At 37.5% G+C, this 288,358-nt stretch overlaps 1 protein-coding gene across 1 annotated transcript; it reads left to right on the top strand.

The window, feature by feature from the left end:
• Window positions 1-60,608: 60,608 nt before the first annotated feature.
• On the top strand, window positions 60,609-243,501 carry znf385d (zinc finger protein 385D). Its single transcript, XM_030158599.1, has 8 exons — window positions 60,609-60,915; window positions 79,759-79,901; window positions 157,794-157,901; window positions 172,365-172,533; window positions 211,346-211,693; window positions 220,080-220,261; window positions 236,230-236,331; window positions 242,619-243,501. The coding sequence occupies exons 1-8, from the start codon at window positions 60,894-60,896 to the stop codon at window positions 242,862-242,864; spliced, it is 1,320 nt and encodes a 439-aa protein (XP_030014459.1). The 5' UTR covers window positions 60,609-60,893; the 3' UTR covers window positions 242,865-243,501.
• The last annotated feature ends 44,857 nt before the right edge of the window (window positions 243,502-288,358 follow it).

Genomic DNA, 288,358 nt, shown 5'->3' with positions numbered 1-288,358 from the left:
GTTTGGGTAATGGTTTAAATAGGCTTTTTCACAATGTTCATGATGTGTTAGCGTGAGTTGATAGGATGTTGGCTATGAGTGTAAGTGTAAGTGTCTGTTATTTTATTCATTAACCAAGGTTCACCAGTTCACCTTTGATTTTATCGTATCTGTGATCCCTCTCTCAAGGATAAGCATTAAACTTAGACATTCACTGAAAACATCCTGACAGCCTATACAGACATCATTCTGTGTAGGTAAACTGACATTGAACGGTCATAGGAACATAGATGTAGCATGAAATAGTTCTTGCAGCTTTTCAGTTGGTCTTCATAGATGAACAAAGTGCATAGATATTTCTTGAGGTACACTATACTGGCTATAAAAGCCAAATCCTTGTCCTTCACAGAGTCATGTGATGACTGTATACCACTGCTTTCAAAGATTTCTCATATTTAAAATGCTCATCTTCTTCAGTCTATTCTCCAATAAAAAAAATAAATTGAGTAGCTAATGTAAATCCGCCACAGAACATTCACTTTCACTGGGTCCTTTGGAGTGAAATCAGGCAAAGCTTCATTTTTACTTTCATTTGCCACTTCTGCACACTACAAATCATATGAGACCAGCTGAATTAATGGGATCAAACAGTGCATTTGTTTTGCCAACTGGTTTCAGGAGTCTGCATCTCACTGGGGTTAAAGAGCTTGAATGTCTAGTTTTAGAGGAACGCTAAAGTGGAGTCACGCTGCTTTCATGAGGTCAACAGGAAATTGCATTCATCATCTTCACATGTCATGAGGTCTGTTCCGGAGACGCAGAGATGAACCAAGATTTTCAGACTGTTTGCTCGTATGTTTAACCAGGGTGCGATTTGTTGGGGTGGGGTGGGGTGGGGTGGGGTCAACCCCCGCTCTGGTTTTTACATCCCTACTTCTGCTCAATGAATTTCATCCTCGGGGTGGGGGTGGGGGGGCAACAACCAACCATAACAGGCAGGTTGTGACAGTTTTCTTACACCTATATCCCACATCACTGGCACTAACATTCACCTGAACCAAACTGTCGACAGTCTCAAAATTTGCGAATGTCCCCATGCACTGGGGCACTGTAAAGGGGGGTAAATGGGACAAATTCATGGGGCCTGTTGTTTGTGTGTCCAGTGGATACAGGTTAGAAGTTGGGAAAATTTCGTGTAAGAGCTGTTGTATAATAGATGAATAGAACCCGGGAGTTTGAAATTGAAAGTATGTAAAGTCTCACACCAGCGTTAGTTACGTTAGTTATGGACAACCCCCCACCCACCCCCAGCTCCGAAATAAATAAATAAATAAATAAAACACCCCCCCTCTGTTTTTTTGACAAATCGCACCCTGTGTTTAACCACTGCATTTTGTCTGCTGTACAGAGCTCTGTAAACCCTTCTCATAAAACTGTTATGACATTGACATAAAATCTCAACCTAGACAGGATAAAACAAACATAACCTCCATTGTGACCTCTGCTGAATGTGATAATTGCATAATTTGAAAGTGCAGTTTTCTGGCATTTATGATGTGTTTATTGGTTAACAGCTCATTTAAGTCATGCAGTAAAAACAGCAGAGAAAGAGACAAGTTTATTTTGAAATGACCAAAATCAGTGGGTAAAAAGCTAAAAGATAACGGCTCTACAGTATATTCAGGTGTTTGCCATCATAGTGTGTCCATGGGGCTTTTCTATTGCTGGAAGTATTGGCAAATGTTTAATAAGCCACATCTTTTTTCTTTTTCTCCTTGAATTATTCTCTTTTGATTTATGTGTGTTGTTTTTCACATCCAACCTGGCACATCGTCACTGCCTATGACTGGATGCCAAGAAAAAGTTCCAGCGTGTAAAACAACAAATTGTCTTTTCTTTTCCTGTACAGATTAAACAAATGAGATGCAATCAATCAAAAGATTTTAGATAATTTTCCACTTTTCCCAGAGTGAGACAAAGGCTCTCATTCTGACTGCAAACCCAAGTCTGTTTGCGTCATATCCAGTTTGTATCCAAACTGATTTTTTTGGGAAAAAACCCCCCAAAAACCTGAAACCCACATAAAATCAGATTTTTGAAAATTAAGTCCAAACCACATTTGGAGGTGGCTGGCAATGTGATTCCAATCAGATTTTGCAGACTGGTTTATTTGCCCCAAACCACTTGTGGTGATCTTTGTGCCCAGTTAAGGTGCCTACAGTATGTCCTTGATGCACAAACTTTGAAAAAGATCAAAATGGAAAGACTGTAAAAAGAAAAGGGAAAAGGAAATGGATTTAGTAAATAAATGATGACTAAGTATCTTTTTTCATGTGTATGGTATACATCGGGGTGTCAAACTCATTTTAGTTCAGGGGCCACATTCACCTCAATATGATCTCAAGTGGGCTGGAACACTAAAATAATAACAGTGAAAAAAGTAAAATTACATTAGGATAATGTTTACATCCACAATGTTTCCTTAAAAATCTGAAAAACAATAACAACTTGAAATATCTTAGGAAAAACAAGGGCAATTTTAGCAATATTCTGCCTCATTTTATCATTTACACATGTACATTACAACGTACATTACAATTACAAATGCATAAAATATTTAGTAACAGGCAGAATATTGGTAAAATTGCATTTACTTCTCTTAAGACATTTAAAGTTGTTCATATTTGTTCAGGTTATTCACATTTTTTGTTTGTTAATATAAACATTTTCATGTAATATTACTTTTTTACACTAAAACAAAGATCAAATCTGCAGTTGTCATTACTTATAGGTTATTATGATAATATTTTACTGGTCTGACCCAATTGAAATTTAATTGGTCTGTATGTGGAACCTAAATTAAAATGTTTTTTACACCACTGATTGATAATTTCTTCAGTGTCATTCTTGTATTTCACAGATTCATCCTACAGGCTGGACTGGACCCTTTGGCGGGCCAGATTTGGCCCCCGGGCCACATGTTTGACACCTGTGGTGTACGTGGTCATGAATGAAGAGCTACAGAAACTGTAAATATAATGTAAATGTTAATGTACAGTCATCAAAAGTTTTGGCAGGGATGAAGATTTTGATTTCACAAACTTTGCTGATTTAGGTAATTTAGAAGTTTTTTCCACTTGTTTCTTAGGTTCATTGAAGACATAGAATCAGGCTTTAGATTTGTTCTCTGTATCACTGGTAGACATCTGATGCAATATGAATATAAAGCCTGATTCTTTAAGCTCCTCAATCAACAGCTCTGTTAAAAAGTACTGTATGAAATAATGAATAAAACTGGCAAACTTTGAAAATCCACAGCTAAGAGCTGATGTACCATCTGTCTATATACTGTATGTCTATGTCAGCACGGACATGAGAAGCCGGAAAAAGGAACCTGTTCTAGGAAATGAAATATGACAATTACAGTTTATTGGGCCCCGTTTCAGTCATATACAGAATTGTCTGAGGTTGTGTCTACTTTGCTGTTATAGTTTCAGATCTTTGAAAGCTTTTCAACCTTATCAATGTTAAAGCAGAACTCAGTAACTCAGATATTCTTTGCAGCTATTTTAGGCTACTTGTGCCAGAAAATGAAGGAGAGCAGGCGTAAAATAATGACGAAAACTCTTCAGCAGATATTTTTTTTTTTGCATTTGGTGGACCAAACCACAACTACATTAACACTAGAAAGTGCTGGACTAACATTAGCAGGTGGCCTGAAATACGAGTCCTGTGGGATGCGGCTGTTGCTTTGTCTGCTGGGTCTCTAAGTATAAAACTGTTTGCCAACATGTTAGCCACAAAAACTTGATACTTTATCGCTAGAGGGTTCTTTCTGTCCTTCAAAAATCACTCAGTATGACTGAAATAGCAGCCAAATGTTTCATTGCCAGCTAAAAACTTTACTGGTTCTTTTAGCGAAAGGAAAACCCCCACATACTTGTCTGCTCTCACTGCCACGTAATCTGTTCATGCTGGGGGAAAAACTTTTGTTGTTCATTTTTAGAGTTTATGCACATTTGCTATGCTCCACATTCACCAAAACACACTGAATCGTCTTATTTGAGCATTTAATACTCCATGACAATTGGGGGACACCGGTGGTTATGTTACTAAAATCATTTATGAAGCCAGAAACAGCAGTGAGCAATTAACAACCATAAAACAATACCAACAAACAGCTGTGATGGGGGGGGGGTATCTGAGGGAAATAATGCGAGGATTTGCAAACTGCATTTGGTCACGAGCTTGGTAAGCCATTTATTGAAAAAATGGGATATTGGCTCACCACTGAAGAATGAAAAGAATGATGGGAGAATTATATGCAAAGCAGCATGAGCGAGCATCTGATGACAAAGGGGTCTGCTATTGTAGGTTTCCCTGCAGGAACCTGCCAAAAATGTTTAGTCTGCATCAACTTATCATCACATTAAACAGTTTGGATTATTTAAAGTAGTAATGTTCTACAGTCAGTGAATGACCAGCAGTTGATTACAGGACCAATATCAAAGTTGCATCGACTAAATCAACTTTACTTGGCACAACCTGTTTTGCTTTCCATCAGAGAACCATTTTACACAAAGGAGACATTATCAAGTGTCATTTTTTCGTACCATCTTTGCCAAAGATTGGTTGTTCAACACAAATATGTGCAACATTTTGTTTGGACATTTTTAACCAGCAGAGACACTACAGCAGATACACTATGGGCTGGATCTACAAGAGGTTTGTGTGTATAAAAACATGTGCAAACTCATGGCACAGGAAAAAAAAAAAAAAAAAGCTTAAACTGATTTAGTAACAGTGCGCACTAAGAGTTGTGTCTTTCAAAGGTGCAAAATAGTGAGTCTGCACCCAGTTAGTACGTTTGCCGCAATGAATATGCAATATGGGGCGTTTACACGCAATTGTGTGTGTGCTGGGAGGAGAAAATGTAAATATATTAATTTAGCACACGCAAAGTGATTTATTAAACCCGAAAGCAATTATGCTCATAGAAACTGTGTCTATATTTAACACGTCTCAAAGGGAGGTGCAAACAGTTTGGATGTGTAATTGCACACACATAGCTGCGGTTACTGTCACAAGAAGGAGACATCGAAATGATTAAACAAGATTCAGAGAACACATTTTTCACCATCGTGTGAAAATTTTTGAATGACGGAAGGAAAAATAATTGAGACATATGCACCCCCCCCAAGCAAAGGCTACTTTTCCACTTGATCTGTTGATTGATGATTGTGATTAAAAATATGCACTGACATTAGGCTGCAGTGTGACAAAATTACATGCGTCTGACAGTCATTCAATTCGACAACCCCTCCACCTACCTGCCTCTAAAATGAATCCGGTGCTGCTGCTCAGCGATACCATTTTAGAACTTCTAGATGAACTCGAGGATGATTTAGGGCTAGTCACAAAGAGAGGTCATACAATACCTTCTATGACAAAACTCCTTGTAATGTTATGTCTGGATCATTCCAGTGCACTGTTAACCATTAGTGATGGCGTATCCCAGAGCAATTTTTCCAGCGTATTGTCTCCATGACGACCACCAGTAGCGCACACAAAATCCTCACATGGTCTCTAAGACTTTGTTGTCATTTATGCAAGCTATCTTAGCAAATCACCCGCTAACCCCGGTTCAACCCTACACGCAAAATTCTAGATTGTGCACACAAATTAGTACACGCAAATTGGGGTCTTAGTAGATCCAGCCCTATATTTTTCTCTCACTTGCGCTAACATGGCAGCAAATCAGCCCCATGTTAAATCAACAAATTACAAAGGTGACAATGAACCTGCTACTTCCATGCTCACACGACTGGCAGACTGATCTCATGAAATCATGTTGTATGTCATGCCAGGTTTTACGGCATTTGGTGTGCTATACGTATGCATTTCATCTTTTCGCATGTTATTCAGCGCCGTTTAATTGCATGTCGATGTATGCCAAGATCTCCAGTTTACATACACTATATTGCCAAAAGTATTGGCTCACCCATCCAAATAATCAGAATCAGGTGTTCCAATCACTTCCATGGCCACAGGTGTATAAAATCCAGCACCTAGGCATGCAGACTGCTTTTACAAACATTTGTGACAGAATGGGTCGCTCTCAGGAGCTCAGTGAATTCCAGCGTGGAACTGTGATAGGATGCCACCTGTGCAACAAATCCAGTCGTGAAATTTCCTCGCCCCTAAATATTCCACAGTCAACTGTCAGCTGTACTGTAAGAGAGTAGAAGTGTTTGGGAACGACAGCAACTCAGCCACGAAGTGGTAGGCCACGTAAACTGACGGAGCAGGGTCAGCGGATGCTGAGGCGCACAGTGCGAAGAGGTCGCCAACTTTCTACAGAGTCAGTGGCTACAGACCTCCAAACTTCATGTGGCCTTCAGATTAGCTCCAGAAGAGTGTGCAGAGAGTTTCATAGAATGGGTTTCCATGGCCGAGCAGCTGCATCCAAACCATACATCACCAAGTGCAATGCAAAGCGCCGGATGCAGTGGTGTAAAGCACGCCGCCACTGGACTCCAGAGCAGTGGAGGCGCATTCTCTGGAGTGACGAATCGCGCTCCTCCATCTGGCAATCTGATGGACGGGTCTGGGTTTGGCGGATGCCAGGAGAACGATACTTGTCGGACTGCATTGTGCCAAGTGTAAAGTTTGGTGGAGGGGGGATTATGGTGTGGGGTTGTTTTTCAGGAGCTGGGCTTGGCCCCTTAGTTCCAGTGAAAGGAACTGTGAATGCTTCAGCATACCAAGACATTTTGGACAATTCCATGCTCCCAACTTCGTGGGAACAGTTTGGAGCTGGCCCCTTCCTCTTCCAACATGACTGTGCACCAGTGCACAAAGCAAGGTCCATAAAGACATGGATGACAGAGTCTGGTCTGAACTTGACTGGCCTGCACAGAGTCCTGACCTCAACCTGATAGAACACCTTTGGGATGATCTAGAGCGGAGACTGAGAGCCAGGCCTTCTCGTCCAACATCAGTGTGTGACCTCACAATTGCGCTTCTGGAAGAATGGTCAAAAATTCCCATGAACACACTCCTAAACCTTGTGGACAGCCTTCCCAGAAGAGTTGAAGCTGTTATAGCTGCAAAGGGTGGACCGACGTCATATTGAACCCCATAGACTAGGAATGGGATGTCACTTAAATTCATATGCGAGTCAAGGCAGGTGTGCAAATACTTTTGGCAATATAGTGTATCTGTAACCGCTAACCCTAACCCTAACCCTAACCCTAACCCTAACGGCTAATCGCATGGTATTTTACACAGCATGAACATACATGCGGACAGATAAGACACCAATTAAAAGTGACTTGTTATGTGTATGCAGTTCATGATATCCCATTGCCACTGGGTTTTTACAGTAGCTCAGAATGGACTTCCTGTTCTATGGTATCCTGTGGAGTGCAGCTAATATATGGGCTTTAGTAAGGGACCAAGAACAGACAAAATAAACACTGGCTCCATTTAAGGTCTTTTATATTTTTAGCCTACCCTGTATGAGGGTCAGCCATTGGGCAAAGTGATGCACTGTTCAACTTCAGAGCTGAAAATGTGATTAAATATTAGACCCTGAACTTTAACCCTAAAACATATAACCTAAAATGTATGCACTGTTTCTCCATAATGGGGTTGTTAATGATTGTAGTCTATTCCAGGTAATGCAGTCGTGTGTAAGTAGAACATATGACCCAAACACAAAAATCCTGTCCAACTTGTAAGTCACATGAACAGAACCCGGGAATTGGGGTTTCACTTACATTGCATTTCCTCAATTACAGTTGCATTTTAGTTGTTTAGCAATGCACTTTTAAGGCACTGGGTTGTCAGAAATAATAGCAGTTGGATTGTTGCCTGCTGAGGTGCAGAGTGGTGTGTTGTAATTCGCCTGGTTATGTCACGACTTCACATGCCATGACTTCATTTTGCTGATGTCATCAAAGCGAGACAGCTGCTGCAATGACCCAACATGCTCTCAAATGTTGGCTTCACCTCCAAAATGCTGATCATATCTGCCCCCAAATCCCACAGCCTCATAAATTAAAATCCCATATTCACACGGTCAACACAGCTCTTAATTTCACAGCACTTAGCACTTACTTTTTTTTTTTTTTTTTTTTTTTTTACTTTTGTCCCTTGGTAATAGTCACTCTCAGCTCAGCTCTTAAAAAAATCCCTCCTATAATTCATTTTGTTTTAATTTGAATCACACCCTTCAGCCATTCTCAAAGGGAGCCATCTGTTCCCAAAATTCAAGCACAGTTTTTTTTTTCTTTTGTCTTCTCATTTATTTTTTCTTTCTGTGTAAACTGAGATAGTGAACAAAAGAAGCACATCTCTAGTTCTAGTTTCATCCACTGACACACACTATGTCAATGCACACATAAAAGCTTGGGGTTAAAACTCTCTCATCAGCTGTGGCTGAGGTTATACAGCCAGATGTTTCAAGTCTGCACCATTATAGGGAGAGCACATCGCTCTTGAGTTATGTCCAATAAATTTCAGTCACAAAATCCCCCATTAAAACTGAGGGTTTTTTTTTTTTTTTTTCTGTTACACCATCTTTGCTGTCAAAGAATTAGCCAACCTGGGCCAAATTGTTTCCATCTCCAGGAACACAATGTATTGGGTCTCACAGGGCTCTTCTGTATCTGAGGAAAATGTAATTCTAGAAACCTTGTAATGGATTGTGCTGTCGACTTTTTTGTATTGTCTTTTCAATATCCACCTCAGCGGGCAATACATGTCTACAGCCTGTGCCAGTGCTGAAGCAATGCAGTGAAATGAGCCTGTTGTTGCCTCCATTTGTCCTCCCAAAAATCTGGGCCAAGGCAGCGCTCTCTGCTCCAGAGCACTGAAACTGTGCAGAGGGAAAAAGAAAACATTAAAGCTGCTTTCAGTAAATCAAACCTTTATCTCTGCCGAACTGACTATGATAAACCACATCTTTTATTAAGAGAGGAATGTAATGTAGAATTCAACCACTGCATCACAACCATTAGTTAACAAATGTTTATTTCAACTTTTCGAGTTTATTTGAAACCTTTTTGGATGAGTGCTTCATATTGCTTCAAAAAATATAATTAACCCTTAAGACCCACAATTATTTTTGTCACAACTTCCAAATCTTTTTTTTTTTTTTGTCTTTCTCAAGCGATTTATCATCATTGATTATAATATCCTCAGCATTTTGTATTTTTCAGTGAAAATCTGATATTTTCTTAGATTTAATTCACTGATCATGTAGATGTTTATAAAAGCTCAGACTACATGCAAAGGTTAATGGATCAAATCAGAAAAAAATGAGGACCAAGTGACTTTTTCAACAAAACATATCATTAACTAAACATAAAAACAAACATCTTCATCCACTGTCATTGATCAAATTCCATGGGTTTTACCAGTGAATTAATGTTGTAGAAGATGACAGTGTTTCCATGTTCACTATGTAGCCTCCAAACGTCTAAATGGGTCATATCTGATGACCATAAAAAGATGACAAACTGTATTTTACATCAATTATTTACATGTATTGATAGGATTAATGGATCAACAGGTATTAAACATTTTAGATCAGTACATAGCTTTAGTCGGTGGTGAATGTTTGGGTCTTTGAGGGTTAACCTGGAAGATAATTTTAATGTTGGGGTATATGGCCTGAGTGAATGGAAGAGGATACTGCATCGAGAGTCATTTTAACTTATCTGCACTGATACCATATATGACCTGAGGGCCTCCACACCCCCAAAGAAAACCCCCCAAAATCAATAACAGGCATCATTATTTTAGTATATCTCAGTGCACATGACTATGGGGAGTGTGTATGACTGGTTCACTCTATTCCAACAGAGAGGGTTTGACAAATGAAGCACAAGTTGATTCTTGCTCACCTCAGTAATATGAAGGTAGATTTGTGTCTTCATTATTCAATCCAAAAAAACTATACAAGATAGATAGATAGATAGATAGATAGATAGATAGATAGATAGATAGATAGATAGATAGATAGATAGATAGATAGATAGATAGATAGATAGATAGATAGATTTGGTGCACAATAGCCATTATAACTAAACAAATGACAACTTTGGAGTAACAACAAGCACCTATGGGAGAAACGGTTCTTGATTTGTGAAACTAAAACTGAGACTTTTTATTACAAAACAAGATATTTTGTCTCAAACTCATCATGCAATCATACATGTACATTTGCACCTATAGTAACTAATATGGGAGTCCACAAGGCAGTGTTTTGGGTCCTCTACTGTTTTTGCTTATAAATAATCTTTCAAAAATATGTAAATACTCAAATTGTCTAGTGTATGATGATTACATATTTATTGTTGAAAACTCAAAACTACATGACACGGTGGTGCAGTGGTTAGCACTCGTGCCTCACAGCAAGAAGGTCCTGGGTTCGATTCCAATACCAGTTGACGGGGGGTGGGACCTTTCTGTGTGGAGTTTGCATGTTCTCCCCGTGTCTGTGTGGGTTCTCTCCGGGTACTCCGGCTTCCTCCCACCATCCAAAGACATGCACTGACAGGTTAATTGGTTAATCTAAATTGCCCATAGGTGTAAATGTGAGAGTGGTTGTTTGTCTCTATATGTCAGCCCTGCGATGAACTAGCGAAATGTCCAGGGTGTACCCCACCTTCGCCCCTATGTAGCTGGGATAGGCTCCAAGAGACCCCCGTGACCCTAGTGAAGATAAAGCGGGTTCAGAAAATGAATGAATGAATGAACTCAAAACTATCCTTAGGTCTTAATTATGTACATGACGTATCAGTACCAAAAAAACTGAATGTTTAGGAATTTAAAAATACCAGATTTGACATTCAAAAGAGGCTGCACATTGCATACATGTTGCTCTGCCTCTAGTTTCAATCAAATTTGTTCAATCTGTTCAATGTTTATTTCTTCTTCTGTATTTTTCTGAGTCTGCATGGCCCTCTGGGAAAAAAAAAACAAAAAACTGAGCAGCACCAACAAAGGTTACAATGACTGGCAAGTCACTGTTTCCTGTATGGACTAGGAAAATGTGGTTAGGGGAAAATAAATTAATAATGCTTCCCGCTTTCTCAACAAGCATCGTCTTCATAAGAGCCCCATCACAGCTGCTCAGTGATGGGCGAAAGCAGACGACGACGACGGCGGCAGTGGCACTGGGTAACAGAAGTGGGTAAATAAGCGAGAATGCTGTGCTCAGCTGACGGAAGAACAGACGCTTGAAACAAACTCAGAGATGTTCCCTGAGATTACGTTACACCTATCAGGAAAATGTGATACACCTCCCAGAACAGAGCATCGTCTACAGAGCAGCATTTTACCGAAAATAGTACTGATGTGAAACAGAGCAGATCATTTTTTCCTTCCTCTCAGCCAATGCCTGACAGCGCTTTTCAGATTGTCTTTTAAGGATATAAAGAATTTAAAATCTGTTAAGAGCTTAAAGTTTACTTTTACATCTGCTTGCTGTGATGTCAAAATAAACCATGCCTGAAACTTGTTGACTGCACCAGCAAGTTTTGATTTAGATTATCACAGATGTGCCTCTTTGGTGGCTGACTTCCATAAGGCTTTGCAATCTGTATGCAAACGCATTTCAAGTCTTTTTTCCCCCCAACTCCTCCTCAGTTGATAAATGAAAAAGCCTCTGAGATGTCAGCTCCTATTTGTCAGGTGAGGGGTTACCAGGCCTCCTGTATGTAACAGCGGAGCACATTATGATTCATATGAGAGTTGAACTCATAGATCAGGTTTCTAATGACACATTCACCTGAGGAAATCAACACGATAGCAGTGGCAGTGTTTAAACTTATTACCTTGTGTTTGTGTGATAAGAGCTGAGGCGCAGTCGGGTCCACGAGCACTGTCACATTGTTCTGGTTATATGTTCGCAGATATCGAATGGAGCGTCTCGCTGCGTGTTGCCGTGTTGCTGCAGATAAGGCTTCAGGGAAATGCTGTGTTCATCACTTTACAGGAGGGTGAAATAAGGCGGTGTCTCACTGTCGCCCTGCTGGCAAGAGCAGATTTCATCAAAGCGAAAGGGAACCATCTGGAAAAAAAGAGAGGCTTCAGCCAATAAATGGTGCTGCACCACTATCACCTCTTCTTTTTGTCTCAAGTTCACATCCCTGGGATGTCACCTTGGTGTCTTGTTTCTGGCTGTATATTTGTTTATTGTGTACCTCACCTTATTCCAATGTGAGAGTAAAAGCAGCAGGCCTCTTCTTTCCAGTCCAGTGTTTTATACTAATGATATTCCACAGACTGAATCCTCTCTGATAAGACAGACGCTGCTGCTTCCCTAAGGAACAGAACAAAAACACATCATTTGTCTTTTACATACGCTCTACTCTGTATTGTCCTTGTTCCCAGGCTGTATAGACTCTACATCACACAATCTGTTTTAAAGTATATGTAAAGCAAGAGTATTAATGTGCTCTGAGTTCATCACACTGCAGGAAAATGTGTTGTTAATAACCCAGCTAAGCCTGACTGATTAAAGAAATTATATAAGAGGAAAATATGAAATTAGATTTAAAAGTCATGACAAAATAAGTAGCTCATTGCTCCAGATGGAGGCAGCAGCAAATTGTATTTTATGCTGCTTTTATGCACAATACGTAAGATGGTCCTTTCCACTTGTAAGTTCAAAATCACGAGTGAGTTGTGTTCAAGTGCTTTTGTTGTCACAGTGTAATTAAAAATGGAAAAATGGCACAATGTCAATATATGGGGACCTACTACTTAGGTAAAATAGTTGTGAATATGTTAATTCATCTGCTGCAGCTTTTTTTTTCTTAGATTGTTTTTATTTGCAAATTGTGAATGCTATAAACATACAAAACAATCAGCTAACAGTAGCAGAACCCCAGCCAGCATGTCCATGTGGGCCCCAGAAGGGTTACAACTGGGCAGCATATAAACCCATGTGGGTTTGTCTGCAGTTTCCATGGTGGCCTCACATGTGTTTGCCCATATTAGAATCAGAATCAGAATCTCTTTAATGTCATTGTGCCAAGTACAACGAAAGTGAGGCAAAGCTCTCAGGTTCAGTGCAAGAATTTACAGACAGACAACAAATATCAGTAAAACAACAACAAATATCAGTAAAAGGCACAGTTATTTACATAAAAAAAAAAAAAAAAAAAAAAAAAAAAAAAAAAAAAATATATATATATATATATATATATATATATATATATATATATATTGCAAACAAAGATATTTGTAAAACATAGAATTTTTAATTTTTTTTCTAACTTGTCTTGTCCAGCATCATAACAGCAGAATGGTGGTCTGGCTGCCTTTTGGTGCTGAACAAATTTGCTTTGCCAAGGGAAACTTCATAAAGTATATGTAGCTCCCCTTGATATTCTACTGTCTTTATTATGAGTTTTGTTGAACCACATTTTGATGCCGGACCTGACATGGGGGGGTGGAGGGGGGAGAGCAAGAAAGAAGAAGGTGGTGAAGACCCTCACAAGAAAACAATACATATCAACAATACAAACAGTAACAACCATGGCAATAATTATAATGGTAACAATAACTACAACCAGAACTGAGTAAACTGGGCAGAAGAGAATGAAAAAAAACCCATAACAAAGAAACATAGAATTTAAGTAGTGCAAATAACATGAGAAGTAGTGCAAATGACATGAAAGATAAATATCGTAGGATAAATAGAGTGAAGAATAAATAATATCATATATTTAGATCTCTGATTCTGATTCTGATATGGGCAAACACATGTGGGGCCACCATGGAAACTGCAGACAAACCCAAATGGGACCCTTAAATGCAGCCCAACTGTAACGCTTCTGGAGTCCACATGGACATGCTGGCTGGGACGTTAATAAAAGCATTGTTTATCATTTGTGATGAATCCCTCTTTGCTATGACAAAGTTGAAGTATTGATCTCAGCAGTTCGTATATATACATTTTTTCCCAGTTCTCCAGAGGAAAATACAATGTGAGGAGGTGTTCATGTGCAATTTTCAAGTTTGTAACTAGCATTTACCATAATTCCCGTAACACATGAAGGCAGCATTTGTCACTTTTAAAAAAAAAGGCTTACCTAACGTACATGGGAAATTAGGAAGATCGAACTGCAGAAATGAAGTTTAATATTCATAAACATGTTTTTATAAGTGCATAATGACACAAATATTGTTGTGTTTTCGATACCTGTGACAGAATCCTCCTGCAGGGAAAGCCACACTGCGCCACCATGTTGCTTCATCTTGTGGATGTATTATGTCCTGTCAGTGTCGAGTATTTGTTCTGCCAAGTTGGAGTCCTCAAGTTATTTTTCACCCCATGAGAAAATGGACGTTTTCTGTAAGAGCTGATGCAGAGAATCTGAGCAGAATCAAAGTGAGACTTTTTTCTGTTTATAACCTAAACACAGACTCACACAGAGCACCTGTCAACTAAATGATTTACTGATTATCTGATGTTAGATTTGTCTATAACGTTTAACAAAAGACAAACACATACACTCAGCTTATCTCATTTAGTTGATTTATCACTTGCCATTCGGAAGTTTAGTATGTTGACATGAGTGAAAGGTGCAGCCAAGTTACAAAAGCATTTTTTTCCTACTATTTATCTGATTTATAAAACCATATTATTGCCGATCATGACCAGGCTGTGACTTTATGTTGCAAATAGGTTCTAAATTTGACATCAGTACAGTTTTAAGAGCAGGGTCGTGATAATTATGGCTCCAGTGCATCATTAAGGCACCATTTATAAATCCTCATCACAAAACTGATGAAAAACAGTTTGATAGGCCAGTTTGAGATTCCATAATGCAGGTCTCAGGATGCCAGATTGGCTTGTTTTAATGCCCAGATGGACAGTGATGAATACCATAGTGTGGGTCAAAATTGGTAAGGGGATGATGAACTAAGTTTGAGCTCAGTTTGGGGTCACTTTGGCAATTTTCACATGTATACAGTAAATTGGATGGACATCAGCCACATTCTGTTCTACCCGACAGATGGTCAGGTTTGTGCAGACAGATTATACACACCTGTTTTCTACTGTATCTGTAAGTGAACTTGTTCAGATATACACCAGTATGTTGTATATACAGAAAAAATTATTAGACCATCAAAAGTCATAAAAAACAATGTTTATGCAATCAAGTACTTACTCCTGTGTGTATCATGTGACTAAAACAGACAGAAAAGAAAACATGGAATGCCTAAAACCACTGTTTTTGGCAGTACAACATTTTTGTCATGTTCGTTTTGTTATATGTGTCCAAACAAATGTACCTTTAGTTGTACCAGGCATTAAATGAACAAGAAATTGAAGAAAACCATAGTGTTCTAACAATGTTTCCCGCTACTGTATATTATTGTGTTGTTGTTGTTTTTTTTTGTTTTTTTTATCAATTTCTGTAAAGCCCTGTGAGGCGACTTTGTTGTGATATTGGGCTCTATAAATAAAACTGAACTGAACATTGAATTGAACAGCATGTACAATTTACAGCTCTGAGTCTGTTCTTCATTTAAGATCTTACCCACCTGAAAGTAAAATAACTATAACAAATATGATTTTTTTTATCAATCATTCTGTGTTTGCTGTAGATAATTTCACACTGTTATTTATTAAATAAATTACCCCATAAAAACCCAAACATCCACTGCTGCCCAAAAGCATCTACTCATCTAAACTGTTTATTATCTTTAGAACCACTAATCCAGCAATACATAATTGTTATAAAATGCAGTTTGTCATCTTTTCATGGTCATCAGATATGACCCATTTGGACGTTCAGAGGCTCCGTAGTGAACGTGGAAATACTGTCATCTTCTACAACATTGATTCACCAGTAAAACCCATGGAACTGGATCAATGACACTTGTTTTTTTGTGTTCAGTTAATGATATTTTTTGTCGGCAAAGTCACTTTTTCCTGTTTTATCTGTTTTGATATAATAACCTTTGACTTTACTCTGAGCTTCAATGAACACTACATGATCGTTGAATTAAATATAGGAAAACTTCACGCCTACTCGTTCATCCTTTCTCATTACTCCTCACTCCATTCACCTGCCGCTCATCTGATTCACACACCTGTCCTCACACTATTTAAGTTCTCTCTCCCCTGCACTCTTTGTCAGTTTGTTTTTTATGACTTCTCCTCCAGTGCCTCCCTTCGTCAGCTAGCTCCCGGTCGGCCAGATACTTACCGGTAACCCCTACGGTTGTAGGACTTCTGTATATTGTATCATGCGTGTCTCAACTCGCTTCGTTGCCTTGTCAGCAGCGTCTTGCTGTATTTATATTTTTGGACTCTGCGTGTCTTGCCATGCTCCTAGTTTTGTTTTTCTTGAGCTCAATAAAGACCCTTTGCCTGTAACCATCAAGTCTGGTTGTGGGTCCTTATTCCTTGTGACAGGAAAATACCTGATTTTCAGTGAAAAATGCAAAATGCTGAGGATAAATTATAATAAAAGGTGATAAATCACTTTGGAAAGGAAAAAAAAAATCATTTGGACAGTGTGACAAAGGTATTTGTGGGTCTTTAAGGGTTAAATCCACACTGTCAAAGTATGTGTGCATGGGTTTACTGAATGTGCTCAGTGCGTTCATGATCTTGTTAAGAAGAGCATAGATGTGAACCGATTATATGGTCATTAAACTGTTCTCAGATTATTTCCGTCATCTCCTGTTTGACTTGGTGCTTTTGTAGTGTGTACAAGTCTCATACTCAGAACATGGCTGTGTAACCACGCCAGTGTCTGCAGATGTTTGTTGCTTTTAAATGGGATTTGGCTGCCTTGCTTTTAGGCTACCTTAAGGAATTGCATCTATTAAAATACTTGACTAAATCGTGTTCAGGTGTTATAGGAAAGTTTGTCTGTGTTTTGGGCTGGAAACCATAAGTTGTTTTTTTGTACTGCTGTCAGTACTAAATAACCAGGTGTTAACTATTCTAACTATTTTCTAGCATGAGAAGTGAGTTTAGAAACAAATCTATGACTTTACTGTATATGGGCTTTTTATCTCATCAGCCGATGAGCTATTGTGAAGGGGCTGTGGCCGTTATCATCTTCGTTGTAGTCTTCATTAACAATTTCTCCAAATATCTTCTTTGACAAAGCTACTGGTTGGATTTATTTCAAATTATATATGTAGCTTCCTTGGGATAATGTCTACAAAGTTTGTTCACAGTTTTTGAAAAATTATGATTTTTGAACTATTAAAAATTTTCTATTACTTATAATATCTCATATTTTGATGGCTTATAACATGGAAATGGTTACAGATATCAGTATAGTTACTATTGATCACTGATAGGAAGTCGGATATGGATGTTGATTTAATTTGATGAGTATCCTCCGGTGAAAGTAGCACCCACTTCTATTGGGAGATTGTTCTCCTGCATCAAGACCACACGACTCTGATAACCTCGCCAATTCAACTTGCACTGGTTCAATCTAAAATAACAATAGTGATAAAGTAAATGCTGAATACTTTAAAGGAGTGATATTTTGCTTTTTTAAATGGAATTATGCATTTTAAAACATTTCCCTGTGGTCTACGTAAACTGTAAATGCTATGTTTGGGTCTGAATTCTTCATAATTAAAGTCCACAGGTCCATCTTCAACCCTATTTTTGACTAATGATAGGAGAAAGGTTGTTTTGAATGCTGGCCCTTTAATTGCACAAGTCACTTCACGCCCCACCCCCTTCAAGTTGTTGGCTGTGCTGCTCTGTCCTGTTCAACCAACAGCTGAACATTTTAGGTAATTGGCTCAAAGTTTGGACATATTTTCAGTATGGACTACAACCACTGCTGCTGACAAACAATTGTTGTATTCGGAGAAATGTTTGTCAGAAGTCTTGATCTTATATCTGCAAATGGTGTGACGTAACTAGTTATAGACAAAACAAATTAAGCAAGAATTGAAATGGGTTGTACGAGGGCTGTTCAATAAGTTCATGGCCTCACCTAGAAATACTGGTTGTTATAATACAGGATGTTACATTCTTTCGTGATGGGATAGTGATGCTTGAACATCGATGGACCAAGTGCATTGCTGTAAATGGAGATTATGTTGAAAAATAAAATATAAATTATCAGTCTGTGTTGTTCTGTTCTGGGTGAGGCCATGAACTTATTGAACAGCCCTCGTAGAAATCCATTTGGTTTTTGCCTGAATGAATATAAAGATCGTTTTGCAGCACCTGGAGGGTTCAAATTCAAACTGTTTAAACAATTAGGTCCAAATACACAAATAAATGAACCAAAGACGAATAAAAGTGGGTTTAGCAAAATATGACCCCTTTAAAGAAAGGTATTCAAATTTATAAAAATTTAAGTATATGCTGAATAAGACGACACCCTGCAACATATGTATCTCTTTCTGTATTATTCTTGAATCCAGTTGACATATGACAAACTTAACTGGTGCTGTGTTTACTGCTAAGCTTTTTTTGTTGACCAGAACATTTTTATGTGCAATATTTGTTTAAATGTTTAAAGCTGCCCTTTAAAAAAACTATTAGTAATGTTGTAATGAAAATATATCACTCAGAGCATTCAAGGTTTAATGAGTTGGTTTAACGGTTGTAATGACTAAGGTGTAGGTTTAAATACCCTTGACGTTGTAATTTTACCTGCACTGCAAGACGTAAAAGTTTATTCGTCTGCTTTGGCTCAGCCAGCGCTTGCCATAAACTTTTGGGTTTAAATCAGTATTGAACCCCTGAAAAAATTTAATTAACTCACTGCTAATTTGTTTTTGCCCTCATTATGTTGTAGTGTATAATTTGCCCGCTGAGTCCAGCGTGGTTTCTGAATTGTGCTGACTTGGTCTTGGCAGGTTTTGCTGTTTGACGGAGCCAGTGGTGAACAACGCGCCTTTATTGAAACAGAACCTGGTGAGAGCCGTCAAATGGTACTTGTAATATCACAGAAAGTATGACACCACAAAGAAAAGTGTTATAATGTGCTAACTGGAGTGAAAAATGAAATATATTTTTTAAAGTATTCATTTATTTATTTATTTTCAATTTTCCTGAAATTGTATCACAAATCAAGCTCTCAACAGCCTCTAATATCTTTATATAAAATACTAAAAGGCTGATTATAAAATAACCCTGTCATACTATATACAGTACATATATATTACATTTGAACCAGTGAGCCTATTTTCAGGTTAGGACAGGGGTGTCAAACTCATCTTAGTTCAGGGGCCACATTCAGGGCTGGAATAGTAAAACAGTTGCATAATAACCTATAAATAATGAGAACTCCAAATGTATCTCTTTGTTTTAGTGCAAAAAAAGTAAAATTAAATTATGTGTCATTAAGTTTACATTTGCAAAAATATGAATAACCTGAAAAATCTGAAAAGTATTATATCTACAATACTATAGTTTATATTTATTCATGTGCATTAGACATCACAGTGGATCTACAAATGCACAAAACATTTAGTAACAGGCAGAATACTGTAAACATTTTGGAGAATGGAGTTTGGAACAAACATTCATTCGTCACACTTGGCTGTTAATATCCATTGTAATTTTTGCACTTGCACTGTAAACTCATCCTACCAGATTGGAACATTTGGTGGGCTGGTTTTGGGCGATGGGCCGTGTGTTTGACTCCAACGTGTCAGGAAGGTTCAAGACAATCCACAACAGGTCATGCACAGGTAGAATTCCAGTTTACAACTCAATAGATGTAGCAGAGTCTATGTATAAATGAAAAGTACTGCAAGACTCATAGATCTTATTCTTACGTGGTTTTAAGAGTTCTTTGTAATTATGTTTAGTTCTTAAATCTATGACTATCAGATATTGTTTTTATAGGAATGGAAGGAGTTTGTTGGAGTAGATGGAGCCACAGCTTTGGTTGTTGAACCGTTGTTTTGAAGTCATGACTTTGCAGATGTTGACTGTTTGGAGCCAGAAATGAAGGTGAAGAGACCTGGGTAAGCTAACTAACTAAACTAATTAACATCTGCCTAACAAAAATAATTTTATTGTCTTGGTAGTGTAACTTTTTATCTCCTACCATATGGGGTTAATATCATTCCATTTATTTAATTTAGTGCATAGAGGAGGTAAAATTTTCACCTAGCAGGAAAACAAGCAACCACAAAAAATGTTGAGCAAGTGTTTCTAGAGATAAACCTAAAGGAAGTCAGATGGAACCAGTTTTTCTTTCTTTCTTTCTTTCTTTCTTTCTTTCTTTCTTTCTTTCTTTCTTTCTTTCTTTCTTTCTTTCTTTTGTTTTGGACATTAGTAGTATTACACTATAAAAAAAGTCCATTAACTCTCTTTAGTCCATCTAATGGAATTACCTTCTTGACTTTTATTTTCATTGTGTCATGATAAAAATAAACAATAGCTGAAATACACAAGAAACAGGAGAGAGAATGGAAGCCAGTAGTGATGTTGTGGTGTTTTTTCAGTCCCTCTTTCAGTGTTGACACAGATGGAATGTTTGTGGATGATGTATAATACTGCACATGCATTCCTCTGATTTGATGTATTTTTTTCTTTTACCACGTACCAAAAGACTTAAGTGGGGTTTTATTGTTTGTATTTTTGTTTTCTTGGAAGTGACCATTTTTCATGTGATCAGGATTAGCTCCCCCATGGCAACCCCCCCCCCCATGTTTAACTTCACAACACTATGAACTGTGGGTTACCTCTCAGGCAAAGTCTGCTGAAATGCAGACTTATGGAAAGCAGACACAAAGGGTTCAAAATGTGTGTGAGAGAGCCCTCATCTCCTTGACACTTTGACAGCAGGACATCTTTGAGCCCTCAGGGACTTACCGGGAACACAGCTTAAAACCCATGAGTGTGGACACTGGAACTGGGCCATTGGTGTGAAGCGCAGGGAAAATGACCTTTTCAACTGGGCTTGTTATAATATCATTGGCACATCATCTTAGCAGTCAATATTAGTCTTCTTTTCTAGTTTTTGTGGTTTTGATTGGGTGACATTCTTCTCAATTTCTTTGGATCAAGGGCTGATTGTTTTTTCTTTTCTTTACTTTTTCCCCACAGTGTCTGCCGGTCCATTCTAGTAGCTGGAAAATTTTAGACTATGGCAACCATTACAGCAGAAGAACAAGAAAAACAAAACCTCCTGAAGGTTTTAATAGATTATTCTACCAGCACCGCTCTGTGTGAATTGTCCACAGGTCTTTATGGATAGAATCAACAAAGAATGAGTTTCCTGGCACACATGAGACTGAGGCCAAATGAGAAATTATAAAGAAGGACATGTTGGAGCTATTACACTGCTGCTATTTATGTAAATGGATGTAAACTGATTAAATGACCATTTCAGGGTAACGTCATTCACACCTCAACTGAAACATGTAGATTGAAAGTCACTATATCATTCCAATGCAGCAAAAGATCTAATTTCTGCCATTATGTAAAATGAAATTCATTTTGAACATCTGATGGAAAATAAGGACTTACAGAGAAGTGGAAATGTATAAGAGGAAAACTAAATATACAGCATTCTACATTCTGCAGAAAAGAAACTCAGTCACTTCATTTATATATTCCAAAAGTTATTTATTCACACCCTTAACTTCCCCTCCTTAATTTAAGGATTTCTATTTATCTGACACAGTTGTTATTGATTTAAACCTTTATTCTAACTATATTATATTTTCTTAGTTTCCTCTCACATTCCAAATAAAAAATATTGTCATTTAGTACAGTGGTTCTCAAACTTTTTACAGTGGCGTACCCCTGGGAACATACTTTTTTAGCCAAGTACCCCCAACTCTCACTTCAGCATTTTTGATTGAAAAAAATTGACAAAATGTCTTCCTGTGCCAAAGGTGTCTGTTTATATTTTCAAAACATATATTTAACTGTTATACATAAAAAAGAACTAACTTTTTAAAGTAAATTTTGTGTGCAAAATATAAACTGAAAAGTACCATCTTTCATTGATAAAAATAAATAAATTGGTCATTTATTAATAAATGAACCTTTTTGTTAACAAAAATTATTACTTATCTACTCAAATAAACTCATTTTGAATAATATAAAATAAAAATGTTCTTAAAATGCTACCAAAGCTTAAACAAGATGATTAACAATAACACTATTATTTATTGTGTTTTATATTTCAGCATAAATTCTCAATATTTATTATGTATTCAGTACCTGATGATTTATTTAATGTATTTTTCCCAAAAATTACAAGTATCCCCTGGGCTTCTTCCTAGTACCCCTGGGGGTACATGTACCCCACTTCGGGAACCCCTGATTTAGAGCATTTATATGCAGAACATGACAAAAGGTCAAAATAACAAAACTGATTCAGTGTTTTAAGACTTCAAATAATTAAAAGAAAACAAATTCCTTCCTCTTGATTGAGATTGGAGCCATTTTTGGACTGATGTAGGCTGAGTTTTAGCCACGTACTAAACATGGAGACTAAAAATAGTTCCCTTTCTTTTTGAAGGTCTTGGTCTTGTCTTATTGTCAAAAGCATATTTTGTCCTCGGAAAAATAGGATATCAGTGTCATGGTGCACTCATGCTTCGCCACAGACCCCTCCCTCAGACTGATTAATGATTATCACCTGCACCGCACCTGGAGCAGAGCTCAATCAGGGCCCCATATAAGGGGCTCCGCTGCTCCAGGGCGGTGCTGGATCATTACTGCTGTTGTCGCCTCAGATATCCATTGACTCACCTGGACTGTGACTTCAAAGCCAAAACCTGGACTCTCACCATCAGCACTGCAGACTCTGTTACTTTCCAACCTCTGCTTTTTTTTTTTTTTAGCTATTCATATTCTTGTTTAATTTATTAAATAAACCCGTTGACTCCCTTCAGTTCCATGCATTTGAGTTCACTCATTCGCCCTGTTCTGACAACTATACCAGTGAAGACCACAGCTATATGACATCACTAATCACTTTGTACTGCATTTTATATATTTTTTTATGTTAATGTGGGGAAAGAACATTTTTAGGTGTAAAACTTTTTGCCAGTTCTTGACTGGTCTGCTTCTCTTTGAAACCATATAAACCTGGAAAATGTCAGGAGCTTGGTTGCTGTAATGCCTTTACTGTATATCTGGTCTGGTCTCAGTCTTGACTTTGACTCAACCTGTCTTGGTCTTAGGCTACAGACTGCAGGCAAATGTGGCCCAAATCTAATTTGTTTTTTTGTTTTTTTGCCCATATGTGACCTGTATCCGATCTGTTAAAGACAGTTTGAATAGCACAAATCCAAATTTTTTAAAAATCTGACCCCGGCCACTTTCATATGTGGTCTTAAATCCGATATGTATCTGACATTTTGCAATGTGACTTCAGTCTGAACGGGTTGGTCACATTTATCTGATTTTTACATCACTGAAATGTGACAAACTTTAAAATTCTACATCCAAGGTGGAGGAGTGAGAAACTTTTATCTTTAACCACACATACGCCAAGACGAGATGCCTCCATATTTACTTCAGTAAACACAGTGCATGCCTGTGTGGTCACGTATTACATCAGGACCTTTTTTCAGGGTTGCATTCAGTTTGTACTCAAAACTGAAATTGCAGAAATCGCATTTAATGTGTTATATGAACAAGCATGCAAAAAAATTGGATTTCACCCAAAAATCCAAATTGTGCCTTAAGACCTGCTGTCTGAACGTAACATTACTCTCGACTCAACCCCTCAAACTCTTAGTCTCATCTGTCTTGATTTATTCTTTTCTTGTTCATGACATGGACTCGATCTGGGTGGTCTTGACTACAACACTACATAACGCTAATCCTAAAGTGGGTGAGCTGGTGGAGGCTTTAAGCATACATATGTCCAAGGCAATCATAAAAGAGCAAAATCTATATTTTAATTTCAATCAGTGTTCCTTTTTCCATTTAGCTGTCATGTGCTCTGGGAAGATGGTTTGTTGACTCTGTCTGGTGAGGTTTAACCAACCAATCTGATTGTTTCTGCTCCCAAATGCAGCTGTGTTTGTATAACTAAAACACCAATCTGTGTCTGTGATATTGTGCGTGACGACTGAATGAAAAACAAATAAATCAAAAAAACAAAAATTGTCATGCCACCAATGTTGAATATCTCGCTTGCAGTGAAATGTGACAATGGAAAGAAAACTGAAGGACACAGATGTTTGGCCACTGATGGATGTGAGGGCTGAGGGACATGCCAGATATGAACAATTCCACTGTTTTCTCAAACTGAGTGTTTTTAACCTCTGGTAGATTATTAATTCAACTGAAACCAGAAAAGCTAAATGTTTTCTGGTTAATTTCTCCGAGGGAGCCCAGATGGAAAGTGATGAACCCCCTATGCTTGAAGACGCTGAGCTCCAGCTGTGTGGAGATCAGGTACTGCAATGATGGAAAAATAAAGAGCGCTGATCCCTGACAAAGTGCACTGCTCTGAGCAACCTTGACAGTGGCTACTGGTGGATGGGGGGTGGGGGGCAGATAGTTCTGTTGGAGGTTTCCATTTATCTTGTGCTGCAGTGGCAGCGCTGGGATTTATTGGGCTTTGGGTGTCATCCTGTGACAAGGTGCACATTCCTTCCATGCATTATGGGCCCAGATCATAGTAGTCGGCTCCTTGTAAATAATCTCGAGGTTATGTCTTTTATTGAGTTATACATTGTGTTAAATTTATGATTGAAGCCTTATGGAAGAAAATATAAAAGAATACACAAGTAGAATTCTCAGTGAAACATGAACAGAGGTGAGGAATTACATTCAGCCTTTTTTGTGGATGTAGAAAAAAGAAAGTCAAAGCAGGTTTTAAGCAGGAGCAATTAGACAAATATGATTTTTTTTTTTTTTTTAATTCAACAAAAATTAGTTATTCATTGTTTCAGTTTCTTAGTTTGTTTTTGTAAACAGCTTCAACAAATAACTGAAGAGAAAACAAATTTTTCATTATTTGATTTTGCTCACTTTAAAATTCCTTTGTTCATTAAAAGAATGTTTGGAGCCCCCTTTTTCCGAACAACATTCATCAGGCTCTTGTTTGAAGAAATCCTCCTCTTTTTAATAGTTCTTTATACTTGTGAAGGTTCCGGAGTAAAATAAATGTCAGCTATGATAAGAACTGGTCCAATTCTATAAATGCTAAACCTCAGAGCATCCTTTGGTGCTTCCTTCAGCAGAGTTTACACTGGACCATACTTTACCCAAAGCTGATGCTATCCCACAATTCAGTATGTCAGCAAAATTGGGAATTCTAGCCCTCAACAAATCAAACTGTACAGTCTCCCTTCTATCTTTTCCACATACTGCAGGGAGCTTGTGCTTTATCCAAATAAAAATTCCAGACTTTTTCCAAACTGCTATTTTTTCCCCCAGACCTTGATTTTCTGTACTTTTACACTCATGTTCCTCCCTTTTTGGTTGAGATTGTACCCGTTGTGTGTAGTATTAAAATTCATTTTAATAAACGTATGAATGAATGAATGAATGAATGAATGAATGCATAATTTGCAGAAAATTATGTTTTACTGACAGAAATGTTTTCAAAACATATGAAAATCACAAAAGTGCATGGATATCACACAAACATGTTTCACTAGAATCATTTCAGTACCAACCAGTTCGTGAAATCATCAAGTTTTATTTACATGCTTTCCTCATGTAGTTCTTATCTTACAAGACTATGTGCCTTTGAACATGGTCTAAAATTTGACTATGAGAGAAACTTTTTTCCCTTTATTAACACTTTCACACAAAATTCCAGACTTTTCAAGATCTGGAAAACAGTGTTTCAAAATTCCATACTTTTTAAAGGAGTGATATTCTGCCTTTTTAAATGGAATTATGTATTTTAAAAACTTTCCGTGTGGTCTACATGAACTGTAAATGCTATGCTTGGGTCTGAATTCTTCATTAATTCAACTCCACAGGTCCATCTTCAGCCCTTTCTCTGAGGAATGACACCAGAAAGGTTGCTTTGAGCGCTGACGATTTAAATGCACATGAGCCACTTCAGGCCCCGCCCCCTCCAGGTTGTTGATTGAGCTGCTCTGTCCCGTTCAACCAACAACTGAACATTTTAGGTAACTGGCTCGAAGTTTATATACATACATATTTTCAATATGGCCTACAACCGCTGCTGCTGATAAACAATTATGTCGTACTCGGAGAAATGTTCATCAGAAGTCTTGACCTTATATGTGCAAATGTCGTGACGTAACTATTTATAGACGTAACAAATTAAGCAAGAATTGAAATGGGTTGTAGAAATCCACTTGATTTTTGCCAAAATGAATATAAAGATAGCGTTGCAGCACCTGAAGGGTTCAAATTTAAACTTTATGAACTAGGGTCCAAATACATAAAGACTAATAAAAGTGGGGTTAGCAAAATATGACCCCTTTAAGACTTTCAAGACTAGTCCCCTGATACTGATACCTGGTCAGGGTGTTTTGTTTAGATGCATGCCTGTGTATACCTACAGTGTCATTTTTCCAATGCTGACAGATGTGAGATGCGTACCGTTAACACTTTCAGTGCCATGGGCCGATTAAATCGGCTTTACGAAAACAACCTGTAAAGTGCCACGGGCCGATCAGATCAGCTTTGGAGAACACGCCATATTTGTGTACAAACAAACCATCCACCCCCATTTCTTTCTCACATTTCGATGACGTTCTTTCTGTGTCCCCCTTTTGAGACCAAGCAGACGGGAATTTGAGGTCACGCGACCGAATAATATTTTTATATCTTTTTAATGTTTCTTATTCTCCGGTGTTTCATCAGAGGGAGCCCTCCATGCCGGGGGGCGGCTGTGGACTCCGGGGGCTGTGGCGCCTTCTCTCACTGGGGTCTGCTCCTTTCTGGTGGGTGGGGGTCCCAGTTGGCCCTCTCCCACTAGTTGGGATGTGGGGCTGTGTTGCTGGTGCCTGGTCGCCGGGGTCGGCGGCTGCCTCCTGGTGCGGACGGCTCCCTGAGACAGCCCCTCCTAAATTGATGTTTTACTTTTACTTGTACATTTTTGTTCTGGTCTACCCGTGCTCAGTCAGTCTTCTTAAGTATGTGTGAGCTTGTGGGTTTGCATGTATATGTGGGTTTGCATGTATATGTGTGTGTGTGCGGGTGAGTGGGTGGGTGTGGGTGGGGGGCGGTACTGATTTTTAAACTGATATGTAAAGCACTTTGTGCTACAGTTTTTAATGTATGAAAAGTGCTATGTGAATAAAGATTATTATTATTATTATTATTATTATTATTATAAATTATGCAAGTTACGATCAATAATGAATCGGCTGCGTCCGGTGCGTTTTGGATCTAATCAGCAATCGGTCGGATGTTACCGAGCGGTTTCCTGCAGGATTCTTCAAATATTATGAAAACGACGCGAAATACTGAAAAATGGCCAAATTCTGTGGCACTTTTAAGGCTTATTAGCCCCTTAACTGTCTGGCACTTAAAGAGTTAAGTGAGGTTTGGTTTGGGTTAAGGAAAAAGGGTTGGGGGAAGATAAAGAGAGAGCACACACAAGACATCATGAAACAGGACATGAACCATGGGCCACCACAACCTTCTTGTACATAAGGGAAGATTTTCGTTACCTAGCAACATCTTCTGGCTAAAGTCTAATAACTTCTGCTACCCTGCACAGTAAACACTAATGCTATAGAGTTAGCGTGGGTGTTCACAATACACACCTAGGGTCAGACGAAGCAGTAATGACTTAGAATTGATAATGGACTCATACAATCAACGAGACTGATAAGACATGCATTTTCTGTTATAACTTGCTCATATTCATGTTCTGAACTTTAAATGCTGGGTGAATTTTGGTGTGCATATTGGAAAATGAGAACAGACCGGGGGAAAAATGACCTAGTATTTCTAGAATGAAATTTAATTTGATCTATCCATCTATTGGCTGCCAGTGGTGTTTGATTTTAAGATGAGAACCTTTGCATACTTCGATGTCAAGTTGAGGATTAACAAAGCAATATACACTACGAGTCAAAAGTCTGGACACGCCTGTTTTTTTCTTTATTTTCATGACTATTTACTTAGATTCTCACTGAAGGCATCAAAACTATGAATAAACACATATGGAATTATGTAGTTAAAAAAAAAGTGTGACATAACTCAAAACATGCTTTGCACATTCTTGGCATTCTCTCGATGAGCTTCATGAGGTAGTCACCTAAAATGTTTTCCAACAGTCTTGAAGGAGTTCTCAGTGATGCTGAGCACTTGTTGGCCATCTGCGGTCCATCTCATGTCATTTAAATGAGGTGTGTCCAAACTTTTGACTGGCAGTGTATGTGCTGTAAAGAATTTGAAAGAAGGCAAAAACCAAAAGAAAAAAGAAACTTTGAAACATCCTCATGATTTCCTGCACATTTGTAAATCTGCAAAATGAGCTGAAACTTAAAAAAAAAAAACAAACCTCAAATGAAGTGATTTTAAATGCCCCGGAGGAAGGCACACTCACATTATATTTTTGCCTTATCTGTTTTTTAAATTCACATTACCATTGTATGATTCTATACTTCATGTTATTTAATGGGCCCTGTGATGAACTGGCGACTCGTCCAGGGTGTACCCCGGTCTTCGCCCATAAGTAGCTGAGATAGGCTCCAGCACCACCACGACCTTAGTGAGGATAAAGGGGATTCAGAAGATGAATGAATAAATGAATGTTATTATTGTGGATTTCCTCATGTCTTCTTCTTAACTGGCCCATTGGAATTCCTGGTTAAATAAAGGTTAAAAAAAATTGGATTTACCTACATAATCTAAAGGAACTTTAGGAACATTGTTTTCGCTAGTTATTAAGGGCGTACTTGATTTTCATGTAAAACTGAGAGAATATGGAGTAATTGAAAAATGAGTCATAAATAGTCAAGAGTATTTGTGGGAAAGACAAGCAAAACTCCAAATTCTTCCGTTCATTTCCTTTGTTTGTAAATCCTTAAGCATGTATTTCACTGATGTTATTATACATATTAGTTGGACTCCACTTATTCTTATTCTTAGCTTTTGCAATAAAATGTTTCTAGTGCTGAATTTCAAATAGATTTAATGAATAACAGATAACTAAAGAAATAGTCAAAAACTACCTTACTTTCAAAAAGTACTTGGAGTATTTCCTGGAAATTAGCTGAGAATGCAAAACTCTTTATCCTGCCACCAGTCAAAGACAGTTTATGATCTTATGTTCCTTTATGCTTTTTTAAAGAGCCACTTTGAGCTTGAAACATAATTAAAGTAATATAGAGAAAGGAATGCTGCAAATGTTGCACCTTGGAATCTGAATTCTGAAAAATAGCTCACTTGACATTAAGTGATAATGATATGATTGCACTGACAAAGAGAGCTGTTACAGTCGTCCATCTAAAAAACAAAGCCCTCATTAAGCTCAGATCACACGGATACATTATCCAAACACGCTCTAATACCAACCTGCTGCATTAATTTTCTGCTGCTCCTTTCCTCTCAGCTCTGTATGCCAACGATGGTGGAAAATACAGCAAACATTTTCTCAGATGGTTTACAAAGGCAGCCTTTGTTGACCAGCCAAGAAACTTTTGGATGGGATCACAAATGCATTTTAAGCACGGCGAGTGAATGTATGACTTGTATAGGCAGTGAAGTGCTTACTCAGGATTTTACATTCCTGATGTCAAGGAAATTCTCTGGTTCTTCAGTAACTGATGAAGACAGATTTGATAGGAAAATTGATCTTTTAAAGCTCTGGATTTGCGCTGCTCGTGAGGAAAATATCCACCGAGTTTCGTTCCGCTATGAGATCTCCACAGTTTGAAAAATGGGACAGTTGTGCAGAGAAAATACATCTGCATCTAACATTAATTTATAGGCCACCTCAGACCTTTACTTCACTATTAGTAACAGGATAGATGATGTTCTCATTGTGTTTCTGACTCTAGTCATAATAAAGCGATGTGGTTTTCAGTGACACAGAAACACTGATACTAATGGAGGTGGAAAAGAATAAAAGGAGTCAAAAGTTAATGAAATAGGTCAGCTGTTCCCAGAGTTATAAATGCTGTGGCCCAATTTGAAATCTGAACATCTTGTGGTTCACCCAGACATTTAATCACAACTCTGATCAACACACAAGACTGAGGATGAAGTACTCTATATATTATTTCATGAACTTTATATACGTCTGGATGCAGAAGACATAATGTACATATTAAAGTGTGCACGCAATCTAAAAGACTTGTTTTTATGCATAGTTTGTTTTTTTTTTTACCTCATTTAATCCATTGGCATATATCTTCCATCAGTATGCATTTTATGTATTCTAAACTCCTCCTGATATTATCTTAAAGAGTCAGATTTATTTTCAGTTTTATGTTACATATTTACGGTATTTTGGTGGATGTAAATTCTGTAAACTCCTTTTTTTTTTTTTTTTTTTTACAATAAATTAATATGAACACACTGTCACTTTCTTCCAGTTGATGACTGCATCTCCACTTTAACCTGCCAAAGATGAGATATTCTCTTAATTATGATTCCCTAACAATGACAACACATTATGGATCAATAAGAGGTCAGATAAACGAAGTACACATTTTCCAGTTTGTCTTTGTTTCTTTCTAAAAATTCAATTCAATTCAAAGTACTTGTTATGAATCTTCTGCCATGTCCAACCCTACCAACAGGTTTCATAAAGATCAATGCAGTGGTTTGTAGGTTTTATATATATATATATATATATATATATATATATAGTTGTTGTTGTTGTTTTACATTTGATTGTACTTTTCCAAACCACTGGGGAGGCTTTGGTCCACACTTAAATTATAATAAAATACAGTGAAGTAAAGTCCCACAAGCAATTTTTCCTTAGGCTGCCTTTAGCTTTGATAACATGCTGTTTATGCCACATATTATCAATGCACTGTTACAATAAATGTCACAACATTTTTTACATCCATAGTCGCATTCACTTTTGCACAGGATCTTGTATTGATGACGGGAGAGTCCGACTGCTATATCAAGTCTTCTCCAACAAACCCAAAAGATCCTCAGAGGGTTGAGGTCTGGACTCTGAACCATTCTTTGACCATATGAGCCTGATGAATCCTGGGATTATCCAATCTTTATGCTCTCTATCAAACTGAAGGTTGTTTAAGAAAGAAGAAGCTACTCAGCAAAAGGCAGAAATCAAGAACAGTACTGTTTTTATTTTTCTTAGTTTTTAGTAAATATAAGCAAATTCTGGTGAAGTATAAAGGCTCATTTATATTTGCTGTACATACATAAATGGGCATGTCCATTTCTAACGTTGTCATGCATCACTGCCTCCATACTTCCCTACGTCCATTGCATTGGAATGAGTGTTTTTCAATCAATCCACCAGAGGGCGCTGCTCTTAATTAACATACAGGCCAAATACCACAAAAAAGAGTAAAGTTTTTTGAGAAGAAGAGGATGACGGGGGATGGTATTACTAATGTGGATACAAATGTTGGTATTGAGGAGGGTAGTTGTAGAGACTACTGACTAGACTACTGAACTGAAACAGTCGAACATCTTTCTTGATGGGGTGGAACTGGATTTGGTCAGTGAGTTCAAGTACCTTGGATTAACCTTAGACCCAACATTAACATTTAAACAACACATAAAGCGACTGAAGAAGATAGTAAATTTTAATGTACAAAATTTTAAACAAGTCAGACCCTTCTTGACCCTACATGCTGCTAAGATGTTTTTACACTCCATGATTTTCTCTCATATTGAATACTGCATAACTTCCTGGTCACTTGCTGCTGGCACATCACTCAAACCTTTAGAATCACTTTTTAAAAAATCCATAAAAATATTTGATAAAAAAACCACTTAATTTTCACCATTGCATTGTTTTAGATAAATATAAATTTCTTAATTTTAATAATTTTGTGAATTTTAAAAATGCTTGCTTGATATTTAAAGTCTTGCATGGACTTGCCCCTCCTCCCTTGACAGATTTTATCAAATCCCGCTCTGTCAGTGGGATGGTCACCAGGGCCACAGCTCGAGGAGACTGTGAGGTGCCACGCAGGCACACTACTTTTGGACAAACTGCACTTTCAGTCACTGGGACTAAATATTGGAACACTTTACCGCTCAACATAAGACACTCACAATCATATGCCTCCTTCAAATCACAACTTAAACATTGGATGAAGGAAAACCAAGCCTGTGCCCATCAGTAGATCATCCTCACTGTGTTGTCCTGTGTGTTTTTAGGATGTTTTGCATTTCTTTGTACTGTTTTTTTTATAATGTCTTTTACAATATTTTGCCTTTTTGTCAATTGTCTTTCTTGTCACCTGCCTAGGGACTACAGATGGAAATTAGCACTGCTGCTACAATCTGGCATATTTACAGCTGCAATTGTTGTAGACGTTGCACTGTCCCTATTAAATTTAAAAAAAAAAAAAAAAAAAAAAGTTTTCACTAACTCATACAGTTGCTCTTTGAAAAATTCCGCTATTTATGGAAATTGTTCTCTTCAAATTTCAACATTGCCTCCATGGTTCCTGGTGGTTCTGTTCCGTATTCTCCGTCTGGGTACGCATCCACAAGCTCCTGGAAATTGGACAGAATTATGTACGGAATGTAGGCAGAGGATGGACAGAACGCTCTGTCCATATGTATCTATGTCTTCAACTCAGAGCATAAATGAGCCCTAACTTGGTCATCAACAGATGTCTGTGGGAGTTTCCATAGACAAACAAAAGTCCTCACTTTGTTTCTTCTGTTTGGTAATTAGGAAATATTAATTTAACTGATGTTTATGTTACATATTGTTTGCACTGGATACTTACTTATTTGGAATTCCTTCATTTTATTTCAGACTGAGACAATATTTGATACATATCAAACTTTGTACCAGCTAATTTTAAAGAAGTGATGAGTAATTTCACCAGGAACTTACTTAGAAAAATGTAAAACCTCTTCCAGCAATCTTTAACAGGGAGCTTGCAGTCACCAATCTTACATTACATTATATAGTAAAATGTAATTCACATTTTTCCCTGAAAGAAAGCAGGAGGATAATGATTGAGTTGAACTTCTAGTCGAACAGACATTTTCCAAGAAAAGATAAAAAGGGATAAACTGTCTTTTGGCGAAGCACCTTCTGACAGTAAAAAAGCAATGATCCAAGCAACCAAACAAACAGTTTCATTTAGGTGATGCTTGGATGCTCTGTTTTGATCTGAATGGAAACACAATCCAGCAGTAAGTGCAGAAAACATAAGTTTTGGTTTGTCTCAGCTGTCATTTCCTCTAGCCTCCAGAATGACCTCAGTACACAATGAGCAGCCACACCACAGCATACATCTGGAGATTTCAGGGGGAAACTTCCAACTTGGTTTTGTGAGACGGTGATGCAAATCAGATCCACATTGACCCGACATCCTGAAGACTTGTTTGAGCCTCGAAGGCTGCAATCGATACAACCGCTCTAGATCGGCTTTAGTGCCATGGGTCTGTGTGTTAACTCAGAGAGGTTTCTGATTTATTCCCACTGAAACAGCCCATTCCTGGCAGGTTTAATTAAGGTCTGAGGTGGGCCAACAACAACATGGGGAAGAATCCCAGTCAGAGATCAAGCTGGACAAAGTGCAGCCTCCTTGACAATACTTTCAAGGTTTAGTCATCAAGCTGGACTGTGACAGTGTCACAACAACAACAAAGTTAGTCATGGGCCCTCGTAAAGTTCCAGTTTAACAACATTCCAGAGGTAATAACCCCTCAGATAACAAGAGTCAGATGACTGGCCATGCTGCCGCTATTATTCCATCATGTAGCTGCTTCAGAGGTCTTCATTAGTCTTTAACCTTTTAAAAACACAGTTTCCATCGAATCCTAAGCTATAAGTAAACTTTCTACTTCTGCTTATAGTTAGGGGTGGCCAAAATGTATGTATTAGACTTAACTTGGAAGGGGACATTCTCTAAGTTTCTGTGTATAGCATGTGGCTAAAACACAACCATAACCACTTAGAGCATGGCTCAAATGTAACCGTATTCCTTAGATGTTTATTAATGACTTGGTAGACGTGAAAAGTTTAAGTCTGCATATTGTCATAGTTAATGTAATAGTACACAAAAATGTCCCTGTTTGTCACATTTTGTGGCGTCTCCAGGGGTTACAGATAACAGAGCAGAACTTCAAAAACCACAGTTTACTCTTGATGTTCTTCTAAAAGCACATGCTTGGTTATTTGGCATCCACTCTGCGCATGCTGCTCCTTTCTTGATTTAGATCCACAAATGAATTTTAAAGGAGCTAGAGACTTCACAAAAGTGGAGGTTGTCAGGAACATCAGTATCCAATTAGACAGTGTAAAAACTGGGAACTGTGGATGTGGAGTTTGGCAGCAGCTGAGGTTCAACCTTTGGTTTTGTGTCACAGGGGAGTGGAGAGTGAATAATTGTAGCTGTAGTTTGGGGAGTGACGAGTCCTGGCAGTCAACGTGTAGATGAACAAAATTCATTTTCAACGCTTGTTGCCTTGGATCGTATCATTCCAGCATCCACCAGAAAGGCAGTGTTTTTACAGATATTGCAGCAAAATTGTTTAGACGTTCCTTTCCCAATACAGAGTGACTTCATAGCCAAAGGCCTGTTTCTTCATAACAATGTAGCATGTCCACTTTATATCTAACAACACAGTCAAAGCGCAAAGTGGTCGAAGATTAGATAAAAACACCAGAGTTGACATTTAGATCTCTGCTCTGTTAAGCTCTGAAAGCTGCTTAATCTTTAAACTCCAGTACCTCCTTTGTCTAAGCACTTCGGTTAATCTCGTCTTTTCCGTCAGATCTCACCGAACGATGTAAACATTTATCTGAGGCAAACTTGTCTTTTAGTCAAGTGATGAGCTTTTGACACCAATTTGTGTTCGTTAGACTGCAGCAATTCTCCCACCCCCTGAGATCAATACGCCGGCTCGTCTCTGCCTGCCTGTTCGCCTTTACAAGCTGTAAAGACAGATAAAGTGGAAAGAAAGAGGGAGAGAGAGATTGAAAAGCGAAAGAGAAATGGAGGTGTAAGGAATCACAACAGCCAACCTGCAGAGTAAATCTGGAATTGGTTTTATTGCTGGAGCATGACTTCCTTGGTGTTTTTTGCTTGGTCGGTGTGATGTCTTCAGATCAAGGTTACCAGGCTTTCATAAAATAAACATTGCTGACAAACCATTGTGACCACAGATCTCTGAAGCTCAGTGTTGAATTTGATGACTTTAAAATAAAAACACTGAAGTGGTCCACGTAGTCATTTTCCCTCGGCTTATTTTAAAGCATATTTTAAAATAGTGTATTGGTATTGAAGGACTTGAGTTCGGTGTTGGTACTGAGACCAAATTTTGAAGGTATCAGTTTCTTCTTGGAATCAGCTGTATTCTTACTACTTAGTGCTTTTAGTCCTTTCCTGGTCTTGGTTAAAGAGAATTCTGGATATTCTCTCAAGACCACAAGATGCTTGTTATATCAGTGTTATGATCACAAACATAGCTAGCATGATCATATCATGTGCAGAACTAGGTTGCCATAATTCCCTTGTCTTGACTTGGTCTCAGTTTAGGTGACTTTGACTCCAATATATCACACTAATCTCAGATCAGACAAAACATTTGCTAAAGGGCAAGAACTTTTGAGGGATGTTGCATGGGAATGTTGAAACTGTGTGAATTCAAGTCTCAACTCAATTTAAACTTGACTACTAGCTAAAATGCTAGTAGGTGGTTGTAGGCTGATATGGTGTTTGTGTTTTTCCAGCCCTGTGTAACTCTGCCTCCAATGCCACCTACTTCATAGCCTGGTTCAATAAGTGTAAACCGTCTGACGAAAACTTGATCTGCTTTTTTAGTTTTTGCAGCAGTTCAAAAGTTTGCTTCAGGTTTCCTTGACAGTTATGTGGAAACACTGCTACTCTCAGTTCAGTCCAGTTTTATTCTTTGTCCCAAACGAGCAATTTGTTTGCAGCAGGACCACACACAGGCAACACAACAACAGACACAACACAATACAGACAGACAGGCAGCTCTGCACAAGAAGCATAATAAATAATTCAGTTGTAATAAGAAATATTGGCAGGTGCATTAAAAACTGAGACATTTCAAATCCAGGTACAGTGTCAATAAGTATAAGATCAACATAAAAAGAGCTAGTGGGATGGGGGTGGGGTCACTAAATGGGCAAGGCTATCTTCTGACGTGTGCGTTCAGAAGATCTTTCTTTAAAATATTAGATTCTTGTAAAATGATTGGACAAAACTTCCTTTTAAAGTCATACTAATCTAATTTTGCTAGAGATTAGCACTTTGTGAAGGCAGGATGACCTAAATATTGTATGAAAAGAAATGTCTGTGAAAGACCGAACATTTGAAAGACTCATGTACACTATATTCAGTATAAGTTCCCACACAACATTTCCCACACTTTCATAAAGGCTTTCAGCAGAAATGAAGAAAGCTGTTCAGATTTTAAATTAAATCAGATCCCTGCATGCACAGTCTGTGTTGTTTCTTTATTAATATTTAACTCAAACCATGATATTTATAGTCTAAACCTAAAAATTCACACATTGCATGGCACAATGTGTTGGGAAGCAAACTTCAGTCCTGACACTTCTCCCCAACCGCCTCCTGCCTATAGGTTGGTTGCATTACATCACTATGCAAACTGCAGGTTGGAGAACAGGAGGGGTTTTCCAAATAGAAAGCAAAAGTTGTTCATAAGGTGGAAAAATGCCAAAAACTGAACTCTTGAAAAATGCCTTGGGAACAGTTGCTTCAGTTGTTTAACACGTTTTCATATTTGTCCAATAACCAGAGGGTCCTTGTCATGTCCTGTTGTGTCCTTGGGCAAGTCGCTTCACCCACCTGACCTCCACTGTCACTCACACTGGTGCATGAATGTGTGTGAATGTTTGGTGGTCAAAGAGGCCATTGGTGTGGATTGGTCACAGATGTAGTTTACCACCACCAGTGTGTGAATGAAAAATGGATCAAAAATTTTAAGGGCTTTGGGTGCCTTGAAAAGCACCATAGAAATCTAATCCATTATTATTATTACCTCTGCCAAGAAATGGCGGAGGTTATGTTTTCATCTGGGTTTGTTTGTTCGTCTGTTTAGCAAGATAACTCCAAAAGTTTTGGATGGATATTGGATGAAAATTTCAGGAAATGTTGATACTGGCACAAGGAACAAATGATTAAATTTTGGTGGTGATTGAGGGGGGGTGACTGATCTGTCTTGGTGGAGGTCTGTGCTCTCCAAATGCTTTTCTAGTTACTATTGTGTCTGTGCATACTTCATATCCATGGTTTATGCAAATGGTATCATCGTTCCTACCACTGGAACTTGCACTGATCAGTGTTTGTATCAACAGTTCCATTTGGGTGTTTTTTTAAGTGTCAAATTCACATTCACTGGGCTGAGAAATGCTCTGTCATGTGCTGGGACAGTTAATAGAGTGGAATTAGTCTTTTTGCATTTTTTTTTTTTACACTTTTGATGCTAATTCTTCTCAAATGAATTCATCAAAATTAGTATGTTATGTTTTTCTACAACAGATGAGATATAAAATATTTGTCTGTAATGATATATCACTGTAATATAAGATGTTGTAGTACTTTTATTAATATCTATCATTTTTTTCCAAAGCATAAAACGTGCCATGTGTCATGACAACAGAGACATTAACTAAAATAAAACCAAATATAATAAGCTGGAGAGTTTCATTTTTTATGTGCTTGGGATCGAGGCGTGATTATGAGTCACTCACGGAGAGAAATATTAGACGTGCACGAGTGGAAAGTTGACGCCAGATGAGAAAGCTCAGACCCACGTCGATGTGACCGCAGAGCGACTATTACACTGATGACCGATGACTGTGATGGAGACTTTATGAACTTCGCTGCTACATAAAACTGCACCATGTCAAATATGGCTTGTGTGTAACCCACTTACATGTACGCTGAAGGCATCCCTCCCACTAAGCCCTCTGGGATTGACTCCGGTTTCCCACTACTTCCTCACCATATGTTTTACATCATTTGGTGAATAGCGAACAGGCGGGAGATAACCGCTCCTACCTGCAGGCTACAATGCTTCCCAAACAGACGAGTTGGAAGAGCTTTTATTCAGAAACTCGATATACACCATTTGAAACAAGTGGCAGCATTTTGCAATGAACCTGGCATGCGAGTTAAACACATAACTGTTTCCAGCTCTGAAGATGAGTCACTGGAACCTCAGTGTTGAATAGTTTTATTTCTGAGGATATAATCAATATTCTTTGAGATACTGACTCAAGGTATGAGACTTCTTGACAGTGTTGACTTCTAGCCTGCAGCCACTAAGAAATAAAATGACACATGAAACCGCTGCAGTAACACTTCCAGTTGCTGTTAGATTGAAAATGGAATCGAAAATGGGCTTTCAGGTAATCAGCCTGAAAATGCTGCGGCTGCATACTCTGAAATGCTCGACCGCTCACCAAACTGTTGATCCATCTCCCAACTCTTTTTTTTTTTTTTTTTTTTTTTTGCCTTGGAGTTTCTCAGCAGAGGATCAAAGCCTTCCCACAGTGCTTTTCAACATCCAACCCCCCGTTTCTTACCCAATGAGGTAATTGGAAACAGATACAGAAGTTAGAGCACCGTGGATGGGCCCAGTGATTGTTTGCAGGGGAGGTTTTCAAGGCTGAAGATGAAACCAAGAAACAGCGACTGGAGAGCATTTTAAACCATGCTGACTGCTGTGTAGTACGTCTAGAATATAAGGGTTAGAGCAACTTTTCTCACTGATCACAATCGGCAGGGGAGTATTCACTTTATATTAGGCTTTTTGCATCTCCAGCCTTCTACATATTTTACTTGTGAATCCATTCCATTTTTCTGACAGCTGTGGTTAAAGAGGTGGGAGAAGGGTTTTCCCTAGTCTGCATTCCTGTTTCTTTTTTTTTTTTTTTTTTCTTTTTCTTAATGTTACAGCACATTGAAACAAAGGGCCCTTCTTGACAATATGTCATCATTCATTATGCCAATTTGTAAACAAAAGATTGCGTCATAGCCGTGGAATCCATCTTAAATTGAAACCATAGAAGTTGTCCTTTATAAACTTTACCCACTCAGTGGCTGTATTGTACCACCATTGAAGACAATCATTTCACAGTTCTTGTCACTGTAATTCTTGTTTTACAATATTCTCGACTAACTTTTTTATAGTAAATCTTTTTATATTCATATCATATATTCGTGTAAATTTTGAGATTCAACTCAACCTGAAATGTTCTTATGTTATATCTCTGCAAATTTGTAACTGATGGATCTGCTGCAGGCGTTTTGTCCCCCTTTCCTCAGTAGAGGAAGGAGGTGAATGGTGGATTAAAAAAAAAAAAATCCAGAGTTTTTTCCACCAGAGATTGGAGCTCCGATCCCAACTCCTGTTGGATTTTAGCTGTAGGCAATGAAAGTGTTTCTCTTAGCATTAGGAAGAGAGCATACAGTACAGGCCAAAAGTTTGGCCACACCTTCTCATTCTTCGCATTTTCTTTATTTTCATGACTATTTACATTGTAGATTCTCACTGAAGGCATCAAAACTATGAATGAACACATGTGGAATTATGTACTTAACAAAAAAGTGTGAAATAACTGAAAACATCTCTTATATTCTAGTTTCTTCAAAGTAGCCACCCTTAGCTCTGATGACTGCCTTGCACACCCTTGGCATTCTCTTGATGAGCATCAAGAGGTAGTCACCTGAAATGGTTTTCACTTCATAGCTGTGCCTTGTCAGGGTTACTTAGTGGAATTTCTTGCCTTATTGATGGGGTTGGGACCATCAGTTGTGTTGTGCAGAAGTCAGGTTGATGCACAACTGACAGCCCTATTGGACAACTGTTAGAATACATATTATGGCGAGAACCAATCAGCTAAGTAAAGACAAACGAGTGGCCATCATTACTTTAAGAAATGAAGGTCAGTCAGTCTAGAAAATTTCAAAAACTTTGAATGTGTCCCCAAGTGCAGTCGCAAAAACCATCAAGCGCTCCAACGAAACTGGCTCACATGAGGACTGCCCCAGGAAAGGAAGACCAAGAGTCACCTCTGATGCTGAAGATAAATTCATCTGAGTCACCAGCCTCAGAAATCGCAAATTAACAGCAGCTCAGATTAGAGACCAGATGAATACCACACAGAGCTCTAGCAGCAGACACATCTCTACAACAACTGTTAAGAGGAGACTGCGTGAATCAGGCCTTCATGGTCAAATAGCTGCTAGGAAACCACTGCTCAGGAGAGGCAACAAACAGAAGAGATTTATTTGGGCCAAGAAACCCAAGGAATGGACATTAGACCAGTGGAAATCTGTGCTTTGGTCTGATGAGTCCAAATTTGAGATCTTTGGATCCAACCGCCGTGTCTTTGTGCGACGCAGAAAAGGTGAACGGATGGATGCTACATGCCTGGTTCCCACCGTGAAGCATGGAGGGGGAGGTGTGATGGTGTGGGGGTGCTTTGCTGGTGACGCTGTTGGGGATTTATTCAAGATTGAAGGCAACCTGAAGCAGCATGGCTACCACAGCATCCTGAAGTGACATGCCATTCCATCCGGTTTGCATTTTGTTGGACCATCATTTATGTTTCAACAGGACAATGACCCCAAACACACCTCCAGGCTGTGTGAGGGATATTTGACCAAGAAGGAGAGTGATGGAGTGCTGCGCCAGATGACCTGGCCTCCACAGTCACCGGACCTGAACCCAATCGAGATGGTTTGGGGTGAGCTGGACCGCAGAGTGAAGGCAAAAGGGCCAACGAGTGCTAAGCATCTCTGGGAACTTCTTCAAGACTGTTAGGAAACCATTTCAGGTGACTACCTCTTGAAGCTCATCAAGAGAATGCCAAGAGTGTGCAAAACAGTCATCAGAGCTAAGGGTGGCTACTTTGAAGAAACTAGAATATAAGAGATGTTTTCAGTTATTTCACACTTTTTTGTTAAGTACATAATTCCACATGTGTTCATTCATAGTTTTGATGCCTTCAGTGAGAATCTACAATGTAAATAGTCATGAAAATAAAGAAAATGCAAAGAATGAGAAGGTGTGTCCAAACTTTTGGCCTGTACTGTATATTATGAGTCTTTTTAACATATATTGGTAGGATTTTTCCAACGTAATCACAAACTTGTTAGTTTCGGTATGTTTGAATGTTCAAGTGTGAAACTTTAAACTGATATGTTTTTATCGATGTTGATGTATGATGAAGTTTTCTGTAGTTGCGCAGAATACATTGTTAAAGTTCTTTACTGTCTTCTAAGACCAGAGTTCACATCCTCTTAACTGAAAAGACCAGAACAGATAAAACCACCACTGACTCCAATGAAGGGCTTTTCATTCTATCACAAACCCTGAGCCATGGAGGGACATTCAGTTGGTTGTAATCTGCAACTTCACTATTAGAAGCACTTAATATATACCAAGCTACGTGCACCTATTCATTACTGCAGTGGACAGTTATTCAGCCTTAATTAAAACTACATTATTTGCAGTAATGACTCCAACTCTTAATTGTATCTTTGCATTTTCTAATATTTGTTAGGTTCACTTTACTGTGAATGCTGCTGCGACACTTGAATCTTCCCCACTGTGGGATAAATAAAGTCTCATCTTGTGCTGATGTATTATTTAATTAATCCAAAATGTGGTTACAAAGAAATTCTGTAATAAGCTACAGTTTAGAGCAATGTTTTTCAACCCTGGGGTCGGGGCCCCACGTGGGGTTGCCTGGATTTCAAATGGGGTCACCTGAAATTTCTAGTAATTGATAAAAAAAAAAAAAAAAGAGAGAAAAACTTACAAATAAAAAATACATGGTGAGTGGAGAGAGACAATCCCAACATAAAAGACATGACAAACTGAAGCTGAAACTGAAGCATTGTGGTACTGTTTATCTTTCAAATGTTCATTGTGGTCAGTTTAAGATGCTGCAGCTCTTTCATATTTCATAGTTTGAGTTAGGGTTTGTTCAGTAGTAATTTGCAGCTTTGTAAATACAAGCTGGACTGATTGTACATACAGTATCCTGACCAAGGAAAATAAAATTCTCTCTCTTACATCTGGCTTTTCTGCCTCCGTCCATAATAATATAGAGGGTATGCACATACGTCACTTCCCCCTGGGCCACGCCCCTCTAAGTCAGACTGAGTGGCAAAAACCAACCTGCTCAACATAACGGAGTATAGCAGTAAATACAGCGAGACCGGGAAAATGTGAAATATGAAATTAAATAAAGGACAGTTGGACTGGACATGGATCTGTACGAGCTACCAAAGAACAAGTGGTCCATGAGCATTGACATGTGGCCAGAAATCGCGTACCCGGACATCAAGGGTGTAGGGGATCATCGATATTTTTACCTGAAACAAATATACATGGTTTCATCTTTACTGACAACCAGGGTCCAAAACTAGGCAGAGAACCAGCTGATCCAAAGTGCATTTACAGTAGACCGTGTACTGACCCCAGTGAAAATATGCAGGATCTACTGGTACTGAGGAGATTTACATCTAGTTCATATCAAGTACTTCATACAACACAGATACTACTGCTGTGGACCAGCAGGGCACCACTGGATTCTGGGAAATTGTGATATGTTTCCACCTGTTTTTAAATTACGACAATATTCTTGTAATATTATGGCTGTATTGTCGGAATATGACGACTTTAATCTCAAAAATGAATGACATTTTGTTAAATTATGAGGGTTTTTTTTATAACCACTACTTTATTTTCATAAAATTATGATTCTTTTTGTATTCAACTCTATTCTCATAGAATTACGGGTTTTATATCGAAATGTTATGACTTTAATCTCGTAGTGACAAGCATTTTTATTTTCTCATGTCACAGCTTTATTCTCCAGTTCCCCCGCATTTGAAAAACTAGGTTAGCCTCAGTTTAAGTTAGTTTATAAATCATGTAGGAGCACAAGGTTCATAATCACAAAATGAAGACAAAAACCATGAAAGATCTGATCATGAAACCAAGAGCTTTACTAAGAAGTAACGTTAGCCAAAACAATATGTCATTTAAGGAATGATTTTACCCAAAAATACAGCATAAATTAATGTTACCTGACACAAAATGGGATCCACAAATCCAGGTTTGATTTCCTGGATTTGTGGATTCATCTACGTCTCTTTTCTTTGTCTTTCAGTGCCTGTAAAACGATCGCTCCGACTGCTTTTCAAACCTGTTCATACAATCAATCGCACAACAGTTCTTCCCTATTTTTTTATTAAATATTGTTTTTCAGTTTAGATGGTATTGAAGCCAATGCTGCCACTCATCTCCCTCTTTCTGCCACTCAGTGGGCAGAACAGCGGTGACTTCCGCTAGAGGTGACGTCTCGTGCATAACCTCTATACATTATATAGTCTAAATGCCGTCTAAAATTAACATTTATTTGCAACATGGTGTAGTAAACTATTACAGAGTCAAAAACAAATTAATTTTAGCAAAAAAAAAAAAAAAACTTACCTTTTTGAATGAATGAAAATGGGGTCACGAGCCAAAAAAGGTTGGGAACAACTGGTTTAGAGAATAGTTTGGACACAATTAAATCCTCATGGTTTTTGTCTCAGTGACTGAAGCTTCCTTGAATTATAATCACCGATTCATGATTTTCATTTTACACTGAATTTATGTGTGTTTAAATCAGTGATATGTTCTCTTTGCGTGGATGTGTTTATGCTTAAAAGTTCATACCATTACATGTTAAACTGTTGATGCATGGAATCTACTACAATGAATAGCTGGGTAATATGACAAAGATATTAAAGAAATCCAATTTTTTGTTTTATGCCAAAAATAACACTAGTTGATTAACAATTCATGCATGAAAGAGTAAGAAGACAATAACATAAATAAATTTAAAATGTCTTGAAATGTTAAGAGGAAAATCACAAACATTGAGGTGCATTACAGAAATCTACAATGGTGGGAAAAATGTGTTGACCCAGTAAGCAGTTTTTCTACAGTCCATCTATAACAGATTAACCATGTAAGTGATAGCAATATACATTAACTGACGCCTTTCATTATTACTGTTTTTCATTCCAAAACAGTCTTTTTAGTGGCTGTTGTCAACCTTTCTGTTTGACATGTTCTTCTTTTAGTAAATTGAAGCCAATATGCATGAGAAGTCCTTGAAAAGGGCGTAAAAACAGTAAAAACACTAAATTAAACATCTGCAGTGCCATGACAACATCGTACAAAACTCCATCTGCTGAGAAGGACTGTGTGATGCAAACAAAAGCTTAACAACAGAATTCAGTCCAGTTGTTTTTGTCAAGTCTATCCCTAACTTTAATTTAATTCTGTTCGTTCTCCTCTGGACCAGAAAACCATTTCTTCCTTTTTTTGTTTTGTTCTGTGTAAAACAACATGAAATATACAAATGCAGATCCTTGCACGCGTGTTTGGAATATGACCCTTAAAACACTAATGAGAAAGTTTATTTTCCTTTAAACAGCATGACTTGATTTCAGTTTCACGGCAATGCTTTTACAGCTTGTTTAAAGAGAATTCAGATTTTTAGACAGATTAAATGACATATTGATATTTGTGCGTAATAAGCAGCAGCTGCATGTGTTACAGTTCTGCGGAAGAATAATTTGCTTACTGAATTTGTGTATCACATGTTTCCGTTAAAGGTCTGATTGTGCTTTTTTGGTGGAGACATATGGGATGCGTTCAGAACTGTCAGCCGCCCACAAGCAATTGATTACACCAAGGCTGAGAATTCCTGGTTTGATTTCATTTTGTCTGTCTTTTCTTTGTCTTACTCCTATCCTCATGCTCTCTCCTCTCTCTGCAGCTGTTGGTGGACAGCTTTGAAAAGTCAAGCCTCAGCCTGTTGATCAGATAGCCCTATAAGTAATGAAAAGCGTCATGGAAGTGACAGCAAGATTAATGAAGTATCCCGGGCTGCACTCGCACGCCGCACGCCGGGGCTTTTCCTGCAGGGCTGCCGCCGCTGCTTAACCGCTATTTATGGTGACAAATAATGCCCCATGCCGCCACCGACACCTGCGAGTCAAGGTTAAAAAACACATTCGCCACAGAGGACGACGACAGCGTGGAGGAAAGGATGGAAGGATGGAGGGGAGGACAAAGGAGAAGGGGCAGAGAAAGGGAGGGAAAAAGAACTGCCATTTCAAGATACTGAATAACCTTATTTACTGGAAGTGAAACTCTAAAGCGGGGGGTCGGAGAGGAGCAGACTGGGTGGTGGGTGAGGGGGGATAATGGGAATTCAGGATTAATTGAAAACATCTGTGCAATGCAAAATGGCTGCAGCAGAGCAGCCTGAAGGGGATGATAGCAGAGAGGAATCACACACGGCTCGTGAGGACATTTATTATATTTGATTCTGGATTTCTTTATTTATTTTTTCACCCTGGAGGAGATGGCTGATGATGTCACCAACCGCCTGACTGTGTGTTTGGGTGTGTGTGTGTGTGTAGCAGACATCTCTTTGATCAAAAAAGCATCTCATCAGTAGTCGATAGCAGTGGCCGGAGCTCAGGAACGGTCAATTCTGTCTGACCTTCAGCGGCGGTGTTACAGTGGACCAATCAGAATCTGTGTGTTTGTGTGTGTCTGTGGGAAAGACGGAGACAAAATTGAGGCAAAACCAGGTAGAGGTTAAGCAGGTGTGTGGGAATACAAACACAAACACTCACACACCAACACAAGGACGATGGCGCTCAGAAACACTAGATCGTTAAAGGCTCTGTCATCATCAAAAAACAAACACAGCATCTCTAGGAAGAAACTCAAGTAGAAATTCAGTCTGTTTGTTCCATTTTACTTAAACACATAAGGTCTATGCATACTTGTGTTTCTACCTTTAGTTTACATTAGATTGTTACTACCTGATCTGCACTGAAAACCCAATATTTCTAAGGAGTTTAGAGTAGATTCAACACATAAAAACAGACAGTTCCCAAATTAATTTTTCTCTCTATTTAACCTTTCTTAAGTGATTTATCACCATTTATTCTAATACTATCCTCTGCATTTTCCAGTGTTAGTCATGTATTTTCCTATAGTTAATTTACTCATCATCTAGATATTCATAAAAGACCAGAGTAAAGTTCAGGGTTATTATACTGCAAAACAAAACAAAAAAACAAACAAAAAAAAAAGAGAGAGAAAAATTGACTTTTTCAGCAAAAAATATTAATAACTGAATGCAAAAACAAGTATCTCCATCCACTGTCATTTATCAAACTCCATGGGTTTTACTGGTAAATCAGTGTTGTAGAAGATGACGGTGTTTTCACGTTCACTACGAAGCCTGTGAACGTCCAAATGGGTGATATCTGATGACCATAAAAAGATGACAAACTGCATTTTACACCAATTATTTACATGTATTGATAGGAGTAGTGGATCAACAGGTATTAAACATTTTAGACCAGTAGATGATGTTGGTTGGCAGTGACTGTTTGGGTCTGAAGAATCTATATGTGTTACCTGCAATTACAAAATTTAAGGATAATTTCTTTAATCACTGTGATATTATTCAACAGCATCGAGTGAGCAGACTACCTGCAGTGTTTAGCCAGATAGAAATAAAAAGAGAAGCTGTTAGAAAAACTGTAAAAAAAAAAATAAAATAAATAAATAAATAAATAAAATTGGAGACTTTGAGAAAATGTGTGGTTGGTGCATCAGCTTATTCCATTAGTTAGCATACTTATCTATCTATCTATCTATCTATCTATCTATCTATCTATCTATCTATCTATCTATCTATCTATCTATCTATCTATCTATCTATCTATCTATCTATCTATCTATCTATCTATCTATCTATCTATCTATCTATCATTTTCTGCTTAAATACTAAACTGCAACTTGACCAGTTATCAGATGCATACAACCACAACAGTAAGATTAGTCAGCATTGTCTCTGAAAATTCATCAGGGCGTAGGGTTGATGTGGTGTTAACATGTTCTTGCAGTTTGTCTTATAACTTACAATATATTAACATCAACTGATCTCAGCAAGTTGTGAGGGTCCAGCTGCTTCTCTTTCATCTTATCCTACATCACATGGCATAAATGTTGCCACGACGATGGTGTTGTGTAATCAGTGTTAAAGGCTGTCAAATAAAATACTTCATGTGAGATGTTTTTTTTTTGTTGTTGTAGTTTTGGTTGAATAGTGTATATATATTAAGTTAACATGTAAATATGGGCCCATTTTAAAGCAATTTATAATATTAAGCTAATGATTCATAAGGATTTATTAATGTGAAGGATTTTTTTTCCACATAAACTGATGATGCCTCTCTATAATCCATTAAGCAATAATTAGGAGCTCACCTGAGTTCCTGAAGATGCTCTGTCTGTTTCCTCATCAGTCTACTTTAGCTCCTCTTCCTTCTGCTGTTGTGTACCCTGCAGATAAAATAATTAATGGTGTTTCACAAGATTTATAGGCTGAAATTCATCTTGCAGTTTCATACAATGTTTTGTGTTTTCTCCCGCTGACAAACGTACTGGTAGTCTGCAGTTATAGTTAATACTAACATAGTTAAATGTGCTCAGTTAATGGTATTTTCTGCAGTGTGAAGCCTGGTGGCATCAGGTAATAATGTGAATTCTGTCAGTATATTACCTGCTACTGATTCTCTGGGTGCTCAAAAAGGTGTCTCTTCACTTATTTGGTGGTGAGATGACAAAGTACAGAACATACTGACACTAAGTGTCAGACTTCAGTGCAGAGGGAAATATTCATTATTGTAACTCCAGTTACATGAGCAGATATGGACAACTTCAAACTTCTGAAAGATGAAACAAATGAGTTCCTCAAATTTCAGTGAAGACCATTCTGTCCATCCAAAATACTGATAAGGTCATGTCCCAAATGTTCATTTGCAAACCTACATCCTCGTCCTACCTGTGCACATAATTATAGAGCTGAAACCATTCATTGACTCAATTGATTTAAAAAAAAATGTATTCCAATTTTCCTGAATCAAAGCTTCGTTTCACAACAAGGTGGTGCAGTGGATAGCACTCGTGTCTCACAGCAACCCTCCTGGGTTCAAATCCAAGACCAGTTGACAAGGGTGGGACCTTTCTGTGTGGAGTTTGCATGCTCTCCCCATGTTTGCGTGGATTCAACCCCACGTACTCCGACTTCCTCCCACCGTCCAAAGACATGCACTAATAGGTTAACTCGTTAATCTAAATCAGTGTTTCCCAACCAGTGTGCTGTGGCACATAAGAGTGCCGTGAGAAGTCATCAGGTGTGCTGTGGAAAATTATCCGCTTTCCCCTGATTTGTACTGTAAGCAAGCAGTGTGATATAGGTACATACGACTACATGCACCAATGATCCACTTTACAACAACAGCCTCCTGTTTCCCGTAGGAAAATAAAAATAAAAGTGAAAGTGAACTGGCCCCGATGTGGTGCGCTCTGTTGATAAAGCCCCCCTCACTAGTGATGCATGGATGAGTGAGTTACCCGCAGACCAGAGGTATCGAGTTGGGGCAGGAGGGGGGGATATGCCTCCCATACTGTTATACAACAGACCTCAATCCAGAGGTCCGTCTAAGGGGTCACTGATACACCCCTCTCAGCTTTGTTGTTCCAAACGCACAAACCATGCATCCCCGATGCTGCCCCCCGAAAAAAAAGACTCAGAGCTGTTGAGATTCGTGTGTCTTTCTTCAATTCCTGAATTGAAGAATATCAGCTTTGTGTTCAACTAAACAGGCCCAGGTTTCACACTAAGTAAGTAAACTGAGACTAGATTTGCATTATATTTCAATAAATATACTTTTTGTGACATTTTTGGGTGACAGTGTCACAGGGTGTCAGCCCTGCGATGAACTGCAGACACATCCAGGGTGTACCCCACCTTTGCCCATAGGTGGTTGGAATAGGCTCCAGCACCCCCTGCGATCCTCTTGAGGACAAATCAGTTCAGAAAATGAATGAATGACTGAAGCTTCGTTCCTTTAATTTTGCTGCCTCTAAACATTGGTTCCACTGTTATGTTTCACACGGACACTTAGTATGACGCACATGAGACCAGGATCAACACAAAGTTATTTGTTCGTTCCATCTTCTTTTTTTATTTTGATATGCAAAGACATGCATAGAGTACAGACATAACATAACACAAACATAGTACACAGACATAACACAAAAGTAGTACATAACCTAGTGACCTGAAGTCCTATGTATGTACACAGGTAAGACTGGGTGGAGACAGGATTGAGAGAATGTAGAGGAGAACAGAAAAAGGAAAGGTAGACAGGATAGGACAGGCTGATTATGATGGTAGAAAATAATTATACAATGGTGCATTTGAGACAGACAAGGAGAGAACAAACAAACTGAATAGGTATGTTGGTATGGAGATGTTTATGTAGATGTTTGTATATTTGTTTGTATATTTATTTATGTTCACAATTATGTTGAGTGTTACGGACTGTGTGGGGGTGTGTGTATGAGGTACCAATTCTCAGATGTTTATGTTAATATTTATGTCACAGGGGGGTGGGGGGGCAGGCAAAGAAATAAACGAAGAGTGTATAATATTTGTAGAGTAATAATAGGACAGGGCTCAGGACTGAATAAAAAGGATGAGGGATGGCCAGAGAAGAGGAACGGCGGTATAAGATTCTACCGAGATGGACAGACTTATCCACTTCTAAATCCCCCTGATGTGCACCATTCAGTAGTATCTGAGCCAAATTGCCCATGTTTTCCCCTAGGACGATGAAGCCATGACCCGCCCTACTCTGCCTCTAATTGGCTAGTAGTTGGTACCTTCACTGATTAGATTGGTTAACTTTAGGCATGAGGACTGATGAGCCAATCAGAAGCAGAGTAGGGTGGGTCATGCTGTGGAAAAAATTGCGAATTTAGCGTCAGAGCCAAGGCTCTGCTTTGTGCTGGCCACCTCTGGAACCTGATTGGACACCTCAGGTGCCAGTGCCACCCCAGTTGATTGACAGGTCATTGCACGTCTCATTGAAAGATAATTGGAAATGCTAACAAGAAAGGCAGAATAAATGTCTTTCAAATGAGTGACACATAGAGGACCAACTTTCATGGAATACATATTTCTGAGGTAAGTTTTAAGGTGGTTTTCAAAATGAGTCACTGTTTTAAACTACTGGCCTTATGACTGCAGATTTAGAGAAGAGATTTTGTCGCCAGTAATTCAACTATGCAAGTAGGCTAATGTTATGAAAGTCTAACGTTATCCTATTTTTGCCTCATGTTGAATACATTTATATTCATACAGCTGCTTGTGTGACCAGTAAAACCTATAAATTACTCCTGATCAAGTCATGAGAATTTTATAATAGTGAGCAAATACTACTGATGGATTTTGGGGTAAATTAAATAGAGTAGTCTGACATGTCACTGTGTCTAAAAATGGTCTTTTTTTCTGGGCTACTTTAAAAAGAAAAAAAAAAGGCAAAAACTGAGAGTATACCCATCCACTATACATCACTGCTTTTTGTGGTTCCTGTCTCAGCTGGTTCTGGAATAAAAGGCAAGTTGTTAGTCATTTTCAGACATGTCTGTTTCACATTTTACTATTTTTTCACCCATTCAAATAATAATGTATTCGAATTGAAGAAGATAATCAATAGAATAATCAGTTACAGAAATAAGAGATAGCTGCAGCTCTACTTAATAATCAATAACAGTGAATATCTGCTCTCAGCCAGTGTGTTGTGGGATGGGTTCCAGTTGTGGATGATCTTGCAAAAAGATAAGCTAGTGTCCATAACGGTAATACAATACATAATGCATTCATAGATGGATGGACATTCTAACTGTTGAATAATATAAGAGGCTCTTCTGCATCTAACTTCAGCTGCACATCTATTTATTTATCACATAGTGTTTATACTGTTTAGCTGTTTTTTGGGGGAGTGACTGGTTCTTGTGTGTTGTGGATATCTGCATGTGCTTTTCTGTGTGTTAGTTTAATGAGCATGGCTTAATGTGCACATCTGTATCTGAGTGAGTGTGTAGTCTAATGTCTGTAATGTAGCCTGTGTGTGTGTGTGTGTGTGTGTGTGTGTGTGTGCCTGTGTGTGTACTTGTGGTTGCAGACGCTGATGGAGGCTGCAGTAGCACCACCACCAACACCACCACCACCACCACCACCGGCAGCAGCAGCAGAAGCCTCAAATCAGCTCCTGTTGAGTTTGATTACAAGCAGCCAGAAAAAAAAAAAAAAAAAAAAAAAAAAAAAAAAAAAAAAAAAAATCACAAAAAGGGAGTCAGAGGGAGAGAAAATGACTAAGTGTGAACAAACCAAGACAGAAGGAAGCAAAGAAACACAACAAAAGGAGTCAGGGAATGAATGTGTGAGGATCAGAAAGAAAACAAAAATGTCATCCACAGAAGCTACAAATGAGGAGGAAATGATGAGGACGGAGAGTAAGAACCCCTCATTATATGATCGTGGTAGCAATTTTGCATGTTGCTCTCATGTTTAAAAGCTTTATGCCACTTCTTTTTTGGTGAAAGAATCACGACTGCACGCTAACTGGGTCAGATTTTTAACCGTCTCTTTATTAATGGTTCAATTTGAAAATGTTGAAAAGCTTCTCCTTTTCATGAAATTGTGTTTTCATTTAATTTTTTTCCTTTCATGGTGAAACATAAATAAGAGGAAAAAAAAAAAAAAGAAAACCGCAGTAATCATCAGACCATCAGAGGTGCTCTCAAAATGTTCAGCTTGCATTCATGTCAAGCTCCTGTTGTATGAATAAAGCACTTCATCTATAACATGTACGTGTGAGACCATGAGTCATTAATCAAGACGTGGTGACGAAATTTCAAAAGGGGTTGTAAAATACATCACTTATGCACACATATAATGATCGGCATTAAAACCTTGACATAGCTTTTACTGTAACATTGAAAAAGCCAGGATGTGGTTTGGAGATTGGGCTTCTTTAAGTCACAGTTAAGTCTGAAACATCATATGATTCACCAGAACCTGCCTTTTCTTTATTGTGCACAGTTAAGTTAACATCATATGTACCATAACCTACAAAAAAACAGACCAGTGAACAGTAAAATAGAAGTTTCTTTACCTTTACCCATAAAGACCCAAACATCCATCTATGACCAAATCCATCGGCTGATCCAAACTGTTTAATCCACTAATTGTATCAATACATGTAAATTATTTGTGTAAAATACAGTTGTCATCTTTTCATGGTCATCAGATATGACCCACTTGGACGTTCAGAGGCTCTGTAGTGAACGAGGAAACACCGTCATCCTCAACAACATTGATTCACCAGTAAAACCCATGGAGTCTGATAAATGACTGTGGATGGAGACACTTGGTTTATGTTCAGTTGATGATATATTTAACTGAAAAAGTTATTTTTTCTTCAGTTTTCTCTGTTTCTGATATGATAACCCTAAACTTTAACGAAGTGGCTGGTACGAAATATATGTGTGTCATGTTTATCTATTACCACAGAGCCAGTTAGGGCCCTTGTTATATCATATGTAGACTGGTAACTTGTCACATCCTGAAACATCAAATCCCAAAAAGTACCAAGGGAATCAGATAGCAAATAGGAGCAAAAGACAGTGGAGATTTAGCTCAATAGATAGTGCTTTGGACTGCAATGTGGAGGACTTGGGTTTGATTCATGGTCAAAATGCAGTTTTTTTTCTGCAGATTTTCCAACGGGGGCAACTGCGCCAGTAGGTAAATCTGATGTTGATATAAATCAGGTTAACAGGTTCAGTATTGTAGAAGATGACGATGTTTCCACGTTCTCTACGGAGCCCCTGAATGTCCAAATGGGTCATATCTGATGACCATGAAAAGATGACAAACTGCATTTTACCTGAATTATTTAAATGTATTGATAAGTTTATTGGTTCATTGAGGATTTTGGTTGCCAGTAGTTGTTTTGGTCTTTTTAAGGGTTGATATTAACTTAATATACTTGCACTTGTTCATGTCAGAGCTGTTGTCCTCACCCTTTGAATGTTTTGGATCCATGTGAAGTTTCACAAATAAACCTTTTCCTGAGCAGGTCCAGATGTAGCCGTACAGACCACATGACTGTACACGACACACCCACTTCAGTACAACTTACCTGTACTTTGACCTCAGTATGAAAGTATTTCGAGGGTGTGTCACATAAACGTTCTCAATGTGCTTTGAATATCACTTTTACACAGTGAATTATAGCTCACTTCATGATCATGACTCACTCAAGCCTAATGATACACTCACTGTTAACTACACATCAGCATATAAAGAGAATAAAGGATTTAAAGTGACTCATATGAGATACTTAACGATAGTCAGGGTATTTCTGGAGACATGTCATTATAATTCTCATTATTAGGCTCGACAGCTAATAAAATGTAATAGGAAGAAATGGCTGTCAGATGGTAAAGTAGAAAAAAAGTGTAAAATTAGTCATATGTCAACTATAATGAAATGTCCCACAAGTCAGCACATTCTGTCTCTTGATCAGTAGGCCTTGGTGTACATTACCGATACCCAAAATGCTTTTAACGTCAACTATTGACATGAAGGGGCTGCCGATATTGGATATTGGTGATACAGGCCAATAGATGTGATTAAAGACTAAAACCTGTGGGTTGTTGGGGTGGTTTTAAATGGAATATCAAATAGCATTGACGCTGATGTTTAGTTTTGCAATTTCTGTCTTTATTTTTCTTATTTTATCCATTTTATTCAATAATTGAATCACCGAATTCGAATAGCCATGATATACCTATGAACCAAGATGGCATCTGGTGTCTGTTACATTTACACTGTTTACTACTACTACTACTACTACTACTACTACTACTACTACTACTAATAATAATAATAACAATAATAATAATAATAATAATAATAATAATAATAATAATAATAATAATAATAATGATGGATTAGATTTCTATAGTGCTTTACATTATTGATCCATTACACTGCAAAAATCAAATTTTACCAAGTTTTTTTTGCTTGAATTAAGCAAAAAAAAAAAAAAAAAAATCTGCCAATGGAAGAAATGAAGATTATCTTGGTAAGATTTCTTGAAATAAGATTTTCAAGATCTACAGTCAAAAACTAAATTCTTATATCTCACTTGCAAGTTACTCTTTAGGTGATTATGTTTCATTTTAAGTGTTACGAGATATTTTGACTAGAAATGAGAAAAATACACTTGGTAAGATTTTGATTTTTGCAGCGTATTCATTCGCTCTAACATTCACACTCTGGTGGTAAACTACATTTGTAGCCACAGCTGCCCTGGGGCAGGCTGACGTAGCTCGCCGATTCGTGCCAAACCACCACCAAACATTCATACAGTGTTAGTAACACTGGAGGCAAGGTGGGTGAAGTGTCTTGCCCAAGGGCACATGACTAGGTCATAGCAGGATTCGAATCGCCAACCCTTCAGTTACTGGACGACCCACTCTGCCTCCTGAGCCACGACTGCCCATGTTTATACATTTTACACTGGTACATTTGCACATTCTTATACTTCGGTATATTTTTTAATTTTTACCTTTTCATACAGTATATCTCTAATTTGCACATATTTTATATTTTTTAATATATGTCTGTATTTGATTGTGTTGTTATTTAGATGTAGACCACCTGGTGTGCTGACAATAAAGCCTATTCTATTCTATTCTATTCTATTCTATTCTATTCTATTCTATTCTATTCTATTCTATTCTATATACAACCCATAAGGGAACAAAGTTGGGTTGAAGGTGAACTGACTTTTTTATCCCCATAGGGAATTTCAGTCTCTGTATTTTACCCTAATACGCACACCGAGTACTTAGCATTAGCGATTAGCATTAGTGTGTGTGGATAATGTGTTCCATGTGAATCCAGGACAGTTTCTGTTCTTCTTGGCTTTAATCCTACAGTGTGTAAACTCTGGAGTGATGAACACCATTCTGACAAAACATATGCTTGTAAATCTCCTATCGGTGTTACACTGGGTTGAAATCTGGGTTGAGAACATTGGCATAAATGATCCTTTCTTTCAATATATTTAAAGGAATGTGACAAACTGTAAGGAAACATGTTGCTGCTTTACATAATCCTTGACCTGAGGGACTATATGAAGTATTATTTACCAGGATCACCAGTGATGCCTTTGTGTTACTTTTACTTATTCTCTTTTATAATTCCCTTATGTTGTTTCTTGTGTATTTTATCTTTGCTACATGTGATCCTATTTCTTTTTATTTTTAAATTAAGCTACGCAAACCAGATCTCATATGTCAACAACCCCCCCCCCCCCCCCGACACACACACACACACACACACACACAGACACACACACACAGAGCTAAATAAAGAAGAATAGGGGAAATACAACCAGCTTTTTCATTTTTTTCCACCTGTCTTCAAAGTCTTCATATTCTATGTATAATCCTAGTCTATAAAATAAAAATGCACACTGTGGTCTAGTAAACAAGTATAGCAACAAATACATCTATGCCTCTAAAATGATACAAAAATAAGTCAAATCATTTGCAATAAAGGCTTTTTTGATTAAACTTGAGGGATAAAATAAGGAGATAATTTTATTGTTGAGTGGTCTGACTGTAGAAACATTAAAATAAATAATGGAAACGAACTAAATGATAAACTCAATCATTAAAACCCAACACAAAGAGCCGGCGGTGCACATATAAAGATGGATTACACTGTGAAAACCATATTATGCTGGACGTTGGAACATTGGGCTCCCATTTATTGAAGGAACCTGGTTACTACACATGTGGTAATTACATATCCACCCAACTGTTACATTAGTTCAGAATAATGGTTGACTTATTTATTACATACTAGTGGTACACCACTGTGCTTTCAAATACCATCATATATGCATAGAAATATCAAGGTGTTCTCTGCAACCTACATGTTTGACTAAAGTGGAAGCTAATATTTAGTCTTATGCAAGGTACTTAGTGTCAGTTTCAGCCTTGGCCAGATGTCAAATGAAATTATTTTCAAAATGAGGATGAATGGTTAAGAGTGTCTGCTTTCGTCTCGATACTGCGTCAGTGTCAGTGAAACTCTGTGTGTCTGCAGTCCTGGTTATGCATATAGTACATATAGTACATGTAGTACGTATAGTACATAAAGTACATATACGTTCACAGCACATCAAACACTCGACTCAATGTAACGTAGCACCGCCTCTTTGGAGGAGAAGTTTCCCTTATCCTCCCTGCTAAATATGGAAATAGGGGCTTAATGAAATCATATTTAATGCAACCTCGTCTCACAGGAATTATGTTCATAAGCAATTATATGTAACCACAAATACATTTAATGACACTGTGTTTTGTTTCAATGTAATAATTAGTGGTTCAAATTTCAGGGATGTAATTGCAGAAATGGGAGATAGTATTCATTATTATGTGTTTCATTAGTGTATAATCACATGAAAATAATAATTGCTGTACTTCCAGCAATTGAGTTGTTTGTATCTATAGAGGGTGTGGGTTAGTTCTACAGCATCTCATCTCATCTCATCTCATCTCATCTCATTTGTTTTATGTTTCGTCCCATCTTGTTTCATCTCATCTCTTTTATGTTTTATCTCATTTCATGTTTGTTTCCACTGTTTTATGGTGGATGACATCCAGGGCTAAGGTTCATTGCAGTCATCTGCTGTGAGTACAGACTTATATCTGTAACTAACCAAATAGTAGGTGTAAATGACCTATTTATCAGTGTATTACAGTGTTTTACACTAACCTGTGGGTTTGCAGTATTGTTGCTGGGCTATTGAGTTAATTTCAGACTATTAATAGTGATACCTAAGGTCTGTCTGCACTAGAGTTTTTGATTTTAGTTCATATGAACTCGCAGAGTCTGCATAATATTTTGTTTGTTGCTGCAGGGGTCCAGTCAGTCTGATTTTTCTAGATGCTTTAGAGTTGCATCCTAGTGTAATTATGTTTTCTGATTCATTATAAAACTCCAGTGAGACAAATTAAACCGTAGTCGATGTAATTAATATAACAATGCCACCGCACGTACAGGAAAATGTCACCAGTGTTTACTTCATCTAGATATTGTCAATATTGTGATGGTCCAAAGTCACGCAAAAGTGCAGTCTCTAATCAGATGTGACAATAAAAAGCCATCACACACAGCTGAGGATTCGAGAAACCAGAGGAAATCAAAGACAACTAGTAGTTTGGTTGTAACTGAGTCATGTTGTCTAAGTGCAGACTGGGATTCTACCTCAGAAGACCATCATGTGATCTTTCGGCCAGATCATCCTGACCAAGGTTTGACCAATAAAAGTGTTTTGGTTCAGAAAAGACACTGGTTTGGGCTAAACATGATTTAGAAATGACCTAAAAGATATTTTCTTTCACAAATAAAATGAGATTATACCATATCCATGTGTTCATGGCTTGCAGAAATGTAAAATGTCAACATTTCATGTTTTAGTGACAGGGTTTCTTTACCAAACAGCATAACTTTGACAGGAAAAAAAAAACAATAATAATAATAAAATGTAACTGACATTGTTTCTTGCCCTAACCATGTTATATTTATACCTAAACCTAACCAAACCTCAACCATGACACTGTTACAGCCTCCATCCAACCATCAGGAGCCATTTTGTTAAGATATGACACAGTATTTTTAATCTATATATTTCTCTTGGTTCAATTTTTTTCATAGCTCTTCATTTGGGTTATTTTATTGTTGCAACCAACCGATTAAGTGATTTGAATAAATGAATTGTTTATTTTTGGTTTGTACATGAATCATTGCACTTAGTATGATAATTATTATAAACATAAAAACCAAAAAAGGAATACGCTAGAAGCAAAAGCTTATTTTTTTCCTATCCTTTTCATCTGATACACTGCTTAAATTAAATTAAATGTGTACAGCATTAAGCATTCTCAATATAACAAAAAATCAACAACAAAAACATATCTACCATTTCAACTTAATATTCCTGAATGATTTTATACTTAAGGCATTTTTTAAACTTTGTCAAAGAAGTGAACTACTCAAATTCATCATCAAGTCCATTCCATAATTTCACAGTATGAGCATGTGTTAAAAGACCAGAGTGCTTCATTTTATGAAGACCTTTTAGGTTTTTAGAGGAAAGTGAAGAAGTGTGGTTGTAAATCAGTAGCAACATGCAGTGTCACCACTAGATGCCACTGAAGTTTAAACACTATGGGCCGGATCTACTTAAGGTTTGCGTGTATACAAATGTGTGCAAACTTATTGGCAGGGTGGTTTGTATGTGTAATTGCACACACATGGCTGCAGTTATTGCTGCAAGAAGGAGACATCGAAATGATGAAACAAGATGCAGAGGACACATTTTTCACCCTAGTGTGAACATTTTTGGAATGAATGAGGAAACACTCATGACGCCTTGTCATTTTGGAGCTGTTGGAAGAAGTCAGAGCAGATTTGGATTCAGCCACGAGAAGGAGTCACGCAATACCTCCAATCACTAAATTTCTGGCAAGTTTACATTTGTTTGCATCTGGGTCTGTCCAGTGTACAGTAGCTATTACAGCTGGGATCTCCCAATCCCATTTTTTCAGATGTGCTGTCTCCTAAATGTCATGTCGTGCCGGATGGCCAGGTTTATTAGGTTTCCACACACTCGGGACTCCCTGAATGAGACCAAGCAAGGCATCTTTGCAGCAGCTCATTTAGTTGTTTATTTGCTTCATCTACCAACACCTCTAATTCTATAGGGCCGAACTTAGCTTTGCACTTTCGTCTCTCCAAACTTGCCATGCTGCAAACCAACAAAAAACATGCAAAACCCTCTTTTAAATAGGCGTGTCTCCAACACGTTTGTGCCTGTTGTCATTTACAAAATCAGTCTTAGTAAGTCACCCGCAAACCGCGATTCAACCCCACACGCAAAATTCTTGATTGCGCACGCAAATTAATACTTGCAAATTGGGATCTCCATAGATCCGGCCCTGAATCCTTAAAAGTTGTTAGTTATCATGTCGTAGCAGTAGAAATGTTGCTTCTGAACATAAACTGATCACAGGCAAAATATTTGTTCTGCCAATTTGGTTTATAATATCCAGTGATTTTGACACTGTTATTAAATTTTGTATAGTTAGTATAGTAACTGAGACACTGAAAACACTCATTTTGGTTTTGGGAAAGATACCAGGACAGAAAATGTCTACAAAGATGTGATAAAAAATGAGTCAGAGTGTTATGACTCACAAACCACAATCTTTCCCAAACCCTAACCAAAGTCCTTTTATTGCATAAAACCTAAACACCTACAGGAGTTGGAAAATCCAATATCTGATGTCAAAGTCCTGGATTTTGTAAATCCACCTTCATCCTGTCTATTGATGAAAGGCAAAAGAAGTCGGAGATCCTTCAATAAGAAATTAGATTTCCGTGTGACAAACTTAAAGGACAGATTGGACTTTTTAGGAAAACCTACTGCAGGTGGCATTTTGTTTATTACGAAATCAGATTTGTTCTTCAGTGGCATATGAATGTAAGTTGTGTAGACAGTGTTGTGTGATGTCTCATCATAGTGTAGATGTAACGATAAGAGCAATAAGGGGCTGAACAGAGGCTGTCGATCTCACCGCTTTCCAGATGTTGGCTGTGATGCACACTTTAGCTGTTTTGCTGCCAGTAATATAATGAGACATTTTGCTCTTTTTTCCTATTGTTTCACAGTGTTTTTTTTTTTTTTTTTTTTTCATTACAGTGCAACAAAAGATCTTTACATAAATACAGGGATGTTGGCTCAGTGTTGACAAAAAACACAAGACAGAAGGTGTGAGAGTCAACAATGAGACAGTCCAGTACAAGGATGTGTGTGACAATCAAAGAAAACAAAAACAGCAGAATGTATGTCCTTAAGAACTGAAGGAGCTGTAAATGAGGAAACTGGGAGGAAGTGTGTGTGTGTGTGTGTGTGTGTGTGTGTGTGTGGTGGGGGGGGGTGAAAGAGTCAAAAGATGAGAAAGTGAGAAACAGTGCAAAGATGTTTACAGAGGTGGGGAAAGACAGTGAGAGAGTCGAGGGAGAGTGAGGGAACAGTCGTAGTAAAGAAGAAGAAGGAGAAAAAAGAAAAGGAGCGAAATGGAAGCAGGGAGTGGGGAATAAGATCAAATAAAGGAGAGACAGCGGGGGGAAGCGGGGAGGGAAACAACGAGGCTTGCTTGACAGATAAAACAAAGATGAGATACCTACAGAGAGAAGAGAAGAGAGAGTGAGTAAGAAGAAGAATAAGCAGAAGAAGAGGCTGTTGCTGGAAAATGTAGATAGACACCTCGGAGGGGAAAAATAAAATAAAAGAAGCGGAGGGGCCAGAGAGGAGGATGAGGGAGGAGGGGGAGGAGGGAAGAGGAGGAGGGAGGGGAAGAGCTAAAGAGGAGGGGAGGGCATGTAGAGAGAGAGAGAGAGAGAGTGAGAGAGAAGGAGGGAGGGAGGGAGGGAGGCAGAGATCTGGAGGTCCACGGCGATAGACAGCGAGCGGCGTGCAGCAGCATGAACGCCGGACGCTGACGCCTGCCTTCGCTTTGCTTTACTGGGATTGAACACACACATGCACAGACACACAACACCACAACAACAGCAGCAGCAACAACAGCAGCAGCACTGAGGAGAGAGTGTGGGGGGGTGGCTGTGGTGGGGGGGTTGAAGAGTGTGGATGTAGAGACATGCCCAGGCTGCTGTCCATGGACACACACACACTGGCAGGGCACCAGAGAGGAAACCCAGCAGCAGACCCCCACGCCTGAGGACGCTATGGACAGCAGCATGTTCTTCGGTGAGTGCATTTCCCGTCTAGTGTTTCCATGCAAATAAGCCTCCAAACCTCGGCTTCCCCCCCCCCTCAGGATCCCTTCATCTAACCTACGACTTTTGTCAAAACGTGACCAGGGGAGAAGCTGGTTTCCATTAACGTGAAGTTACACACCTCAGAGATCTGGTTTCAGCGCTTTATCACAGTCCTGAATGTGTGTGCTGTTACTTGTTCTTGTAACTACAAGAAGAAGAAAAAAAAAAAGATAAGACAGGACGCTTGAGAGAAAAGTTGCTTAAAAATGCTGAATGAACCTGCTCACCTGCTTGTCTCTTGTTCACCTTTTATTAGGACTGAATCTCAGGTGGCAGGGAGGACAGGCTTTGGTTTCAGTGACTGGATGACTTGTCTGTTGAATCCCAATAAGCTTTCCTTGACAACCACTTGATATTGTAGTGTAAAATATTTGGAAATTGCAAAGAACCCCCCACCCCCTCCTCCTCCTCCTCCTGTGCCTCGTTCCATTAGTTCATATGGAAGGATACTAGAGGAGGCTTAGGGAAGACTTAATGTGCGAGTGGCTTCTTGTCAAGTGCTCTTCTCATGGCTGGCTTACAGTCGCACTGGAAGGAATAATTACACAAGGATCCTGAGCTCTGAGGGGTTGATTTGTTAAATGAAAGACTTGCCTTTTTTTTTTTTTTTTTTATCCAGAGGATTAAAGCGATCTGAAGTTACAGACCGTGGCTTGTAAGAGCGAGAAGGATTTTCTCTTGTTATGCCGTACACAGAGGAGGAGGAGGAGGAGGAGGAGGAGGAGGAGGAGGAAGGGTGGGAGAGGGGAGAAAGGAAGGCGACTTGGAGCTTATAAATGAATAAGCTGTCAGGTGCAGAGACAGCTCAGGGTGCTTTCTTGTTTCTTTTCCTTTTCGTTCTGATGACAGGCAGGTGTGAAGATCTTAGAGAGCAAAAAAAAAAAAAAAAAGACCTAAAGGTGACACTGGGTCTGATAGAATGCAATCAGCCACATTTCACCCACAATCAAGTGGAGTTCAAAAAAAAAAAAAAAAAGAAAAAAAAAGTACTTTCTGGCCCTCACACAGTTCAGACACATTCATGTGGCAGAATAGTAACAGAAAAATAGAACTTATCTCTGCTGCTCAGTGTACAATAAAGAGAAGAAAAGGTCATGGTTTGTGTTATTTGTCTTGAAGACGAGCATCCTTTTAGCGTTTATGAACACGATCCTGAGTGCACACACTGAAGAGAAAGTAGATGGAATCTCTTAAAAGATTAATAACGCTGTTTGTTTAACGGCGTTGCGGCGCTGCTATTTAACTGGAACATGTTTCCCGTCTGAGTGATTTATATTATGGGATGTAGGGAGACTTTTGACCTCCAGACAACGTGACACAGAGAAAATGGAATAAATAGATTAACCTGGGAAGATCTGTAAAAAACAAATATGTGAATTCAGTCTAATCTGAAAGAAAACATCCAACACATTTAAATAAAAATGTTCCCTATTTAAAGATTTTTTTTTTTTTTTTTTTTTTTGTTAGTTTGGGTTTAGGTTCATAACAGCAAGAGTATGAAGTCAAAATGCATGTATTAGATTTGATTTAAAGGAAACATGGCTAAAATACAACCTCAACTACATCAGTTCACATAAAACCAAATGTTAGAATTGTCATTTTGTCTTTAATCCGGTCAATATATGTAAATAAAGCAGCAGTCTAGTAGTAGGTTAGGCTACATTTTCTGTTTATAGATGTGTAAAAATAAAACTGGTGAAATTCTGAACATGTAACAGGAATCATTGCCAGTGCATCATAGTGTACTATTTGGAGGTAATTTTTTTTTTTTTTTTTTACCCTAACCCAGTCTGAGGGATATAAAGCCGAAATGTTTGTCTTAGTCTTTATTTGTCATCTTGTGGCTTCTGTGTTTAACATATGGGTGAAACACAGCCCAAACAAATCCAATCCTGAACCAAACCCCCCCTCCCCAGTGTGTCACTGATGACCTGGAGGAGGTTTAAGTATTAAAGGAAATGTTCTTTTTGCTGTTAAAACCTGTCAACATTCATCAAAACCAGACCGTAAAATACCCATAACCCAGCAGGCTAATAGGTCTTGAATGTGTGCTGCAATCATACAAACTATTAGTGTTGTCGAACCGAAGGCCCCGAGGAAATCTATCCGGTGCGTCTGGCTTTGTGGTCACCGTTTAGCAGCACGTAAACGTCTTTTTGGTTAACCCCAGATTACAGAGCGCACGGGATGTGATTGTTGGACCTGATTCAGACACATCTGTGTTTATTAGTGAGTTCATGACAGGAGGGAGGGTTACGGTAGACTCATCTATGTTCTGGACGGACGCAACGTGTGGATGTGTGTATGGCCGCAGCTTATTTTTGTGATCCATTAATCTATTTGCTTTGATTCCATTTGATTAAACAATTATTTGAATAGGTAAAAGAAAAATAGTAAAAATGTGAAACAGACAAGTGAAAATGACAAACAACTTGTTCTTTATTCCAGAACCAGCTGAAACAACAACCACAAAAAGTATAAAAGTAAAAGGATATATAAGAAACATCTATATAGAAATAACAATTAGAGTAAAACTATCTATAGATATTAACAACAAACAAGTCAAATGACATCTATAAACAGTATGTGCGCTGCAGATGGAACTAACATACAACTGAAAAAAATAAAGACAAATATTTGTAATGTTTGTGTGAAAGACTGAAGGAGTAAGTCATGATTCCAATGTAGAAAAGTGAACATATTGACATTTTCTGCCGTCTTGTCCTCATCTCTTCTGAGCTACACTCCATATTGTTTGTGTTGAACCTGGCGTCATGTGCATCACAATAAGTGTCCGTGTGAAACACAACAGTGGAACCACTGTTAAACAGCAGCAAAATTAAGGAAACAAAGCTTTGATTCAGGAAAAATAGAATCAAATAACCTTTTTGATCGGTTTGAGTCGATTAACCGATTAATCATTTCAGCTCTGGATGTGTGCGTTATGTAGCTCAGAGGCAAACTCATACCCTTGTGTGACTGTGGGACTTACATATGAATACAGAGATTATACTGAAAAGGTTAATTGGAAAACCAGTAAAAGTGTGGCTCCATAGAAAAAAAAAAAGAATGTTTAAAATCTACCCTTTGTGCTCACTTTGTTCTGTTTAATAGGGGTGAAATGATTTTATCCTCGATGCTTGAAGGGAAGTACTGATCTTGGTGCAAGTTAAGGGCCACGGAATACAATCAGTGAACTCCATTAAGGAAAAAAAAGGGTGTTAATCACATCTGGAATGTCATCAGCATACGAATGACTTTCAGTGCGTTCAGATTTATCTAATAATTGGATTTATATTTGCTGAGGGAAATGGAGGCCCGGCTGAGAGCGATCCTCTTATTTTGAGGCGGCTCGGACTCTCAGCCTCTCTGGACAGATGTTATCAGAGGAGTAGGACACTAAGAGGAGGCGGAGGTGGAGGAAAGCGGCCTCTGATGATTAATTATTAATGCCAGTCGGCATCCTCCAGACATCATTTTTACCCCTCCACCGCCCACCGCTACCGCCACTACCCCTCACTCTGTCGACATACTGCCGCAGGAGTAAAAACGCTGGAGCCCAGATAAGTGAATCTTTCAGGAAGGGCATTGCAGAGGACAGCTGAGGCACGTCGTGATATCGTCCACATCCACCACCACATCCTGTCCAATGGGCTGCCTGAACATCTCATCCTGTACGTGCTGGATCATTAAACACAAAGAGGATGGATAAACAAAAGCCAGTACAGTAGGACTCATCTTTTGGGCTCATTTTCAGATGCCAAACCCCCTCTGACTTTAGCTTATTAATCACTGAGGCCAGAAAATGTACCCGAAGGCAAAGTTCAACGGCAGTGTTTGTGGTAATCTGATTAATTTGACCATAAAATGATGATATAGGCATTAAAATTCCCTGGGGTCCAGCATTGCCAGATGTATAATAATTATTGTATTTGTACAATAATTTCACCCTCTGTATGATGTACAATCAATAATTCCAAAAATCCCATAATGTACAATAATTTGACCCCTTCAGTACATGGCTATTAGCAAACACAAACAGGTTACATCCTACACTGTGCCTGATGTTGCGCATTGTCTCACGCGTCTCTTTACAGGCAAACAATGCACGACATAGCACGAGTGACGCACGATGTAGCACGGCAACACGAAACGTAAACAAAAGTTTATTAAGGTTTCAGTAGCTCAGATGAAATGTTATTTGAAGGGACACATGATTGTGGTTTTAATTTTTGATTCTAAAAGGTTAAGGTTTTAGCAACTCAAGCAAAGTGTTGTTTGAAGAGACACCTGATTTTCATTTTTGATTTAGAAAGTGTGTTTTGAACACAATAAAATTGTAAAACAGCTTTCTTCAGCAAATTTTTCAATTATTGAGCATTTTAGTAGTTTAAGTGAATTGATTGATGTTTATTCCTACTGTATAAACAGACTAAGTCTCAAAATATTTATGATACAGGATATATAATGATTAGGAAGATGGTTAAATATGACTGATATTCAGTGCAGCAGCTCATCCTCCTCCACACAGATGGGGGCACTCTTCTGCCAGTAACAGATTTTTTCAAACAGTGCTGTTAGTTTATTTAAAGGTAAAACTACATTATAAGACATACGATTCACGGTCTGTGGTAATGTTTTACTGAAGCAGATGGTCCTGAACTACGTTGAATAGGTACAATCATTTTCCTCAAAATACGACAATTTTAAGCTTCTGGTACGATAATTTGTTATTCCATCTGCCAACACTGCTGAGGTCGAAACTGTAGCCACATGGAACAGTCCTACGATAGTTTTAATACATTTTATGAAAGGGACTGATCTAAGGACTTAATTTAAAAGCTGTGTTGCTCATCCGTATAATCTATCCAGTCTGTCTTGTAAACAGTAATTTTTACTGAGCCTTTGTTCCTGTGATGTTGACGGTTTGACTCCTTCCATCCAGGTGTGTAAAACCTTGCTCTATACCTGGAAATTATTAACACACCTTCATTACCTGTGAGATTAGAATAGTAAAATTAACTCCAGCTGCTAACAGAGGCTAGAAGGTTTTGCTCTTTGCTTTACCATCGTCTGCTTGTTCTGACAGGAAAGTAAAGGCCTGAAGCCAGACTATGATTAAAAAGCAATAACTTTACCCGGCTTAATTTGTCTTTTTCTTGGTTAAATCCAACACATTCAAACAGTCAGAACTACAGTAAATATCACTAAACAAGAAACTACATTGCTCAGTCAATTTTTAACCATATATCATCAGTATTTGATGGGAAGGTTGTACATTTCTGTGTGTATATTTTTCTACTGATTCATCAAGATATGTGTTAAAGTGAGATGCAAGTCATGGAAAGTATTAGTGCTAATGACATTAACAATCAGTGTTGTGGGACTAAACGAATTACAGCCGAAACAAAACAATCACAGCAGCGTTGAGCTTTGATTTCTCTGAACACATCCATTAAATCAAATTGGAACATGACTTTTTCTTCTTTCTTTTGGACTGAGGTCAGACTGGACACTGCAGTACCTCGCTGTAACGTTAAACTATAAAACACAGGGCCATAGAGGGTGAGTTTTGTTAGCATGCTAACTCTCTGTCTAGCTAACTCAGAGATTAGCATACTAACTGCTGCAACACAATGTCCTAATATCTTAATTGGCCAAAAGTGATCTTTTCTAACACTGTGATAATAATTGTGGGTTAGGGTTATAACCCTGTTTTAAAGATAAAGAAATATTACAATTTATACCTTTAAGCTTCCCTTTGTGACTCAAAAGGTTACAAGTTTGAAGATTAGTTTATTTTAACAAATAAACACCCAGTGCTAATTTTGTGGCTTCCAAAATAATTTTTCTCTCTATTTAATCATTCTTTAGTGATTTATCGCCATTTATTAACATATTATTTGCAGCATGTTGCATTTTTCTGTGAAAATCTTGTGTTTTGTTATATTTAATATGGTCTGTGCACCAGCTCCGTGACGTACTTCTGATCTCGACAGTGATCGGCAAGTCAGCTTCCAGTTAACTTCCTGCTCCCGTCACAAGAGCGGGGAAATGGACTCGAGCACTTCAACTGTCAGAAAAAGGAGTAAATCTAATATGAGGGATACGTTTGAGTTCCAGAGAATGGTGGATGGCTCGAATGAACATTGCTGTGTGCTCTCAAGTCACGATGATAGCGATACCTGCTGTCTCAGCATCTCAATTTCTTCCTGCATGTTCTCATACTATTCTCAGTCAGCGCACACCATGCGACTGGCTCCATAGTTGTGGTCCACAAGCATTGGGACCATAGCTTCAGCAATTTCCTCCTCAGTGTCCAATGGGCCAGGTTCCAGACTTGATGAGTGAGTCCAGCGCTCCCAATTACCGGCCCTTGTCTTACTGCTAGCATAGTTGTTCCATTCAGACAACGTTGGTACGGCATTGTAGCTAAAACCCGCCTACCCTTAGTAGTACTATAGATTTGATCCTTGCCGAAATGTCTGCTACATACCTTTGTGTGCAGAGTAACAACAAACCCCATCCTTCATATTCTGTGTATCCACTGCGCTTGAAGGACGATGTCTTTAGGAATGTGATGGAAGCTTTTTTCGAGGATTTCCTAAAACGAATGACACCACATGACAGTAGTCGTTCTGGTACAGTACAAAAACCACTCTCTTGTCCTTCGGTTTATACTTCTGTCATTTGGTTTACAAACGTGTACCCAACTCCCTCCCCTCAGCTCTTGGCCCTAAACCGAATGATACTTTATTTGGGGTGAAATTACATAGAAATAAAGCAGAATGACAAAAATATAAACAGAAGGGAGCGGTTATTGTACTGTACCAGAATGACTGCTGTCATTTGATTTAGGGAGTCCCTGATTTTGCTATTATAGTGACTCGATCCAGTGCAGTGGTACACAGCAATGTTCATTTGAGCCATCCACCATTTTCTGGAAGTTAAAAGTATCCCTGATATTAGATTTACTTAGATTGACTTTTTCTGCCAGTTGAAGCACTTGAGTTTTTCTGCCCATCCATTTCCCCCGCTGTTGTGACTGGAGCAGGAAGTTAACCGGAAACTGTCAAGATCAGAAGTACTTCAAGGAGCTGGTGCACAGAGCCTATTTACTGATCATGTAGATGTTCATAAAAGCTCAAAATAAAGTTAAGGGCTGTTATATCACCAAAGAGATAAAACTGACAAAAAAGTTACTTTTCCTACAAAATATATCAGTAACTGAACATAAAAAGCAAGTGTCTCCATCCACTGTCATTGATCCAACTTCATGGGTTTTACTGGTGAATCAATGTTGTAGAAGATCACGGTGCTTCCATGTTCACTACAGAGCCTCTGAACGTCCAAATGGATCATATCTTATGACCACGAAAAGATGACAAGCTGTATTTTACACCAATTATTTACATGTATTGGTTGGTTTAGAGGGTCAACAGGTATTAAGCATTTTAGATCACTACATGATTTTGGTCGTCAGCGACTGTTTGGGTCTTTGAGGGTTAAACTGTTGGTAAATTCTTTTAATGTTTAACATTGGTTTAGCTGTTTAAGTTTTGGTCTGATAGTATTTCTAAAGTTGCTCATCACCGTTACCTCCTTGCTTACAGCCCACATTGTGGAATAAAAGTGCAGAGTGTGCTGAACAGGGGATGGTTGTGTTTGCGTTTGGACCTCTGCACCAACATTCACCATTAAAATATTTTTTTTTATATTTAATTTGAATTCTGGCAGAAAAACAACTCTCATCACTCAGCTTTCCTTGCAGCCAAAAATACTAATCTGTGGTGAGAGTCTACATAGACAAACATCTCACAACCTCAAGCACTTACAGATTTATTCATCACATACTCGCTGTCAGTGGTAGCATCAAAACCTCACAGTACGAAGCCTTTATTCATAATGCAAACAAACAGATGCTCCATGTTCTGTGAGATGGGAAATACATATGAGAAGCAGGCTTTTCTTTACAGCTGCCTTTACTTCTGTCAGACCAGTTTAATATTTCATCTCAGTTTGTCGAATTAAAACAGAAGAATAAAAGACAAATAGATTTGTTTTTCAGACGTTTCCATCCTGCATGTCCGTCAATCCCAGCGGATCACACACTCTCCTCGAACTCTTTTTAATGATTGTGACCTGCTGACCTTCTCAGTGATTCTCCTGAGTGATTTTCAATGCGGAGTCGATGACGGTGTCAACTGAAGATACCCAGACCACCTGGGCCCTGCTCTGCTCGGCTGGAGTCAGAGAGTAAAAACTGTGGACACAAGTCAAATATTAGCATTTTTAAACCAAACCCCGGGCCAGTATTGGCACAAATCCTTCGTCTGTGGCTTTTTTTCTGCTACAGGCTGTTTCTTTCTGTCTTCTACTACTGCAGTGCACTGCAGAGCTCAGGGGTTAGGGTTCAGGTTAGGACCTAAAGACTTATTTTTCTTGCTCTGACTTTACTTTACTCGGATTTTGCTCTTGTGCTGTTGGTGAGAGATGATGTAAAGAGGGGGATGATAACCTCTGCTAGGGCTGGAATGTGCTTTTGTGTTTGGACATGTTTGCTCCCTATTGTTGCAAGTTCTTCAACAGAAGCAAAACAGGACATAAAACCGGTCTTTTTGTACCTAAATGGAAGAACTGATCTAAGCTAGATGCTATGTCCAGTGCATTTATTTTAGTGTTGTAATTTAATAGACCAGCTGGAGTCTTCTGTAATCTAACTAAATTACGTTTACATGCAGTGCTACTCGCTGAAACACAGTGTGTGCATTGCTTGAGGTCTTGAAAATGTGTTGGGAACATTTGAAAGTCAATTGTGAGCAGTTTACATCAGTATTTACAAGTTGTTTTGTTTCACTGCATGACATGTTACCACCATCAACTTGCAGGAATATGTACTGTTACCTGCATACATGAATCAGTTACAGATAAGGATGGGAAATGTTAAGATTTTATCTATTCTACTCTTATCGATGCTGCTTTTCAATATGGTATTATAACAGATCCAAGGAGAACAGAATTATTTGATTTGCACAAAGTGTAACAATAGATGTTTTTCTGATTAACTCGTCAATAAAAAAATTAACAAAGACTTATTTGATTTACTGCTAGAGGAAGCCTATTATACATAATAAGAATCACAGAGCAGGACAACTAGTGTTATGTGCTAGTGCTAGTGTCTGGTTTTACATTTCTCTGCCAGTATTTGACAGGTTTTGAAATATATCGCTCGTTCTTCCACCCATCGAAAGACTTGTTGCTCCATGTCCACTTTCCCATGTAGTTCCTGGTGAACACCGTTGGCTGTCTGTGTTTGAGCTGCAGTAACAGAGGCCTGACATAACCCTGGTCTCATCTGGATCAAAAATTGCAAAAATGCATCACATATGAATGTCTTATTGAGAATTGGACTCAGTGAATTAAGTCTGGATGACCGCTGTTCTGCTCCTGTAATAAATAGGAAATCTGTGTTGTATTTTTCTGTCCAGTACTGTTACAACTGATAATGTCGGAGCTGTTTGATACTTCAGTGTTGATCTGAATCTATTAATTGACTTGAACTAAAAATATATATTTGATTGCAGTTTTCCTGAATCAAAGCTTTGTTTCCATAATTTCGCTGTTGCTAAACATTGGTTCCACTGTTGTGTCACATGGATGCTTATTGTGACGCACATGACGCCAGGATCGACACAAACAACATGGAGTGTAGCTCAGAACCAGGGATGGGAATCAAGAACCGGTTCTTTTTTGAGAACCGGTTCCCAGCAGCTCGATTCCTTGGAATCGTTTGCCTTCCTGCTTAACAATTCTGCTTATCGATTACGCCTTTGTTGTGCATGCGCGATGACATCACACGTACGCTGCATTGTTTTGGTCAGAACGTAGCCAACATGGCGTTGAGGCAGAAACGGTCTAAAAAGATGACACCAGGTCCACTTACTTAAAGGGTGGAATCCCTCCAATATCCTCAAACATTTGTCCACAGCATGTGAATCATTTAATGTCACGTATTTGATACTCAGTGGCACTTGTGAATGTAGCGACAGAGTGAACGCCCGGCCGGTTCCGGTGCGGGCAACAAACATCGTAACTCCTCAAATACAAGTTTCTGAACATAAGAAGGGAAAGGAAATGAGGTGCACAACAACGGGAGACAAGCCGAGCCGAGTCGAACCGGTTCCACGTAGTAGAAATGCGGCAATGGAGGAATTAGTAAAGCGTCTTTAGTTTCACTTTCACTGCACCCCCCACCCCCACCCCCCCGAACCGGCCCAGCGTCATCTGTTATTATTTGTACATACTGTATATGTTATATTTTCTGTGCAGAGGTGGAAATATAAAAGACAGTTAATGCAAACACACCCATTTGTACTCTTTTATTCCCTCATCCAATGAGAATCGATAAGAGAATCGATAAGGAATCGGATTGATAAGCAATATCAATAATGGAATCGGAATTGTTAAATTCTTAACGATTCCTATCCCTACTCAGAACAGACGAGGACAAAAAGGCCCAAAATGTCGATATGCTCACTTTTCTTCATTGGAACCATTACTTACTCCTTGAAACTTGTAAGCTTTCACACAAACATTATATTTTATAAAGGGAAGTGGACTCTCGGCGGTGTTTCTTGGGCATCACACAAAATCCAGAAAGAGCTGACAGCTGCAGTTTGGCATACTTATGTGATTTTGGTGAAGGAGGATACTAGTGAAAACGACAAGTTAATAGGACCAGTATTTTGGGAGTTATTAGTAATTTTGGAATACATTAGCCTTACAATCATGTTACCATGCCCAGAATCATAGTCATCATTGAAGTGGGTTACCTAGCAACAAATAAACAATAGGGCCACATTGCCGTGGTGTCAAATTTCATGTGCAGAAACAGACTTGCCAGCAAAGAGGTTATTCAACTGAAAATGCCAGTGGAATTCACCAAGAAAGTAATGGAAGTAAAGGAATGAACTGGATCAGAGGATCTAAAACCTGTGGTTCCCCACAGGTCATCGCACTAGTTAAAAATATGTGTCTTTATTTTTTTCAGTTCTATGTTAGTTGCATCTTATGTTGTTATTAAGTTGGATCCAAATGTGTTGATGACTGCAGTGCACATATTGTGTGTAGATGTCATTGACTTGTCTGTTGTTAATTATCTATCTATCGATTATCTATCTATCGACCGACCAACTGATCTATCTATCTATCTATCTATCTATCTATCTATCTATCTATCTATCTATCTATCTATCTATCTATCTATCTATCTATCTATCTATCTATCTATCTATCTCGTTTTACTTTTATACTTTTTGTGGTTGTTGTTTCAGCTGGTTCTGGAATAAAGGACAGGTTGTTTGTCATTTTCAGACATGTCTGTTTCCCTTTTTTACAGTTTTTTTTCAGCCTACTCAAATCATCATTTAATCGAATAGAAGAAAAGAATTGACATATTAGTTGAGCACAAAAATAATTGATAGCGGCATGTTCGGGTTTGGTACGCATCTCTACTGACAGAAATCAATAGATATAGTACATTTAAATGAAAAACGTGAGTTGGATCGAGGAGCGAATACAATATTACAATTTAAAACAAGATTAAAAACAGGAATCTTTTAATTTTCAGTGCTGAGGACCTTTAAAGGCCACAGATGTCAGGGGACATTTTGACAGCTGTCAATCTGTCAAAACAGACTTGATACTAACAGACTGATGGACTAAAATGGAAACAAAACAGAGCTGACAGCAAAGAGATGGTGATGGATGGACAAGATGGACTAGAAGGGAACTCTGGAAGCATGACCTGTAATTATATCCACAAAATTGAGTTTCAGGGATACAATGGTTTTACTCCAACCACTGCTGCCGGATCCGCCACCGCCAGATATCCATCGTGTGAACGCAATAACTAGGACAGATTTGGTTGGATTTCTTCTCCCTTGATAACCAGCATAGGGGACCCCTAGTGGAAGAACCCTGTCGATTTCAGCTTCTCTATGAGTATTATAAGGCATCTAAATGGGGGCACTTTGTTGAAAATCAGTTTTTTAGACATAAGTTAAACAATAACAGACCAATTGAGATAAAATTTGGTTCATATTGACCGTCTTAAAAATGTCCATTTTCTGTCTACCATCCAGAGTTCATATGGTGTCATTTTCATTCACTAGGTGGAGTTTTGTGGGAAAAATTGTTTCTCTGACCATTGTTCTGCCATTATGATGTAGTTCAAACTGAGTTCATATTGATTGTCTATCAATTATCATGGATACATTTATATATAGCGGAGGATAGGGGGATTTCGGGGATATACCCTTGCTGTCGGCCCTTTACAGCGTAAGCCTCGTTCAGTCAAATGTCATTCCAGTATCCACCCATGTGAGTCAAAATCACAGGCTCGTCATTATTATTTCACTAATATTTTTGGTAGTAATCCTGATAGTTGTGCCTGGTCGGGCCACATTCTGCAGATGTTATGAGCATTTGGTGTTTGTTTTCAATACTTCAGGTACATTTACAGCGTCCATTACTGACATTTATTCTGTCTCCACATGCAATAGGAATTATGGTAAATAGTTACAAACTTGAAAACTGGACATGAACACCCCCTCATGTTGTATTTTCCACTGCAGAACTGGGAAAGTAGGAATTTAATACACAAACTACCGAGATCAAATTACCTTTGAACTTTTCAACATGGTCAAGAGCAACGAGGGATTCATTACTAATGATAAACAATGCTTTCATTAATGTTCTGCTGCTGTGAGCTGATGACTCTGCACATTTACACCATACACAATTTGCAAACAAAAAATTGCTGTATCAGATGAATTACCACATCCAAAACTTTTACCCAAGTAGTAGGTGACCATAAATTGTGTCAGCCATTTTTCATTTTGCCACAACAACAGAAGCACAACATAAACGTAATTTTGAATTCACTCATGGAAAGGATCATCTTCCCAACATCACCTGAAGGCAGCATTAGGTTAATACATGGAAGTCCGTAAATGATAGAGATCAAGGTTTTGGGTCAGATCTTGTTGTAAAGTAGCAAAAAGTTTGTTAAGAGGTTGAGTTGTTATGGTTGAACACCAATGTTTATATCCCATTTCATCCTCAGTTTATTTTTGTTTTTTCTTTCTGCATTGTCTGGTCATTTATGCATCAAAATCTGAACCCTATGCCACATGTTGATAAAATACCCTGGTGTGTCGATATGTGACACCTTGACCAAGCAATATTAGGTTTATTAAGATGAGACTGAGAATGTATTGGACACATCGAAGTAATTCCTTCTTAAAATGAAGGATTAATGGTTCAACTTTTCCTCCCAGAAATGACATTCCTATTTAACTAAACTGTATTTCCACTTATGTTTCCCTGTAAACATTATACTGGCAGCATGAGAATTCAGTGTTGTTAGTGCAAAGGGAAAACTGAATATAAACCCAGACTCTTCACAGACAGGAAGCCTCAAACAGGAACCACTCATACTAACAAAAGCGTTCTTAAATGTAGAGTGATTTAAGGTGAACTTATCAAATTCACCTTTTATGATAACTTTTAATTTACTCTAAGTTCTTCACTGTAATTGTAAAATGCATTAATTTGAAGCAAGTTTTGCTTTGAAAACCTCAACACTTGAAAGTTTATTTCCAGTATTTAAGTATTTAAGAATTTAATCAATCAGACATAACCATTCATATAAACCTCTCCTACTAAAAACTCAATCACACAAATCTTTGTGTATGATCATTGTATTTCAGCTGGCTTCTGATAACAGGAGAGAAAACTAGATTTATTTGTATGTCTGACACATCCTCATAAGTGACAACATTGGTTAAGTAATATACAGTTCTGTGTAAAAGTCCTGGTCCAACATTGGGTTTATTCCTTTATTAAAGTTCTAATGTCCACACATGTGTATTTGTCAGACTGTATTTAGATCCAATCTGCATATACAGTATGTGAAGTAATGAACAGCAGGAAAAACTTAAGTTTCAGGTTAAAACAGCTTCTATAAACCAAAGTGGTCGTATTTAGTTTGTACTTAACATGTCTTTAACCCTGTTCAGACAATATGAGATTTATGACACTAATTTTCAGTTTTATACCAGGTTTTATTCAACACGTCAGATGTTTCTAACTGTGCTGCTTCTTGTCATGGGTCAGAGGTCACACTAAATACTGACTTTAACCTTTACAACACATTTAGTCCAGTTTTTTATATGTGTCTTTTAAGGCTATGGACATGTATTTTCTTATTATATCTGAAGAAAAAAGAACAGTAAATACATATAATAAAACTAAAGGTTGAATAAGACTTTCGTACGGCACTGCATATGCACTAAATTTAGTGACATTAAATGCCACTAAAAAGGCTAAAATACAAAACAGAATATGACGAATAAAAACGAATAAGGTTTTCACCTGTGGTTTGAAAGAAGACATGAAAGCTGATCTGAGAGTGTCCTGTGTCAGATTTTCTATATTTAAAAGAGTGACCTGACCTTTTCTTTGCTTCTTTTTTTATACACTGCTTTTTAAATTATGACTCAGTCTTTTCAGAATTGCTCTTTTTTTTCCTTGCAAATGCACATCTTAGAACTCAAAGAATTCATGAGGATGATTCAGTCTTTTTCGAAGTAATTTTTTCCTATTAAAAGTAAACCCATTTTCGCCTCAGAGGATACCTAAGTTTCTCCTCTTGGTAATTGCTGACTTTTATCTCTATAAAATAGATGAGGTTGTTTCACAATATAACTAAATGCAATCTCTGATTGAATTGAATCTGGTAGATATGTGAGGGTTTTTTTTTTCTTTTTTAATCCTTGGACATTTATTATTTACATGTACATTTACATTTACATTTACAGAGATAATTTCCATGCGTACAAAAAAATGTAACCAACTCATGTCACACAAATGCAACGTTAAAGGTTCAACTACTAAAGTGATAAAGTACCGACTCTGTTCTAGATAAAGATGTTTTGTTGTTGTTAGACTAATCAGTTAATTTATGGATTATTTTATTCAATTCAATTCGATTGTATGAATAGGCAAAAAAAAAAAAAGGAAATATGTGAACCAGATATGACTGGCCTGAAAATGACAAACAACTTGTCCTTTATTCTAGAATCAGCTGAAACAACAACCACAAAAGTATAAAAGTAAAAGGATATAAAAAAAAAAAAAAAAAAAAAAAATATATATATATATATATATATATATATATATATATATATATATATATATATATATATATATATATATATATATCAATAACAGCTGTATAAAAGTATGTATAAAAATCTCTATAGATATAAACAAAGTCAAATGTTATCTACAAATAATATGTGCACTGCAGTCTTCAACACATTTGGATCCAACTAATTGACAACTTATGACGGAACTAACATAGAACTGAAAAAAATAAAAACAAATATTTATAATGTTTGTGTGAAAGATTACAAGTTTAAAGGAGTAAGTGATGGTTCCAATGTAGAAAAATGAACATATAGACAGTTTCAGCCTTTTTGTCCTTGTCTCGTCTGAGCTACGCTCCATGTTATGTGTGTTGTTCCTGGCATCATGTGCGTCACAATAAGCGTCCGTGTGAAACTCAACAGTGGAACCAATGTTTAGTGGCAGCGAAATTAAGGGAACTAAGATTCAATTCAGGAAAAATGTAAAAGAATAATGTTTTGATTGGTTCAAGTTCATTAATTGATCAGTTGTTTCAGCGAACTCATAGACTTGTATGATTTTTGGACTGTCATATATCTATATCTATCTATATATCTATATATATATAGATATATAGATATATCTCCGTCTATCTATCTATCTCTCTCTCTCTCTCTCTCTCTCTCTCTGTACATATATATATATATATATATAAAATACAGAGCTTATCCTGAAAAGGTTCATTGGAAACCCAGTAAGTGTGGCTTCATAGAAGCCTCAATTCAAGAAAATTGTAATTTAATGTTTGTTTAGATTGATTCGAGTCAATTAGTCCATAACTCGTTTCAGCTCTACTTTCTACCTGTCATAGAACAGCTGAGTGTTTCAACTCTTTTTGAAATATATCGTGCAGACAGGAGATTCCTAACATCATGCTGTGTGGGATGTTGGAAAGTCCAAACCTAGCCATCGTGACAGCTCAGATTTGATCTCCTGTCCATCATGAAACCAAATCCAACCCCATCAAACCAATTCCCATTTCAGTTTGTCACTCCTCACGCGGCTGCAGACTCACCCCACATACCAGCCTCGCCGGGGGGTTCTGTGGACAGGCTGTTTTGACGGAGCACGTCGTGAACGGGAGGCGCTGGACGGTGAACGGGGCCTGGCGTGAGGCGAGGACATGCCTGCGGGCTGACGTCAGACCCCGGCATGTCGAGGAGATGGGATGCTTGGATGATCCCCATAAGAAGGACATGCTTTGTTAAAGTGGTGGGACGAGGACGTGCCTCCACATGAGAGACGGCATGTGTTGTTTTTCCAACAGATGGCAGCGCTCCGGCGACTGGAGGGAGAAGACAGAAGACGGACAGAGGGGAGGAGGGGGACGCCGTCTGTGGTTTTCCCCTTTTCTCATCTCCCCTTTATGACTTTTGGCTTTTTATTTACCCCTTACCCACGCCAGGGGACCCAAAACGTGGCAAACCTTGTTTTTATTTGTCTCAAATTGGTGGTTTGATACAATATCTGCCAATACTTTAGAGTCCTGGAGTTTGACTGTTGTTAAAAAAAATCATCCCTCTGGTTCTCATTACAGCTTTGCGAAATGGATTCTTTAATTCCTAATGTTTTGGAAGACTGCCTTTTCTTTTTTTTTTTTCATCCCGCCGTGTTGAAATCAGCCCTGCGCTGTTTCCAATCCGTGGTTTAGAAAGCACTTTGCTGGCGTGGCACACTCACATGACAATAAAAGTGAAGTATTTACTTTTGTTTTTCCTAGTGATTTGTGGAGCAGGCCTGGTCTCCGAAGGCCCACAGCGCCTGGTGCACTTATCCCACAGTGGAGGTTTGTGGGAACCATTTCAGAATGGGAACATCTGTTTGAGAGAGATAAATATCATCACTGCATCACATAGTGGTCATCTGCCTTTACAACTTATTTTCAGCTTAAGTCTGATACTGATTACAGAAGAAAATGGATTCAGAAGATTCCCCACGAATGTGAATCCAAACTGTTTGACACAGTAATGGAGACCATCCTCCTACAATGAGCTCAAATCCATCCTTTCACCCAACAAACACAAGCACTACCAGGTGGTTAAAGACTTAATTCAACGTAAATATTCCCTATTTAAAGTCATCCTATACACAGTAGCAAATTGTTAAAAAAAACATGGAGGATCTGTGCAGAAAAACATATGCCAATTACAGGCTACTTATTTGGCTAAGAAAAGTTATTTTTGTTCCTGATATCAGATGAAATCCATCTGTACTGTAGTTTTTTTTTTCTTCCTTTGTAAGAAATTGAAAATGTGATGTGAGATGATATTTTGAGAATAACAGATAACACTTGTACGTCTATGAGAAAAATAAAAACCATGGACAGATAATAAAATCATCTATTTGGAGAAATTCTCTGACATTTTTTCATAGAAATTAACAAGAATATTCTAACATTTTCTCACAAATTTATATGTGACTGACTAATCTTGGAAAATATGTGTACTAACCCTTTTTTTCACTTTAATCTCAGAGAATATCTGACTTTTTCCATCTTTCATTCCTTCTTTTTCTGAAAAAGTTATTACTACCCTGTTTCTTACAAATATGCAAAAATCAAAGAACATGCAAGGTTTTTTTTATTGTACATTTGTAAATTAGTTTTGGGAAATTTTATTTTAATTCTACAGTATTTGTGTGTTTTTCCTGCACATTTATGATTTTCTAATTCCAGAGTCTTGGAATTTTAAATACAAATGTCATTTTCCTATAAATGTACCTCTATCTATTTGTGGTTGTAAATGATTAATTTATGAAACTTAGTTTTTTTCTTGCAAAGTGGTGATTTTAGGGTTGTTGTTCTCATTCATTTGAGATTTTTATGTAAATTTACATTTTCTGCCTCCAATGTTTTCACTCTTGCCCATATATGACATAATCCCCCCCGGGTTTTTTTTTTTTTACGTAAACATGTTTTTTATGCAAACTTACTACACAGAGAAATTTTTACATAAAGTGATAATATCTATTTATTTATTTATTTTTACAATTTCTTTATTTGTTGTACCTTTACAACTCCAATCTGAGACTGTCTGACTTTATTATCAGAAAGACTTTTGATCTTTTTTTTTTTTTTTTACATTTGTGTGTATTTTATCATACATGTAGCACTTGAAATTGTTCTTGTAAATTAGCAATTTTTTTTTTTTAATGAATACATTTTTCTTATTATTTTTTTTTTTTCTTACACATTTATGGCTGTTTTATCTCAGGGGTTATGTTTTGTTGAAAGTATTTTTTTATTTTACTCACCAATTTACCACTTTAATCTCAGAGAATATCCACATTTTCTCATAATAATAATAACCCGTTCCATTGCTTGTACAAAAATCTTTTACCCAAACTGTCACTAATTTTGCTGTCACGTTGGTGACCTCAATGCAGAGTTGAATTAAACATCTATATGTTACAGTGTGAACCGAGACAATGTTAAACCGACCGACTCATAACTGTCTGTAAAGCTGTGTCCTCAGTGTGTGTATGTGCAGTTCAACATGCTGTGTTTGTCCACCTCCTGCAGGTAACACATGTCAGAATGGCCTCATGCCTGCCCTGGTGCGTCCCACCCTGCCCGCCGTTCAGCCCTCGCTGGCCATGAAGCAGTTCCTCCCTTTTCCTTTGGAAACGGCCTCGGCCATCAGCCTCTTCCCAGGATTCAACACGGTGAGTCTAAATCCTTAATTCACGTGTCATGAGATCTGTTTCCTGGCTTTTCAGATGATGACAGTTTCACGCTGAAGGATACTTGGAGTATATGATGTTTTTCTAAATGTCTGGAACCTCTACGTATCATTCATACATCATAAATCTTGCAGAATGCCGTATGTGCATCAGTTATCTTTGCGGTCGAACATTCTTCATCCTCATACTCTGCAGTCTGAGTGCCACTTCTTTATAGAAAACCCTCTCCTTTCACTGTGACCCATAAAAAGCTTTATTTTGACACTACACTTTAAATTTAACATTGAAAATAGATAAGATGAAGAGCAAATTTAAAACACAAATTTGTATTTGAAAGGCACATGGCAAAAAAAACAACTACCTGGAATGCTGAAAGTTAATGTTAGACATGTGTGCAGTGTTAATAGTTTGGAAACAACCAATTCTTTAAGACTGGAATGTATACAATAGATGTGTTTGTGTCTCTGGTGTGACTTTATCTCCTTGTGGAGATTCACATCTGTTTCTTTTTAAGGTCAGACACATCATTTATCACAGATAATGTTCAAAACTGTTTGGGATCCTACTTGTCTTGCAGTAAGTTTTGGCATTATCCACTCCATTATTCATTGGCTCAGAAGAAGGTGAAGTGCTGCATCTTGGTTAAGCAGAGTAATGAGTGCGCTCCGTGTGGGATTAATGGATGTTAAGAATATCACTGGATTCTCTTGATGTGGATGTTTCTACCTCAAATTAGCCCAGGTTTATGTTGTCAGCTCTGTGTTCAGCTGTGGTTGGAAGGTAAAATTACTTTCATGATGTTTGTGTGGCTGCTTTAGGTCTTTAAGGAAGCTCATTATTACTTAAGGTCAAACATGAATGAACATATGCACACAAACTACTCAGGCAACCCAGAGAATTCACTCAATTATTTGGATCTGCTTTGTCTCTTGGAGATATGGATCGCTGTTGCAAGGAAGAAAAAAAAAAACACCAACTTGTCAGTTTGCATTTTCAGTTAATATGGAAATGAATACATGCTGATGATAAACACAAATCTTTATAAAGTAGAAAAATAGCTGAAAAATAGCTGATAAATGAATGACTCTTGAGGGTAAGAAGGACTCCGAGGCTGAGATAATAAAGGATTTTTAACTTCTAACAATCAGACTGTGATGGACTCCTTTAACTGCCAAGTGATCATCATCATCATCATCATCATCATCATCATCATTATTTATGAATTATTTCAGATTTAAGATGGAGCACAATGAACTGCATTAGGCACCATTACTGTTATAGGCAATACAAAATACATTTACACACTTGATGTATAACTTCATCCTGTAAAACCTCACTGGTGCTGTGGTTGCACAGATGGATTCCTGCCATGGACAGTGGGTTTGATGAGCAGTGTGGTGTCTTGCAGTTGCAGTTTTGTAAAATTAAGTCTCAAAACTACTTGCTGGAGTTGCAAACACTTTGTAATAAGACTTATAAATAAGACTAAACAAGACTTCGCTAGTTTGTTGTGTTCAGATACTGTGTGTGTTCTGTGTATTGTGCACAAATGAACATTATAATGACTTAACCATGTTTATTATTATATTAGTATTAACCCTTCGGAGTCCCTGGATGTTCCCTTATGTCCAAATCACAAACCGACTTAAGACGACGTCGCAGCAGACGTACCAAAAAAGCACTGGGCTCTGAATTTTTTCTTGGAAGATGAAATAACCCTGCACATTGGAGTTGCTGCACAAATTCTGTTCCAAATCTCTACTCTTGTGCTTGAGATTGTCGGTATTCAGAGCAGAGCTGTTCTGTTTGAAGTATGTGCTTGTCTCTGGGTTTTCAGATTGAATATTTGTAATTGCTGCAGGTCATTGCCATGGAGTGGGTGATGTGTACTGGACAGTGTTAGCATTTTACCTTTTAGTCTGTTTATTCTTTATTTTTGTGCCCAAACTGCAACTAAATTCTCACAAGGATGGAATGGATTGGACAGAATAGTTATTTTATTTAGAAGTCAGTGACCTTTGCAACTCAGACACATTCATACAAATGACTAAACATATTATGATGTTAAAATGATTTCAGATACCTGTTACATTCATTGTTCTATGTTTGATGCTAGTTTTTTTGCACTTTGGAGTTGCACTTTACAATTGCTTTTGTATTGCTCTGTTTTCCTGAAAGATGCTTGAACTTCTATCTCATGTTTTTTATACAATGACAATAAAGTATTGAATCTAAATATATGTAAGGATGGGTATTGTTAAGGTTTTACTGACACTGCTTTGACAGCATTCTTACTGGTTCATTTTTTTAAGTGGACCATGAGGTTAAAAACTTGGGATGCACCAATTCCGATACCAGTATCGGGCATCGGCTCTGATAATCAGTGTGTACTTGTACTCATACTTTTAAAAGTAATCCAAAACAACTGCACCGATACTACTTACGGCCGTGTGACATTCACAGTTCAGTGCAGCAGGTACGCAGCAATGGAATAATGTGTGGGAAGTGTGAAGAGTGTGGACGTTTTTCAAATAAATGACAGTGATAAAAGTAACGCTGACTGCATGTAATGTTAAAGACACAGAAAGATATGGACAGAGCGCTCTGTCTGTCCTCTGCGTACATTCCATCCATTTTCCAGGTGCTCGCGGATGCGTACCCAGATGGAGAATACCACTGGGAACCATGGAGATAGTGGATCTTTTCAAAGAGTGACTGTGTGAGTTAGTGAAAAACTACTGACAAATTTATGACATCTACCCAGGGCTGGGCCAGTTTGCGTCCTATTTATAATACTATGGGGGTATGGAGTGGTTGCGGACCGCCGCCAGTGGAAGTGAGAACAAAAGTCATTGCTCATTTATCTTTATCCTGCCTCCTGAAGCTAAGCTTTTGAACCTTACCAGCAAAAACACTGCAACATTAGTATCCGCATTAGTGTTACCTCTGTCGTCTACATGTTTGTTATTACAGACTTTCTTCTTCTCAGAAAAACTTTACTTTTCTTCATGGTATTTGTCCAGTAAGGTTAATTAAGAGCGGCGCCCCCTGGTGGATTAATTGAGAAACGCTCATTCCATCACATTAAATGTCAGTAGCAGCACCTTGTTCCAGTCAGACTAATGACAACGACAATAAAGCACATTTACAAAAGGTACTAAGAACTGGAATGGGATTATTAAGTACTCGTATCGGTACTCGGTATGGGCAAGTACTCAAATGAAAGTACTTGTACTCGGTCTGGAAAAAAGTGGTATCGGTGCATCCCTATTAAAAACCAAAACAAACTGAAGAAAATGAAGATAAAAACTAAACAAACAAATAAATAACAAACCTAAGTAACTCCTCCAGAGTGTCTCTTTTGGGTTACTTTAGGTGGTCCCCAAGCCCAGATAAAAGAGGAGGGTTGGAATTGGGACAATAAAAAAAAACAAGAATTGACTGAGTATAGTCCATTTGTACTTCTAAACATATTTAGGGTGTTTTTAAACTCACTTTTTATCTCTCCATCAATGCTATTCCTCTCCTTGTTTGTTACAATTTCACCTTTACAATTATGCAAATTAGGTGATGACGTCATTTAGCAACTTCTTGAGACTTTTAGGACAGACAGTAGATACTTTCCTCAATGAGGAGTTGGAAACACAGCCCTGATATATACCAAATGCCTTTTAAGTACATCTTGAAATATTTATATACACACAGTGTATGGGTTAATAAACTATAGATGACATCTACTCATATCTGAATGATGAACATAACCCTGGCTGATCTTAGTCTTTCCCAAAATAACATTTGTAAAAAGTTTACAGGCACAAAACAAATAGATCTATTCATTTCAAGTATGTTGTATTCTACGGAGACAACTCTGTATTTTGTGTGAAATAAGCTTTAAAACATCTTGTATCAAACACCATCATATCATCTTCCATAGTCCAGTATTAATAAGTGATGGAGGCAGTTTTCTGAAATGCCATGGTAGCATTTGGCCTCACAGCTCTTATTGGATTTGTGAGCATTGAGGCGCTACATTTTAACAGGAGCACTCACCCAACATGCACTTTACAGAACCAGGAACCACGTGTACGCTCGTATGGATCTATTGATTCTGTTTTTGAAAGCAGAAGGTAATTATGAGGAAATATGTGGCCTCATGTGGCTCAAAGCAGCAAGGTCTGCAAAAAAGATGATGAGTTGTAGAAAAAAAACCCAAAAAGACTGACAGATAAGTCTAAAAGGCATCATACGCTCAGTTTGGAAAGTGTGGTTAAAATATGGATCCCAGCTGGGTAAGTGAGAGAAAACCATGAACGCATTGGGAGTAAAAATGATGTCTGCTAGATAGGCATCTGCTTTTGTACCAAAACCAAAGCTCACCTATGGACAAAGATGATGCAGCAGAACTTTCACTTTGCCAAAGAAATAAAAATGGTTTCTTCTTTTTTCCAAAGTGGGTGTGGTCAGAATTAGAGCTGAAACAATTAATCAACTCAAATCGATTATAATTGATTATCAATTACAATTTTCCTGAATCAAAGCTTTGTCTCCTTAATTTTGCTGCTGCTACACATTGGTTCCACTGTTGTGTTTCACATGGACGCTTATTGTGACACACATGACGGCAGGATCAACACAAACAACATGGAACGTAGCTCAGAAGAGATGAGGACAAAAAGACAGAAAATGTCTATATGTTCACCTGTCTACATTGGAACCATCACTTACTTCTTTAAACTTTTAAGCTTTCATAAACATTACAAATATTTGTTTTTATTTTTTCAGTTGTTTGTTAGTTCCATCTTAAGTTGTTAATAAGTTGGATCCAAATGTGTTGAAGACTGCAGTGCACATATTGTTTGTTAGACTTGTTTGTTGTTTATATCTATAGATATTTTTATATATTTTTTATAGTGTTGTTGTTATTTATATATATATATATATATATATATATATAAAGATGTACTTTCATACTTTTTGTGCTCGTTGTGTCAGCTGGTTTTGGAATAAAGGACACATTTTTTTCACCTTTTCAGGTATCTGGTTTAATTGAATCGAATCAAAGAAAATAACCAATAAATTCATCAATTACAAAAATAATCGTTAGCTGCAGCTCTAGTCAGAATGTTTGAGAATGCCTTGTGGACGAATGAAGGTCGATTAAGTAGGTTTAACTAAACTAGCAATTCTCAATTCACTAATACAGTGTGTTACTTGTATCTAATGTTATTATAACATAATTATCATTCTTCCCTTTGTGGTGGTAACCCAGAGACTGACTTCAAACAAAGAACAGTTTGTCCTAATCCATGCGTCTGAGGGATTTCATTTTAATACTAGAATGTTCAGAAGTTATGTGGCCTGTGAAATATGTATTCTGTATTTACTTGGGTGACTTTGAGATGAAAGAATTGTTTAAAATCTGTAAATCATATTCACTTAGGCAGGATCTACCGCTATCATCTCCAATGACCCGACTTGTCCTTAACAGTCTTCTCCCCTCACCCAAACCGATTTAGCCAATTTTCGCTGCATGCATTAGTCACCTGTAAGTAAACCTGCTGCAGGTGCTAGTTTTTAGTAACTTGCCAGAAACCTGTCACCGAGGTAGGTGGGAAAGCTCCTTAATTTAGTCGACATATGAGGTATGTGGCTGATGCAGTGTTGGGTTTGTTAGAGATTTAGGGGACAGGACATGTGGTGATGATTGGAGAAAAAAAAAGAAACCCTGACAGATGAAAGACTAAACTGCCTCACTGACTTCTCTTGAAATAAAGGATAGCTCAATTTGAAGTCTGTTGTATTGTGAATCTGATATATGGATCGCAGCTGGAGAAAGAAAAACATACTCATATGTAGAAAAAAGCAGGAACAGGAGGAACTGCTAATGTTGGCTCTTCATCTGTCTGCCTCCGCAGCATTAGTCTTCAGACATGTCTTCACCCCTCACACTAAGACGTTTAGGGACTCTTACCTTCACAAATTAGCCACATACACCAGGCAGCGAATTTAGTCACTATATGACCTTTTCAGATAAGTTAGTATTGATGGGTTAAGTTTGTTAGAAAAGTGACAGGGCATGTGGCGATGATGAAAAACAAAGAAAAAGACTGACAGATAAAACTGTGAAAGTCCTCCCACACACTCATTCCTTGCTTAAAAAGTTTTAAATATGATTGTTTTAAACAAAGGCCTCAGTTATTCTTAAAACTGATTTGTAATCCTTAACCTTTAAAGACTTAGAACTATTTTTGTGGTGACTTCCAAATTAAATTCTCTACACATTTAAACTTTCCTGAGTGATTTATCACTATTTATTATAATATTATCCTCTGCATTTTGCATTTTTTAATCAAAATCAGGTATTTTCCTGTATTTAATTCACTGATCATGTAGAAGCTTCAAGAAAATTCAAAGGGCATTACTTTATCAGCATTTCTACTCTTTTTTTCGCCCATTCAAATAATTGTTTTATCAAAAAGAATCAAATAAAATATTTCCTAGATTAACTGAACTTAACAAAAAATAATCAATTGCTGCAGCTCTAAATATTTGATGGTATTAGTTTCAGATGCTTAGTTATTTGTTTCCTAGCTAGGTGCATGTAGGCCTATTGACATGCAAAGCTAATTCTGTGTTAGCTTTGTGACATTTTGGGTACAAACATATGGTGGTAATGTAAAAAAATAAATAAATAAATAAACAAGAAGGCTGACAGATAAAAGTCCTCACATTATACACTTTGTGCTCAATTAGAAATCGACAGGAAACTGCGGTTGAAATATGGATCACAGCTGGTTAAGACTGAGAGAAAAACATGAACATTTGAAGAAAAAAATGTCAAAGAAAGACCCAGATAAACCGTGAGAAGATTTCTTGTTCGTAGAGGAGAGGAGTTTCATGAGAAAGTTGAGGATTACTCCAATCCCTTTTCTCAGCCTGTCTAATCAGTATTTAACATACCTGTCTGCAGATCATGAGTAATGCACTGGGAAGCCTCCAAATGGTGGAAAGCTGATACTAGATTAACACAAAGTAATCACTTCTTGCTCTGTGACGCTCAGGAACACAAACAGACCCCTTGCTCTTTCAACCTTGCTGCTTTTCTTTCACTTATTCTCCCAAACTTTTTTTTTTTTTTTTTCCTCTGCGCTGCTCGTTTCCTAATCACCTCTAGGATGTGGTGCAATTGTAAAAGTAGTCGTCGATAGCGATGGCTTTATGAAAGGGTTCATGCATAAGTGAGTGTTACGCACTCTGCCGACACAAACCCCCTTCACAGTGCTTTCAACACCAGTGTGAGCTGGGTTTCAAAGGTGCAACAAAAGAGCGTCTCTGCCAGCAGGTACTGCAGGTCTGATCACACACAGGGAGGTTCGCCTGATGGGGAAGAAAATTTTATATATCATACAGACAGCGGCAGAAGAAATGCTCAAACTACTCATTAAAGCCAGCCAAAGTAAAAGTCTGCAATGATTAGTTAAAAGTTCCCAAGTATCTGGAGCCAAAACGGTCACAGACAAATTCAGGTGCTGTATTTTCAGATGTTGGGCTTGTATTTGTTTTATTCTGTCAAATCAGTGAAAGGAAAAAAGGGAGAAAGAAGTGAAGATAACAAATAAGCTGGACAGAGTAAAATAAAGATGGCATGAACCAAATATTTTAAGAAGGCACGTTTATTTATATAGTGCATTTTATAGTCAGTGGCCATTCAATGTGCTCTAAGGGAACAAAACGATAAAAAATGGATGTACTGAAAATGTAATTAATATAAAGTACATGGAATAATAAAAGAACAGAATTATATAATGAATGAATGTCAAGGATTATTGAATAAAGAGTTAAAGAGTTATTCAGTGATTTATAGACTAGGTTATCATGAATTCATTGTGTATTAATATACATGTGCTCCATTGTTTAAACCAGGGATATCAAATATATGGCCCACAGCGCCCCCCCCCCCCCCCCCCCCCCCCCCCCCCAAGGGTTCAGTGTGGCCCCATGGGATGAATTTGCCAAGTTGTACTGATCATAAAGTGAAATGCTATATTTTCCAGTTCCAGATGGCTGTTAATAAATGTTTTGTGCATTTGTGCATCCACTGTGATGTCTAAGTTATACTATACATGTATAAATGATAAACATGTAAATGATAAATATTCTTACAATTGTACTTATTTTTCTTGAGAAATTTCAGGTTGGTCATGAAAATTCTGGTTATTCAAGTTATTTGTGTGAGGATGGTTATTAAATGTAGACATTCTCATACTTGCATTAAAACGAAGAGAAAAATTTTGAGCTGTCATAATTTTTTAGTCATTATACTATTATTTTACTGGTCCAGCCCACATGGTACTAAAATGAGTTTGACAAACTTTAGCTGCAGCATTTCAAATTACTCATTTAATGGTGTTTTTGGGTCATGCTACTGGGAATGGATATATTTCTCATGGTCTTTTTGAGACACAGAATGTGATTTCATTAATGTTTTAAAGCGATTGAAGGCTACGTTAGTTATTGGTGGATATAACAGGAACAGGATTGGGAGGTGAGACATGACATTCTGCCCTTTTAGAGGTTTTTACTAATGTTTATCCTCTCTCAAGATGGCAGTGAACACAGACCCAGCTGCTCGACAGTCCCAACTGCTGTACACTATTTTTGTGTCATATTTTTTTTATTTCTGTCACAGGTGCATGGCATCCTCCTAATTTTGCTGTGCCTTATGACACAATGACCATTCTATTCTATTCTATTCTATTCTATTCTATTCTATTCTATTCTATTCTGTTCTATATACTGAACAATTATGTGTTGTGTATTATATTAGAGCTGCAGCTATCGATTACGTTTGGAATTGATTAACCTATTGTTTAGTTTCTTTGATTCGATTACACAATTATTTGTAAAATGTGAAAAACACATGTCTGCAAATGACAGCTGAAACGACAACCACATGAAGTATAAACATAAACGTATATATATATATATATATATATATATATATATATATATATATATATATATATATATATATATTTATATATATATATATATTTTTTTTTTTTTTTTTTTATCAACTGGAGTCAGTAAGTTGTTTCAGTTCCAGCTTCATTTGTGTATAATTCCCCCCCCAAAAATCTTAATTGTTGCCATATTTCTACACCCTCTCAGAGCAGAATTAGACACTCTTTATGAGCCTCATATGATTGTCTGGTGATGTATAAATACGTCCATGTTAAATAAGAAAAAAAGTGACAGTAGCCATGTGAGGATATTAAATAGGGTCAAAGATGGATGTGTTTGAATAAGAAACTGAAACAAAGATGAGGCTTAATGTTTTTGCACTTACATATTGGTATTTTCACCACAGATTTTGCGATGACAATGACCAAATACCTCCTGTCTCCTGTTCTACACTGATCCTTAAGCTTGTACATCAAAGGGAAACAAAAAGAATAGCAAGAAAGACAACTGAAGTAAGGAGGAAAATGGAAGTAGAGAGATAAGGAAGTTCAGAGGAGTGAAAATTAATGAAATAGAAAACAGAAAAAGTATTAATATTGATCACATTTAATGGATTATCTCAAGTTAAATATGAAATGAAGAGATAATGGGTCTTATTTCACATCCAAAACTAGGTTCAAAGCTTCTTAAATTAGATTCCTCTGTTCTGACAGAATGCGTGACTCTGTTAATCAGATATTTTACACCTCTGTTTTGGTACATCACTGCTTCACTCAAGCAGTCACAACTTGCAGATCTCTAATTAGAATTGTGTGCAGAAAAGGAAACAGCTGTTCCATTGAGCGCAGCAGATTTTTTGATTTACAGATCAAGCTGGAGCTGAAGTTTCCATCTGCACTTCCACAGCAGGCATACACTCCTCTGTGGGGATGAGGTCAGAGCTACTTACGTGCCCCCGAGGCCCAATAAACATCTATGTTCACTTATTCATAAAAAAAAAAAAAAAGAAAAAAAAAAAAAAAAAAAAGAAAGAAACAACTACAGAATGATCCTGTAGATGATGAGGATGATGACAGTTCTTCCATTAACACACTGCGGCAGTAAGAACACACTTCATCCTGGAAGGAGGCTTCACTGTTCATGATAGGATGTTTTGGGTTTTTTTTTATCATGTAGAGAGAAGGAAAATAAAGGCTTGAAGTGAGTATGTGTCCACACCTGCATGAAATGGGACTCATACCAAAACTGCTTGTAACGCTTTTGTCCAATCTTGTTTTTGGACTGAGAGACTGACACCATCAGGAAGTTCTTTGCCAGAGGGAAGAAAGCCTGTTTTTAGCCTCCTTCACTTTCTCGCCTTCTTTCTCTTTCTTGTGTGTCTTGATACAATAAACTGTAACAGAAATATGTGGCTTCAGGGCAAAGAAAGTATATATGAACACATGCTTTAAAGGTCCTTCCAAACAAGATGTAGTTAAGAGAACCAGAGGATTAGTAGCATGTCATCTTGTACTGCCTGCTTCATTTTTTCCACCCGTTGTATGATTTATGAGCTACTTATATTTCTCTGCCCTTTAAGGACAAGCTCTGAGTTTTTTGGAAGTGTCTCGCAGTATGATACTTCCATGCTATTCTGAGCTATTGTTAGCTCTTATCGTCGCTGCTCTCCATGCTGGCTGGGAGTGTTGGGACACAAACTCTGCAGCCCTCATTCTGTCTAGAAAGTGTTTTGAAAGTTCAGAAAAAGTGATTATGTAATTTCAGCAGCCAAATCACGTTTACAGATTAAAAATTCCTTCCGTGTTGCCTCCTTCGCCTAATTGCATGTACTTTTGTTGCCAGAACAAAAATACTTGATTAACCCTCATCCCACAGACTGGGCTACAATGACTTTATATTATTATTTTCTGTTTTAATTAGTTCTTTTCAGAAATACCAATGAACTAGTTCCACCTATTACAGCTCCATCTATGCAGTTTTAATAGGTGGAGCTGTTCAATAAGCATAACATGAGCTAAATCATGCTCTATAAAAGTGATTCTAAACTGATGGGTTTTCAGTGGGTTGTGGGCTTTTGGGTAAAAAATAATGTTAAGAAAAAACACAGTCCTGTGCTTTTTTTTTATGGAGCTGAGCACCGCCCATTCACACTCCCCAACAGTTGGTGGTGGTAATGCGCTGTCATGCTAATTAACACCAGACATTTCACAGCATTAAAGAATACCCTAAAGTTTGTATTCTTATCATGGTGAAACTGAAGGGGTGTAATTCACGCTTATTTCATTTGGTCCATTTAAAATGGACCAGAGTTCATTTCCCTGCAAAGTCCAGACTTTTTTTAGGTGTGAATACAAATGGGCAAACTCTGATTTGAATCAAACAAGCGGACTGAGACCACCTCTTCTCAGACGGACTCTGGGCTGGTGTTCTGTCGAGTTGAGCTGCTCCGTCGAAGTAAGCTACCAATAGCTTATATCGACAGCGACGTCTATCGATTGACGCTACCTCGTCAAAACATGCTACCTTACATTTCGACACGCCTATTTGAAAATGAAATAATGCTTTTACTGTAGAAAAACACTATTATTTACTTATTCGTATGAAAATGGGTAAAGGATGCTCATTTTGACAGGCTTTTATAACTTCCATTAAATAAAGCTCCCATTATAGAAACACCATTATTTACTTATTCATTTGAATATGGGTAGAGGAAGCTTATTTTGACAGACTTATAACTTCTATTAAACAAAGCTCCCACTACAGGTAACATATTTATACAGGCTTAGGAATCATAACGTAATTAACACAAGTGTGGGTAGTTAAGGGAACTGTTAACATAGATTTAGTCACTTAAATGGTGGGCTACCATTGTTGTTGTTCATTGACCTAACTTAAACAATAATCTAAATGCCATTAACACCGAGGTAACCCACGTACTTAATGCTAATATCATACAATGAGAACTTCCTTACGGTATTATCATCTCACATTAATATTCTACATCTATCTTTCGTGCACATGCACATAATTGCTTCCATGCTTACTGCTCAAAAGACACTATAAAAGAAATATACTTACAAACTAGAAGCACTCAGAGAGCGCAGACCTCCGCCAAGGCAGATCAGTGCCCCAAATTTGGATGAAAATTTCAGGAAATGTTGATACTGGCACAAGGAACAAATGATTCAATTTTGGTGGTGATCGGGGGTGGGGGGACCACGGGGGCCCACTGATCTGCCTTGGCGGAGGTCTGCGCTCTACGAGTGCTTTTCTAGAAAAGACAGCGCCAACCAAGGAACCATGAGCCTTTTGGTGCTTGATGAGCCACTGTAGCTGCTGGAAGTATCCGAGCCACACGGGTAGTCAGAGCTAACAGCAGCAGCCAGGAGCCGTGGACAGACGCGGAGCAATGAGGAGATTGAATGTCTCATTAACATTTGGTCAGATGTCCATATTATGAAACTGGCTCCAAATGAGCTGCTCTTGATAGCTAACATTATTTTTGTAAGTTTGTGTTTGTAAAAATAGAATACATATTACGAAAACGATAACTGCATGTAGGACCTCCATGTTTGTTTTCATCAACACTCACTGTCTCTGATTCACCTGACTGTTCTGTCCAGTGCCAGCACGGTTCATCACATGCGTGAGTCTGTTTACAAATTTTGGTCCATTAATGAGACGAAAACAATAAAGTCTGCATGTGATCTGAATCAAATAACTGGACCCAAGTACTTTCCAGGTATGAATACAGCCTTTATTTTGACAGAGCAACATTCCCCTTTGCATTTGTGGGACCAGACAAGTATTCATGTCCAAATAACTGGGTTTTAATTTCAGTTACTTGATATTGTGGTTGGTTTTATTACATAACACTAATAATTATTACTTGAGAAAACTGAAATGATATGAAATGAAATGATGAAAGCAGTAGTTAGTACAAAAGCAGCAACTTGTACTAGAGACAAGTATCTATTCTCATTTAAACTGATTCTACTGTTTTCAAGTGACAGTAATTTTTTAATTAATAATTATTTAATAAGAAATGAGTTAACATTTTGCTATGATTATTTTACCATTTGTTCCTTAGGGTTCTTGAGAAGATGTATTAAAGCAACTGTACAAACTATTGTAGTCAGGTAGATTAATAATGCTTATCTGTGTTTTTGGCAGTTCATTTGTCTCATTTTTTTTGGACATTAAAAGCCTTTATTCATTTTAATTTGTACAAATGTATGGTATTGTGTCTACAAGGTATTTTCAACATTTAAACTCCTTATTTCATGTATAAGTTGAAGTCTACTCTTTTCATAGAATCATAACAGAAGAAGCCAAACCACATGTTTTAGATTTCACTTAAAAGGGAAGATCTAGTTTCCATTTTTAACATTTGACTTAAACACAACCTCAACTACTGCACGTCTCTAATAGGGGCCGTGTCGTTTTTTAATTTTAGCAAAGGAGGCTTTTATTAGAATCGTGATTTCAATTTCCTCTGTTTAATAAATATAAATTGTTCTATTTAGTATGAAACCTTGTTTTCATCATTCACTCTCCTTTGTGATGTTAATAGTACTGCATTCTGCTTCAGTAAATGTCATCTTCCTGTGACTCCTATAAGCCTTTATAGTTGTAAGACACGCACCTGCAGTGTCTGAAATTGGGCAATAACACTTCACATGAGGGATCTAGAAAAGCAAAGTGTTGAAAATAGCTGTTGTTGAATGTATTAAATGAAACCTGTAGAGGTGAAAATTGTGCTTTCTGTATTTTATTATTTTTTTTTTTTCTATTTGGGAGCTGGTTCTAACTGGTTTATGTCGACTTTGACACCAGCTATTAGCAACCAAATATGTAACCTCAGTTTAGACATGGCTCACATGTAACTCTATCCCTAAAATGGGTCCCTGGTGACCTGCTAGATGGTGAAAAATATAAAAGTAAAATTAAATTTAAATTTAATTTTAAGCATAAAAAACTCTTACTTGATTATATTTATAATGAGGGATCAGTACTTTCTGTGAAGAACTTTTTTCCATCACGCACAGTTTTGGCCAATTATATCAGATTGCCAGAATCTCTGATAAACCACCTTTGATTGACCATTAGATAAATACATCATATCTTCATTTGTATCTTGACTAAATTAATCAAAATATTTCTGGGGTTTGTCGGCTCGGTCCAACATTCTCCGTTTGTTTTTATTTCATCAAAGAGGAATGCAGCTGATTTCACTACACTGGCCAGTATTTGTATTTAGAGCAAAGACAGAGAGGAAAATAATGAACAAAATGTCACATTTGATTGTATCCTTGCATTTCTGTTGTGTCAGAGAAATCAATTTAATGCTTTATGTTGGACTTAAAAGCTATTACTTATCACCCAAACTGGAGAAACAGGGGTTTAAGAAATCAACAGTGAAAAGTTAATTAAAATCTGCAGTGCCAAGATGTGTTGTTATCGATCTGTTTGAGAATAACTGCTAACATGTCGACACAAGGATGTATTGAAGATAGCACAGTTATTTAGGAGTGAGGGGGAAGGAGGAGAAAGAGAGCAGTGATAAACTTTTGGCGATTGCTCGGCAACTTTCAATTGAATCAATCGCAGTGGAGTTATTGAAATTGCCACCTTGAAAGAAATGGAGCAAATCACAGCAGAAGAAAAAAGAGAGAGCTTGACGAGAACGGCTGAGTTTTGGAGTGTAATGAAAGAGAAAAGTGAAAAGGGGGAAAGTAGTTTTCAGTTTAACCGAGTCTGGGGCCCAGAGGAGGAGGAGGAGGATCGTATGTGTGTGTTTGGGTTGTCTTCCTTTGGCCCTGAAAATAAGATCTATCTTGCCTGGAGCCTACATTTGTCTTGGAGAAACAATACAAACTCCATTTCCCCCTGCAGAGTAATCAGGAATGTGATTTATCGATTCTGTGCGCAGATCTGCACGCTGGGAAATTGCTTTGTAGTCGTGCAGCAGCAGTGACACAAGGCCTCAGTCTGCACTTTAACAGACCCACAGTCCATTTCAATGTGTACCCACAGCCCGTTAAGTCAATGTTAGCATCAGTGGCCATAATGGAAATGTGTTCTTTGGGGAAGCACATAAAATATACCTGGTGACTAGTGAAGTGGGAGGTGTTATTTAGGTCCAACTTTCTGTGAAATAAGTCATTGATTCTCTACAGAGATGAGGTTTGGTGTCTGACACTGGAAACACTTCCAAGAAATAGTATGCGCACCCCTGCACAACATGTTAAAACCAGGAGAGAAATGACCGTAATTCCTATTTTTCAATGGTGGCTCATAACCAGGTTGTAAGTAGAGCTTCAAAATACAAAAAGAAGAAACTGGAGCAAGAGACAAAAAGAAGAGAGTAAGTGAAAAAAAATTGAACTCAAACAGGCTGTTCATCAGCTGATCAGAAGACCACAGTCTTAAAAAGGTATAATCTGTGCAAAATTCTGTCTTTCATGTCATTTTCTTTCAGGCATTCACACTGTCATGACCTCCTGATGGTGAAGGCAAAAAGGCTTTCTGTCTTTGAACGTGGCAGGAGCAAAATCTTTCACAAATGTGCCATCGCTGCCGAGTTCAGATGAAACAAGAATTTCTTAACCCATTTGTGTCAGTTCCCAAATCAATTTTTCTCTATATTTAACTTTGATTGATTGTAATATTATCCTCCTTATTTTGTGTTTTTTCAGTATAAACCATGTATTTTCCTATATTTAATTTACTGATGATGTAGATGTTCATTAAAGCTCAGGTTAAAATTGAGGGTTATTATATCAGAAGTAGAGAAAATGGAAGAAAAGTAATTTTTTCAGCGAGAAATATCATTAACTGAACATAAAAACAAGTGTTTCCATCCACTGTCATTGATCAAACTCCATGGGTTATAGTGGTGAATCAATGTTGTAGAAGATGACAGTGTTTCTATGTTCACTATGGAGCCCCTGAACGTCCAAATGGGTCATATCTGATGACTGCATTTTACAATAATTATTTACAAGGATTGATAGAATTAATGGATCAGACGTTATTAAACAGTTTAGGTCAGTAGATGGTTTTGGTTGCCGGTGGAGGTTTGGGTCTTTATGGGTTAGACATCCTGAGGGTTATGGGACAAAGAAGTCAAGTGGTAGACCCAAAAAAAATTTGGCTCCTGAGCTGAGCTGGATGATTCAATGGTCCACAGGCCGATCCTCAACCCAGATTAAAGACCTTACTGATGCTGAATGCAGCCCAATAAACATAAGACAACATCTGTGAGAGAAGGGCTTTAAGAACAGAAAACATCTCGAGATCACGTCTCCTCAAACAACACAGACTGACCTGTTTGGACTTTACAAAGGAAACCCAAACCAGGGGCATTGAAAGGTGGAAGGAAGTTTTTTCTCTGATGAGAAGAAATTTAACTCAGACGGTCCTAATGGTTCCTGGCATTACTAACATCTAAATCCATCGAGAACCTTTGGGGAAGGATGGAAAGGGTACTTTATAAACAGATCATGGATGCCCTTGGTAAATCCATCTTCACATCAACCATGAATGAACAAGACTGAAGGGGCTCCTCAGTACTGAGTCATTTTTGACATTTTTAGGTCTGTTTTGGGGTGTGTACTCTATGGTCTTAAACTTTTGATCAGCTGATGAACAGCTTGTTTGAGTTAAAATTCTGTTTTCAATCAAATATCTACTCTCTTTTTTCTTTCTTTCTTTTTTTTTTTTTTTACTTTTGCTCCAGTTTCCTCTTTTTACATTTTGAAGCTCTAATTACAACCTGGTAATGATCCTCCTTTGCAAAATTGGAATTCTTGTCTCTTTTTTTTTGTAATTTTAAGGTTTTGCTTAGGTCTAAGAATTAAGAATCAGTTCACGGTGTAAACAAAAATGTATTTTGTGCTACTTTGGAGCTGCAGAGCAGGCTGTAAACAAAGCATTTTTAATGTTGTTAAATGCAAATGTGTTAATCTTCCATGACATCCAGCAGGTGTGGAGCCACATTAGCTTTATTTGGATGTTGTGTTTTGACTGGTCTAACTGCAGCTAAATGTGCTGGGAAACTAAAAAAAAAAAAAAAGAAAAAAGAAAAATCCTACAACAAAGTGCGTCAGAAGGGCTTTTTTAATTTCTTCGAAATGGTTTTATAGCGTCTGTGTGAGGTTTCACTGTAAACATCTAAATCAGTTCCAGACTAAAGCCTGTTGGACCTTACATGATTCCAACAGGATGTACACTAGTTTAGTTTGAATATATATGTCAGAAGTAACTTCATATTTGCTATTAAAATGAATCAAAATCATCATTCAAAGTTTTTAGGGCTCTTGGTCATGGGTGTGACAAAATGACTTGATGACATCTCTACATAGTTTAAAAAACCGAGCTCTGACCTGAGGTTTGGCCAAAACTTACTAAATTTGATACAAATGTATATTAGGTCCAGACGAATAAAACAGCCTCCTGGATCTAAACCCTAACCCAGCAGGACACCCAGTCTTTTGGTTTCCATACACTCCTTCACACTCTCTCAGAATCGCAGATCAGTCTCTGTTAGTCATCCCAAAGACACAGAGGAAGCTGAGGGCTGGCATGGCTTTTTCAGGCACTGTAACTGTTGAATGCACTACCTTAAAGTCTGTTGTTTAACCCTCTTTTAAAACATATTTTTTTCTCTTTAGCTTTTAACTCCATGTGAGAGGCTGACTTTTATTGTTCTAATGTATAAGTACTTTTGTGGTTTTTATTAATTCTTTTATGTGTTTTATTTGTTTTTATGTCTGTGCACAGCATTTTGGCCAACTGTGTTGTTTTTAAAGGGCTTTATAGTTGAGTTGCCGCCTTCTTTCTGTTTCCAGCTGTTGATGAATTTATTTTGGATTAGTCAGCGTTCTTTCACTATGACATAGTAGACACAGGAACAGCTATTTAACTCCTCTGATCTCCTGATGTAACATGCTCCTTCGTGTATGAACGTGCAGGAGCCCAGTCATAGCCCCTTGCAGTTTTCGTTTTGTTGGTGGTTTTCAGGTGACTCTGAGGGAAATCATGACAACTTAACATTCAGGTAGTTGGTTCATTTTGGTACAAGCAGATGGTTTGTCTGAGAGCAGTGTTTCTGAAAACAGCTTCCTGGTGTGGATGACAGAACCAAGCTAAGTTAAGTTACTCTACAAATTGGTATGTGGGCCAGACCAAGCAGTGACACAGGGACACATTTCATGTTCAATAAGCTCTGTGTTTAAAGTAAAAAACTTACCTCCATATTTAATTCATGTATGAATAGGTCTCAGTAAGTACTTTCACATGACACATGATAAAATTTGGGGGTAAAAATACTTAAACTACTGCTGCGTGACACGGGGACTCAAAATGAACTTTTTTTTTTTTTTTTTCTACTTCACACAAATGTGCAAAACATGCTGTTCTTATAAGAAATTGATACTAAATGAAAAATAAGGCTTTAGCTATGATGTTAAACTACAATTGTGATCAATAATGGATAAAAATGTTTAAATGATAAGTTCTTATGAACACAAATATGTTGTGACACCGGGACAGCAGTTTGTCACTTTGCTCAGTATCATATTAAAAGATTATGCTGGAACTAACACACTTCAAATATGCTAATGAACTTTTATTTAACATACATATTACAGCTTAAGTGATATATACAGCTAATAGCAGAGCATATTTGACAAATAATTTGATTGTACATAACCTTTCTATTTTCTTGTACTGTTGAATAAATAGTTCCTACAGAGTCACAGACTAAAAATATCACTTACACAAGCAAAGAAATATATTATTATTATTATTAAAGTTAATAACACATTTATATGTATGTCAGAAGTATAACTTTACATAATTGGTTATATCTTTTTTTTCTACAAGTGTTATTAACATTTTTAAACAGTTCCATAAAATAGAATTATTAAGCTTAAAAAAATTATCCTATTTGAGAAATGATAGGTGAAACTTACATTTTTGACACTGATATTAACTTTCATTTGATCTGACCCATGTTGCACTGTAATGTTCGTTTACAGTGTTGGCACAGGGATAAATTTAACACAAACAATTATAGACACATTTTCTGTGTCCAGTTAACTTCTTCGAGACCTTTCAACCAGTTTTACCTGCAACATATAACAGCAGATTGTGTAAAAACATTATGTAATAATTCAACAGCACTTAATTTCTGTTATAGCTACCATATTATAATGGTTTGTCACCTTTAAATAGGTCTATCTCTACATATTGCCATAGTAATCATAGAATACAACTCTTTTATCATCTGTAGTAACTGCGTTTTGAAGAATCTGAAGCTTTTGGGGTATCCCTTCCCCCCTTAAATAGACCACCACAGAAATCTAATCTGAGAGAGCAAAGTTTAATATGAATATTATTTAGTGACTGACATCAGAAGCACTTCCAGAAACTGATACAAAAATGAAAAATGAAAGATTCAGTATAATAGATAAAAGTCTCAAGTCTAAATAAAGATAGATTTTGTGCTGCTGTGAAGCCACAAACAAAGCACTGATGTACTATGATCTTTTGAAGTTGTTACAGCGGGTGTGTTATTCTTTTATTCATCTTTTATATCCTGCAGATGTGGAGTCACTTAAGCTTTATTTTGAAGTTTGTTTTTTAGTCTATAGTTATTGGATTTCTGCCAGGAAGAGGGAAAATATGAATCTCTTTCCTGCTAAATGCTTGGTGTTCAGCAGGTAGTTGCAGATTTGGTCCATTTTGGCGATTGGCTGGAAGCAGACGGTTTATCTGAAACCATGTCGCTGGAAATAACTGCCTGCTGTGGCACACACGAAGGCTGATAACAGCACTGAGCCAAACAGTTAGGTCAGTGGCCTTATTCAGACCTGTGTTCACATACATTTTTCATGATCTGATCGCAAGCAGACAGTCCTATGTGGTCATATTTGATTGGATGTGCACCACCACCACCATCAGCACCAACACTATTCACCTCCATATGTGAATAAACAAGCTCAAATATTCCAGAACGTAGCCCAAACTTTCTTTTTGTGTGGGGATCATGGAAGCAGAACAACTGTCCACAAGCGCCAGATTGACTTTGAGCAGAGTTCGACTCATCCCAAACAAAGGAACCATCACAGGAGGGAATGATGATTGAGAGGGTGTCAGGTACAAAATAGCTAATTGAATTCATTGTGCCATTCAATCGCTTCCGACAGCCTTTTAAGTGGAATGTTTTCATACACTCAGTGTATGAGTTAATCATTACACCTTAAATGTCAATATCACAGCTTTGACCTGCGCTTTTTCATCGACTCTCTTTGCATGACATTCAACATACACCTTTGTATATTGACATCTACTAACAAACATATGTTGACTATATTTCATATTTCATCCTTCAGCTTTTCTTTTTGGTATGTCATTAATTTGATGTTGTTTTTTTTTTTTTTTTTTCTTGTACACTTAGCGCCATTAAAAATGCATGGGTCAGAATAATATGTATATTTGGAGCTATATTAAATTACTTGGTTTGGGGTTACCTTCATATTAAAGAGAGAAGCATTGGTTATTAGAGAATGATTTGTGGATGAATTGTGATCGACTTAACAAGTTTATTCAGTCACTAAATACAGGTACTCAGAAATTGAACTTGTCATCATTCAATATTGAGTGTGTCCACCCCCGACTTCCAAACAAGCAGTGCAGCAATGATGCATGGAACTGACAAGTTTCAAGATCCTGTCCTGAGGGATCCAATCCAATCTGGCACTCAGACAGCTGATTGTACTGCGATGACAGCGCAGACGGCGAGCGACTTCACCACAGCTCAGACCTGCTTGTAACATGCCAATGGCACGTTCTCTCTGTTGAATCAAAAGTCATGGCATTTTGAGTTAGCAAAAACATTTCAGTGTTTTCTTTGCTGCCTGTATATCAGCTATTGACCACACCTAAAGGAATCTGTAGAAGAGATGTGACTCAGTGGCCGACAATAAGGGATTAGTCCACATGCCGACGTCGCCCACATCAGGAATGAAAAAATACAGCTGTTAACTGTGTTACTCATCTCATGAGCAACATATACAAAATAGGCACCTGAGCAAATCATTTTCTGGAAATTACACCATATGTTTGGACCATGCGTTTTTAATGGTGTTAAGTATATAAATGTTTGGCTGCAGCCTTGTCTGAACCCTTAGTATCATCTTCCTGTCTTTGCCATTATGTAAGACATTTTTAATTTGCATCAATCTTTCCTGGTTAAATAAATAAATATATGATTGAAGCTTCAAGTGATTAAAACATGTCTACGAATTTAAACCAGGCTATGAGAACTGCAAATATTTTTTCTCCGCTGTGAAGCATCATTTCAGTGCACCCAGGCATCAGAACACATATAAAACACTCATGTCTCTGTGGACTGCTGAATGTTCACTTTAGTACAATGCTGGTGGTGCACTTACACATCTAACACATACATCAGCTGAAGAGGTGCTCCATTAGCATGGACCAGGATGCATAGTTAGAATGCACCCGAAACCAAATATTCCAACAAAATCCAAATATTGTGTAAGTGGTTGAAACTGGACATGTCTTCAGCATCTGCTTTTGATTGGATCATTAACAGAACATGAACATGGACTAGATGGTCTGAGCTCAGTTGTGTTGCTGTTTTGTTTGCTTGCATACTCTTATAATCAGAAAATCGTCAGCATCATAGTATAACTGCCTACGTCACACAGTATATGGACAAAACGTAATGGACACATTGAATTTCTTTTGTCCATTTGGCTTAAAGCACACACGCTGACATGGTTGAGTCACATTTCGTTAGACTCATAGCATAATTGCCTAAGTCATACACTATATGGACAAAAGTAATGGGACATATTGTATTCAGGTGTTTCTTTTCTAACAGGGGTCTGGAATACAAAACAATAATGACAAATGTCATAATATTTGTATATATTGGGATGAATATGATTGCATTACTTAGTTTTGTTTAAATTGTTTTCTTTGATTCCAAAATGAGTTGGTTTTTACTTAATGTCTCTCAACTTTGATTTTTTTTTTTTTTTTTATTGTATCCATGACTATGACTTTAAATGTTCTACCTCTAAATTTCTAGAATATTTTTTTTGCTCTGACTGTAAATAATAATTTTCTACCAAACTGACCATCTACTTTCTACGGAAGAGGATTAGGGCCACTGGAAAAAAATAAAAATAAAAAAAATAATAATAATAATAATTTTATGGTCCAATATATTTTTTAAAATTATTTTTTTGAGAAAAAAGTGAGAATTCTTAGATTAAAGTCAGAATTTTGAGATTAAAGGCAGAATTCTGAGAAAAAAGTCTGACTTCCAGTGGCCCTAATCCCCTTTTTAAACTAAATGGAGAAAAATATTAAGACACATCATGGCTACAGCTGTAAGATGTCCTGTTCATGATGATTTGAGAAAGTTCAATATTTATTATATTTATCACAAAATAAAACTATATTATGACATTTGTCATTATTGTTTTGTATCCCAGACCCCTGTTAGAAAAGAAACACCTCAATTCAATATGTCCCAATACTTTTGTCCATATAGTGTATGACTTAGGCAGTTTTGCTATGAGGCTAACAAAATGTGACTCACAAGCATCTCAGCGTGTGTGCTTCAAGCCAAATGGACAAAAGAAATTAGGACTAATCACCATTATATACCAGGAGATTAAAGACACATTTCACTAAGTGCTCAACTAGATCAGACCAACAGTAGTAACACAAAACTTAATTATTAAATCATCCAGTTACTCACTTCAGGCATTTCAACTGATTTTAACCCTGTTCTCTCTTAACACCATGTGTGGATTTGTCAAAGGTAATAAATTTTACCATTTTGTGCCACATTCTGTTATAATTTCCCTGTATTTTGTAGCTTCTAGTGGCTCAGTTTTGAATAATATGAATCTTTTTGGAAAGTCCAGCCTAAAGAGTACTGCAGTAGTCTACTCTCCTAAAGATTAAAGTATACGTAAGTTTTATATGAAAAATGTTTTATTACTAGCAACAGAAGCACTGATCTGAAAAATGAAAAGAAAACAAAAAAGAATTGGTTCAACGGGTAGAAGTCTGAAGTCTAAATAAAGATGGATGTTTGTGCCACTTTGGAGCAGCAGACTGAGCTGGAAACAAAGCATTTGATGTATGATCACCGTTTAAGTTGTTATAGCAAATGTGTTATTTTCACACCAAGCAGATGTGGAGTCCCATAAGCTGTGACTGGAGTTTGTTTTAAACCAAAGCCTATTTTTTTCTGCATCTCCAGCTAAATGCTCAATGTTAAGCAGGTAATTGGTGCAAAAATAAAAGATTCAGTGACATTTTCCAGGTCTCATTTTTGGCACAGTTTGGTTGTATTTGTGAGGTAAATATGATAAAAGAATGATGTCATTGCTTCTTTTATATCTGTTTAGATTGAGATCAATCCCTGATAACACTAGACTAATTTAATATTGGGGATGTTTTATTTTCTACCCCCTGATGCACCACATCACGAATGACTTCTTTTTAAAATCCAAAACAAGCAAGGAATAAATTGCTACTGAAAAACATTAAAAAAATGTTTTATGAAAGAGACTGGGGTTACAATTTAAGGGGAAATTTAAATCTAAAGGTCAGAAGCGTGCGTACAACATTGAAAAGCTTTTGTATCACTGTTAGGGGAATTAAACTGTGGAACAGATTGAGTGCAGAACTAAAATATATTGCCAGTATGATTGTGTTTAAGAAGAAGCATAAAGAAATGATTTTCCAAAAGTGTACTGATAAATGAACTCCACAAGGTGTTTGTTTGTTATTTGGATATCAATTTTGCAGGTTATGGTGAATGTGTTGTAATATGGATGACTGACTAAATGTACATGTTTCAAAATTGCTGATAAATTTGGGACTTTGTTGTTGTTATTAAGTATGGAAAGGTTTGAGGGGTAGGATTAGATAAGTTTGTTCTTCTTCCTACTCCGTTTCGCTCATGTAAATTTTGACGCTTATTATGTTGCAGTGTTAAGTTACTGTTTTGTTTTGTTCTCATACTCTTGATTATCATTTATTTGCATTTCTGTTGTTAAATTGTCATTTACATGGTCAAAAGAAAGATATCAATCAATCAATCTATCAATCCATCAATCCATCAATCAATATTATTACATTTTCATCACAATAAAGTGCAGCTCCAGTATTGTGTATAGTAGTATTTGTAGTAATATTACAATTATGAGGAATGTTTTACATATGATGTGTTGCTGCTTTTATTACAAATATTGGAAAAAAATTCTGGTGTTTTTTTTTTTTTTTTTTTTTAATATATATATACATATATATATATATATATATATTTTGAAGTGAAAATGAAGAGTCTGGTCTACACCAGTTCTAACTGTAAAGCATCATGGGATAACTTTTGTTATTACTTGATATATAAATAAAATTTCATTGACTGATTGAAAATGTATTGCCTTTGTTCTGTCATCATGACTGAACATACTCTGAATACAGTCTTCTCTACATTTTACTCTCTACATTTGGGCTTTTTGTCCACATGTTAACTGTGTTTTGGGTCACTAAAACTACAACTACAACCAAAACACAGATTTTGTTGAAATGCCTTCCATCCAGTGTGAAGAATTTTTTTTAAAAGATCCAGTTTGTTCGGGTCTGTATTTACAGAGAAAAGAAAGAGATTAGAAAATGATGATGTGACACTGTAACTTATGCATCCATGTTCTTCTTTTATGTAAATATCATGCACTTGAAACCTCAAATCCAGGTCGTGTAGGTGGGTAGGTCAGTGTTTTACTTGCAGTACTTGGACTCATGTACTGGAGCTGTTGCTCAGAGACAGAAGCCTCTTCATCTGCTGTGTCCAGTATTATCATCTGAAGTCTGTGTCAGTGGAAACAAGGTTTTATCTGAGTGTTTGTACCAGTTTGTGGTCATTTTTGGATTCTAGTGCATACAGAGATATTTTGTAAGACAAAGGTCAGGTAGTGTGTGCATGTCATAAGCCCTGAAAAATCCTGCAAACAATTATTTTCCTGCCGTGCTGCTTACCACGCTGTGGGATTTATGTTTTCATTTATTGATATACATAATGTCTATTGTTTTTCAAAGGACACAACGCGTGCCGTGTGCCATGATAAAATGAACAGACCAAAAGGTGAGTCAGAGCTGTTCTGCAGACTCTCATTGGATTTACACGTGTCCCATAAACATCTAATGGACTCAATAAATCGTATTCCCGGGGGGGAGCACGAGCCCACAAACGGCTGTGGAAATGATCAAAGCAGGACCACCACAGTGCCAGGCGCCCCCCAACCCCCACCCCCACCCCCCAGCGACTCACACCTGCTGGATCTGAGCGCAGTGCATATCTGTCTAATGCGAGGCGCGTTGGGCCCTTATCATTTAGCTCGTGCTCGGGGGCTTTTTAACCCCCTGAACTGAGTGGAAGCTTTATGTTGGCCTGAGCTCGTCTTGATGTGTTCTCCCACGATAATATTTCACTCTCTGGATCGCTGCCAGCCTCGGCGCTCACTCCCGTGGAATGCAGAGATAATAGTGTCGAGCTCAAGATGATTTTTTTTATGGAGCTGCTTAGTGCCAGCTTCCCGGTGATGCAGGGCTGAAGCTGTTCCTCTGCTGTCTCTTCCTTTCTCTTGGTTCTTCATACCACAATCAAGTGACTGTCAAAGCTGGTTTTGGTGTTTAGCCACAGTCTGATAACTAATGAACATACTTATTGCACACTTATTATGTATATTTCTTTAATTATCATGTTGATAATATATTGTCTAGTACATTTTGTACAAATTGCTGTTCTGATTTTCTGTCTTAATAGAGTGTTTTAACATGAATATTGGGTATATATGTATATTTAGAGCTTTACATTTATATATTTGTATTTTTCTGTTGTACTGATAATTTATTTCCTGCTACTTTTTTTATTACACGTGAATGGAGCGACTGTAACACCCAACAGTTTCCCCCTGGGATTAATAAAGTATTCTGATTCTGAGTCTGATAACTAATGAACACAGGGCTTTGACTATAAGTATGCTGATTTATGTGTGGGATTTGATGCACACCAGAAGTTGGGATGAAAGAAAGAAATGAAGGACAGGAGCAATCTGTTTTTGCTTATTTGATGGAGATGCCATGTGCAAGGGGTTCTTTGAGGCGATAACAAAAATATGTCCGTTTTTACTGCCCATCTGGTCACCTTAAAACCAAGATTACTTTTCAATTTGGCCATAGAAGATGTTATGTACAGTGGGCATGAATAAGTGTGTGTTTTAGTTTGTTGATGAGAAAAGTTGAAATGGTCACGGTTGATTGTGTGTTTTTGAACAGCAGGATGCTTAATTATGCTAATGAAAGAACAGAACAGCATACGGAGGTTTACAGATGTCCATGACATATGCAACATCTGAACCAGCCTCAGCCCTGTTATTAAGGTGTCAGAAAATGTAAAAGTTGTTTGTATTTTTGGATAGTCATGTGAATACCTAGAATTAACACATCATGGATGTATGCCTCCACAAAACAAGTCAATAACAGTGACAGTTTACATTAGGGGTGGCAAACATATGGCCTGTGGGCCAAAAGCGGCCCATCAAAGGATCCAATCCAGCCTGTGGGATGAATGTGTGAAATGCAGAAATTACACTGAAGATATTAACAATCAAGGATAACATTATTTTAGTTCAGGGGCCACATACAGACCAGTATGATCTCAAGTGGGTCAAACTAGTAAAACACTATCATAATAACCTATAAATAATGACAACTAACAACCACTTACAACCAAGGGCCAGAGCTACTAAGATCCCAACTTGTGTGTACTAATTTGCGTGCGCAATCTAGATTTGCGTGTGGGGTTGAACCGTAGTTTGCAGGTAATTTACGAAGATTGCCCGTGCAAATGACAAGATGTGCAAACGTGTGGAGACCTCCCTATTTAAATGAGGATTTTGCAGGAGTAACTGGTTGTCGTCATGGAGACAGTACACTGGAAAAACTGTTCTGGGATATGCCAGCACTAATGGCAACAGTAAGGGGCGCACTGACCAGTAGGACATGCTGGCAAAGTCCAGAACGGTCATCCCACCGACAGCTGTCTGATGTGGTGAATGAGAAAAAAATCTGATCAGCAATATTAACGGCCGTCCCAACGACGACAACGGCCGTCTGATGTGGTGAATCTGGGGGGAAAAGAATTTCGAGTTTTCATTATGATGACGGCTACATTCAAAGTTAATGCAGTCCAACCTGGTGTGTTTAGGGCTGTCAAAATGAATGTGTGAAATACCACAAACAACAAACAAATATGGATTAGGATAAGGATCAGCACTATGTTTTAATGAGTGTTTACTCATTCATTCTAAAAATGTTCACTCAAGGATGAAAAATGTGTTCTCTGCATCTTGTTTCATCCTTTTGATGTCTACTTCTTGCGACAATAACCACTTCCATGTGTGCGCAATTACACATACAAACCAATTTTGCCCCTCCCATGTTGCATATTCATTGCGGCAAATGTGCTAACCGGATGCAGACACATTATTTTATACCCTCTGGGCAGGATCTACTAAAGGTTTGTGTGTATGAAAATGTGTGCAAACTCATTGCTCACACAAAATAATGTACTGAAACTGATTTACTAACAGTGTACACTAAGGGTTGCGTCTTTCAAAGGTGCAAAATTGCGCATCTGCATCCAGTTAGTACGTTTGCCACAATGAATATGAAATATGGGACGTTTACACACAATTGTGTGTGTGCTGGGAGGAGAAAATGTAAATATATTCCTTTAGCACACGCAAAGTGATTTATCAAGCCAGAAAGCAATTTTGCTCATAGAAACGGCGTCTATATTTAACACATCTCAAAGGGAGGTGCAGACGGTTTGGACGCATAATTGGACATACATGGCTATGGTTGAAACGACGAAACGAGATGCAGAGAATGCGTTTTTCACCCTCGTGTGAACATTTTTGGAATGACGGAAGAAAAAATAATTGAGGCGTAGTGCTGGTGTATCCCAGAGCAGTTTAGCGCACGCAAAATCCTCATTTAAATAGGGCGGTCTGCAAGACGTTGCACCTGTTGACATTTGTGCAGGCAATCTGAGTAAATCACCCACAAAACGCAGTTCAACCTCACACGCAAAATTCTAGATTGCGCACACAAATTAGTATAGGCATACTGGGACCTTAGTAGATCTGGCCCTTAGTGCACACTGTTTGTAAACCAGTTTGTACGTGTTTTTTTGCATGTACAGTAAGTTTGCATACGTTTTTATACATGCACACCTTTAGTAGATCTAGCTCAGTGTAAAAAAAAGCCCAATTGCATGAAAATGTCTATATTTGTGAACTGTCCTTTCACATAAAAGGGAATAACATGAACAACCATGTACAACCTGAAATATCTTCAGAAAAATATGTGCAATTTTGACAAAATTCTGCCTGTTACTATTTGTTTTGTGTATTGTAGATCCACTGTGATGTGTATTCAATTTGTTCATGTCTGACTCATTTCCAGTCACATTCTGTCTGGTCTTCTACACAGTTTATACAGAAGTATGGTGTTAAACAAGGAGGAGAAAAGGGTTTTTGCAGACCATTATGATAACCTTCAACCTTTTGGACATAAAACATCATCATTTTTCATTTTGTCCTGTTACACATTTGTGTGGCATTTTGTAATTTTTAATTTATTTATTATTATTTTGTTATTTGTGAAGTTACAGTATCATTGACCTTTGACCTCTGACTACCCAGTTCTAACATGTTCATCTTTCAGCCCACATGAACTTCTGTTAAGCTTCTCCTCACACATTATTCAGGAAAACAAGCAAACAACCAAAAACCCACAATAAATAAATAGCAACTTGATATTGTGAAATTATGGAAATATTTAAATGTATTTCAGTTACTTACTTATTTAATAATTAGAGTTGGAAATTAAAAATGGAACTTGGTATGTATGGAATGTTTTCAACTATAAAAAATAGTAAGATAAGATAAGATTTTATTTATCTCACCGTGGGGAAATTTCACAGTTAACAGCAGCAAAAATACAACAAGCAAGTGCAGAGAAAAAGACAGGTAGAAAAAAAATCACAAATGAGTCAAAAATGAAAATATAAAGAGAAAAAGAAGAAAATGTGTATATTTAATATTTATATAAACAAAGAAATAGAATTAAAATGTAAAATTAAATCTTATTTACATATATACATCATAATGGCTGCACATGTACATGGTGTGATATAGCGGGTGGTGGTGGTGGTGGTGGGGGGTCCTGGGAACTGTTGTAAAGTCTGATGGCTGTGGGGAGGAATAACCGTAGAATCGCTCCTTCTTGCACAGAGGATGGAAAAGTCTGGTGCTGAAGGAGCTACTCAGTGAAACAGACAGTGTTTGTTTATGGTATGTTTTGGTCATAATTTCCCTCTTTAAATTCACACAGCGTATGTCAGTGTTGTAGACTGTATGTATCTGTCACACTGATCTACTGTGTCTGACTGGTGTTTGTTGCTTGATGGGTTTGATAACCTACATGATGAGGGTTTGATGACCAAATAGGGCTTTCACTTAAGCTAATATTAGGTTGGAATGAAGCCAAGACAGACATCATAAAATCGTTAATTTTTTGAGCCGCATAGAGGTTTCCTTTGCAAAGATGTTGAACAGATAAGGCCAGAACAGTTCATACTGTTTGAATGGAAATTTAATATTAAAATGGTGTATTTTCAATGGGCTTTTGGTCAGGGAGAAGGGATGTCTGAACTGGTTATTCAATTATCAGTTTTAAATTAAAAATCTCTGTTACAACACGCTATGCAAAAATTCCTCCAAATGTACTACATTTCCACCTCATTATGCATCACTTAATAATCTGCTCCATTTTCTAATAAAATGTTGCCTGAATGCAATATGTCATAAATTTTCCCCATTTTGTAATAAATTACATTTTGCTGCAGTTATTGTTGTAGCTGTAGCAGCTGCAGTTTCAATAACCTGCAGCTGATGGTATTTTTAGGGAACTCTGTCAGTAGTTGTTCCAGCTACAGGTGAATGAGATAATTATGAAACAAATGTGATTTAAAAAAAATGATCTGCTGACATGAAGTCCCTGAATTTGGCTGCATTTGTGACATAAAATATTATGTTTTCCTCAAATCGTGCAGGCTTTTATTAGAAGAAAGTTAATATCTGAGTCAGGTTTTAAGTCTCATTTCCTCTGTTCAAAAACTGTAAATGGTCATATTTAGTAGAAACTTCTGATCAGTGAATCAGAACCATAAAGTGTTGGAAACAGTTTGATTTTATTGTTGAATATATTGACTTAAACCTGTAGAAGTCAGCTTGAGTTATACTTAACGTATAAAGTTTATTCATACTATTTTTCACCTGGTTTCTGTTGTATTTATGAGTGTCCACCTCTACCTTAGTTATTATTAGAGACCTGGTTTGTCACTGTTTTTATTAGTTTAGTTTAGTTTAGGTTAGATTAGATTACTTATTATTAAAAGAAAATCTGCTTCTACATATCAGCAAATCAACCACATCGTGGATGAAAAGGAGCAGAAAGAAGAAAAATTGGATATTTTCTGTCTCTTTAACAAAACACTTGTGTGTCTACAGTCGTAATTCCAAACAGAATTGTGAAATCAGCCTCTTTATACAATATCTGCTATCACTTACTGCTACAATTCATTAGTTGCAAAGATAAAATAAATGAAAAAATTGGACAATTTATTCTTTAATTTCTCATTTTCTGTAACTTTAACCTAACATCCAACTACTATATTATTTATTTATTTATTATTTTATTCATTGAATTTCTGCTTCAGTAGTAATATTTGTTTATAAATTCTTGATATCAGGGGTTTTGTGTGTGTGGTTTTTTTTGCAGGCATGTTGCAGTCCTTTACTCATCCATTGTCTTCCTATGTAATTTTAATTCCTGTTATATTTTACTACTAGATAGTTGTCATCATTTAATACTAATTTGAAGAAGCACAGTGTGATTAAAAGGTTGATGTTTTTTGACATCCAGTTCCTGTGTTTGGGCTGTAGTTGTATGGCTAATATAGAAAAAAAAAAATAATCTTTTGACATCAAGTTACTGAGTTGGCTGTATTATGACATAAAAGTAGACGTTTTAACATACAATCTCTGCGTTTGGCTGGATTTGTGAGATAAAATATGATAAAAGGCTGACTTTTGACCACCACAACATGTAATTAATAAAAAAAAAAGGGTGGGCAAATTTAATAGAATTTGTGTTCAGGTTATAGTTTATGACAAAAGTATTATTAGTTAGTTTGTGACATTTTGTTGGGATAATTTTTACAAGCCATATAATCAGTGAAAAGGGTGAACTTTAAGTTGTTTGCTCAACCACAAGCACAAACAGAACCATATGCTCAGAAAAGTTGGTTGAGATAAAACTGATCAGAGTAGCGAGGATGACATACAGTCAAAGGGTAGATTTTATTGTCGTACGTGTCTCTGAATCCTCACGTTTGTGCTTTGGTGAAATAGTAAAACATCACTCAAGGCCAAAGAAGTGTCACATTTAAAAGTCAGGTCAGGTCTGGAAGTGTTCTTCCTCCTCCCCCCTTTTTTTATCGATTCCACCGACTTTTGTGAATACATAAAAGTCACGGCTTGGCTGAACTTGAAAGGACAGCCACGTTTAGGAGATCACCAAAATAACAAACGACATCTTGATTTGATTTTATCAGCTCATAATAGGGCAGGATTATCGTCTTCTTTCACGTCAACAGGCTCAGAGGCTGCGGTTACGTAGCTGGAAACGTTGTGGTTTGCGTCTTCTCCGCTGAGGTTTAACTGAACCGGAGATTGTTTCTGCCTCCAAGAAATATTTATACCAATGAAATTGTAACAGTGTACACATTGCACACATATGAAATTTGGTAAAGTGGTGTTGCGTTTAAAGACAGCTGTTTCTGTAATTCCCAGAGCTGCATGGACGTCCATCCGTCAGTAATCCCCTCCGCTGTGACGGTTAAAGCCATGTTTCAGAGTCAAAGCAGAACCAGCTGGAGCTGTTTGCACCTGTAACACCATTGTTCCTGTAATGAAAAGTGGACGAGTCTCGGGGGGAGAATCCAGCGGTGTCGTTTCGCGCTGAGACAAGGTTGACCTGCAGATTTATGAGAGTGACAGAGTTCCAGGACTAAATGGTGGTTTTGATGAGGAGGCCTGGGGTGAGCCACGCCCTGCTCGTCTGCAGTCATACCTCCACAGTCGGACTTTCCTCATCGGCTATGTTTTTGTCTCTGTAAGCCAACATAAAAGCGTCCCCATGCGCCTCGGGAACTTAAACAACTGTAAATCATTTGTTCCCCATGAGAAGTTGGACTCAGACTGAAAGAAAATGAACTGTAAGTCATTGGGAAAATCTTTTCAGAGAAAATACTAATACTATCATCATCATTTTTGTACTTTAAGGAGAAATAAAACTGTGTCAAGAGTTCTCCACTTTTTTCTTCCTTAGGGCCCTTTTAAATTTGGTTTAAAGCCTGAGGCCACATTCACACGCACAGAAAATTAAAGATTCCATCATTTACTGGCAAAAACAGACACAGTCTTTTCTCTACAGTTTGACCTTGTGATCTTGACTTAGTATATCTGGAAACTCAATAACTCTGAATATGTTCACTTTTTTATTTAAATTTTGTCTTTCAGGTTGGTTTTGTCATATGTAGTTTTAATTAGAGATGAATGGATTAGTTGACTCAAATCGATTAAAACAGTTATTTTATTGCATTTTTCCTGAATCGAAGCTTCACCTCCTTAATTTTGCTGCTGCTAAACATTGGTTCCACTGTTGTGTTTCACACAGACGCTTATTGTGATGCACATGACGCAAGGATCAACACAAAGTTGTTTGTTAGTTCCATCTTAAGTTGTTACTAAGTTGGATTCAAATGTGTTGAAGACTGCAGTGCACATATTGTTTATGGATTGCTTATTGTTGTTTATATCTATAGATCTTTTATTATAGACTTTTACTTTAACCCCTTTAGCCCTATCAGCCCGCCTGCAGGCTGAAAAAATTATATTAATATTCATCTACTATAAAAATATAATAAATCAGGACAATGGATGTTTTTTTCAACTTTTGCTCAAAGTTTAGACCCTAATGTTCATAAAAGTGCATCAAAAGTGTATTTTAGTGCAAATTTCAATGTTCAAACATGATTTTTAATCTTTGTGGGGTGAAATATACGCTATTAAAAATCTCCGACACGAACAATTAATTTATGCATATCATCGTCAATCCAGCTGAAAAAAAACAGGCGAGGATAAAAAATTCTAATTTCTCTTTTAGTTTGTTACAGTTTACTCAGGCATAGTAATAGATACAATATTTCAGACAATGGGAATAGATTCTGTGAGGTCTCTAAATATCCATAGACACCAAGAACATCCATATGAACCTTATTATTATAAGTAATTCTTCATTTACTTTGGATATGTCTTTTTAGGTGTTTTTCCCCTGAAAACATGGTCAGGGTTAAACAGGTTAATGCTTTTTGTAGTTGTTGTTTCAGTTGGTTCTGAAATTAAAAACAGGTTGTCATTTTCAGACATGTCTTTTTCACATTTTTCCTATTTTTTTCCACCTATTCATATAATTTAATTGAATCAAATTGAGGAAAATAGCTGATAAACGAGGCTTACGCTGTCGGGGGCCGACAGCAAGGGTATAACCCCGAAATCCCCCAGTCCTCTGCTATATATAAATCTATCCATGATAATTGTTAGACAATCGATATGGACTCAGTTTGAGCTAAACTGACCTGATAGTGGCAGTATAATGGTCAGAGAACCATTCTTTCCACAAAATTCCACCTAGTGAATGAAAATGACACCATACGAACTCTGGGTGGTAGTGAGAAAATGGACATTTGTAAGACGATCAATAAGAACCAAATTTTATCTCACTCGACCTGTTATTGTTTGATTTATGTCCAAAAAACTGATTTTTAACAGGCGCCCCCATTTGGATGATTAATAATACTCATAGAGAAGCTGAAATCGATAGGGTTCTTCCACTTTAGGGGTCCCCTATGTTGGTTATCAAGGGAGACGAAATTCAACCAAATTTGTCCTAGTTATCGCATTCACACGAAGGATATCCGGCGGCGGGGTAAAACAATTAAATCCGAGAAACTGGATTTCGGGGATATAATTAATCGATTATAAAAATAATTGATAGCTGCAGCTCTAGTTCATAACTCAGTCAAAACACATATGAGTGTAATTTACTCCATTCGCACATAATCAAAGATCCTTAATACAACTACACTGGAAACCATGTGAACAGCAAGTCACTCCCCAGTAAATCTTGTACTCATTGTGATAAACACTGCAAGACAAAAAAAAAAAAGACAAAAAAAAAAGGATCACATGCAATATTTTGCTAGAGCACCGATTCCAGGAAACATTCACAGTGACATCATCTATGCTACAAAAAAATGTCAGAACATTTATGTCTGTCCATACTTACAATAATGTTTGTCCAATATCTTGTATTGATGTTGGAGGTCGGACTGTTGTCTAAAGTCTTCTCCATCTCATCTCAAACATTCTCATTGGGGTTCAGGTCTGGACTCTGTGGTCAATCCATGTGTGTAAATGAAGTCTCCTGACCCTGAACCACTGTTTCAGTTTGAGTCTGATGAATCCAATCATTGTCCAGTCTTTAGTTTCAGTTTGGGTTAGAGATCGTGTTACAGCAGAAACATATTAATCACTGCAGTAATTATCGAGATCTAGTGCTACAAGAATGAAAGGTCAAAGGTCAAGATCACAGTGTCCAATACAGTGATTTATTTCCTTATTTAATCCTACAACCCCTGAGGTGTCTGTGGTGAGTGTTCTGAATGTATGATTTATTTTAAATATTCATAAAAATTCAACTGCTCGCTCAATAGGAAAAATTTCAAAATGCACTGAGAGAATAGACCTTGTGCTTTTCACAGCCATCTGAGCATGCCCAGTGCACCCCCCACCGCCTGTGTAAAGGGGGGCAAAACACAGAGCAGTGACTGAGACCGACTCACTATAAAAATAAATGGTTTGGGCTTTCGGTTTTCCTGTTTTACTGTTGTTTGCAGTGTTGTTGTGGGTTTCCTTTCCTTTTTTTTTTCTCTGTACTTTTACCGAGTTTTGACCGTGTAATTGCTTTTTGGAGTTCAACCGGGTGCCAAATGGCTTTAACAGATTTAGAAAAAAAAGAGCCCAAAAACAATAAGTACTGGGCCAAAATTCAAATCCTTGCTGTTGTTCAGTGTGTTCCAGTTCAAGGTTCATGGTCAACATCCTAAATCTCTTATTGATGTACATTCTGAGTGTCTTATTTAGTAAAAATCTGTAAAAGTTCAATTCTTCTCTTTGTCTTTTTCTGTTTTCCACCATGTTTTGACCCTAAAACACACAGTAAAACAAAACCATTGAAGAAAAGGAAAACAAGCACATACTCATAGCAGCTTTTATGACACTGAAACAGACGACAATTCACAGCAGCACGTTTACCTGAAATAATGTCTCACAGGTTAAAAGGTTAAAGGACCTTCGTCTTCCATTGATTAATTCCATTTTGCATAAATCCTGCTGCTTTCATGAACCTAAGGATGAGATGCTGTTGAAGGGAAAGTGTTCTGTAGCTTGAAATGTGGAAATATTGTTACTGACAACCTCAGAGATGATGAACCCATGTGACCCCTCTGACCCTCTGATGGGCTCCTAGACCCTAGGTTGGGAACCATGGCCCTGAGTAAACTTCCACAAAAGTACCTCCTGAACACAAAGCCTGAGCTTTCAACGGCACAAGGCATTATTGTGGCAGATAATGTGTGTAAATATGTATAACGGTATAAATGAGAATCAGGGAGCGCTGATAAAGAGCATGCTTGCTCAGCAAACTTTGGCTGCATTAATTGAACAGAGAAGAACGCTCAGATCATTGGAAGCAGGATTAGAAAATCACTGCAGGGCCTTGGAGAAAAGTTCCAGTGAATGCAGCGTGTATGTTCTATTGTTAACATTTGGTGTTTGCAGGTGGATCATGCATTTTTCCATCCGAGAGGCATTGATTTTGGAAATCCAATAGATGGCCACGCTCCTCGGGCTCCTCTCTCATTACTACACTTTCAGACTTGTTTGATATTCATGCTGGATTATTATGAGAAGATAAATCGTTTAATCTTATTTTTTATTGAACCCTGTCATGAGTGAGACACTCCCCTCCATCCTGTGGGTGTAGTTGACGCACTTTGATAGAATGATGGATTAGAAATTACCCTGTGGAGGAATTTAGCAAAAACACGATCGAACATCATCCACTTGAGCTTCCCAGAATGCACCAGTGCATGGTGATTTATATGCAAAAAGACTATCGATGTCCTGACATTGCACTTTCCCAAAGCTAATTAAGGTACGTTAAACTACTCGCAGAGTTATTATTTTTTTTTACGCATATACTTTATAAGAATCCAATTCTTCATTGTCTGTTTTTAAAGTCTCTGAAGAAATTTGGCTGGAAATAGTAAAAATGCATAAAAGTTGAGTGATTCCTAAAGTATCCAGAAAGAAAGTAGTTTAAAAAAACCTTCCAATTTCAGTGTTTAGTTCTATTAATATTGTTGAACAATATGCTAATGTGTCATGTAGATACATGGGTGAATTTTTACAAATGGCTGAGGATGTCCTAATCTTATATGCAGTGGCTGGTCGTGCATTTGGTACCTGAACCTTCAGTGGGGACTTACTCGACTTAAAACACCTCTTAATACCACGACTATGACGTCACAATTATAGAAACCATCAATACTATACAAAAAATGCAAAATAACAAGGTATTACAGAGAGAGAGAGAGAGACATTTGGCATATTGAGGGTGAAAACCATTATTACTAAAGCAAGCAACCCAGTTCAGACGACTCCAAACTTCTACACTAAAACCACAGCTGTGCCATGTACATCATCTGGAGCAATTCAGAATTAATATTTATCTAATAACATGACAAAAACATAACAAATCTAAATAAAAAACATTATAGCCTACTCACCAGAAATGCTCATTACTTATATACAAAATCCAACCTCCTTTCTTTGTGCAGGAAACCTTCAATGACTCTGTCATTGGTAATCTGTGTGTTTCAGTTCCATCATTACGTCCTTTTCTATGTCCATGGAGGCCAAGGCTGTGAGGCTCCTCTATTCAGTCATATTCCTGACATAAGTGTCTATTCTCTTGAGGGCAGAGGACGTCAGCTCAACCAGTTACCTAGCATCTGGGTTGGCCAACCTCTCCTCACAATGTCCAGCTTTTCTGAAAAAGTCCACCTTGAAAATGTTTTTTAAGTGTGTGTGAAAGTAAATCGTTTTCCTCTCCTCCATCAGCCTTTGTGGGTGTAAACAATTCAACCTCAAATTTATTAATAGCTTAATTGAATTCAATTATGATGAGCTTTATTGACATGAAGCAGAAAGAATATTGCTAAAGCTATATCAAATGAGTTTTGCTTTTACCATCCAATCAGAGGAAAGATAAATGCTGACGACATTAGGGGCCAACAAAGAAACAGTCTTGTTGCTGAACAGTTTAAGTTACAGGGGCCTTCACCACTTATTTTGAAGGTCCTGGGCATATTAGATTAACCATGGCAACACATAGAAACTGAAATCTGATTGGACAAAATATCTTCCATTCACAAACATACTGGAAACAGTGCAGCCAAGAGAAATGCTAAGAAAGGAAGAGGAGCATCTATTAGGAATAAATGAATACAATTTAATGGAACAAATACTAGAATTTAGGTTGTAAATGTTCGTCAGTGTTTCTGATGATGTTTATGCCAGCGAAGGCGTTGCTGGCCCTGAGGGCCCACTGTAAACATTTTATCCCACAAAGACCCAAACATCCACCACTGACCAAAAGCATCTACTGATATAAACTGTTTAATACCTGTTGATCCACTAATTCTGCCAATAACTAACTGGGTTAATCATCTGCACTGGTTTCTTGTTTTCACAGCCTTTGTCCCAGTGATACTTAAAATGAAACCAAGGTTCATAGACTCTGAAGTGTTAATCACATCCATTACACATTACCTGCAAAACACATCGTATGTTAAATCTGCCGGCAGCTGTGCAAGACTCTAACCTATTTGCAAAGAATGATGGCACAGTTTGAGCTTTGACGATACACTTAGAGCGGAGAAAATGTTTGATTTCACATGTTCAGTCATAGATTATATTGTACTATATCGTGTATATGTGGATAGTATAATGCAGGTGTCAACACAGGCTGATTTTACAGATTTATTCTGACATAGTTTGCTTTAGTATTTTTGGTCAGGGTTTGTTGAAACTTGAAAACCAAAAATAGTGTTGTACTGAATCTTCCATTTTAAGTTTTACAACTACCTAATATTTTATTCTGAGGATGTGACTAGCTTTAGTTTTTTTTTTTTGTTTGTTTGTTTTTTTTACCTTACGGCATAGAGTCAGATATGATAGGTCTTGATTTATAGACCAAAAAAAAAAAATGGGTAAAAGACAGCACAATGTGAAATATGGTTTACAAAACTGCCAATAAAAGCCATTTTATGGACCTTTTATATCAGTAGAAAACAAATATAATGCTGACTTTAACTGCAGTTCTGATTCATTTGAATTTGTTTTCCATTGTACATGGATTTCCTAGTTTTATTTCAGTTTGTGTTATTTTTTTCACTCCTAGTTTGAGTTCTAGCCATAGTTCGTGTTCATTATAATAACCCCGCTGTGCAGGCCAAATGTCTTTTTCAGTGTCTTCACTGAACTGATGCCTTCACAGGAGCTTTGTACAGAGCTTCAATACAACGGGTTAAAGCCTATGGTAATTATTCACACAGAGCTAAAATGTCAGCTGCACTTAAGTCACAGAAACCAAATATTACACTGGCAACAAAGAGACAAAAATATCATCCAATTGATGGGTGCGATTGAATTTTATCACGTTCTATTCCCACTCCTGCTGTAAACTGTCTTAGAATAGATTACATCCAAATCTCATTGTAAAGCTGCAAATGTGTGTTTCCCTGTTTTATCTTTCATTGCATTGTAAAAATTCCTTAATACACATACTGATAAACAGCTCATAACAGCTGCTCTTCTTCTGCTGATTCCTAACAACCCGGACATGCATTGGATCCTGGTATTTACAATGCAGCCGTGTGATTTCAAAAAGCAGATGTTAAAGCTTGAATGCAGCACACGGTTCTTTAAACTGTCAAAGAGGACTTAAGAGACATTAAAATATGACAGATAATTGTTTAACCCATAAAGACCCAAACATCCAAAACCATCTACTGATGTAAACAGTTTAATACTTGTTGATCCACTAATTCTATCAGTACATGTAAATAATTGGTGTAAAATACAGTTTGTCATCTTTTCATGGTCATCAGATATGACCCATTTGGACGTTCAGAGGCTCTGCAGTTACTGTGGAAACACCATCATCTTCTACAATTTTGATTCACCAGTAAAACCCATGGAGTTGGATCAATGACAGTGGACGGAGATACTTGGCTTATGTCCATTTAGTTCTCTCATTGTAATATAATAACCTTTGAATTTACTCAGAGCTTTTTTAAACATCTACACGATTAGAAAATTAAATATAGGAAAATATATGATTTTCAGTGATGAACTGCAAAATACAGAAGATAATTATATGATAAATGGTGATAAATCACGGTATGATGTTTGTCACCAATTTTTCAGCAAATCTGTAAAATTTGAGTGACAGCCAAAGTATCACAAATCCGTTTGTCTTTCCATGATTACACACCTGAATCACTTCCCTCACGGTGAACAATTTTGAAGTGTACTCCATCACAAACATTCCACACAGCCGCAGTATGGTCGTAGCGGCAACAAACACGGAAACAGCTTCATTGTTTCTTACTACTGCAGCTGCATGGAATTCCAAAAAGTGACAATTTCATTTAGGTTTTGGTTTGGTATGTAAACAAATGGAGTGTTTATGGTGGAGTATACTTCAAAGTTGTTCACCGTGGGAAATGATTCAGGTGTGTAATCACAGGAAGACTAGCGGATTCATGACACTTAGGCTATCACTTGGGTTTTACAGATCTGATGAAAAATTGGTGACAAACATCATACACACTTTTAAGAAAGATTCAATATAGAGAAAAATTCATTTGGGAACCGCCACATAAATATCACTGGGTCTTTATGGGTTAAAATGGTTGATGTTTGGGTGATAAGAGCAGACGGTTGAAGTTGGATGGTGCTGAATGGATGCTTTAAGGTTCCAGGAGGACCTGGTGCAGACGAGGGGGGGGTGTTACATTTTTATCTTGAGTTGGATGGGGAACAGAGTGTGAAGCGGCCAAATGCCTGGAGGGAGCTCACCCAGTTCAATATTTCATCGTGATGGGGCCCCGGTGGTGTAAGAGGGGTCAGCAGTGAGGAGCAATGGGAAAATGTGGATAGAACATTCATACCTGGGGAAAAGCCCTGCAGTCAGAGAGGGAGGAGGGAGAAGAAGACAATGGGGGTGTAGAGAGAGAAAGAAAGGTCAGGGTTACAGAAGATGTGGGAGAGGAGGAGGGAAAAGTGAAGATGAAGGTGGAGAGGAAGAAGCCCCAGAGCATGAACGTGGACAAACAACATGACATGACATGTTAAAGCAAACAGAGCAAAAAGCACAAGATCCACAGACGTTAGTGTAGATTCACAGCTGAGTGTTCACCAGAGAAGACTGGAGCAAACAGACAGCTTTTACAAACTACTGGACTGTACGCATAAAAATACAGTGTTACATATTTAGAGTATAAAGCCCCCCCCCCCCCTTTTTTTTTTTTTTTCTTTTAACAATTATCTAGCAAAAAAGTGTTGTATTATTGTTCATTTGTCTATAGCAGAAAAAGTAGATAGAATTTTGGGTCTCATTCAAATTGCAACAAGAGTCATAATGATCAATAATAAAAGTAATAAAACAGATTTTCCATCTCAGGAGATGGACATGTTTTTATTGATTTATTGTAACAAAATTATTTTCCTTGTCCTGACTCAGTACACATCCAATATGCCTCTGTTACAATACAGATGCTATCTTGCCAGATTCTATAATGGAAACAGTTTGATGCAAATTTGCGACAGTCGATGTTAAGGGGCTAAAAATATTTTTTCAAAGCTGCTTTTGTTTGTTCCTCTTGAAAAATATCTGAAAAGGAGAAGACAAATGCATATTGTGAAAATGCATTATCTATTAACAAAAATATGTCAGATCATCCATAAAAACTACTTCTATCATAAAATACCCCCCAAATACATTTTTGATTCTGAAAGCAATTCTCTATATCAGGGGTGTCAAACATACAGCCCATGGGCCAAAACCGGCCCACCAAGAGGTTCAGTCCAGCCTGTGGGATGAATTTGAGAAATGTAAATATGACACTGCAGATATTAACAAACAATGTTAAAATCATTTAGCTCAGGCTCCACATACCGACCAATAAATAGGTCATCATAATAACCTAGAAAAAATAACAACTCAAATATTTCACAAATATTTCATATTGTTTTAGTATATAAAAAAGTAAAATTAAATGAAAATGTTGACATTCACAACCTATCCTTTCCCCCAAAAAATGTGAATTAGCTGAACTAATATAAAAAGTGCAAGTGAAATTTTACCAATGTTCTGCCTGTTATTAAATGTTCTGTGTATTTGTAGATCCACTGGGATCTGTAAGTTGTAATGCACATGTGTAAATGATAAACGGTGACATAATACGGTTAAAAGTGCACTTAATTTCATGTTGCTAATGGTTGTTCATGTTATTCAAATTTTTTTTAAGTATAGTTTGTAGATGTAAACATTTTCTTAATGTAAGTTTATTGTTTTTATAATAAAACATGGAGAAAAAATTGGAGTTGACATTATTTATAGGCTATTATGTTATTATTTTGCTGGTCCAGCCCATTTAACATCATCCTGGGATATAATGACATATATCCCATACATTACATGTGATCCCTGAGCTAAAATGAGTTCAACACCCCTACTCTATATTACTTCCTTCACAGTTTCTCCTTCTGCATATTGTTAATAAACTAAATGGCCACAGTCCTTTAACTACATCTCAATGCATTGCAGCATTATTCTGAGTAACAACATGAGGTTTTTCATAGAAATCAGTGTTGATTTGAGTCAGTCTAGATCCATAATTACAGGTTTTGTAAGTAGCTCCTTCATAAAGTCAAGTGTTTTAACCTTTCCAATTAACATTAACTCCATGTTGTTAACAGTCACAGCAGCCACTGATGATGATGAACTCATTCAACACAGTGGTCATGATGCTAATCTTTACAGTGTAGACCAAAGTTATTATAGTTTTGGATTTTTCATTATAATTTAGTTTTATTTAGTTTTGACTTTTTTTTATCTAATTCAGTTAGTTTTAATTAGTTTTTTAGAGCAGGTTTGCTATTTTTTAATCAGTTTGTGTTATTTTCTAAATGCTTAGTTTTAGTTTAGTTTTAGTTTTTTTAGTTTTCTTTTATCTTCTTCACTGGCATATTCCCATAAATCCAATACAGGACTCTGCTGCTTTCTCCCAACTGTAGTCTCCATGTTTCCAGGTAGAGTGGGGACGAGAAGACGACTAAATGACAAGTGACAGACCGTTAAATATCATATGGTGCCAGCAGCTAAAACTGCTTGAGGGAAATAAATCGATTTCATATCAATCCGACATTGACAAAGACGAAACAAAGGGAATTTTATTCATAATTTTTATACGTTTTAGTTAGTTTTGTAAGCACACAATACAGTTTCAGTTAGTTATCGTTTTTTTTCTTTTAATTATAGTTTTTATTTATTTCAGTTAACAAAAATGTCTTTACAATTCAGGTTTTCATCATTTCATTAGTTTTCGTTAACGATAATAACCTTGGTGTAGACACAGTCAGGTACCATGGCTTTAAGCCCTTCTGAGCTTTAATGTCCAATGCCGGTTTTTATTAAAAGTACAAAACCCAGAATGAGGGATTTTTAATGTACTTTGTATGCCTGTTCAGCTTTGGAAAGAATAATTGGACGCCTGTGACAAAGTCATGAAAAATCAACATTTGTATCATTTTAAATGTGCTCAGATCTGAGGCAAACATCTGGCAAGAGAAACGTTTGTTCTACAAACCAATAAAGAAATAAGATGAACAAGAGCTAAAACCCAATGTTCTCTATAATTGTCTCTGTAAACAATTAATATTCCAAGAAATGGTTTGGCTTCGGTCTCACAAGCAACAGACTGTTGTGAAGTGTAATGGCTGTAAAAAAGCAGACAGTGGAAATGTGGAACATGGATCAAAAATCTGTTTTTTGAAGTTTTTTTTGTAATAGTCAATCCAAAGTATAGGTTCAAGTATTGGAACAGACAGAAAACAAAGTAACACCACCTTGATTTAACTAAGAAAATAGGTAAGAGGTTAAAGAATGTAAAGACAGGTTAAACCATTCCTAAGATGTAGACGCATCCAAAAACTGTCCTTCTGAGTTTTAATGTCTAGTTCCTGATGTTATTAAAAGTAAAAACTAATGGAATGGGTTGGGTTACACATGCTTTTTAAGGTTTTACAGATTTGGAAAATTACTGCGACAAAATCGTGAAATATCAACATTTGTCGTTGTAAACATGACCATGAGTTTTTCTTTTGTTCAATTTGGAGGAAAACATCTGATGTTGAAAAATAATGAATATTCCATCAACAGAATATCAAGGACATGTCTGCAAAAATCACAGGTGGTCTAATAATTATTTCCACAGCTCCATATGTTAATATTTAAGGCTCTTTCTCCCTCCTCATCCCCCTCAAAATATTTTATTTTCAGAAATCTGTTGCAGCCTTTTCCCGACTATTATAACAGTAGAGCTGCAGCTGTCCAATATTTTTTATAATCATTTAATCTATCAATTATTTTCTTCAATTTGATTAAATTAAACAATTATTTGAATAGGTAAAAATGTGAAACAAACATGTCTAAAAATGACAAACAACCTGTCCTATATTACAAAACCTGAAGAAACAACCACCACAAAAAGTATAAAAGTAAAAGGATATATAAAAATATTAATAGATATAAACAACAACAAACAAGTCAAATGACATCTATAAAACAATATGTGCACTGCAGTCTACAATACAACTTTGTGTTGATCCTGGCATCATGTGCATCACAATAACTGTCCGAGGGAACCACAACAGTGGAACCAATGTTTAGTGGCTGCAAAATTTAATAAACAAAGCTTCAATTCAGGAAAATTTGAATCAATTTTTTTTTTTAAATCAGTTTCAGTCAATTAATCATTTCAGCTCTATTATTATGTGTTCAGGTAGGATGTAGGTTTGTATATGGACATTTGGGTCATGATCCAACGGTGGAACCAATGTTTAGCGGTAGCGAAATTAAGGAAACGAAGCTGCAATTCAGGAAAATTGTAATTTAATAATTTCTTCAATCAATCCAAGTTGATTAATCCGTTAATCATCTCAGCTGTAATTTACTGCAGGTAAAACACCGACTTATACATGTACATGATCTGGATTTCAGGTTTCAGGTGCATGATATTTACACAAAACAGCAACATGGATGCATAAGTTAAGTTATGCATAAGTTGAGTCAATTAACTGTTTCAGATTTATGTGCTGCATTTTTGTCCTTTGTAGTGGACAAGAGTTTCACAGCTTTACATGAAAAAAAATAAATAAATAAAACAAATTAAAGAAACAAAAAACACTGTCCACTGCAAAGGATATTCCATAAAAAAATCATAATCATAAAATGTGTCTGGAAAAAACTGTTGCATTATGTCATTTCCATTCAAGGCAATTATTCAATGTACACAAGCCAAAAACTTTTACTTTCTTGGGTTTTAGGAGGATTTGACACTTTAGTGAAATAGGTGCTTTTTTGTTTTTTTGTTTTTTTTTTACAGTATTTTAGTAAAACTATTTGGTCTCATAGATCCTCTGCCCATTAACCATTTAACAACAGTAAAGGAAAAGGAACATTTTACTTAGCAAAGTGGATATTTCCACCACCGCAGCTTAATGTCTGTTTGTCTTAGTTTGCTGCAAATTCGTCCAACTCTTGCAAATTTCCCTAAGGGATCATCCTCCCAGAAGCCTTTTCTATCAGCCTGGACGAAGAACAGACATCCAGTCACAGCAGAGGGAGGATAGGACCGTGCCCACTGGTGTCTGGGTTCTTCATTCTACATAAACATCACTCACTATTTTCATGTCAGAAATATTATTTATGTGGCCAACATTTTAGATTGGTTTCCAATGAGATACTAACTCAGTCACTTTGATGTTGTAAACAACTGTTGCTGCACTAGAAACAAAATTTAGTTTAGAGTCCTGTTCTGAATATAGTGTTTTTAAGTTCAGTGTGATGCATTTAATGTCCAGTTATGGCCAAAAACATGATTTATGACATCACCGGGACCTTTTACTTTCACTCTTTTCAGTTCATTATCAAGTGCAAGCAAATGTTTGTACTGAGTTGTACCACATCACATCAGATTATCATGAAATTTCATATTTTTCTCTCCATAATTAATTTTTCACTCATTTGTGGTTTTTCTACCTCTCTTTTTCTCTGCACTCGCATGTTGTATGTTACTGCTGTTAACAGTGAAATTTCATCACGGTGGGATAAATAAAGTTTTATCTTATCTTATCTTATCTTATCTTATCTTATCTTATCTTATCTTATTTTATCTTATCTTATCTTATCTTATCTTATCTTATCTTAATCCAAAGATATTGTATTATGAATGTAATGGGGACTTTAACCCTTTCATGCACGAATTATGAGAACCTTAATCAAGATTTTTTCCCTGAGTGTTTTCGTTTCTCTTTAAACATGAAAAAACAATGTGATTGAAAAATTTCTTATAAAAATAAATAAATAATAAATAAATAGATAAAATACATAAAAAGTAAAAAAAAAAATATTAGAAAATAAAAAAGTAGAAAAAAATAAAATATAATAATAATAATAAGAAGAAGAAGATGAAGAAGAATCAGCTGGACACCATGCGTTTAATTTTTGAAGCAAAGAAACATGTATTTACTGATAAAAATGTGTGAAAACTATGGGGAGGGGCTTGTGATTCTGGGGGTTTATGCTCAGGGGAGATCTACATAATGTTACCAATTCATGTCAGAAAAGATATGTAGTGTCTTAAAACTTTAAAAAAGATATGTGTAAAAAGATAAATAAATAAATAAATAAATAAATAATCCATGAATATACAAGAGAACAGCTGTAGAATAGCCGTCCACTGCAGTGACCACTATGCATGAAAGGGTTAAAATGATCAACCAAAGGGGTTCCTAAAAGAAAGAAACATTCTGAATTGTCAGTACAGGTAAGCTCTAAAGTCAAAACTATGTTATCTAAGTGCACTTTGCTGTTCAGCAGGGTCTGGATGAAATGATGGGATGTTAATTTCGGCTGGTATGAAAGCATTAACATTCACTTCGACATCAACAGCATCAACACAAAGTAATGTTAGGTAGTAACACACTAGTCGCCAACTTACAGAAAAACAAAACCAAAAAGATCAAGTGCTAATTGGTAGTAGAAAAAAATAACCAATATACTTTATTTTGCTGTCAAAACACTGTGAAAGTGCTTTTTTTTTCCCCCACATGGATAATTCTTCTAACTTACCTCTCATTGGCCAATTTCTCTCTAATTTGTTCATTTTTTTAGAAGTTCATTCCTTTCATGAGCACAAAAGCCCTCCACAGTCCTTCGTTCTTCAACACACATGATAAGTATTATGATTTGAGCAACTGTGAAAGACGTCTAGATGTTGCCATGGTTACAGTTTGGCAGGTGTAGTCCCAAAAATAACTTGGTTAAGGTTAGGAAGCGTCACATCCATATCAAATCCAGTTGAATCCCCACCTCATGATGACCAGCACCATGTAAGGTCGGAAAAAGGCTTAACCTGAACCCAGGTGCAGAGCTTGTTCACTGATTACACAACTGAGCCCACCCTCCTGTTGAAAACATCTGGTCATTTTGGTTACCTGGTTATTATGAGCCATAATTACATCCTGTTATTCAGCGTACACCATCCTGGGGAGTTGTCTCAGGCATGACCATCCAGAAGGAGACCTTGGGGGCGACCCAGGACACGCTGGAGGGATTATATCTCGGGGCTGACCTGGGAACGCCTCAGGATTCCCCCAGAAGAGCTAGTGGAAGTGACTGGGGATAGAGCTGTCTGGGCTCCTCTGCTGAGGCTGCTGCCCCTGTGACCCCGACCCAGATAAGTGGAAGAAGACGGTACGGTATTTAGAAACAGACGACAGGGCCATATGACAAAGCCAGTCTGAGGACGCTGTTAGGGATTAGAGCTGAAATGATTACTCGATTAATCAACTGAAATTGATTTAAAAAATTATTTTACTACAATTTTCCTGAATCGAAGCTTCATTTTCTTCATTTCACTGCTGCTGAACATTGGTTCCACTGTTGTGTTTCACACGGACACTTACTGTGACACCAGGATCAACACAAACAACATGAAGTGTAGATCAGAAGAGACGGGGACAAAAAGGCAGAAAATGTCTATGTGTTCACTTTTTCTACACTGGAACCATCACTTACTCCTTTAAACATTGAAGTTTTCACACAAACATTAAGAATATCAACACACAGTTATTTGTTAGTTCCATCTTAAATTGTTAATAAGTTGGATCCAAATGTGTTGTAGACTGCATTGCACATATTGTTTGTAGATGTCATTGGACTTGTTTGTTGTTAATATATAGATATTTTTATATATACTTCTATAACATTGTTATTGTTGTTATTTCTACATAGTAGGCCTGTAATGGTACACAAAATTTTCGGTTCGGTATGTTTTCAGTTTTCAAAGCCACAGTTTGGTTTTTTTCGGTTCGGTACGGGAAGAAAGAAAACCCCTCAAAATTCTATTAATGCATTTATGAATTTTTTAACATTTTTCCCCCAGTTTTTGGAGACAATAGAATATAGAAAAACAGGAATAATATAATTCTGCTGCTACAAATCAAATAGAAAATAAAATAAATTATTAATATTACTAAATGTATTTTAAACATTAGTATTGCTCTTTTCCCTGAAAGGTAGTCTCGAACAAACAAGAAAAATCTAATCACAGTTCTGTCAGTTCACATTCTGCATAAAAATAACAAATACATAATAAATGGTACAAATAAATAAATAATAAATAAATAAATAAATACATAATAAAAATTCCATATGAAGTGCAACATTAACAAGAGGGTAAACTGGTATTCTGTTTAAACAAACTGAAGAGAAACTTTGACAACACAATGAACCAAATTATTTATTTTAGGACAGAGAACAAACTGTTTGGGCCACTGTGTGTATTTGTGTGTGCCTGTGTGCACGGGGGATTTTTTTTTTTTTTTTTTGTCGGAGCCGGGGGGTAGGGGGGGCACGCAGTTATATACCTGGGGGTGTGGTCCATAACTAACGTAATGAATGCTGTCGTGAAACTTTACATACTTTCAACGTTCTATTTATTCCTCTATTATACAGCGTGCATGATAGACAGACAGACAGAGCTAGTGTAAGTGTTTTAGCACTACCGTGGTTCACAGGGGCCAAACAACATCCGTCTTATTAACGTCTCTTTCCTCGTTGTTGTCTTTCACCTGAACCTGAACTGATCCAAACTGGACTGTACTGAAGGTGGAGGGTCTTCAGTCTCTTCCTTCCAGGTTCACATCATATTTGTTGTTTTTTTAAGCTTATATCAACTGCTATTTCATATTTCGGGTCAATGTGTGCTCCTTTATTAGATCCGTGTGAAACTTGCGTGGATTTAAGGTTCCGCATCGAACGACGTCTTTCGTTCCTTTTTCTTTTTCTCAACATGCTGTGCCGTTTCGGTACAGCTGTGTACCGAACAGGTGCGTACCGAAACGGTTCAGTTCGGTACGTGTACCGTTACAGGCCTACTACATAGATATTTGTCATATATCCTTATACTTTAAGACTTTTTGTGGCTGTTGTTTTTGTAATGAAGGACATGTTGTTTGTCACTTTCCGACATGCCTGTTTCACATTTTTACTATTTTCTTCACCTACAGAAAATGTCACTTAATTGAATCAAATTGAAGAAAATAATCAATAGATTAATCGATTACAAAATAAAGGCAATGGCTGCAGCTGTTGTCTCTGCGATGACCACAAACCCCTCCTACTGAAGTGTTTGCTCTCTACACCTGGTCCACGTCAGTGTTATGGGATGGGATCTCTGCTAATAGACGCCCAAAGGCAAATGTGGGAACATGGGAGTGAGAACAGGGTCCAAACACTGTGATTTTCAGACTTTTTTTTTTTCTTTTTTTACATTTTTAATATTTTTTCACTTATCCAAATAATCATTTAATTGAATCGAAAGAAATAGTCAGTGAATTACAAAAATAATTGATAGCTGCAGCTCTATAAGGGATAAAGCGGTGCCTGTGGACAGGGGTCCACTGTCCATGTGAGTAAAGGTTACTTTTCAATCATGTCTATGTGTTTGTTATTGTAACCATATCTGTGATCATCTAAAAGTTTTATGTTACTAATCACATGCTTTTCATAACTCTTTTGTGCCTAAACCTCTTTCTTTAAATCATGAATAAAATGTACTGCCAAAGTCTTATGCCGACAAACAACAGTTGGACTCTTCTTCTGTTAATCCCAAACATCCTGTAGCTCTTGGTATTTTCACTTGTAAAGATTTAACAACATGTGTTTAAAAAGCAGATGTTAAAGCTTATCTGTGCTACTTCATGCCATTCCTCCTGCAGCAACGCTAATCAATCAACCACTGATATGAGTCATAAATGCAGGTATGGGCATATTTAGTGGTTCAGGTTGGAGGACATGTTGAACTCTGTTCATGATGATGGAAGTGACAGCAACTGGAAGTGTGAGTGAAGTTAACATTTACTACACAAGAGCAAGGATTAAAAGGCTCTTGGTTCTAGAAAAAAGAGAAAAAAAAACATGGTTTATTTATCTTAATCCATCAAGACCCAGTGCTACTTTTGTGCTACTCTTTATTTAATATTTCTTAAGTGATTTATCACCATTTATTATAACATTACCCCTTCTATTTTGCATTTTTCAGCAAAAATCATGTATTTCCTCATATTAAATCCAAAGATCATAAAGATGTTCAGAAAATGTCAGGTTAAGATTAAGGGCTTTTATGCAAAAACAGAGAAAATTGAAGAAAGTAACATTTTCAACAAAATATATCAATAACTGAATATAAAAACAAGCATCTCCATCCAATGTCATTGATCCAACTCCATGGGTTTTATTGGTGAATCAATATTGTAGAAGATGACAGTGTTTCCACGTTTACTACAGAGCCTCTGAATATCCAAATGGGTCATATCTGATGACCAGGAAAATATGACAAACTCTATTTTACACCAATTATTTACATGTATTGATAGAATTGGTGGATCAACAGGTATTAAACATTTTAGATCAGGATATGATTTTGGTCACTAGTGCCTGTTTGGGTCTTTAAGGGGTAAATATTAATGACATATTGCTGCTATGAATCAGCTTGGTTAGAATGAGCAAAATGGTTTGGGGAAGGCTACAATAAGAAAATACAGAGACAATACAGCATGAAACATGAACAATGGTCTCCACGAGAGCTCAAATGGTTCATCGATTGATCAAATTAAATCGAAGCTTTATTTCCTTAATTTCGCTGCTGCTAAACATTGGTTCCACTGTTGTGTTTCACACAGATGCTAACTGTGATGCACATGACGCCAGGATCAACACACAGTTATTTGTTAGTTCCATGTTCAGTTGTTAATAAGTTGGATCCAAATGTGTTGAAGACTGCAGTGCACAGGTTGTTTGTAGATGTCATTGGACTTGTTTGTTGTTGGTTATAGATATTTTATATATAATTTCATACTGTTGTTATTGTTACTTCTATATAGATATTTTTATATATGCTTTTACTTTTATGCTGTTTGTGGTTGTTGTATTAGCTGGTTCTGGAATAAAGGACAAGTTGTCATCTTCAGACATGTCTGTTTCCCATTTTTACTAGTTTCTTCACCTACTTAAATCCCTTAATCACTTAATTTAATTGAAAAATATAAGTGATAGATTAATCAATTACAAAAAAATGGCTACAGCTAGGGATGGGAATCGAGAACTGGTTCTTTTTGAGAACCGGTTCACAGTAGTTCGATTCCTTGGAATCGTTTGCCTGCCTGCTTAACGATTCTGCTTATCGATTCCACCTTCGTTGTGCATGCACGATGACATCACACTTACGCTGCATTGTTTTGGTCAGAACGTAGCCAACATGGTGTTGAGGCGTAAACGGTCTAAAAAGATGACACCAGGTCCACTTGTAACACTTGCAAAGCTTCCATGTCTTCAAAAGGGTGGAATCCCTCTAGTATGCTCAAACATTTGTCCACAGCATGTGATTCATTTACAGGAATGTCACGTATTTGATACGCTACTTAGCGACACTTGTGAATGTAGCGGCAGAGTGAATGCCAGGCCCAGTTCCGGTTCCGGTGTGGGCAACAAACGTCGTACCCAAATACAAGTTTCCGAAGGTAGGGGAAAGGAAATGAGGTGCACAACAACGGGAAACAAGCCGAGTCGAACCGGTTCCACGTAGTAGAAATGCAGCAATAGAGCAATTAGTAAAGTGTCTTTAGTTTCACTTTCACTGCATCCTGCTGCCACCGCTGTCACCACCCCCCCCCCACCCCCCCAAACTGGGCCCGGCGTCATCTATTATTATCATTTGTACATCATGTATATGTTATATTTTCTGTGCAGAGATGGAAATATAAAAGACAGTTAATGCAAACATACCTGTTTGTACTCTTTTATTCCCTCAACCAATGAGAATCGATAAGGGAATTGATAAGGAATTGGATCGATAAGCAAAATCGATAACGGAATAGTTAAATTCTTAACGATTCCCATCCCTAGCTACAGCACAATCACCACAAACCCCTCCTACTAAAATGTTTGCTCTCTGGTCCACCTGGTCCACGTCAGTGTTATGGGATGGGATCTGTGGTAACAGACACCCAAAGGTAAAATGTGACAACATGGGAGTGAGAATGGGCTCCAAACACTGTGAAATGTATATACTTAGGCTCCTCTTGTTTGGTACAATTTACAAAAGAGCTCCTTTGTCTTAAATGGCTTCACCTTAAATGAAAACCAGATAAAAACCACAAGTGGAAACAGGCTTTTCCCCCGAAGCACGGAGGGACACGAGTTTTAACTTGATCTTAGAGGAGATCAAATAGATCATCACTAACTGACTTCAAACAATTAAAGTTAAAAAAGCAGATTTTATAAAACTCATTCAAAGAGGCTTTGTGAATTTTCCTATTCAGTGAAGCGTTCAGCAATGATCTCAACAATCTCCTCTTAGCTTTTTTTTTCTCTACCCGTCTTTTCCTTCCTCATGGCTGTGTGTCTGTCTGCTAGACTCATTACACCCATTACAGCTCATATAATTGCACGCTTAAGAGTATAATTTCCAAATAAATATAGTAGTCTGTACAGAGTGTGAATGGAAGCTTTTGGTTGTCACTGTTTTTAAGCTGATAAACTGACTGGTTTGATAGTTTGCTGGTCACCCTCCACTGTTCTAGTTCCCTTTTCTGTTGTCTAATGGTTTGTCATGAACACCTGGCTCCTGCTCATTATAACCCATCGAATCCTCCCCTTGGATTTGACTTGCTAATTTCTAAAAGTAAAAAAAAAAAAGAAAATCAGTCTCAGTCTTCAGACTCGACGGTGGCTGATGATGAACTAACTGACTGGGTCAGGCGGTGGAGGTAATTGGGAGACACATAGGGGGGAGGATTACATCTGACAGGTCATTCATCCCACTTTGGTTTAATAGTAAGCGAGGCTGGTGGCAGTGAATGCAGCATTTAGACCTCACCAATGGAGCCTTGGCTGACCACAGACTGTCTGTCTGTCCTCTATGTGCTTTAAACAACCTATGAATGTTCTAATTATGTTAGAAAACACTACAGTGAAGTTCATTTTTACTGTTCCTGTTTGGAAATTCAGCATCTGTATTTAACATATCCTAGTGCATATGACGCCCACTTCAGGGACCAAATCCAGATCTAAATCAGTACCACATTAATATTTCTGTCTGAACAGATGAACCTTCATGAGTGTGTCAGAGCTTTATTCTCAAATACAAAGCCATAATCTAAACATAATTAAACTAGAAGGATCGATGGATGTTTAATCTTTTTTTCCCTAGTCCTACAATGTCTCATATCATGACTTCGTTAAGACAACATGGGTTCAAGCCGCCTATGGTCAAGTTTACATCCAAATGCATCACACATTTAACCTCATTCAGAGTAAAACAAATACAAGACATGAGACATGAGAAGTAGATCAGATTAATTTGCTTATTTTGGTCTGTTCTGCTGAATATTGTGTTCATTGAGTTGATTTAGAGCTCATGTTTTTCATTTTAAATATAAGGAGTTCCATATTCATGCTTATTGAGCTGTCTTTATTTTCAGCAGCAGGAGGTGGAGATGCCAAAGTAGATCTGAGGAGACTAAATGGACTTGTGCTTTTAATCAATGATACTGTGTGTGTTTCCTCTAGTAAGTTCTTATGCATTCTTAAATATAATAATAATAATAATAATAATAATAATAATAATAATAATAATAATAATAATAATGTTTGGTCACAGGAAGAGTTCATTAATCCACATTTGGTGGAACAACCCTGGTGGTCAATAATGGCTCCTGGGATAAGAAGTCCAGCAGGTCACTTTAGTTTGATGGCTTGTGTAGGGATGGGTACCGAACCCCGGAGACAATATTGGTTTTCCTAACAGTTCTGAGAAAAAAACAAAAACATACAAGTTGTTCAGCTAATTTTTCTCACCAACTCAATTTCTGACTCAGATATTCACCTGTGATGCATTTTTGTGAACATTATAAAATATGTACCACTGTCCAAATAGCTACTTATGGTCCTCACTGTATCCAACTGTGAAGAAGAAAAAGCAAGGGAAGAGATGCAGCAGCAGTGAACTCTGCCTCACAAACTATGCTTCATCCCATGCAATTAGAGCGTGTTTCTGTCTGCATATCATCAATAAAATGGCTTCAAACCCTTTGATTATATGCTCTGTCTTTCCATATTCTCGATAACCTTTAAAATGTATGAGTGTAACTTGTTCAGTCCAGCAGATTAATCATAAAACTGCATTAAAAAGGCACTTGGTGAGGCAGCCAGTACTCCTGCCTCATGGCAGAGGGCGCTACTGAGCACACAGATTCTTCCTGCTACTGTACGAGCTACAAGTCAAGTGCAGTGATTCATTTATTTTTCCTTCTCACCTTACACTCAAAATGGAAGATTACATATCCAACATAATTTGATTGAAAATATAATTTTGACCTTAAATGTATGTGTATAGAATGCTGATACAGAATAGAATAGAATAGAATAGAATAGAATAGAATAGAATCTTCGTTTTGTCGGCAGTTGTTTGTCACACGTAAAAATGCACCACACACCGAAATTTGCCTTCTGCCTTTAACCGATCACTAGATTGGTTAAATGTTATGACACATGAAACACAACCTGTTAACTGTTGCCAATCAAATGGTGAACAAAATACTCTTTTGGGTTCATATATTTGTAGATCTGACTCTGTTGTCCTCTCAGATCAGAAAACATGACATATTTTAGTTGACGTCAGGTGCCCCGGTAGCACAGTGGATGACAGACATACCATGAAATATCTGTGGTTACAGTCTGGCCGGTGTTCTTTGTTGCATTTGGATGAGCAGAATACCATTAAAATGTCAGCAATCACAACTTATGTTCATAATGCTCTTGGCAACGTGTCTCTTTTGGTCGTATAATCAGGCATTAAGAAAACCAAAGCACAAGTAATCTGTGTTATCGAGGGATTGGGATCTTTTAGAACACCCTAACTGCCTCTTGTATGTTTGTTCATAACAGTGTCCTTTACAGACACTTGAATGTCTGCACTGTGTTTGACAGCGTTAATAATTTATGTAATATGGATAATTGTAGGACTTGAATCATCAGTTGAAATTAGCCTTTTTTTTGTTTGGCAATTGATAATTATGCATGAAGGGCTGTTTAACACCTTCACCGATTAAAGAAAACCTCCACAGAATTACAAGATGCTAAATATGAAATATTCACCACTCTGCAGTTTGCCTCATATCATAAAAGCCTGCGAATCTGCCTGTAGAGTACTTACTTTGAGTGGTAAAATGTGACTTCTTGCTTCTTTAAAGCCCTCGTAATCCTGAAATATAAAACTTCAGAGAGCTGAATGAAACCCAAATGTCATGTTATTGATTATTTGATGCTTTCTGATGTATTTTAAATCCAGGCTCTTTGCGGTTGACACCAACTCCTGCTGTCTCACCCCAAACCTTCTTCACAGAGGGATTGTTGCATTAAGCCTAGCACAACCAAAACAGATAAGGCTCGGTGTGTGTTCTCGTTCCTTTATCAGCCGACTGCTGTATAAGTCAGCCGGTCTCTCGCCGTCTCAGCTCATCACTGTCTCGTCCTGTCACATTTTCCGGCAGCGCTGAGTGGGGGAAGCTGAACTTTGAGAGGGACAGGCCTTCTGCGGGCTGTCAGATAGAATCCAGCAAATGACCTGCTTATTCTCCCACGCTGGTTGACAGACCGCCGACGTCCCCCCCTGACAGAGACACAGTGGGAATCAAAGACAGACACATGAATGAAAGAGGACACCCAGAGACACGGCCAAGACACCAGACTAAATAGATTTCTTTCTAGTGATATACAAAACACATTTCACTCAACCCAGTTGCCAGGATAACATGCTGCTGTTATAATACCTGCCAACTCAGTCACTCTCAGAACTTGTCACATGCTCTCAGTTGGTCAGGGCATCGCATTCTGATGCACAGGTGCACGGTAGTCTGAGAGACGTCTACATTAGTGCTGCAGCTATCGATTGATTTTCTTCAAACCAATTCGATGAAACAATTATTTGAATAGGTGAAAAGAATAGTAAAACTATGAAAAAGACATTTCTGAAGGATATAGAAAATATATCTATAGAAATGTGTGTGTGTGCATGCCTGTGTGCGCATCTTTTTAGTGTTTGTAACTGAGAAGCACCATATGTCCCAACAGTTCTAGCAAAACATGAATTAAAGTGATGCAAGATTTAGTTTTTTCTTGAGCTAGTAAATGACATCACTAGTGACCACTACACATGTACTGAGACAAACATTATTCTAACATGTTAGCATTAGCATTAACTATCTACATTACACAACTGACAACGTTAATATCCTTTACGTCAGTGGTCCCCAGCCTTTTTTGTACTACAGACCAGTTTCATGCATTAAAATTTTCCGCAGACTGGGTAGAGGTGCGGGGGTTCCAATAACAAAAACCTTTGTCAGTTCAGAGCATGTGATCTGAAACACTTTCACTGTATATCAGGCAATTACAATGATTCTACAGTAGAATATCAACTCACCCTAATGCAGAACCAGTGGAACCCTGGACTTGTTTCCCTGCAACTAGACGGTCCCATCTGGGGGTGATGGGAGACACACACTCCAATTGTGTTCCATATATCCAGTCTACTACTTGGTAATTCATCATCACAGAAAACCCAGCCACACAAAGATATGAAGTTGGAAACAGAAGAAAGACTTTCAGGGCTTTTGTGGCAATATCCGCATATTCTGCTTTGATTTTAATCCAGAATGCACAGAGGTTTGAAGTTGTCTCAAACATGGATTGATGTGCCGGAGCAGTTTTGAGGCGCTTGTGCTGCGATGAACCTGTAACTTAGGCAGGAATCCTGATACTTCCTTCTAAATGCAGCTTTCTGTTTGCAGGCAGTCTGTGACCCTTCTGCAGCCTCATCATTTTCTCGTTTCTTCCCAAAAACGCTCTCCAGTGAATTTTGTTTTTGGCTCATTTCTTTAGCTTGTGTTACTACTGATTCATGAAATGGCACACCAGAGTCAAGAGCAGTTGAGGCGAGGGCAGAAACGGTCGCTTTTCAAAATAAAATCTCCGCAAGACTAATGTAAAAAATTGCTTTAATATTAACCACAGTTTTATTTTCTTTGCGGCCCGGCACCAAATGATCCACAGACCGGTACCGGTCCGGGGACCAGGGGTTGGGGACCCCTGCTTTACATTATTCCTTTGTGTGGAACCGATGCTACAGATGCTGCATCATTGAAGTCCTGCGGTTGTGATAAACAGATTCCGTAGAACAGTGGATGCACTGGACTGTGTTTTGTTTTGTTTGATTTCATTTTAAAGTGTTACCGTATTTTAGACATTTACTGCCTTCTTGTCCTTGTCTCTTCTGAGCTGCACTCCATGTTATTTGTGTTGATCCTGGCATCATGTGCGTCACAGTAAGTGTCTGTGTGAAACACAACAGTAGAACCAATGTTTAACAGCAGCGAAATTAAGGAAAAAAAAGTTTTGATTCAGAAAAATTGTGATCAAATATTTATTTTAATCGATTCAAGATTATTAATAGATTCATTGTTTCAGCTCTTGTTTAGACACCACCATGATACCAGTTTGGTTAGAGTTAGGAATAAGGGTTGATCTAGGAACTAAAATAGACAAAGAGAGAAAATGCGACACATCCAGGGTGTTCCTCCACTACACCTGTTGGTAGATGGGATAGGCTCCAGCATCCTTTTGACCCTCTCAAGGATTAAATTCAGAAAATGCATAAATAGAGAGAAAATGCAAAAATGAACACAGCATGAAACAGGACACACACACACACAAACATTTACCTTCTGTGTTTACGTCAACAAACTCTGCTACTCTACCACAGCCACCCTGTGTTAACATTTGCTTCTACATGGTACCAGTGTTACCAGTCTTGGAGGTTTCAGGGCTTACATTAAGCTCTATCCAGACACTTGGAAGGTGTTGAAATCAGATAAGTCACAACAGAGTGGGAGTAAGAATGGTCTCCATCTGTAAACCATGACACTGTATCTCAAAAATAATTTGTCACAAATTTTTCCTTAACTTAAAGCTGTAGTGCTTGATATTTCTTAGCACCACTGGGCAAAAAGTGTTAGTCTGAGAGGAAACTGGACCGCTGCATCTACCCCTTTCCTCTAACTTTGGGCTGTAGATAATCTACCCTTTGATGCACAGATTTGGTCACATCTCAGGCAGTTACAGTTCTACTATGTCTCCAAAAAGAAGCTTAACAGCATAAAAACATGAAAAATAGGTATTTTTCTAATGATATTTTTAGTGTTTTAGTTTGGACTGAGAGGAGAGACAAGCTGACGGAAGGTGTGTTTTTATTCCTAACCCCACCTCTTTTCCTAACCCTGACCAAATAGTTTGCATACCTATACCAAAGACTTAATTGTATATTTTGAGCATGTAAGTCATTTTAGGAGCGTTCGCCTATATGAAATATCAAATAGTTGTTTTGCTACTTGGGGATTAGGTTAACCCCTTATTTCGGAATCAGTCCCAAAATACCGGTTCAGGCATATTCGATATGTACCTAGTCAGGACACTGAAAATAATTTTGTGGTATCCGTAAAACCATCTCCATCTCCTGAGACATAAAATCTGTTTTATTACTTTTCCATTACAGTTGACCATTATACCTGTTGTTGCAAATTTGCATCATACCTGAATTAGTATCCATAGTATGTGCTATAGTCAAATTAACATTCTCCACTTAATTTAATGTCTGCTTAAAAGCAAAAAGACACATCATTTATTTTTTAAAATATATTTGTATATAAATACAGGCGTTAAGGAGTTAACAACGCAGTTATTTTGTTGAAATAAAACATAACTACAGTTTTATGTTTATAAAATCTGAATTGTTGAAAACTGGTGGAAATTTGACAATATATTCCTTCTATATTGAGACAGGAACATCTCCATACAATTTTGATTTAAATGTATGTTTTTTAATCTTTGTTTTTCAGTTTAAAACATGAGCTAGAAAAGTAATCTAGTAAATAATGAGTATGTAATAATTTGATAAGTTCCATGATTTGGTAATTAGGGATGCAACGGTGCACTTGTTTGTACCAAACCCTTTCGGTTCAGGGCCTTCGATACAATACAGGGTGAGTCAGAAAAAACGCTCTTTCCATTTAAAGAAATTGTACTGCTAAAACGGAAACACTGATTTTCCTTTTGACCATACAGTCATATTGATGTGGTTATTGAGCATGTCTGGTGATGTAGTCATAGATTTATTGCATTGCATAAGAGAGAGAAGGTCCATTGTTTATTGGGCACTGAAATACCTGCCAACACAATGTATGCCACAGTGAACAAACTTGAAATTGACAACAATTACAGGAGTCGGGGCTTTGCTTTCACACTCAGGACATAGGCCTACATGACAGTGCCCAGGGAGTTTTCATCATGGCAAGACCACAGTTTACGGATGTGCAGAGAGCTTTCATGGTGACAAAATTCTCCCCGATCCCCGGACTTGACCCCCCTTGATTTTTTCTTGTGGGGGTATCTTAAAAACTGTGTGTATCAGACTGTTCCACAAACTCTTCAGGAACTCCGAAATCGCATCACGGCTGAAATCCAAGCCCTACGACGAACACGAATGGCGAGAAGAGCTGTGTTAGAGATGCGACAACGAGCACAGATTTGCATCAATCTGAATGGTAGCCAGGTTGAAGGTCGTGCCGGACGACTTCGTTGAGAAAAAACATTTTGATGGTGAGTAAACATGCTGTAATGGTTGACAATGTCAATTTCATTCACGGTGGCATAAACTGTGTTGGCAGATATTTCGGTGCACAATAAACAATGGACATTCCCTCTGTTATGCTATGCCATAAATCAATGATTCAATCGCCAGACATGCTCAATGACCACATCAATATGACTGTATGATCAAAAGAAAAATAAGCATTTCCATTTCAGTGGTACAATTTCTTTAAATGAAAAGAGTGTTTTTTCTGACTCACCCTGTACAGTGTACCAAATGAATACGTGTCCTATATGAAGAACGTAAACACTCGGGAAACAGGGTGGCCACAAGCACAATCCATGTGCAGGGTCTCCCCTATATACATTCAGCAGCGGCTCTGCTACTGACTTTGTTAAGGCTGACGGTACGTGAACTGAACCCAGATGCAAGACCCTCAGACAGGAATATAGTAAAAGGGGATTTATTAAATACAATCAGAGTAATTGGTTCACACAGGAAGATAATGAATAAATCTTCAGTGGGACTGGGGAATCGTCTCTGCTTCAGACTTCGAGTGAACCACTTTGCAGCCCAGGTCGGGAGCACACGAGGGGAACCCGACTAGGAGAAAGCAAAGGATAGTCAGGGGACAGACCAGGTCATACACGGGCAGACAATCAGACAGGCAAACGTACATTGGGATAGGCAGGCTCACGTACCGATAGTCCAGGCAGGGGTCAGAACCAGGATAAGGCACCGAGGCGGAGGAACAGACAGGGGTCAGGCGTATTCTCAGGTGTGATGGACAAACCAGGTCGAAGACAGACGAGCAGGCAGACGAGGAACAGGCAGAGTCGGAGGTCGATGGGCAAAACAGGTCACAACAGGCAGGCAGGATCAAAAAACGCTGGTAAGTTATCACACCAAGGGTTGAAAACGAACTGGCAACGGACAGGGGAAAACACAGGGTTTAAATACACAAGAGGGCGGGAAGACAATTGGACACAGGTGGAGACAATCAGGGAGGAGTCAGGTAATCAGGGAAAAGGTGAACACAAAGAGGAAGTAAAGACACCAGACAAGACACATGAGGGAAACTTAACAAAATAAAACAGGAACCGACACACAAGACAGACGAAACAAGTAAAAGTCCGGGGACTGATATGACAGACTTCTCAGCACCGCTGCAAGAAAACAAAAAAAACAACTTTATTCTGAGGCTGGGGTGCCGATAAACCGGGGGTAAACAGAGAGGATAACAGAGGCACAGAAGCTAGGTCGGACGTTTGAAGCGTGTTAAGTTTCAGTTTTGGTTTTTGGTAGTTATGGAGCACCCCCCCTTCACTGATCTCCCTCACTGTACCAAAAACATATCAAAAATGTATCGAATCAAAGACCCCTGAACTGAAAAGGTACCAAACTGTACCATTACAGCCCCTATTGGTAATGTAAGTAAACTGATGACCATTTCTTAGACATAGTTTTTCTTCTACTCTCATTGCTTTCCCTCAAACCAAAGGTGCCATGAGTGATTAAAACAATACAGTGTGGATCCATAACATGTATCCAGACATGTTGTTATAAAAGCTATTTTGGTTCAAAAACATTGAGATCATGTGTATCTGTGGTTTGCTGACATGTCCAATGGCAACATTTTTCTATGCTGACTGGGCTGATTCCACTTCAGTTGCAAAATCTGATTTCTTTTAAACAACGGCGATTGAAACCATAGAACGAGGATATAAAAAGGAAGTCAGAGATTAAGAAAACGTGTGTTGATGATTGAAGTAATGAGAAGAGCATGGGTAAGCCGAGCAACAGATAAAAGCTATTTGTTATGGAACAGTTTGACTCCTTAAACACATCGTGCTAATTTGCATCTGCAAGTCTGCGAGTCGTCTGTGTTTACCTGAATGTGTTCTTTTTTTCAGTCAAGTCGAGGATGTTGACGCGAGTACAAGACCTGTTCAAGAACGCAGTAAACATTTCTTTGTCTTTAATTGCAGGCAGTGATCGCCATCTGCTCTCTGAGCGTGTGCGGCGGCTTTACCTCCGCCTCAGGCACCAGAATGTTTCAAAGCAGACAGCTCATCAGGATGATTGACAGGTGCTGAGGCTGGAACCCTACCAGCTGAAGGGAAATTGCATAGAACAGCTTTAGGAAGTGATTTGAAAGATGGACCTGAATTTGCAACAGCATGCATCAGTGTACTGTACGTATGCTACTGGTACATGTCATCTGTTGGGTTTGTGTGGATGTGTGAACTCTGTGTGTGTGTGTGTGTGTGTGTGTGTGTGTGTGTGTGTGTGTGTGTGTGTGTGGTGGCGGTAGGACACGTTTTATCTGGCAGTGTCTGCGTCCCTGGCAGGCGTGGCCTATGTGGACTGTGTGTCTCAGTGGGTGGCTGATGGGAGTGGAGCTCAGAGAATAACATGTCCCTGGCGCTGCCGTTGCCTGAACACATCAACACAGCAAGGGAATCAAATGGTACATGACCAAAAAAAAAAACATATGTGGAAAGATGCAGAGAAGGAGGAGGAATTTAGGTAAGTCAGCAATCAAGCTGAGAGGACAGTGGAATAAATTCATTCCCATTTTCAAACACAGTAACCAAAATGACTTTTCCTACCTGTATTTCTACTAGATCTGCTGCTATCGATTGTTTTCATAATCGATTAACCTATTGATTATTATTCTCTACGATTTAATTCAATTAAATGATTATTTGAATATGCAAATAGTAAATATGTGAAACAGACATGTCTGACAATGACAAACAAATTGACCTTTATTCCAGAACCAGCTCAAACAACAACCACAAAACGTATAACTGTATATAAAAATATCTATATAGAAATAATAATAAAAACAACAATGTAGCATATCTAAAAATATCAAACAATAAGTGCACTGCAGTGTTCAACAAATTTGGATCCAATTTATGACAACTTAAGATGGAACTAACATACAACTTTGTGTTGATCCTGGCGTCATGTGTGTCACAATAAGCATCTGTGTGAAACACAATAGTGGATGTTTAGCGGCAGCAAAATTAAGGAAAAAACTTTGATTCAGGAAAATTTGATCAAATAATTTTTTTACTCAATTCAAGTCGATTAATTGTTTCAACTCTAAACTGCAGGTTCTGGCTCTACTGTGTTGCCATCATTGTTCCGCTCCACTTGATAGAAACATAAAGTTGCATCATTTTTTTCCCTGTCAGATGGGCTCATATTCTCTGATTAATCACATTTCCATGACTGGTAATAAAAGTTCTCCAGGTCATTTTGCAGGATAATGATTCCCTCAAACTAGATTCATTCCAGAACGTTAGCACCATGAGCGAAGGAGAAATAACATGTTTTCTAGCCCAGTGCGTGTTTCTAGTAAGAGGTCATCCATTCTGTCGTAGCCCAGATGTTTTTAACTGGTTTTAGCTTTCCAGAGCCCAGGCCCATGCTTTCCCAGCAGGCTTCACAGCGTCTGTTTCCCCTTCCAGCTCGTCCTGCCAACTCCATGTGTCATCCTCTTTACTCTTCCCAAAAACTTGGGTGAGATTTACAGTACAAAGGTAGACTGTTGCATAACACTTGCTTTTCTGGCCAGTTCAGCAGCAAAGTGTGTCAGCAAAGGCGCAGAGAAAAGGCTCTGTGTGTAATGCAGATATTCTGGATGTATGCAAGGAGAAAGGTCGACTTCGGTGCCAGGCTGGTCAGTGTGTTATGGATTTGCTCATAAATACTTCACAAGTGAACCAGGCCGAACCAACATCTGTCCTGAGTTTTGCTTATTTCAGTCGTCACCTGGATCAGGCTGTGGAAGTGAAACCAGTGAGAGGTCCATCTGATCTAGTCAACTTTATAAAGCACTTTAAAAACAACACAGTTGGCCAAAGCGCTGTACACAGATATTTAAACAAATAAATAAAACACATAAAAGAACTGATATAAACAATAAGAGCCAACCTCTCACACTGAGTTAAAAACCAAAGAGAAAAAATATGTTTTAAGAGAGGATTTAAAAACGGAAATTGAGTCGACTTTCCTGATGTGCAAAGGTAGTTCATTCCACAGTTTGGGGGCAGCAACTGATGAAGCCCTGTCACCTTCAGCTTCCTCTGTGTCCAGTGGCATGCTGGGACTGTTTTTCAGCCCGGGAGTTTCATATCCAACTGGCCCACAGACCAGAGATAATACTGAAGGGTTAACAGTTTTTCAAGTTCTAAATATGCACGCACTGTGCATTTAATGTGTGCACACCTCTTTCACGCACTGGGACTATCATCAGTAAAACACTTATCTCAATTTAATCCACTGTTTTTCTGTGCTGTCCCTCACAAGTAGCTAATATAGCTCAAAGTAAATGTTAGTTAAAACAGAAAAAGTTTCATAAACTCACCACATGCACGTCTTTATGAAGACCATCTTTAAACTTTTGGGAAATTTAGGCCTGTTGTTGATGGAAATTACACTCTGTATAAGTATTGTACCTATAAATAATTTATTGAAAATTTAAATACTTGATAAATAAATGAACATATTTTGCTTTTGTTGAAAAAAATATTTTTTACAGACTATGAAGGCAGAACACAAGAACACTATTAACACATTTTCAAATAAATAAAACACCTGAATTGAACTCAACATGGAACAACTCAAATAAAACTACAGCATCAATGTGTCCCTAAGGAGGGCACTAGTATCTGCAACTTCATCTATGGCCATGTCGTTGTCAGTTGACATTAGTATGGCTTTCTCAGCAGACATATGCATGGATGCCTCCAAGTGTTCCTGATGAAGTGTGTTCTGCATTATTCAGAGCATCCCAGCCTTATATTAGCTTATATTAGCCTATACCCTCAGCCCTGGTCCTTTACCATTTTCCTCTTCTGTTTGTCTTCTTGAACAAATTTCTGTGAGCTTCGCACACTTGGCAGCATCCTCTTCTAAAGCCTTTCACTTTCTTATTCTGGCTTTTTCAGTCCCACCTAACCTTTTTCTGTCCATCTTTTCATGGGCCCTGGTGCCACTCCTTTGTGATATAGCCAGCCTCAGCCAGGAGGACCATGCCGCAATACTGGACTCAACCAACTTTAACTAGGGAAAGAAAAGTGTGATGCGAAATGAGAGTTCTCAGTCATTATTTGGTGGGTTTTCATGAATAAAAACATTTATAGAACTTAATTACTGTCTTATCTTTATGAAACAGCAGCCCAAGCTACGTGATGCAGCTCAGTTTAATAAATAGCCCAACCATTAGGGACCGTCTTTATATATATATTTATAATTTCTCTCACCCTGGAGGCCCAAAAGTTCAGTGGCCCACCGGGAAACCTCCCAACTCTCCTGATTCCCCATCATGCCACTGTCTGTGCCTTAGGGATGATGACCAGTGACTGAACTGATGATCTGAGAGAGTGTGAAGGAGTGTACAGCCAAAGCAGGTCAGACAGTTACTATTCTGTCTTCACTAGTGTTTATGAACTAGCTGTACAGACAGTTAACAGTTCTTCAAAGAAAACACCCAAGAAGCTTCTTGCTGTTTTGGACATTTACTTGATGACTGTAAAACTGCATACACAAAAACAAAATGCATGTCACAATCAGGTATACCCACATTTTTCATGAGCAACAACATGTATAGAACATCAAAACACTATCCATCAGTGCTTTGCATATGCACTTCATACAGAACATTCACCTACAGTGAGCTACACTTCAAAAATAATAATTAAAAAAAAAAAAACAAACAGCAGTTAATACTAGTGAAAATCCCGTAGGTATGCTAATGCTATTAGCGTCTTCCGTTAATGCACGAAAATAAACGTTTTAAACAACACAAAGAGTCTCAACCAACTAAGTACAGTGCTTTAACATTACAACATATCACAGTACTCACAGACAGATGTGTTTACAGGGCCAAAAAACAGGTAGCTGGTCTGTAACTGCAACCCAACAGACAAGACTTCTTCAACAGTCTAGCAACTACAGTGGCTCAGAACAGACAAAAGGCACGAACCCAAACTGCAGTATCTGTGCCCACCAGGGGGCAGCACAGATACTTCAGGGCAAGACCATTGAGGCATTTACAAACAGATAAAATAATTTTTAAATCAATTCAGAACAAACTGGGAGCCAGTGAAGTGATACTAAAATTGGGGTGATTTGGTCTCGTTTTCTGGCTTCAGTTAAAAGTCGAGCGGCAGCGTTTTGAGCCAGCTGCAGCTGAACCAGTGACGTCTGGCTGAGCCAAAGATAAAGCATTGTAGTAGTTTGAATGAGTTGTGATAAAAGCATGGATTAAAATGTCAAACTGATGCCGAGGGAGAAATGATTTCACTTTGGCCAGCTGTCTCATCTGATCTGTGCAAACTCACTTTGTATAGACATTTGTGATGCAAAATATTACATTAGTTTGCTGTAAGGCTGAAACACAATGCCATTCCTGGAGACCTTTCATGTTAAGTGCTTCAGTTGTATCATAAGTATCTGGAAACATCCACCAAGGACCGCTTAGCGCTACAGAGTATTGTCTCAGAAATCATCACAATGGTTGACAAGAGACTCGCATCTTTTATGGACAGTTCAATCTTTGACCTTGTTTTTCTGTTAAGAAGCATTTTATTCTAGCAGGATTTTCATAACTCCAATTATTTTGATTTAATTTGATTACTCAGTCATCTGAATTCTGTTATCTGGATAACTTTACCTTCATGGTCGTTATTTGGTTCAGACTTTTCATTTTGATCTGAGCTACCATTAGCCTAGATAATAGCAGGATTTATTTTATATTTCAAAATGTATTTAATTGTAATCCACTATTTATGTCTAATACCAGTTGATCCACTGATGTTATCAATGCATGTAAATAACTGGTGTAAAATGCAATGTGTCATCTTTTCATGGTCATCAGATATGACCCATTTGGACGTTCAGAGGCTTCGTAGTGAACATGGAAACTCTGTCAACTTCTACAACACTGATTCACTAGTAAAACCAATGGAGTTGGATCAATGACAGTGGATGGAAACACTTGTTTTTATATCAAGGTATTAATATCTTTGCTGAAAAAGTCACTTTGTTTTCACTTTTCTCTGTTTGGCACAATAACCTTTGAATTTACCCTGAGTTTTCATGAAACATGTAATTTGTGAATTAAATATCGGAAAATACATGATTTACACTGAAAAATGCAAAATTCAGAGTGATAAATCACTTAAGAAAGGTTAAATATGGAGGAAATTCATTAAGGAAGTGCCGCTAAAGTAGCACTGGGTCTTTATGGGTTAATTGCTAGAAGGTGATTTACATGAATTTTAAGCTGATCCAACAAATCTGTCAGGTCTGCCTAAATTGTTTGTCTCAGGTTTTTTTGTTTGACAGGACCAAAATTGAGGTGAAATCTCTCTTTGACCATGATGAAATGTGGTGGTCTTGCCCTGGATCAAACTGATCCACGGTTTGGTTCATTTCTGGTGTGAAAACACATTTTTGGATGGGGCTCTTGGACCAATGACAGGAAGTTGCTGGCAGGCGATCATCAGCCATTAACCCAGAGGAGAAAAAAAAGAAAAATGAGTCGTGGTAGCGCAAGTGGAGAGCAGGAAACCCAGTCTTTAAAGGTCCACTGTGTTCATTTTTACAGGATTTAGGAGGGTGTAATTGCTTAAATGAAATATATTATTCAAAATTGAAACCTGACTTGAAACGTGTTAGGTGACACATATTAGGTTCAATGCAACCTGTGCCTTCTCCACTACACAGATAATGATTACAGGATGTGTTTTTTTATTGTGTTTGCAAAGAGAAACCAGAACAAACATATATGTTCTAAAACAAACATGTAATTTGGTAGGAACTATATCATGTGAAAAGTAATTTTTTTTCATGAAAGTAACAAATATTTGATGATCCTGCGTTCACAAATGTGACAGTTTGATGATTTTATTAGTCCTATATTTCATCAAATTAGATATTCGTAGGTTTGGACCAGTTCCTGTTGTGCATTAATAACTTCGCTGGTGTGTTGATATACATCATAATGAATAGTACTTTTGTTGATATAGGTTGGCCAAAAAAAATCCCACGCTCTACACTAATATTTTGCTGGACTTCCTTTAGCTGTGATGACAGCTCATCATGGCAGCACTTCAGTGGGCTTATGTAATATCACAAGATGTATTTCCATAATTCTTTGGACACATTATGTTGCTGAACCTAGTCCTGATCAGCTGAACAAAGCACAGATCATAATACTAACCCCACAGGCTTGTACTGTAGGAACTAGGCATGATGGGTGATCACTTCATCCACCTCTGGAACAGGGTCAGTCTGGACTCATCAGAGCACATGACCTATATCCACTGAAACACAGTCCAATATTTATGCTCTCTATCAAACTGATGGTTGTTTAAGAAATGAGAAGCTACTGCATCAGTTAAAGGGTTAAAGAACCTGTCGCAGCTCAAACGTGTTAAGCATTGTCGTTATTATCCAATGGAAGGATTTTAGGCTTCTTTAAGGACTTTTTCTTGGCCAGGTTGTGTGTATGGAGATCCTCACATAAACCTCCTTTCAGCTTTTTGCAACCCTGTGTGAAGTGATTTAGACAAAACAAGATGTTTTGTTGTGTCATGTGGTTTTCAAGGGTCTCAAGGAATTGTATAAGCAGAGACATCCTGTGAATCACCAAAACCAACAACTATCTGCCATTCTCTGCCTGAGTCTAATCATGTACTACATCTCCATAGGAGTAAACCAGTCACTCTGAGTCTCTCTAATGATGACTAAACACAATGTGACTGGTTCCACTGCTGTGTTTCACACGGACACTTATTGTGGCGCACATGACACCAGGATCAACACAAAGTTCTATTTTAGTTCCTTCTTAAGTTGTTAGTAAGTTGGATCCAAATGTGTTGTAGACTGCAGTGTACATATTGTTTGTAGATGTCATTTGACTTGTTTGTTGTTGTTTATATCTATAGATATTTTTTTTATATATCCTTTTAATTTGAATTTTTTGGTGGTTGTTTTTTCAGCTGGTTCTGGAATAAAGGACAAGTTGTTTGTCATTTTCAGATGTGTCTTTTTTTTTCACTAATTTAAACAATCGATTAATCAAATCGTTTCTAAGAAAATAATGCGTAGATTAATCAAAACAAACAAACAAAAACAATTGATAGCTGCAGCTTTAGTCTGCAGTTTGACTTTAAATCTCTCTTTTTCCCATCTTCACCTGTCAGTCTTTGTCCAAATGTCATCCAGACACTATGCTTCAAACTCTGTTTCTCAATCTTCTCCATCAATCTTTCTGTCCATCTCTGTTCTTCTGAGTCACAGCCATTCTTTACTGTCTAAACTTGTATCTGTTCTTCTTTTAGTACAATTGCTTCTGTCTTTTTTCTATAATTCAGGTTTGTTTACATCCCTCCTCTGCCTCAGCTGGCCTCCCTCAGTTCTCTGCTCCAGTCACTTCCACTTTATTCTTAGCATGTTCTAACCGTCTGTCCTCCGAGCCTTTCCTTCAGTGTTCATTTCCTTGGAGGCAGGTCATCCCGTGTCCAAGCTCTTGGCGGCACACTAAGCAGCCCGGAGGGACTTCAAGAGCTGTCCCTCCAAAAGGTTTTAATGTCCACAATGCTCTTCCTCAGTCCTCCTTTTCAGTGCCTTCTCCCTTCATCTGGATGTTGTTTTTAAACCTGTTTACCTCCTGCAGAATCACCCAACCCTGTTGTCTGCTTATCCAACTGCTCTTCATTCACAGCCAGTCTCATTGTATATACTCAGTCTAATTTTCACCAGTGGTGGCTGGTGAAAATATTTTTTTGGTGGGGTGCAGTATGCAAGTCAGTTTTCAGCACCAGTAGGATACACCAAAGCACAAGCACCAATATTTTAAACTAGTAATTTAAATGACAGGCAGTTATTTTCGATACGTAAATTTCACATGTCTATCCTTCAAATATACACATTTTTACATGACAAGTATCTTTTCCACTGATATTCCACTGATATGGCCAATGCATTTAGACCAGGGATGAAGGTAGTACAAGTAGATCACATGTATAAAAACAAAGAAAATCAACATAAGGTCTAAAACATATAAAAATTACCATTCATGCCAAGATACAAACCCCAGTCTCCTGTACTGAAGCCAGTAGTGTTACCCACTGAGCTATCCATCCACTTGTACAAGACTCAATAGTTTTACCTACGGAGCTATTCACTGATTCCATTTCTGAGGAAGGTCTTGATTCTTTTCGGGATGTGACGTTTACTCCTGTGGGTGGCAAGGTGGGTAGTAACATGTTACATTTACTCTGTTACATTTACATGAGTAACTTTTTACATAAATTGTACTTTTAAGAGTACTTTTAATACAACATACTTTTTACTGTCACTCAAGTACATTTAAGAAGAAGAAACGCTACTTCTACCTTGTTACAATGGCGTACATTCCGCTCGTTACTTTAATTTTTGGTCATTTGTTAAAGCACAAACCTTTTGTTTTGTTAGAAAGACTTCTGCCAAAAACTCACATGACCGTGTTTGATGTAGCACGTTTGACTCCATACCACCAATTAGATGTAGCCAGGCAGTCACATGACAGCTTGGTGCCAGTTTCACTCAGGAGCAGAGTGAGCACACCAGAGCACAAACACAGGAGTGGACGTCAGCAATGGATGAAACAACAGCTTGTGATTCAGATTTAGACAAGACAGAAGACGTGGAACATCCCTGAGAGCTGGATCTTGGCATAGGCCATATAGGCAGTTGCCTTGGACGCCAACCGCTGGAGGGGGTGCCATCGGTAGGCAAAAAAATAAAATAAAATAATAGCAATAACAATTATGGGAAATAAAGAAATACTCGTCCCGATAATGTAATAATTTCTCATTAACTGTCTTAAAAACAAAGAAATTTAAAAAAAAAAACAACCCCCCTCTGTAATTTCTCAGATGAACTCTCCCAGACCAGGTGCTCACTGGGCGTGTGTGACAGAGACAGAGCAGAGCTGAATGACAGGTGTTGAACTAAGCATCCAGGTAAAGGTTTCAGAGTTTATACCCATGAAAAGGCCTTCCAAGCCCTTAGCTGGACAGTTTAGAAGCAGAGAAAAGAGGAGGCAGAAAAGGAATCCAATTGCAGAGGTATGTAAAATTTTATCATGTTAAAAAACATTTGCTGTTACTAGGAAAAGCTAGCTGAATTGAAATGAAGCAAAGTTGGCTCACAATGGAACTGCAGATGATTAAGATATGAGATATCTGCTAAGGTGTGTGTTTACTGCTGATGAACTGGGTTATATGTTTGTATCTGGTTTATATAGGTTTGTATCTGGTTTACTGCTGGTTGGCTGATTTATATATGTTTCTATCTGATTTACTGTTGGTTGGTTGGCTGGTTTATTTATATTTCTATCTGATTCATATATGGTTGTATCTGGTTTACTGCTGGAGGGGGCTAAAACCGGCCCTGACACCCCTGGTCCCACATTCAAACTATGTTTGCTTTATGGTCTATGAAAAAGAACAGCTGCGTCATGCGCTGTCATCTGTGTCCACCCAAATAAGTTGGCATTTCAGCCTATAAGAACTCAACTTTGAATTTGAGAAACCACGTCATGTTAAGTTGAAATAAGCTTAGTTTTGGCTGTGGACAGCCTAGTGCTGTTTGTAATACAGTTTGTTTAAAGGCGGCCACACACTGTGCGATTATTTCGATCGTTGCATGCAGCTCCATCTCAAACTTTGCGAATCAATCGTAAAGTAAGGCTCACGATTCTCACACTGTACGGACCGATGCTCATATGCAACCTGACTGCTCACACTGTAGGACCATACACCAGAGGATGCACCACACGTTCGACTGTTGCATCCAGAAATACAACATTAAAATCCCAAGGAATCTGTAAAAGTGCATAGACGATTGTGTATTGGCGTGAGTCATGAAATGGTAGTGCTAAACAAAAACCAACGAGCTGCTTTGGCAATGTGTGCCATTATCTGCGGGGAATCAAAAAAGAAGAAAAGACGACGACATGTTTGGTGCAGGAATTGGTTGTCCAGACGTGGACAGTATGGGCTGTCAATCCTACAGCGGGAACTCGAGGTAAGCTGCAACCGCTAAATTGCACTCGGCCAATAGCCAGCTACTGTAAGCTTAGAATTAGCTTACAGTAGCTGACTATTGTTGTGTTCGCGCATGCACAGTGTGAGAATTTGAGGCACATGGGCTCGTGGCACTGCTTTGACAGTGCGATACCCTCACGAGGAGCGAGCAGGATTTCAAACAGCTCCGTTTTCCTTGTGAACACACGATTGCTGGTTGTGAGGTGGTCATGAGGTGTTAATCGCTTCTCCTTACCCCATGTACACTGCACGAAGCACGACACACGATTAGAGGCACATCTGGCTCGATCCCAGAAAGAGTCACACGAGTGAGAAATCATCTCTAAAATCGCACAGTGTATGGCCGCTTTAATTAGAGTTAAAGATATTTGACAGAAGGGGAAGATATGTTCAAAGACATCTAGGCTAACTCATAAAAGTAAATAGAAAACCATGCACAGTATCTGCCTTCATAAGAACAGACACGATATTAATGTGATTTAACCAACAATGATTTTTACGAGGTATATTTGTAAGTAGCTATAATGTTCCCACTATATTTTATTTTAACATTTCATTTATTAATGGCATTAATAACATTGGATGACATCCACTAGTGTTTGAATGGGAAGGGATGGATGGAGGATAGATGATGTGGAGGTGGAACCCAGTGGGAGGGTGGGGGTCAGGGGGTGTCCTTGTACCTCCTGGTTTCAGAAATGAGAGGGAGTAGAGGAAATAAATAGAAGGGATGGATGGTGGGGATTTGATTAAGACGAGCAGAAGAGGAAGGTGGATAGAGCGGAGGTGTCAAAAGTATTCACATTCATTACTCAGGTACAAGTATAGATACTAGGGTTTAAAAGACTTCTGTAGAAGTTGAAGTATCAACTTAAGCTTTTCACTCAAGTAAAAGTACTGGTTTCAAAACTACTTAAAGAATAAAAGTAAATGTAAGGGGAAAAATGCCAGTAGGAGAAAAGCTTAGGCAGTGCTACAGGGGCCGATAGTGCACTACCCCACCTCCCAAAAAACATTTTTCTAAATGCCATAATGACTATAATGTTATATTAAAATGGTAACGTTGAAACATTTGGAATGTACTGGGCTACCTGTTTCATATATGCCTATTGGAAATGAACACATTTTATTACAATGCAAATGTATTTAAGAAGCTTATATGTGCACTACTGAGCATTAACATGACTTTCATGGAGCGGATGATATGATGACTCGTTGAATATAAGTACTGTGAATGATGCAAAAAGTCAGGTCCAGTGGATCGCATACAAACCAATAGGGTGTTGGAATGGTGTATGTTTATACTTCTCATCCAACCAAAATCAAATTCACTCTGGATGGTGCCAACAAGCTGAAATGAAATAGGAGTAACGAGGCTATTTTTAAAATGTAAGGAGTAGAAGTAAAAAGTTGACTGAAAAATAATTACTCCAGTAATGTATAGATAACCAATATTTCTACTTAAGTAAAGTAACGAAGACACCTGTGGGTTAGACACACGTCACACAAGACATTTGATTCAAGAAACTTTCATATACATTGAAAAAAATCCTTAGACTCACCATTTTTTTGCCCTTAATTTCCTCTAAAGGGAAGGAAAACCACACCAAAAGGACCTTAATACACTGTTTCCACTCTTCTTTTAATGAAATGAAGTTTTTCTTAACAGTTTATCTGAAATTAACCTGAAACAACCCATTACTACTTTTGTCACAACAACAAATGATTTTTTTTGTCTTTCCCAAGTGATTTATGACCGTTTATCACAATAATGTTATCCTCTGCATTTTTCTGCGTAAATCATGTATTTTCCTATATTTAATTCACAGATCATATAGATGTTCATAAAAGCAGAGAAAAGCACAGAACATTCAAAGGTTATTACCATTATCATGTCAGAGACAAATGAGGAATAAGACTTTTTCAATACAACATATCAGTAACTGTATAATAAAAAAAAAAAAAAAAACATCTCACATCACCATTTATTGTAACATAATAAACAACTCTGCATTTGGCATGTTTTAGTGTAAATCACATATTTTCCGATATTTAATTCACAAAACATGTAGATGTTCATGAAAAGTCAGGTAAGTAAATTCAAAAGTTATAGATTAAAACAGAGAAAACTGGAGGGAAAATGTGACTTTTTCAACAAAATAACTGAACATAAAACCATTTTCTCCATCCACTGTCATTTATTAAAATGCATGGGTTTTACTGGTGAATCAATGTTGTAGAAGATGGTGTTTCCACATTCACTGCAGAGCCTCTGAACGTCCAAATGGGTCATATCTGATTACCATGAAAAGATGACAAACTGTATTTTAGACTAATTATTTAGATGAAATGAATCATTATCCTCATAACTGCAAGTGAAAATAAAATATGTAATGATATTACACATGTGCAATTATACAAACAGGTAGAGCAGAGATCTACCTCTGTGGTAGAAAATGGACGAACACAAACAAAGACTGAAACTCACCTACTTTTAAAGATTATGGACGAGGATATTCTATGAGAAAATATCACACAGCACTGACCTTTTCAAGATGATCGCTGAACAAATAAACACAGTTGAAATGCAGAAAGCAGAAAGTGGAAAACTTTGAAATGTAAATGCTATGTAAACAACTCAGGAGGAATATTGTCGTTTTTGGAATAAGGACAAAAAAATCAAGAATATTCGTGTGCACGTAATGAACATAATGTGAAGTGCCAAACCTGAATGCAACAAGCTTCCTGTAATAAAATGTACTGAGTTGCATGAGACTACAGCGGAGTTATTGTAGTTTTGAAATGTAAAATGGTTTGGTTACATCACCTCTCACATCTTTTCATATGGGTGTGTGTGTGTGGTCTGCCCATGTTATGTTTGTTCTTCACTTTAAATAGATGTGTTTTCCCAATAAATGAAAGTGTCTCATGTAAAAGCAGTGTGTATGAAGATGATGAACTGCAAACAAAGTGCAAAGCAGAAAATGTGTTTGTATGTGTGATGTTGTTTTGTTTAAGGCGGCGTTACAGAATGGAGGCTGTTGTGGTCGAAGTATTTTCACTTTCAGTTTGTAAGCAATTAGTGAAGCAGGGAAGCTTGACGGTACTGTGCCATACATTGCTGTTAAAGTCAGATTATGTGTTTCAAAGCTGCAAAAAATATGGGTTTTGTGGTCATTATGGTTTGGATTTTAGTGGAGAATAAGCCTGACTTGTAGAGAATACCACAGTCCATTTGTATGACAATGTTACTTATGATTACTATGTTCACCCACCCACTGTGTCACTATTTACTATTCGGAGGCAAAATCTGATTTAAAAAGGAAACTTGATTTCATTGTAATAAAAAGCGGCCTTGGTTCACCTCCATTGTGCCTTAGCTTCTGCTGCACAATTGTCACGGAGGATTAATCCACCCACTCTGTGTCTGCACCTTTCCACCTTTCTCAGCCAAGTGCTGCCTTTTGAAGCGTTTTCTCAAAGAGGCAGATGTGTTTGTACGTTCCCTAAAGCTCTGTCAGTGCACAGAGGAAGGCTTGTAGTGAAGCGACAGGCAGCGGCAGCGAACACCGCAGTAACACAACCACTCGGAGGAAATCAGACAAACACTTTTATTTATATTTTGGATGAAGTATTCCAACATTCAGCACTATTTTCAGGGTGTACAAAGGAATATTAGGGCAAGAGACAATCACATGTTTCAAGAATAAAACTGTAGTATTACTAGAAAAACATTATGCAACTAGAAGCACTTGGAGAGTGCAGACCTCCGCCAAGGCAGATCAGTGGCCCCCCCAATCACCACCAAAACGGAATCATTTGTTCCTTGTGCCAGTATCAACATTTTCTGAAATTTTCATCCAAATCCGCCCATAACTTTTTGAGCTATCTTGCACACAGACAGACAGACAAACAAACAAACAGACAGACAGACGCTGACAAAAACATAACCTCCTTGGTGGAGGTAATAAAAAAGCAAAAGAAGGCTTGACATTGACAAAGTTGTCTAAATTCCCAGCTGATCCGAACGCAGCAGCTGCTGTTTGTAATAGATGTCACATACATTGTACATTCAAGTCTGCCGCCCCACTCGCCCTCTGATCAAACAGAGTAGACATGTTGACTTCCATGGGGTGGACACTGTCCCCGATGGCATTAGTTTCCTCCCAGGCAGAACAACATGTGCCCAGCCAATTGAGGGCTAGACCAGTAGCCTTACCTGGGTCTGATTTAGAACCTCTTTTAATGATGTTCCGGATGATGTCACAAACTAATAAATTAATGATGTAACAAAGCAATCAATTAATGATGTCACTGATGATGTCACAAAGTAGTTAATAGGCAATAAATAAGTACTACTCTTGAATGTTCCACATGAACAGAATGATTCCAATGTAATACATGTATGTCACGTTGAAATATTCAGTAGTACACACACTGGGCACATTCAGTAGTATTACGTGCAATCGGTAAATTCAATACTACTACTACTACAACTACTTCAGTACTATTTTGACATTCTCTATAAATATGATGATTTTTATTCTTGCAATAATGGCTGTTTTTGCAAAACATGTCATCTGTACTCTCATGTGACTTGTGTTATTAATATAAATATTGATTATGAATATTAGGACTCCTTTTATTCAACATTATGATTTTATTCTTGTGACACTGACTTGTAAGACTGACTGAGTCTTTGCCCCAAGTGGAGGAGTTTAAGTATCTTGGGGTCTTGTTCACGAGTGAGGGAAGGATGGAGCGTGAGATTGACAGACGGATCGGTGCAGCGTCTGCAGTGATGCGGTCGCTGTATCGGTCTGTCGTGGTGAAGAAGGAGCTGAGCCGAGAGGCGAAGCTTCGATTTACCAGTCAATCTACATTCTCACCTATGGTCATGAGCTTTGGGTCATGACCGAAAGGACAAGATCCCAGATACAAGTGGTCGAAATAGGTTTCCTCCGTAGGGTGGCTGGGCACACCCTTAGGAATAGGGTGAGGAGCTCAGTCACCAGGGAGGAGCTCAGAGTAGAGCCGCTGCTCCTCCACATCAAGAGGGGCCAGCTGAGGTGGCTCGGGCATCTGTTTCGGTTGCCTCCTGGATGCCTCCCTGGGGAGGTGTTCCGGGCATGTCCCGCCAGGAGGAGGCCTCGGGGAAGACCTAGGACACGTTGGAGAGACTATGTCTCTCGGCTGGCCTGGGAATGCCTTGGGATCCCCCCAGAAGAGCTGGAGGAGGTATCTGGGGAGAGGGAAGTCTGGGCATCCCTGCTTAGACTGTTACCCCCGTGACCCGGCCCCGGATAAGCGGCAGATAATGGATGGATGGATGGATGGAACACTGACTTTTTAGCAAAATATTACAACTTCATTCCATAATATTGACATTTTTTAATCTAAAAATTTCACTAAAAATGTTTTCTCAAAAGTGATCATTTTTCTTACGTGTATGATGTTTTTTGTAATATATTAACTTTTTTCTTGTGATATTTTGACATTCTTCTGGAATTATCAGATTATCATATCAGAATTTTTTTCATTGTAGATGAGAACAGTCCACGTATTTGTGGGGCAATGCATATGCCCGTGATAAGGAAGTTGGGCATTAATGCTTGATGTGTTTGTGTCTGAGCTGTAAAACTCACCTGTTGGAGTCTGAGGTGTGTTTCTGACCGAGGACGCTGCTGCTGAGTTTCCTCTTTTCAGCCCAGAGAGTGATGGCGGAGAAGTGACGCTGATTCACAGGTCATCTTCAGCAGTGTTTTGATGAGTCTTTGTGTGTCTCTGTCCGTCCCCCAGATGGACCCAGTGCAGAAGGCTGTCCTCCATCACACCCTGGGCCTCCCGCCCACCGCCAAGAGGAAGCATGTGTCCTGCAGCATCTGCCAACTGAGGTTCAACTCACAGGTGAACAAGTTTAATACTGAGGAGGAAAATTCACCTTTCATGAGAAAAGAACTGATTACCTACAGTAACATTACATATACACACACACAGTTTATTCCACATATTTTATCAAAAATAACTTTAATACTGATTAAACAACATTTTTTGACCACTGTTTCCTACACATGGTCTATGTGCAATTTTATGTATTCAGACTATGATATTGTAATCTTATATAATATTGCATCTCTATATAGCAGAGGTGTCAAACATATGGTCTGCGGCCCGTCAAAGGGTCCAATCCGGCACGTGGGATGAATTTGTGAATGCAAAAATTACAGTGAAGATATTAATAATCATTTTAGTTCAGTTTCCACATTCAACCCAGTAAAACCAGTAAAATACTATCATAAAAACCTATAAATAATGACAAGTTCAAATGTTTCTCATTGTTTTAGTTAAAAAAAAAAGGAAAATTACATGAATATGTTTACATTTCCAACTATCCTTTAACCTGAAAAGCCAGAAATATCTTAAGTGGAATTTTAACAATATTCTACTTGTTAATAGATGTTTTGTGTATTTGTTGACCCACTATGATCTGTAAGTTTAACACACATGTGTAACAGCTAAAATTTACTTAGGGGGTCAAATGAGTGGCCATTTTTGTCAAAAAAAAAAGTTGTAAGAAATGCATAGAACTGTGTTGAAATAATGCTAATACATTTGTGCACAGACTACTGATATTATATGACAGTGGAAGCTATATTTTCAGAAATATTGGATTTTGAATAGCACGTGTATGTGAAAACTTTTGCTGGTGGACGGACGTGACATTACCCATGATGATCTGGTCAATACCAATACTTTATTAGTAATAAACTTATATACTTACTCTTTCTAATTATCCTCTTATTCATAAATGTTAATATTGTGGATCTAAAACAATAACAGCTGAACAAAAACACAAAATGTGGCAGTGGACCGATGTGACATGGTTGTTACGGAGCCCATCATACTGATGCTCAGCAGCCATGTCACCGTTTCCACAAATGATCCCTGTGCAAAAACTAGGATCAGAATTATTTATTGTATAGTTTATCATCATATTAAAGAGTAAATAACAATATAGAATTGTTATTTCTTTATAAAAATGCTTATTATTAGAAAACTGTTGTTTTTCAGGTAAATTCAGTTCATATATAACTTGGCCATTTGTGACATGAAAATATAACATTAATTGTGATGAAATTGGACATTTTTGACCTGAAAACATAGTTCATATGACCATCAACATGTTGCAACAGAACTGAAATCCTGTAAATTTGCAGAACTTGCATTTACCAACACAAAGTTCCTTTGGGGATTCACTTAGATTGATTTCTCGACATAAATAAGACCTCTAAGCAAATTTTAGCCGGTAAAGGAGAAGCTGGGGCATAATATTGTTAATATTGTGCTTTTTTTCTTAACAAATTTCAAGTTGTTCATGTTATTCACATTTTTTAAATCATTGTTTGCAAATGTAAAAATTATTATGATGTAATTATTTTTTTTTACACTAAAACACAGAAAATTTTGGAGTTATTTGGAGATTATTTATAAGTTATTATTTTACTGGTCCGACCTAGTTGAGATCAAATTGGGCTGAATGTGGCCTCTGAACTAAAGTGAGTTTGACACCTCTGCTGTGTAGATACACACTACTGTGTGTACCCCCCTTAGGGTCAAAAAATGTCAGACACCGTGTTTCACAAAATACAAAATTATATATATATATATATATATATATATATATATATATATATATATATATATAAAAACACTACTGCAACACACTTCAAAAAACACAGTATATCATAATAAAATGACATTTTCAACATGAATTCGGATTGAGACCATTAGCATTACATTATCAAAGCTGTTTGTAAACCTGCTGTTTATCCCAGCGGATGAGTTTGAGAGTTTCATTCTGACTGAAAAAGAACTAAGTGAATCAAAATGTATCCCTAAAAAGCAGCTGGAGAACATTCAGCCTATTTATTTTTTAGATTTGTCTGGGGCAGGAAACAGTGTAAACAGGTCCTATCTGCCCAATTTCAAAACAGCAATGCACTTTGTTGTTAGTCCAAGTTACAGCTTAATTACTGTAATTCTGCCAGTAGCAGCTGTTCACTTTCTTCTGTGACTCTTTGGAGGATGCTCCTATCAATGTTTCTTGCAAGCGAACCAACATTTTAAAACTAATCACAAGTGCGTAAAATGCAGCTTCCAGGTAGACAGTGGGTGCACAAGAACAAGGCTCTGACAGCTGACACAGGGTCATTAAACACATCATTTGCATCTTATGGGACTCAGGATGACTTCACAGTCTTCCAGTCTAGAGAAAAGCCCTCCATTTCACTCTCTTTCATCAGGGGCTGATCTCATGTTAAAATTAAACACATTTTATCTGTAATTATATCACTGATAGATGTAATCAGATGTAAAACTAACTCATTGAGCAACTGGTGCTTTGGAAAAACTTACAATTGAGAAACTCTGCACAATGCCCCAGTTACTGTTGAAAATATATTATTCTGGGGCAGAAGTTTTAAAAACAAAACACACGCACACAATTGAAAATAGAGCACACACATTTTTTCCACCCGTTTTATGAGGTAGAGTTGCACTTATTGTAGTCAGAGAAGGTTGGAAAATTGAGTTATGATCAAATAACTGGGTGTTTCATTGAAATTGTTGGCTGATGTGTCCTTGAGCAAGGCACTCACACCTGCATTTACAGGCACCCAGGGAACAAATATGTTTTGACAAATAAAGATGATTTTTCTTAAGTATTGTGAAGTATTGTAAGTGTGACTGTACCTCATGGAATTTGTTTGACTAATCAGTTATCGTCTCTAGTCAGAGGTGTTCACCTGTTCTTCCCTCAGATTCAGCTAAATCTCATTCATTTTACATGTTTACATGTTGAAACTGTTTTATTGCTCTGCTGTGAAGAATCAGCCTAACACTTGGTTCTAATGTGCGGTCCAAAATCAGGAATTTGGGCGTCATTTTCAACCAAGCTATGCACCTTGACGAACATGTAAAAAAACAGATTCAATCTTGCTATTTTCATTTGAGGAACATTGCTAAACTCCGTTCCATAGTCTCACACTCTGAGCTGGAAATGATTATCTATGCTTTCATTTCATCACTCTTAGACTACTGCAATTCCCTCTTTACCTGCCTCAGTAAATCATCCGTGGACCAACTCCGGTTAGTGCAGAACGCTGCAGCCAGGCTGATTACAAACTCCAGTAAATTCTGTCATATCTCCCTGGTCTTAGCATCTTTGCACTGGCTGCCTGTCAGTTTCAGGGTGCAGTTCAAGGGGCTGGTCATCACCTACAGGGTGCTCCATGGTCAGGCACCACTGTACCTTACTGAACTCTTACATCAGTATGCTCCCACTCGGCCATTGAGGTCAGCTGATCAGGGTCTGCCACTCGTCCCCCGTACCAGGCTCAAAACCAAAGGAGACAGAGCCTTTTCAGTAGTGGCTCCCAGATGGGGGAATGCCCTTCCACCTGAGCCTAGAGCAGCGGCCTCAGCGGACACTTTTAAGAGGCATCTTAAGATGCACCTTTATTCTATTGCTTGTATTGGTATTCCTTGATTTTATTGGGTATTTTAGAATTTTATATTTTATATTTTTGCACTTCTTAGTATTCTTTTTGTGTGTTGCTGTCTTGTATCCTTGTAACTCTTTAATCCGTATTGTGTCTGTGCTGAGCGTTCTGTATGTATGATTTATTTTAAATATTCATAAAAATTCAACCATTTGCTCAATAAGAAAAATTTCAAAATGTGCTGATAGAATAGACCTTTCACTTTCCATAGACATCTGAGCATGCTCAGTGCAACCGACTCGCTATAAAAATAGACGGTTTGGACTTTTTTTTTTTTTTTACACTGTTTTCCAAGTGTTGTCATGATTTTCCTGTATATATTTATTTTTCACTGTGTTTTTACTGAGTTTTGACCGTGTAACTGCTTTTTGGTGTTCAACCAGCTGCCAAAAAGCAGTTGAACTGATTTAGAAAAGAAAGAGCCCCAAAAGAAAAACTAGTGGGCCAAAATTCATATCCTTGTTGTTCAGTGTGTTCCAGTTCACAGTTCATGTTCAACACCCTAAATATCTTAATGATGTACATTCTGAGTGTCTTATTTAGTAAAAACCTGTCAAACTTCAATTCCTCTCTTTGTTTTTTTCTGCTACTCCACCCTGTTTGGACCCTAAAACCCACAGTAAAACAAAATGATTGCCCGATCTGGAAGGTAGAAGGATTCCTGAAGATAAGGAACACAAGCACATACTCACAGCAGCTTTTATGACACTTCTATAGATGAAAATTCACAGCAGCACATTTACCTGAAATAATGCCTCAGGTTAAAGGGTTAGTCTGTAAAGCACTTTGTGAGGTACCTCTGTGATACGTGCTATATAAATAAATTTTACTTTACTTTTTTTTTTTTACTTTAGAGGTAGTGATTAAAACTACTGCCTCAATCAATTCATTTATTTGTGAGTTTGAATCTGAAATAGTACAGTTATTGTGGGTGAAGTCTGGTTAATTTAAGACATTTAAAGGTTTTAATTCCACATCGGAAAGGATCACATGAAGGCATCTAAAACAGGCTTACACATAAATGGAGACAGGTCTGAATGTATTTATCTCAACCTGTTTCTGACTTTGTTTCAGAGTCATTTGATGGGTGGACACTCAGAACAGGGCTAAAATTCCACATAAATGATTTGAAAGAATATTGATACTAAGGCTGACTGGGTCTGTTGTAAACCCTAGACTGACTTGGTCTGTTATGAGGTTGTTTTGACTACAACTCTCAGTATATATTCTAATGAAATGCACTGCTTTAGCTTTTTTTTTTTTTTTTTTTAGCTTTTTTCTAATTTGATTGAAGGTGAGTTTCAATTTCCCTTTGGCTAATTTCCATATCATTTTGAAAGTAATCAAAAAAATCTCCAAATGATTACCGCTGCGGGATGTTGTTAAATCAGTAGCATCCCTAAATAGCAGTGTCATCTCTCTTTCATTAAATAAGTAATCAGTCCATTTCTACCACTGAGTGTAATGTTGATTACTCAGGATGAGGTTATTATGTTTTACACAGGGAGGTCTATCTGCGTGTATACATCCTGTCCATCAGCGCTTCATACAAATACTTCACTAGAAATAGAGTCTGTGTTTACCTGTCAATCAACAGGTAGCGTTGTGTAGAGATGGGAGGCCTCAGATTCCCAGAGGCTGTTTTTTTCCTTTTAATTTCATCCACAGCTACAGCAGAAATGTGTCTTAATTTGCTCCAGTGACAGTTTATCATAATATGAGATGGACGGCGGTGTTGTGACGCAGATGTGACGTTCACCGCTAAATATTAATACACACATACATTAATAGAGTTTATGAACCAGTTGAAGGCCTGACATTAAAGAAAAGAGGCTTTTTGTTTTTGTAGATTTTAAGATGTTTGTGCTTTGTAAGACGCCATGTTTTTTATGAGTCAAGGCTATAAACCGGATCCACATCTGTAGTTTGTTGACTGGGAGTGAGTCACAGGAAAATACACAGCAGGACAGGCTCGGTTCACCTGATTACCTTCCTTTAACCTCCTGTGTGTATATGTACTGTAGAGGTGCAGCTAACAATTATTTTGTAATCAATTCATCTATTGATTACTTTCTTTGACACAATTCCATTAAATGATTATTCGAAAAGATGAAAAAAAAGTAAAAATGTCTGAAAATGACAAACAACTTGTCCTTTATTCCAGAACCAGCTAAAACAACAACCACAAAAAGTGTAATAGTAAAAGGATATAGAAAAAATATCTATATAGAAATAACAATAACAACAGTATAAATGAATATATAAAAATATCTATAGATTTAAAGCAGAAGATAATGAATGAATGACAGTTAGACAGCTTCTTGGAGCGATTGAAATAGAATAGAGAATCAAACCTCTGTACATAAGCCAATGGCTGAATCATGCATATTTATCTAAGTTTCAAAAGTTTTTATGTGACTGTTGCCTTTTTCAACTGAAATAATTTCCAACTCTACAATAAGGAAAATATTTGTTGTCTGTCCTAAAAGTCGCAAAATGATGTTATCACCTAATTTGCATAATTGTAAATGTTCATGTAATTGTAATGAATGATGTAGAAGAGAGGAATAACATTGTGTTAGACACAGAAAGCGAGTATAAAAACACCCTAAATATGTTTAGAATTACAAATGAACTATACTCTGTCAAGTCTTGCTTCTTTTTAATGTTCCAGTTCCAACCCTCCTCCTTTATCCTGGCTTGGAGACCAACTGAAGTGACCCAAAAGAGATCATCTGGAGGAGTTATTTAGGTTATATATTCATTTATTTTTTGTTTAGTTTTTTGCATAATTTTCTTCAGTTTGGTTTGGTTTTTATCCTTACGGTCCATTTACGAGACCATAACAAGCCTTGGCAAAACATGAACATTTTTAACCATAACATTTGTAATTTTCAGTGTACATTAACAAACTAAATGGACCAAAAAGAGACAATAGCAAAAACTGCCAATGTCAATGGGACTGATTTATATTCAGTGCAGTGATTTATTTTAGACAAATATGTGCTTTCACGTCAGAGTCTCCAAAAGTCTCCAGTAACACCAGAAAAGGTTGACAGATTTGTCACTAGTCACTTTTTTTTTGATACAGAGTCTTTAGAGGGGTCTGAAAAATCACTAAATATATCAACAAAATATCTAAGTTGGAAAAACTGACTTTTACAGCTAGAGACAGACCATGGGTTTTTCTGACTGTGACAGAAAAAACAATTTGGTATCATTTAGGGGAAAAAGGTGTGTGTTTTAGTGTTTGAGTCACTTATCAAAAGTTAATAAAAGTTTCCAAAGAAATTTTAATAGCAGCTGAATTTGTTGGTAGGTCCTTTTCAACAAAAAAGTTGCTAGGGTAGTTGCTAAATCTATCAACTAAAGTGCTAAGTTGGCATCAATGCATGGAAGTGGGTTGAATACTGAGACAAAGACAGGCTTAGTCTGCCTCTGAGATGGTATCAGGAGGTTCTGCTACTTGATAGCTTAGGGAACTGGAAGAACAGTTTTTATACCCCCTCAGATTTGTTGGTGGTCAGTGGTTGATGTCTACCACTCTGACCACTGACTCCATACCTCCACAGCCTGGAGCTGAGGGTGTGAGGGCATCACAACGGCATTCAACAAAACTGTCCAATACTTACTTTTGGTTCTGTGTTCCTAAAAACCAGGGAGTTCATTTCAGTTTTGTTTACACGTTTCATTTCTAAGTAACTACTTTCATGAATAGATGAATAAATCAGCTTGAGTATCTGATTTTTATGTCCAAAAATTAGTAGAGGCCCCCTGATCCCCCCTTTCAAAGTGTGTAAAATACTTTATAGTACACAGATTAACATGACCTGTGTGTTATCAATGGATTCATTGTGATTTAAAAATTTATATGATATTATTGGCTTCACTAGTTCAACTTTGTGCCCACCACAGCTTCCAAAGAGAGCAATGTCACACAATCCAGTGTTATTTTCAGAGGGTTAATAACAAGGAAATACACCAACATTTAAGAAGTGGAATGATTCCAATTTTAAGATCATGGTGATTCATGTGTATAGTTGTTGGCTCAATTATTTGTAAAACATGTTCTAAAGATGCGTGACAGACTTGGATTAAGGGCTCAGATTTTGTGCTACACCAGTGGGAGGGTCATCTGGAGGGTAAGCAAAAGTAAAATGAAAAGAAAACCGGCAGACATAATGCCAACTAAATGGAACACATCTCTTAAGACTTAAGACAAATTACTGTTTCATGCTTAAAAAATATTCTTAGATCAGAACAGCCTCAACAGTAAAAACCTGTGCATCAATCATGAGATTCCTTTTTAACTAAACTGCAGGAAATATAAATACAGCAAACAGTATCCAGGTGGTGGCTGCAGGCTGATGCCAGGATTAAATATATTTATGAAAAACAGATTGTTAATAATGCCGACATCAGTCACACCACATGAGTCATGTAGAAAAACAGGGAAACGCTTGGGTTTTTCTGTCCTACATTACCTGTTTTCATTCCCCTCACAGATAATGAGGCTTCTGCATTAAGTGTTTCACATGACTGCTGGGTCTTTATTGAGTTCATGTTGTTGTGGATGAGCAGGTTCTGGTAAACAAAACCACATCAACATGTCATTATAAGGCAAAAAAGAGCTTCAATGTATGCAGCTTATTGTTACTATTTAAAACAGTGTCCTCACCATCCCATTTGTGTCCCTTTGATGCAACTGGCTTCACAAATAAATATATATTTCCTGTATCTGGGTCATAAAGATTTATGACTATGGCTAAAAATGGCGCGTAAACCCAGTACAACAAATAAAAGTGGGAGACGGCTCCAAGTCATAAATTAAAAAAAAAAAAACTAAGCAAACTCCCCCAGATGAATAGATTTGTGAAGGTTTACTGTCTGTTACATTGTTTGCTTGGCTTTGCTGATGATTTCCCTCTGATTCTTAACGGACATGTACAGCTGAAGCTTGATGAGTAATGTTCACAGGATTTAATGAATCTGAGCAACACCAGTCGTAAACATCTAGGCACGTCTTGTAAACTTTTCACCGTCGGCCTGTTTTGAGTAACTCCGACCAGAAACAAGTGGATGTTTATGGAAGAAATGGGTCATACTCTTATTTAAATCACATTGGCTTAGTTGAATTAAAACTCTGGAAAACTGTGTTCCTTTCACATCCTTGTCTGATACGTAAATGTTCCTCTCCTTCCCTTGATTTTCAAAAACTGACAGGCAGTTTGATGATAGACAGACGTTTAAATGATCGGTCAGGGATTTGGAGAGAAAATCTCAGACTCATGTTGTGTTTTTATTCTCCTCTTACTTTTCATGATTGGATGGATGTGTGTATACTGTATATATATATATTGGCAAGCTTCAGCTCATAATGGTTATTGTCAGTGTTCTTAAGCCTGTAAAGCCTGAACCATTAAATCACTAGTAGCTTTTCCATGGACCCCAATATTGCGCAAATAAAACTTGCACATAAAAAATTACCTAATGGAAAAATTACAATTTCGCCAAAAGTCTCATTTTTCAATTAAAAGTTTTTACGCTGGCAAGAGGTGGTTTTTCGGGCGTAGCGCAAATGGTATATCACGCAAAACTGCAATGGAAAGACCTTTTTTCACAACTAGAGTCAGGTGAATTAAAAAAACAGATGTTGGCATACGTTACAACAGGTGAAGAAGAAGAAATATGTTGCGGTATGTGTGGACACACTATGAAACCCAATCATTTTTTAATTTAGTATGAGATAGAGGGGTAATATATAATAATAATGAAGCTATCTGTAAATCAACACCATAGCTACGTTCGTCGCCATGTTTATGAGATGACTTCTCGTGTCATCTCGCAATAAATAAATAAATCATCACATTTCTGATTTAATGGAAAAATCTGTTTTTTCGACATTTAGTAAATATCGGTAAAATTTTGCGCAGATGTACAATGGAAAAGTGACTACTGACAGAAAATTCCAGTTTTTTGAAACCGGAGCCTTTATTGGTCCTTCTGAACAACACAATTTTTTTTTTTTTTTTTTTTTTTTTTAATATCAATATCCATGTACGAGTTTCAGTTTCGTATCATATTTGATACATCAGGTCTCAATGCTCAAATTTTATTTTTGAACAAATACAAACATAATATAATACAAACATGTCTAACAAATTGGTAATTCCTTTTCAAAATAGGCAAAGTTCTACCTCCTGACAATCTTGTAGTGTCACTGGAAAGGCCTCTGGTGAACAAATTCCTTCCCCCTGGTGGATTACCCATCTATTGTATGTATCTAAGTGTATACATCAGGTTTTTCAAGAAATAAATATCACACTGATTATGTAGAGGGCTTCAAAACTCATGTATCAAATATGATACGTTTGGCATCATAGGGTTAAATACTTTCTGGAATACTGCTGCTTTCATAAACTCAATATTCTTGATTTATGAAAATTCCAAGGATGACACAGGCTGGATTAGACGGAGTACTTTGATGCATTAAAGTGTTTAAAAAAAGATCGAGTACATACTAAGAGCAACACAAGGATAAATAATTAAGCTGTTTTGACACTTAGCCAGTGCATTCCAAGGAATAAGTCCAGAAGAAAGCACACATTTTTAAGGTTCATCTAACAAAAACATGTGGTTTATCTGACATACACTTATCACTTTATAAACCATGTTTCCTTTGTACGAGTAAAATTATTAGAGTGGTGCCTTGAGACAGCAGTGCACTTGATATTTCATACAATAAATATTTATTGTCACTGTTACAGGAACAATGAAAATCAGTTTAGGGGCTCTGTTCTGTTTCCTAAAGTGCACAAAGACAGACTGCATATAAAACTATCACACAAAAATTATACTGAAAATATAGACTGAAAAAATACTGACAATGTACAAAACTACGAAGAAATACTGAAAATATACAAAAGGCCAATTCTGTACCACATATAGAAGAAATATATGCAAAATATGAAAGATATACAAGGTAAAATAAAAAAAAAACAAACAACAGAAAAAACGTGTTATGGAAATGTTCCTTGGCCTGATGACTTTTGGGACGTGTGTGCAACTTATGCTGGTTTATGTGCAGATTTAATTTCCAGCAAACCAGAGAACATGCATAAAAACGTACATAGAACATGTGCATACAAACACGTCTGCACCTCAGTACAAATGTGCACATGTCTAAAGGTGTAAACAACTGTGTAGTTTTGATGGTGTTCCACAAACTACAAAACATGGCATTGCAGCAGTTGGCTGTGAACAGAGTGCTTGTATTGCTCAAGGGCACGGTGAAATCTAAACCACGACCTTTTGGTTTTCCGGACCAGTCCTCAGTCCACAACAACCCCCCTAAATCTGCTTTGTTTGATGTCTTTTCCTCCCTCACAGCAGCACCTGGAAAACAAATGATTTCCTCCCTACCTTTAATCACACATCTGTCAAACTCAGAGTCCAGGCAATTCCTCCACTTCATTGCTGTAATGAAAGATGAAATATTGCTGTGGTTGTATTAAACGCCCATCTATATCAAATGAGTCGCATAAGGAAAAAAAATAGGAAATGTCTTTGGTAACTCAACAGTAATGAACAGATACTTCAAATGAATCGTTTCCTACCTGAAAATAACAACAAATATACTCATTTTAAAAACACATTACATTGAGAGAGACAATTTTATGAACCTCGTCGACAAAATTCTTGAAATTCCAATGAGTTATTTTTCTCCATATAATCGCAGCTCTTTAACTCTATTAAGTTAAGTAACACCAATTTAGCCACCATAAGTGCCTTGCTAACATAGTGACGTTGATTTATTCCAAGCAGAATGGTGTTTCATTAGTGATTAACTACACAGTGTGAGGTCACAGGTTCATGACACCACTTTCACAACTTTTTCTTGCTGTGTGAAAGCTGGAGATTGGAGTGTCAAATGGCACTGGCTTGTAGTTCTTCTAATAATTAATTTGGGGAAATTAGTTAACTTACATAGCATATAGATAGCCAAACAAGTTATAAATATTTTTTCTTGGATTTAGTCTGAATTAATAAATGAGTTATTTATAGAATTATATAAAATTTAATGGTAAACTTTTATTTATTTATTGTAATGCAAAAATAAAAGTCTTTACATGTCTGTCCATTGGAATTAAGGGAAACAAGGGGAATCAACATCATAGACTCCATCAACTGAATAATATGCCCAATGTTAGATTTTGAGAAATTAGCTGATTTTATTTTTACTCGTATAATATCTTGTTATGTAAGTCAACAACTACAGCTTAGAATAGAAGCCAACAATGAGGATGGCCAAGACGTTATGGTGATGCCTGTTTTTTGCCTTAAACATTAAAAGACAAAATGACAGTGAGAGTTATTTGTATGCATATATAAACACATAGATTATTATTTAGTATTATTATATAAGCCATGAGCTTGTATTGTAATGATAATGTTGTTTGCCTACCATCACTGACGTCCCTTTTTCATTCTTTCAACCGTCCATCCATTTGGATTAGCACAAACCCTCACCCACATGTATATTGAGGCTGAAAATGTGTTGATATTCAAGTCTTTCATATTGTGTTTCTCCTGCCTTGTACATACATATTCTGAATATGCTTTACATAACTGAAGATTGCCCCAAAAACCTGAATAATATCAGCATATCCCACATTTTAATCATAAAATACTCCAGAGAAAATCCCCATTAAAAATAACTGGAATATGCTGTTTACGTGACCTATATCAATTTCAGATTATTGTCATATTTGGAATAACAGCGTTAAGTGAGTGTGAGTGTTTGAGTTGTCTTCAGTGTTAGATTTTCACGTCACTCCTTTAACGGCAAAAACTCATTTCTCCTGTAAAATGAAAAGAAAATAAGCACAATCATCTACCTTTATGGCTTTGCAGAAAATACTAACTGCAGAGGTCTCTTTGTCCCAGCAGTCTTTAGTGAATATCCCCACTGTGGCCCATAAATAAAGATGCTTACAAATGTCTTCTGGGGATGTGTGGTTGCCGCACTTATTTATTCCAAGAGGCAATTGCATCCCTCCTGATGCCTTCCTTCCTGCCACAGGCAAAGTATGCAGGGAAGTGTGCCGAGGTAAACAAGGACAGCTCAAAGTCTTTGCATATGTCCCACTTCTGTGGGTCTGGATGAATTGGTTGTGAAGGTGAATCTTTGTGGGTTTATGTGTTCAGACTTTCAATAGGATGACGGGTACAGATCCCAATCCTGATCAATGGGCTCCTGTTGGTTTAGTTTAGTGGCTTCATGGTGCTTTGTTACCACTATATGATGGTCTGGATAAAATTAAACTCTCAACAGATATTTGTGGGGGAAGATTTATGTTGCAGATCATTTTTTCTCGTCCACTATTGCTATTCATAACTTCCATATTGGACGGTGCTGCAACCCACAGTTTATTTCATGCTACGTAGGAGTGCAAGGATCTTCCTGTAGAAATCTGTAAAGTTAGAGCATGTTTTGTATAGGAATCTTGAGTTTTCTTCCTGTCGCTGACCTGAAAAATTATATTGTTAAGTGTTTAATCTTTCCATAAATTTAATCAAATGTTTTGGAGCCACAGAACTATAATATACCTAACCACAGAGCTTACAATTTTCAACCAATCCCAGTCACCAGAGGAAAATGTTTTCAACTATTTGTATCCGAAATTATGTTAATATTTGTATTCAGTGATTTTTATGGTTAGGAATGACAGTGCAAGGTTCGATTTAGGGATGATGTAAGGATTTGTTTAATACAGAAAGAGTCCACAAATATGTGTTTAAAAGTCACTTGTGATTTATGTTGTGACCATGTCCAAACCCTAACCAAAGTGTCTGAATAACCATGAGCAGAGTGTGATTTGTCAAAAAAACAGAAGGGGGGATGTATTTTTTTTTTGTTTTTAATCATAAAAAAGCAAGCAATCAACAGGCCTACACACAGACCACATTAAGTGCACAGGAATAAAGCCAAGTTAATCACCCCCCCCCCCCCCCCCCCCCCCCCCAGGATGAAATTCATTCAGCAGTAGTAGGGATGTAAAAACCAGAGCCCACCCCCAACAAATTGCACCCTGGCCATAAGTCTAAAAATGTAAGGGAGCTGGGATGGAAAGTGTGGGATTTTGCAAACCTACCATCCACTACACCCACCTCTTGCCCACTGAAGGGAAGGGGGGGGGGGGGGCATATATGCAATCCATCAATGAAAACTGTGTTGAAACTGCCTCCAACAAACCATGACAGCATTTTCCCTACTGACTGGGTTGCTCAACCCTAATCGTACTGTAGGCCCTAATTTTTAACAGAATAATTGGTTGTATTTTGCAAAGCTATTGTGATTTTAATTGCTTGTTCTGTGTTTTTATATGCACTGACTTTTAATGTAATGGCACTCTAAGGTTGGTCTGGCAACAGGCAAGAGGGCATTAAAAAATTGCTACAAATTACTTCAGCTCCAGGGAAAAATAAATACAAAATTATTCTTGGAAATTATTCAGTCAGTTCATCATAAAACTAGTCTTTAAAATATAAGTGAGTTATTTATTGAACATGTTTTTAATGTTGTGTTAATCATTGTGAAAAAGGGGAAGGATGTCTGTTTATAAAATATTGAAACAAAACTGAATACAGGAGATATCAGCTGTGCACTGCTAATTCTGTTAATTGTTCGTCACTGACTCTTGAGTGTAGTCCCTAGTATTCATTTTTCATTTGGTTCATTTGGTCCTGGCCCTGTGCAGTGCTTCTTTCTGTTGCTTTAAATCGAGCCTGTTATTTGTTCCCGTTGCAGAGCCAGGCCTTGGCCCACTACAAGGGGACCAAACATGCCAAGAAGTTAAAAGCCCTGGATGCTCCAAAGAGTAAGCTCAAAGGCTCAGCGGTCGCCAAGGAAACCACCAACCAGGAGATCGCCAAGGGCATCAACACACTGCAGGTCCCCAACAGCACGGACAGGAAAGGTTTGTGTTTTTTCTTATGCCTGCCAGGCACATGTTCGTCATTGTACTTTTCTTTATGTTGCTTTTGTTGTGCTTGTGTTGAAAAGAAAGAACCAATGTACCAACATAAACCTACCTTTTTGGCCTTTTATCTTTACTCCTCACAGCGTCCAATCACTTTAGGATTTGGACAGGCTCATAGTTGATTATATCACCCCTGGATAGCCAGTGGCTCGCTGGAAGCTTGTGAATTAAATTTTTATACTTGAGAGGTTCTTGCAGGACAGAGGACAGTCGAGCGAGGCCTGGTGACCACGTAGGACACTGAGGTCATGCTCTTATTATTACAGAGAGTTTATGTGAGGCGAGGTTTTATAGCCTCATTTACTTCGTTTTTAGTGTCAAAATCCCCAAACTAGACTATTTTAGGCCAAATGACTGTAAATAACAGGATTTTGTTCACGACCAGACTTATTCCTGGCAGTATGGCAGCGGCTTTGAAACAGAGTTTAGGCAGTCATGTAGAGGAGAGAATTAGCTGTAACATAGAAACTTTCTGGCGAGTCACAAATGTCTTGAGGTGGGCGAGGCAAAAACTGCTCTCCTCTGCATTGCAAGAGGCTTTACTTGTATCATACACATGAAGAATGTATCTAGGTTAGTAAAAAGGGGCTTATTCCTGACCTTGGTGAATGCAAACATACTTTTTGCCGTGGCACGTTTGTACAGAAGTGGAGCTCCTTTCAGTTCTTAAAGGAAATATACTCTATACTAAGTCAAAGGGTCAGTGAAGACCCAAACCCAATTATTAATACCTATAATACCACATCACTTCCCATAACTAAATGAAATTATAACTAAGGACAGTAAGTTTGCAGTGTTTCTCATCTTTTTTTCATCTAATTCAAGTTCCTCTCTTTCACAATATGTAATTTGCATGTTCTTTAAGGTTTAAGTTTAAGGGTAACTGGCTTTATTAACTTATTAAGGAAACTCCTGTCTGCATTTTATCCTTCCTAACACACACACACACACACACACACACACACACACACACACACACACACACACACACACACAGTACCTAGTATTAGAGTTAGCAGTTAGTATTAGCACATAGCACACATTAGCAGGGACTTCAGTCTCTAGCTTTGTGGTGGAAGTGCTAACCACCATGCCACCACACCACCCATAACTAGCATCAGTTATTGGAACTGTTTCAGTTCAAATAAGGCCATGTTTCACCAACTAATTCATACCATGTGAGTTCAAGTTTATCTCTATTAACAGATTTTTAAAAATAAATAAATAAAAGAACTGCCTGTGTCCACTGCTGTGACAATTAACAGCTGTGTTTTTGTCCACATAAACCCTTAATTTACTGACTTGGTTACAAGTGAATTCAAATTTCTCTGTTCTACTAATAAACTAAATAACACTCACCAGCTGTGTTTTGGTCAAAATGAACCAAATTAGACCTTCTGAATTCATGTTTGTCTCCTCTAAAGAACAAGGGCTAACATTAATTCATTGTAAAGCTCCCCAATTCAAACTTGTCCAAACAAAAGAACATGTTCATTTGCCCATTCAAATACAATGATTGTTTTGGACAAAATAAACCCTCTGAAGTTTCACCCTATGAGTCCAAAGCTGCCTCAACAGAATTCAACAAAAACAGAATAAAATCTGCAAATAGTGTATTTATTTGTCCACTGCTCCAGGTATCTCCATTTTTTTTTTTTTTGTTTGTTTTGTTTTGACTTGATGGATGTATGAATTCACCCTCGGGTATTGGAAAGTTCATCTGTATTAGCTAAAATTGTCTTGTTCACACACTTCAACCATTTACAACAATGCTGTATCGTTGTTCGAGCATATTGCAGCCAGTTAGCAGAGCAGTGTATTCTATTGTGACCTAAATGGATCAGAATGTAATAAATGGTGATATGTTTGAATTAAGAAATCTGGTGTTGTAATGTAGGCTTTTACGCCACAGTGCTGCTGACGCCTACATTTGCAGGGAAAGGTTTCTTTAATGAGTGGAGTTTGTTGAAAAGTAGTACTATATTAAACCAACTTTCATGTCTCATTCTTGCAATATTGAATTTGTCTTACGTTCATTGTCACGTTTTTAATTACTTTTTTTTTAACTGGTACACACGCATTTTTGCATGCAGACTGTGGGTAATTTAATATTTATCATGCTGTAGCCAGGTGGTGGCTTAAATCCGGTTATCTTAGCCAGGTGTCTGGGGGAAGCATTCTCATTCTGAGAGGAACTGCAGTTTGAGCGTATGTTGAAAAAGTAAATAAAAACTAAGTGCGCTAACTTCCAGCACCTGACAGGAACCAGATGCAGATTAACTTAATTTATTTTATCTGCCATGTTTCACTGTGGTTCTGTGGAGGATAACTTTTTTGGCAAATGAAAGCATGGTTAAGGACTGTTGCCCTCTCTGTCTCCTCTACTATAATATTCTTTAAGCTGCCTGTTATTATGTCATGAAACTGGCCCAATAAAAGTCTTCCCCTTCAACTGTAACAATACAGGTTTTTTAAAGGAATTGGAAGCATATTGAGCTGTCTCGCTCTGGGATTAATTTTGCCTCTACCCGTGACTTCTTCCAATGTTCCACAAGTATTTAAATTAGGAGCACATTTCTGGAGCTTAAAGAGCACTGTGACCTATTTTGTCGACTCTGACCTTATCATAGTTGAAGGCTGCTTGAGGTGAAAAGCGCTATATTAGTATGTAGTTGACTTATCAGGTTGGGGCTTTGGGTGTTAAGTGTGGAAGCCATATTACTAAGTAGTTGTTGTTTGAGTAGTTATTTCATAGTATGGTGTCTAATTAGGGTCTTTATGTTATTTTAGGAGACTTGCGCCAAGCAGCAGTCTGTTTCCCATCTCATGGAGTTGCTAAGCTGCTACACAAATGTCTAACCATTAAGTGGAGCAATTTGCACTCAAGTTTCCTCTCAGCTAATCCACACTGCAGATTGTCCACATTTACCAGAACACAGCAATCAGATGAGTTGATGTAAAGCCCTCACAACTTGTTTTTTTTTTTTTTTTTTCCAAAGGATGTGCAAATGTATAGGTGTTAGGCAGGGTGCAATTTGTGGAAAAAATAGGAATAAATTGTTAGTCCCAGGGGTCTGTATACACCATGGAGCCTCTTAGGTTATTTCCAGCAACGGTAAAAAATGTGACATGTGAAGAAATATTTCTTTGACAGTAGTAGGGAGTTGTGTTTTTCCTGCCAGCAGAGATAAGTCAGTGGAAATTCTGTTAAAAAAAAAAAAGAGCAATACGTAATGTGAAGTTCATGTATGAAATGCTTTTTTATTTCCAATTTGTGAATGTGACATACAGAAAAATATTTCTTGGTTGCCTACGTCCATGATACAACATGATTTTCATGTAATGGACAATGGTCAGATCCACAGGGTGATATTTGTGGTGACTTAACATTAGCCACTTTTACACAGAGATCCATGATGGTGAGCCCACCTTTTTGCCACCATTGACAGATTTGCAGAGCCAAAGGCTAACAGAGGTGAGACAGGCTAGACATTTACACAGCGGACCTGTGTTCTGGATACAGTGTATAGTGTGATGTGTAACTTGCGCATCAGAAATACCCCAAGCAGCGGAGTTGGCTCTCAAAACAACAATGGAGGATGAACAGAGCCACAAATGTTAGCATGGATAGAGTCCTCCGCCCGAAGTGATCTCGACGTCTCCCCAGTTCAACATCTTTCTGGTCGCATTGATATGTTTGTTTACTGTACACAGCCCGGCTCATTTTTAAATCCCCCTGGCATGGGGGTTGCACACACAATATGTTATCAAAATGTCACACCTTGGTTGTGGAACGAGAGGTGTTCCTTTTACATAGCGTTCCAGAATAATGATTCCACCTTCATCACGGCTCTGTTACTACCTCCAGAGGCGTTACAGAGCTGTGACAGAGGTGGGACCAAATGAACCCACCATTTGGTTTACACAGACGTCATTCCAGAATAAAGGTGAAATATTTCCGGAACAGAAGTACTATGTAAAAGGCATTATAGTACATTAAGATAGATGGCACTTTTATGTTTATGTTTATGCATTTGGCAGATGCTTTTTTCCAAAGCAACTTACAGGGGAAAACCAATTAAATCACTCAATCAATCAAATTTTATTTATATAGTGCCAGATCGCAACAAAAAAGTTATCTCATGACACTTTATATATAGAGTTGGTCAAAACCAGATTCTAAGCCAATTTACAGAAACCCAACAGAAACTTTTAACCAACACCATGTAAACGAATGACACTCACGGACTACAGTCACAGGAGCTGCCTGTTGCCATTGATGTCATTTAACGTATTGATTGGTTTAATGGTTCAGAAGTTATTAAACAGTTTAGTTTAGTAGATGATTTTGGTTGCCGGTGGCTGTTTGAGTCTTTGAGGGTTAATGTGTCATATTTGACATGATTAATTATAAGGTCCAATTCAGGTTACAGTTCAGGTAAATTTTTGTATAACATGGCCAGATGGTTGTGCACATTAAAACACTGATTCATATACCTCGCTACTTTTTACTGTATTTGCTTTTATGCCAGTAATGAAAGCAGAGTCACTGTGGCGCCTCCCTTGGCTGAGCTGGTTATACCCCTTAGCTGACCCCCCCCCCCCATCAGAGTGCAAACCCTCCAAGCATAGTGTCAGAAGGCCATGCATTAACTTATAAGCCTGTGTTCTTTGTCATATTGTCTGAAACACTCTGGGGCTTCCAACAAAACAACAGCTCCCACAGTCTCATTATCTCTAGGATTATTTTGTCAGCATCCTGTAAAACACAACAATATGCTGCTCTGTAACCTTTTCATTTTATTATCATTTGGCAGGCTTTAGGTTTTGCACTGAAAAGCACTGTTGGTGGTTGGTTACACTCTGAAAAGCTGTACATAGATCAACACCAGTGGAACCAGGATCATTATGTAGCCTGGTCATCTGTACGATCACACAAATACTAATGTAATAACACACTGACAGTCCAATTCTAATTCATTCTATTTGTGCACTACAGTTGTTCACACCATTCTGTTTTATGAACAACAAAATGAATTGATATGGAGAGATGTGGGTTGAGAAAAAATGTTTTGTAAAATACTCTGTACTATATTACTCTCTGCAAATGAGACTAACTGCTGTTGACTTTATTTCTGAGAAAAAATAGCTATCCTGCCAATTTTCCCCCCTAATCTTCTACCATCATATCACCGCTTCAGTCACTTCATCTAAACTAAGTCAAAACAAGTGATGTAAGATACTCGCATGGCATGTGAGCGTTTCAGATAACTAAAATTTTACATTTCCACCCGCCTCCTGTTGCTGTGTAAAAAAATAGATTGAAACAAAATGATAAATGGCGCGGAAGGAGACAAACAGAAAGAATGTAAATCGTAAGACAAATGGAATTTAAAAGGAGACAGATTTCATCAAGCCAAGAGTGTGTTTATGTGAGACGATATAGGACACGTTATCTAAGAGGTGAACTCTCATATATCCTCATACCTTTAAAAAAAATCAACACGCAACATAGTCTGAAAGTTAGATATCAGGCCTTAGGTATGTGATGGATTTAATGTGTATGACTTAATCATCTCCAATGTGAAACCTCATATTTTCTCAAATAGTGGTGTTGGCTGTTATTTATTGTACATGGAGACGGTACCAGGCCTTTGTTTGAATTAGGCCTTTACCTCCTGTGTTTAATATGTAGAAATGGCTGTATTTAATGTCAGACCTCTGTTAAATCTTCTACTGTTTGGGGTGTTAAAAGTACTGCACTGCTTTTTTTGACTAACACAACACTTGCTTTACTGTTTCAAAATAAAATCCATCTAGTGTTTCAGTGGATATAAACCATTCATTGCCCAACAGAGCTTTAATTGTGTAAATATTCCCTCCCTTTAGTGCTTGTAAGTTTCTACAAATGACATGTTTTGGTGGAAAAGTAAGACACACACCTGCAGTGAACGAAACTGGAGCATAATGGTCAAAATGACTGATCTAGAACCACTAAGTATGCAGAATAATTGGATTATACTGTTGAGTGTATTCAACAAAAGCTGCAAATGTGTGGATTAATTGTGCTTAACTGACAACACATTACATTACAAGCACCAAGATATATCCATTTTATTTTCTAGCTGGCCTATATTTTAGGAGCGTTTTTTGTTTATGTCGACTTCACTGCTATTATTGTAGAACTTAATTGTTATTTATACCTGGTTTATATTTCAGAAAAATATGTTAAATACAGTGAGCATTAAAGCACACTACAATATGTGATAAGGTGATTTTCCATCCAGTGTTTTTCATGAACATCTTCCATTGGTCTCAATCACAAGCTCAGGAAGTATGTTCCTGTATAAAATCCTATTTTCTACATTTAACTGGCAATGTTTGAAGCTTGAGATAATGTCACAGTATGTTGATTTACATAAGATTTCATTAAGGTGGAGACTAATAAAGGACTAGAGCTTAATGGAACTTAAACAATTGTTTGATGATACACAATATAAGCATAATTTTCAGCTATAGAGGGAATGCAGATACGTCACTTCCCCCCTGGGCCACGCCCCTCTAAGTCAGACTGAGTGGCAAAAACAAACCGGCTCTACATGGCGGAGCATAGCAGTAACTACAGCGAGACCAGGAAAAATGTGGAATATAACATGAAATTAAAGACAATTGGACTCGACATGGATCCATACAACCTACCAAACAACAAGTGGTCTTTGAACACTGACATGTGGCCGGAAATCACGTATCCTGACATTTTTATGAACCTGATTTCAACGCTGGGAAAATCCACAATGCAAAGCTTGAAAGCATACAAAAGCCAAAGAGTTGTTGACATCCCCGTCATCGTTAATTAGAGGATTACAGCTGGTGAGTGCTTTCAACTCAACATACTATTGTTTTTGAAGTTTGATGTCAGTGAAGACATATTTTCTTGGCGGTGATTGCCAAGGTAAAGGCCCAGCAGTAGTGCTCACAGTTCACTACTGATTTACTGGAGTTGAACCCTTAGTATTGACCGAAGTGAGTGTATGATCTACTGGTACTTTTGATATTTAAGTAGAGTTAACATCAAATACTTGATCCAACACAGCTACACCAGCTTTGTGCTAGAGTATCCCCTTATTTGGAAAACTAGGTTAGCCTCAGTTTAAGCTAGTTTACAAATTATGTAGAGCACAAGGTTCAGAATCACACAATTAAAGACAAAAATGTTTCAGTTATGAATAAATGACAAATGCTAACATTGAGAGCTTTATTAAGAAGTAACATTAGCCAAAATGATATATAATTTAAGGTATGATTTACGCAAGAATACAGCATAAATTAACGTTACCTGACACGAAATGGCAACCACAAATCCAGGTTTCGTTGCCTGGATTCCAGTTATTTCTACGAATTGCAGCAATCCATCTGCTTCTTCTGTCTTTGGCTTTAGGTCGCCGGTAAAACGATAGCTCCAAGTGCTTTTTAAATCTATTTGTGCCATCAATGGCACAACAGCTCTTCCCCATTTTTTAGATTTTTCTAAAGTTTTCGCAGTATTCAAGCCAAAGCCGCTACTCGTCTCCCTCTTTCTGCCACTCAGTGGACGGAACCGCGGTGACTTCTGCTAGCGGCGACATCACGTGCATACCTTCTATATTGTCATCACATTTGGTGTGCATTCAGTGCAAGAAGGGATGACAAAAATGGACATCTAAGGGAAGTGTTTGCATGGAAAAAAAAAGAAACACTTCACTGCATTTCCTATGGGTGGAAAAGTCAACTACATCAACCAATCAGATGTGTTGCATCTTGTGGCACCTGATTGTTGTTATAAATAGTTGCATATAGTTTTGTGAGTGGTAAAAATGGTTCATTGAACATGTTTGTGTATCACATTGTGACACCAAATTGTTTTGTAAATGGTTGTATCAGAATCAGAATTAGAAGACTTTATTATTCCCATGGGGAAATTATTGGGCGTTTGAGTCGTTCCATTCAAGTATAAAAAAAAGTAGAAGGAAAGAAATTATCAATACAACGGAAAAAGAAAAAATATATAAATATATATATATAAAGCTCTAAATATACAAACATAGATAGATAGATAGATAGATAGATAGATAGATAGATAGATAGATAGATAGATAGATAGATAGATTGATAGATTGATTGATTGATTGATTGTATATAATTGTCCTAAAATACACCTGAAGCATTGACTGCATTTTCATGTAATTAGTTTTATATAACATTGCTAAAAGTGTTAAATATGTAGTTGTGTTTTTGACATTTTCAGTTTATATGTTCATTCTAAGTTATTAAAATGATTCATTCAACATGTTTCTGGTAAAAAAAACAGTAAAAAATTTAGCTTTTTCCCGATTCAGATTTCATGTTTTTGTGTGTGTGTGTGTGTGTGTGTGTGTGTGTGTGATTTTAGGATCAGTGCGTTAATACAGCATGTCAAATGGAAAAAAAAACAAAACAAACTGTAAAGTCACACAGGTGAGACTGTGCTTAAAAAAATTATACTAAACAAGACAAGGTAAACAGCTTTTGATGAGAAATATAAAGGTCACCATATACTCAAACAAGTTTAAAGTTTGACACATCTATAACTAATATACAGTTACTGCTGATCTCCATTAACCAATACCTAATATTCATGTATTAGTAGTAGATGGAAGTAACCGTAGATCCACATATTATTTTTGACAGTAATCTGAAAATCTTATTAAAATGTGTGATTCATTTGGATGAAAAGCTGTGTGCCTGCTGAAAATGTGGGACATAAGACCAAATAAAATAAAAGTCTGCTGGAGTCCGTCGTAAAGTAGGACACCTGGTCACCCTAAATACTGCTGTAATGTTCACAGCCATAAATCACATTCTGTACTTTTTAGCTTCGCACTCATTACAGTTATGGATTTCACAGCAGTTTCCAATTAAGAGCAGAATATGCATGAGCTCGGTAAATGTCACAGGACATATAGGATAAGCAGCCGACGTCCTCACTGTGGACTGACCTCATGTTGGAGTATTTCACTTAAATGTATTAATTATCTTTACTTTAGGTATTTTATATGGTCTGTTGGTGAAGCAGCATTAATCACTCTGAGGGGGATAAATGTTGACTTCATAAAAATAACTGGCAGGGCCAGGGATATGTTGAACTGAGAGGGAATTAAATCACAGCCAGGTGGGACTCCATTAGATTAACAACTTCACACCTTTAACAGAAATATATTCACTGTGGTTTTGGAGCTCGAGAGATTAAGCGATGCTATAAATATAAGCTCTGTAATGTGAAAATGTACATACATGGAAGGTATTCCTTTTCAGTGCATAAATGTATGACCAACTATTACCTGTGTATATAAGGAATAAATCAAATTCATAACCCGTTTTCTTTCTTTTTTTTTATTTTTTAATTTTATTTTTTTCTATTTTTTTTTACAATATCTTGATTTGACTTTGGTATATATGTATTAAATATTCAGTATTTACTTGTACAGTATTGTTTTGATATAGAATACATAGTCCCCCCCACCCACCAACATCATTCCACCCTCTTATTCTCAGTGTTAAAGAAAATAAATGGATAAATAAATTATTTACAAGATAAATTAAAAAAATATATTATGAACAGTCAAATACAAATATATATTGTATTAAATGTTATTATATTTTATTGCATAGGACATAAACACTTTCAAATGCATTCACATTCAAACACCACAGAACAAAAAAAATAATACAATAATACAATGAGGCCTACAGTATTATAATCTACATTTTCTGTAAGATTTGTCCAATATCTGTCCTTTTTAATAAACTGTACAAAGGGTTTCCAGGTGCCTTCATTCACTTCTACTGTGTTTTTGATTAGTATATGTTGTTTTCTCCAGGACCATACATTTGGCCATAGCTTTAACCCTTTCATGCATGACTTGTGAGAACCTTAGTCAAGATTTTTTTCTTCAGTGTTTTTATTCCTCCTTAGGCATGAAAAAAACAATGCGATCCAGTTTTTTTTTTAATTCTACGGAGTTACAAAAATATCCATGCATTTAATTTTTGAAGTAAAGAAACGTGTTTAAAACCCAATATCAGAAAGTGATATGAATACAATAAAATAAAAACATTTTTAATGCTGCTAATCTGCTGTCTTCTCACATTTTAACATATTCTAATGCTAGTAATTACTCACTTCATGGAGATAATATACACAAAAAAAAAACCTTCTTGTCTGACAAATAACAATTGATTTACACTTACACATGTTACTGCAGATCAGGTTTATCAAGAACAGCAAAGTTACAGTAATGGTATGAATGTCAGTGTATGGGAAGGTGCGTAAATGTTCACTGTGTCAGCTGATATGGAACTAAAACATCAAAACCCATGAATATACAAGAGAACAGCTGGAGAATAACTGTCCACTGTCGTGACCTATGCATGAAAGGGTTAAACCAAGAACCTACTGTTTATGGATCTGACTTTTTCCAACATAGAGTCTTTTTTCTACATATCATCCTTTTGGCCTTTAATATTGCAAAGTCTATGAATTTGAGTTGTTGGAATTTCTATTTCAAGTTCTTGGGATTCAGGTGTAATATAATTAGCTTGGGTGTCAAATGGGATGTTCAAGGATAGAATTATTGTAGTGTTATTGACTACTTCTTAACAAAATGATTAGGTTGCATTCCCAGACACAATGCACAAATGTCTCCTGAGCCTCTCTACATTTAAAGCACCTGCCACATATATTTTCATTACATTTATTCATGGGAGTTATAAATGTCTGCATCACCCAGTTATATTGAAGTAGCTTTAAGCTAACATTTGCCAATTGTCTATGAGACTCAACACAAATTTGTTTCCATATTTCTCAATACGCCTACATATTTAATGCACTGTGTCTAATACCACGCCCTCTGGTGCTGCTCAGACCATGTGATAATATGTTTATAAAATGCTGGATTCACTTCCACAACCTTATTAGGAGATCCTGTGGGTATGCTTTATTTCATTTCTTTCGTTTTATTTGAAACATCTGCTGCTATGATTCTGTTGCTGACATGTGCACTTTCAATGTGGTACGAGAATATGTTAAAAATAAATAGATAAATTAAAAAAGGAGCTACTGGTTTCATATTAGTTTTGAATAATAAATGCTTGCCTGTCTGCCAAATTCATTTTTCACCTCTGATTTTCCAACAACATTATTTGTAGTTGCAAAGACGTTTTGACAGCTGACTCAAGTTTCCTTGGACGAGGTTACACAGAAAACAGAAACACACTTTGTCTTCTGTGGACAGATAATTTCCATTTGCACATATGATCTGTTTGTAATAAGATGATAAGACACAGACGGTAGCACTTTCATGGTAATTAAAGTAATTTTACGGCTGCCTATAACACACAAAGAAAGGCAAAATGGTTGTTTGAGGAGAGCTCGTCACATGATCAAAGGTGATCACTGTTAATTATGGGTACATTTTGTTTTCATATTAGCTTATTTATGATTTGGATGTCATTTTTTTCCTTTTTGGCTCTGATAGATTTTACCCACATGTAACTATGTATTTAGCTGGGGCAAAAGAAGATGATAATCTCTTTTTCTGATTTCACATACAAAGCTCTGATTTGAATGATTTGAGAAAATTCATAGAATAATAACAATGTTCCCAGAAAATTAGTCCTCAAAGGCCACACTGTTTCTGGTACCAACATACTATATTTCTTCAGTATACGGGATCATTTCTCAGCTGCACTAGGTACCAGGCCTTGATTTGAAGGGGTTTTGTTTGAGAGATAGGCCTTTGTTTCCATTTCCCTCTTTTAGATAAATAAAAATAGTCATAAACCCCAGTTTCACATTAAAAGCTAGTTTCAGGGGAGAGACTATTGATTTCTTACCATAATTAAGTCTTGTAAACCCGTTTAAAGCAAAAAAACAAAATATTTTGTACATTAGCACATTATATAACAGGTACCAGAAGATTATCCAGTCTAATTTTTTTTTTTTTTTACCTTGCCTGTACTTTGGAACCTGGGCTTTATTTATTAATGTCACTTCGAAGTCATTGAGACCTAGCTGGTAATTTGCCTTGCCTTCCAATTTCCTTTTGTCATTTTGACCTCCGTGATAATGAGTTTTCTGTAGAATGGTGAAAACATGACCAGTTCCACATTGGAAAGGAAGCTTTAACTGAGCTTTAAAGGTTCAATATATAATATGGATGCCTGACTGCTTATGTAAAGTTTGTGTTGGAATTTGTTTTGTACTGGGATGTGGGAGCTTAGCCAACTTCAAATTTAATCTTTTTTTTAAAATGATTATTAATATTAACAGTTATTGATACTGTTGCTGCTAAATAACCATACTATGGTGTCATTAGCTTAGAAATAAACTTCACAATTGTTAACAAACCATGAATTTCTAGCACAAAACAGACTCCAACACAATTTTAACATGAGCAAAAGGCAATGTTACCCACTGAACCTTAGAAACTACTTCAGTTAAAAAAAAAAAGAAGAATTAAAATTTAAAGGTTGACTTGTTTATATTTACACCAGCTTATATGACGTTTGATTTGGAGTTCTGTGCAGGAGCTGGTGTTTTGTTAATATGACCTAACTCCATTTCATAGCTAACACTAACTAGTGGTGGACACTGTTGCCGTTGTAGACAAGGAGAAGAGAGATACCAACCTGAGATTTTCCTGCAAATTGCGCTTTGAATTTTCACCAAGAAATCGATGACTATGCTGTTATCATGGATGCAGGGACGAGCAACAACCAGTAGCTTGGAAATAAAGTTAGTTAACAACAACAAAGGACTGGCTCCCAACACAAAATCGAGTCCAAAACTAACATTATCGTACATATAAAACTCATATGAGAATGTTAGCATGGATGCTAAAGGTAAAACAATGGGCGCTTTTAGATTCTGATTTCACTACAGGTTACAGAGTACATGCTGCTAAATGTAATTTTTTGACTCATTCCATTGTAAGCAACATATTTTAAATAGTAATTGTCTCAACATTGCCTTACATACATATTGCATGTAATAGTGTGAATGAATGTATGATTCACACAATATTGTGTCGAATATATGTGAATACTGTCTAATGTAAGTTTGTTTATTTGTTTAAAATTGAATCCCATTAGTTGCTACCAAGTTAACAACTAGTCTTCCTGGGATCCATCAGTTTAAGTCTCTGGAAACACAAAGCAATGATTATCAGTGGTATTCCCTTCACTTTTTATCTTCCAAAGAATCAAGTTTGAGTGAAAATCAGTAACCAAAAATAAAAATAAAATGTTGTGAATTTACAGTTCCACCTAAGAGCATTTTATTGCTTTACCAGCTACTGCTCTTCAGCTAAATCTGGCACCAGAAAACACACTTTACACCTTCCTTGATATCACACAGCATGAAAAAAGCTTGGAAAAACATAAAAACACAATTTATGTTTCTTTTGTGGTTTATCTGTCACAGTTAGTTATACAGTCACCTTATCTTAACCATCACAATGGGTTTCCTTCTAGATTTTGTCCTTTTACAACTATACTGAATGCCATATTTCTTCCTAATCTGACCATTGACTCCCAATTATTTTAGTGGTGTCATCTAGTATGTTCACTGTTAATACTTGTATTTGTAGGAGTAGTAGAATTAACTGTCATGGACATTTGTTCTGGTTGTTGGTGGTCGTGCCAGCGCCAGCTGATCTACTTTTGACAGTTCTAGTTCAGTTATCTGCGCATCAATTGCATTCATGTGTCTCCCCCTACTCCCCACCCCATCCCCAGTCTCTCTCTCTTTCTCTCTCTCTCTCCTCCTTTACCCTCTCTCTTTAACCCCAGCTGGTCAAGGCAGTTGTCCATCATTCAGGGGTCAGGGTCTGCTCCAGGTTTCTGCCTGTTAAAGGAAGTTTTTCTTCACCACTGTCACCAGTCACAAGTGTTTGCTCCTGGAGGATTCTGTTGGGTTTCTGTAAATTGGCTTGAGAGTCTCGTTTCAACCGGTTCTACATGTAAAGTGTCATGAGATGAATTTTATTACGATTTGGTGCTACATAAATAAAATTTGATTTGATTTGATCTAGTAACATAGTAATAACAATAACTATAAAATATTAGTGACCAACAGGCAGTTGCATATTGCACAAGTACTAGTAGTAATTATTAAATTTGTAGTAGTAGTAGCAATAATAATAATAATAATAATAATATATCATTTATAATAACAGAAATAATAACAATAAGAAAGTAATCATTGTAATAGTAGTCGTAGCAACAACATATAAGTAATAATAATAATAATAATAATAATAATAATAATCAGTAGAGAATAGAATAGAGCAATTGAAACATCATTGTAAATTTACTGTGTAATGTTAATAAGTTAGCATGGTGCCTAAATGGTTAAATCAGGGGTTTATGGGAAATTGTTGGTACCAGTTAGATGTAAGTGTCAGTGAAGCATTAATGCATAATTTATCAATTTTAAGAAAAAAACTGTAATCTGATTATTACTTCCTATTTCAATTTGGCCTGTAGCTGAGTATGGCTTTAATATAATATAATATCATTCTATGGTTTGTTCCTGATGTTGGAGAATCTGTTGAAGCTGCATAAATTTGTAAGATAGTGGAAAGTATAAAATATACGATATAAATATGGATGTGGTGATGATATAACCTCCATGTAAACAGCTGTTGGAGACATTTTCTTTTGATGTGAAGAGAAACAGGAATTTCATGCACAGACTTTGAGCCTTTGTTTGAAGGTTTTTACGCAGCCTGGTGAACAGTAATAGCACTTCTTTGAAACACACATTTATAACATTAAGGTCTAGCATTAAACAGTGTTAGTCAGTGACCTCCTCCTTCATGTACCTGAGATACTCATCTGTAATGGACCGCCCTGGACGGCAGCCAGACATTACAAATACACTTGGAAAAACTGTAAACACATTAGATACAAGGACAGACCTCAGAGACCTTTAACAGCATGCTATCATAACCAAACAGACAACGGGTTACTAATCATCTCAGTGTCTTTACAAAAAAGAATTTAAAAAAAAAAAAGGAAAAACCCACTGGCAGCAGATTCCTACTCCATCTCACTGTTGTATCAGCACAACGGGGGCGGCGCTTTGTCACAAGTGGCACTGACTAATGAATATTAATGCACTCAGATGTCAGATAAATTAATTGTCGAGGCGGTAAATGCTGCATTATCTGCACGGCTGAAGTATTTGACGGCAGATCGGTGGCATCAAACTCGAATTCAAGAAGAGTAATGGCCATAATGAGAGGAGGCAGGAGCAGCAGGGAGGAAAGACTGCATTTGTTTTGTCTTTGCAGAGTGGGATCTCAATGGGTTTGTTTTGTTCTGTGAAAAACACTGGTAATAATTTAGTCTTAACCAAAGCATACACAAACTGAAAATGATAGGACTTTTTATTTCTTCAGTAGCGTCATTATTATTATGCCTTTTAGGAGCTGCTTTGTTACATAAAAGGCCTCCAGTTACACTGCTTTCACTGATCAGATATGATTGCTTTTACTTTATCGTGTGAAGACATATAGCTGTTAATTCTAAACCCTTAGGTCCTCCTCTGACATTTTGTACATTTTTCTCTTTTTTTTGCATCTGGTGATCATTTTGACTGTGTTGCACCTTTTGGCATGAAATTTGGCAGGAACATTTATTTTTAGTTATATTTTTGAAATCCGGTGTGTTTTACTCTATATCACCAGATTTCTTCCAAATAATACGTTGACATTACAGAAAGTACAGTTATAAACCGTAGTGGCAGTGAGATTAAAAAATATGGTTATAATGTATGTCAATTCTGCATTTTTGTCCATGAGGGTAACTAGAGGGAGTATCTGACACCACAGAAAAAATACTGATGCAGTCAAATCAATTTTGTTGCTGATCTTTGACATATCCAAGTCTCTAAACACAACCTGGTTTCATCTCCCTACTATTTATGATATCTAATATATATATATATATATATATATATATATATATATATATATATATATATATATATATAATTTATTTTATTTTTTTTGTAATGAATCACTCAGAATTCAAAGAATTAAACATTTAACAGGTTAGAGTTCTGAAAATTGTTGAATGTTTGGTAGTTTTGAGCAGGGCAGAAGTTGTGTGATGATTTTATAACAGTTTTTTGTGAGTTTACATTTTTACCACAAAGGTAACCAGAGGGTAGTAAATTTGAGGAGGGTATAAGGGTTAAGGTTTATTTTGCACACACACACACACACACATGTATGCACGCAGGCACGCACACACACACGCACACACACACACACACACACACACAAAGAGTATGTTTCTTACTGCTAACATGCATTTCTTGTAACATATATTGGTTGTTCTTGCAGATCTCATCCTACGTATACAGCCATTTAAATTCTAAATAAAATCAAAATATCTATCAGATTACTCAGGAAAGGGATATAATAATTAGTGTGGAAATGGTACAATAAATAAAACCATTTCCACAGTCGCACATAAGTTTATTAGCACGCAAGTTAGCTAATAACCAGTAAGCACAAAGTAAAGCCGAGGCTGATGGAAATGCCATTAGTTTAGCATTAGAGATCATTAAAGCAGCACAATGCATGTGTGGGGAACATAAATGTCTTAATGTAATTTCACAGCGGATCATTATTCTAGGTAATGAGTTGACTGAGACTGACCACCTTCACTCCCTGGAGCCATGGCACCGTTCTGATTAAAATAAAAGGATACAGTAAATACACATTCTGTTAAACATGTCATGTGTTCTAAGGCAACTGACAATACATGATTTTACATTATTAACCACACACAAAAAAAAGATGATGGTATGTTGTTTGACCTTGGACATTATACATAATAGAAATCTATATATAGCACACGGAAAATGGTCTGAAAATGGGTTTTAGTAGAGAAACTGGGACTTAGAGATCAGGATGCTGAAAGACAGTAGGTCTATGCTATAACAGCTGAGTAAATACAATAAATGAAGTTATCAAGAACATTTTAATACTTCTACTTTTAGAATGTTGTATGTAGAGCTGCAGCTATCAATTATTTTTGTAATTGATTTATCCATTGATTATTTTCTTCAACTGGATTAAATGACTATTTTAATAGGTGAAAAAAATGTGAAACAGAAATGTCTGAAAATGACAACTTGTTCCTTTATTCTAGAACCAGCTGAAACAACAACCACAAAAAGTATAAAAGTAAAATGATATATAAAAATAATAGCTATATAGAAATAACAACAATTATAATATATATTAATATCAACAGTATAAAGTATACATGGAAATATTTGTAGATATAAATAACAACAAACATGTCAAATGACATCTACAAACAATATGTGTACTGCAGACTTGAACACATTTATATCCAACTTATTAACAACTGAAGATGAAACTAACATACAACTGAAAAAACTACAAATGTTACATACTATACGTTTAAAACAGATAGATTATTATTGTCATTAATATATAATAGAGAGATTATTGCTCCTCTAGGGGGAAATGAACTTAGCATATATGTTTTTGAAGGTGATGGAAACCCTAGTGACAAGGAGAGAACATATAATTTAATATGTTACATTTAACATAATTAATAATAAGGTCCAACTCAGGCTACATTTCAGATTTCCCTTAATATAATATGGCCAGATGGTTGTGCACATCAAAACACTGATTCATATAACTCGCTACTTTTTATTACCTCCGCCAAGGAGGTTATGTTTTTGCTGGCGTTGGTTTGTTTGTTTGTCTGTCTGTCTGTCCATGTGCAAGATAACTCAAAAAGTTATGGATGGACTTGGATGAAAATTTCAGGAAATGTTGATACTGGCACAAGGAACAAATGATTAAATTTTTGGTGGTGATCGGGGGGGCAGGCACTGATCTGCCTTGGCGGAGGTCTGTGCTCTCCAAGGGCTTTTCTAGATGTATTTGCTTTTATGCCATTAATGAAAGCAGAGTCACTATGGAGCTCCTTGGGTGAGCTGGTTATACATTGAGCTGAACCCAAACCCCTACCCAAGCCTCCACCCCAACAAGCAAATCTCAGTGCAGACCCTCTAACCATAGCCTCAGAAGCCTGGGTTCTTTCAGTTTGAGCTGATTAATCAATTCAGCTCAAGTTGAACACCAGCGTCCTCTGCAAAACAACAACTTCATCTGCATAGTTGACAACCAGTGGTGGCTGCTAGTTTCTAAAACAGGGGAAGCTCATCTTTTGGCTCCATCATAAAACTTGTCGTATTATAGCAAAGCAATTAAAAATAAAAGGAATGCTTAACTGAGGCTGTTATGCTCCATCTATAACATAAAACCACAGCAACACACAATTGCAGGTGTATGACTTGACCCTTTTTCTCTTCAGCTGATGTAGGCACGGCACTTCGGCAACAACCTCTCTTCCACTGATATCCACATGGGACTGAGCTCCAACGGGCTCTGATGCCGGTACATTTCAACATCGCTGTCAGTCAAAACGGGTTCAGCCTTTTGGACCAATACCTGCTCTTTCGAACAGTTCATCCAATCCAAGGTCCAAAGTCCAGGGTCCTGACCTACCTACTGACCCATTCACCCTCACGCCGGTAATCCACTAGCAAGTGTTGTAACCTCCACACCGCAGTACCCAACTGCACCACTGTCTTCCTCCAGAACGCTTGTTGTAGAAGTTTCCATTTGTAGATGGACGTGACTGAAGCGGCAGAAGGCGGCTGATGTTCTCTTATTGGATACTCACCTCACGTTGGACATATTCATTTGCATAAAGTTTTTTGACACGACAGGGCCATCAATTTGGTTGCACCGCATGCCCAGTATGCTTTGCGGAAGTGTCAGATGCGTCCCATAGAAATGAATAGGGGTACTGCAGTGTGGAGTTGGTGACGCTTGCTAGTGGATCACTACCGTCAGAGACACAACAGATCAGTGCTGCCTCATACACCTTAATAATTACAAAATAAAATGGTTCCAGCATTTCAGTGAATGCAAAGTGTAGACATTTTCTTCCTGTTGTGTTTGTAAGTTCCTCAATGACAATTTTGCTGAAAAGCTAAGAAACCTGCAATGGTTTGCTGTAGAAAAGTTGAAAGTAGATACATTTATTCAATTAAATCTTAACTGCTTACTCAACATGATTACACAACAGCAAAATGTACACCAAGGCATGAAAACTGTGAAAGCTATCTTGGAAAACCTTTGATAAAGTCTTACACCACAAGCAAATCAAAAGAAATAACTCTTTTAAGAATTCATGTGTCACTTCAAAAACTCTTAGAACTGCTGAAGTAATAGCAGTGGTACATGTTTCATGGTAAATGTTTCTGGGCAGATGTAGAAAAACAGCCAACGTACTAATTCTACATGGTAAACACTGAAAACATCAGAGCAGAATGGCACATGGGAGAGAAGTGAGATAAGGGGAAATGGAGAGCTTAAATTACAAGTGCATTATTTTCAACAGTAAATACCAACCTGATTGGTTTCTACATCTGTTGTAAATATACAAACCCAGCAGGAGTGGCTGTGGAACAGGAGGCAGAGTGGGTGACCATGTCCACAGTGGAACAGCCACTGGTGTGTGAATGTGTGTGAAAATGGGTGGATGTGACATTGTGAAGCACTTAGAATGGGTTTAGGGTAGAAGTGCTGTATAAATGAATCCCATTAACCAAACATACCAAATATGTATGATTGCTAGTGAAGTTTTTGGAATTTCATTAATATGAATATAAATATTATTGCATACATTGTTTTTTAGCAAATATATACATTTTCCCCTTAACAGTGAAGTAAGCTAATGCTAGCGAGCTAACTCCATTTTCATAATCTTAGCTAGCTACAGCATGACAGTTCAGTTAGATGGAGAGGAAATTACAAAAAAGTCTAAATTAAAAACCTCAAAGAATTGGGCTTTTAAGAAAACATTCATAGCCTGAGCTCTTTAATTATCATTATTTAATTAATAAAGAAAATCATTAGGATAATATTTTAGACAGTCCATGGAAGACAAAAATGTGTATTGATTTACATTATAGAATTTTAATCTTCTTTTCATCATTTGGAATCATAGACTGGAAAAAACTCGAGAACAGAAAAACAATGATGTTAGTCTTTGGTTTCATTGGCTAGATTTTCATTCTGATTTTACAAAATCTGGCCAAACTAGAAAGGTCTGAATAATGTTATAGTCACAGAATGCCAGTTCAGTTAGACTGAGAGGAAATTACCAAAAAGTTGAAATTAAAACCCTCAAAGATGTGGGCAAGAAATTACCATATTTGGACAAAAGGGTCAGAAGTACAGAGGCCCTAGGGGGTCAGATGTCGGCTAATGCTAAGCACTAGTTTACAGACTGTAAATCAGTCAACATCAAGCATTCATTTTTGAATGCTTAATCTGTGCGAGGGTCGTGGGGGTGTCAGAGCCCATGAACCTAGTAACCATAACTACAGTGGAGTTGGCTGTCAGGAAAAAAAAAAAAAAAAGTTTTATATAATTAATCAAATCTCTGAAGGTCCAACTTGGCAAGTGAGGAAGCCGTCATACAGACCTATCAAATACAGCAGACATCCAACCCTTCTATCTGACCTGAGATCTGATTACGGGAAGAAAAATTTAAAGATGGACCACATCACATATTAGAGGTTCCAAATAAAGCAGATGAGACTGGAATGAGTCCTGGAAAACAATCATTAATTTAGTATTTTTGAGAGAAGTTCACTTTAAGTCTAAGGCAGCCAAGGCTTTTTCCAAAACCAGTGGCCGTCAGCAGTATTACAACTACTTCCATATTGACTTCATTTTAGAACTGAGATCGTTGCAGCTTGAGTGACACCAAAGGTCACATTAAATAAATGTTCTCATTAAATATCAAACATTTAAATAAAAATACTAGTTGCAGGAAGTAGTACTTTGACACAAGTGGAACTAATCATGGTTTCTGGTACAGATCAAGTTGTGGCAGATGCAGCAAGACTCTCTTTGCAAGATGATGCTTTTTCCTCCATAGCTAGATATTTTCTTAATCTAGAAAATGAAATAAAACGTATTATTTTTGATTTTGTAATGCATGAAATTTGTGTTTTCCAATTATCTCATTGTTATTTTTTATCTTGGCTGTTGTTTTGTTTTGGCGTCACATTTTACAATAGACTGATTGTCTTGGAGTTGTTTTTCAGAAAAGATAACACACGGGCAACATCTTACACCACATAATAGCAGAATTTATTTGGGAATGAAAGTCTTCATTTGGATTTCATAAGTCCATATGCTCAGAGCAGAGAACATAAGTGCATCTTGGAGGAATAATGGGTTTGTGTGAAAGCATGTAATCACAGTGTGGATTTCATCAAATGTAGTGTTATCTGTGTTCTTTAGTTCATCTATGAACTGAGTGTGCGTCAGACATCGTCAGATATAGATTAGTGGGATGACTCAGCGGCCGCCGGTCAGGTTTGTGTGTCCTTACACCAGTGCCAGAGCCTAGTAAGAGGGGAGAGAAAGAGAAATGCCCACAGCACAGCCCGCCATCTCTCAGTTCCAGTCCAGTGCCTGAGGAAATGTACCCTGATATTAGCTATTAAAGAGCAGATTGTCAGGGGAGCCATGCCAGCACTGACAGCAGCTGTACAATGGAGCGGCTGCAGGGAGGCAGGCGGCCAGATCAGGAGGGTTTTTTCCTCCAAAGCCGCCCCCTATCAGCGGTGTAAAAAAGGAGTTTCAAGAAAGTAAGAGTCTTGTTTTGGGAGCAAAAGACTTCTTTGAAAAACAACATGTTTTAACCCTTAAAGACCCACAACTATTTTTGTCACAACAAATTACAAATTATTATTATTATTTTTTTTAGAGATGAAACAATCAATTAATTGACTCAAATAAATTAATGAATCAAAACTGTGTTTCCTGTAATTGAAGCTAAACATTGGTTCCACTGTTGTGTTTCAAACAGACTCTTATTGTGACGCACATGACGCCAGGATCAAGACAAAGTTGTATGTTAGTTCCATTATAAGTTGTTAGTAATTTGGATCCAAATGTGTTGAAGACTGCAGTGCACATTGTTTGTAGATGTCATTTAACTTGATTACTGTTATTTCTATATCGATATTTTTATATATCTTTTTATTTTTATACTTTTTGTTGTTGTTGTTTCAGTTGGTTCTTGAATAAAGGGCAAGTTGTTTGTAATCTTCAGACATGTCTGTTTCATATATATGTAGTTTCATCAAATAAAATCAAAGACAATAATTGATAGTTTAAAAAACTTTTGTTTGCTGCAGCAGTAAAAACCCTCTTCTGTCTGTATTCAATATTATACAGTAAGTACTATGCAGGAATCAATAGTGTGAGGTTTCCATCTTACAAAAAATACACACAATGCTTTTTATTAACCTTTATACCATTTACTCTAAGCTATAGTCAGAGTTGGACTTAAACAGAATAATTCCAGTACGTCCAGTATGCATGTTATGAGGCTCATATGAAAGGGAATATCTTCTAGTTAATGTATTTAATATGACTAAAAAACATCTCATCACTTCAGTGTAAACTTGGCTCAAATGTAAACTGGGTAAAAGAGCAGTGGGCTGAAGGTTCCGGGACCATCTCCAGTTCTACACCAGTTCTTTAAGGACACTGACAGGAGAGGTAACCTCACATACATGATTAGATTGTGGGGGGAAACAGCACATGAGGATTATGTCAAATCCACAAACAAATGGCCCTGGGAGTTGAACCCAGAACCACTAAACCATGATGGTGTAGTGGTTAGTTAACTCGGTAGATGCTGAGAGGGTAAAGTTGTGTGAATCAGGGAATTGTATTACTGTATTTTTGTTTAAGCAGAAATGACTCATGGAAGAGAAGTGAGATAAGGGGAAATGGAGAGCTGAAATTACAAGTGCATCATTTTCAACAGTAAATACCAACCTGATTGGTTTCTACATCTGTTGTATATATATAAACCCAGCAGCAGTGGCTGTGGAACAGGCGGCAGAGTGGGTGACCATGTCCACAGTGGAACAGCCACTGGTGTGGAAATAGGTGGATGTGACATTAGTGCTGTATAAATACATCCCATTTATTTATTTATTTATTTAATAGGGACAGTGCATATTAATGAACATCTACAACAATTGCAGCTGTAAATATGCCAGATTGTAGCAGCAGTGCTAATTTCCATCTGTAGTCCCTAGGCAGGTGACAGGAAAGACAGCTGACAAAAAGGCAAAATACTGTAAAAGACCTTATAAAAAGACAGAAGACAAAAATGCAAAACATCATAACAACACACAGAATAACACAGTGAGGATGACTGACTGATGGGCACAGGCTTGGTTTTCCTTCATCCAATGTTTAAGTTGTGATTTGAAGGAGGCATATGATTGTGAGTCTCTTATGTTGAGCGGTAAACTGTTCCAATATTCAGTCCCAGTGACTGAAAGTGTAGTTTGTCCAAAAGTAGTACACCTGCGTGGCACTTCACAGTCTCCTTGAGCTGTGGCCCTGGTGACCATCCCACTGACTGAGCAGGATTTGATCACATCTGTCAAGGGAGGAGGGGCAAATCCATGCAAGACTTTAAATATCAGGCAAGCATTTTTAAATTTCACAAAATTATTAAAATTAAGAAATTTATATTTATCTAAAATAATGCAGTGGTGAAAATTAAATGTTTTTTTTATCAAATATTTTTATGTTTTTTTAAAAAGTGATACCATGGGTTTGAGTGTTGTGCCAGCAGCAAGTGACCAGGAAGTTATACAGTATTCAATATAAGAGAAAATCATGGAGTGTAAAAACATCTTAGCAGCATGTAGGGTCAAAAAGGGTCTGACTTGTTTAAAATTTTGCACATTAAAATTTACTGTCTTCTTCAGTCGCTTTATGTGTTGTTTAAATGTTAATGTTGGGTCTAAGGTTAACCCGAGGTACTTAAACTCTCTGACTAAATCCAGTTCCACCCCTTCAACAAAGATGTTCAGCTGTTTCAGTTCAATTGGCTTTTTGGTGAACACCATGCAGACTGTTTTCTTTGTATTAAGCTGTAAACAGGATTCCTTGACCCAGTTCTGCACATGGGTCATGGTAGCTGTCAAAGTTCGGGAGGCTTCCTGTGGATTTTTGGCATGTGTAAAAATAACTGCATCGTCTGCATACATTTGAGTGTTAACATTTAGACAGACTTCAGGAAGGTCATTTATAAAAATACTAAATAAAATAGGCCCCAAAATACTTTTTATCAAACATAACAATGAAATCTCATATCAATATCAATAGAACTGGTCATTTATTAATATGTCCCAGTTCAGTACATCCATAAAGCCTGTGCACTGATTTCTATGTAGATTAATGGGGTCCTCTGCTCCTCTACAGCAGCAACAAAAGCTTAGACAAGAGTTTAACTAATGTTACGTGTTCTTTTGTTGGAAGCTCCAAGAAGAAGTCTGGATTCTTTTAGGTCTCATTTTTATAAATTTAATATGGCTTATCTGACCACAAACAAAGTACAAAATATGACTCACCGCTGAAGATCCACACCAAGTAGGAAATGGATCCAGACATTCCAATGCACATCACTTTTATAATCCTTGTAAACTGATTTTCAAACTATGGGCAGACCCCCTTGTGCTAGGTGGGTTGGATCACAGAAAATGGACTGGTGTCAACTGATTCTAAAGTCAAGCAGATGTGATACCTCAACTCTATCAACTTCTTCTGGTGTTACTGGAGACTTTTGGACACTCTGACATGAAAGCACATATCGTTCTCAACAAAAATGCTAAGCTGGCATCAATGCTTATGGAAATTAGGTTAGGATTACATCATTTAGCTATTCTAGCAGCTTTTAGGACAGACAATAACATTCTGTACTGAGGAGCTGGCCACAGGGAATACAAAAAAGTCAACATTAAAAACCTCAAATATTTGGTTTTTAAGGAAAACATTCGTGGCCTGAGCTCCAGTTTATCTAATTAATAAATAAAATAATTAGGACAGTCCATACAACACAAAAATATGCATATATTTACACAATAAACACACATTAGTGGGATTAAAGACTGGATAGAACTACAGAACAGAGGAACCATGTTACTCACTGGCTCGATTTTCATTCTAATTTTACAAAATCTGGCCAATCTGGACCTTTGAGCCAAACTAGAAAGGTCTGAATAATGTTTATAGTTGGGCTGTTTTTGCAGCAGCAACACCACCTGCCTTTATGCATAAGTGTCTTAATGCAGTGAATTGAAAAAAGAGAGACCAACAGACATCAGAGGCAGCAACAAAGCTGATGAGTGTGATCCAGAGTGTTCACCTGCACCAACAGTCGTGGGAATTCTGAATGAAAACTTCCCAAACAGAAATGAGATGTGGATCATTTATAGAGGGATAAAATCTGAAATAGATAAATCAGCGTGAATTTGAATCCTGCTGCTGTTAAATATCTCAGATAATGACACTTTCTTTTTCTTCCTCTCTGAACAAAGTAGATTGCAAGCATCAATACACGCAAATTTGTAAATGCAAATTTCACACCGTATCAATCTTTTATTCAAGGCATACTCAACCGTAACATTTTGCTCATTTATTCACTTTGAATACTGACAAGATTGGAGGGGGTGGAAACAAAAAAAAATCACAGAATTTGACAGAACTCAAGAGCCGTGAGGGATTTGTGTCCTTTAAGTTGTGACAGCGTATAATAAAGCCAATCATTTTAATTAAAGAGCATAATCCAGCTTCATTGAGAAACGTAATCAGATCTCCGGAGGCACCGTGTGATTGCCTGAAAGCCTAAATAGAGTGGAAGGATTTCTCGTCTATCGCCACAGGAAATCTCAGGGGAGTTGGAAGAGGCTGAGGTGGGTGGGGGGTTATAGGAAAAGAGGCGGTGTTGAGTCTCGAAGGGTCGACCCACCTGTCGGGTTGATTCTCCCTCCGTCTTTGTCACTGTCACCACTCCCACCCTCTCAGTTTCTCTGTATTTCATTGTGTCCCTTACTCAATTACTTCCTTTTAATGTTATCTCTTTCCTTTCACCTTCTCACGTACACCCCCCCCCCACTTTATCTTTGCTGTTGTGCTTCAAAGTTTACTTACATTTCACATTTCACTTTCATTTAACTTTTTCAGAATCCGTCTTCCTTTGTCTCCCTCATTCCCATCTCTATCCTCTTCCTTCCCCCCCTTTCTCCTCACTGCTTTTTTTCACCCACACCAACTTTAGATTGATCACAGTCATTACCTCCATTAATGAGAGGGGATTGAGTTCTTAACTGGGGCCCGTACAGAGCCAGTTAGGTCACACTGACTGGGGATATGGATTACTGGAAGCTTCTCTGAGCGGAGGGCGTCCCAGGCCAGCCAAAGTACACTTTAATCACCTGCCCCTCGAACAGCAAATGGCTCTTTAATGACACCATGGTAGATGGGTTCACCCCCAGCACAAGGGCAAACGCATGCATGGATGGCATCAACGGCCAGGATCTGTATTAAGCAGACAGATACAGACATACCTCTCTTTATGTTGTTGATTAGAACTAATTTATTTCCCACTATGTGGAATACAACTATTCCAAAGACATCAGCTGTGACCTCCGCAGTCCTTAGCGATGACCTCTAATTGAAATGGTGGATAATGGTGGGTGCATACTAAGCAGGGAATATGAGGTGGCTCTGTTTAAGTGCTCAAGGGTTTTTAGGATTTGTCTATGCTAATGTCAGGTTTGTGTTGAAGTTTGTTTGGTGTTGGAGCTGGTCATTTGTTAACGTGTCCCAGTTCAGTACATCCATAAAGCCCGTGCACTGATTTCTTTGTAGAAGGATGGGGTCTTCTGCTCCTCTACAGCAGCAACAAAAACTTAGACAAAGAGTTTCACTAATGTCAACCAATTGCACCACAACAGACTCCAACAAAAGCACTTGCAAATTTTACATAATGACCCATAATTGTATGTAAATTCAGAGATTTATATCCAAACACAAAAGTATGTATAACAAAATAGCTGAGGAAAACAGACTGTCAACTGTAAATAGAGGCATATTTCCTAACTTTGCAGCCAGACAGTCCTTTCAAAAAATGTAATATGCTATATAACCAACAAATCTAATGTCACTGTCTTTGAAGCCACTCCTTTGACAAAACCAATAATTTTACTCAGCAGAACACTGGAGTTGTCAGTCCACCACTACCCTGATCTGTTAGCTTGGTTCTATTGTCGTGCATTGTCAGTGTTTTAACATGTTAATTGTCATTTTTAACACATTAGTTGCTTGTTATGGATTCACTATAACAAACAACCTCTGTGTTTTGCACAGTAAATTTACTAGTTTTTATCAGGAGTCTGGTGGCTTTGGAGAGAATGATGTAGTTTCATCTAAGAGGACATTCTGGTTCCAGTGTCAAATGGTGAAAATTCTAGAAATGTAGCTTTCCTTTTAACTAATAAAGATTATTTAACCCTTAAAGAACCAAAAGCATCTACTGATCTAAAATGTCTAATAACTGTTGAGCCACTAATGTAAATAATTCAGGTAAAATGCAGTTTGTCATCTTTTCAGCAGCATCAGATGTAATTTTCGGAAGCAGTGATAAATCATTTGGTAATGCTTATATGTAGAGAGCAATTCATTTGGACATCACTACAAACAATCTTGATTTTTCTGGGTTAAAATGGGCCTTTTTCAACGTCTACAATATATTGTACTGCTAAGTCTGTCTGGAGCACTACATGGCTCAGCTTTCAAACTGGGAACATGCCAACCACCATCTACTGTCATAATGGACCGACTGCAGAGAAGTACAGCATCCATTTTCCAGGTCACAGTGATATTTGGTACAGGACATAGGCTGCCCCTTTCCTTCAATTTGTCATAGCTTCAGTCTCTTCGGCAGAACTTTTTTTTTTTTTTTTTTTTTTTTTTTTTTTATCTTTCATCATTATATTTGGCAGGGTGGTTAATAAATCATCTATCTGCAGTACAATAAAGTCAGCACATACAATCGTGGAAAAAAATTATTAGACCACCCCTTATTTTCTTCAATTTCTTGTTCATGTTAATGCCTGAAAAAACTAAAGGTACATTTGTTTGGACAAATATAATGATAACAACAAAGATAGCTCATAAGAGTTTCATTTCAGAGCTGATATCTAGCCAATTTCCATGTTTTCTTGATAATAACCAAAATCACTTAAGTTCGTACATCAATATCTATGGCATTGTACTGCCAAAAACAGTGCTTTTAGGCATTCCATGTTTTCTTTTCTGTCTGTTTTAGTCACATGATACACACAGGAGTTTGTACTTGATTGCATAACCATTGTTTTTGATGACTTTTGATGGTCTAATAATTTTTTCCGTGACTGTACATTGATTATTGCTTTTATCCAGGCTTTTACTGGTTCAATAGTATGATTATTATAACTCTGAGACTTTTTAGCTGCATTTACTTCAAGGATTATAGTGAAACCATCAGCCAAAAGATGCCCAGTAAGAGTTCCAGACATATTCCGTGGCTTGCATGTCCATTAAACCTATTTGCGCTCCCCTGGATCCATGTCGATGCCATTGAAAAGCTGCCCACAGAAGCAGGTGTGATGGCAGCCATTGGTCGCCGGTGATTGTGGTGTGGCCGTGAGTGACTGGATGTGATTTCAGGTTGTTTGGACACCGGGAACAACGGATGGAGATCAGAGAAGGTGGTGGTCATTAATACAGGGCGTAAAGAGGTCGCTGCTGTTCTGTTTTTGGCCTAAACATTATTCATCAGCAGTGACAAGGGCATCCACATCATAAAGAGTTCACTGATTAATTATTTGTTCTTCTCGTAATGGTGTGGGCCGTTTACATCAGATGACTGTTAAAAAATGAGGTTTGATATTGCCCTTCAATATCACTGAGAAAGGTTCTGTATTTTTACTTAAAGCTGTAGTAGGTAGGAATGAGAGAAAGGTAAAAAAAAAAAAAAAAAAAATGGATTCAAAGGAAAGATGATGCTAGTTGGGTTTCCATTAAAATTTTAACAGGTTTAATAAAACCTGCCATCAAATGTATGCACAGATACATGAATAAAATGAATTTTACCCAAAAACCTGAGGCTGATCTGAGCCACTGTTCTTTATCATCTAACGTTCCTTCCACTTTATAGATATTCAGCTCTGTTTACATGATGCCATTTTATTGTTTTTTTTCCCATTTAATATGACATTTATGTTTTTTTCTTCTATTAGTCCAGTGAATGCTTCAGTCCCCTTATGTGTCCACACACATCATTATTTGAGAAATAAGTTTTCATTGCACTTTTTTCCATTTACCTTTTATCAATCAATGCATCAACTTTTCCAAATCTCACAAGTGTAACAACTTAAAATCAATGCAAATACAAACAGTCAGATGGGAACACTCCCATCAATATGATACAGATGATTTAAGTGAGTGATGTGGACCTCTGGGTACAGTTCAGAGAAAAATATGAAGCAGTATTCAGAGTACATATAGCATATGGGTTTACCCACTTTCAAAGTACATCTGGCTAAAAAATTTAAGCAACAGTGACAGCAAGGATGATTGTTTTTTTTTTTTTTTTTATATCCCTTTACTTTTATACTTTTCGTGGTTGTTGTGTCTGCTAGCTCTGGAACAAAGGACAAGTTGTTTGTCATATCCAGACATGTCTGTTTCATATTTTTTACACCTATTCAAATAATCATATCGAAAAAGTAACCAATAGCTTCAACAGACAGTGTAATTGACCCTCTGCTTTTAACCCATCTGAACATGAACACACCACAGACAGTGGACATTTCAGGTGCCCGGGGACAAAGTGCCTTGCTCAAGGGCACATCAGCAACATTTGTACAGCTGGTCCCAGGAGTCGACTCTTCAGTCGTAAACTGATTCTCCAACCAACCAACCAACCTTCATCACCATAACTGAATAGTGAACACATCGGACTGAACTTGGGTTGCTTTGTAGCGTTGGTGGTCATCGTCACTGAAACAACTTTTCCTGCATGATTATTAGTTATTGAATCAGATTCTCCAACATCATGCAGATTTGTAGAAGAGCCAATAACGTCCACTGTCTGAATAGACCATGTGATGTTCTAGGGTCTTCCATCACAGATTGGGTTTTGTACAATATGAACCAAGTGTAGTTTTATCTCAAGCCACTTGACACTTTATGCTGAAAGGGTATTAACCCCTTAAAGATGGGGTAGGAGATCTTAGAAAAATGGTTTGAGCAAGCTACAGTTTAAAAATACACAATTCAAAAGTCCAAACCCCTTTCTTTAGATATCCCCCAAAAGCCATGCCTTCAGAGTACCTGCACACACAATGCTTGTTCCTGAGGGTTCACAATCCATGTATACCTCATTCAGTCTCCTCCAACACCGTACAGAACAGCCCCAGTTCATACCTGTCTGGCTAACGTTACATTTCCTAGTGATTCATGTTAGTGACAAAACAGTTGCCGATGAACTTTCCATCCTAATATAACTAATATAGCCAAGCTCTGGCTCTGTCTTCGTTTCCTGTACCAGTGCTCCAAGCCTCTGAGAGCGCACGATTCATGTAGGAAGAGGCGTACGCGCAGAGGGGGGAGGGACAAATAGCAGCTGAGTTTGATAGACATATCACCGTTCAATCTTTTCGATGTGCCAGTAGAAATGATTGGATGGTGTTTTTATGAGTCCTGTCCGTTCCACAGGTGACTAAAATTTTTTATTTTTGTGTTAGAGCATTTAATTAATTGGTTGTAATCGGAGTGTGAAGGGGATTTTAAGCAATATAGTACAAAATGCTCCAGGAAAACACCTCCCACCCCACCTTTAACAGCTGAATTTACATACAAGTATAGTAAAAAAATAACTATTTGTGTTTTTTGTTTCCAAGCAGTTGCTAAATTTCGTACAGATTGTTAATTTGACTATAGCACATAGAACAGATAGAAGCACTGCACTGTATTTTAGTTATTTTATCTGTTTTACTTGTTTTTACCTGTTGTACGGTACTATGTTTTTGATGTGTTGGAATGTTTTAATGCCTAGGTGTGGTTTTTAAACTTTGTCTAACAGGTGTGACAAAAGAGAAATTTTTGTTTTTGCAGACAGTAGAGTACAGACAATAAAGTTATCTATCTATCGATCGATCAGTCGGTCGGTCGGTCTATCTACTGTTCTATCATTCTATCTATCAGTCTATCTATCGTTCTATCTACTGTGCTATTCTATCGTTCTATCGCTCTCTCCATTGTGCTATCGTTCTATTATTCTGTCATTCTGTCTTTCTATCTATTATTCTATCTATTGTTCTATAAAAATTGCATTATAATGCAAATGGAACAACAGGCATACAGGTCCATAATAATGAAAATGTAGTAAAACTGATTTTTCTCCTCAGGAGATGGAGATGGTTTTATTGATGCCACAAAATAATTTTCGATGACCTGACTAAGTACATACTGAATCTGTCTGAACAGGCATTGGGAGAATATATATGCTTTCTTGGGCGATACTGTAATGGAAACAGTTTGATCCAAATTTGCGACAGTAGATGTTAAGGGGTTAAGGAACTTTTGCCCAAGAAAACTCTGGGCATTGACGTCTTGAAAATACTGCCTACTCCACCTTTAACTCAGACAGCAACATTACAGTTTATATTCAAAGTCATGAATTTTAGTAAAATTATACAAATATTGGCACCACTAAAGTACACTAAAAACAACATTTTATGAGGCTTCCTGTAAAAAGTGCCTCCTTTTGTAAATCTCACTGGTGTTGTCTTGTGTCAGCACAGCAGAATTCGGTGGATGAACCAGAGGAAACACTTAAATCCCGTTGGCCAGTTTCTCCTTCAGCCTCAACTTAAATTAAACAGAACATAAATTACATAAAACCCATAAGTGAAGTCACTGTTCCCCTTTTCTGAGTTGAATCCACAGACATTAAATAAATGTTCCAGTCATGCTATTGAGTGCCTTTAATAATAGTCTTTTCAGGCCAGATGTGCAGATGTTCCTCCTTAGATCATTTCACCGGTATGCATCATCTGCACATATCCAGGTAGAGCTGTTTGAGTCACGCCACTGCGTTAACGCTCAGCAGGAAATTCTGGGTAAGGTTATGGCTATGTCATAGACTCAATCCTGCCTGAAAATGGCAGCAGCAAAACAAACCTGCTGTCAACACCGACCGGCTGAATGAAAGGAGACACATTACCGCTGACATAGCTTGTAATTTAATTTATACTCTGAAATGTGTATGATTAATTTATATGTGGGTCCAAATAAAACAGCCATTTCAGCCTAGATTTCAGATGGATTTTTATCCTCATTTATAAACCAGTAGGTAGGTGAACTATGAGCTTAGTGGTTCTAATTCTGCAGCTGCTCAGCCTGTCGCAGTCATTACATAATGACTTATCATAATAATTGGAGATAACTGCGAGTATTTTGCAGTTGACTCATGACACTTGTCCCTATTTAGCTGCTTAAAAACAGCTGGATTAAACCAACAGATATCTCATATCTCATTTCATCCTATTTTCCACAGTTTTTCCGCTTCTTTAGTTACATCATCCATCCACTGCAGGCGTTTAACCCTATTGGTACTATTGGTATTTATTATTCAATAAATCTGTGGTCAGTCTGTGCTCTGGCTGTACTTCCTCTTATGTTTGAATTATTTATGTCAAATCTACCTTTTGTAGAATAAATGTATTTATTCCATGCTACTAAATGACTTTATTTCATTAGATGTGTAATATGTGCATATATAAATATCAGGTTTGTATGATACTACAGGGTGGGGAAGCAAAATTTACAAGCAGGCACTACGTCACTTGTTTTGAAACCAAACATGTATTGATGTCATAATCATACCTAACACTATTATCCATACCTTTTCAGAAACTTTTGCCCATATGAGTAATCAGGAAAGCAAACGTCAAAGAGTGTGTGATTTGCTGAATGCACTCGTCACACCAAAGGAGATTTCAAAAATAGTTGGAGTGTCCATAAAGACTGTTTATAATGGAAAGAAGAGAATGACTATGAGCAAAACTATTACGAGAAAGTCTGGAAGATACTATTAAAGAAGAATGGGAGAAGTTGTCACCCCAATATTTGAGGAACACTTGCACAAGTTTCAGGAAGCGTGTGAAGGCAGTTATTGAGAAAGAAGGAGGACACATAGAATAAAAACATTTTCTATTATGTCAATTTTCTTGTGGCAAATAAATTCTCATGACTTTCAATAAACTAATTGGTTATACACTGTCTTTCAATCCCTGCCTCAAAATATTGTAAATTTTGCTTCCCCACCCTGTAGAGGCATAAAATGAACAGAAAAAGAAAGAAGAAAGAGAGTTATTTCTTTTGTTCCAGCTACACCTACTACCTTTTGTAAAATGGTTGTAAATGCTAAAGTTTCAGTTCCCAATTATGTTGAAATAAAGGACTTTTCTATCCATTTGTGGCAGACTCTTAGTGATAAAAGCTTTCGCTCATATGTCACTGTCACACTTTATCTTTACTCGCAAAAAACAAATTCAGTTGTGGTCGGCCTCATGCACAGCTGCTGAATAAGAAGGAAACTATTCAGTAAAAAAATTAAAAAACTTGTGCTCTTTATGTTGGTATTTATGGTAAACCTGGTAAACAGGCTTTTTTTTGGAATACAGCTTCCTTTTAACCTTAGCTCATGCACTTATTTATTTATTTAGATTTTTTTTTTAATTTATTGTCCTTATTTATATTGTGAATATGATGTTTAGGTTTTTTTTTGTTTTGTTTTGGTTTTTTTTTTTAAGTTTTTAATATTTACAGAAATCCACATGGATATTTTCTTGTTTTCCACATGTGGTTTTGCTCATGTGGTTTTGGAACATTTTTGTGTCGTAATGTGTGGAGTCCATGTTTCTCACATGTTTCTCTCTGTGGAAAAAGTGATATGTAGAAAACATGTTGCCACACATTACAGTACACAGTACCACACATGCACTGTGGGATTTTACATGGGCTTCATACATTACATCACAAAAATGCCCCAAAACTATTTCTCATATGCATCATATGTGAAATTTATGTGGTTTTCTACTCAAGATACCATGTCAAATTGAAAAATATCTAGAGTACTGTGCAAATGTTTTAGGCCATAAGTAGGTCTGTTGTTTTCTCATGAGCAGAATGATTTATTATGTCTGTAGGAGTTTCTCTCCCTGTAACAAGATATAACAATTTAGTGTGACCTTTCTTGAACTGAACTAATCTTCTGTTGTCTTCTAAATGCTCACTATTTCCTGTAGAAACCATGCAATTTATATCTTTTTAGTTTCTAATGCTGTGCATGATTTCCCTCTATTTTTTACAATGAAAAGAATTAGAAATCGACATTATGTTCATTATAACCATGTAAAACAACATAGGAAAGGGTGGCCTAAGACTTCTGTACATATATTTTGTATTTTTGGTGTATGTTCATATTAGAAAAAATTAAGGAAATGAAGAAAATTGTTAATGAGATTTTTTTTTAAATCAATTTGAGTCGATTAATTGATTAATCGTTTCAGCTCTACTTTTGACTTAACACTGTGAGAGAGTTTACTTGATCCCAAACCATGAATTTTTAACTCTAACCCCAAAGGCTGAGGGTTAGAGTGGTGTTGGTCCTTAAGCCTCAAATTAAAAAACAAGAAAATAACAATGATTAAGATGATGCTCATTAGTCCATCTTGTGTTTCCTCCAGCTCTCGCTGCCCGGAACAGTGTGTGATGTTCATAATGGTAGCGGCAGCCCCGTGTCTAATATAATGATGATAAATGCTGGTTTGAGGTCTCCACCAATCCCCCCACCCCCTTGGGGATTTTTGGCAATGCCCCAGCAGACTCTAAATCACTGCTGTGGTCAGTTCTATTCTGTTTTAGTTCTTCCTACAAATGAATTCCGCAGCAGTTGTCAAATGTTTTCAGAATTTTGTCACATAACTTTATCCCATAAAGACCCAGTGTGACTTTAGTGGCAGTTCCCAAAGTATTTTTTTCTCTCTATTTAACCTTTCTTAGGTGATTTATCATCATTTAATATAATGTTATACTCTGTATTTTGCATTTTTCTGTGAAAATCTGATATTTTTCTATATTTAACTCTCAAAGACCCAAACACCTGCTAGTGACAAAATCATCTGCTGATGTAAAATATTTAACATCTGTTGATCCACTAATCCTATCAATACAGGTGAATAACTGGTGTAAAATACAGTTTGTCATCTTTTCATGGTCATCAGATATGACCCATGTGGACGTTCAGAGGCTCCGTAGTGAACGTGGAAACACTGTCATCTTCTACAAAATTGATTCACCAGTAAAACCCATGGAGTTGGATCAGTGACAGTGGATGGAGACACTTGAGTAAAAAACAAGTGGTGCCAGGCACAACAAACCCCGCCTCTCGCATATATTGTTGCTTATTTCAGCATCAATCCAGCTGATGTCCTCATGTGTATGTGTGTGCTATGTCAGCATATCAATTGCCTCTATAAATTTGCCAAGTTTGAAGTAAACTGAAACAAAATGGATGTTTTTATAGACATGCGAAATTTCGCCCATTATAAGTAAATGGGAGGGGAAAAAAATATGTAAAAAAAAATTAAGAAAAAATGTGAACTTTGACCTGCTCTTCCCAAAATGTAATGAGATTGATTTTAGGTCACTGGGGAAATATAAACCAAATTTTGTATGAATTCACTTACTGTTAGAGTGTTAACAAAAAAAGACCAAACCAAAAACAATACCCCTTGCCTCCCCTTCGGGAGGTGGGGTAAAAATTTAAAAAACAATATATAACGTAAAAAAAATAGACAAGAAATTTACTAAAATGTAAATTAAAAAAAAAGAATAAAATAAGCAACAAAATAAACAAAAACAGCCAAAAGAACAATAAAAACAACAAATTAATAAATAACATGAACAAAATAAGACACAAATTGAACAAAAACAAATGAAATAATAAAATGAACAACACAAATAAAATCAATAAAACATTAGCAAAATAAGTAACATAAACAGAATAAGGTTGTAGACGCTTGTTTTTACGTTCAGTTAATGATATATTTTGTTGAAAATATCTTTTCAACAGTTTTTTCTGTTTTGACAAAAGCTATTGAGTCTACGCTGAGCTTTTATGACCATCGACATAATCTGTGAATTAAATATAGGAGAATACATGATTTTCACTTAAATGTGCAAAATAGGATAATATTATAATAAATGTTGATGAGTCACTTAAGAAAGGTTAAATAAAGAGGAAAATTAATTTGGGAGCTGCCACTGAAGTAGTTCCAGGTCTTTATGGGTTAAAGCACTTTCACTTATTTTTCTACATTTATATTCAGCTCTTGTTCAGTTCAGGGCTTCTACCTGTTTGCCAACCTACACTTGTTTATTTCTAAATTCATAACATGCGGCACGTTTCATGAAATTGCTGCAAATTTGACTGTTGAAGTCGTTGGACTGTAACAGAGGAGTATTACTACAAGTATAAATCCGCCATAAACCTATTTCAGAGGTTAATGGATTGGACGCTCACAAACATTGACATACTAAAAAGCCACAATGCATACATTTACATACATTTGAGGCATTTAGAAGCAGCTCCGTGCAATGTTCTAATAACTGGTCACCTCAATATGAAAACTGTTTCTGGAAAGGCACTTCTATGCTTTTTTCTCCACATGTCACGACAAAAAGGACTTTTTTCATCATCTGTCACATACATTGTGGACGTGTGACTGAGGCGAGCATTGTGGCAGTATAACTCCAAGCTGTTTTGCACCTCCGCTGGGATAAATAAGAACCATATATAATGGCTCACAAAAATAGCATGACATAATTCACTATTGATCTGCTCTCCTTGCTGGCTGATCTTCATTTGGTGACACTGGAGTACGGAGAACTCCGAGGCATTGGCATCGATCAGCTAGTGCGGCTGAAGCAAAATTTCATTTTCGTAAATGTGGCAGCAGTCGTCTGTATTCCACACACTGACATGTCGTGTTGTTTTATGGGTCAAATATATTGATTCAGCACTGTCTTTCTCCAAAAATATCAGACGTTTCTTTCAACACAGCACAATTTGGATTTAGATTTTTTCTGCTGTCTGTCAAACATAATAATGTGAACTCCATGTGCAGACATGACTGCCATGCGTAATGTATCAGGAAATCAATTAAATACCCACATCAACACTAATTGGACTTTTACTTGGAGGGAATTTTTTTTTTGTGACATGCAGTTAGGTGTAACACACAAATAACAAACAGCAAAACAGAACTTTTTTTTTTTTTTTTTTTACATGTTTACATTTGCATTTGTACTGTTTACACTGTTACATGTACAGTATGTTCACATTGTGTACACATTTGCACATTTTTACTTTTACACTCTTAAATTCTACCCTCTCATACAGTATATCTCTAATTTGCACGTATTTGATTGCACACTACTTTATATCTTATAGTTTTTGAATATATGTCTGTATCTTATTGTGTTGTTATGTAGATGTAAGTGCACCTTTGCTGGCAGAGACCACCTGCAAGTTCAGTGCACAACTGGTGCAACAACAATAAAGCCTATTCTATTCTATTCTATTCTATTCTATTCTATTCTATTCTATTCTATTCTATTTTAAAATGTGCACTGTGTAAGGACACTAAGGGTCACTCATTATGGAGATGGAGTGTTAATACAGGGTGTCCACAAAGGGCCAGATCTACTAAAGGTTTGCGTGTATAAAAGCATAGTGCAAACTCATTGCACATGCAAAAAAATGTACAAACTGATTTACTAATGGTGCGCAGTAAGGATTGCGTCACTACATTACACATTATACCATATCAAGCCATTTGTATCATATTTGAGTCTATAAACATCTGTAACCTGCTAAATTAGGAAAGTGTGTAGACAAAAAAATAATTTGGACTTCATCAATGTTCACCATGAAAATGCCACATTTTTGCAGCAGTTTTTCCATAATTTCTGCTAAATTAATCAATATCTATATGATAGATAGGTTTGCTTTTGTTTCATTTCATTTCAGTTTCTTTTCTTTTCATTTTGTTTTGTTTCCTTTCCTTTCGTACCCTTCTCGCATTTTTGTCCCGTCGATCAGGAGGAGTGAATGGGACTGAGGCGAAAGCGAGAGGAGTCGAGGAAATAGATGTTTAATAAATGAGACATCATTGTTGAGGAGCCGTCATTTAAAATAAATGTCAGTTAAACATGACGTGTGGCGCAGTGGCGTTGTGTGTCTCATTGTGTTGTAGTGAAAACCACACAGACACGAGGGATCACATAAAATTTGACTTGTGCTGCTGTTTGCATATTTTCTCTCCATGTCTAGAAATATGAATATGCAGTTCACTTATGATGTGTATGTGAGTAATTCATTGGTCTTAGCATTTGGAGAGGCATCAGCTTTATTGCTTGTGTGCTATTGTTTTTTTGTCCCCAACTGATTGGTCTGAAATGTTCCTGTCGACACCACTAATGTATGTACACCACCTGTTGCTAGAACATGAATATACATGATTGCATGAATAAAAGATTTTCCCCCTACGTGATAGATGGAAATGTGTGATAACAAACAAATCATGTGTTGTTGGTTGCAGACGCCGTCCCCGGAGCGGCCCCCCTACCATTATCCCCAGTCCTCAGACCGGCACAACCCCCGGCGACCCAGGTGACCCCCACGGCAAACCCAACGCCAGCGCCTGCAGCCTCACCATTAGTCCCGAGCACCGTGGCTGCGTCAGGCCCTGAGACTACCTCAGCGGCTGGAGAGGCACAGCTCGGCTCAGCCTCAGACCCAGACCCGGAGCCTAAAGCTGAACCCGAGGGTGAACCTGAGGTGGAGACGGACCCAGAAACAGAGGAGGAGAAGGCTCGACGGCTTCTATACTGTTCACTCTGCAAAGTGGCAGTCAACTCAACATCGCAGCTAGAGGCACACAACAGTGGTAAGAACCATGTTGATGCATTTTACAGATAGTTACTCAGTTATTTCTGCAGACAACAAAGGAGGAAAGTGGTGCATAAGTAGCGGAAGTGGTACATTTACCTGAACCCCACATATGTTTCCAGTTATCAAACACCGAGACATTTCTATGACAAACACATCATTGTCAGTGTTGCAAAAAGTGCTGGTGTTGTTGAATTATGGCTTGTTATTTCCTGGGTGTCTGTAGAATGGGCTTGCATCTCTTCACATTTTATTAGCTATAAAAATAGGTTCCAGTCTTTCAAAATGCTTTCAATTTCAATTTATTTGTCATTGGTTTCCACAGAAATTCTGCATCCAGTGTATCTGTACTGTATCAGGTATTATGATGCATCTGTGCTTTGAACTACTGTGGACTGTATTCTAAATCATCAAATATCCACTGATGTATGCAAGGAGGACATGAGACAGTATTCTGTGTCCTCAGACAGTAATGCAGCAAGTTGTCACTCTATAACACATGGGCATCATTAGGACTTGAGAACATCCAGGGCTTAAAAAACAAATTTGCAACAGGGGGGATGAATTAGTAAAATGTGTGTCTGTGTGGGGGGGGGGGCTCTGTAATGACCATGATGTACCTTGGCGTAAAAAGTCAAAGCAAATTTCACTCACTACACACTCAGTACGCACAGGCAGGCACGGCTGTATGCACCAATAATGAAGGGGACATGTATTTACTGACATGCTTCTTTAAAAAAAACCGGTCTGCTCAGAGATCTGGGGCTACTGCCAAAAGATCCGGGACTTAAGCCCCAAATGTCCAGGTCTAACAACGCCCATGCTAACGTCATGATGTTTTAGATTTAGGCTTAGTGTGAGACAAAAGGAAATTCCAGTTGAGGCCTGTTGACCAAAGACCTCTTTCATTTTGCTGCCTGGCCCTTTATTAAACAGGATGAAAGTACTTACACATGAAACCCTTTAACATTCACCATTTTAATGCAAAAGTTTTTGGAACTTAGGGTTATAACAGATAGTAGGGCTGATGCAATGAATTGACATGAAATGATTAAAAAAAATTATTCGATTACAATTTTCCTGACTTGAAGCTTCATTTCCTTAATCATAATTAAATATCAGTCAAGCCTTCAAAACTGAAGATTTGGAAAAAATGAGACACAGAAAGACAGTGAGTGAAGCATTTAATACCCACTTTTTGCAGACATTCATTACAAAACCAGAACTGCATGGGGGAGGGGGGAGGGGAGGGGGGCATAATTCTAAAACTAACGCAACGGACGTCTATGAAGAGGACGTGGTGGGTTAAATAGCTCTGTAGTTAGAGCTGTGACAAAGCTCCACTCACTTTATCATTGACTACCTGCTGCCCTCCCAAAAATGCATTTGTGACCACAGGGAGGTCACAAATGCACCCCACTCACAGACCTCAATCCGTGAGTGGGGGAGAGTATGTGCCGGGTGATTTATAATGTTGTGATGTACAACAGTAGTCGCTAATGCACCCGCACGCATTCACAACAATGTGCCTTGGGCCCCCTCCCCCCCATGTGCTTGTGCCCTCCTACTCTCTGTGCTTTGTGAACCATATTTTATCATTTTGTCTCATTTCCACCAGTTTTGCTTCTGCAGATGCTGCTGACAGTTGTTGAGGATCTGGCCCAAAGTTGTTAAATGTTGTGAAAGTGTCATGATAACAAACTGGTTAGGTTTAGGTGCAAAACCATCGGGGTAGACTTTGGTAAAACAAAAACAAAAACAAAACAGTAAAATGATGCAATAAAACAGGTATTTTGATGAGGGCCAGGTCTAAGTTTGGGGCTGGCGTTAGTCGTTTTTTTCCTTCCAGTTGTACTAAAGGTTCATCTATGACTGACTTAACACAGACCCAACTTGAAAATTTGCTCCAATGTTTGTGTATTTGCTAAGTTCCGGTAGATATCAGTAGGACTAGTCCATCAGTGCATTGAGAGGTATCGGTGAGAGCTTTTTTTCTTCATATGTTGACTGATCTTGCAGTACCCATCTGTTTGTCTCCCCTAAAGCTCAGGTTTTTCATCTCTGGATTTGCCAACATCAGACGCTACTCTACCCCGTCTGCCACACAGTTTTATTTGAACATGTTTGCTGCAATAACCAGACCATAAACAGTTATTTGCACTGGAACCCGTTTTCTGGGCCAAGAGGCTATTGAATGATGAAAAATCTAGTTTGAGATTAGATGCCAGCTCTAAATCGGTCCTGGAACTGCCTCCTGGTGCAACAGAGGGAAGCTGAAATCTGTGATCACTGATAATGGTGAGAAGAATTTCAGCATGATGCCCAATATTCTAAGCAAAGTCCTCTGGAATAGTGGTTCTCAGCTGGTCTGGCTTCAAGACCCACTATCACCCCTCAATGACAAGCAGTACCCCAAACTGATTACAGTTAAACTTCTCAAATGCATTTAATGAAAAGATGGTGTCTTTTGAATCTGAGATAAGTATTCTGACACATCAACAGGTGGCAATACTAAAGAGGAAAATAGTCCCTTTAACACTAAATTAGGTACATTTTAACCAAAAGTGCACTCAGTTAAAAATTAAATCTGATGTAGTCATTGTCATACCTGAGTTTTGCCGTGATTTGAATAGAAGCTTTTGGGTATTCGTTTATGCTGTGAAATGTCTGGTGTTAATTAGCATTACAGCGCATTACCACCTCCTACTGGTGGGGAGTGTGAATGGACGGCGCTCAGCTCCATAAAAAAATAAAGCACAGAACTGGTTTCTTAACATTATTTTCTGCCCAGACAAAGGCCCGTGACCCACTGAAGACCCACTAGTTGAGAATCACTGCCCTAGAAATCAGGCCACTAGGTGTTGACTTTAGCATCTATCTCAGCGTCTTTATTTAACATTAGCTACCACAAATAAAATGCCTTCACACTAGCAGTATCTAAATGTCGTCATGTTAAAACAGAGAGAGACCTCTGTAGCGGGTTTTTCCTTTTCATCCTCTACGTCTCTTTTATTCTGTTTTATTACGTGCGCACCTGAAGGCTTCGACCTCTGACATTTTATGAAACAAAGTGTGAAAATAGACATCTGACTCTTGACATTTGTTTATCAGTCAGGAGGTCTAGAAATCTGTGGTGCGTCTTAACGTGGTGGATTTGGACGGTCTGTGATGTGCATCCAACGGTGACCACTCCTGCACACAGGCCAGTGCACACACTACAACTGAAGGCAGTTTCATTCTTTCTTTCTTCCTCATATGGTCTGTGGTTTTATGTGGCCCTGATTTGAGAGTTGAAAATCTGTGTTGTCATGGCGACTGTAATTTTAAACACATTTACAGTTATGCTAGGGTAGTCGGTTAAAAAACAACAGGAAATAAACAATAGTCTCACATGTTGAAGTGTAGTGACCTCCTCCACACTGATTGCAACTTAACACTTCTGTTGATAGATATAGCAACTTGTCAGACTACCCTAGCAAAGAGCACCTATGAACATATTTAGCCACTTTGTTGCTATATTTGTCCATTTTACCTGTATTTAGCCAAAGCATGTATCATTCTTTGTCTAAAACAAGTCACTGTGCTGAATATAAATGACTCTCATTGATACTGACAGTTTTCTGTATTGTCCCTTTTTGGTCCATTTAGATTGTTAATGTTGACTGAAAATTACAAATGTTATGGTTAAAATGTTCATGTTTTACTGTGACTTGTTGTAGACTCCTACATGAACTGTAAGGTTAAAAACCCAAACCAAACTGAAGAAAATTAAGTTAAGAACTAAAACAAGCACATCCATCAATCAATCAATCAATCAAGCAATCTTTTGGGTCACTTTATCTGGTCCCCAAGCCCAGATAAAGAAGAAGGGTTGGAATTGGGACATAAAAAAAAACAAGAAATGACAGAGTATAGTTTATTTAGTTCTAAATATATTTAGGGTGTTTTTATACTCACTTTTGTCTCTAACACAATGTTATCCCACTTTCCTACATTGTTCATTAGTTACATGCATATTTCCAATTTTTCAAATTAGGTGATGATGTTATTTAGCAATTTTTAGGACAGACAGCAGATACTTTGATTACTGAGGAGTTGGAAACACTGTTTCTCCGTGCAGTGATGTTGCTCTATAATGTCAACTGACTTTATCCAATCCAAACCATTGTCTTTTCCACATGTTATTATGCATGTGCTGCTTAACACCAAAAAGCAAGTTCAGAGCATAAAATGCAACTGTGACTACACTGAGTGGCTCCTTTCTCCACTCCCAGCTGACTGGGCTGAATTGTTTGCTTCTTTGTTCAGCTTCCAGTTATGAGAGGTGACAACAGACTCATTAAAATGCCAGTTTAGGTCTTTGGCTCCACAGCAGAATTTAGTGGCTCTGTATTTTGGTACATTTGGCTTTTTGCTTCAGTTCATTTATTTGTCTTGTGCACAAACTTCAGTGACAATCTGTAGATTGAAATGCAAGTAATGAGGGTCTTGTACACTTCAAAAAAAAAAAATTAACAAGATGAAAAATATCAAAGCATCTGTCTATACAAACACATTTATATATATATATATATATATATATATATATATATATATATATATATATATATATAGGGTAGGGAAGCAAAATTTACAGTGAACATTTAGTTGTTTTTTCTCAGCAGGCACTACGTCAATTGTTTTGAAACCAAACATATATTGATGTCATAATCATACCTAACACTATTATCCATACCTTTTCAGAAACTTTTGCCCATATGAGTAATCAGGAAAGCAAACGTCAAAGATTGTGTGATTTGCGGAATGCACTCGTCACACCAAAGGAGATTTCAAAAATAGTTGGAGTGTCCATAAAGACTGTTTATAATGTAAAGAAGAGAATGACTATGAGCAAAACTATTACGAGAAAGTCTGGAAGATACTATTAAAGAAGTCACCCGAATATTTGAGGAACACTTGCGCGAGTTTCAGGAAGCGTGTGAAGGCAGTTACTGAGAAAGAAGGAGGACACATAGAATAAAAACATTTTCTATTATGTAAATTTTCTTGTGGCAAATAATTGTCATGACTTTCAATAAACTAATTGGTCATACACTGTCTTTCAATCCCTGCCTCAAAATATTGTAAATTTTGCTTCCCCACCCTATATATATATATATATATATATACATATACATATACATATATATATATATATATATATATATATATATATATATATATATATATATATAACAAATATGGTGAAAAAGGGAAAACCGTAGATGAAGTTTGACAGATAGACATTTCCACTGCAGCCAGAATGTTTTAAGGGCAGTCGCAGTGCATTGGAAAATTTGCATTTAAATTAATGTAGTCCTAGGTTCAGTGTGTAATAAAATATGATCAGTAAATATTGCTCAGAGACAGAACTACCACTCAGCAGAATAAAACATACTGTATTTACAACCTGAACCACACCACATTTTGTTCATTCCCATGCAGTTAAATATTGAGCATCAACCATGGCGGCCATATTGGTTTGCGGCTCTGTGGACTGGACTTCTGCGCACAATAAAAAATTAAGCATGGTAAAAAATAAAAACAGCGAAATTTTCACTTACATTTAAGCTTTTACTTAAATAAGATAAGTTTTTATGATGCAGTATTTTTGATTAAATATGGAGGCTACGATAAATGGAAGCATGTTCTGGCATTCTCCAGCAGAATCAGTAACCATTCAATATTTTTTCACCATCACCAGACTTTCTATAATTTAACGGTGATGTGTTGGAGCAGTTTCTCTTTAGTCTTTCTTCCATTCATGTTGTCCATCCTTGCCATCATTTTGTTTCCAGAGTAGAACAACAAAACCATTCAATATTGTCCAGTGGGCAAACACTAAACTAAACTAACGTCACTAATAAATAGCATATTTCATTCTGTTTTTGAGTTTGTTTTCTGTATCTATAGAAAAAGGTAGTCGCCTGCACAAAATTTAGTAGCTCAGCATGGACTTTTTGTTTTTGTTCTTCTTAAAACTGTTATAATGTGTGGCATCCAGTGTTAAAATGCATAACTATCACTTGTATGTGAGTGTGGACAAGAGTCAGTATCTCCTTTACTAAAAAGCCAGGACAAACAGAAAACCAACATGGTCTTTCATGATTTTTGCGGTGACCACATTTGAATTTTTTTTTCATGGAAAAATGTCACAAAATGTCACATCCAAATTCCAGCCAGTAGCACCACTGGTAAGATGACACTTCAGAGTGAGACGTAGAGTTATTATGGTTCTGAAATGCTCTTTTTCTTTAAGTTTTTTTTTAATTTTTTTATTTGTGTTTAGTTGGAATTAGCTCTACAAGTGTAGAAAGCTTTTCTTTACTTTAAGGAATTCACTGGTTTTAGATGTGTTTTATTTAGCTTAAGTTATTTTATGCTTTTCAGATATGAAGGAAACATTTATTAATAGAAGCTAAAAAAAGGGTAGAAAGGAAGAATTCATGACATCAGTAATGATTTTCAAGAGTATCACAGCTTTACTTAAAAAACAAACAAATAAAAAAAAAATACTGTCCGCTGCAAAGAACATTCCATTAAAAAATGTATCTGTAAAAACAGTTTCATCATGCTGTTTCCAATTGAGACAATTATTTTTTACATGTAAAAGAGCCAAAACTTTTGTTGTAGGTCTATATTTCGATATTTAAGGTCTCAAATTATACAAGTACATGTTATTATTCACACTGGTTCACGTTGTATGTTTACATTTATGTTTCAAATCAAATAATTGCATTTAAGGACTCACCAGAATTTCATTATGTACAGTAGCATAAAAAGGTATTTTAAATGATACAGTGAAAAAGCAGAAGGTAATACCCATAAACATGAATCTACAAGAAAAACTGTAGTGTTTTCACCCATAATTGTGGTTTTACAGTTTGCATATTCCTTGCATTGGTTGAAACTCACAGAACATTGCCATGTGCCAACCTTTCAATCCTTTTTGTTTTGAGCCCCACAAGCTCCTTACAGCCTAAATTAATTTACGATTATCTAAAAAAAAAAAAAAAAAAAAAAAAATATATATATATATATATATATATATATATATATATATGTGTATATATATATATATATATATATATATATATATATATATATATATATATATATATGTGTATATATATATATATATATATATATATATATATATATATATATATATGTATATGTATATATATATGTGTATATATATATATATATATATACACACACACACACGCACACACACATATATATGTGTATATATATATATATATATATATATATATATATATATATATATATGTATACTTGTATATACAGCTAAACAGGTGGATTGGACGGAGGGGTTTCATTGAATACCCTCCACATTCACCAGACCTCACACCACTAGACTTATTTTATGGGGATACCTAAAAGACAAAGTCTACTCTATGAAACCTGCAACAGTCGCTGAATTGAGAGCAGCCATTGAATGTGAATCCACGCAAATACCAAGGGAATTGTTTCATGATGTGTGAGATCCCAGTGCTTCGCTGTCGTCAGCAGTGTCTGGACCAGAGCGGACGTCAGTTTGAGAACATGCAGTGACAAAACAATAAAATGATGTTTGTAAATTGTATTACATTTGAAAATTAAATGAATTTTAATAAACACCTACTTTACAATTATTTAAAGTGTGTTTACAACAAAAATCTTCCAAAAAAGCAGTAGAATGTAATGAAATTAATAACACTGTCACCGAAACAGAGCGTTGAAACTGAGGCATGAACATCAGGGGTCATAGGTCACCTGTGGCATTTCCATTCACAAAGAGTGTTGAACAGCACCTCATTAGAAAAACAGTGGAATATTCACAACAATAGTCTACAAGGGGTTAAAAATGGGTACATATAGGTTCAGTCTCCTGACCTCGGTACTGATGAAGACATGGAGTTGGTCCCTTAATGTCTTCAATGGCAGCACAATGATACTAATGTGTGCTAATGCTAATGCTAGGTGCTGTGTGTGTATTAGGGTGGGAAAACACAGACTGAATTTCCCTCCAGGGATAATAAACTGAAACCTATAGTAAGTTCATGGTGGTGTTTACAGGATCACTGTAAAGTGTTAGTCCAGCCCTGTGTTCAACATTTTTAGCTCTAATGTAAAACTTTTGCAACCAAAAGGTCACAACCGGTCTCAGCTGGCTTTGATCAGGGTAGTTTTACAAGGTTGACTTACACATTGACCCTTTGACCTGCGACACCCGTATTTTTCAAGTCAAAAACGGGTTAATGGATAGTGCATGCCTCGGATGTCTCCCCAGTTCAGGTGAATCATCTGCTGATGGCGCCGCTTCTTGTTTCAACTTGCAGGTACAAAGCACAAGACGATGCTGGAGGCCCGGAGCGGTGTGGGCTCCATCAAGTCCTTCCCCAGACCAGGAGTCAAAAGTAAACTGGCCACGGTGTCTGCGTCGTCGACGGGCCTGCAGAACAAAACATTTTACTGTGAGACGTGTGATGTGCACGTCAACTCAGAGACTCAGCTAAAACAGGTAAGGTTTACATGACCATGAAAGTCAATAACTGGGAGTAAATGGATAATTGTAATAATCAAATCTAAGGCATTTACATGCACTTAAGAAATGTGATAATCGAAAAACCCTGGTTTAGAAGCTCTAGCCCATTACTGGATTTCTTTGGGAGTATGTATGTACTTAGTGATGGTAGAAACAAACTTCCTGTTATTGTCTTCTGATCATGTTTGGCGACATAACTTCTGTTCGCTACTATTTAAATTGTTTTTACATGTGCACAGATGTAAAAGCACTAAATAAGTCAGATTAACCTGTATACAGGTCGGATTAGGGAGAAATCCAGGTGTGTTAATCTGATTTCTCATAATCAGATTACTGCTGTTATCTGATGAAAAAGATCAGATTACTCTGTTTACAGGGTCACTTGAATAGTCTAATAACTCCAGAAATCAATCAATCAATCAATCAATCAAATGTAATTACCTTCGCCAAGGAGGTTATGTTCTTGCCGGCGTGGTTTGTCTGTCTGTCCGTGTGCAAGATAACTCACAAAGTTATGGACTGATTTGGATGAAAATTTCAGGAAATGTTGAAACTGGCACAAGGAACAAATGATTAAATTTTGGTGGTGATCTGGGGTGGGGGGGGTTTACTGATCTGCCTTGGCGGAGGTCTGCGCTCTCTGAGTGCTTTTCTAGTTTATTTCATGCTAAATCATAACAAAAGTTATCTCATGACACTTTACATATAGAGAAACCGGACTCTTAAGTCAATTTACAGAAACCCAACAGAATCCTCCAGGAGCAAACACTTGTGACTGGTGACAGAGGTGAGGAAAAACTTCCTTTTAACAGGCAGAAACCTGGAGCAGACCCTGACTCCTGGAAGATGTTGCCTGCCTTGGCCAGTTGGGGTTAAAGAAAGAGAGAGAGACTCAGGGAGAAGGGGGAAAGGGGAAGGGGGGAAGTAGGGGGAGACACATGGATGCACAGCAAACTGAACTTGAACTGTTAAAAAGTAGAACAGCTGGTGCTAGTATAGTATAGTAGAAATCACATAATGATAAGAGTATTGGTGTGACCGTAAACAGGTTCAGTGAATAAATCTGGAACTGTTGTATAATTCAGGTTTCAAATGAAATACTAGTGTTTTCAGTTCATGATTGGGTTAACTCATTTTCACAAATATTATGCATGAAACCCTTCTGAGTTGCATTAAAGCACTTCAGTAATGGGTCAGATCATTACAGGGAAAACAGCTAAGGTGTCACATGAAGATACACTGCCCGGACAAAAAAAAAAGTCGCACATTCAGTATTTGACTGCACCACCTTCGGTTTTGATGACAGGAGACATCCACTATGACATCTTTTTTGCCACATAATGTTTATGTAGTGTCACAATAAGGTTCCTAATATTTTTTCCATCCATAGTTGCTTTCATTTTTGATTATTTACGGTGAATGTCTCCTGTCATTAAAACCAAAGGTGGTGCAGTCAAATATTGCATGTGCGACTTTTTTTTTGGGCCGGGCAGTGTGTATTTACAATAAGCATATTAACTTCTTTATTGTCATGTTAGTTTCGCACCTAAAAATTTGCCTGGGATGGATAAGTGTTACAACTCTCATGGTGCTAGTTTTCAGTTGAAGATCTACAACACAAACCTTAGTTTCTAACCCATGACTGTTGCCTCGGGGTTGGAAACTGTTTTAATTAATTTGACTGGAGAAGCAAAAAATAAGAGAGCAGTGATTTGTGTTTATTCTAGGAAAAGCTGACCACATTCCTCCCTAAATCCAAATAGATATGTATTTATCTGCAGAAAATACCGCTTTGTCATAGTAAATAATAAAGAATTAAGCATTTTCAAATGAAAAATAAATTATTCATCGATTCATTCATTCATATTCCAATAGTAATATGTGAACTTGTGCAGAGTTCATAAATCAATATTTAGTGGATCCTTTTCAGTCACAGCTCTCGTGTCTTGGATTTCTCTCCACCAGCCCTTCAAATTCTTGGTCACATTTCAGAGGTTTTCGTTGGGGTTTGTGTCTGGAAATTTAGAGTGGCCTTTTAATTTTTTCCAGAGCTTTAGCCTAATTTATGATGATGTTCGGTGAACAGTTTGTTGTGCTGCTCCAAGTGAGCAAAAACAAAAAACAAAAAAAAAGACACATAGTTTTAGCTGTTACTCAATTTTATTTACTCAATTAACCATGAATTCAAATTTTTTTGGATCCTTTAATCTGGTAGAGATAAGAGATAACCTTCATCTTTCTATGGTTTCTCTTGTTACTCTCAGTTTCATTGAAGAGGCTAATCTGAACTCAGGTCAGATCCATCGTTGGATAAATGCTGCAGTGATTAATATATTTCAGTTCCTAAATACAACTACAGAGGGAAATAAACATTGTGACATTTATTTCCCATTAATTGCATTAACATTGGATGGCATAAAGGATGCGGTCAGAAAAAATGTTGTGCAAGTAACTTTTTTTTTTTTTTTGCCATGCTGTGTATTTTAATATTCTTTTTGCAGGGACTTTTTTTAAAAGAAAATAAGATGAATCATTTTGTCTTGATGTTTACTGTTACAACACTGCATGAAGTAGATTGTTTTCCCCCACTGTGACAGTGATATTACACCTTTGTGTCTTAGCAGGAACAATGGAATTTCACAAAAGTAGACTTTAATGACATTGGACAGATATGTTTCTCGTGGTTGAAAAACAAAAGAGCAAACAAATGTTTGTGTTGATGTTAAAAAAGTAAGTATTGCAGCCAGAAACCTAGATAGATACTTACGTTCTATCATATCAAACTGTAGTATTAGCTCAGAAGGGGCTGTTGTCTATCAGTAGTTTCACCTGAATTTTTACTGTAAGTAATCAGTAAGCAGTGATGATGATTTGTCTAAGTAGGTAGATAGGGATAGGCAGGTAGGTAGGAAGGACAGAAGGAAGGAAATATGTAATATGTAATATATATATATATATATATATATATATATATATATATATATATATATATATATATATATATATACATATATATATATATATATATATATATGTCACAGTAGAGATTGAAATCCAGTAGGATTCCTAATCCTACTAGGACAGATTGAAATTTTAGTTTGTCCTAGGACAAACTGAAATCCTACAAGACATTAGGATCTGAAGATTGGAATTCCAATCTGTCCTAGGAGAATTTGCAATCCTACTAGGACAGATTGTAATTCTATTTGGAAGTGGGATCTGAAGATTGGAAAAATACGGCAAAAAATATAAGAATTCTGTCAGGACAATCTCGAATTCTATTAGGAGAATGTCAGATTATATCAAAATGTATGGAAAATAGACTGAATCATTTCACAGCCAAAATTCCAGTCAGTTTCAGCATAGGTAAGCATACAATTTCACCATCACTATTCCAGCTGAATTATTTTCATATCTTTCATATCTATATCAGTGTAAGGAAAAACCTTTGTAGTATTACTTGTTTGAAATTTTGAAGTTAGCTGTAGACTAACGTTAGTGCCACTATTGAGTAGTATGTAGCACATTTAAGTATTAGAAAAATAACTGACAAAACCTCTGTAGTATTACTTGTTTGAAATTTTGAAGTTAGCTATAGACTAAGTTCATTGTCACTATTGAGTAGTATGTAGCACCTTTAAGTATTAGAAAAAAACAACTGACAAAACCTCTATAGTATTACCTGTTTGAAATTTTGAAGTTAGTACGATAGACTAAGATTATTGTCACTTAACTAGTGAGTAGTATGCAGCACATTTAAGTCTTAGAAAAAGTCTTTGAAGCTTAGCTATAGAATATTAGATTCAAAGTCTGTGTAAATTCTGAATAAAATCATGGTTTGTAAGAATATTGTTGTTTCTATAGAATATTAGATTCAAAGTCTGTGTAAATTCTGAATAAAATCATGGTTTGTAAGAATATTGTTGTTTCTTTTACTTTTAACCCTACCATCTAGACCAGGGGGCAGCAAAATGCCAATGCCAACTTTAACATCGTACATTTTCTGAATGGCTTGGCAACAATTAGATAATAATAAAATTGTATGTTGCCATGGCAACGGGTTGTTTACAGGTACGTTTTTCAAATTCTACCGATTTCTGAATACAAATGTGTCTCATTTACATACCAATGACAGTTTCAAACGGCCATTGAATAAGGTTGGACCAGATAGGACAGCTGGCATCCTGGTTACAATGTGTATTGACCTAAGGGCCATATACTGTATCTAAGATATGAAAATAATTCAGCTGGAATGGTGATGGCGAAATCGTAGGACAGACTGAAATTCCAGAATTCCAATCTTCAGATCCCACTTCCAAATAGAATTACAATCTGTCCTAGTAGGATTGTAAATTCTCCTAGGACAGATAGGAATTCCAATCTTCAGATCCTAATTTCTTGTAGGATTTCAGTTTGTCCTAGGACAAACTGAAATTACTATCTGTCCTAGTAGGATTAGGAATCCTACTGGATTTCAATCTCTACTGTGACTGTATATATATATATTAGGGCTGGGCAAGTTAACGCGTTATTACCGCGTTAACGCTTTAATTAAATAACGCCGACAATTTTTTTTATCTCACGTTAACGCCGTTTTATTATTGTTCTGCCTTTCAAGCAAGTCTTAGTTGATTTATATATGCGGACTCTTATTTTGAAACTCGTGCTTTTATTTTGCCGGTCCACACGCCGGTGCTGTGCGTATGTGCCGGCTGAGAGAAGAAAAAAGCGAACTTTACAAGTAATGCTAAATCAAACTGTGTGTAACTCCTGCAGTTCATCACCTGTATGTATCAATCATTCTGTTGTTTGCTAAATAATTTCACATGCAAACGTGCCGTTAGAAACATGTTTATGACGTTATTTTGGATGTGTTTATTACAATGTGTTATTAACATGTTTAAGCTAATTCGTTTATGCTAGCAGTCGGAGATGGGTTGTTAATTCTTTATGCAGGCTCATGCTAAGTTTATATAAATTCATTGGTTGTGTTTAAGTCTAATATGCCATCCTTTGAATTAACCTTTACTTATTTACGATGTGAATGTTGTATTAGCAGTCATTTTATCTCGATGCTAACTTGAATGGGAAAATCCATAGACACGCTAACGATTAGCATTTACAGTTTAATTTAAGATTTACAACTGCTTTTTATTCAGCAACAAAGGTTCACATCAGAGATATTTGATACTATTCATTCTTACAACAACTGAACATAAAATACTCACAGGCAAACGTTTTTGGGGCCATACAAACAGAGTGAAAGAAACATGTCTGTTAGTTCTATGTACGAACTGACTACGGTAACACGGAAAGGACAAAACATACGTTAGTGCCACTTATTCTGACCACTTCAGGGCCCCTTTTGCTTGCTTTGAACAACTGAACATCACATATTATTGAGCTTATTAGTATAAGTACTTATTAGTGGGCTTAAGACTCCTGTCAATCACTCACAACTGTAAATACACTGGTGGGGACATAAACGTGTAAAAGTAGTGGTTTTTTACATGGACATTTTCATTTTAAATGTCTTCAGATGGTGGGGTTGAGAAGGACACAGTTGTTTGGAAGCACTGACGTGCAATTATTTTTTATCACCAGAGTACTTCCAGTCTGGAATTTCACTCAAAGGCAGTACATGCTGTTGATGCCCCCCCCTCCCCCAACAACTATGCGATTAATCACGATTAATCGCAGAAATCCACGTGATTAATTGCGATTAAAATTTTTAATCGCTGCCCACCACTAATATATGTATATATATATATATATATATATATATATATATATATATATATATATATATATATATATACACACACACACACACACACACACACATATATATATATATATATATATATATATACATATATATACAGGGTGGGGAAGCAAAATTCACAATGAACATTTAGTTGTTTTTTCTCAGCAGGCACTACGTCAGTTGTTTTGAAACCAAACATATATTGATGTCATAATCATACCTAACACTATTATCCATACCTTTTCAGAAACTTTTGCCCATATGAGTAATCAGGAAAGCAAACGTCAAAGAGTGTGTGATTTGCTGAATGCACTCGTCACACCAAAGGAGATTTCAAAAATAGTTGGAGTGTCCATAAAGACTGTTTATAATGTAAAGAAGAGAATGACTATGAGCAAAACTATTACGAGAAAGTCTGGAAGATACTATTCAAGAAAATGGGAGAAGTTGTCACCCGAATATTTGAGGAACACTTGCACAAGTTTCAGGAAGCGTGTGAAGGCAGTTATTGAGAAAGAAGGAGGACACATGGAATAAAAACATTTTCTATTATGTTAATTTTCCTGTGGCAAATAAATTGTCATGACTTTCAATAAACTAATTGGTCATACACTGTCTTTCAATCCCTGCCTCAAAATATTGTAAATTTTGCTTCCCCACCCTGTATATATATATATATATATATATATATATATATATATATATATATATATATATATATATATATATAGTATTTTATATATTCCTTTAAAGTGATTTATGTTTTAACTTAGCTTTAATTCATCTGTTAGACTCTTCCATAATTTAACCGCTGCCACTGAAACACACATGCTTTTTACAGTTGTTCTGACACAATGCCTTTGTAAATTCAGTGTCCCCCTTCTCTCTCTGAGAACAATTTCTGTATTTTATTTGGAAGGAAGTTATGTCTAGCTTTAAGTATTAGTTGTTCTGTTTTAAACTTCATCACATTTTTGAGCTTGTATTTTTAACAGGAGTTCATTTATTGAGTATAAATTCTGAATTCTTTGCTGCAGTCTTTTTTGCTCTTTTTTTTTTCATACATTCCATCCCTGTCCTTGATGAGCACCTGGTTCATTTTCATACCATTTATCTACAGTTTGTGTTTTTGACCCAGTGAAGTGATACTACTACTTCTATCTGTGGTTGTTTTAGTTTTAGTTTTTAACCTGTGTTTTAACTGCTACACTGGAGACTGGAATGACTGTGTCAAACACATGATGTTTCTTTTCAGCACTTTGTAACTCTTCAACACACTGTCAACTAAGAGTCAAGTTATTGACGCTTAACTTGTGTCCTTTTAGTTACTCTAGGCTGCCCTTTGTGTTCTCCATCAGTCTGTTAACCAACCCTTTAGCCTCTTCTGGGTTGTGTTCACTCACACTGAGCCCATTTACACGACCATAAAAATCTTATAACTGGGAGTAATTAGATTTTTATAATATATCATAATAATGTTTTTACATGTACTTCAGAAATGCAATAAATCCAAAAACCTTGGTTGTGATGTTTCAGTCCATTATTGGATTTCTGTAGGAGTATGTACACATGTAGTGACCCTAGAATCAAACTTCCTGTTAATGAGCCTGTTCACATGTGCACTAATACTCCGATCATTATCTGATTTCTGAAGTTATAAGATTATTTAAGTGACCATGTAAACAGGAGAATCTGATCTGCATTATCAGATAACAGTAGTAATCAGATTATGAGAAATCAGATTAAAACACCTGGATATCTCCCCAATATTTTGATGTCGTCCTGCATGTATACAGGTTAATTTGAATTATTTCATTTTCTTATGTCTGCACATGTGTAAGCACAATTAAAATCATAGAGCACAGAAGTTATGTCGTCAAGGATGAGTGGAAGACAATAAAAAAACAGGAAGTTTAAGTCTACCATCACTACATACGTACGTATCCCGAAAGAAATCCGATAACAGACTGGAACCTCTAAAGCAAAGTTTTTCAATTATCACATTTCTTAAGTGCATGTCAGTGTGTTAAATCTGATTACTCCGATTATTTGATTACTTCCATTTATCTACTTTTATGCTTATGTAAGCAGGCTCATTGTCTATTTGTCCACCTCTGACTACATCACTACAGTTTTTGCACAGATGTAAAAGAATGAAATAAATCAGATTAACCTGTTTACATGCACAAAGACATTGGCGTATTTAGGAGGAATCCAGGCGTTTAATCTGAATTGTCATGATCAGATTACTGCTGTTATCTAATAAAACATATCAGATTATGCTGTTTATATGATCACTTGAATAATCTGATAACTCCAGAAATAGGAAAATGATTAGTGTGGATGTAAACAGGCTCATTGTTCCAAAGCATCAGCATCATATTTTTTAATAAGTTACTCAATATGATGCAAGGGAACTAACCTTCATGAATGTCCCTTTAATGCCCCTGCAAAGTTGTAACTACGGTGGCCCAGAGGTGCAACAGGCCAAAAAATTATCAACTAGACGAAAAAAATTATCTACTACAAGAAAAAAAGAGAACAGCCCAAAAAAATTATCCACTGTAAGAAAAAAAAGAGAACAGCCTAAAAAAAATTATCCACTAGATGTAAAAAAAAAATCCCCTATAAGGAAAAAAAAGAAACCATCCAAAAAAATTATCCACTAAAAGAAAAAAAAGAGAACAGGCGATAAAAAAATTATCTACTAGTCCAAAAAATTATTCACTATAAGAAAAAAAAAGAACAGGTGAAAAAAATTATCTACTATGAGAAAAAAAAGAGAGCAGCCCAAAAAAATATCCACTATGAGAAAAAAAAAAACATCATCCACCTTTTCAATTACGGGGGCGCTGTTTACCCGAAAGGTGCCTTGCTTTAAAATTAAGGCCACCACAAAAAATAAAATGGCATCGCCCATTTGTTTGCATGTAGACCTCTCCTCCTCAACTCAAACGGAGTGTCTTCACTAACACTAGCTCAAGAAGGACATTTTGCAGAGATAAAGATGTCAGCCATGGTACGCGGTGCCGTGCTGGGATACCTGGCACCGAGCTGTGGCACCGAGCTGTGGCACCGCGGCGCCACGGTACCTGGCACTGAGCCGTGGTACTGCGGCACCTCGCAGCACCAACCGCGGTGCCGCGGCCCCGGCCAAGGTGCCGCCCAGCCGTGGTACGTGGTGCCGTGCTGGGGTACCTGGCACCAAGCTGTGGCACCGAGCTGTGGCACTGTGGCGCCACGGCACCTGCCGAGGTGCCACGGCACCTCGCAGCACCAACCGAGGTGCCGCGGCACCAGCCGAGGTGCCATGGCACCTCGTGGCACCAGCCGTGGTGCCACGGCTCGGTGCCAACCACTTGCCGTGGCACCGCGGTGCCGCAGCTTGGTGCCACAGCTCGGTGCCAGGTACCCCAGCACGGCACCGTGTACCATGGCTGACATCTTTATCTCCACAAAATGTCCTTCTTGATCTAGTGTTAGTGAAGACACTCCGTTTGAGTTGAGGAGGAGAGGTCTACATGCAAACAAATGGGCGATGCCATGATAGTGGAGCTCCACAGGAAGCTCCTCTTCTCCTCCTCTCAAAATAAAATAATTTTAGAACTTCTTGTAGTGAATATTCATCAAAAATGAAACTGAATGTCAGGCAGTTGAACAATTCAACACCGTAATCACACAATTGTTTATTCGCACTGGTAGTTCACAAAGTTGCCGTCAACTTTTCGCATTAGCATTAGCTTAGCAACGAACCTTCACACAGTGCACACAAGGGGCATTTACCACTGAAAACTAACCCCAACCATACCCTAACCCTCACCTTAACCATTTAACGCCCATGCCTAACCTTGAGCAGACACTGGAACCATATTTAATCATTTAACTGCTTTGCAAACTATATTAATGTAAATATCTATATTTTAAAATAACTTTATTTTTTAGCGCACGACCTCCACTTCCAGTGGGGTACTTCCTTAGCATTAGCCATATTAGCCGAAAGCCTGAAAAATTTTTCAGCCTATCCTTTTATTTTTTGTGGTGGCCTTAATTTTAAAGCAAGACACCTTTCGGGAAAACAGCGCCCCCGTAATTGAAAAGGTGGATGATGTTTTTTTTTTTTCCTTATAGTGGATGTTTTTTTGGGCTGCTCTCTTTTTTTTCTCATAGTAGATAATTTTTTTCACCTGTTCTTTTTTTTTCCTTATAGTGAATAATTTTTTGGGCTAGTACATCATTTTTTTCGCCTGTTCTCTTTTTTTTCTTTTAGTGGATAATTTTTTTGGCTGGTCCGTTTTCTTTCTTATAGGGGATTTTTTTTTTCGTCTAGTGGATAATTTTTTTAGGCTGTTCTCTTTTTTTTCTTTTAGTGGATAATTTTTTTGGCCTGTTCTCTTTTTTTTCTTGCAGTAGATAATTTTTTTCATTTAGTGGATAATTTTTTTAGGCTGTTCTCTTTTTTTTTTCTTATAGTGGATAATTTTTTTGGGCTGTTCTCTTTTTTTTCTTGTAGTAGATAATTTTTTTCATTAGTGGATAATTTTTTTTAGGCTGTTCTCTTTTTTTTTCTTGTAGTAGATAATTTTTTTCATTAGTGGATAATTTTTTGGCCTGTTGCACCTCTGGGCCACCGTATGTAACAGTAATACTTTCCCAGTCTTTAGGTCCTCTCAGCAGGAGCATTTTTAAGACAATAGTAAAAAGCCAAAAAATACAGTCTAATTCCAGCTGTTCTCTGTTTGTCATGCCTTACCATGAAAAGGCAATTAGCCGTCTACTGTAAATGTTAGGTAATAAATCATGATACTTTAGAAAAGTGACAATAACTTCACTTCTAGATGTATGTTCCTGTGGCTTTGCTAAGAAAGTTTGCAGCTTCAGTGCAGTCAAAATAAAATAAATAAATACACACAAAAAAAACCCTTTCTTACTTGTAGCAGTCGATCATTCTGTCACAGAGAGGATTTCATCTACAATACCTGAAAACCACTCAGTTTTGTCTGTTCTAACCTTGAGATTTCTTCCTGAAAATAGACAGGCTTTGTGTGAATTTTTCATGCACGGACTTTTAACCGAGTGCTTTTTGAACAGCAACGATTCTCCCTGTGAAAAGAATCCAGCGTGACAAATTTCACTTACAGCTCCAAACCAAGAGGAAATGTGTTATTGTTAAATCCATAGCGAGGAGTCATGAAATTTCGACTCAGCCAGAAATCTGCCTTTTTTTTTTTTTTTTGTCAACATGTACTCGTGCTGAATTATTTATTGGCTCGAGGTTAAGAAGTGCTGCTGTAATTCTGTGTAAGATTCTTGCATTTCATTTATTTATGAGGTGCAGATGCTTGAACAGAAAATGCTAAATATCACTTCCCGGCTGTATCCATTTCCCTGTAACCAAACATTGTTCTCGTGTTGACATTTTTAACACAGGGGCGTTATGTGTCTGGTGGTAAATGCCTTCTTCACTCAGTGCACCTTTACAGTGGTATAGACATTTTCACCATGGGTACCTGTGGTCAGAATGAAACCTTTTAAAGCTGTAATGTGTTTCACTGCGAGATGGGAGGTATATTTTTAGTCCTGCCTTCCCTCCTTCTCTGCGTGTTCGGGTTCCCACCTCAACACATGATAAGTTATCTACCTTGAAAAGGCATCTAGCCTGTGGGCTGAGGTAACAGGCATCCATAAAACATCACAGCCTATCTGTCATGATGCGAAAAAAATATTTTTTATTTTTATTTTTTCAGTGCAGAATCGAGTATCTCCAAAACAATCAGTCAGATTGACGACACACATATGATATAGTGAAGCCTGTGGCACTATTGTCTTTGCCTTTAACCAACTAAATAAATGATTTAGCAAGCTGTCTCACAACAATTGGATTTCTGTTGAATTTAATTGGTGCCCAGAGACTGAATCATACAGTCTTTTATAACAAAAATAAAGTAACATTCAAGGTCCAGTGTGTAAGATTTAGGGTATTTATGGCAATCTAATTGTGGAAATGGAATATAATATTCATAATTATGTTTTCATTACAGTAGAATCACATGAAAATGGAAATCACTGTGTTTTCATTACTTTAGAATGAGATGAGAATATCCACAGAAGGAGCAAGTTGCCTCTATAGCAGGGTTGTCAAACATACAAGCCGAAACTGGCCCACCAAAGGATCCAATCTGGCCCATGGGATGAATTTGTGATGTGCAAAAATTACACTGAAGATATTTATTTATAAATTTTACCAAAATATAGACTAATATAAAAATAAAAAGCAAAATCTATATTATAAAATGGAACTCTAATTGTTTGTGTGTGTGTGTCTCAGGTATCACACAAAATCCGGAAAGAGCTGACTGCTGCAGTTTAGCGCAGTAATGTATTTTCAATCAAGTAAGAGACCAGCAAAAATTGCAAGTTGATAAGACCAATATTTTGGGAGATATTAGTAATTTTGGAATATAGTAGTTACAGTAGTTCTTACAATCACATTGCTATGCCCAGAATCATGTGAACGCTTTGGCGGTGACTGCTGGACAAATGTGGTACAGTATGTTGCCCCTCAGGGCCAGGATGTGGATCTTAAAAACACCCCTGCTTTTTGCATCCCACCCTCTGTATTGACAATGATGAAGTCCAGGATCTAGAACCTGTGGTTCCCCACAGGTCAAAGTGCTAGAAATAACCTAATAACCTATAAATAATAACAACTCCATATTTTAATCTTGGTTTAATGTGACAAAACAAGTACTGACTAATGAGGGACTTTGTATTTCTTGTGGCCACCGTATGGGGTGTGGTGGGGGGCACTGAACTTGTCCACATGAATGTTAAACAGCAGATTCTACAGACAACACAGCTGCATACTGTTATTAGGTGTTTATTAGTTAGCTTGTATTGTGAATGTTGCTCCAGAAACAATAATGAGAAATGATTAAACTGCAGAACTGTTTTCTTAATTATCAGAAAATAGAGTCACTTAGAAAGTTTTTTATGAATTTGCAGGAATCTCCACAGGCTCCAGTTTCATATTGTTTTTGAATAAAATGAATTACAGTAAATTTAAAGTGATAATTTATCTTGCTGAGGTTTGTCAATCTTTACTCCACAGTCATGTCTCAAAATGGGGAACCACCCCCCCTCCGCCTTCAGTTTCCACTGGATGATTTGCAAAGGCATCTCAATAAGACATGTCTCTAAATGTGCTTTGTAAATGTAAAAATTGTAATACTTTAATATTGGGAATGGACCCCAGGAAGAATAGTCTCTACTTTGGTAGAGACTACTGGGGATCCTTAAATAAAGAAATAAATGTGCCCCATGTTGGTCCTGTACAACAGTATAGACCAGATTTAAACTGGGGTTTGGTTCCCTGAGGAATTTCTATTCCCTTTCATTATTATTAAATTAAAGGTAGATATTGCATAGTGGGTTGATATTGTTTTGTATTTTAAATAATTTATAATGTCTTAGCAGTCTTGTTTTAGAGCAGGTCAGCTCATGATGTCCCACTACGTGACTCTTTTTCTGTCCTTCAAACCCTGAGTTCATTTAAAGAAAACTCAGCCCAAAAATCTTAAAATAATTGAAAACATTTCAGCAAAAGCAGAGGTCACTCAGCTCATTGTTTAACACTACACACATTCTTTACTAGTCGCTCAAAATAACACTGTCTTTAATATTCATGTGCTGCATCAGCATTATAGCTCTGTTAGCCAAAGTGTATGGTGTATAGTGTATAGAATTACAGAATTGAATTAGTACGAATATGTTCTACTAATTCAGTGGATGTCTAGATTTCATACATTTGTTGTTTGTGTCAGATTATATATGTAACAAAGTTGACAAACATTAGTTGAAATGTCCTCCTGATAGTTTTTATCCGTGGCAACAAACTCTTAAACACCAACAACCCCTTTTAGGGTTAGGTTTACAGCAGTGTGAATTTTGTTGACAAATAATTTTCGTAATAGTCCTCATCAACAATATATTTTTTCTGACAAAACGAGACAATGACTAAATAAAAAGTCATTCATGGGAGCAAAAAGACTGACTCAATGTAGTGACAATTTTGTCAATGAATAAAAACTAGACGAATAGGTCGACAAGGGACGACATCCAGTCAGAAGAAAGAGGGAGAGGGAGGAGTTGAAACGACATCCACTCGATAGGAGGAAGAGGCGGGATAACTTTAGAACAACCATTTGGAAGGCGGAGGAGGCTGCACGAGTTGAGAAGAGTTCCAATCAGAACTCAGCTTTATGAGCGACATGGAAGGCACTTACATTTGTTTGGCAGAGTGTGTCAACAGTAAAGCTCCACATGGGAACCAAAAAATGTTGTAGCTTGGGAGAAAAAGAAGAGCAGATATATGGGAACATTTTACTTTTGATATTAAGGCCGACAAGACAAGCATTGTAAACTATGTAGGGCCGTTATTACCAGTATTATTCAGTGGTATTTACTGCTGTTGTTTTGGAGGCTTAGAAATGTGTTTTCAATGTGTTGCCATTTTTCTTGATACCAAGTTCAAATCCCTGGAGGCATTATATGTGACATCCTTTGAAATGTTTTTGACAGTTTGAACCATTGAAGTAGTTTCAGGTGAGTACTATTTATAGTTAAATTGGATTAGTATATAGCAATGGCACTGTTGCTTTTACAATCTTCAATTTCATGGATAATGCCTTGTGCAGTTTGTTACGATTAATGCACATCTTAGCCTGGGAAGTAGGACTCTACTTGTCATTGTTTTCTGTTGTAATTGAGATGCCCTTTAATGAAACCTGTGGCAAATAAAGATACAATTGTGTTTGAAAGAACAACACTGAAATGTATGTGAACTGCGCATTCAAACCTGAATGCCATTCTATAATACTTAGAAGTTTAATTTAATCTAAGTCAAAATTATGACCTCAGATACACTTTATATCAGTGGTTCCCGACCTTTTTTGGCTCATGACCACATTTTTACATCACAGATTTCTGGCGACCCCACACATTGAAAACGGAGACAGTTTTTTTGCTAAAATTAATTTGTTTTGTATCATTGTATAGTTTGCTATACTATGTTGCAAATAAACATTAATTGTAGATGACATTTAGTTTCTATAATGTATATTATTATGGACAGAGGCAGAAAAGCCAGGTGTAGATTACTGCACAAAGTGAGAATGTTATTTTCCTTGGTCAGGATATGTACAGTCAGTCCAGCTTGTATTTACAAGGCTGCAAATGAATACGGAACAAACAATAACTCAAACTATGAATTATGAAAGAGCTGCAGCATCTGAAACCGACCACAATGAACATTTGAAAGATAAACAGTACCACAGTGCTTCAGTTTCAGCTTCAGTTTGTCATGTCTTTTATGCGTTGGGATTGTCTCTCTTAACTCACAATATAATTTTTATTAGTAATTTTTTTTTTTTTTTTTTTTAACATTTTATCAATTACTAGAAATTTCAGGTGACCCATTTGAATTCCAGGCAACCCCATGTGGGGTCCCGACTCCAAGGTTGAAAAACACTGCTTTATATCATTACATAAGAATTTAGTCAACTAAGTCTACAATAGATTTAGTTGACTATGATACTTAGTTGACTAAAACTAGAGTAAAACTAAAATAGTTTAGATGACTAAATTATGACTAAAATTAAATAATATTTCATCTAAATACTAAAAACTAAATTAAAAATCCTTGTCAAAACTAACACTGGTTTCCAGTTACTTTTGAGCCATATCTAAACTGGGCTCCATTTCAGCCTCATGTTAAACACAGGAACTAGACCACTTTGTCTTTTAAATGAAGTCTAAAACATGAATTCTAGCCTTGCATTTAGTTATGAACCTAACCCTTACTCTAATCCAAGAAAAGACTGCATGTCAAGAGGTTTAAAAAGTAGGCATTAGGCAGTGTAAGCTATTCCGAACAGTTAAAGCAGTGCTTTAAGAGCTGGAAGAGTGAACTATAGCAGCAAAGTTAAAGACCTGAACACCAGAAGATCGAGCACTCTGGAGCTGAGGAGGATTGTGTGGGATTTCAACAAAAGTCTGTGGATATTGTGTAAAAATGCTGATAGCAGTTCTCCTAACTAAAGCATTTTCCCGTCTGCTACACAGGACCCAAACATCTCTATCCAATTTAAGACTTCTGACTGGCTTTCTGTCTCCTTTCCAGCACATCAGCAGTCGGCGTCACAAAGACCGAGCAGCAGGTAAACCAGCCAAACCGAAGTACAGTCCCTACAGCAAACCGCAGAAAGGCCAGGCCAAGCAGCCGGTGAGTCAGTGAACGCCTCATCCCGCTTATCAGCAAAACAGGGCTCGGCTGTCGACACAACAATCACAGTGACTCAGAGTTTAAGTCTTCAGAACACACACATATGAACTGAGGAGAGGCAGTTTTTATTGTTTGATATTGAAACTGTGTGCATTGTAATTCTCCTCTTCCAGCCACATTCTGTTTTTACAGTGTTCAGGTCATATTAAAACTGCAGGTCCAGGTCACGGAAAGCACATGCTGAGATTTGTCAATTTGTTTGTCAGCAAAAAAATCCCATGCAGCTCTTCTGAAATGCTGTAAGGTATTCTTGGAGGAGATGCACTCAATGTCAGCTCTTATAATGTGATCACCTGTTACCATGCTTTTATTACAGGGGCAGAGAACAGGGTAATTCAGTGGAAAAACATCACCTTTTATTGACACAAATGTAAACTGACAGTATTAGGACTCATCTAATCCAGTATGCTGACTTTGGTTGAATTCTGTTTTAAATAATTTTAAACGTCAGTTTTGACTTATTTGGAGAAGCTGAGATGCATCAAGTCAATTCAGATTAATGTCATACAAGTTGACAAACCATCCAATGAGAGATGTGTACCTAATAACTTTCAGATACCTTCCTTTGTGGTACCATGTGGTGACTTGCTTCAACTCCAGGCAAGTTAAAACAAATGTTAAAAACTGTTATTTTCGCCCAGATTGTCACATGACAAAAGAAATAGCAGGAGGGTTCATGTTGATTTAATGTGAGAAAGACAAAAGAGGATCTCACTTTCCATCATACGAAAAAGCCCAAAGAAAAGAGGCATTCATCACACCCACTGTTTGCCGCAACAAAGCACAAGGGTTAGCAGTATGGGGGAAATGACTTTTTCTGAAACCCATCATTGACTGAGTTAACGGAGAGGATCTTCTTTGATGAGCGGAGAGTAAAGAATGCATCCCATAGGGATACAACGCCTGAATCAGTGATTGATAACCCATGACAACGGCTGCCATCCTGGTGCTGAGAGACCGCAGCTTTTCCATTACTGATACAGAAGATTAAGCCAGATAACTTTAGTGACCTTTTCACCCGATTAGTCTGTTGGCAGAGGTTGGGGGCTTGTTTTTTTTCATCATTTCCTTCTTTTTTGGGGTTTGTTGTTTTTATTTCAGTAAGAACTACATATTGTTAGCCTCATAGCACAATTGCTTATGTCATACATTATATGGACGGACGTATGTGGACACATTGACTTCAGGTGTTTCTTTTCCAACGGGTCTGGGATACAACACAATAATGACAAATATCATAATATAGTTTTATATTGTGATAAATATATTATTACTATTGATGTTTCTATCTCAAATCAGCATGAACAGGACATCTTACAGCTATAGCCATGATGTGTCCCAATATTTTTGTCCATATAGTTTAGAAACATCAGTGTTTCCTTTTGGTTAATGGGAGATTTTTGTTGCAAAGTGAGATGTGAAGAAACTAGATGGTTAGTTCATTAGAATTAGTCACTGATGCTTGATTTGATCCTCTCTTTTGAAAGTCGCCTCAAATAAAAGCGTCTGCTAAATGTAATGTAACGTAATGGAGTTGTGGTTGAAAATTAATATTTACCATCAGAGGATGAAAAATATTTAAGTAATTTAGAGGTAGAACATTTAAAATCAGAGTCATGGGTAAAAAAAAAAAAAAATCAATGTTAAGAGAAATTACGGAAAACCATCTCTGAGGCATTTTGGAACCAAAGATAACAATTTACACAAAACTAACCAATGCAATCCAATGATATTTATCACAATATAAAACTATATTATAACATTTGTCATTATTGTTTTGTATCCCACACCCCTGTTAGAAAAGAAACACCTGAATTCAGTGTGTCCCTATACTTTTGTCTATATAGAGTATATGTCTTGCTATGAGGCTAACAATATGGAAAATGGAGTTAAAGCAAAAGCAGCAGTGTCTTAGTAAGATATCAGAACAAATTCAGTCCACTTTGGCCAAAGGTCAGTAACTACAACACCTTCAAACTGAAGCCAGTGCATCTGCATCTATAAGATGTTGGAGTTCAGAGGTGGGAACATCATCACACCCAAGTTGGAAAACCAACAGTACCAGTTGTAGGTCATTAGTCTGTATTTTGCAGATACAAACAGCGTGGTGGCATGTCGACAGATAAAAGTCAGACAGTACTGTGTGTACAACTGATTTAATGAGGCACAAATGAGACAGATGTGCTAATTAGAAGTGTATTACTACAGCTGTCACTACTGTTGATGAATTTTGAAGTCTGGGTTGGAGAGTCAGAAATCTGACCTGAGGCGATGTTCCATTTGGGAACGCAGAGATTCTGACTTCCCAGTTCAGATGGAACACACTGCAATGTTTCTGACGGTCACTCCAAAATACTTCAGGCTCCAATTAGTGTCCACTCAAACCAGTCAATTCTTAGTAGAAGTGCAACATCGATATTTTTGTCCCAAAGAACTTTCTTATGCAATTTTTTCATCAAGTTATCTTTTCTGCATTAAAATGTATGTCTCTTTAGCATAAGTTCCCTACCTTTTCTAATGTTCACATGAATTCACTGTGTTGTAGCTGGTCTGTTATTTAACCTGCTTTTCAGTGTTTTTACTCCTCAACCATTGGCCACAGGGGTATTGTTGTACCCTGCAGCATCAGTCTGTGTTTCTGTCTGTCTGTCTTTTCCTCCAGTTCATTTATCAGTATTAGTATTTATTCATTTTATTATTTTTTTAAAAAAAATTGCAAGCAAAACACAGTGCACTGCATTACAGCGGCATGTCAACAGGAGGGTAATAGTTTGATAATATATAGGTAATAATAATCGTATGTAATTACCAAAGTGATCACTAATTAGCATATCTTAATGTTAAAATGCATCTTCCTTTGTGTTGCAAATACCCCCACTTCTTTCAAGTTAACACTAATGAATGTAATATTTGATGCTCTGACTTGTTACTTGAAAATACCAGTAATAATTTGTGATTAATAATTATGAATAATTATGGCTTCAAAATACAAAACTACCTGTTTCCATTTAATTTCAAAGTAGTATTTGACTAATCAATCATTGGCCAATCAGGACTGTAAATATGTCATTTACCTTTTTAATCTCCAAGAGGTTTTATGAGTGATTACAATGTGTTATTTCATTATCACCTATGTATTACCAAACTCTTCACTGTGATTTAACATGATTACTCGTCACCAAATTGTCCAGTCTCCTTCATGTTTCTTATTTAGATGCAACTAGTTAAGACGAACTTGACCATCATCTACAAGGTCAAATCAGGAGTGATGCTTCACATTTGACCTTCAGTGCTGACCTGCATTTTCCAGGTGTTTTTGGCCATTGCACTTTGGTCATTGAAATGTTCAACATTGATCTTCTTATACTTCATGTGAAGTTTACTTGACAGCTATCTGCATGTTTTAATGAACAAATATGCTACATAGTCTGTCCTTATCAGAAGTTTATGGTGGATTCTGTTTTGTCCTGGGAGTCATTTGTGGACGATAGCTAACTATATTTATAACCTATCTCAGTTGCTTAAATACACGATAACAGAGAACTCTTTAGTCCTGTACTTCAGTTTTTCAGTGTGTATCTGTGATTCTGCACAGCAGCTGTACTAGCTAGCATTAGCTTAGTAATGTAGTCAGCCTCAGGACCCTGAGCATCACAGACCACAGATTATAACATAAATTTCCAAAAGGACAAAAATGGCCTAGGGATGTTTTTAGTCAGTGTTTTAAGTAAATTCACTCTTCCCCAGCAAAACCTTCTTATGCAAATATAGTCATTGTTCACTCCAAAAGTCAATATGACAACAACCAAAATGAAAATATGAGGCAAAAGCCCAGTGTTACAGAGGTGAGGTCTACATTTATATTTTCCATTGCCCTTGAATTGACCCAGTCTGTGCACTCCACTGGAGGAAAAAGAAGAGGGCAAAACATAGTCTTTAGTTTGATATTTTATTACGGTGCTTTTTAACATGTAAGTCAAAAATCCTCCATTAGTATTCAGTTGGGTTTGGATCTGGTGATTGTGCAGGCCATAGAGTATGACATATTCGTATAATTTTCATTCTCACCGAATTATTCAGTGAACTCTTGTGTCTATGGAAGGAGGGCAAGGGCCGCCTGTATCAAAAAAAAGAAAAAAAAAACAAAAAAACAACTCCCATCAGAGTCAACCTTTCACCTGTCCCAGTCTCTTCATTCATCACCAATTATTCATGCCCTGCTATTGGCTTTGGCATGACTAAACACTGTGAGCACACTGAAACCTTTATAGATGTCTAAATTAAGCTTGGCATGCTTTTAGTTTGTGACTTCCACAATTAGAGCGACAAAGAAACTACCTAAATGCTCAACGCCCACTTGGCTGAGATGTTACTCCTGTGGAAACCCAGTTGATCTGCAGGTCATCAGAACATCTTCAGCAATTAGAGCGATTGTTTCCTCCTGTTCACAGCTCTGTGTCACTAACCCCCTATCTGCCCCCAGCCTACATGCTTTTTTTTTGGTACAAATTATGTTCTAATATTGCAAGGTAAACACTGATCCAGGGCTTTACCAGAAGCTGAAAAATCATTTTAACAAATGTCATAAAATGCCAAAAAAAAAAAAAAAAAAGCAAAAGAGTAATGATGCAATACTTTGTGGAGTTTACTTCTGACAGTTGTCTCTGACATTAATTCGACTGAGGTTTACAAGTTTAAACAAAGGTTCTGATAGTTCTGTCGAGTGTTCTTGTTCCCTTAATTATAAAAAAATCCTGTGAGGCCGACAGTGAAGTTCTGCCTTCAACAGAAGGTATTTTTGTTTCATGAACAAACAAATCTTACTTCACAGAAATAAAATTTCACCTTGAAAAACCAAAGAGCTGTAATTACAACTCACTTTGACACTACTTTGGAAATACTGTGTCGTGTTCGACTCAGAATGTGTCCCAGATCATTCACTGTTCCGTACATGTATCCTTGTGGTTTCAGTCCTGCTCCAAAAACCTTCTGCCGCTGTAAATGTAATGAGTTGGTGCTGCCCACAACTTTTCTGTTGGTGCCATGGATACCATCTTGTAGACACTCCACAAGGGTGACTGTATCATTTCTGTGGTTCCAGTTAGTGTGGTCCTGGAGACCCAGTTTATGTTGGTGACTGTGCAGTTGTTATATCACAGATTGTTTCAGAATCAATTTTCTGAGTCTGAAGCTTTCAGAGTTCTCTGACTGCTTTGACTATTTGTTATCTTTAGAGCCCTGACTAAGAGAACGACCTGCAGTGCAAAGCTAGTTTTTTTTTTTTTTTTTTTTTTCCTGTTCTCTTACTCTCTTAAATCATTAACCTCCTAAGACCCAGCTATGGGTTTTCTGTCCACATTTGTGGGTAAGAGTTTCACAATTTTATACAAAAAAAAAAAGAAAAGAAAACTGTCCACCACAAAGGACATTCCATAAAAATGTTAAAAACTGCATCTGAAAAAACTATTGCATCATGATGTTTCCAATATAGGCACTTATTTAATAAAAAACAAAAAAAGCTTGTACTTTGCTGACATTTCCTGGGTCTTAGGAGGTTAAGACTTTTATTGTTTCAATGAACATAATTATTTCTTTCACTGGTGCTTTTTTGTTTTAGTCTTAGTTTGCTTGAAATTCCAAAAGGTCACAGGTGACCGGTTAAGGTTAGGTTACATTGGATCTATTTATGAACTGATGTAATTAATAGATGATGACACAAGCTGTGCATCAAACACATGCTAAACAGAGAAAGTGAAGTTTTTCTCCTTAACGTCAAATGTCGCAAATTTGCATCAAACTGTTTGCATTACGGAGTTAGCCAAGATATTGTATGTATTCCCCCAATTCGGGCATATTTGATACATACCTCGTCAGGACACTGAACATAATTTTGTGGCATTAATAAAACCATCTCCATGTCCTGAAATGGGAATATCTGCTTTACTTTTTCTGTTATGCCTTTTTCAGTCATGCATCATACCCAAATTTCTGTCTATTTTATGGGCTATAGCCAAATTAAGAATCTCCAATTAATTTAGCATCTAGTTGAAAATAAAAGCATCAATAATTGTTTTAATATACTTGTGCATAAAAGAGGATTTATTTGGGGGTTGATGGTTAGAGCCATAACTATATCAACCCTTTTGTTAGGGTCATGGATTGATTTGGTCTTTAATGGTTCTTCTTGTTCATGTGACCCCTGTATTCTCCGTTCTTCTTTTTTCTAGATAAAGTTGTCCCTGGGTAAGGACCTTCAGCCCCTCCCCACACAGATCATTCCCGCCCACCTGGCAGCGGTGGCAGCAGCGGCCGCCGCCATCAACAACACATTTGGCCATCGTACGACCCCCGCCACCAACCACACCCCGACCCCCGCCCTCTTCCCCTCACAAAGCCTCCCAACCACACTGCTTCGACCGGCCCCTGGGCCTGTCAGGACCTCCCACCCACAAGTCCTATTTGCCCCTTATTGACCCGCGGCAGAGCTGCTCCACCTCCAGTCAAGGACCAAACCATAATGCTTCACCAAGAAACCAGTCCACGGAGCCGGGTCCACATCTGTCCTCCTTCTATGCATCCAGGACACATGTCTGATCAGACCTCTGCTTGTACGGATTAACTGCAGCGAAGCATCCAGCACTTTTTCATAATGGATTTATTTTCTGAAACATACCCACCTAACTGCTAGAAGAAAAAGTTGCCTTTGTATTGGTCTGCAAGCAACAAATACATATAATCTCTACAATTTCTGGATCAAAATATGTTTCATATCAACATTTCTAGACGTCCATATGTCTGTGTTACAGTGTTTCAGCCAAATGGGTTGTTTTTCCAAATGTGTCTGTCAGACATTACATTAAAATGTATTTATGGTTTATGAACTTGTTTTATGTTAAAATTTATTCCTGAATTCTTGACCACATATTCACCCATATTTGTCTGAGAGATACCATGATATTCTAAATTTACGTTGTATCCATCCAAAAATCATCTACACATCTATCATATTTAATACCTGTCGATTCACTAATTCTATCAATACATGTAAATAATTGGTGTAAAATACCATATGTCATCTTTTAATGGTCATCAGATATGACCCATTCAAATGTTCAGAGGCTCCGTAGTGAACATGGAAACACCGTCATCTTCTACAACATTGATTCACCAGTAAAACCTATGGAGTTCAAACAATGACAGTGTTTGGAGATGCTTGTTTTTACATTCAGTCAATGACATTGTTCCAGAAAAGGTCACTTTTTCTTCAGTTTTCTCTGTTTTGATATAATAACCTTTTAATTTACTCTGAAATTTCATGAACAACTATAGAAAAATACATGATTTACACTGAAAAATGCAAAATACAGAGGATAATATTATAATAAATGGTAATAAATCACTTAAGAAAGGTTTTATATAGACAAGAAATCATTTGGGAACTGTCACAAAAGTAGCACTGGGTCTTTATGGGTTAAAGGAGCTCCAAAAACAGAGCATGTAACCATCAAAACTGAAAAGTCAATTCAAAAAACAATCAAAAAACATTTCCACAACTGTATGCATGTATGTAACAGTATGTAAGACTGAGGGGGATTTAAGAGGATCTAACTGTAGAAAGTGAGGTGGCTACGATCTGTAACCACTGCTAGATGTGGCTAAATATTACACATTACAACTTTAAAGCTGAGGGAGCTGAAATTGAGGGGAAAAGGCCAGAATTTGAGAGTTCCTTTCCTTCTGCAGCTCTTTTCGTCTCATTCCAAATAGCCTATTATAAATCGTGATTGCTACCTGCCACTGTGGAAGAGAAGCTATTTTCCACAGAGTAGAGCAATAAATCTACCCTTTGCAATCTTAATTAAAACTGTCAGTCATGTATTTAACCCTCCTAACTGTCTGAAAACACCTGTGAGCACCAAAACACCCTTTCACCAGCTACATTTATTACATGCCTGTAAACAGAGTCCAGAGAACGCTGTGAAATCCTTGTTTCCATGTAGACTTTTTTTGCAATATGCAAAAGGGTACTTAGTTTTTTTCCCAGTGACTAAACACTGCAAGTCATGTAAAAATACACACATTTCATGAGCTTTATTTATTGATGTATGCATTTAATTTTCAGTTTCATAAGAATCAGCAGCAACTAGTAGTGATATTCACTCATTTTCTTGTTGTTTCCTGAATGCAGATGGAAATCCATGCCTATTTTAATGGGGGGGTATGAAAGTATTGATCATAAAAAGGACTGCATTAACTTTGTCTAAAGGTTACACAACAACAAGGAACAAAATTAAAACAGACAAAAAAATAAACCTTTTCCTACAAAGTCTGCACATCTTCGGTATTAGAACAAAAATCGTGGAACAATAAGACAATGTTTTGCTTTTGAAACGCAGCAGAGAATGGAGCAGATCCACACTGGATTTATAATGTGACACAGCTTCTGTTCTTAAACTATGCTATAATATACTAAGCTTAATGTAGGTGAAATACTGAAAGTGTTTAGAAGGTGTGATCAGAAAAGACTCACGAACTCAAACCTGAAATATTTAACCCAAGCCCTGACCTTTTCCTTCCCTTAACCAGATCTGTTTTATTGTGCAAATGTAAACACTATAAAACATCAACTCATGATACATTTGTTAAGATCTGAACTCAACCACAACATTTCAGACCTTGAGATCTGAAGTGCCTCCGATGCCTAAACCTAAACTCATATATGTGTTCAGACTGAACTTTGGTCTAGAGCTGCAGCTATCGATTATTTTTGTAACTGATTAATCCATCAATTAGTTTCTTCAACTTAATTTGGTTAAATGATTATTTGAATAGGTGAAAAAAATAGTAAAAATGTGAAACAGACATTTCTGAAAATGACAAACTTGTCCTTTATTCCAGGACCAGATGAAACAACAACCACAAAAAGTATAAAAGTAAAAGGTTATATAAAAATATCTATATAGAAATAGCAACAACTATAACAACAGTATAAAATTATATATAAAAAAATATATCTATAGATATAAACAAAAATAAACAAGCCAAGTAAAAGGATATATAAAAATTATCTATATAGAATTAGCAATGTTAATGGTACAAAATATGAAGATAAAAATATCTCTCTATATAAATAACAAGTCAAATGACGTCTACAAACAATATGTGCATTGCAGTCTTCAACACATTTGTATCCAACTTACTAACAATTTAAGACAAAACATACAACTTTGTTTTGATCCTGGCGTCATGTGCGTCACAATAAGCGTCCGTGTGAAACACAACAGTGGAACCAGTGTTTAGTGGGAGCAAAATTAAGGAAGCAAATCAAATCAAATTTTATTTATATAGCGCCAAATCATAACAAAAGTTATCTCATGACACTTTACATACAGAGTTGGTCAAAAACAGACTCTAACAAAGCTTTTATTTAGGAAAATTGTTATCAAATATTTTTTTTAATTGATTTGACTTGATTAATCGATTAATAGTTTCAGCTCTACTGACTAGTGAATGAAAGTGTGGATATACAACTTATGAAGAAATACTGATATGAAACATATTCTTTGTTCACAAACATTATGTGTTAAAGGGGTTTGGAGAAATATAATGGCAACATTTTGTTCCTGTTCAACTTCCATTTCCACCGTGCGCACCGTGGTACTCGCCCTGACCCTGGACTTGGACCTGACCCTGGACCTGACCCTGGACCGACATTATACTGCAATAATGTATAAGACTAACCCTGTGAACTATGCAGTGTCATTATCTCATGATGCAAGGCACAGTTTGAGCTAAAAATACAATAAGGAAATGCTTTTTGTAAAGACACAGTGCGGCACTAAGATCATTGCTTTAGTGGAGGATTACTGTCGCTCATAATTTAAGAGGTTGTTACTGATGAGAAAAGCGAGAACGGCCCTCCTCTGTTCCTGTATGCACTTTAGGCCCCATCTCCGTTGATGTCTACATTAGATGACTAGACTGTATTAGGTAGTTTGTGTCGTATTGTGTGTTTTTTGTAAGTCGTCCTTTCATATCCGTGCGTGTGCGTGCGTGGGTGAAATTCTGCATGTGAGCTCGTCCATGTCGTGTGTGCATTTCAGAAATTGCGTGTGTTTTCCATCTCGTCATGGGGAATCCTCTACGCTCCAGCGCACATCGTCACAGACCATGTCTCGGGCCAGAGGGACCACAAAGGCTTGTGTATATTAACTGTCAGTGTGTAAAAGGTGAACAATTTCAAATAAAAAAAGAGTCTTACTTTGTTAATGTGTGTGTCGTCCTGTGCAGCTGTCACACCAACACAATTTAATACATCTTTCATTCATTCATTCATTTTCTGAACCCGCTTTATCCTCACTAGGGTCACGGGGGTCGCTTGGAGCCCATCCCAGCTACATAGGGGTGAAGGCGGGGTTCACCCTGGACAAGTCGCCAGTTCATCACAGGGCTGAACATATAGAGACAAACAATCACTCTCACATTCACACCTATGGGCAATTTAGATTAACCAATTAACCTATCAGTGCATGTGCAGTGGTTAGCACTCGTGCCTCACAGCAAGAAGGTCCTGGGTTCGATTCCAACACCAGTTGACGGGGGGTGGGACCTTTCTGTGTGGAGTTTGCATGTTCTCCCCGTGCCTGCGTGGGTTCTCTCCGGGTACTCCGGCTTCCTCTCACCATCCAAAAACATTTAATACATCTGCTACATGAAATATGTGAAAATATGTGTCATTAAAGCTACCAGCAGGATTCGCTGAAGTTCATCAGGTAACCTTTTCCTATTGAAACGGATGGATGAGTCAGTGGAAACAAACTATTTTAAAACTAAGACTGCATCTGGTTAACTGTATTACAGGGTTTATTATGAGAAACTGCGCTAATGACAATACTATCAAAAACTGCAGGTGTGAAGTTGCTGTGGTTATTATTTATTTGTATTTAACGTAAGCTTCCATTAACCCTCAAAGACCCAAACAGCCTCTGGCTACTAAAACCATTTACTGATCTCAAATGTCGAATTCCACTAATCCTATCATATAAATAATTGGTGGAAAAAGCAGTTTGTCATTTTTTCATGGTCATCAGATATGACCCATTTGGACGTTTAGAGCAAGGTTATAATAGTTTTGGATTTTTCATTATAGTTTTATTTAGTTTGGACTTTTTTTCTCTAATTCAGTTAGTTTTAATTAGTTTTTAGAGCAGGTTTGCCAGTTTTTATTAGTTTTTGTGTTTTTTTTTCTAAATGCGTAGTTTTAGTTTAGTTTAGTTTAGTTTTTTTTATATCTTTTATCTTCTTCGCCATTGAATTCAAATAAATCCCAGACAGGACTCTGCTGCTTTCTCCCAACTTTAATCTCCATGTTTCCAGATAGAGTGGGAACCAGAAGATGACTGTAAACCACAAGTGACAATAAGTGACGGACCATCAAGTGTCGTATTGTGCCACCAGCTAAAATTGCTTGAGTGAAATAAATCGATTTCATATCAATCCAACATTGACAAAAATGACAACGAAGGGAATGTTATCCATCATTTTTTATACGTTTTAGTTAGTTTTGTAAACACACAATACAGTTTCAGTTAGTTATCGTTTTTTCTTTTAATTATAGTTTTTATTTATTTCAGTTAACGAAAATGTTTTTCAATTCTAGTTTTCATCATTTCGTTAGTTTTTGTTAATGATAATAACCTTGGTTCAGAGGCTCCGTAGTGAACGTGGAAACACCATCATCTTCTACTACATGGATTCACAAGTAAAACCCATGGAGTTTAATAAATGACAGTGCATGGAAACAATTGGTTTATAGTCAGTTAAGGTTCAAGGTTCATGTTATTGTCATTCATTTGCATGTTTGCACAAGAAAGAACATAAGATGTGCTCAGGTCCCAGTGCAATGAGGTAAACAGTGAGATAAAAAGTAAAGTTAGGTAAAAACACACACATAAAATTAGATATTTTGCTGAAAAAGTCACATTTTCTTCAGTTTTATCTGTTGTTATTACAACAATCAACTTTAATCTGAGCTCAGATGTGACTGCTCTAAGGATACAAGTGAAGCAATGCTTTCCCCAAAATTTAAGCAGAAAAAAATTATGTGGATAGTGTCAGGAGATTTATTGCCATGAAAGCAATTTCCCCCATGAATACCACATTTTTTATCTGTACTTATTAGCTATTTTTGAAGTATTTTCTTGTAAAGTACGATGGTTCTAATGGATTTCTCACATTGAAGCAGAGGCTCGCATCAAATCCATTGAAGCAGGAAGGTGGGAGTGTTTGAAAAAATCTAGTCAGTCATTGGATAAAATATGTAAAATATGTCATTTCTCAGACTCATCATGTCAATAAGGATGAATAGAGCGGGGCGGGTCTTGAAAAACCCCTGAGGACCAATAAAATGACAGGACTTGTGGCTTTCACTCGTGATTGGATGAAACAGGGACAGGAGGTTTTGTTGGGCCTGGTAGTCCTCTTAAGTGTCGTTCACCTTGGCTAGATCATCATTCAGCAGTATGGTCTGTTGGCTGAAGAACTCTTCTAAGAATCATTGAACATATTCATTGAAAGGAAATTGCTGAAAAGTCTGTAAAAGAGTCTGTTTTGGTATGATAGGGTAATTAATCATTTCTCAGAGAAAGAAAGCAGGGTGGAATTCACAGACAAATTATAAGTTTGTGATTTGGGAAAAATGCTACTTCTGCTTCCCCTATTCTTAAAACCACTGTCTGAGCTTTTATAACCATCCCATCCTCTCTCCTAGCATTCTGTTCTATTTATGCCCCAGCAAATACATGTTACTGACTTGCCTTCTTCCCCTGGAGTCTGTGTGCTTTATCCCTTCACAGGTTTTCCCTGGATCATCACAGGTTTCCCATGGACAAACTCTGGACCTGCTGTTGTGCTCCTGCTTCTCTCCTGCCTTCATCGTCATCGCTCACTTATCCATATAGCTATGATAGTGTTTATTATATAGTTCCATTGATGTTCAAGTTCAGTTTGCCGTGCATCAACTGCATCCATGTGTCTCCTACTCCACCTTCTGCCTTGGTCTCTCTCTCTCTCTCTCTCTCTCTCTCTTCCTTTACCCTCTCTCTTTAACCCCAACTGGTCAAGGCAGACGTCCATCCTCCAGGAGTCAGGGTCTGTTCCAGGTTTCTGCCTGTTAAAAGGAAAAGGAAACGAAAGCTCCTGGAGGATTCTGTTGGGTGTCTTGGCTTGAGAGTCTGGTTTCGACCAGCTCCAAATGTGAAGTGTCATGAGATAACTTTTGTTAGGATTTGGTGCTATATGAATAAAATTTGATTGATTGATTGATTGATTGATTGATTGATACATGATCAGTAAATACAGGAAAATACCTGATTTTCACTGAAAAATGCAAAATACAGAGGATAATATTATAATAAATAGTGATAAATCACTTAAGAAAGGTTAAAAATAGAGACACAATCATTTGGGAACTGCTTCTAAAGTAGCATTGGGTCTTTATGGGTTAAATATTCAATTATGGAAGGTGTATGTGCACTTACAGGAGTTTTTTTTCAAGTTCTGTGCTCAAACATGACCATTTGTTGGCATTAGCTGGCCATGTCTTGCCAGTCCTTGTCTAAGCTAACAGCAGGTTTTGAAGACTGTGCCCAGTGCTCAGTACAGAGCAGTTCAGTTTTGGAATTTCTACAAAGAAATTAGAGCACAGGCAAATGAAACTGTGGTTCACTTAGAAGTGAGCTAAACTAACGCCAATAAATGACCACCATCCAGCACAAAGCACACCCCACAAGTATGTTAAAGTTATAATACCACTGACAGCCACTAGGGCCCTGGCTCCTGTGGACTTGCATTGACCTTTTCTTTCAAAACACTAAGTAACATTTATTTCATTTGGACCCTCTAATAAGTGACCTGGTGTATCACAGCCTGCTGAAACTAACCTTTGAATTTTAAGTTTACACACACTGATAGACAGCTCCACTGTTGATGTAGCTTATAGATTCAACTAACAACCCATTAAGTGCTAAATGCTTTACCACTCCACAGTGCTATAGCATTTAGCATTAGTTCACCTCTGACCCCTCCAGCCCCTGTAGTTCTGCCCCTTGTCCACATATGGTCACTTCCGGCTCCAGAAAATGGCAAAATCGAAATGAGCAAATTAGTAATTTTAAAAAGTACTAAAATGTAAACCATTACATTACTTTTATGACTAGGTACATCATTAAGTGGACCAAAGTGAGCTAGTTATTACCTCTGCCAAGGAGGTTATGTTTTTGCCAGGGTTTGTTTGTTTGTTTGTCTGTCTGTCTGTCTGTCCGTTAGTGTGCAACATAACTCAAAAAGTTATGGACAGATTTGGATGAAATTTTCAGGGTTTGTTGGAAATGGGATAAGGAAGAAATGATTAAATTTTGGTGGTGATCGGGGGTGGGGGGGCCCACGGGGGGGGCGCAGACCAGAAAATTTCATCAAAATCTGTCCATAACTTTTTGAGTTATGTTGCACACTAACGGACAGACAAACAGACAGACAAACAAACAAACAAACCCTGGCAAAAACATAACCTCCTTGGCGTGGGGGGGCCCACGGGGGGGGGCCACTGATCAGCCTTGGCGGAGGTCTGCGCTCTCCGAGTGCTTCTAGTTAGCTTTGTAATGGAGTTAGCTGATACCAACAAATGGTCCTCTCCTAGCACAAAACTAAACTAGAAGCACTCGGAGAGCGCAGACCTCCGCCAAGGCTGATCAGTGGCCCCCCCAACGCCAAGGAGGTTATGTTTTTGCCAGGGTTTGTTTGTTTGTCTGTCTGTTTGTCTGTCCGTTAGTGTGCAACATAACTCAAAAAGTTATGGACAGATTTTGATGATATTTTCTGGTCTGCGCCCCCCCGTGGGCCCCCCACCCCCGATCACCACCAAAATTTAATCATTTCTTCCTTATCCCATTTCCAACAAACCCTGAAAATTTCATCAAAATCTGTCCATAACTTTTTGAGTTATGTTGCACACTAACGGACAGACAAACAAACAAACAAACCCTGGCAAAAACATAACCTCCTTGGCGGAGGTAACAACAAAATATGTGTTACAAATCTCATGACAATGTAACAAAATTAAATATGTTGTCACTTTAATGAAGTCATTAAAAAAGTGACATTTCTACTAACATTTTTATCAGGCTAAAACATGAATCCCAGATCCAGATCACTTTTATTGTCATTCAGGCAAATTACATAAGAGATGCGCTGCAGAACGGAATGAAGATTCAGGGTCAGCAATAAAAACACTGACTGTCAACACAAAATGTCAGCAGCCCACCATTAGCTGGGTGATGTAGCTAATATCAACATACAAGTGACTGATATATGAAACGTTTAAGGTTTTCAAAGACTATAAATACAAATGTGTAATTGTTGGATATTTTTTGATGATCATTGCAGGAAAAGGTTAATGATGGATAAATATAAGCTGTTAGCACATCACAGCTACATTTTAACTAAAGGAACACTGGTGCATTGATGTTATTTGATGCTTTGCTGCTCTTCTCAAGCTAAAAATCTGTTGACAGTAAATTAGCAAACGATGAGTGAAAGCAGCTGCTGTGCACTGAAGAGCAGAGGAGCTGCAATAATTCTTAGTTCAGTCATCCAGCTCACATGGAATTAATTATAATGTAAATGTAGAAAATGTTCCACTTTGGCGTGGAGGCTCTGAAGTCGCTGCACCCTCCGATGAGGCAGCAGGCGAACCACAGCAGGGAGGGGGTAACACAGAACGGCTGTCTGCAGCGATAGCTCTGATTTCATATCAGACATTTTTATTTAAGTCATAATTCACCGTTTTAGAGCTTGAATTGAGGTACTTCACAAGCTATCACATAGTGGCATTTAACACTAATTGATACGAATAGTCTGATTTGTATGTAGAAATTGCATACTTCCCAATACCTATTAACCCTTTAAGAACTACAGTTGCAATATTGTGACAAGCTACATAACTGAGTCACATAGACAGCTTTTTGAAATCTTGATATCAAAACTGAATATTAAAAAAACCCAAACTCTGGCACCTAAAGGGTTAATAAGCCAATAGTGAGCTTAACCCCTTAAGGTGGAGGTGAGACATTATTATCACACATTATCAAGGGTTTAGATTTCCTTTGAGCAATGGGGGACCATATTTTACAGGGTTTGAGGTTCCTCTTTTTGGGAATTACGGGCATCAATCAATCAATCAATCAATCAATCAATCAGCCAATCAAATTGTATTTTTATAGTGCCAAATCATAACAAAAGTTATCTCATGACACTTTATATATAGAGCAAGTTGAAACCATGCCAATTTACAGAACCCAACAGGGTTTATACTTGCATATTCTTTCTATGCTTCACTCTTTTCTGTTAGTTTATGGCAAAAATGTTCACATTCAGTGTCTTCAGAGGACCCAAACCCAATACTTAAACTGCAAACCATAATCCCAACCATCATTCAAAAAGTCAATCACAGTAATAATGAAACTTGCTGAGTGCAATATTAGCCTCCATTTCTCACCATCTTACAATGAACCTGTGCTGAAAAAAGAAATCTAGTGTCTGTAAAATAACATTCTGACTCACCAGTCAAGTGTCAATGAAAAAATCCACTCGATCAGATCCAGACATTCTGAACTGAGGCTGTCTGAAAACTAATAGTTGATTAAGACTTTGTTAAAGTGTTTGTTAAAGATTCAGTGTTTGTGTGAACATATGATTCATATAAAAGGAAAAAAAAGACCAAATACTGACTAGAAAAGGTTTAGTCATGTTGGACACATTAGTTCTTTCATGTTTTAATGGGATAAATCCACATGATAATATTGAAGAAGATAAATTCACCCCATCACCCTGAAATCTAGACCTACCTATAAGAAATACAATAACTGCAGTATTATTTGTAAATGATTTTGCATAGACTAGATACATTTGTCAATATATATATAATTGGTCCAGTTTCTCTAAGGTTTTCTACATGTTTTCACTTCATTTGTACATTCAGTTTTATTTATATAGTCTGATTTCATAAATCAGGGATTGGCCTCAAACGAGTTTTTACAATCTGTACAATATACGACACCCTCTGCCCTTAGACAGTGCATATGGTAATTCAGTATGTACCTATACATATACATGTCCATATGGGTACTCGTCAGCTGCCAGGTAATTGTTTCCATGGTGATCTTATCATCCTAGAGCTCATTTGATTGTGTATTAGACAGTAGTCATGCAGTATACCATTTGTGCATGCAGTGAGGGACTATTCTGAGCAGTCAGGGGTTGGACAGTGATCCTAGATGTGAAGGTGAGGTCTGTGAAATGCTATCGTTACACAAATAGGAGCGGTAAGTGAGCAGCTCCATCTAAAGGTTTGCATTGACAGTGGTACCTATTATCAGGGATGGGATTTTAGACCCACTTCCAAAATTTCCCATCCATGTGAATCATTTTCCTTTAAGCTTATCAGCTCCAGCTATAATGTCTGAGTTGCACATTGCAAAGCAGTGACGTCAAAGCAGTACAATTGTGCTGCTGGAAACTGTCAACAGGACTTAGTCGTGGCAGAAACGAAGCAACACAGCCAAAGCATGGGTTCATTTGATGCTGAAGACCTGTGTACTCCAATTTTTTTCCTCAAGCATCATTGGAAATCAATAAGCCAGCCAATAATTTTCAAAGGATTCAGACTTTTTTATTTATTTGTTTTTTTTGCTTGTTCATTTGTACTGAGGGTCAGTCGTACGTCGCGCACACACAGCAGAGTAAAAAGCTCATGCAGACAGATTTACCTTTAGATGGTTTATTTTCAATCATAATAAATCTGCCAGAGCTTGAATATACTGAGGTAAATGTTCAAAGGATTTGATAAGTGAAGTACTGCAGACAAACATCAGCTCATAACTTGTGGATGTCTTGAAATGTACTGACTGATGCATGCACGCACATGCAGACACACACCATAAATATAGGGATGATGCCTGACATGTGAATCTGAACCCAAATGGCTTCGTTCCATCCAGGAATAACATCACTGACAAAAGCAGGTCTGAGCGCCTTAACTCTGACATCTTGGAGCGACATAATTCCCCACAACACCATAACTCATACGGTGCGTATTAAAATTCAGTTGTTCAGCCTGTGAACTTTTCCATGAACCCATAAGCTTATTCATCCATCCCTCATTTGTAGCATTACTACCCCCAAAACTCCCTGACGCATGAAAGCCGTCTGTCCAACCAGATGAGGGAGCTTCTTTTCCACCAGAGCCCTGACTCCCTCTGTCTAAAACTAACACAACAGGCCGTCTGAGGACGAGGTCGACCCTCTGAGAGTTGAATCTATGGCCACCGGCTTGCGTCCATTTAATCTCACTGGAGCGGTGATCACAAACATCTGTAAGTGGGAAGGGAGGCTCACTGTCTGCTGTTCAGGAGAACTATCACCAGAAAAACACTGCCTAACTCCTTCACTGTCAGTGGGAAAAAAGTTGTGAACAGCTGGATATCCAACCAAGCATCTGTGTGACTCTGAAACACACCAAATCTCAGTTTTTGGAGGTAGATTATTACAAGTGCAGCTGTAGCCAAGTCATGTCTGAAGATCATAAATACGGTCCTTATGTCATTTTATAAACTGAATTATAAACTGTTTTTTTGCCACCGCCAACTGGTCAAATGTCAGTTTACATCATGTCTGTTCAGACTCATGTAATATATGCAGTGATGACTTGAAGTATTTTGTTAAAAGGTATTTTGCAGTGAAATGAAAAATGTCACTATATCAATGCGTTTATTTCCAATTTTATTTATTAACCCTTAAACTCCCAGAACTACTTTTGTGTTGACTTCCAGATGATTTTTTTCTCTAAATCTAACCTTTCTAAAAATGTATTACTATTTATTACAATTTTATCCACTGTATTTTTACTGTAAATAATGTATTTTCCTATACATAATTCACTGGTCATGCAGAGTTCATTAAATCTCAGAGTGAATTCAAAGATTTTTTTATTCATTCATTCATTTTCTGAACCCACTTTATCCTCACTAGGGTAACGGAGGTCACTTTAGCCTATCCCAGCTACTTATGAGCGAAGGTGGGGTACACCCTGGACATGTCACCAGTTCATCAAAGAGCTAAGTTTTTTTTATCTGAAAAAAAAAAGTAAAAAAAAGTGATGTTTTCAAAAAAAAAATATCATTAACTGAACATAAACCAAGTGTTTAAATCCACTGTCATTGATCCAACTCCATGGGTTTTACTGGTGAATCAATGTTGTAGAAGATGACGGTGTCTTCATGTTCACTATGGAGCCTCTGAACATCCAAATGGGTCATATCTGATGACCATGAAAAGATGACAAACTGTATTTTACATGATTCGTTTATGTGTATGGATAGGATTATTGGTTTAGAAGTTACTACACATTTTAGATCAGTAGATGGTTTTGGTCGACAGTGGCTGTTTGGGTCTTTGAGGGTTAATGAAATTCTAAATGACTCAAAGCCTGGTGGTCTTTGCAAAGAAACAAAGTCTTAGTTTGAGGAAAGACTGATATCGTGTCCACAAAGTTAAAAAGCAGCTAAAATACAATATATTCAGCTATATTTCAGCGAAATAATTATTAATTATTCCGTCTTCTAAATTATCTGGTTTTACCTTTAGCAACTGTGAAATGATGATAAAATAGCTGGGCAAATAACAAATGCAGGAAAAGAAAAGAAAAATGAGAAAAAAACAAAACAAAAAAAAGCAGGGAAAAACTGAAGCAAGGAGCTAAAGAATCCTTTTCATGTCATTAGAGTTTAATGAGTCAAACCTGCATGTCATTATCATCAGGCGTGATGGAGCTGTAAGATCAACACACAGCTCATTAAAATCTGAAACAGAAATAAGATTCCTTTCCATCAAGTCTCTCTGTTATGAATCAGAAGTCATGAAAATAATAATGTGGCATTTCTGGTGCTCTGATCAAAAAGTCTGTTGTAGTTACATTTGACATTTTGAGGCACACAAAGGAAATGAAGAAAAATACTGGACAATGAAGAGAAAATTATTTATCAGACTTCATCCTGAGCCTCACCTTAAAAATAGATAATAATAATATCACAGTCTGTCACAGTTATTTATGGCTGGTACTAATGTTACAAGCAAAAGCATAGACATCTGGCTCTGAAATTCTAATTGGAAAAATACACTTTTTACAGTTCCATTTGGGTATGTAGAATGACATTTACGCAACTGTTCTTTGTTGGAAATAAGCAACTATAATCAGGATCACATTTGCTTGACACATGTATAGATATGTAATTATGTCTGAGTGTCTGAGTTTACTGTTTTAGGTTTATGGCTCACAACTGTTACGATGCACTTTTACTGCTTTTCTTGCAGCTAAATAAATGGAGAGAATCCAGACGGTAAAGGGTGGAATGCCCTGTGGTTGAGACCCAAACCAGAGATAAAAGAAACACTTAGACTCATTAGGTCTTGAAAATGTTAGTTCAAATTATTCAGTAGAACCTCACAGTATGAGCGCAGCATTATATGAGTAATTTACTTTACAAGCCACCACTTGTGAGTATTTTTGTCTTGAAATATGAGTGGAAATCCACAGTACGAGCTTCATAGTCAGCACTGAGCTCACATGTGCTCCCTTAAAAGCAGCCGCCGCCACACGATCAGTTCAGTAAGTTAATAAAACCAGTTTATTCCTTTTGCATTCTCTTTTATTATGTGTTTATTATTGTTATTTTCTTTCAAACTGCACTTTTTCTGTTTTAAAAACCCTTAACAAAAGGATTTTTGGGGGGTTTTGGGGGGTTGGAGTGGATTAATTATATTTCAATTATTTTCAAATGGGGAAATTGATTTATAAAACAAGTAAATCACAAACGAGCTTGGTCATGGAAATAAACTTGTACTGCAAAGTTCTACTGTAATTTGTTCAATGACAAGTTATCATCTTAAAGTATGATCATAAACAAAAAGTAACAAACAATATTATGAAGTAGCATAGAATTCAATTCAAATCAAATTTTATTTACATGGCGCCAAATCATAACAAAAGTTATCTCATGACGCCTTACATATCGAGTTGGTTGAAACCAGACTCTAAGCCAATTTACAGAAACCCAACATAATCCTCCAGGAGCAAAGACTTGTGAATTATGGGAATTATGGAAGTTGTTTTCATTGTCACTGTCAATAAAATCTATGTGATGTGACTTTAGGCAGAAATCATGTTTACAGATGAGGTAATGTATTAAGCTTTTATTCATTTCACAGTTATTGATGTGTGTTCACATTTTGTCATTTCCTTACAATGAAACTGTATATATATTAGGGCTGTCAAAATTAAGGCATTAACGTGAATTAATCCATCATCATGATTAATCTGATGAAAAATTTTTATGCAATTAACCCATCTACAGTGCAGAATGACTCTGAAAGTCTCTGGCAAAGCATATCGGGCAGTTTGTTCAAGTAGAGTTAGCGTCGGTGCAGGTGTAAATGGGCAGTTGATCCTGTAGTGACAGGCAGCAGAACCATCCCATAAAGATGGAAGACGCTAAACAGCACATTGGCCCTCTGGATGGAAATATGAGGACAAAAAAAAGACGAAATAGTCAGCCGACATAATGGATTATACACACTCTACAGGAGGGAGTTTTATTTTCACCAAAGCACTTCCAGCTTCAAATACCACATTAACGCGAAGCATACATTAGTCAGGGATTCTGCTAGCACTTCGGCTAACGAGTTGCCTAGCTTGTGAAGTGCATATATATTCCCTTCTTTCTTGAATCTGTTTGCTCATACAAAATGAAACATGATTAATATAGATTAAAAATAAATGAAAATTAATTGTGATTAATCAAAATTAATCCACAGCAACCCTGTGATTAATCTGATTAAAATTTTTAATCATTTGACAACAATATACATATATATATATATATATATATATATATATATATATATATATATACATATATATATATATATATATATATATATATATATATATATATACATACATATATATACATATATAATTATTCTACTTTTTCTTATCAAGTGGCATATATAGGCCTATATCACGTAGCATATACACCCCTCAAAATAGAAAATAAAAGCCCTGAATTAAGATAAGATAAGATTTTATTGAATGAATTGAATTCCATGATCTGAGACACAGTGATGGAAATCAGTGGAAAAACTGTCATCAGAATCCTTTAGAAAGTGAGGTTTCAGTATGATTCATGTGTATTTTTGAGAATACACAGGAATTGGATACACAGGGTTTTTAAAGTACATTTATAAGTTTATGTCGAAGTGTTTTGTCCTTGGACCCAGTCATGTTTTAAGTGAATAACAAGAGGAAGCATAAAGATTTATGTGGAAAAGAAAATGACAGAAACCAGTGTCCAGGCGGTTGGCATCTGAGTTGGAATGAGTTAACATCAACAAAGGACCAGCTCTAAACACACTCCATCATCACACACACACACACACACACTGCTGGTTTCTACATGCTAATGCTATCTACAATGAGTGATTGTAACTCACTTAAATAAACTGTGACTAAATAAGAGCAAGACGTTTACCCGGTATGTTTCAAACCTTCATTGCCTCCATTTTTTTTCTTTCCTTTTTTTTCTTGGCTAATACTACAGAGTTTTAAAAACCGTCTCCCTCTCTTGCATTAAACTGACATTTTTCAACTCAGCTCCTCTTTTCCTCGCTTTCTTCTGCCTGAGACAGAGGTCAAATTCACTCTGACCTGCTTTCAGTGGGTTTTAACAGTAAATAGAATGACCAAGAATGAATACATAAACCCAGCATCACTAGAATCAATCAACAGTCAACGTCTTCAACAGTTGCTTCAGATTCACAGCCGTGTTTGGAACTCTGTGTGGTCATGGTTTTTGCTCACTCTCTGTTTGTTTCTCTGTTCGGAGGTCTGATTTATTAGACAGCTACCTGCTTGTGTGTGCGTTGGCTACATACCGTTGGCAGATTCATCATTCCGTGTTTCTCTTGTCAGTGTAACAGCGCAGAAGTTCATCGCTTTTCATTAGTTATATTGAGTTGTTTTTCATCTCTCATTTGCAGTCAGCGTGGAGAAGAATCGCCTAAAGGCCACAGCACTTAGGCAGGACATTGTAACAGATACTTTAACACTGACAAGGCCCTGGAGACTCTTGGCAGGTTCGGGCAGCCTGTTTCCATGTCCGTGTAAAAGCTTTGATTCAACACAGCGATGAATGCTTCAATTAACATTCCAGTCCATTAAGGCTTTGACATTTTTACTTCATCCTGACGTTCACAGTTTACAATAAGGCCCACACACTCGCCAGTGATCTTTCTGAAACACGGTCCTGCTTGTGAATGTGACAGAACACCTGCGTTAAAAGCACCCTGAGTTTTAGGAGCCTGCTGTGTGTTTCGTGGAGTGCTTTTAGGCTCCAGTAACAAAAGATAAAGCTTTAATGAAAGGGAAGTTTAGCAGAGGAGTCACTGAAAGGTTTACTCACCAGTTGCTCTGAAAAGCACCTTTGCAATTTGTTCAAGTGACGCAGTGGAGCCTGAAATAGGATTAGAGCAAAAGGTTACACAGTATGAACACATGCAGGTACTTGCGCTCACAAATCTACTAACCCATACCCATATACGCCCACACGTGTGCACGTTAGACACTGCAGGCACTGTCAGCAGATAGAACAAGAAGCAGCGCAGCCTCCGAGTGGGTTTGCACAGACATAGATCGGATTTGACCAGTGGTGGCTCATAAATAGAGGGCACTACATGAAGAAGAAGACAATAGGAATCACCTAAAATAATTTTACAAAGACATTAATATTTAAATAAAGGAGCTATACATGATGCAGCCCATGAGCACCATATATAATCTGCATTCAAATGGAGTTTTACAATATTTTTGGTCGTTTAATGAGCAGTCAAGTCAGGTGTTAGCTGTTTGGGGCGCCACCCAAGAAAGTCATAGATTCTAGTTATAAATGTGTGCAGTAGATCCCCAATACAAGAGACAGGAGAGCCTTGGAGCACAAAGCAATTGCACCCAAGAAACATCCACAGGATTAATCGTCACATCTCGAGAAGAATCAAAACCTTCCTCAGAAATGGAATCAGCGAATAGGTCTCTGAGTAATATTACTGAGTTATCAGTAAATACGTGGATAACACAGTGGTTATCACAATAGATTTCAATGCTGAGAAGCGAGGGACCAATTCCCAGTATGAGTGGTATCAGTGCTATGTTCTAACCCTTATGTTGACTCTCTATTTTTTTTAATGCCATGTGATCTACCCGTACTTACCTTCACCACTGGTCTAAATGCATTCTCCATATTATCAGTGGAAAAGACACTTGTCAGGGACATGAATGACTTTAAAGGAGTGATATTTTGCTGTTTTAAAATGGAATTCTGCATTTTAAAACATTTCCCTGTGGTCTACATAAACTGTAAATGCTCTGCTTGGGTCTGAATTCTTCATTAATCCAACTCCACAGGTCCATCTTCAACCCTATTTCTGAGTAATGACACCAGAAAGGTCATTTTGAGCACTGGCCCTCCTGGTTGTTGGCTGTGCTGCTCTGTCCCGTTCAACCAACAACTGCAGATTTTAAGTAATCTGCGAAAAGTTTGGACATATTTTCAATATGGCCTACAACCGCTGCCACTGACAAACAATTATGGCGTACTTGGAGAAATGTTTGTCGGAAGTCTTGACCTCATATGTGCAAATGTCGTGATGTAACTACTTACAGACATTATAAATTAAGCAGGAATTAAATCAGGTTGTAGAAATCCACTCAATTTTTGCCAAAATGAATATAAAGATAGCTTTGCAGCACCTAGAGGGTTCAATTTCACACTTTTTGTACTATTAGGGTCCAAATACACAAATAAATGAACCAAAGACTAATAAAAGTGGGTTTAGCAAAATATGACCCCTTTAACAATAGAATATAGAAAAATGTGTATATTTGAAGGAAAGACGGGTGAAATTTACAAATAAGAAATACATGTCTGAAAACATACTGTGTATTTTTATTTTTATTTAAATTAATATTTTAAAATATTACTGCATGTACATGTATCCCAGTGGTGATATGTGGTTTTAGTGCAGCTGAAAACTGACTTAGAAACTGCGCCCCACTAAATAATATTTTCTCCAGCTGCCCCTGGAGTTGACAATTAATACTCAGAGTAATAAAGGTAGAAGCAGTGATATGGAGTACAGTCTTAATGCATCAGAGTCCCTGGATGTCCCCTCACATCCAAATCACAAACCGATTTAGTGTGGCGCATCAACAGATCGAGCCTCGCTCAGTCTTCATTTCCACTTATGTGGAAAGTGTAGATGTCAAAGTAATACTGTCAACTCAACGGTGTTGAAAGGCCAAGTAAAACCAGACTTATTATACACAATAAAAACTGAATTTTCAGAAATGTTGTCATGTTTGGTGTGTCTGTCAAAGGGAAGTGCTTGCATGAAAAAAAAAAAAACATATCACTGCATTTGGTGGAAAAGTGAACTATATCATTTTCAGATTCAGATTTCAGATTTGTTGATTGTCTTTCAAACATTAAATCATAGATCTTCTTCATAGTTCTAGGTTCAACTGGACTGGTTTGGAACTCACACACAATACCCACCCCCAGGGCCCTAACACTTAGGGCATTTCCACACTGCGTACCCGAGTCCGTATCTGACTATGTTGGACCCCAAAGTCCGCTTACTTTTTGTCAATATGAATGTAAAGGTTCCATGCGCGAGTACTGTACCCGAGTCCAGCTGAGAAGGTAGTCCTGGGTACAGACTGCATGGACTCCACTACGGTACGTTGCAGTGTGAAAGCAATCCATCCCCAAGAACGCACATGACCTAATCACCACTGTTTCTGCCCTGTAACACCCACTCATACTCAGACATGGACTGCAGTACGTGTTTGTGAACGCAACATCTGCTGGAAAGGTCTGAGTGTATCCAGGTACAGCATGGATCCAGATTCCCAGTGTGAAAACACCCTTAAGCTCATTAGCATATAGATTAACACCTACACAGACCACTCCCCCCACAGGTTTATAAATCCAATTTCCCCCACCAGTTATTGGAACTGAAGATGTCTCTTGGATGAGAGATGAAACGTTTTCAGAAGACCTAAACCAGTCCAGTTTCATCAATCAATCGTTCAATCAAATCTTATTTGTAAAGCACCAAATCATAACAGAAGTTATCTCATGACACATCACATGTATTTAACCTAGAACTACCAAGAAGAACGATGACCCAGGCAAATGAGAACCTACACCTTAACTCATGCTCTGCAAAACTAAATTACATTGCATTGGCCAAAATAAAAACATATTGATAAAACATTAGTGAACAGGATAAAACAATCAGTAGAAAAAAAAAACAAAAAAAACCAAAAAAATATATATATATATATTTGAATAGTTTTCTGACTTGTAAAAATGGTTTATTGAACATGCATCATATTGTGACACCAGATTATTTTGTAAATAGTTTTTGGAAAAAACACCTGAGACACTGCCTGCAATTTCATGTAAATAGTTGTATATAACTTTATTATTTGCTAAAATTTGTGATTATTTTTTTGAAGTTTTCAATTTTTATGGTCATTTGAAGTTATAAAAATGGTTTGTTCAACTCAACCTGTTTTTGGTGAAAAACAGTAAAGAATCAAACATTTTACTTCTCATTTTTTGTGTGATTTTAGGTTCAATGTTTTAATCCAGTGTGTCAAATGAAAAAAAAAACAAAAAAAACAACTGTAAAATCACACAGGTGAAGTCATGCTGAAAAAAACAAAGCAAGGTCAACAGTTTTTTAATGAGAAATATAAGTCAAAATCAAAAGAACATTTCATTGGGATATTTTTATGTTAACATATTACTTGGACTTAACTCCTTTAGGCCTTTTAGACTGGAATTTCTGTGCTCTGCAGGTGCAATTTGTTGTTTATCTGCAAAGTTGCCAATTTGTCTCCTGGTCTCTTCCCATATGTCAAAGTGTCCTTGAGCAAGACTCTGAACCCCATAATGCACCTGATGGTCAGAACAGCGTGGTGCATGACTGACTGCCATCTGTGTTTGATTTGCCTGAATGAGAAGCAAACTGTATATCTTGTTGAAAATACGCTAAAAATACTGTCCATTAGCCGGTCCTTAAGGGCTGGATGTACTAAGCAGCGCAAATTAATCCATAGTCCAGAAAAAGTGCTGATGGCAATGGCCAATTTTGTGGGTGATGGACTAACAAGGTGCTAATTTGTGAGGCGTTAGTGAGGATCTATATCTGTACTGGCATGAACTGAAAACGAACATCATTAAACTGAAGATTTCATGTGTTTCATCAAGTTTCAGCATGAAAATCTGTGACATTTATGATACTTTATTAAAAATTGTCTTTGACTTCTTTTTATACTTCCTGGTCATTTGGTTTTGTACATGGAAAAAAAGTATGTGCACATTACTTCAATACTACCCTGTTGTATTTTCAGGGTAAAACCATAAAACCATAAACACATATATGCAGTAAGGTCAGCCACAAAAACAACTCCCGTCCATAGCGTTCTACACCATCTTTGGGTTGCATTACATCACAATGGTTTGCAGTGGTGTAAACAATAACAGGCCGAACTCTAAATGTTTTCCTTCCTTATCAGCTTCATCTACATAAGATGCTTCCTTCAAATGATACTTCATGTACGAGAATTAGTTCAGGTTTATGCCATGTGCATTTAAAGGGTACCTGTTGTCAGTGTTGGGGAAGCTACTTTGCAAATGTAGGTTGTAAAACTACAAGTAGTTCATCATGGCAGTAGTTCAAACAAATTACATTTCTGCCCCTGGAGAAATGTAGTTTGTAAAACTACGGCTAGAAAAGGTAGTTTTGGCTACTCCTTTTTATTTTCCGCATTAAATTGAATGTACATGTGGTGTATATGGAACAAAATATGGCCACGGTTGGGTGGCACATCGCTGTCGGGGGTGGCACTGATGGGAGGGTTGTGGTCGACCACATGACATTAGTAACAATCGCACATCTGCGAAGCATTCGAGTGCTGCCAGGGCAAGCCAATCAGAGGCAGCGTTGGCTGTCCTGTTATGACATGATCCTGCCTTCAAAGCAATTCAGGATGAAAGAAAAAGAGACTGTCTTGCATTCAATGGTGAAATACATTTTTTACTACAAAAAATAAATAAATAAATAAAAAACCTTGATTTTATGTTGTTGTCCATAATTGTAGTTTGCAAACTGAGTAGTTAAACTACAAAAAATTACCCAAAAAGTACTTGAACTACTTGACACGGCACAAAATATGAATGTAACTGCCAGCAAAATGTAGTTTAACTACGTAGTTCAACTACAGTTTAAATCTCCCCAACACTGCCTGTAGTGAAGTTTCACTGGTAGATATCTCAAAAGATCAGGTAATTTTTGTCATAGCCCCTTGTCATGGACATGTGAGTACTTCACTGCTCCATCAGTCAGGTATGGTCGGCAACATGTTGTCTCCTTCTCGTTCTGTTCCAACACCGGGGGTGACAAAAAGCTCATAGTATTTTCTCTAAGACAATGATGTGCAAAGTTTACGGCTGCACAAACAACAAGCATGAACACATGCTTTCCACTCAGTGTCACTCACTGACTGCTGCTTGTTTACTCGCAGTCAATCACCTGGAATCAATGAGGGTGCTTCACTTCTGGCTGCTCCCCATAGGTTCTGCCCACTTGTATAATTCACGTAATTAAAAGTCCAGTGTGGTGCATTTACGGTGATTTTTTACTAAACTTGCGCCCCCCTTGCTCATGAGAAATACACAAAGGACAATTAATGCCATAAGCATGACCAGTACAAGTACACTCTAAGGTTGACATCAATAAAATGCAATGAAATGATGTTGGTTCTGGCTCTCTTTCAACTCTTAGAATCTATAAATAATGAATAAGCTAAAGTAGGTCATGTGATTAGTTGTGTTCACTCCACTAAGCTTGCAGGAAAGTCGTAAGCCCTTGGAGTCTATTTTCAGAGAACCTAAGGGTCATCAATGTGAAGACATCGAAAATTCACTAAATGGACCAGGTGCCCAAGTTTTAACCTGACTAAACTGAAATAGTCTAAACATCTGTTGGACTACCTTAAACATCAACACCTCCCACGATGCTTATTCTTTATCCCTTAAACCTCACAGCTCAGTAAATGGACAGAGAGACTGAGGAAATCACGTTTATCTGATCAATGACAGGACACTTTGAGCCTCTGTCCGACAAAACTGACCCTGAGTAACATCACAAGAAGTCAATTACTGCTACACAATCAGTTAACGAAGTTAAACGTGTAAATGACTTTGATTGGTTTCAGGTGATTTTTCTTCCTACTCAGATGCCAGAATAAAATCCTCTGTCCTCTGTGGAAGATCATGCTCAGTGTTTCAGTGGAGTGACTGTTAATGTATTTATCTGACATCTGCTGTTAACAGAAAAGGAATTTCCAGAAGGAAAGTGGACAAAATCAACTGAATTTAAGTCATGTGTTTTTAAATTATAAAGACAGAGTAAAGACTGAACAATTACAAGAGTGTAGGAAGAGGTATGTTGAATTAGGGGAATTGGTTCCAGTCATTTCAGATTAATCTGTATCAAATTGGATCCAAATCTCCTCCTCTTTCTGCTTCTAATCTCTGGCTCTAAACTTTCTGTTGAAAATATTGTTGAAAACAGTCAGATGTGGCATCTTGTGATACCTGATTGTTGCTATAAATAGTTTTATATTGTTTTCATAAAAAACGCCTGAGTATTGCCTGCATTTTCATGTTAATAGTTGTATATGACTTAGTTATTTGCAAAGTTTGTATAATTTTTTGAAGTTTTTAATTTACATGTTTATTATAAGTTATAAAAATGGTGCGTTTAACATGTTTCTAGTGAAAAACAGTAAAGAAACAAAGTTTTTCCTTTTCCGATTTCATCTTTTTTGTGCGATTTTAGTTTTAGTGTGTCAAATGCCAAATGCAAGAAATGACATAACAATAATAAGACACACAGGTGAGGCTGTGCTTAAAAATGATACCAAACAAGGCAAGGTAAACATATTTTAATGAGAAATATAATGACAAAATCAAAAGTATTCAAAACAGCTAAAATACATTCAGACTCCTCAGGGCTACGAGGAGTAAAACAGAAAAACATTGATTTCTCCATCAGTTGAATTGTAACATGCAGGTATTCAGCCCTAACACATGGACAGTATGAGTGTGAGGATAAAGGACTTGTCTGACAGCTGACAGCTCACACTGCTCATGAATACAGACAGTGTCACCTTCTCATCTTTTTGTGACTCATGACAGGAAAATGATGTCAGTTTGTCCACTCACCTCCCTTTGGCTCGTTCTGATTTGGAGTCTATCCAAATATCAAACATCAGTAGAAAAGAGCAAGATGTTTTCATTTCATACCACTGAAATTAGTCACAGCTAAAATATCAACCTTCAATAAAATGATTCAAAACACATTCACCCTTGATGTAGTTTAGATAAAGTCTGTGTCTGGTCTTTGGACGTTGATTGACAGGTTGTTTACCCGCTGAGTCAGACTTTCATAAGTTTGTTTATTGAATGAAACATGTCTTTTTCTGGCAGGCAGTGTTACTTTAGGACAAGAAGCTACTCTAACATCTGGTATGAAGTTAATTAGCAGAATAGAATAGAATAGAATAGAATAGAATAGAATAGAATAGAATAGAATAGAATAGAATAGATCTGTATTGTTACTGTCACCGGAACAATACAAATCAGTTTAGCAGTTCTGTTCTGTTTAGCAGCAAAAACACCTAGTGCAAAAAAGACTATGTAAAATATAACAAAAAATACTGAAAAATGTAGGCAATGTACAAAAGCTATGAGAAAAAATATTAACTATACATATACTGCTAAAGTGCTACTAAAAACTACTGAAATACACAAAAAGCTACCTCTGTACTACAGATGAGAAATATCAAGCAATCAATCAATCAGTCAAATTTTATTTATAAATTTGATTACATATGTACAACAAATAAGGATATTTACAGGCTAGGCTAGATATTTACAAGGTAAGATAAGAAAAAAAAAAAAAAAACAAGGTGCATGGGTTGTGACTATTGCACTGAGGTGGGGGGTTATTGTACTGCTCATTAGACTGAGGGTGGTGGTTGTTTAGTCTGTGTGTGTGTGTGTGTGTGTGTGTGTGTGTGTGTGGGGGGGGGGGGGGGGGTATTTAACGGCTTGTGGATAAAAGTTGTGCTTGAATCTGCTTGTTTTTGCTTTACGTTTTTACCTACCTAGCGCTAATTTCTGTGCATACGTCATATAAAGTTGACATCACTGTTAACAGACACGACTATATGTGTCATCATTTATCATGTACTGGAAATTACTTGATGGCAGCTAATATAATAGTGTTAAGACCTTTACACGTCACAGGAATAACAATTACACAACACAAAAGACTGACAGTTGTGACGCTTGTCTTTGTATTTTGTTTTTTCTGGAAAAAATAAAACACTGTCTTTCAGGCCATATCACTAATATTCATTATTCACATTCATGACACAAAGGGGAGAAAAAAAAACAGACTGACACACACGGCAACATATATAGATGTGGTATCTTAGCAACACCTGGTGTATGTTAGCATACATATGGGTCCAGTTTCACAGTTTAAAAGAATGTCATAAAATTGGTTGCAATGTGACCTCATGTGTGTCCATTCTTAAATGTGGCTCAGATGTTCATGAACTGGTCGGTCAGTTCATCCACATTATGTTTAAACTGCAATATCTCAGGAACACCCTGACACAATATTAGAAAATCTGTTATTTGTTTTGGGCACAAAGATGACCTGAAAAAGGGTTGGTTGGCAAAGGTCAAAGGTCAAACTCTCTTTGACCTCATGTCTGTTCTTATGAATTTCCTCATATTTGATAAAACATTCACTTGCATCACTTGTTGATATTATTTTCTAATACAGGGTGTATCAGGAATAAAGTAGATTCTCAGAACAAACAAGATAAAACCAAAATGCGAGGAAATTTTGAAAATCTAGTCATATGTGTTTATTGACCATGTAATTCTCCCTTGATTGACACCAGTGTCCTAGGTCAGTTTTCATGCTTCACTGAACAACGCTAATTTGAATTGTGCAAAATAAAAGTCTTTTGCGCATGGAAATGTAAGGGTTAATATGAGCTCTGTCGCCATGGATGACTAGTTCCATTGGTCTTTTACTTGCATACATAGAACAGGATAAAAATAATTACATGTTAACGCCCTACCATCAATACAAAGAGTTCACACATCGGTGAGGAACTGAAAATTAACAGCAAAATTTGCTCAGTGAGTCAAGATTTGGGTTTTACACTTCAGGATTTTAATTGAAGGCACACTCTTCCATTAGTCGAAGGATTCCAGCATGTTTAGTCTTCCACATGGGCCCTGTTCCTTGCCATGCAAATGTGTGCCCTCCTCAACATATCTGTGTGGTTGTTGGTCTGTTTCTAACAAATGAAATCACCAAGAGGGAACAAAGATTTTTTTGCTTGAATTAAGCAAAAAAAAAAAAAAAAATCTGCCAATGGAACAAGTGAAAATTATCTTGGTAAGATTTCTTGAAATAAGATTTTCAAGATCTATTGTCTAAAAATAAGTTCTCATATCTCACTGAAAAGTTACTCTTTAGGCATGGCAGGTTTATTTCTATAGCACATTTCATGTACAAGACAATTCAAAGTTTACATAAAACATGAAAAGCATTACAGCTGTCATGTCTGCTCCCAGACTGTGTCTGTCTTTTCTGTTTTGTCTGTCATTTCCTGTTTTATTTTGTTAAGTTTCCCTCTTGTGTCATGTCTGGTGTCTTTACTTCCCCTCCTTGATTGTCTCACCTGCTCCTGATTACCTGACTCCTCCCTGATTATCTCCACCTGTGTCCAATTGTCTTCCCGCCCTCTTGTGTATTTAAACCCTGTGTTTGCCCCTGTTCCTTTGCCAGTTTGTGTTCTACCTTTGTGTGCTCACTTACCAGCGTTTTTGGATACCTGTCAGTCTGTCTGCCCGTTTTGACCCGTTTTGCCTTCCGACCACCGATCTTGCCTGTTCCTTGTCTGCCTGCTCGTCTGGTTCTGACCTGGTTCGTACATCGACTTCTGATTCTGCCTATTCCCTGACTACCTCAGCCTCCAACGTGTTACCTTGTGTTTCGACCCTCGCCTGGACCTTGACTGTGAGTAGCCTATCCCTCATGTCCTGTTGCCTCCTGAATTGCCCTCCTGTGTATGACCTGGCTTGTTTTTTGACTATCCTCTGTTTTGCCCTAGTCGGGGTGTTGACGGGAATCCTCCGGCTCGGCCGTGCTGACCATCCATATTCCCCGCTCACAGCCCAGACGAAGAGTCCAGTATCACACGCCTACATAGACGTGTTAACTATTTTGTGCTGTGTTTTTACTACTGTGATTGTGTTTAACACTCTCAATTGGTCATCTGTGTTCTGGTCTTGCTTTTGGGTTCAGCCTTTGTACTAGTCCCATTACAGTACAAACTGGCCAATAAGATGAACCCAGCAGACCTAGACCAGGTCCGGGAGGCAGTTCGGTCCCAGGGGCAACGCTTAGGGGGACATGAACAGATTTTGCACTCCCTAATGGATAAGATGAATCAGCTGTCCGTTCAGTTTTCCCAGTATTCTGGTAACCAGCCTTCTGCTCCGGTCCCGCCAGTCGAGAATATTAACTCTGTCTCACCCGTTAAAAGCCTTGGAGGAACCCAACATCCCACCTCCATCTAAGTACACAGGTAACCCTGATACTTGCCGTAATTTTTGTACGCAACTCCAGCTCATTTTTGGTTCCCAGCCCCGCCGTTTTGCTAATGAGTCAGCTAAGGTTGCATATATTGCTAGCCTGTTGGAAGGCCCTCCTTTAAGCCTTTTCAACGCAGCCTATGAACAAAGGTCTCCCATCACTCAGTCAGCCTCGAGTTTGAAAAGAGTTTGAGTAGATAAAACAGATTAAAACTTTTAGCTTAAAAGGAACAGTGCAGATCTGAACTGATGAATACAAACTCTATTCAAATGCAGTTGAGAACAGGTGGGTCTTTAACCTGAATTTAAACAAACTGAGGGTTTCAGCTGATCTGAGGTTTTCTGGAAGTTTGTTCCAGACATAGAAGCATAGAAGCTGAACGCAGCTTCTCCGTGTTTGGTTCTGACTCTGGGAAGTGACAACAGACCGGATCCAGATGACCTGAGGGGTGTGGTAGGTTCATACTGGGTCAGGAAGTCACTGATGTGTTTTGGTCCTAAACCATTCAGAGCTTTATAGATCAGCAACAGAACTTTAAAGTCTATCCTCTGACGGACAGGCAGCCAGTGGAAGGACCTCAGAGTTGGACTAATGTGGTCCACTTTTCTGGTCTTAGTAAGGATTCTAGCAGCAGAGTTCTGAATGAGCCGCAGTTGTCTAATGGATTTTTTTCGGTAGACCTGTAAAGACACTGTTGCATTAATCAAGCCGACTGAAGATGAATGCATGGACTAGTTTTTCCAGGTCCTGCTGAGACATCAGATCTTTTATCCGTGAGATGTTCTTAAGGTGATAGTAGGCTGATTTTGTGACTGCCTTGATGTGTTTTTCAAAACTTAGGTCTGAGTCCATCACTACACCCAGATTTCTGGCATGGTTGGTGGTTTTTAGGTCTATAGACTGAAGCTCTGCAGTGACCTGCAGTCGTTTCTCTTTGGCTCCAAAGACAATTACCTCAGTTTTGTTTGTGTTCAGCTGAAGAAAGTTGTGGCACATCCAGTCATTAATCTCCTCAATGCATTTACCCAGAGCCTGTACAGGGCCTTGGTCTCCAGGTGACATTGTGATGTAGATCTGTGTGTCATCTGCATAGCTAATATTTCAATGATTATGTCTTATTTTAAGTGTAATGAGATATTTTGACAAGAAATGAGAAAAATACAGTAGTAAGATTTTGATTTTTGCAGTGTGGCGACAGATCTCATATTAACCCTTACACTTCCATATGCAAAGACTTTTATTTTGCACGATTCAAATTAGCGTTGTTCACTGAAGCATGAAAACTGACCCAAGACACTGGTGTCAATCAAGAGAGAATTACATGGTCTAAAAAACACATATGACCAGATTTTCAAAATGTCTTCGCATTTTAGTTTTATGTTGAGTCTACTTTTTTCTGATACACCCTGTACAATCGCACCTCATGTCTGTCATATTTTACAATCACATTATCCCTGAGATGTCTTGAAGGATTTTTTTCCCCCTAATTTGTCATGAGTTTTCACTTAGACTCCAAGGTGAGGTGTTTGACCTCCTGAAACACATTTTGGTCATTTATGAAACAAGATGAACAGACTGTGATGAGCATAGTGGATGTGTGTGACTGAACTCATGGTTCATATACATTATTTATATGTTTAAGTGTATTTACATTTTCAATATGGATGTATGTGGGTGTTTATGCCTATGTATAGTATACGTGGGAGGGCTACTGCTACTAAACACAAAACTAAATGTGTATGGATATGGACATGTTATAAGTGAACTTTTTTTCCCTCTTTTCATTTGTCTGTTATTTATTTATTTATTTATGTATTTAGATAAATGATAAAAAGAAAAATACTGGCTCAAAAATATATCTCTTTTTCAGCAGTGTTCCTCAGTCTACTATCGTGAAATGACAGTTGTTAAAGTCAAAGTCATTTTAAAAAATAATTTTTGCAGCATCATCACAAAACTACACCTGTGAGCTTTGTGTCGATGCTGCTCTTCGATGGATAAATATTACTGGTGTAAATCCCAGACCAGCTGTAAACAGACCCCCATCCCCCACCCCTGTCCTGGTCCGGAGCTCCAACTGTAACTGATAAAACACCCCCGAATGCTACAACTGTTAAAACACCCACTGAGCAGGACACTTAACACCCAAATGCTCAACTCCATGTTCTAAACTCCAGTGACAACCTGTGGGTTTCCCAAAGATCCACTGGAGTGATAAAAAAAAAACAAACAAAACAACATATCAGCACAAAAAAGCAACTGAATACATAAAGTTCCAGCTGGAAGCAAAAATTAATGCATAAATTATGCAGCCATTTTGTTTTTCATCTAGTTTAAAGAGTAGGATGAGTGGATGAGTAGAACATGGTTAGACTAGTTTTGCACAGAAGTAAAACAAAAAAAAAACAAAAAAAAAAAAAGACTGGAAAAGCAGTGGAGGCCGAGTCATCGGGGGCACAGGGGCAACACCACCCACTTATAATTAAATGGAGGAACAGACATTACCAATTTTTTTTTTTTTTATTATATGAATGTTTTATGCTTATTTGAAGCTTTTTTTCTTTTTTTAATTTCTAAAGAGCTTGGCTGTTCAGTTAAGGTTAAAGAAAATGAATCATTAAAGAATAAATTGTAAGATTTTTTTTTTCAGTTTTTTGCAAATAATGAATTGCAGCTTTAATGCTGGCAGATATTGTATTAAGAGGTCGATTTCACCATTCTGTTTGAAATTTCTACTTATAAAATGCAGAAAATATAAGATTGTTCTTCTTTCTGCTCCTTTTCATTCATAATGTGGTCAATTTGTTGACATGTAGATTGCCTTTTATCTTATGAAATAAATAACTAAACTAATTGAAATCAGAAACAATACCTCAAAAATAATGAGCATTTATATGTGCAAATCCATTTTCATTAGCAGAAGAGCTCTTATGTCTGTAACACAGACGTAAGTACTTCCCAAAACAATCCCAAAACAGGTATTGATTCAATATTTCTGGAGGTTTTTTGGAGGTCATTTAGGGCCTTCAGTGACTCTTTGACTCTTTACCTTCAGTAAATGCCTCTTCTTTACTTCTATCCAGTTGAACGTCTGTTTACCTGCTAAATTCTACACCATGTTCAACTGACTCCATCTGTCTCCAGGTCTCGTGCTGGACAGCTCATGTGCGGTGGGTTTTTAGAATTGAAAACCTCTGCTTAGCTCAGCTCTAAGTGGCGCTGATAGGATCTGTGCACCGTGAACCAAAACATTAATGTTGTTGGCCAGAAAATAAAATGAGTTGCAGATCCCTGAGAGGAACTGCTTAGTCAGATGATAAATGACTGGAACTAGAAAAATGCCTCCTTTCACTCTGCTTTGTGACTTGATGCATTATAATTACAAAAATATGCATCAGATCCCTACTTTATATACTGCAAAAAAGGTATTCCAAGAAGGTTTAAAAAAAAAAAGAAAAAAAAAAAAAAAGGATTTTTTCTGGGAATTTGGAGCAAAAAAAAGTTGCTAAGCTACTTTTTTTTATTACTTTTCTATGGGAAAAGTAATATCATTTTAAGAAAATATAGGAAATTATTAAGAGATATACTCAAATGTGTCTTATTAAGATATCCCAGATAGATTCAACAGCATAAAATTAAAGGTAAGATAAGATATGACGTTATTGATCCCATCATGGGGAAATTACAGTTTACAGCATCAAAATACAAAAAACAAAGTGCACAAAGATAAGCAGAAACATTCAAGAGGAAAATATCAAATATACATAAGTATCTGCTATTTGAATTATTTTTTCTGTACATACATACATATTATTTAGATATTTGCAAAATAGTTGCATGCAGTGATGATCAGGGTCCCACTCCTCTGCAGACATGTAGACATCGTCAGGTCTGACCTCCATTCAGATGTTGGACAAACGAGCTAAACGAAACCTTTTCTGTTAATGGCAAATCATTTAGAAATGACAGAAGGTGATGTTGTCGGGCAGTGGAAGGAATACTTCGAGGATCTCCTCAATCCCAATACAATGTCTTCTGTGGAGGAAGCAGAGGCTCAAGTCTCAGAGGGGGACTCGTCCATCACCCAAGCTGAAGTCACCAAGGTGGATGGCAAGCTCCTCGGTGGCAGGGCACTGGGGGCGGATGAGATTCGCCCTGAGTACCTTAAGTACCTGGATGTGCAGGGACTGTCTTGGTTGACATGTCCCTGTAACATCATGTGGCAGTCAGGGACAGTACTTCTGGACTGGCAGACTGGGGTGGTCCCCCTTCTTGAAAAGGGGGACCGGAGGGTGTGCTTCAACTTATAGGGGGTCACACTCCTCAGCATCCTGGGGAAAGTCTATTCCAGGGTACTGGAGACGAGGAGGATAGTTGAACCTCGGATTCAGGAGGAACAATGTGGTTTTCATCCTGGTTGCGGAACACTGGACCAGCTCTACGCTCTCCACTGAGTGATCGAGGTTTCATGGGAGTTCGCCCAACCAGTCCACATATGTTTTGTGGATTTGGAGAAGGTGTTCGACCGTGTCCCTTGTGGTATTTTTCTTCAGGAGTATGGGGTCCAGTTTGGGGACCACAGGATTTCATCTCTGCTTTTTACGGATGATGTGGTCCTGTTGGCCTCATCGAACCTGGACCTTTAGTGTGCACTGGGGCAGTTTGCCACCGAGTGCGAAGCGAGTGGGATGACAATCAGCACCTCCAAATCTGAGGCCATGGTTCTTGACTGGAAAAAGGTGGCCTGCCCCCTCCAGGTCAGCGGGGAAGCCTTGACCCAAGTGGAGGAGTTCAAGTATCTCCACGAGTGAGGGAAGGATGGAACGTGAGATTGACAGACGGATCAGTGCAGTGTCTGCAGTCATGTGGTTGTTGTATCGGTCTGTCGTGGTGAAGAAGGAGGTGAAGGACCTCTGGATTTACTGGTCAGTCTACGTTCCTACTCTCACCTATGGTCATTATCTTTGGGTCATGACCAAAAGGACAAGATCTTGGATACAAGCGGTCAAAATGAGTTTCCACCGTAGAGTGGCTGGATGCACCCTTAGAGATGGGGCGAGGAGCTCAGTCACCAGGGAGGATACATATATACTGAACAAAAATATAAATGCACGACTTTTGTTTTTGCTCCCATTTTTCATGAGCTGAACTGAAAGATCTAAAACTTTTTCTGTGTACACACAAGGTTTATTTTTCTAAAATATTGTTCACAAATCTGTCTAAATTTGTGTTAGTGAACACTTCTCCTTTGCTGAGATAATCCATCCACCTCACAAGTGTGGCATATCAAGATGCTGATTAGACAGCATGATTTTTGCACAGGTGTGCCTTAGGCTGGCCACAATAAAAAGCCACTCTAAAATGTGCAGTTTTATCACACAGCACAATACCACACATGTCACAAGTTTTGAGGGAATATGCAATTGGCATGCTGACTTCAGGAATCTCCACCAGAGCTTTTGCCTGTGAATTGAATGTTCATTTCTCTGCCATCAGCCATCTCCAAAGGTGTTTCAGAGAATTCATGAAGAAGACTGTGCGAGGAAAATGGTGGTCACACCAAATACTGACTGGTTTTCTGACCCCCCTGGACCACCCAATACAGTAAAACTGCACATTGTAGGGTGGCCTTTTATTGTGGCCAGCCTAAGTCACACCTGTGCAATAATCATGCTGTCTGATCAGCATCTTGATATGCCACACCTGTGAGGTGGATGGATTATCTCAGCAAAGGACAAAGGAGAAGTGCTCACTAACACGGATTTAGACAAATTTATGAACAATATTTGAGAGAAATAGGCCTTTTGTGTACATAGAAAAAGTTTTAGATCTTTGTATTCAGCTCATGAAAAATGGGAGCAAAAACAAAAGTCGTGCATTTATATTTTTGTTCAGTGTATATATAGAGAGAGACACACTCTCCTACTCTAACACTCTACTACTGTACTAGACAAATATTATCAATAACAATGTGGGTGAATTCTGGCTGTATTGGACTGGAAAGACTAACATAAATTGCAAAGGGCAAAAGGAAGGAGTTTTACAAACTCTGGGAAGCATTTATGAATATCATAACAGATGGAAATGTTTGGTTTTTGACTGTTTATTGTAATTCTATTATTAATGGTATTATTACTGTTGCCATTGTTACTGGGAAACAACTTAATTTATTGTAATGCAAGTTAAATATGTGTCTGTATATGTGTATATGTATGTCTGATGTGTTTCTGTAAATGTTAAAATGTAAAAAAAAAAAAAAAAAGAAACAAAAACAAAAGAAACAATAAACATATTGTACAAAAGCAATTCAGTGTGTAAGATTAAGATTATGATGCTTTATTGTCATCATATTAGCACAAGGCATCACAGGATAAATTCAAGGTGCTCTTCAGGTCAGTGCAAATCAAGCTTAACATAAAAGAAAACATATGCTATATCCAAAATAAGGGTAGCTAAAAACAATTAAAAGCAGCTAAGACAATAAAGTATCTAAGACCAAATAAAAGTGGTTAGACAAAAAAAAAAAAAACGCACACCTATCGACACTTAACAACACTGAGGCAGACATATAAACAGCATAAATAAAGGCTTATTAATGGTATATACGGAGGTGAAACGGCTAAATAAATAGGAGGTATTATTGCACATGAGGAGGGAGGTAGCACCAGAGTATAGCACATTATTATTTATTAAGTGTCCGTATTGCCCAGGGAAAGAAACCGTTGGCTATTCTGGTGGTGCGGGCTTTTATTGAACTGTAGCGCCTGCCTGAGGGTGAGAGATCAAAACAGGTGGTGGGCTGGATGGAAAGAGTCCTTCAGGATAGACCTGGCTTTGCTGAGGCAGCGGGAACTGGTGATGCTTTCCAGGGAGGGCAGGGGGCAGTTGGTAATCTTTTGGGTCGTACTGATGACCCTCTGAAGAGCCCTCCAGTCTGCTGCCATGCTACTGGCATACCGTTCAGTGACACAGTAAGTAAAGACACTTTTAGTGACATCTAGTGGTGAAGTTGTATGTTGCAGCTAACTGGATTCCCCTCACCATGTCCTCCTCTACAGTGACAGGCCCTCACCGAGCCAGTGTTTGTTGATTTGTGTTTTTTAGTTAAGGTCTAATAGCCTTAATAGTAGGTGATGGTTCTGAACTGGAGTCATGTTATAAGACACAAAAAAGGAGGAGTCTGTTCTGAGCTTTGGTGGAACCTGGAGATTCTGTAAAAGTCAACCCTCTCCCTCAGTCCACTGGAAAAGCTTATTCAAAGGCAACAAAAACATGATGATTCTTTCATGATTATACACTAATGAAAATATATTTATGGATATTAGAATTTACAAATAGACTTTCCCACACACAGAACATTTGCTTTGAGAACATTTGAGTTCTGCAGTGAAATATCCACATATTTAACCCTTGAAGACCTAAAAATCCACCACTGACCAAAACCATACTGATCATTAATGTTTAATACATGTTGATCCACTAATTCTATCACTACATGTAAATAATTCAGGTAAAATTATCTTTATTTTGCTTCTTTTTTTTTTTTTTTTGGAATACTGATAATTTCTTCCCTGCCACTTTTTCTTATACTTGCATGGAGAAACTATAACACACAACAATTTCCTCTGGGTTTGTAGAAGCCAATAATGTAATAACAGCCAATAACGTTATAACAGCTGATAACATAATAAATTTGCCATTTTTAAAATGTAATAGGCCAATAACATAATATCTGGCCAATAACATAATAAAAGTCCTGAACCGATAACGTAATAGCTTTTGGCCAATAACATTATAACTTATTGGCTGGTTATTACGATATTGGCCTGGTAAAAAAAAATTCTCTGCAAATGTAATAACTGAGCCAATAACATAATAAGTTATAACTTTATTGGCCAAAAGCTATTACATTATCGGTTCAGGACTTCTATTACATTATTGGCCAGATATTACGTTATTGGCCTATTACATTTTAAAAATGGCAAATTTATTACGTTATCGGCTGTTATTACATTATCGGTTGTTATTACATTATTGGCTTCTACAAGGTTCAATAAAGCATTCTGAATCTGAAACTCCTCTGTAGTTTGACAAATGACAGTGGTCACAGACACATATTTTTATGGTCAGTTAATGATATATCTTGTTCATCTTCATGATCAGTGAATTAAATATAGAAAAATACCTGATTTTCACCGAAAAATGATAAATGCAGAGGATGATAATATAATAAATGGTGATAAATCACTTGGAAAAGACAGAAAAAAAACCATTTGTAAGTCATGACAAAAATAGCAGTTAAGGGTTACGAGAACTTCATAAACTGAATCATTCTGATGTGAAGAGAAGCTCCTCTGTTTGATGGTGAAGTACTCCTCACATCGTAGCTGCTTTGTGGCGTGGTATCTGTGCTGCAGAGGTTGTCTGCTGACCTCTCATCAGTATGCAATACTGACTGACCTCACCTCCTCATAATCACCTTGCTCATATGACGGCCACATCAATTATTTAGCTATTAATTATTGGCTCAAACAGATGTCAGTCAAGTGAGACGGACACTTTGACCCTGATGAATAACACACAGAGCTATAAACACACAGCGAAAGTGTGTGTCTGACCGTCCGGCCACGAGCACTCATGTATGAACACATTTGAGAGGTGCTATAAATTTCAAGGACGTGGAACTAGTAAAAGGAAGCTTCCACGACAATGCCTGTCCCATATATCAGCCTGCATGATGGCAGAAATATTTACACTGCTCCATTTCACCTCACACAGCCAAATAAGCATTCCAGTCCGAGACATAATGTGTTTAATTTAGGCCATATGGGGTGAAGGAGGCGAGTACGCTGGATGTACCGGAGAAGAGGTGGTGGTGGCAGCTCGGAGATCACAATCTGTTAATATAACCTTCCTGGAGCTTTGCACATTGAAAAAAGCTCAGCTTAGAGTGTGATTTTATCTCCTGCTCAGGCTTATTGAGCTTATTTCAGTGGGTTCAGATGGTAGAGAGCTGCACTAAAGCTCTCAGAGTTCAGGCTTTTATTCCCTTCTGGGCCACCAATGATGAGTGAGTGTGTATGTTCATTTATCAAACATGCGCTGCTTTGGTAGAAGTGTCCATTTAATGGTAAGTGATGCAGAGATAATGGAGCTTCCAGTTACTCTTAGCAACTCTCACACTCTGGAATTTTCATGAGATAATGTTCTTAAGGAAATGAGCTTGAATAAAGTGAAATAATTCAAAGATTTTTATTTTGTTAAAGGGAAACTATGCAAGATTTTTGCATTAACTAAACAGCTTCAAAGTAATTGTGATGGTTAAATGGCTTGTTATGGGGAGAATGGAGGCCCTCCCCCTTCCCACTAGGGTCTCCAGGGCTGAATACGTCACTTGCAACTTCTTCTGTCCTGGTGGCCTAGATCTCGTCTCTCGCCAGAAACATCACGGTTTACGGCACTGCGACACAAACACGCCCCCAGCCAGGTAACACGGCTAGATATAAACACAAACCAGCCATGCCTTCATCTCACATGCGTTTACCATGGCAGAGCCGACAAGAAGAGGTGGCCGCTGTCAGAGAATGATAGGAAGAAGAAAAGAGGAACAGCAGCGGAGTTGTCCCGGAGAGTTACAGGAATAGTAAAGAGTACCACTACCCCCTCAGGCACCCTAACCCTAACCCTAACCCTTGACCTAAGATACAACTGAAAATAATAAAGACAAATATTTTCCATGTTTGTGTGAAACCTTCAAAGTTTAAAGGAATAAGTGATGGTTCCAATGTAGAAAAGTGAACATACAGACATTTTCTGCCTCTTTGACCTTGTCTCCTCTATCTACGCTCCATGCTGTTGTTTGTGTTGATCCTGGCGTCATGTACATCACAATAACCGTCCATGTGAAACATAACAGTGGAACCGATGTTTAGCAACAGCAAAATGAAGGAAATGAAGCTTTGATTCAGGAACATTTTGATTGAATCATTTTTTTTTATTGATTTGAGTTGTTTGATTAATTGTTTCAGGTCTAAAGAAAACTCTGACTTTACACATCACATTTATGACAAATATTGACCTTTCACTACTTTGTCACTGTGGTGTATTTACTTTCAAAGCTGTTGGCTAAATCAAATCCAAACCCTTCTTTCCTCTGCTAGTTTTGACATTGAAGTAACGTCATAATCATATCCAAGAAGCTGTTTGGAGGTAAAGAGACAAGTCAGGGCTCATCTGATTGTTAACAGTCCAGTATTAAATATGCAAGCACTTCCCACTTTGCTTAACAGTGTTAGATACTGACCAGCTGGTTGATGCAGATCAGCATCAGCCTCACTATGTGACAGTTTCTGCTGTGTCACCGTCATAGCCACTTCCTGTCTCTTCAGGTCACAGATCTAATATCACACCAACTCAGAGTTTGCAGAACTGTCCTCCGTTCATCACTGAAACACTGCACATCATAAATTTACGAGAGTGATATTTTCATCTGGCAGAGCTATCACTGTAATGAGGCTGTCACCATGGCGACGTCCCAGGATGATAGCCAGGACAGGTGACGCATGCCGCCGGCGATGGAGATCACAGCAGGTGACACCCATGACTTTCAGCAGGATGATAAGGACCTGCTGAAAGTCATGTTACCTGTTTGTCACATTTCTGATCATCAACAGGAAAAGCAAATCCAGGTGTCCAGTATAAATTCAGAATTACGCCACAGAGGAGATTATGTTTTCCACCTTTTCCTGTTTTGTATGTTTATAATATCTGACAGCTGTATTGCAGAAAAAGTACTGCACTGTTGTCATAGAATTTTAGAGCTGAAACAATGAATTGATCAATTGACTGGAATCGATTAGAAAAATGATCAATTCACAATATTCTTGTTTCGAGGCTTTATGTCCTTAATTTCACTACTGCTAAACACTGCTACCACTGTTGTGTTTCACACAGATGCTTATTGTGATGCACATGATGCCAGGATCAACGCAAAGTTACGTGTTACTTCCATCTTAAGTTGTTACTAAGTTGGATCTGCAGTGCACATATTGTTTGTAGATGTCATTTGACTTCGTTGTTGTTGTTTATATCTATAGATATTTTATATTTACTTTTATACTGTTGTCATTGTTTTTGCTTCTATATAGATATTTTTTATATATCCTTTTACTTTTAAAGTTTTTGTGGTTGTTTCAGCTGGTCGTGAAATAAGGGACAAGTCTTTTGTCATTTTCATTTCGGATCGAGGAGTCCCTGTCAGAACATCCATCCTCATCCATTCTAAAGATCAAACAGGCCGGGTCGTCAGAGAAAGGAGAGATTCTTGCCAAGGATCTTATGGAGCCAAAGTTTTCCCAGCTGATGAGCTACCTCTTTGGGCTCAGTAATGCAGCTTATGGCATGTCGATGCTGGTTAGATTCCAGAAATTAGGTAAAATAATTGGGATCAGTCAAACTATTAATATGAGTAATACTGTGGAAGAAAGTGCCTTCTTCCACCACCAAACCATAATTAGTCTCACCTCTCCAGACCACTTGCACATCTGCATTCTGGATTATCTAGATGGCTGTACCGTCAAACAAGCTGACTTGTTACGGAAAGAAACTTGGGGCATGGAACTAAAGGGGGTTACGGCACCTGTCATTCTGGAGCAATTTGAGCTTTGTGAAGATGCTTCACCGGAGGATGATAGAAACTCAATCTTGTTCGTGGTTGATGAACTGTTGAGACCAGAAGTTCTAGTTAACAGAGGGCAACATCCACTTTACATTGGGTCTCGCACCTTTGAAAAGGTCCAGCGGGGAGCAATCACAGGAGTACCAGCATGGACTTGGGATTCATGGCTGAAAACTTAGTAGCCATTTATGTCTGGATAAAGCTGAGGGGGAGGGAGAAAAAAAGCAAGTTGTATATCCTTTTGGATAGATTGCTTGCCGAGAAAGGAGTGGAATTACTGGAAGCACCCATAGTTTCTGGTGGAACACTAACGCATTGCCTACCCACAACAGGGGATGACAGAGCATGACTTGCGGGATCACTTATCATCATCAGCACCCATCTAAGATTCACTACAGATTTTATGCTTAATTTTGCAAAGAGTCAAGAGGACTTCAGTCTCCATTTCCAGGGAGCCTTCCTGCGTGGGATGAGCATGCTGGCTTCCAACCTGCATGACAATATGCTAGAACTGAAAAGCTGGTACTTGATGTGTGCACAAAGAAGATTTAAGAGGAAAGATTCACCCTGACACATGAGCCCGAATACGATGGAATTCCTATGTCTGCTGAGGGAAGACTGGATCAGAGACTGATACCAACCTGGACAGGGGACCCAATTGTGTTGGCTGCCTACATATTAGGATAGGAAATCTTCCAATCCTTAAGCCTTGAAGCACGAGGCATGCAAACTCTCTTGGACTCTGGACTGTCCCCAATGCACCTCGACAGGTTATCCATGTCACATGTGAGACCACTCCCCTTGGTGACTACATTTGTAGTGATATGGAAATCTGGAGGTGAGGACACAATAAAACTAAGTGGCATTGCAGGTCACCTACTACGGTCCGTTTATTTGACAGGAGGGTCCCCGACTCCCAAGGTCATTGGATGAATGGTACAAGGCTTCGACACCAAGATGAGTTTGCAGACTTAGTGAAAAAGTTGGAGATCAGGCCTTTGTACTGAGTCAGGGGTACCAACCAGAGAGAAGCTACCATAGCAAATGTGATCCTCGAAGGGCTAGGCTTGATGAACTCAGCAGCAAATGGTATATCAAGGAGCCAGAGGGTCTTGGAGTTGGAGGCGCAATCAGCACTTACACCCTCACTTGATGCACTAATTGGACTTGTAAAATCTGTGTCCCCAACCACCTATGTCACAAGAGACCTTACTGACAGATCTTTATTAGTATCACAGCCATGACTCATGTTGTGATCATAAAGAGCCCCTGTTGTTGATGGCATACAGGTCCCACTTCAAAGCCCAGCTGCTTAAGGCCCTAGTGGCATTAAAGTCAATAAGGTCCCTGGTATTCCATAAGAACATTAACATATTACGCTAGACCTTGCACATGTAACCAGGGTTGCAATTAGGACCGAGAGTGACCTGTGCCCATTGTTTGAGGTCCAAGGTCTGGATGCTGTTGGGGCCGTAGCTGGGAACCTGGTGGAGTCTCTCTCATTGGCAACCCTACACTATGCCAAGTGGTATTATACTGAGGAAGACGACCCACCAACAAGCACAATCACTTACTGCCCCCTACCAGAGCCACAGTTGTCTCTGTGCTCTGTGCGGACCTTTAGTACTTAGTGGACTAAAGCAAAATGGAGAAGTCATAGATCTGACTGGAATGTGTTGTGCACCTGTTCTGATCCCGCGCTGCTCACCATTGTTCTTTGATCTATTGAACCTGGCTGCTGATCTATTAATCTGTGCACAGGGAGTACTGAGCACCATTGCCCTGAGTGACTCAGAGAGAGTGGTGAGATATGGAGAGCTGGACATCACACTATCATCACATGGCCGCTTAACTGTCCTCATTGACCGTCTCCATTTGTACCTCGAACTCCTGTGGATGACTGCAAGCCTCCCAAGGTGACTAAGGATGGCCTATTACATTTATTAGGGAAGACATGGAAGACTGATGGTGTACAGTCGTGGTCAAGGCACAAAGTACCAGACCACATCTGACTTAATCGCATTTTGTCCTCGGACACAGGGTCACATTGATTACTCTAGTGTCGCACATATTATCTAAAGAATACTAAATGTGTTGTATTGTAGTGGCCAATATGTGCTATCAACTCTAATCACAGTGTTACTTGCGTTTATCTGAATGTATCATTTGTTATGTGTGGTATCTGCAAAGTTTGACTAAGTTGACTGATTGATTGTTACCAAACCATTGGGTACTTTTTAAAAAGGTAATAAAGTTGACAAGGTCATTTGATATCCTTATACTTTTATACTTTTTGTGGTTGTTGTTTCAGCTGGTTCTGGAATAAAGGACAAGTTGTTTGCCATTTTCAAACATGTCTCAAATCGAATTGTTGAAAATATTGACAGATTAATCAATTACAAAATTATTGAAAGCTGCAGCTCTATAGACCGCTACCACATGATGTCAGGGGTCACATAATTTATGTTTATGCTGCCATATTGGAAGACAAACCACGAGCAAGAAAGAGGAGTGCCAGGCTTTTTAGTTGTAGATATATTGTAGTTAAGGTTAACCTTTGTACATAGGCTGTCATAGGCTGCTCAAACAGAGCGAGGCCTGGTGAAAAGAAGCCTTTCTACAGGATCCCCTTTGTTTTAACCAACCAGGGAGAAAAATGTAAGGAACTCAGTGCTCAGAGACAGAAGGAATGGATTGCAGACCTGAGAAGAGCTGACCTGAATACTGAGAACTTAGGCCAGTACCGTGTACGGTAGTAGATTTACGGTCACCTGTCGGCTGTATATTCCGTATAATCATTAAAAATGATGAACAATAGCGATGCAACGGTACAGGTTATCCACGGTTCAGTTCGTATTGCGGTTTTTGCGTCATGGTTCACAGTATGGTTCGGACGCAGAGACCGGCTGTGTTTAAAAATACTCAACCATATGTAAATGATTACAAATTGTCACTAATAACCCGTTTAAAATATCTGTATCACTGATAAAGCAGTTGCTATGCTGTCTCTCTTTTGTCTCCACTCTTGTCTTCCAATATGGCAGAGAATCTGTTTACTTCCAGTAGTGATGACATCAGTTGCAGCAGTCTATAGAATTTACATGGGCCAGGCTCAAGCCCATTAAATATAAGCAGATCCGCCATTTCTGTTTAAAGCTGCTGAACAGATGTTCTGTGTGATCTTGAAAAAGTCTCATTTTTATATGTATGTGCCTGATCATATTCTGCAATTTAAAATAACCAAAAGAGGTTACTTCCAAATGCTATTTCCAGCGTCCCTGACTGGGTTGGACAAGACTGGACTGCTTTACGGCAGACTTATGTCACTATGACAACAACACACCCACCAGCAGAATTAAGTAGTGAAAAGTAAGCTGAACGAGTGAGGAGTAAGATCTGTCCTTTTTCCTGAAGACAGGGATTTCTTGGATTTATTTTACTGTAATGGTGGACACAGGAACTGGAGCTGGACTGACAGAAGGAAAGAAAACTAAACAGGAGAGTGAAAGAGCACAGACACCAGTAAACCTCTGCATTGAACCGAAGGATAGAACTAAGGGAGTTAAAAGGAATCAAAACAGAGCTGGAGTTGGCCGTCTTCCTTCTCCACAGGTATAGAATGCTTCTGTTCTTTATACATGTACATTGGAACATTGTATTTGACTATAGTGTCTGTTGGTAGCTCAGTCAAACACTTAGTAAATGCTTCTGTGTTAGCCACAGGGCTAGCTTGGTGACATCGGTAATCTGTTTTATTTGGAGCATTGTTTCAGTCCCAAACTAAGGGCTTTGGAAGGTGAGACTGAAATGGTTCTGTATGGAGTTGAATGTTCATGCAGGGGCCTGGATACTAAACTGTCCGTCAGGAACAAGACAATTCTAAACGTAGAATACTGTGAATGCAGAAGGCTGAAGCAGCAAGCACTGAACTGCTAATGCAGAATGATGAAGATGTTGAATGACTGAAGTCATTTATGAAAATGACTGAATACTTTGTGGAAAAGCTAGTGCAAATATATATTACAGGGATACGTTTTAGAACACCTGTCTGTGAATAACACCTAGGAGCTCCGGAAGAAAAGAGACATAGAAGCAGGAGTCGCACTTCCAGTTTGGGTTCACTTTCGTTTTCACGCTAGTTATTAAACTACACTACAAATTGACTTTATGACGTCTGCTTGTTGTCTCGTTTCAAACGTCACTTTGCAGCCTGCAAGTTGCTGTCTAGCAAAAAGAAATACAGAGTTATAAAGAGGATCGCAGAGAAACGCACACCTTGGCCAGAGTTATGCCCTTACAACAGTAGGTTCTAGTGCTCATGGGAAGCGGAGTCTTTGTCCCTTAAAAACAACACTGATTCCGGCCGAAGGTGATGTGTGTGTGTATATATATATATATATATATATATATATATATATATATATATATATATATATATATATGCATACATATGTACGAGGGCCGTTCAATAAGTTCATGGCCTCACCCAGAACAGAACAACACAGACTGATAATTTATATTTTATTTTTCAACATAATCTCCATTTACAGCAATGCACCTGGTCCATCGATGTTCAAGCATCACTATCCCATCACGAAAGAATGTAACATCCTGTATTATAACAACCAGTATTTCTGGGTGAGGCCATGAACTTATTGAACAGCCCTCGTATATATATATATATATATATATATATATATATATATATATATATATATATATATATACATACATATATATATATATATATATATATATATATATATATATATATATATATATATGTATATATATATTTTATTTTATTTTATTTTATTTTTTCTTTGTCTGTAGTATCACTAATTTCTTACATGCTACTTTTTTTCATACTTGAATGGAGTGCCTGAAATACATAATAATTTCCCCCTAGGATTAATGAAGTAGTCTGACTCTGATGTTGATTCTAATTTCCTTTGTCAGATGCGGTGCTTGTTGCGTTACAAAACAGTGGACTGTTGGCAAAGTTGTGGCCAAAAGTTTTGACAGTGACATAAATTTTGTTTTCACAGCCTTTGCTGCGTCAGTTCTCTCTGACTTGTTTTTAGGAGGTATATTGAGGAACAATTCTAAGCATTTTATGAGTTTTAAAGACTTTTATTGGAAAATAAATCACATTTATGCAAAGAGTCCATTTGTGTTTCTGCCAAAGCCTGTGACTGTATATATTTATAGGTCAGTCTGTGAAAGGGCTTGAAGCGATGCGTTTAAGGACCTTTTACAGTTGCTTGAAAGAGTGTAGGAAAATGCATGTGAATCAGCCAGTAATTGCTGTTGAATTATGATAGTCCTCACGTGGTTGGGGATGGATATGATGTGAGTAACCTACCAGATAAAGGGTAAATATTTCCATCTTGCAGTGGTAGGATTGCTATCGTCCCTCCTTGATAAATGGACTGCACTTATATACACCTTCATGGTGCCCAAAGCGCTTTACAAAGCCTCACATTCACCCGTTCACGCACACACTCATAAACCAATGGGGAGCTGCCGCCATTCAAGGCACTGCCACAGGCAATTTAGGTTTCTGTGTCTTGCCCAAGGACACTTCGACATGTGGACAGCCAGGATTCAAACCATTAACCCTTCGGTCATTGGACGACCCTCTCTACCAACTGAGCCATAGCCTCCTTCTGTAATATACTGTACGCATTACCTTTATGAAAGTCTCATCACTATGTGAAAGAACATCAGCCTCTGAGCTGCAATGCACTGACAATGGTATGTTTTGACTAAGACTGATTTGGTGTTATGAAGTGTTTTCTTTTTCAAAATCTTGTTTTTGCTTTTATTAGTGACAGCAGGGAGTGAGACTGTGTAGCCGATGTCAGCATGTTATTAACTTGGTTCTGTCTTTGACTTTGTTTAATAACTTCTTCAAGACTGAATTGTCCAAGAAGTGTTTTCATTCTCTAACATGGACCGTTGTTTAGTTTGATCTGGACTGAAACTACTGACCTTCATCAGATTAAAGACCAACCGACGTTTCACCAGTGGCGGCTTGTCAATAGAGGGCGCTATGGCACCACCCTACCCGTCTCAAATAAAGAAGAAGAAGACAATAGGAATCATTCATTCATTTATTCATCCATCCTCTGGACCCACTTTTTCCTCCCTGGGGTCGTGGGGGTGCTGGAGCCTATCCCAGCTGCCTATGGGTGAAGGAAGGGTACACCCTGGATAAGTCGCCAGTTCATACTATAGGAATCACCTAAAATAATTTTAGAAAAAACATTAATATTTAAATAAATGAGTTATACATTATGCAACCCGTGAGTACCGTGTATAATCTGCAATCAAGTGTAGTTTAAAAATGTTTTTGGTCAT

The sequence above is a fragment of the Sphaeramia orbicularis genome, chromosome 16 (genome assembly GCF_902148855.1).
Source record: "Sphaeramia orbicularis chromosome 16, fSphaOr1.1, whole genome shotgun sequence".
In the NCBI taxonomy this organism is placed as follows: domain Eukaryota; kingdom Metazoa; phylum Chordata; class Actinopteri; order Kurtiformes; family Apogonidae; genus Sphaeramia; species Sphaeramia orbicularis.
Note: the sequence above shows the minus strand (reverse complement) of the source record. Positions and strands in the feature narration are given on the sequence as shown.

What these genes read in the sequence shown, in the direction of transcription:
- znf385d (XM_030158599.1), top strand. Translation starts at nt 60,894, where the DNA reads ATGGACAGCAGCATGTTCTTCG. An exon ending in TCTTCCCAGGATTCAACACG is followed by an intron (nt 79,902 to 157,793) that starts GTGAGTCTAAAT and finishes TCCGTCCCCCAG; the next exon opens with ATGGACCCAGTGCAGAAGGC. An exon ending in CAGAGACTCAGCTAAAACAG is followed by an intron (nt 220,262 to 236,229) that starts GTAAGGTTTACA and finishes TCTCCTTTCCAG; the next exon opens with CACATCAGCAGTCGGCGTCA.